At 40.9% G+C, this 243,793-nt stretch overlaps 1 protein-coding gene and 1 long non-coding RNA gene across 4 annotated transcripts; one reads left to right on the plus strand and one right to left on the minus strand.

Moving 5' to 3' along the window:
- Positions 1–117,192: 117,192 nt before the first annotated feature.
- On the plus strand, positions 117,193–243,287 carry lpcat1 (lysophosphatidylcholine acyltransferase 1). 3 transcript variants are annotated; one of them, XM_069914208.1, is made up of 14 exons: positions 117,193–117,465; positions 142,900–143,042; positions 155,366–155,580; positions 164,143–164,255; positions 169,243–169,303; positions 190,514–190,572; positions 210,092–210,126; positions 211,206–211,260; positions 212,311–212,393; positions 220,172–220,297; positions 224,179–224,332; positions 228,010–228,108; positions 232,105–232,243; positions 239,379–243,287. In XM_069914208.1, the coding sequence occupies exons 1-14, from the start codon at positions 117,325–117,327 to the stop codon at positions 239,570–239,572; spliced, it is 1,617 nt and encodes a 538-aa protein (XP_069770309.1). In that variant the 5' UTR covers positions 117,193–117,324; the 3' UTR covers positions 239,573–243,287. The 3 variants fall into 3 exon arrangements, with proteins under 3 accessions (XP_069770309.1, XP_069770310.1, XP_069770308.1); XM_069914207.1 differs by lacking the exon at positions 117,193–117,465 and adding an exon at positions 118,871–119,265; XM_069914209.1 differs by lacking the exons at positions 117,193–117,465; positions 228,010–228,108; positions 232,105–232,243; positions 239,379–243,287 and adding exons at positions 118,851–119,265; positions 225,713–225,847.
- LOC138751652 (uncharacterized) lies at positions 210,094–218,209 on the minus strand. The gene is made up of 3 exons (XR_011350104.1): positions 217,815–218,209; positions 215,956–216,003; positions 210,094–210,304 (listed from the first exon to the last, which is right to left on the minus strand). It is a non-coding gene; the product is annotated as an uncharacterized lncRNA (long non-coding RNA).
- Positions 243,288–243,793: the final 506 nt, after the last annotated feature.

Genomic DNA, 243,793 nt, shown 5'->3' on the forward strand with positions numbered 1-243,793 from the left:
TAAATAATTTCTCTAAAAAAATCCTAATTTTTTTTCTCCAAGTGGTTGTACCTTATCACAAGACCAAACTACATGAAGGAAAGTTCCAATATTCAACCCACATCTAAAACACAAATCTGAATTACTAAATCCATATTTGGAACCAGAGATTTTTTTTGTTAGGTTATATGGTTTCTTTGACTGGTTTGGGGTTGGATAAGTTTCAGATAGCTTTTGTTCATTTAGCTTTATCAGTGGCACGGAAATGTGTAGTGATGACTTGGAAAGACAATGTAGAGATAATATAGTTTGTTAGCATAATGAATTGAGATCTTGTATTTATATGGAAAAAGTAGCATATAACTTATATGATCATTAATCTTTTTTTGTTAAAATGTGGTTGCCTTATTTGGAATGTATGGGTTTTGAAATATCTTAAAATGTTGTATTGATTTTACATTTGTAACTATTTGAAAAATGGGTGTTTTTTTTGGCTCCCCTTGCAGGGCTGGCTGTGGGGGGGGGGGGGGGGGGAAGGAGGATTGTTTGTTTCTTGATTTGTTTAGTGTGTTTCTTTTTATGTAATGTTTTCATTTTATTTTTATGTTTTAAATAAAGTTTTTTTTTTAAAGGAAGGTTATTATGGACTTCAGGAGGACCACAATATGCATTAGTAGCTCAGTAATGGAGAAAGTGGAGAGCACCCAATTCCTTGGAGTCCACTTAAGAAGTGATCTATCCTGGACACAACATTACCTCACTAGTCAGGAAAGCACAACAGCAACTACACTTCCTTAGAAGGCTGAGGCGGGCAAGACAACCAGCCACCATTATGTCAACTTTATACAGGAGATCTATTGAGAATATCCTGATCAGCTGTTGTAAAACAACAGATCAGTTGTCAAACCATAGGACTATAAAAACAGCATTAAAAAAAAATCACTGAAGTCTCCCTCACCCCCTCTCCCCACCCCTTTGATTTTGTTTAAAGAGAGGTCGCAAAATCTGAAAGGACCCTGGCCACCCAACACACACTGTATTTTCCAGCTCCTCCCATCGGCAAAGAGATACCGAAGTATAAGAGTCAGATCCACCAGGCTGAGGAATAGCTTCTTCCCACGGGCAAAGAGTCTGCTGAATCACTGCTGGACTGCAAAAAAAACCAACTCTCCAGGACTCTACTATTTATTAAAACAATATTTTAATATATGTATGTATATAAAACATGTAATGAGATTCTGTGTATCTGTGTGTATGTATAGTCTGCCTGTATGTGTGTTTGCACTGTTTTTGCACAGTGAACCAGACAACACTGTTTTGTCGGGTTGTACTGGATCAATCAGATGATAAATAAACTTGAACTTGAACTTGAACAATGGCTCTTAATGTAAACAAAGTGGAGTTGAATTTCCACAGGGATGTGCCTGATCGACCATGGTAACTTTGGCAGAAATTCACACTGACCACTTAGAGAAAACATAAACAGCAAAAGGTTACAGCGGATACTCTGGAGAACCTAGAAAGGTGGAATACAATTCAATTAGTCTAAACTAAAGAAAAAGGGAAAGTAGTGGTGTTATAGCAAGAATGTTAGCACTGGTGGAGATTGGGAAAGTAACATAAAATAGAGCAAGGTAAGATTACAACAGAATCTGGAAGTGAGAGGGTGATACTAATTTTAGAAATGGCTTTTGTCAAGGATAGGTATTGGTTGGAAGATATTCCTTAAATAAAGATATATTCTGTAGTTTTGGCTTGGCCTTTAATTGTGCTTATGGTGTTCTATCAATAAGAAGAAACTTTCCAAGATGCAATTATTCAACATAATTTCAATCTCAAACATTGCTCAGAGAAAGGAAGTGGTGAAAGATTTTAAGCACGGCTTTAACAATAAGAACATTTCGATAACTTTTGAAGTAATAAAAGTACCGAGTGATCAATGACTAATTACAGACTATTTCCAGTATTGCTTACGTATTTTTATTCATGCTTTCAAAACCATAATGTTGTTTTTATATATATAAATTTAACACACCCGCCTGGATTGTGAGCAACAAATGAACCCTAATTATAAAAACAGCCAAGTTACAATGTCATAATACACTCTTTGCGTAACATTTTTCATGCAATTATTCTTCTGGCATTTCATCAAAAAGTGTAAGGCAGCAGAAGGCTCATTCCTTGTAATCCTTTTCAAAGGTCATGAGGGCAGTGACCCTTGCCTATCTCCTATGGACATGAAACATTACAATGTTCTTTTCATTCATACCGGCTAAAATGAACAGACTGTTTTATCAAAGAAAAGTACTGTTTCTTCTTCAGTGTGTTTGATATTGGTTGTCAAGCAAGGTAACTCAAAATTACTGCTTCCTCAGTACTGTCGATAGAACTGTACTATCCGTTGACAATTGTTCAAATTGCCTTTTGAAGTGCACTTTAATTAGGCTGCAGTTCCTTTGAAAGGTGGATTATGTTACATTCACAACCAATGTGGATAGTTATTACATTTGTAAGTCTACAATCTCTATGAGAGTGAAGTTCATTTCAGCTCCACTTGTATTACAGCTGATTATTATCAGGCTGCAAAGGACTGAGAGACTTCCATGCAGACCAAAATAGTTGTGGCTTAAAATTAAATTTTCAGTTAACGATTCTACAATGTGATTTTTTTTTTGTTTGTCTGAAGGCAAAAGTAGGTAAAACACAAAACATACATTTTATCACAATCTATCTTCGATTAGCAATGTTGTCCCACTGAAAATATCTAGGCTCAAATAATTTTTTTTAAATTTACATTGTTGTTGATTTTCTTTGTTAATATTTTTTTCAACTTTAGTTCAACTTATATATCTGATAAATCTGATATCTGATTATATAGGGTTTTAAAGATTATCACAAATATAAGTCAATTGTGCCAAAATTAACATCAAATATGTGAACCACAAGAACAGAAGTTTTATATAAAACCTGTGACATAATTTTAATAGATCTTTGTCTCAATGCATAACCGTGTTTTTCCCTACAGTTCTCATTCTACAATAAATTGTTACATTTTATCCTGTATGGCTAAACTTCTAATTATCCTGCATTATAGATTACATCTGTGATAGCATCATAATTTTCCATAAAAATGTATACTGATTATCTACTCTACATTATTTGTTTAATTAATCAAATTGATCAATTTTCTTTAGAAGGATAAGAATCTGACTATTCACAAGTTAGTGATTTAATGGCTAATAACTTTATGACACAAATGATGATTTTGCTGACTTGAAAAAAACAGAGACCAACTCTCAAATCCACACCCCAGACCGCCCCCCTACCCGCCACCATGGCTAGCTGTGGAAGATAAATTAATTTGACAATTCAGAATTTAGAAAAATAACCATTCTTAGAAATGCTAACTGCCAAAAAGCCTATCTTGTTGACTACTTCCTAAGGGAAGGATAAGAGCTATCCTTACTTGGTCTGTCCTTCATATAATTCGAGATCTACCCCATGGATTGACTCTTAAATGCCCTCTGAAATGACCAAGCTAACCAACCGCACAATGCAAGGCCAATAGTGGATGGGCATCAAATACTAAATTATCAGTAATGCTGAGATCACAAAAAATCTGCCAAAAAAATCCCACCTTCATGTAAAGAACTTTTAGCATTCAGAAAAGAAGAAAACAGGAAGAAACAGGAGAAGAATCAAAATGTTGGTCAAAAGAAGTGACTTTAGCAATAACTTTGGCGAGGCAGATGGTTCACCAGAGAACAGGGCCTAGATAAATAAATGTCACAATGTCAATGGAATAGCGAGAGGGAGCCAAATTTGAAAGTAAAGGATATTTCAGAGCAGTTTTATAACTCCAGGTTATTGCAAAATCACTGGCAAGGTCAACAGAAGTTTTTAAATAAAAGCTTTTGAACAGGAAACAAAATAAGTAAGCATGGACAAAGCCAAAGGGGAGAGGGTATCCCCTTGTCCCCCAGGAACCATCGAAATACTGAAAATATCAGTTGCTGCTAAATTCCTGAGGCTGAGTGACTTAGATAGTAGGGGAAGTGGTGCTTGGGATACTGAAAGGTTGCTGAGAGACTTGGATAGATTAGAAGAATGGGAAATAAGATGGCAGATGAAATAAAATGTTTGAAAGTGTACTTTAGTACACTTTAGTAGAAGAAACAGAAGGGCAGACTATTATTTAGATGAGGAGAAAATCCAAAATTTCAAGGTGCAAAAGGATTTGTGAGTCCTCAAGATTGAGTTAGTTGTGAAGAAGGCGAATGCAATATTGGCATTCATTTATAGAGGAAAAGCATATAGAGCAGGGATGTAATTTTGAGGCTATATAGAGCACTAATGGAACCTCACTTGGAGTAGTGTGTAGAGTTTTGGGCATCTTATTTAAGAAAAGACATGCTGGCATTGGAGAGGGTTCAGAGAAGATTTACTAGAATGATGCCGGGAATGAAATGGCAAACATATGAGGAACAATTGTCAACTCTTGGACTGTACTCATTAGAGTACAGAAGGATGAGGGAGGACCTCGTAGAGGCATTTCAAATGCTGAAGGGCCTGGACAGAATAGATGTGACAAGGATGTTGCCCATGGTGGGGAAGTCCAGGACAAGAGGGCATAACTTTAGGATAAGAGGGTGTCAATTTAAAATAGAGATGTGGAAAAATGTCTTCAGTTAAATGGCCGTGACTCTGAGGAATTTGTTGCTGTAGGCGGCTGTGGAAGCGAAGTCGTTGGGTGTAATTAAGGCAGAAATTAACAGTTGTTTCATTAATAGGGCATCAAGGATTATGCGGAGATAGGCAGGGAGTGGGGCTGAAGGATCAGCTCATGATTAGAATGGCGGAACAGACTCTATTGGCCAATTGGCCTACTTCTGTTCCTTATCTTGTGAAGTTGTGATCTTGTGACTCATGCTGGCTTTTCCAAATCATATTATTGACCAAGGGAGATTTATCTACAATGGCCTACCTTTTTCTGGGGATAAAATATCCAGGTTATTAATGTATATCAGTGAGCCCAGGACTGAAATTACCCTGAGAAGAAAATACCACTGGCAGATCCCAGTGACCAAGATGCTATCTGTTCCTCATTGAATCTAAGTAGATGGAACTGTAATTTTGTGAGCTCTTTTAGTAAGTGATTTAGAGTTTTAAAAAAAACAGGATTCACTTTGTTCTCAGCCTCTGCATCCAACATATTATCCTCTGTAATTTCCTCCACCTACAGCATGATCCCACCACCAGACACATGCTTCCCTCTCCTCCCCTCTCCTCTTTCCATAGGGACCACTCCATCTGTGATTCCCTCATCCACTCCTCCCTTCCTATTAATCACCCCTTTGGCACCTTTCCCTATGGCCACTGGAACACTGGAAGTACCACACTTGTGCACACATCTCCTCCCTCACCATCATTTGGGGCCATAAACAGTCCTTGGGAATTATCTTCTACATCTGGTGCTCCCGGTATGGCCTTTTCTCTCATTGGAGAGACTGGACGCAGCCTGGGAGATCGTTTCACTGAGGATTCTTGCTCTGTCTGCATCATTGACAGGGATCTCCAGTGGCCAACTATTTCAAACCTGCACCCCACTCCTGCGCTGACATGTCTATTCATGACCTCATGTACTGTTAAACCAAGAGCACCCATAAATTGGATGTGTCACACCTAATTTTTCATCTCAGCACTCTCCACTGGATGGCTTTAACACCAATTTCTCTGGTTTCTCTAGCCTTCTCTCCTTCCTGTTCTCTCTTCTTCATCCCTCTGTCCTCTTTCCCCCCCCCCCCCCACTTCCCATTCACTGAGGCATCCCACTCTACCTATTGCTCTTCCTCTTCCCTTACCCATCTATTACCTCCTGCCTGTGGGACTCTGCTCCTACTCCTGCCCCTCCACCTCACACCATTTTGTTTGGGCCATTTTAGGAAGAGCAAGGAGGGGCCTAAAGTTGAGGTTCTGGATTGGAGAAGAGCAAATTTCAAAGGAATAAGAAGGGATTTGGGGAGTATTGAGTGGGACAGGATATTTTCAGGTAAGGATGTAAATGAAAAATGGAGGATATTCAAAAAATAAATTTTGCGGGTACAGAGTAGATATGTCCCAGTGAGGATCAAAGGAAAGGCTGGAAGTCATAGGGAGGCTTGGTTTTCGAGGAATATTGGAAATTTGGTTAGGAGAAAAAGGGAGGTGTACAAGAGGTATAAAGAGCAGGGAGCTGAGAGTTTGAAGGAGGACTACAAAGAATGTAGAAGGAATCTTAAGAAAGAAATTAGAAAGGCCAAAAAAAAGGCACGAAGAGGGTTTGGCAGACAGAGTAAAAATAAATCCAAAGGGTTTCTATAGGTACATTAAAAGTAAAAGATTAGTGAGGGATAATATTGGACCCCTTGTAGATAGCGAGGGTTGGCTGAGTAAGAAGTCAGAGGAAATGGGGGAAATTTTGAATGATTTCTTTGCCTCGGTATTCACTAGGGAAAAAAATATTGAACCAGTTGAAGTAAAGAAAAATAATGGGGAGGTCATGAAGCATATAAGGATAACCGAGGAGGTAGTGATGGCTGTGTTGAAAAAGATAAAGGTGGATAAATCTCCGGGACCAGACAAAATATTCCCAAGAACACTCAGGGAGGCTTGTGGACAGATAGTGGGGCCATTAACAGAGATATTTAGGATGTCACTGGTCACAAGGGTAGTGCCAAAGGATTGGAGGGTGGCGCATGTGGTTCCGCTGTTTAAGAAAGGGTCCAAATTTATACCTGGGAATTATAGGCCCGTGAGTCTGACATCTGTGGTGGGTAAGTTTATGGAAAGTTTTCTGAGGGATGGTATTTAGAAATATTTGGAGGTACAGGGATTGATAGGGAGTAATCAGCATGGTTTTGTCAGGGGTAGATCATGCTTGACAAACCTGATTGAGTTTTTCGAGGGGGTTACAAAAAAGGTTGATAAAGGGAAAGCTGTGGATGTTGTCTATTTAGACTTTAGTAAAGCTTTTGACAAAGTTCCCCACAGGAGGTTAGGAAAAAAGGTGGAGGCATTAGGTATAAATAAGGAGGTAGTGAAATGGATTCAGCAATGGTTGGATGGGAGGTGTCAGAGAGTAGTGGTAGAAAATTGTTTGTCCAATTGGAGGCCGGTGACTAGTGGAGTTCCTCAGGGATCGGTCCTGGGTCCACTATTGTTTGTTATATATATTAACGATCTGGAATTGGATAAGCAAGTTTGCGGATGATACAAAGATTGGTGGTGTTGTGGACAGTGAGGAAGATTACCATAGATTAAAAGGTGATTTAGGAAGGCTGGAAGTGTGGGCTGAGAAATGGCTGATGGAATTTAATACAGATAAGTGTGAGGTGTTACATTTTGGAAAGGCAAATCTAAATAGGTCATATGCATTAAATGGTAGGCTATTGAGATGTGCAGAGCAACAAAGGGATTTAGGAGTGATGGTAAATAGTACCCTCAAGGCTGATACTCAGGTAGATGGTGTGGTGAAGAAGGCATTTGGAATGTTGGCCTTCATAAATCGGAGTATTGAATTCAAGAGTAGGGAGGTTATGATGAAATTGTACAATTTTGGAGTACTGTGTACAGTTTTGGTCACCAAATTATAGGAAAGATATAAAAAAATTAGAGAGAGGACAGAGAAGGTTCACAAGAATGTTGACAGGATTTCAAGGTTTGATTTACGGGAAAGGTTGTGCAGACTAGGGCTTTTTTCTCTGGAGCGTAGAAGATTGAGGGGGGCCTTGATAGAGGTGTTTAAGATTTTAAAAGGGACAGACAGAGTAAATGTGGATAGGCTTTTTCAATTAAGAGTGGGGGAGATTCAATCTAGAGGGCATGGTTTAAGATTGAAGGGGGAAAATTATAAGGGGAACATGAGGGGAAATTTCTTTACGCAAAGGATGGTGGGGATGTGGAATGAGCTTCTGACAGATGTGGTCGAGGCGGGATCATTGGTTACATTTAAGGATAGACTGGATAGTTACATGGAGAGGAGAGGACTGGAGGGGTATGGACCGGGTGCTGGTCAGTGGGACGAGGAGGGTGGGAATTTGTTACGGCATGGACTAGTAGAGCCGAACTGGCCTGTTCTGTGCTGTAAGTGGTTGTATGGTTATATGGTTATATTACGAGCCCAGAGGACCAAAAAACCCAGTAGCAATAGATATTCATCAAGACAAATGGTTATTTAAACAAAAGTTGTTTTTAATTATCTTTACACATGAAAACAGAATCACACAAACTTAACTAATCTAACTTAACCCACTTCTAATTTTAAGCACACATGTGTGTAATATGTGTGTAAGTTCTTTGGTTCACAGTCCAATCTCACTTCTCATTCCTCCAAGTTCACTGGTTGCAGGCAATTCTTATACAGTGCGCAGAATTTAACATTTATAAAGTTCACTAGGCTTTGGTGCTTTAAAGATAAATGATTACCACTCAGGAAGGTTCTTGTCAGATTTCAGAGAGAGATTTGTTGTTCCAGGACATCCACAACTGATTCCTTTTTAATCAGCCACTCCAGTGTCTTGCTGACAAAACTTTCCCCCTTCAGGGTTCTCCAGATGATAACCTCTTACCTTCAGGTCACCAGAGCATTCCTTTTTGTTTTTCTTATTCCAAATGAAACATTAGACAGCCAGTCCTCTCCTCTTGCAAGAACCACAAGGGCTTTGACCAGGCTGTCTTCCAAAATGGGGCTTTCCACAAGCTTGCCAGCTTAACTTGTTCCAGTCCCCGCTGCTCTTGCTGGCTGTAACACTGTAGAATGAACTCTGTCACTCTCTCTTTTATTCTCTCTCTAAGAGAGAAAGACTGCAAAACCACATGACCCTCTTAGAACAGCAAGCTCTACTCCAGCAGAAGGCTGCTCTGACAAGATTGTTTATCTGTTGCCTTTTGTAAACAACAATCCATTAGTGAAGTCTCTTGGGCACTTTCCAAAACTCTTGCAAAAGCTGTGGAGCCTATATGTCTCACATTAGCAGTGCTCCAGTATTTCAAATAAGATCTGTTTTAAAGTTTTTTTATGGAACCTACTCCAACAAACTTTTCCAATTTTATCTCCCAAAAACATATCTATATACTCTGTCACAGGGCACCTGCCTATATTTTCTCATACCTTGATGAAGGGGTCAAGCCCAAAATGTTGGTATTGTATCTATCTTTGCAATATAAAGTACATTGTTTGACCTGCTGAGTTTCTCCAGCATTGTGTTTTTTAAAGTAAGTGATTTCTCTGATACCATGGTGGGAAGTAAATTGAGAGATATGCAACAGCTATTTGAAGAGACCTAGAAATAAGAAAGTTCACATTTAGTATGACTTCCACCAAGGGGATAGTCGAGGCATGAGACCATGGCTGTGTCATCCTGCTAAAGTCCTATATCACAGCAATGCCATCCTTGGAAAATCTCCACCTGAGAACAAATTATTCATTAATTAGGACTGGTACTTCAATTTATTATTACCTCCTGCTCTGTGGGTCCTTACCCACACTGAAAATCTATCCAGTGTCACAAAAACACCACTTCCACTGATGGAGTGCTCCTGCAACTAAATGCTTGGCAACTTAGCAACTAAATGCTGGAGAAAACCTTTTTTAGTTTAACGACACAGCACAGTAGAAAGCCCTTCCAGTCGATGAAGCCCATGATAGCCAATTATACCCAGGTCACAGGGAGGACATACAAATTCTTTATAGATATTGCCTCTGATTGGGACCGGGGTTTGAATCCAGCATTGTCTTTAAGAAGTTTGTACATTCTCGCCATGTTTGCGTGGGTTTTCCCTGGAGGCTCTGCTTTCCTCCCACCCTTCAAAATGTATCAGGGATTGTAGGTCAATCGGGTATAATTAGGTGGCATCGGCACATGGGTCAAAAGGCGTGTTACTATGTTGTACGTCTAAACAATGGGAAAAGCACCAGATTTGAACCCAGGTCTCTGGTGCTGTAATTGCATCGTGTTAACTGCCATGTGAACTGTGTCACCCATGGTTAAGAAAGTATATATTTCAGATATTCAAGTTCATTTTTGGCCCAGACTCTGTCTTGGGAGACACACTTGGGTTATTTGGGGATAAATACTCTAAAAATTGGATTCAGACAAGTATAATGGTAGGAAGACAAATTATACTTAGAGGTTGGAAGAATTTGAGGGGAACCATCATTTCAGGAGTGGGCCTCAGAAATGGCCAAAGTGGCAGCATTTGAACGCATATCTTACAAACAGTTTGGAAAAATTGGACTCTCAACACAAAATGGGGCAAATATCTAGGTTTCCTGAGGAGGGGTGGGGGAGGGGAAAATAGTGGTTCATTTTGTGGTGAAGCACCTCTGTTATTAGAGGTCTAAATAGATACATATGGAATGGTTATACATATGGAATGATTACATATTGATATTTTTGCTGCCATGTTTGAGAAGTTACTGAGGGTGAGAACAAGTTCTGCCAGGCAGAAATTAAAGGAGTCTGCTGAAACAATGTAAGGTTTTGGCGATAACACACCTGGAATGCAATTCAGCTGCAATTTAAGTTACCAAGCTACAATGAGAAGTTTGCTTTGTGTGCAATCCAGCCAGTCAATCGATATATAGCGCAGCAATAAAAGCACAATACAGAGTGCAGGATTACGGAGTTTTAGAATTGGTCAGTTAAAACAGAACTATGGCAAAATTATTTCTCTACTGAAAGGCTTGTTTAGTAGTCTGATAATAAAGGGGAAAGAAATTGTGTATCGTTTCTGCTTCCTTATTCAAGGGTTGATATTTTTGCTTTAGACTGAATTGATTCCATGAAATGAAAGATTTGCTCAGTGAGCGGAATAGCCATTTTCTAAACTTTCTGAAGTTTAGATGAATGAGAAATGAGCTTAAAAGAGAAAGTCAAATCTCTGCGGGGGCTTGCCAGGGGATATGTTTTGAGGATTTTCCCATTTGAGAGGTCAAAGGCATTGAAATAGTATTCAACAATGAGAATATGATGCCATTCTTCTATCAGATGGTTATGAAGCTTTAAATTGTCTCTCCAACATAGTTGTGGGTGCCATATCATCTAGTATATTCAACGATGAGATAGATGGGATTTACAGTATGTGGGAATCAATGGTTCGGAGGATTTGGGTGGGGAATTGAATTAAGACAAGGCTATTGTCATACTGAATGATGAACCAAGTTTGAAAGGCCTCATGAACTATCCCTACTCCTGATTATTATATTCGTAAAGAACAGGCAGCTCTTTTCAACCTGCATGAAATCCAAAAGCTGCAGACAAGGAAATCTGAAATTAAATCCAATATATTCTGTTGGTTATGCAGCATCTGTGGAAAGAGAATCACGATGACCTTTTACGTCAAAGGCCCTTTACCAGAACTGGGTAATAGGGAAAAAATATTTTCTTCATTATTTTCCTTTTACCTCCACAAATACACATTGCTGATGCACTTCAATTGCTGATAAACATCCTGATTTAGAGTTCACTTAAATAGATTCCTGCTTACAGGTCAAAAACAACAATCCTGTTTAGTTTTTAAAAGAAATCATGGTGGCTTTTCAAGCTTAAATACTTCAAATGATATTTTGTATACAGGGATCCTTCTTACATGCAAGATATTTCAATGTAAAGAGTGAGAAGGCTAGTTAACTGCAAGGGTACAACAAAATACCTTTTTAACGTCATTTTCTGATTTGTATCTAAAGTCAATGGGGCATTCGTAATGCTGCCAAAGATTCTGAAGGCTGTCTAGGATAAAAACACTTCTCTATGTTTGGGGGATCAAGATTGCTTTAGATTCCTGGAACATAGATCAAAAATAGTGACAGTGAGAATTTGTGAGGGGTCTGTTTCAGTGAACACGGTTTTGTATTGTTTGATATACGTCGCATGTATCCTCATCTTTAAGGTTCTCATCATACGTGCCTCCATTCATTGAATTCACAATTAACTGGTAATAAGATCAAAAGAATGGCAGATGCTGGAAATTTAAAATAAAAACAATAGAAAATGTTGGAAATACGCAACCAATCAGGTGGCATTAGTGGGAAGAGGAACAGAGTTTCAGGTCAAAGACCCCTCAGTAAATGGTAATAAGTTGGCCAAGACCACTAGAATAATGTTCAGATTTTCACACATAGTTGGAGCCCCAACAGTCACTCTTCACAAGTTAATATGGGATCAGCAGTGCCAGACCTGGTAGTTTGTAACTTTCACACTGACTGCAAAACATGAAATATGTTTCCCATCTATGATAATTTCTCTTGAACTGTATAAACATTTTAAAAAGTATATTTTATGATGTACTTTTAAATGTATTTATTAATTTATTCATTTTTTCTCATTGCAGAAAGTATAGAATATTTCATAATTACTTCGGGCAAAAGTTCAGATACTGCATTTACCATCACCAGGATAAAAACATCAAGGTTTGTTTAAATTTCCCCAAGTTAAGTAAAGACTTACTGAATTAATTTGAAATATAACTGTTGTCAATTACACCATATTCCTAAAACAAATACTACCTGTGTTAATGGTGATTGCTTCAAAAACTTACAGAAATACATATTAAAAGTACCATGCACATTTCAGATGAAAATGTCATTGCAAATGTCAGGTTAGAAGTCAACATGTTTTTGCTGTGTCTGTGTGGCATACTGATGTGTGATTTATGTACATACGAGCTTTCAGCTGACCCACCTATCTCCACTCTGAATATGAAGTCAACATTAGTTATTTAAAAAAGTTTAAACATTCTTCAATAATAAAGTTAATATTTTTCACCAAACTAAAATAAACTAAATACAATTTTATTGTTAAGAAGCAAATACTTCACTAAATCACCAAATAAACAAAATTCAAGTTTGGAGCTAACTAGAAAGAAAACAGGAATAGACATAGAAATATTGGAACAATATTCGACCCATTGAACTGTTCTCCAAGATCATGGGATGTATGTCATTTACCAACTTTGATGCTGGAGCAATACTGATAGAAATTGATGATTCTTGTTTTTCCTTTAATTAATTGGCATTTTAACTATTTAACTTTCTCTGATTGTACCTGCTGTTAAGGACTCCATGCAGATAGCACAAAAGTGAAACATTATGTTGTGGTGTAAATTGAAAGCATTCTGTTCTGATTTAACCTATTTTCAGGGCACATCTTTCATCTGCAGGCAAAGTAGTGAGTACAAAGACAACATGACCAATTTCTCCTTGGATCCATTTTGAGAGGCCAGGATAAATCACTCGAAATGGGAGGCAGTATTCTTTGCCAACTGGTCTAACCAATCCTTTGTCCCCTCTACCATTAGATACTTTGAAGGTGCTACAAATATGTTTCAGAGGAATCAAATAAGTTCAAAGAACTGATTGGATTTTAGAGCCAAGATGAAGTATAAAATGGGATTGTAGGTGGGAACATCCTTTTGAATGTGGGAAAAATACACCTGGCCATCAGATATAATGTCTTTGGTGTTGCTGAATGTAATACAGTGTGGCTCATAAGCTGTGCTCTTTCCCTGCTACAGTTATACCAGCTATCTTCCATTACATCTGACTGAAGGTAGATTGGTTTTCCAGTGATGTAATCAAACATCTTGGGGTGGTTGTTCTGAGGATGGATGATGCCATCATCCAACTCCTTCGGGGAATGCTTTTGCCAAAAAGATCTGCAGAGATATAAGTTGAGGTCAAGGACTCTCCCAAATAGCTACATAACACAAGACTTTGTTCCAGACTCTTCCTTTGAGTCAAATATCACCTACTATGGGATGAATGCAAATTACACAAGCTGGACTTCCATTGCAAGATCGAACCAACTGCTGCAGACAGGCTCAGCCAGGACTGATAATTATGTGTTGAGGAATATAATTAAGCTTAATCCAGTCACTATAAAGATTCTATGAAGGATGGTCAAAATCAAGTACACTCTCTAAATGCCAGTTGATGTCTAGTACACACAGCTCTTTTGTTATTGTGTTTTAGTGAAAGCATAATTTATCTTGAGAGTAAATTCCAAAAAATCCTTGTCAATTTCCTTGGCCAATCAATTTTATCTGCTCACATTTCTGCAAAAATAACATTCTCAATACTTACTAAAACAAAAAAATATATAAACAATCCAACTATCTGGAAATCATTACAAATAATTACATAAGGAAATTTCTTTTTTAAAGCATAATACAACCAACCTAACTTTATGTTGCTGTTAATACATCCACCTTGTGAAGTCACACCTGTATAAAGGCATATTTAACAGTTATGTCTTGAATTAATAATAAATATGCTACAAGGGCCAATTCTGCAATATTGATGTATTTTCCACATTGTCTTTGTGATATTTTCTCTGCATCAGCAATCTATGCAGTACATTTTTAGGCAATTTGAAGTTGCACTTTGCAATGCCTTGCAAAATCTTCAGCCTAAAGACTGGCATATAAAAGTTACAGTCCAGCACTTGTATCTGACACAAAGATCTTGCTTGTCTTCTATTTAACTTCTGCAGAGGCTAGACATGTCTTCTTATATGACATACAGCTCATGTAACCAATACTGAACCTTTTTCAATGCAAGGCTGTTTTTGAAAAGCCCTCAATAGCTGTACTGACATTAGGCATGAAGGGCAGTTTCAGTGAAAGCAGCTCATGTACAAAGCTGATGAGCGAAAGCGGGACATGTTGTGGACCTGTCATTGTACTTCAATAACATCTGGCCCTTTCTGCTTATGGAAAGGTTGACGTTCAGGCACCTTCAGAGTCATCGGTGAATGCAGATTTATTTCAAGCTCAATACCAAGTTACGGACATGGAAGGGCAAATAATAAATTCAGAGTTGGAATGTGTAATGTCAAAAGCAGTCAGCTCTTTTCTGGAGGATTGCAGGATTGAAAAATAACTTGTGAAGAGAGAGTACAATCAACTGAACCAAAAGATATTTTTCATTAATTCTTATCATTTATGAACATATCTTACACTAACATCCATTTGTTAAATATTTTGATTTTTTTTGTTTCCCAGGCAAATAGAAATTATTTACCTGTTTTGTCCTCATTAGAAAAACACAAGTTCCTATAAACTAATGTCTTTTTAAATTAGTTGGTTTCTGAGAAAATCTTCAACAGTGGAAAGCTGCATGAAAGTAAATTAGAGATGTTAAAACAGTGATGTTTTAATGAGCACTGCAGGCACTGACATTGCTTGATATTGGGAAAAGAACTCTCATCGGTAAATGAAACTTTAGTGATCATCTTTCCTACCAAAATTAAGAACACTTGTTTGAGAATACATATGACATTTGTAAAAAGAGCAAATATTTAAAAAAAAATCTTTCCACACTGATTTCAATATGATACAGTCACAAGAATCGGAACTGTATCTGGTGATGCTATATTACCAAGATTCACTCACTCAGATCGAGGAGCTGAATTGAACAGCACATAAACTTCAGCCGTCAACCAACGTTAACCAATCCATGTTCTTTGCCTTAATGCATCACCATATTTCCAGTAGTGGAAAAGTCTGGGTCAGAGGCTACTATCTAAGAGTAAAAGGACATCCCTTTAGAACAGAAATGAGGAGAAGTTTCTTCAGCCGGAGGATTGTGAATCTGTGGAATTTATTGCCACCGATAGCTAAGGATGCCAAGTCATTAGATATATTTAAAACAGAGATTCTTGATTAGTAAAGACATCAAAAATCTTGGGAAGAAGACAAGAAGATGAGGTTGAAAAGGAAAATGCATCAGCCATAATCTGAATGGTGGAGCAAACTCAATGGGCTAAATGGCCTAATTCTGCTCTGAAGTCTTAGGCTCTTATGGGGCCCAATTTTATGAATAGTTAGCCTAATTCAAGACAGCTTGTACCAATTGAAGCCAGTTGACACCTAAATGGAGGTGTTATGTGGCTGGAAAAGCACTACGAATCATTCTAGTGGTCTTTGTAGCATGTTGTAAGAGTAGGCAAAACATAAGAAAGACAGGACACTCTAATTATGGAAAGCATTGAATCATCCAAGATGTATGGTCCTGTAATGTTCCCCATCTTGACATCTGTGTAGGATAAATAAAGGAAAACCTAAATAACCTGTGAGCTTTGTGATATGTTTGAGTAATATGACTTTCATGGTTGAATACCTTGCAAAATATCTATGCTATAAGGCTTGCGTGTGTGGTTTACAGAAGGATTAATTTGTGTGGTTTCAAGAGAGCATCTTCATGTTGATTTACTTCTTGCTTGTAGATTACTGATTGGTTTGTGGTGCATTGAGCAGAATTTGAGACAAGTTACATGATAATGATGTAGTACAAAATATGCCATATGATATGATGTATGATATGAAGCTTTATTACATACACACAAGTTCAATGAACAGTTGCATCCAAATTCTTTCTTGCTGTAACCACACAGGTATGTAAGATGCACCATATATAATTTTATAATTGATCATAATCTGACATGAGAAAGAAAAAGAGAAAATATTCAAAGTTACATTTCATGCATAAAAATTATGCTTCAAAAGGTGAAGACAGATTTTTAGATTGTCCTGGGGTAGCTTAAGGTTTGGGTTAGGGTAATTCAGGGATGTTCAAGATCCTGTGGGCATTGGGGAAAAAAAACTGCCCTTGAACCTAAAGATGTCAGACTCTGTACCTCCTGCCTGAAGGTAGCAATGATAAGAGGGTAGGTTAACATAGATACCTTCAATGGATGGGAGATGGTATCTGTGATGGACATGGCTAGGTTTTCCACTTTCCACAGTCTTATCCATTCCTGGGTACTTAAATACCAAACCAGGCTGTGATTTAACCAGACATTATACTTGTGGTAGGCTGCACCAAAGGAAAACACAGGAACAATACTGTTTGGAGCAACACAGCTTTATTCCACTCACATAAATATCTAGTTGGCTGCTAGCTGTGCTCACAGTGTGATCCCGGGGAGAAAGAGAGAGCACATGATCGGGACCTCGGCTTTATACATGGGCCCTCTGGGCCCACTGTTGGTCGGATGTCATTAGGCCGGGTGCCATGTCTCTAGGCCACCTGTTGGCCGAGTGATGTATCATCACAATACTTTCCAAAGTACACCTGCAGAAGTTCAATAGAATATTTGATGATATGCCGAATCTCCTCAGACTTCAGAGAAATGAAAGCCCTTCTTTGCAGTTGCTTTGATATATGGGCTCCAGGAGAGATCCTCGGACAAGTGCTTACTCAGATACTTGAAGATCCTAATCCTCTCCACCACCACCTTGAGTAATGCAGGTTTTGGGGTACAACATTTGAAAATGCATCTTCTAGATGTGACCACATTGTAAGCTCATTGAAATTTCTGAGGCACTGCATCCAATTCCTCATCTGTTCCCATTCCTTTTAGAGTCCAATGGAAGCACAAAAGACTTGATTGTAATCTGGCGAAAGAAAAACAAACTGGTGGAAAAAATCAATGGGTCAGGCATACTCAGCAGAGACAGAGCGATGGTCGTTGATTCCAATCAGGATCTCTGCCTCAATAAAAGCTGCCTGGCCCACTGTGTTCCTAGAACAGTTTGTTTATTCCCCCTTTTATAATACATATCTATAGACGTCCATTTCTCTCTTCTCTGCCTCCTGCTCCATGCCTCTCATATGATAATAGGAGATCATGAACCCACCTTCTTCTATGTTGTAACATACTTGAATTTTCTCCCCCAGCCAATCCTAATGAGTTCTCGAATGCCTGCCACCTGTGCTGTCGCCATAATGGATTTATCTTTTAAGAAAGGAGGCTGATTGTTAAATAGTGCAGGCTAACTTCAACTGATGCTCACCAGACAAAATTGCCCCTCATCCGTGAGAGAATGACAGTTCCTTGGTGTAGAGCTCGTCGAAAGAACCAAAGACTTGTTGATCCAAACCAAGGCTTTTATTAGCAAAAGACAGGAGCTCTTCACACCAATCCGGAATGATCCGACCTGGCTAGGGACACAACCCTTTAAGCCCCAGACAGTAGGCGTGGCTAAGCTCTCAGCCAATCGCTGTAAGCACAGTCATTACACTCTAGATACTGTAACTATATACATTGGTGATAGGTCTGTACTATCACACTTGGTCCCAGCCCATCCATGCCAAACAATCAGAATCAGTTTATTGTCATGAACAAGTCATGAAATTCGGTGTTTTGTGGCAGCGTCACAATGCAAACACTCATATTATAACCATCCTACAACATTTCTATAAAAATAACAATAACAGTGCGCAAAAAGTAAAGCAGTGTCTTTGGTTCATTGATTATTCAGGAATCTGATGGCAGCGAGGAAGAAGCTGTCCTTGTGCCATTGAGTGCTCGTGTAGATGTCCTTGATGGACTGAAGTCTGGTGCCTGTGATGTTGCAGGCTGAGTTAACAATCCTCTGGAGTTTATTTTTCTCATGAGTGTTGACGCCTCGATACCAGGCAGTGAAGCAACCAGCCAGAATGCTATCCACGGTACTCCTGAAGAAGTTCACGAAAGCCTTCGGTGGCATACCAAATCTCCTTAGACACCTGACAAAGTACAGCCACTGGCGAGCCTTCTTTGTGATTGCATCAACATGGAAACCCCAGGACAGATCCTTGGAGATATTGACGCTCAGGAATTTGAAATAAATAAGAATTGAAAGCAGTCTCAGGGGTGTCTGCTAGACAAAGGGATGTCCCAAGCTTTTATACATTTTAGCAGGTAAGAAAAAGGATTACATCAGTCACAGTCTCACATGATCTCAAATCAGGCTGCAAAAAAAAACACCTCTTTTTTTCCCCCCCACTCCCCTATATCCCCGCATCAAGGTTGACTAACATGTTTTCAGATGACAAATTGCTTTAGACTCAACGAGAAACACAGCTCTTACCCCGGCTCCCTGCATTCCAAAGCTTCCAAAGCTTCCAGAAGGGTGTACCAGTCTTGTGACACACTCACAGTGCATCCTTAATCTTTCAAGCATCAGACACGCAGGTTTCTATTTTGTGTTTTAATTCACTTTAATACTTCTAAATGATTTTAATATTCAATTTGATACTACATCCTTGCCCTGTCCAATGAAGGCAAGCCAAATATCTTCTTTTCTACCTTGTCCACCTGAGTTGCCACTTTTAAGGAAATATTGGTCTGTCCTACAATCATCTCCAGGGCACATGTGAGTCCCTTCTTGTTTTAATCTATTACAGTGCAACACCTTACACATAACAGAGTTAAATTTTATTTGCCATCAGATCTAAATCCTGTGTAAACTCAGATATCCTTCCTTATTGTCCACTCCACTACCAATTGTGGTCCCATGATCCGTGCAACTTGGCGGCAAAGTCTTGGATGGGGGCATGAGATATCTATCGGGTGTGGTGGCTTCATTGAGGAGGTAGTAGTCACCACATGGCCTCCAACCCCCTGCTCTTTTTGGCACCATGTGGAGGGGGAAGGCCAGGGATTTTCAGAAGGCCGCACTATCCCTAGCTCTTCCATTTTCTTGAACACCTCTTCGCGAGGCTGAGCTTCTCGGGAGGGAGTCGGCATGCCTTGACGTGGAATGGGGGGCCTCAGTCAGAATGTGGTTCCTTATCTTATGCTTTGGCTTGGCCGTGGAGAACTGTGGCACCACCATTGAGAGGAACTCTGCCAGGATGTGGGCGAACTCATTGTTGGAAAGCATTATAGAGTCAAGGTGGGGGGTGGGGGGGGTGTAATTTGGCTTCCCCAGAGATAGAGTCTGAAAAGTTCTGGTGTGCACCAAGCACTGTCCCTTGAGGACTACTAGGCAGTGGGCATGAAGGAAGTTGGCACCCAAGACCGGTTGAGCCACTGCCGCAAGGGTGAAAGCCCACATAAACCGGCTGATACTGAACTGAAGGGGAATGCTGCAGGTAACAAAATTTTGGATGGAGGAGCTGTTAGTTCCCATCAGTGCTGGGCCCTACTTGCCGTTGTGGGTGTTGAGGCCTGTGGGGGAGAGGGGTGCAGGATGCTTATCTTGGCGGTGGTGCTGACCAGGAAACACCTGCCTGACAAAATTCCAAACATAGAGGAGGCTGGTCATGTGGGCCAATTTTCACAGCCATCAATGATGGTTGGCCGGGGAATTTCCCAGAAACTCGTACAGTGGGTGGCATCGTTGGGCCTCCTCACCCCACCACTGATTTGTCCTGGGGTATTAACTTGCTTCTCCGCTGGTCTTGGCTTAGCAGTCGGCTGTGGGTGGGGCTTGCTGACCTGGTTTACAATGATGCTGGTATCCCTCTTCGTTCTCCGGAGCACGCCTGCCCGGGCTGCAACTCTCTGGGGGTCACTGAAGTCCTCATCTGTGAACAAGAGTCAGATATCCTTAATCAGTTACTCCAGAAAGATCTGCACAAAGAGCAAGCAAGGTTTGTGGCTGTCAGTCAAAGCGAGCTTCTTGCTCATTGGGGCTCTGTCCCCAAATCCACCCATGTGCAGCAATTGGGCAGTGAGCTCGCGCCGGGAGAGCCCGAAAGTGCAGGTTAACAGCTCTTTAAAAACCGCATTTTTGCCTTGTTCCAGAGGCTGCTGTAGGAAGTCTACAACCCTTGCCGCTCTGTCTTGATCAAGTGCGCTAATGACATAGAAGTAGCAGGTGCTGTTGGCAGTGATGTGTCGAGGCTGGAACTGAGCGTCGGCCTGCTCAACCACATGTGTGGCTGCGACAACCAAAATGTTGGGAGCTTGAGAGAAACCACATGGATGGTTGCTGGCTCCACCTGGCCCGTCATCTTCTGGTTGGACCTGTCAGGATCACCAATGTAGCAATTATACCATGTGGGTGTAGAGAAAAATGACATGCATACCAATGCCTTGAAGTCGAGATTGATTTATTGCACTGGCCGTAGCATTTATATGGGCCCCAGGTGCTGATGTCAAGGCACTGCATTATCAGAATGGTGGCCTAGGATTGGCCAGCATTCCCTCCGTAGCTTGCTGTCTTCCTACCATGCAGGAGGTCACCTGGGATGACAGCCGGTGTCACCCCCAGGCCCATGCAGTCACCATGTTTATCAGCCATTTTGTTGCCCAGTCTGTGTCTCCATGCGTGGGCCACTATAATATCATTTAATAATACAATGAAGCAGTTTTCTTCAGTCAATGAAACAAAACAAGAGCAGTGTAATGATAGATTGCTACCACCAGGAGGAGTTGGAGATGGAGTGAGTAGCATCTGAGGAATGCTGTGCATCTTAGGTAGATTTAAGATGGATGCCTCCACATGAGTCTGGCATGTGTGTGTTCTGTCCTTCGTGCTCTTTGCTCAGTTAATTAATCTAGTCGTTTTAAAAAGAACCCAAGTTTCTTTATTCTAATAAAAGAAACATGACATGGTATCAGGAGTGGAAGACACAGCCAAGAGTGGAGGAAACAACCAAGTTCTCCTGTGCACAAGAGTGAAAGAAGAAATAAAAACACAGCATGCATAGTGAGTAACAGTGGATATTAGCAGAGAAAATATGGAGCTCCTAATGCTGTAAATTGGACTGGAAATGTTGACTATGAGTGGAGGCTGTTTAAACAAAGCTTTATATTGTACCTGCAAGCCATTGGAATCAATAGCAAACTGGATACTTGGGAGATCACACTGCTACTTACTGTGGCAGGACCTTAAGCACTAGAAGTTTTCAACACAATTTTTTCTGCGGCGAAAAATCAGAGCAAATTCCACAAGTTTATCGAGATGTTTGATGAACACTGTTCACCAAACAAAAATGAAACCTTCGAGAGGTGTGTTTTGCTCAAGCTCATAGCTGCAGGGAGAGAGCTTTGATACTTTTTTTTAACAGTCTTAAAATTAAAAGCAAGAACATGTAATTTTGGATCACTGCAAGAATCAATGATCCATAATCAAATTGTGTTTGGAATTAATGATAAGAAAGTGAGAGAGAGAGGTTGCTGCAAGAGAGAGAGTTTACCTTAGCTTGAGCTGTGAAGATATGCCATGCCAGTGAATTAGCTCTGCAGCATGTGAAAAAAATTTGATGATAGTGTAAAAGCCAGTGAAAATGAAGGCATAATCATAGCCATAGTGTCTAGACACTCACACAAACAAAATATGAGATACAGGAAACAACAAAAAGATGGAGAGACAAATGATCTCGTTGAATGGTGGAGCAGGCTCGAAGGGTCGAATGACCTACTACTGCTCCTATCTCTATGTTTCTATGTTTCTATGTGGCAGTAAACATGCACCAAAGCATTAAAGGACAATGCAGCATCTGAATTTCAATATGCACAGATCGAGAAAAAATATCTAGGTCTGGTCTATGGACTCAAGAAATTCCAGTTATGTGTATGATCTACCAACATTCGTGGCAGAGACTGACTTTTTTTTAAATTATTTTTTATTTATTTTTTTTAATTTTTTTTTATTATTTTTTAAATTGTTATTATTTCTTTTATTTTTTTTTATTTTTTTTATTTTTCACACCATAAAACACGTTAGCCATGATATACACTTTTTCATTTTCACACATATACAGTGACTTTTTCTCCCCCCCCCTCCCTCCTCCCAAGCCACCCCCCCCCACCCCCCCCTCATCCATTTTAGGTATACAATCTAGGTTGCATTAAGCCAGTCAGACAATGTTGTCATTCAACAAAAATACACCAGAAATTCTACTGAGTCCATTCTTTGTGGCAGAGACTGACTTCAAGCTATTAATAGCAATAATCAAGAAAACTCACAATAAAATGTCACCGAGTGTACTGACAACCACACCAGCAGTGCAAGTATAAGACAGCTTTAATAAACCAATATGTACACTAAGAGGTCTTGTCTGTCTGCAAGATGAACCTGGAAGTCTGGACTGTAGCTCTGGACTGCTTTATATACAAGGTCACCGGGATGACCCCTGGTGACCTAATGGTGTAATTACATATCACCACATTCACCCCCCCCCTTTAAAAATTGTTATTCCCCCCGCCCCCCCCACCTCACCCGTCCTCCTTCCCTTGTTTGTAAGTTCATAAGTCCAAAATATTTTGTGGCTTCCGTTGCTTTCTGGACCTCCTCGGTAGTGGTACAGAGGTGGGGAGTGCGGTCTGCCTTTCGGCCTTTCTTGGTGGAGGTGTGGGAGTGGGAAGTACTAGATGGCCATGTGGCTGTGTGGGCTGGGGATCCTCTTGTATGGGATTAGGTCCTGCCATCAAGTCTAGGGTGGTGATATTTTGTGGGGTGGGCGTACCCAGGATCCTGATTTCTGGGGTGGGTGGTATAGTCCTCTGGGGTGACTCGATGGACGACTGTTCTAGTGACTGTTGCTGCGCTCCTTGTTGATCCGTAGATATCCGTGTTTCCTCTGCGTTGTTCACACATCCGGCTAGCACAAGATCCCTGGTGGCTTATGAGTCTTCTCTTCCATCTGGGAATGTGACTAAGGCGTACTGAGGGTTCGCGTGCCTCAACTCCACTTGATCATAGCCATAGTCCGCTTTGTGGGGTCTGCAGTGCTTCTAGAGGAGAACAGGTCCCGGTGTCATCATCCATTTAGGCAGCACTGTGCCCATGGTGGCTTTCCTTGTGAAAGAAAAGATACAGTCATGTGGGGTCATGTTAGTGGCAGTACACAACAAAGAACGTATAGCGTGTAGGGCTTCTGGCAACGCTTCTTACCATCTAGTAACAGGCAGGTCTTTTTCTTTTAAGTTCAAGAGGACCGTTTTCCAGATAGTGGCATTTTCCCTTTCAACTTGTTCATTCCCCCTGGGATTGTAACTTGTAGTGCGGCTGGTAGCAATCCCTCTCTCGTGCAGGTACTGCTGTACTTCCTCATTCATGAATGCAGCACCACTGTCTGTGTGTACGTAGTTCGGGTACCCAAATATGCTGAAGAAGGGTCGGAGGCATTTTATAACAGTGGCTGCTGATACATCAGAACACGGGATTGCGAAGGGGAAACAGGAATATTCATCTATTACGTTTATGAAATAGACATTTCTATTATTGGACAGGAGCGGGCCTTTAAAATCGAGGCTGAGGTGCACAAAATGTTTGGTAGCTTTTATCAGGGTGGCTTTGTCTGGCTGGTAAAATTGCAGTTTACATTCCGTACAGATGGGGCAACTCCTGTTCACTGACCTCACTTCCTCTACCGAAAATGGGAGGTTTTGGGTTTTAATGAAGTGAAACAGTCTAGCGACTCCTGAGTGGCCCAGTTCATTGTGCAAGCTCTGCAACTGGAACGTGTGGTTAAGGATGGCACATGTGCTTCTGGACAGCGCGTCCGGGGGCTCGTTGAGTCTCGCAGGGCGGTACAGAATGTCATAGTTAAATGTAGACATTTCTATCCGACAGTGCAGGATTTTGTCATTCTTAATTCTCCCCCTGTTCTGGTTATCAAACATAAAAGTCACAGACTGTTGGTCCGTGACGAGGGTGAAGTGTTAGCACGCCAGGTAATGTCGCCATTGCCTTGCTGCTTCCACAATGGCTAGGGCCTCCTTCTCTACGGCTCAGTGTCTTACCTCTGACCCCTGTAGGGTTCGCGAGAAAAAGACCACCGGTCGTCCGTCTTGGTTTAGGGTGGCTGCCAGAGCCACATCGCATGCATCCGTTTCTACTTGAAACGGGATTGACTCTTCTATGGACCACATGGTAGCTTTAGCGATATGGTCCCTAATGTCCCTAAATGCTCTGGTGGCTGCTGGGGACAGTGGGAAAACTGAGGCTTTTATAAGTGGGTGGGCCCTGTTGGCGTAGTTGGGGACCCATTGGGGATAGTAAGCGAACAGTCCCAAAAACCTTTATAGTGCTTTCAGCGTGTGTGGCACTGGGTGGTCTAGGAGAGGGCGCATATGGGCTGTGTCTGGGCTGATTTCCCCATTCTGCACTATGTATTCCAGGAGTGGCAACCTCCTGGCACTAAAGATGCATTTGTCTCTGTTGTATGTTAGGTTCCTTTCCTTGGCTGTCTGGAAGAAGCGTTTTAAATTTGTGTCATGATCCTCCTGAGTGTGGCCACATATTGTCACGTTGTCTAAGTAGGGGAACACCACTTTCAGTTGGAACTCATTTACTATTCGGTCTATTTCTCTCTGAAACAGGGACACTCCATTGGTGACACCCAAGGGGAGTCGCAGAAATTGATACAGCCTGCCATCTGCCTCAAATGCCATGTAAATGCGATTGCTGTTTCTAATGGGCAGTTGGTGGTATGCCACCTTCAGGTTTATGGTGGAGAACACCTTATACTGCGCAATGTTGCAGCGGGCTTAGGGGGGATCCCAGTGATAGCATCAGGTTTCTGTGGTACTGGGGAAACTGCTACTGGGGGTGACGGTAGTGGTGTCCGCTTTCCCTGGCTCTGAAGTAGTTGGGAATTCTGCACGTGCATGGCGATTGGGAGCACGACTTGTAGAGATCCTTCCACCCGCACTTGTAGTGGCCCCTTTCTGATTGGACCGGGGTTTAGGGTCGGCAGCGCTGGTACTGGCGAACCCACAGGCAGTCAAGGCTCTTGGCTGTTCCTTACCTGCCCTATCGTACTTCTGTGGTCTTCCCCGCATTCCACCACGATTCCAGTACAGCGGTCCCTCACCGTCTCTGTCCTCGGATGCATGTGCGGGCTGGTCGTCCCTGAATTCCATTCCTCAGGAAGAATCTCCAGGTGGTTGGGAATGCACGTTCGACCAGAAGCAGCATTCATCCTAGTAGCTATGATATTAGTTTATTAAATTGTACTGACACTAACCACACCAGCAGTGTAAGTATAAGACAACTTTAATAAACTGATATGTACACTAAGAGGTCTTGTCTCTCTGCAAGACAAACCTGGAAGGCTAGACTGTAGCTCTTGACTGCTTTACATACAAGGTCACCGGGATGACCCCTGGTGACCTCGTGGTGTAATTACATATCATCACACCGAGAATCCAAAGATTGATGATGAAGCCACAAAGTTATGACTTTAAATTGGTGTACACACCAGGGAAACTTATTGTGCTAGCTGATGCATTATCCAGAGCAGCAACACAGAGTGAAGCACACAGTGAGAGTTCCAAGGAGACAGATGTGAATCTCCATGTGAGTCTGATCACTGAATCTCTTCCTGTATTTGGCATGAAATCCAAGCAGATCACAGGTGAAACAGAAAAGGACACTGTTCTACATAAGTTCATCAAGGATCTGAATGGTGGCCTAGAGGTGAATGTCAGAGATGAGCTGAGTGTTGTCAATAGGCTTCTACTCAGACAGAGCAGAATTATCATTCTATAATCACTGCATCAAGAGATGCTGAAAAGGGTGCATGATGGGAATCTTGGAATGGAAAAATGTAAGAGGAGGGCCAGAACTGTTGTTTATTGGCCAGGGATAAATGCTGACATTGACAGGATGGTTTCAAGGTGTAAGACCTGTTTGAAACATCATGCAAAACAGGCAAAGGAACCCATGATAATAACTGATGTACCAGCAGAAACATGTCAGAAAGTTGGGACTGATCTGTTCCACATGCATGGAAAGAATCACTTGCTGATTATTGACTATCTATCAAACTATCCCGAGATTGCACTGCTTCCTAGTATGCCTGCTGCTTGTGTGATCAAATATATGAAATCGATTCAGAGATTCCAACACTTGGGACAAAAAGGCTACTGTTCTGGGAGAAGTAAATCCAAGATCCTACACTGTCAGAACAGAGGATGGTCAAATACTGAGTAGGAATCGAAGGAGCCTGCCCGTGCTAAACAGTAGTGGGTCTGCAGAGCTGACACAAGCACCTGTGTTAAGAAAATCCACAAGTTGTCAAAGTACCTGACAGACTGAATCTATAAAAAAAAAGAACAGCACACTTAAAAAGTTTCTGCTGCTGATGTTCATGTTACGGTTTGTGTTGAACTTTAAATTTAAAGAATATTGTATTAATGTGCCATGCTTGATTAAACATCTCAAGGAAAGGGGATATAATGATAGAGTGCTACCACCAGGAGGAGTTGGAGATGAAGTGTGTAGCATCTTGGGAAGATTTGAGATGGATGCATCCACATGAGGTCTGGTATGTGTATGTTCTGTCCTTCATGCTGTTTGCTTATTTAATAAATCTAGTTGTTTTTTTTTTAAAAAACCCTAGTTTCTTTGGTGTAATTTTAAAAAATCACTAAGTGCTAGTAGTGAATATCTTAACAAAATTCAATTATATCAAAAGAGAAAATAGAAATGAAATAGACATTAGGGAAACTGATAGTTTTAGTTGATAGTTAAACATGGCAAAAACCTAAAATGAATATGGAAAATACAGGGGAAGAAATTAAAAACATACTGGTAAAGTTCATGAAATACATATTGCAAGTAAAACAGAAGGATGATTTAAAAAAAAAAATAATAGGGCCTATATAAAAAACACTAAGGACAACCTCTGTCTATAGACTTGGGTCAAGTTTGATTTCAATTCATTGCATCTGCCTTTTTAAAGAGAGGTGGAGGTTGACAATGTTGAGATTGAATACAAATTCTTGGATAGGAGTGAAAGAGGAAAAATAAAATGTGCCATTATCCCAACCTATGGCAAACAATGGAGAAAATAATGGAATCTGTGACAATTAGCTATGATTCATCTTTGTCAGCAGGTGTAGTCCTATGGCTGAAAAGGTTGATAATGAAGTACTGTTGTTTAAAATGGAGAGAGAGAAAACAAGTGATCACAGAGCAATCAGGTTAAGTCATTGGTGAGCAAATTATTGAAAAAAGGGACAGTATTAACCATCTTTTAAAAAAGCACCAATTTATCATTGGTGATTAAGCATGGATAACATGGAAAGATTTGTCCCAATAATTGGATCGAATTTTTTTGAAGTGGCAACAAGTAGACAAAATGACTTGATCCAGTGTATAAAGGTAGATGACACAATTTTCTTGTTTATTTTCATTGTGTGATGACATTGTTTAATGGTTTTATTGTATTGTATATGTTGAACGTTTAATGGGTTTGGAGGAGGTGGGAAGGGGGGAGGGAAGGTAGGGGGAAAAAAGGGGAGAAAATGCCACTGTGTATTTTTAAGAGGGAAATGTTTGTATTTATTTTGATTGATATGGTTCACAGTGTGAATTTTTTTTAAAAACTACTTCATTTATACTAATGACAGAGGGAAGCATGTTAAAAATCATTTCCAAATCTGCTGAAAATTCTAAGGTAGCATGAAAGGTGAAGGGAGAGGTCAAAGAATTTACAGACATTCAGACAGGTTAGACAGATGGCCAAGAAGATGACAGATAACAGATGGAGTATAATTAATGAAAATGAGTTGTCACACACTGTAGTAGGAAGGAAATGAAAGTAGAAAAACAACATTATAGCCCCTTCTATAGAGTGAAAAAAATGCGACCGTAAAAGCGGAGATTTTTCCCCCTTATGTCATTATAAATGATCTATGAGCGGCACCAAGGTGCCGACTCCAATCCATCTTCAACCTAGTGAGAGCGGTGGAGCAGAGTGCTCTGTGGTGCATCATAAATGTACTGCTGCTGCAAGCGGCTGGCTAGGTCTGGGCTGATGACGGGGTGAGCCTTTGACCAAGGACCTAACAAAGTTGTTTAGTGAATCTGGGCTAAACAGTTTATGTCAGGCAGAGCCTTGGGCAATTACTGCAGACATTTGTCTAATGAGCCTCCCCTGAGGTCATTTCTCCCGTGACTGCCTGTGTTAGTTCTCCCCCTACCCCCACCTCCCCCGCCCTCTGTTCACAGGGGGGAGTTTGCCTCCTCTCGGGAATGCACAGCCTGAAGCCAGTTTTGGGCTGACTTTATGCTGCAGTATTGGTCTCTTTCGATCCTCATCCCCCTGCCACCAGTCATCCCAAGAGAGAACTCCACAGTTGGATGTCAGAGGAGGAAATAGAAGCCAAGCCTGAGGAGGAGCACCCTGTCAGCTTCACACGTTGGAGAGGTGGTGCTGAGAGCGTGTGCTGGACACAGGGTAGAGCTGGCATGCATCCCCATGGACTGCTCTGGCTGGTGGTGGTTGAACTGTGAACCAACCAACCAACCAACCTAAATCGTGTGGCTGGGGTGCAGTAGGAAGGAAATGAGGTGCAGTAGATGGTCTTCCCTTGTGTTCATGGATAAATCTGCTTCCCACCCCACTCCCTCCCTCCCTCCAATCAAGCAATTGGAGGTGACTTCCTCCCTCCTCCACCAGTCACCTCATCCCCAAAAGAGAGCTCTGCAGTCGGCGGAGGGGGGCGGGGGTCGGTGAGGGTCGGTGAGTGGGCGCGGTATTTCTCCTCTCCCGTGGTCCACGTCTCTAAGAATGATTAATGGCCAACTTCATTAACCATAATGCCCCATGCAGCTGTAATCACTCTGCGTTTCCCAGAGTGGTTCCAGCTGCATGGAGGATTATGAGTAACGTAGATGGCCATTGCTCGCCACGTATTTATGCCATCATGTTGACAGACGGCGCCACAACAAGTCGCCCCGTCTGCAGTGGCTTCGGATGATGGACTGAGGTGCCGCTCCACATAAAAGCGATGCTGGAGCAGCCTTTTAGTGTTGCTCTATAAAAAGGTAAGTTCAGATATTTCTCCACAGATGGAGCCAGCCTTGAAGTGGAGGCCCTCCATAAAAACACCTTATTATTAAATGGTGAGAAACTAATACATGTTAGTGTAGGGATAATTCTTAGTCCACTACTTTATGAGATGCAGAAATTTAACATACTGGTAGACAATCGGCATGCCGGCGATTGGGTGACAAGAAGTAAGGACATTTTATAAAGTTTGTACAAGGCTTTGAAATCTAAATTGTGTCGACACAGGAATGATGTTGAGGATGGGGGTGGGGGGTAGTGGGTTATTCTATGAGGATTTAATGAATGGGCTTTATACATATAAATTGACACTGAGGAAAAATAAGACAAAAGAATTTGAGAGAGAATGACAGGGTAGATGTGATACACTTTGTGGTGAAATGTAATGACACTACTAGGGCACCAGGGGTCATCTCGGTGACCTTGTATATAAAGCAGTCCAGAACTACAGTCTAGCCTTCCAGGTTTGTCTTGCAGAGAGACAAGACCTTTTAGTGTACATATTAGTTTATTAAAGCTGTCTTATACTCGCACTGCTGGTGTAGTTATTGTCAGTACACACTGGACTGGAGAATCTAGAACCACAGCTGCAGAGAGGGCTCGCTCAATCATTTATGACTGAGGAGAAATTTTGTTATACAAATTTAGACATACAGCATGGTAACAGCCATTTCAGCCCATGATTCCATGCAGTCCAAATTACACCCCATTAACCTGGTATGTTTTTGAACAGAGGGAGGAAACCGGAGTTCCTGGAGAAACCCCAAGCAGACACGGGGAGAACATACAAACTCTTTACAGACAGTGCGGAATTCAAACCCTGGTCTGGTCCTGTTCACTGGCAATGTAAAGGTGTTGCGCTAACCGCTACGCCATCAGTGTTGCCCTATTTTTAGAATTCTGCATCTTCATGGGCTGCAGGTGTTTGGTCAAGGCTGAGATTATTGGAGTTTTGGACATCAAAGGAATAAAAAAATCAAGAAAACAGGTGGAGTAAAGGATGAGGGATCTTCTGTGATCTTATCAACAGATGGAGCAAGCATAAGGCTCTCTGCTTTTTATGTATGGAAAGCAGTTTTTGTTGGATATCTGCAGTGTAAAGATGGTTGTTTTCTTCTAAATCATTCTTCTGTGATTTTGAACACAATGGAGGTCTCCTAATTAAAATATTTCCATGTGTTGCAAACAAACAGTCATGTAGAAATAAGATAGACTTGAGGAACAGTGGCTCAGCAGGTTGAGCTAGTGCCTCAGAGCACTAGCCACCAGGCTTCATACCAAACCTTTGGGCTGTCTGTATGAAGTGTGCCTAATCTCCATGTAATTTTCATGAATTTCATGAAAACTGCAGTTTCCTTCCACATCCTAAGTAGAATAAGAGTGGGCTGAGCACACATATCTGAGGTGCGCCAGTGCTCAGCGTGAGGGTGCTCCTCATTCTGCTACCGACCCAGACAGACTGTGGTCTTTCCATTAGGAAGTCCAGAATCCAGTAACAGTGAATGCTGTTAAGTCCCAGCGAGGACAGCTTCTCCACCAGCCTCCGGGGAATTATCATATTAAATACCGAGCTGAAGTTGATGAACAGCAGCCTGGAAAATGAGGGACAAGTCTATAGCATCGTCAGTGCAATGGTTTCTTCTATGGCCAAATTGAAATGGGTCCAGTGTCTCTGGGAGGTGTGCTTTGATCCATTCCATCACCGGATGCTCAAAGTACTTCATAATGGTGGAGGTCAGTGCCACCCAACAGTAGTCATTGAGGCCCTCTTGCGCCCTCTTGCGTACCAGGTATTCATCCCTCTTGTGCAGATGAGTGGTAGGATCCGGAAGGGAATTGTTAGTTATGTTGGGAGAATAACAAAAGAAACATACAGGGAAGATGAAATTGCTCAGGGAGCCAGTAGATACTCAGATAGAATTGCCTCCTGGATTGTAAGAAATACTTAAGATTTATATGTTTTTTCAAGCATAATCATTCTTTATTTTTTTTAATGAATGGTGACTTTGGGTAGTTTGCTGATCAACAGAAGATTGTAGCCATTGTATTGCTTCTAAGAATTGTGCTGTTTTGTAAATGCTATTCTTCCTCTTATGGTAAAAAAGGAAATTTTTTTGCACTTTAAATGGGACCAGACAGATTGGCCTCCCAACTTATTTCTTAAAAAAAAAACATTTCTTTTGTCTCTGTAACCTATTGCTTACAAAACAATTTTATTAATATCACTCTGGAGAAGATGAATGAATGAAAATGTTACAGAATCAATGCCAGTTAGTTTCTAAATGTGGATTGATAAAGAAATTTGAAACTTATTTTATTGATCTTTCTAAATCTTCTCAATGAATAGTGTAAGTCTTGTATTTGTGTGGAAATATCAGAAAAATTTATTTATCTTACAATTCTTGATATCAACAACTTAGTATCATTTAATGTAAAGAAATGTTCTTTGACAAACAAAATATTTGAATTCATCTGTTGATTTGGAACATGGGAATAGCAGGATTAGGTCAGTTCCAATCATTCAATTTGATGAAGGCCAGTCCTCTGATAATAGGGCTGAATGCTGCCCAATCTCCATACTCTGATTCTTTGAGTGTCCAAATATCAATCAATCCCAGCTTTGAATATACTGAATGACTGATTATCTGCAGTCCTCAGATTTATAATTTCAACGTTCAGATGATATATTGCTCTTACATGAGAGGGGGCATTCTTCCTGAACAATGGGCAATCGAGTTAAACAGTTGAAGACAAAGGGTTTGGAAAAGACAACGTATAATTTGCGGAATAATTACTCTTTTTTTTGTTAAAATATGGAGTTTGTATTTGGAATATATGGGTTTAGATGTTAAGTAAAAGTTTTATTTATAATGAAAGATATTAAAAGATGGCACACCTTACAGCAACCTGTTATAACTCGGTATTATTGTGTTTTTTTTAAAAAAAGCTCCGAAGGGAGAAGGGTTGTAGGGGGTGGGTTAGGTGGAAGGGGGTAGTAGGGGGTTGTTTTAGATAAATATATTGTATATGTTTTTTTTGTAAAATTCTTTAATAAAATTTTCAAAAAAAAGTCCTGATTAAATAAAGCTTAACTCATCAAACTATTTTAAAGTTACTTTAAAGTTACTGTTGATTTAAAAAAAAAAATGCCACCACACAAAAAAAGACACCTGAAGATTACACCGAAAAAAAAACATAAAGGAAGAAAGGAAAAAGAACTTGGGCCTACCTCGTCAATGAAGCCAGCTGCTGAAGTATCGCCTGGGACTACTGGAGACAGCCATGGTGAGGGACCATCTCACGGAGCCACCTCTGCGTCTCTCCGCAAAGATGGTGCAGTTTCAAAAACTGGATCAACACTGCACATGCGCAACTCCTCACGCATGCGCACTGGGGATACCAAAAAACAAGAAAAAAAGTCTTCGGTACCTTTAAAGGGCCAGTCCAACGTCTGAATTGTTGAACAAGAAGAAGAAGATTTTCCAGATATAGAAAAGGATTCTAACAATTCTGCAAGTGAAGAAGTAGATGTGAGTACAGAAGAGGAAGAATTTAAAGGCAAGGCCAAGGTTTTTACTAAAAAAAAATGATTAAAACTGAAAATAAAATTGACAGGATTGCAAGTGCGATGGAAAATAATTTCAAATTTTTAACTGGGGAATTACAACAAGTTAAAATGGATTTGACTAAGTCAATAAATAATGTTTCACAAGGGTCAATAAGTTAGAAGACAGAATGCAAGATGATTGTGAAGAGGTTCAGCATATTGCAGAAAGAGCGAATGTCAATGAAGATTTTGTTACAGATTTGGTCTCTATGAATGAAAAATTATTGGAGAAAGTTGACATCTTGGAGAATTATAGCAGAAGAAATAATCTTAAAATTGTAGGGATTACCAAAGGTAAAGGAGGTCAGGATGTAATTCATTTTTTTCAGAATTGGATACCTGAAATGTTCGAACAAGACAATTTTGAAGAGAAGATTTTGATTGAAAGAACACATAGGACTATTTGACAAAAGCCAGGACCCAATCATAGACCTCGGTCTATATTGATCCGATTTCTTAATTATCAGGATAGGGAGAAGATTCTTGGATTCACAATGCAAAGAGCTGGAGAACATGGGCCTTTGAATTATGAAGGTGAGAAGATCTTTTAATCTGGATTTGAGTCAAGCTCTTTTGAAAAAAAGGCAAGAGTTTAACCTAGTTAAGAAGGTTTTATATGATAACGACTATAAATTTGTGCTGTTATGCAGCTACGTTGAAAGTATTCATTCCAGATCAAAAGAGTGTTTTCCTCACCAGTCATATTCAAGCTGAAGATTATATTAAAGATTTACCCAAGGCTCGGCATACTGAGGACTTGTTGAAATGATTTGTTGATGAATGGGGGGAGGAATCTCTCCTTTTTTTTCTATTAGTCTTGATATTTTAATGACCAGAAAATTCTTTTTTTCCCTGGGAGTCAAAGGTTGGGGATATTGCTCTCTGACATCTGCATGTGTTTTTGTGGTTGACCACAATCACTATAATGGAGCGTGGTAATGCCAGCTTATCTGGCATTATAGAGGGGAGGAATTCATTATTATTTTCTTTCTTTTTGTTGTTATTTCAGTCTTAAATATTTTGATTTATGGGAACTCTTCCTGAACTGGAATAAGAATTATCTATTTGTTGGAATATACATATACAATGATGGGCAAAGTAGTCAAGATACTGAATTTTAATATTAACGGCCGCAGAAAAAATAAATTTTTTGTCATATATTAGGATATTGCTTTTTTCCAAGAGACTCATTTGACGAGCAGTGAACATATAAAATTGAAAAGGGAACAGTTGAAGGGTTACTGAGGTCAGGTGACCCAGACATTACTATAAAAGTGAGGGACTGTGTAGTGAAGCAGTCGTCATCAGAGTGGACTGAATCAAAGTGGAAAGGCTTTGACTCAAGGGGCTTTGGCAAATAGGGGGCAGAGGTGGTGGTGCAGGAGTTGAAGTAAGAAAGGGCCACCCTATTCGAGGAACAAAAAGGATTCAGCAGGTAAGGGCAGGTAAGCAGATATCATATATTTTTCCTTTAGTCATAGATACTGGAAATGGCACCCAAGGCAGGGGAATGTGCTTCTTACAGAATATAGATTGTCAGGGAAACCAGCAGTATCCCTGATGACTTCATCTGCAAGAAATGCATCGAACTGCAGCTCTTGACAAACCAAGTTAAGGAATTGGAGCTGGAATTAAATGAACTCTAGATCATTTGGGAGCCAGAAGGGGTGATAGACAGGAGTCACAGGGAACCTATCTCACCTAGGATGCAGGAGGAAGGACAGTCAGGGGAGGGAAGGGGAACATACAGGCAGTTCAGGGCATCCCTGGGGTCATTCCCCTCAATAACAAGTATACCATTTTGAATACCGTTGGTGTGGGGGAATGACCTTCCAGGGACAAGCCACGGACATCAGGATATCTGGCACAGAGTCTGGTCCTGTGGCCAAGAAGGGAAGAGAGGAGAAGAAGCAAGCTGGAGTGTTGGGGGGGGGAAATCAAGAATCCCGCATGATATGTTGCCTCCCTAGTGCCAGAGACCAAGATATCGCAGATTGAGTTCTCAGGAGGCAGGGTGAGCAGCCAGATGTCATGGTCCATGTAGGAACCAATGACATGAGTAGGAAAGGTGAGGAGGTGACATATATTGCATTGAGTTATGACATTTTGACCATTAATGAAACTTGCTTGCAGGAGGAGCTGGACTGGGAGCTCATGTTCCAGGCTTCAGTTGCTGCAGATGAGAAAGAATAGGGGAGATGAAAGGGGGAGGAATGGCATTGCTTGTCAGGGAAAATATCACAGTTGTGCTCAGGCAGGATAGGCTAGAGGACTATATATGTGGTGCTGAGGAACGGGAAAGGTATGACCACACACTTTTTTTTTGCACTATGAACCATATGGACCAAAATACACACAAACATTTCCCTCTTGAATATACACAGTGTCATTTTCTCCCCTTTTTCCCCCCTCCCTTCCCTCCCTCCTTCACCCCCCCCCTCACTCACTCAACGTTCAACATATATGATACATTAAACCCATTAAACAATGTCATCACACAATGAAAATAAACAAGAAATTTGTGTCTTCTACTTTTACATTCTGGGTCAGTTCATTTTGTCTTCTTCTCCTTCTGTCATTTTAGGCAGTGGAGGTCCGTGGTGGGACTTCTCTGTTGTGTTCCATGTACGGTTCCCAAATTTGTTCGAATACTGTGATGTTATTTCTTAAATTACATGTTATTTTTTCCAGTGGAATACATTTATTCATTTCTATGTACCATTGCTGTATTCTCAGGCTATCTTCTAATTTCCAGGTTGACATAATACATTATTTTGCTACAGCTAAGTCTATCATAATAAATCTTTTTTGTGCTCCATCCAAATCGAGTACAAGTTCTTTACTTCTTATATTACTTAGAACAGGGGTGTCAAACTCAATTTAAAAACTTGGACTAAGTCGAGGGCCGAACTAAATATTTATTGAAAATTTTCAACAACATCTGCATGTTTTCTCTTCTTTCAACATATGTAATGTTAAACTTTAGGATATAACTTTAGGAGGATAATGTTACAGGTCAGGAGTAGGTGGCTCAAGTTCACCCTTTGCTTGACCTGAGGGAAACATATTTTGTCCCTGTGGAGATGTAGTCAGCATTCACAGGCTGTGTCCAATTTGGCCTGCATCAGGACTCAGCATTTCCTGCTCACTCCTCAGGCTCTAGGCCTCTATTCACCCTCGACCCACCATCCCTCTACCTGACCAGTCCTTTACCCAACCTCTACTCACCCCTCACTCCACTCGCTCTGCCTCTACCCACCCCATCCTATACACACCCCTCTACTGCCTCTCCCCTCAACCTGTTCCTCCCTCTACCTGTCTCTCACCCTCTAATCACCCCTCGCCTTTTACTTCTTCCCTATCCACCCCTCCTTCTACTCATCCCTCCCTCTAACTGCCCCTCGCACCACCATAACTTCCCCTGCCCATTACTCCTCACCTACACCCTCTGCCCACCCCTGCTTACCCACCCACTCAGGCCCAGCACGCTGCCGATCAGCCTTTGCGGACAGCCACCATCTCTCTCTTCACGTGCAGGGCTGAACCAGCCGTCCCTGCAAGCACTGAAGGCCGTGGCGACCGGGAGAAGTGCGCTCGCGCTGTGGAAGGGCCGTCCGGTGCCAGACGCAAGGGGCTCGCGCTGCCTGGGGGCCGTGCGCAGCCTGCCATGCCCGTCGCACTGACAGGAAATCACAGGCGCTCGCCCATCCGTCGCACCGCTCGATAGGTGGGAGAAGTGACTGGTTGTGCGGGGAGCCTTCCAACTGGCTTGCCGGCTGATGACATCGACAGACTTCTCGTGTTACAATGGGGAAGGATGTGCAATGAAGGGGGAGGATGGTGGGGGTGACATTACCAAAAAACAGCATCGGCTCTCGCTGCAGGGCGGGCCACCTCTAATACATTTTTGAAATGATCTTGCGGGCCAAATATAATTATATCGCGGGCCAGAGTTTGACATGTGTGACTTGGAGTTTGTCAAATGTCTTCATGGAATTTTCTAAATCAATATATTGAAGTACCAACTAGAGAGAGAACAATACTGGATCTCCTAATAGAGAATAAGAAAGGACAGGTGACATAATGACAACAATCTTGTGCTCAATGTCAGCAAAACCAAGGAGATGATTGTGAACTTCAGGAGGAAGTCAGGGGACACGACCAAGTCCTCATCAAGAGCTCAGTAGTGGTCAAGGACCTCAAAAACCTGGATGTCAACACCTCCAAGGATCTGTCCTGGACCCTCCACATTAATGCAATCACAAAGAAGGCTCGCCACTGGCTACACTTTATGAGGTATCTGAGGAGGTTCAGTATGTCACTGAAAAGTTCTACCATAGAAAACATACTGGCTGATTGCCTGGTATGGAGGTGCCAATTCTCAGGACAATATTAAACTCCAGAGGGTTGTTAACATGGCTTGCAACATCACAGGCACCCGACTTCACTCCATTGAGGACATCTACATGAGGCGATGTCTTAAAAAAGCAGCCTCTATCATCAAAGATGGCCATGTTCTCTTCACTCTGCTACCATTGGGGAAAAGTTACAGGAGCCTAAAGATGAGCACTCAGTGGCACAAGGACAGCCTTTTCCCCACTGCCATTAGATTCCTGAATAATCAATGAACCAAAGACACTCCCTTATTGATATTATTGATATTTTTAATTTATTTTATTTTATTTTTAGAATAATGTCATAAGATGGTTATAATATGTACGCTTGTACTATGAATGCTACCGCAAAACACCAAATTTCAGAACTTGCTCATGACAATAAATCCTGATTCTGATTCTGAGAAGTATGTGTGAGAGGACATTTTGGGTTCAGTGATCATAATGCCATTAGTTTGAAGTTAAGAAGGATACATCTGGGCCTCGGATCAAGATTCTAAATTGGAGAAAGACCAACTTTGAGGAAATGAGAAAGGATCTACAATGTGTGAATTGGGATAAGTTGTTTACGGGCAAGAATGTGTGAGATAAGTGGAGGACCTTCAAAGATGAAATTTTGAGAGTATAGAGTTTGTATGTTCCTATTAGGTTTAAAGGCAAAGTTATCAGGCATAGGAGCCTCAGTTTTCGAGGGATTTTGGGGATCTGGTTCAGAAAAAGAGAGAGATATAAGCAACAAGGACCTAATGAGGTACCAGAAGAGTGTAGAAAATGCAAGAAAATGCTCAAGGAGGAAATCAAGAAGGAAAAAAGAAGACATGAGGTTGTTTCGGCAGATAATGTCAAGGTAAACCCGAAGGATTTCTACAAGTATATTAAGAGCAAAAGGATAGTAAGGGACAAAATTGGGTCAGAAGATCAGAGTGGTCAGCTAAATATGGAACCAAAAGAGATGGGGGAGATCTTAAATGGGTTTTTCATCAATATTCACTCAGGAAACAGACATGGAGTCGTGGGAAGTAAAGAAAACAAGCAATGAGGTCATGGAACCTATACAGATTAAAAAGGAGGAGATGCTTGCTGTCATAAAGCAAATAAGCATGGATAAATCCCCAAGGCCTGACAAGATCTTCCCTTGCACCTTGAGATAGGCTAATTTCAGAGCTCTTGCAGAAATATTTATAATGTCCTTAGCCATGGGTGTGGTCCCAGAGGTTTGGAGGGTAGCTCCCAATGTTCCATTGTTTAAAAATGGCTCCAGAATTTATAGACCGGTGAGCCTGACGTCAGTAGTAGGTAAATTATTTTGGAAGATGTTCAAGGCGATCAGATATATAAGTATTTGGACTGATTATGGATAGTCAACATGGCTTTGTGTGTGGTAGGTTATGTTTAACCAATCTGATAAGAGTTTCGAGGAGGCTACCTGGAAAGTTGACAAAGGAAAGTTTGTGGATGTTGTCTACATGGAGTTTAGTAAGGCCTTTGACAAGGTCCCACATGGGAAGTTAGTCAGGAAGGTTCAAATGTTCAGTATTTATGGTGATCTAGTAAACTGGATTCAACTATGACTGGATAGGAGAAGCCAGGGAGTAGTGGTAGATGAATGTTTCTCAGGCTGGAAGCCTGTGACTAGTGGGTGCTTCAGTGATTGTCTCCTGGGATCATTGTTGTTTGTCATCTATATCTATGATAATGTGACAAATTGGATCAGAAAATTTGCAGATGACACTAAGATTGTTGGTGTTGTGGACAGTGAAGAAGATTTTCAAAGCTTGCAGAGAGATCTGGACCATCTAGAAAAATGGGTTGAAAAAATGGCAGATGGAATTTAATGCAGATAAACGTGAGGTTGAATTTCGGAAGGACAAACCGAGAAAGGTCATACACGGAAAATGGTAGGCACTGAGCAGCGCAATAGAACAGAGAGATCTGGGAATACAGCATCATAATTCCATTGAAGTTGTGTCACAGGTAGATAGGTTTGTAAAGAGAGCTTTTGGTATGTTGGCCTTGATATATCAAAGTATTGAGTATAGGAGTTAGAATGTTATGGTAAAGTTGTATAAGACATTGGTGAGGCCAAATTTAGAGTATTGTGTTCAGTTTTGTTCACCTAACTACACGAAAGATATCAGTAAGATAGAAAGAGTGTGGAAAATGATCTGTAAAATGGCGGTGCTGGCTCGACAGGCCGAAGGGCCTACTCCAGCTCCTATTGTCTATTGTCTATTGTCTATTGTCTATTGAAAAGATTTACTAGGATGCTGCCTGGACTTCAGGAACTGAGTTACAGGGAAAGGTTAAACAGGTTAGGATTTTATGCCCTGGAGCATAGAGGAATGAGTTAAGATTTGATAAAGGTATTTAAAATTATGAGTGGGAAAGACAGAGTAAATGTAGGTAGGCATTTTCCACAGAGGGTAGCTGGGATATAAACCAGAGGCCATGGGTTAAGAGTGAAAGGGGAACAGTTTAGGGGGTACCTAAGGTGGATCTTCTTCACACAGAGAGTGGGAGGGAGTGTGAAATGAGTGTCCAGCTGAAGAGGTGAATGTAGGCTCAATTTTAACATTAAAGAAGAATTTGGAAAGTTATATGGATGGGAGAGGTAAGGAGGGCTGTAGACTAAGTGAGGGTCCCTGCGACTAGGCAGAAAAATGGTTTGGCACAGACTAGAAGAGCCGAAGTGGCCTGTTTCTGTTCTGTAATATGCTAATAACCCACTTAGGCATCCTTACATAGCTTTATTTTTTATTCCTTACCTGTCCTCTTTGTATTATGTCCAGCCGTAGTGACAGCTGATCAACACCAGCTCATTCCATTTGCTTGTGGTCAGTCTATATCCCTCTAAATCTTTCTTATCTACACTTCCTCCAGCAGCTTGATCTATTTCCCTCATGCTTCTCAGATTCCTTCTAAATTTATGACTAGTTACCAAGTTACAAGTATACCCCTCATGATTTTATAAGCCTTCTTCAACTCAGGGAAAAAAAAACCCTGTCTATCCAGCTTCCTTATTATTTAAGCCCTCTGATCACAGTAACATTCTCATGAATCTTTTCAGCATTCTCTTCAGCTTAATGATATTTTTCCTATGGCCCTCTATGCTTTAAGTAAATTTTCTGTATGCTGCAAGACACTTATTTATCATTACATAAAAATATCAGAAATTTTTTTCAGTTTATATTATTTTCATTGATATAAAACCTTTTTGATGTAAAAGTCACAACATGATCATAAGTTCAAAGAAATAGACTTTGATAGTTGTATGAAGTTGGAAAGATGTAGGGAAGTGAACCTGGAGAGCAAGAGTGAGGCACAAGAAGTCTTTAACTAAGGCAATGAGAGTGAGATGATGTATTGATGTATTGGGTTCATGGTGAAGTGAAAGTCTGAAGGAGATTGTACATGTAGAAAAGGTGGAGTCATGCAAAAATTTATAGAACAGGACGAGGATTATAAATGTAGTGCTTTGAGAGATGGAAAACAATCACATGGGAAAGTGTATAATTTGGGGTTGGGAAGAGTTAGTTTGGGATAGAACACAAATTGTAACTTTATGAAAAGTGCAAAGGGCTCAAAGGTGCATTTATGTATTTGAATGTGAAGATGATTGCCAACTAAAAGATTTAATTGACAAAGGAGCATTGATGTCCAAGGTGAAAAATAAATTATTTAAAAGATAGATCGAGGGCTCTGCTTTGGTATGCTCTGTCTTAAGTCAGCCTAACATTTGGTAGGATTCAGAAGCAATCCAATGGAGGCTTTTGCAAAAGCCGAAGAATTATTTTTCCTCATTGTGAAGAAAACTATAACTCATCTAAGATTTGATAATGAACAAGAAGCTTGCTCTAGCTGCCATACCATCAAATAGTTCAGAGAAGTGATGAAGAGGAAACAGTGTAAAAGTGAAAGTTGATCCTTAGCATCAGATGGAGACATGCAATTAAGGTAGAGAATTGTACCAAGAGGGATTTTGAGGGTGCAAGAAAGAATGAGGAATATTTTCATTGATATAAAACCTTTCTGATGTAAATGTCACAAGATGATCAAAAGTTCGAAGAAATTGATTTTTACATTTGTATGAAGTTGGAAAGGTGTAGAGAAGTGAACTTGGAAAGCAGGAGTGAGGCACAAGATGGCTTTAGGAAATGCAATAGCCCATTTTCTTGGTTAAACTGGGAATAATGAAAAGCAGTTCTATAAAGCCAAATGATGGAGAAAGACATCTGAGGAGATGCTTTAAAGGAGAGCATTATAGTCAATTACACAGAACAGCTGTGAACAATGCAAGTTGATTATAAACTACTGTTAAAGAGCCCATCATTGGTAACTATAACTAGAGCTATTTTGGAGTTCTCAATAGGCAAATGTTTGATTGTAGATGTGAGGAATTGCAGGAGAATTGGAGCATGGATCTACAGGGATTAATAGAACATGGACTTTAGCAGAGAAAGGGGGAGACAGGAGAATTGCCGTTAACTAGAAAGTTCTCATCTTTCTGCTTTGAACCAGTGGCACCAACTATTCTGTGAGTTAGCAATGCATGTTATACTTTTATTGCTCATTAACTAATCATTTATATATATATTATATAAATAATAAAACAGAACCAAAACATTTACTTATTAGCTTGTTCAGCTACCCTATATTTGTATGTTCTAAATCAATCATAATGAATATTTATTAACAAGGGAAAGCAACCAGTATTCTTGACTGAAATTTGAATCACCAACCAAATGCTACTAATTCTCATCTGTTCTAATCTTTGAAGAAATGCATACATTATTACAGAAAACTCAACAATGAAATTTCCCTGGTGCAATAAAGCTGTTAATGTTACTTCAAACAACAATCATATTGTAGGTGAGCAAAATGACCCATTTTTCTACTAAAAATGTCACAAGAATTGATTTTTTTTGGAACATTTCAATTTTAATCATCAACACAGGATTAGGTCTTAAAATTCATTGCCTGGGGTTATAATGTAATTGGACAGAATCCTGGAAATTGTATATATACTTCATACAAGTGTTATGTAATTGTTTACTTCATGTTTTTAAATTGCATTTTCTCTTTTAATTTTACCACTGCACTCCAAAGACAAGTTACCATTTGGAGACTTCTCACTTATTAACCTTGAGTCCTCAGCGGATGCAAATGTCATGACCCAATGCAATGTACCAGGAGGGCAATTTGACAAGTGTTTTTCACTCTAAATTAAAATTGTAGCTTAGCACAACTTACAAGAGGCATTCATTTTGACATGTGCAATTACAAAGGACATATCAGTAACATGATTGCAGAAAACATAAGAAATAGAATTTAATCAGAAACATGTAGCCATTCACTGGATGCATAATTTCACGACTCTGTTGCTATGTTTTTTGTGTTCAAATAATTAGGTACAGTGGAAATGCCTGTTGGGCAAAGAAAAGTGCAAGCCTTCTATCTGTGAACTGAAAGATTAACTTCAAAAGGGCAATATTTGATGAATGTGGAATTTATAACACTTTCACTGATAAATCTTAAATCAGAATTTTAAAAAATGACTCCAGGAGGTTAGTTTTTTTTTAAGTTGTTAATATCTTTCAGTCAAAAAAAAATCTACATTGACAGGTGAGAGAAAAAAAAATCATTTGCAATGAACTGCACTAGAACTTCAAATAAAATAGGTTTTTATTGCCATCTATTGATTTATGGTTTATTTTGTCACCAACTATGAAGATATACATTGCCACAATTCATAGTTGCACATTTGGATGTTTGGTGTGAATTTTACTTGCAAAGAATATTATTTATTTTCTGAAACCATGTCAATTATAAGATACAGTATTTTCATTTTATGCTTTATTAAAATAAATATTTTAATTATTCCTGTTTCCAGTTGTCATGCTAGATGTCATAGAGACATTGCAATATATAACTACCTTTAGTTTCACTGTTTATCTTTAATAGTGAAAAAGTAATGAGTGACTTAAACAAATTTTAACTAATTTCCATATATGCCTATGTATAAGATGTCTCATGTATAAGACATCTCCTGAATTTTCAACTAAAATGTAGATTTTGAACTATACTCACTGTATAAGATTAACCCAAGTCTAGCACTTACTGTTGACCAGTGGAGAGATGCATTTAATATACTAATTCACAATATTTTAAAAGCAAATTACTCGGTAAAGGTTTACATTTTATTTGCATATTTTAAAATAAACCACCGTCGGCTCCTTTAAACAGATCGTTTAAAGCCTGTACAGACTGTACAGCAATCAGACTGACACTTCACTGTTAAGGTTCATATTTTATACTTGGTGCAGGGGAGCGCTGAAACTTCGCTGTTAGGGTTTGGATTTTATACTTGGCAGATAAGACAGCCCCTGGTTTGGGATGGCATATTTAACATTCAAGACCATATTATACGCTGACATATATGGTACAAAATATAATATGCAATTGCTCATGAAAACCTACTGAAAGTCACTATTTGCAAAATCTTCGCAAAACAAAGTTAAGTCACTTGCTTGAAGTTAATGTTTATATATAGATATGAATGAATATTTTGTCTTTGGTTATTACATACTTGCTGATGCAAAAATGACCCATTTATCTTAATTCTACTTTCTACTAGTCAGCCACTCATCAATCCGACATATTACTCTCAATGCTGGCATGTTATAAAGCACCTTCTGAAAATCCAATTACAACATATTTTCTGTTGTTATATGCTAAAAGAATTCTAAGTGTTATTTTCATAAAAGCACATTGATTCTTCTTGATTATATTACAATTTACTAGATGTCATAATATTGCAAACTTAACAATGGATCCCATCATTTCCCAATGGTACAGTTTCCTGCATTCTGTCACCTTCCATTCCTAGATAGTTAAATTTGTGGATTTCCAATCCTCTGAAATTTCTCAAGATTCCTTTTTTTTTATAATTTCTCTTTGAGTTTGCCTTTAAGGACTGATTTCCGTATTCACCTTTCTTTTGCCAATAACCAGTTACCCTCTCCTTTGTCTCACTTCCATTTAATCATTATGTCTAGGCATCAATGAGCATCTGAAATTGAATAAATGCCGCACACAAAGGAAATAGTGTTCGAGGTCAATTTTAGTCCAAGGGCATCACTATCGAGGTTCCTCAGGCATTGCCCCAAACTCAACCATCTTCATTTGTTTCACCAATGCTCTTCCTTCCATCATAAGATCAGGGTGTGGCAATGTTCAATGATGAGTACACAATATTCAATTTAATTTGCAGCTCCTCTGCAAATGAATTACCCATGCTTGCACTCAATGTCACCAAAACTAAAGAGCTGATTGTTGACTTCAGGAAGGGAAAGCCAGAGGTATACAATCCAGCGATCATTGGGGAATCAAAGATGGAGAAGGTGAGCAAGTTTAGGTTCTTGGGAATCTCTATCTTGGGGGATCTTTCCTGGACCCAACACACCAATGGCATCATGAAGAAAGCATGTCAGTGTCTCTACTTCCTCAGGAGTTTGCAGAGGTTTGGTATGACACTAGAAACCCTGGCAAATTTCTACAGAGGTACTGCAGCACAATATGAGAACACTGTCCAATGACAGCCCAGGACATCACAGGCAAAACACTCCCCACTACAGGGAATGCTGCCATTGGTGGGCAGAAGCAATCATCAAAGACCCTCACCACCCAGCACACGCTGTTTTTGCTGCTGCCATCAGGAAAGACGTATAGGTGCCGCAAGACTCACACTATCAGGTTAAGGAACAGCTACTACCCCTCCACTATCAGACTCCTCAATGACAAACTCAATCAGAGACTCACTTAAGGACTCTTGTGCACTTTATTGATTTTCTTTGTTCTCTCTGTATTGCACAGTCAGTATGTTCACAGTTCTTAATATATTGTTTTACGCTTTGTACAGTCTATGTTTTGCACTACCAATTAGTGGTAAATCTGCTGCGCCAGCAGGAACAAGGAATCTCAGGGTTGTATGTGATGTCTTGTATGTACTCTGGCAATAAATCTGAAATCTGCATGTAGTAGCAACCCAGACAACATTACCCACTTTCACCAGATTATGGACACCAACAAGAGTGTCCAAACACCTACCATTATTCAATGGAATTCCAATGGCCAAATCCTCCAGTCAGGAGTCAAGGTGACCAGAAACTCTCCTCCCATAATGAACTCCCCTTTTGTTATATTCAGAATAGTTTGATGGGTTCAAAGAGAATCAATGCTGGACATGTGTTATCAGCAAATAGTGGTCTTTAATTATGCAGAGGGGAACACACAGAAAGTCACACATTGACAAATGAACATACACAACTCACAGGGATGGAATACCAAGAAATGAGGGTTTAACTTGTTTAGCAGCCACCAGCCATGGGTACAGTATACAAAGAAATGAGGGTTTAACTTGTTCAGAACCCACCACCCATTGGTATAGTATACCACGTAACATATAAATGAGCACATACATATTAACCTGATCTTCAGTGTAGCCCCTGCTCAGGATTTGGGACGAGCCCATTCCAATCACCCCTCTTGAGCATCCTGCAGCCTGGATCTTAGCAATGGTCATAACTAAAAGTGCATGCATATAAACCTGGCTTCCAGCATTGACCATGACTCAGGATCCAGCACTGACCCATTGCAGTCATCCCTCCACAGCTGCCTGCATCCTTGGCTTCAGCAATGGTTTGAAGGCACCAGCAAACAAAGAGAGAGAAAAAGAGAGAGAGATTTAACCATTGATTGGCATCTAGAGGACCAATCGCACATCAGCTTCAAGGGCTAATCACATCTCAGCCTCACATGATTGGCAAGTGAGATGACTTCCAAGTAGGTTCTAGCCAGAGAGGTCACATGTCCCTCCACAATCCACACCACATCTTCTCACAGTGAACTCCCCCCACTGTGAATTTTTTTTCTCACAACTATCACCCTTCTCACAGCAAACTTTCCTCCCATAGTGAACTACCACTCCCCCCCCCCCTCCCATGAACTGCCTCCCCACAGTGGAGAGGTGAACCACATCCTGGGTGATGTTTGACCAAACATGTCTTCTTCTGAAATGCCAAGGGAACCCGCGTAACTGTGTTCTCTGATGTGTGCCTAATCACAATGGCATCAGAATTCCTTTGAAGTTCATCTCTTCAATGACACCTTTATCTTCTTCTCAATCACTGCACAACTCTAAGTTTTTATGTTTCTTTCTTCTCCAATATTCACTGCATATTGATTACACTCTGTCTTTGAGGTGCAACCCTGTACTAGGTAAATGCTGTAAAAATACAAATCATATCCATCTAAATGTTAAACTTATTTTTTTCATGTCAATTCAAACCAGTGTAAGCATATTTTGATTGCACAATACTGACCTTAAGTTCTAAGTTCAGAGATCCCAAGAATTAGGAGATTAAACTCGTACGTTTCCAGCCAATTCCTGCAATAATGAATATAAGGATGTCAGTTCTTAAAGGGTGTTCTGTCTTGAGCATGATCACTCCCAATTCCTGATGGGGTTGAGAGAGGGTCCACAGTAAGAAGAGAATGATACCCAAAGTAGTAGTGGAAAGGAAAGTATTCTGCCTGGAGGTGACTAGTGGAGTGCCGCAAGGATCTGTTCTGCGACCCCTGCTCTGTGTTATTTTTATTAAGGACCTGGATGATGAGGCAGAAGGATGAGTGAGTAAGTTTGTGGATGACACTAAGGTTGGAGAAGTTGTAAATAAAGTTATAGGTTGTCGAAGGATATAGACAGAATGCAGAGTTGGGCAGAAAAGTGGCAGATGGAGTTCAATCCAGATAAGTGTGAGGTGATGCATTTTGGAAAGACAAACCAGAAGGCTGAGTACAGGATTAATGGTCAGTTACTTAAAAGTGTAGATGAACAGAGGGACCTTGGGATTCAAATCTATACATCCCTCAAGGTCACTGCACAGGTTGATGGGATAGTTAAGAAGGCCTATGAGATACTGGGATTCATTAATAGGAGTATTGAATTCAGGAATAGAGAGATCATGTTGCAACTCTACAAACCTCCGGTAAGACCACACTTAGAGTACTGTGTTCAGTTCTGGTCACCTCATTATAAGAAGGATGTGGAAGCTATGGAGAGGGTGCAAAGGAGATTTACCAGCGTTTTGCCTGGATTGGAAAACTAGTCTTATGCGGCAAGGTTAGCAGAACTGAGATTTTTCTCTTTGGACCGTAGAAGGATAAGAGGAGACTTGATAGAGGTCCACAAGATTATGAGAGGCACAGATAGGATGGACAGCAAACACCTGTTTCCCAGGGCAGGAATGTCAAACATCAGAGGACAAGTGTACAAAGTGAAGGTAGGGAAGTTTAGGGGAGACATCAGGGGTAAGTTTTTTACACAGAGATTTGTGGGTGCCTGGAATGCCTTGCCAAGGATGGTGGTGGAGGCTGAAATATTAGGGGCATTTAAGTGACTCTTAGACAGGCACATGGATGAAATAAAAATAGAAGTTTATGGGGTAGAGTGGGTTTAGTACTTTTTTTTAAGGAATATATGGGTTGGCATAACATCGAAGGCTGAAGGGCCTGTACTATGCTGTAGTGTTCTATGTTCTATGGTTTTTCACAGTCTGATCTTAAAAGTATTGGTGGGTGGGATGGAGTAAGGTGTCAAGATTTCCATACCAGGTGTTCCAAGAGCTGAGAGGAAGCACCTTTGGCAGCAGATCACGTTCAGTAGTGAGCACTTCCGTGCCTGGGAAAATTGCCTTGAGAAATTCTATAACTCATAGCCCCAGGGAGTGGTCTGATAGTTTAAATTGTGCCTCACCTGCACCCTTCAAAACATCCACTTGCACCCCAACATAGTTCTGAGAGTCTCACCTCCCTCTGTGGCAGTCTCGGTCTTATTCTTATTCTGGTTCTCTCCCTCACACTCTCAAAGTAGCAGCATTCCCTCCCGCACACTTGCATACTCCCTCCCAGACACCCATGTGTCCCCACCCAATCTCCCTCACACCCAAGTACTCCCTCCCAGTCTCCCTCACACCCACATGCTCTCTCACAGTCTCCCTTATGCACCCTCACAGTCTCCCAGACACCTACATGCTCTCTCCCAGTTTCTCACACACTCGCAGACACTTTCTTACAATCTCACAGGCTTTCAAACACTCTCTCACAGTTTCTCACAATTCCTTACATGCTCTCACATGCTCTAAAATATTCAAATGCCACATCTTTGTTACAGCATTTGAAAATTGTCTCAGTTGAGAACATCATTTAGAAAATACACTCTGTGGCATTAAGAGAATTATAAGAAAATATGCTTTTCAAAATCCAGGGATTTGCTGCATTGACAGCCAGTAAAGGTTGCTCATGTCCAATCCTGCAGACAAGACCAGTAAGATACTTGAGCAGAAGCTGTCCATGGCTGATGATCTTAGCAATGTAAGAAATGCCAACAGGAGTAGGCCATTCAGCTAATCCTGTTTGCTTCACCATTTAGTTAAGTCAGGACTGAGCTTTTATCTCAATGTAATTTTTCTGTCTTAAATTCATTTCCATTGATTTCTTAATGGTTAAAGATTTATCATTAACTGTCTTGAGTATTCTCAGTGGCTGATCCTAATCAACCCTCCTGACATGAGCTATCAGAAGTTTCCCTTGATCAAAAATATCTCCTCATCTCAGTCCTCAATGGCTTAACTTTCAGCTTGAAATGTGGCCCATGGTTCTTGCCATCACAGCCAGGGGAATGATTATTCCCTGCAACTTTTTTAAAATTTCAGTGAGACCATCTCACTCACGCACGTCTGAACACAATACAGTATGAACTCATTTTGTTTAATCTATCCACATGACAAATTCATCACCAATAGGGTGAACCTTCACTGTATTTCCTCTGCCACAAGGACATCTAAAATAGAGAGCCCACATCTGTGCAGCATATTACAGGTGCAACCTCACAAGAGCCATATAGAAATACAGTAAGGTATATTTTTATGCACTCAGATTTACTTGCAATGAAAACAAATGTGCTATCTTCCAAATGCCTTGTTGCACATATTTGTTAATGTTAGTACAAGGATACCATGATCTTTCCAAATCAAATATCTTTGAATCCCTCACCAGTTTAAAAATAAATCTATTTATCTTTTCCTAACCATGGATGACATTCCATTTTGCCATGTCACTTACCTGCCAAAATGGGCAGGTAAGTTAAAGAATCAAGCATCAAGAGGTCAGGTGAGTGACAAACAGTCCTCAGTGTCCTGTATGAGACTAGTTTATGGTGGAGACTGTTACCTTGTCTCTCTGTCCATTTGGATTATTAGCTGCTCTCAACACTGAGCACTTTGAAAGGGGATTGTGATTTAGAGCATAGGACATAGAAATCTAGAGCATTGTACAGGCCCTTCAATCCACAGTCTTGTGCCGATCTAATAACCTACTTGTGATAGTACAGATCTATCACCAATGTATCTAGACTGTGCTTACAGCGATTGGCTGAGAGCTAAGCCACACCTATTGCCTGGGCCTTAAAGGGTTGTGTCCCTAGCCAGGTCGAATCATTCCGGACTGGTCGGCCACCTGTGAAGAGCTCCGGTCTTTTGCTAATAAAATTGTAGAGCTCGTCGAAAGAACCAAAGCCTTGGTTTGGATCAACAAGTCTTTGGTTCTTTCGATGAGCTCTACACTACTCTAATCACTGCCTTGGATTTCACTGGTGAATTTCCCTCCATTTTTCTCAGTTTCATGTACCTATCTAATAGTATTTTAAAAGATCCCATTGTATCCGCCTCCACCACCATTGCTAGCAATGCATTCCATGTAACCATCAGTCTATGTGAAAAATTGAGCTCTTGCATCCCCTGTATTTCCAAGCACCTTAAACCTATGGTCCCTCATGTTAGCCATTTTAGCCCTGGGAGATAACATCAAAATGTTAGGACAATTGATACATCCTTCATGGAATACACTTGAAAAATGGAAGAAGGTTGATGTGGGCGGATGTGTCATGGCGATTTCTATGGTGTTGGTTGAGACAGGCAATGGCAAAAAAGTCTACGGATATTTTGAGAAGGGCCACAATGCATAGGCTTCCACATAGCCATAGGCCATGATTGAGCCGGATATCTGGAGGGAAAATGTGCTTCAATTATTTAAAAATTTGAAGATCTTATGCAGTACATAAAAGTACTGAAAAAATTCAGCAGGCCACACAACATCCATGGTTTCTTTACATTCTATGAATGTTCCATGACCTGCTGAGTTTCTCATCATTTTTGCATACTACACTAGACTCCACCATCTGCAGATTTTCTTGTTTCCTTCCAAACATCTCACATGTGATGTTAACTCCACCCTGGACATGCTGACTTTGGTACAGTGTAACCAAGGTGCAGTGAGAGAGGCTGATAACAAAGAAGCGTGAAACCTTGCAAACATAGGTGATCAGCGTTATTCCCTCCTTTGAATGTCAACAGAGAAAAGCAAAGGTCTACTGTCAGAATCAGAATTTATTGTCATGAACAAGTCATGAAATTCAATGTTTTGCAGCAGCTTCACAGCTGAAACATTCATATTATAACCATCTTACAACATTAAACTAATAGTGCACGAAAGGTAAGGCAGTGTCTTAGCAGGAATCTGATGGCAGCAGGGAAGAAAGCTGTCCTTGTGTCATTGAGTGCTCATCTTTAGGATCCTTTTTCCCGAGGGTAGCAGAGTGGGTGGTGGGGGGTCTTTGAGGAAAAAGCCTGTTTTTTTAAGACCCTGCCTCATGTAGATGTCCTTGGTGGAGTGAAGTCTAGTGTCTGTGATGTTCCAGGCTGAGTTAACAACCCTCTGGAGTTTATCCTTGTACTGAGACCCTGCAGAGGATAGTGAAGTCAGCGGAAAAGATCATTGGCGGCTTTCTTCCTACCATGAGCAACATCTACAACACTCAATGTAGGTGAAAGTCAATAAACATTGTGAAAGACTCTATACACCCCTCAAGTAAACTGTTCACTCTTCTGGCATCTGATAGGACCCATATGTCCAGATTGGGCAACTTTTTTTTCCCCCAGGCCATCAGACTCCTGAATTTCCGGCATATATGTGCATAGAGTACCTTTGTACCGGGGACTCTTAAAGTATACATCTTAAAATTTAATATCTTATGTGTTTAAATTCTATCTTAATTTATATTTATGTAAATATGCTCCGTGGTCCTGGAGAAACGCTAGTTACCATGCGAACATGGTATGAACGAAAACAAAGGTGACTTGACTTGACTTGGAGAGTTGGCACCTCCATACCAGGCAGTGATGTAACCAGCCAGAGTGCTCTCCATGGTACACCTATAGAAGTTTATGAGAGTCTTTGGTGACATACCGAATCTCCTCAGACATCTCACAAAGTATAGCCATTGGTGAGTCTTCTTTGTGATTGCACCAACATGGAGGCTTCAGGACAGATCCTCAGAGATGTTGACACCCAGGAATTTGAAGTTCTTGACTGTCTCCACTACTGATCCTTCGTTGAGTACTGAGTCATGTTCCCCTGGCTTCTTCCTGAAGACTACAATCATCTCCTTGATTTGGTGATGTTGAGTGCAAGGTTGTTGTCATTGCACCATTCAAAGAGCTGATCTATCTCCCTCCTGTATGCTTCCTCATTGCTATTTGCGATTCTACTGACAACTGTGGTGTCATCGGCAAACTTATAGATAGCATTGGAATTGTGCCTGGCCACACAGTCATGTGTGGATAATGAGATCAGTTGGCTAAGCACACATCCTCGTGGTGCGCCTGTGTTGATAATCCACAGGAAACTGAAGTGAAAATTGTGAAATTGAGTCTGCATAATGGCAAGAGGATGGGAAGCATGTTTTAAACAGGAAATCATTCTTTTTGATACTTGAGAAAATTTATATGTTTAGTTGCAATAACTGTAATTGTTTATTTGGGATTTACAATTGATATTTATAAATGAATAACAGTCACAAATAGTCAAAGTAACATTTTATTACAGGGTATGAAATTTGGTATGTCTGAAGCCAATTGAGGAAGTCATTCTTTGTGTTTATCATGATCCAGGAAACAGCTTTAGTGGTGAGTGTGGTATTGCATGTCCAAAGATTAGAAATGCTTATTTAAATTTATATTTCCTGATAACATATGTATAAAGAACGTACGACATTACAGCACAGTACAGGCCTTTTGGATCTCAATGTTGCGCTGACCCATTTATTCCTACCAAAAATAAACTAAACTCTTTCTACCTCGTAATCCTCTATTTTTCTTTCCTCCATACCCCTCTCTAAGAGACTCTTAAATGCCCCTAATGTTTCAGCCTCCACTGCCACCCCTGGTAGGCATTCCAGGCATCCACAAATATTTGTGTAAAAACACTCCTGATGTCTCCCCTAAATATTCCTCCCTTCACTTTGTACAGATGTCTCTTGGTATTTGCTATTCCGGCCAAGGGAAAAGGTGTTTGCTGTCCACCTTATCTATGCCTCTCAGTATCTTGTAGACTTCTATTAAGTCTCCTCTCATCCTTCTTCACTCCAAAGAGAAAAGTCCCAGCTCTGCTAACCTTGCCTCATTAGACTTATTTTTCCAATCTAGGCCACATCCTGGTAAATCTCCTCTGCACAGCACCCTCTCCAGGACTTCCACATACTTCCTATAATGAGGTGACAGAACTGAACAAAATTCTCCAAGTGTGGTCTCACTAGTGATTAACAGGGTGACTTCAACTTTCCTAATATTGACTAGCATCTGCTTAGCACCAAAGGTTTAGATGGAGCAGAGTTTGTTAAGTGTATCCAGGATGGATTCCTGTCAGGCCAACCAGGGAAAATACCATATTAGATCTACTATTAGGTAATGAATGGGTCAGGTCACAGACCTCTCAGTGGGTGAACATTTGGGGGACAGTGACCACATCTCCCTGGCCTTTATCATTGTCATGGACAAGGATAGAGCCAAAGAGGACAAGAAAATATTTAATTGGGGAAGGGCAAATTATGAGGCGATAAGGCTAGAACTGGCGGGTGTTTTTGCAGGGAGATGTGGTCGATGTTGAGGGATCTTTTGCAGATTGTTAGGGATAAATTTGTTCCAGTGATGCAGAGAAAGAGAGGTGGAAAATCTAGTCAGGTGGAAGAAGGCAGCTTACATGAGGTTTAGGCAGCAAGGATCAGATAGGTCTCTTGAGGAATATTGAGTAGCAAGAAAGGAGCTTAAGAGGGTGCTGAAAGGAGCAACAAGGGGAGATGAAAAGGCCTTGGTGAGCAGAGTTAAGGAAAACCCCAAGGCATTCTTCACCTATGTGAAGAACAGAAGGATGACAGGAGAGAAGGTAGGACTGATTAGAAAAGTTGGAAGATGTGCCTGGAAGCTTTGGAAGTGGATGAGGTACTTAAAGAATACTTCTCCAGTATTCACCAAAGAGAGAGACCTTGATGATGGTGAGGACAATATGGGTGGGATTAATGTTCTAGAGTGGTGGTTTTCAAACTGCCCCTTAAACTTACATTCCACCTTAAGCAATCCCTATGCCATAAATGCTCTGTGATTAGTAAGGGATTGCTTCAGGCAGTATGTGATTAGATAGAAAAAAGGTTTGAAAACCACTGTTTTAATTATACCTAATTGACTCGTTATGTGAACGGTTTCATAATTTCAAAGGAAATGGACGAATGACAATTTTTCTTAAGCAAAATATTTCCGTAACTGGGTCTAGAGCAGTGATTCTCAACCTTCCCTTCCCACTCACATACCACCTTAAATAATCCCTTACCAATCACAGAGCACTTATGGTATAGGGATTGCTTAAGGTGGAATGTGAGTTTGGGGAGAAATTTGAAAACCACTGCTCTAGAGGATGTTGATATTAAGAGAGAGGACGTGTTAGAGCAGTTAAAATGCATTAGGATGGATAAGTCCCCAGGATCTGGCAGAATATTCCCCAGGCTGCTCCACGAAGTGAGGGAAGAGATTTCTGAGTGGCTGGCTAGGATATTTGTATCCTCGTTATCCACGGGAATGGTACCAGAGGACTGGAGGGTGACAAATGTCTCCTTGTTCAAAAAGGGTAGTAGGGAAAGTCCAGGTAATTAGCCTTACATCTGTGGTGGGAAAAAAGTTGGAAAGGATTCTTAGAGATAGGATCTATGTGCATTTAGAGAATCATGGTTTGATCAGCGACAATCAGCATGGCTTTGTGAAGGATAGATCATGTCTTACAAGCCTGATAGAGTTCTTTGAGGAGGTGACCAGACATATTGCGGTGGTTATGATCTATATTTATTTTAGTAAAGCATTTGACAAGGTCCATATGGTAAGCTTATACAGAAAGTCAGGTGGCATAGGATCCAGAGAAACTTGGCCATGAGGATTCAGAATTGGCTTGTCAGTAGAAAGCAGAGGATGTGGTGGAGGGTGTACATTCAGATTGGAGGGCTGTAACTAGTGGTGTCCCACAAGGATTGATTCGGGGACCTATGCTTTTCATAATTTTTATTAACGACTTGGATGAGGGGCTAGAAGGGTAGGTTGGCAAGTTTTCAGATGACACAAAGGTTGGTGGTGTTGTGGATAGTGTAGAGGATTGTAGAAATTGCAGAAGGACATTGATAGGATGCAGAGCTTGGCTGAGAAATGGTAAATGGAGTTCAATCTGGAGAAGTGTGAGGTTGTGCTCTTTGAAAGGACAAACTCTAAGGCAGAGTACAAAGTTAATGGCAAGAGTCTTGGTTGTCTGGAAGATTTGAGGGTCTATGTCCACAGTTCCCTGAAAGTTGCTTCACAGTTAGACAGGGTAGTAAAGAAAGTGTTAACTTTCATAAGTCGAGGGATTGAGTTTAAGAGTGAGAGGTAATGATGCAGCTCTACAAAGTTCGGAGTACTGTGTCCAGTTCTAGTCGCCTCATTATAGAAAAGATGTGGAAGCGTTGGAAAAGCTGCAGAGGAGATTTACCAGGATGCTACCTGGTTAAGAGAGCATGCATTATGAGCTGAGATCGAGAGCCAGGGCTTTACTCTTTGGAGAGAAGGAGGAAGAGAGGAGACATGTTAGAGGTATACAAGATATTAAGAGGAATAGATAGAGTGGACAGCCTGCACCTCCTTTCCAGGGCACCACTGCTCAATAAAAGAGGGCATGGCTTTAAGGTAATGGGTGGGATATTCAAGGAAGATATTAGAGGAAGGATTTACCCAGAGTGGTTGGTGCATGGAATGCACTACCTGGGTCAGTGATGGAGGCAGGTACATTGGTGAAATTCAAGAGACTATTAGGCAAACATATGTGGAGGAATTTAAAGTGGAGGGTTATGTGGGAGACAGACTCTAAAGGTCAGCACAACATTGTGGGCCAAAGGGCCTGTACTGTGCTGTACTGTTCTATGTTCTATACCTTTTCAATCAACGTACCTGTCCAAATTCTTTTTAAAAATTTAAATCGAGCCTGAATTTACCACAGCTTATTCCACACTCCCACCACTCTCTATGTGAAGAAGTTATCCCTAATGTTCCCTCTATTTCTTTTCCCTCATTTATCTCATCTACCCTCAGTGGAAAAAGCCTACTTACATTCACTCTATCTTGACCCCTCATAATTTTCAATACCTCTATCAAATCTCCCCTCATTCCTCTATGCTGAAATAAAGACTTAACCTCTTTAATCTTTCCCTGTAACTCAGTTCCTGAAGACCGGGCAACATCCAAGTTCATCCTTTCTGCACTCTTTCAATCTTATTGATACTTTCCTGTAGTTAGGTGACCAAACCTGCACTCAATGCTCTAAATTTGGCCTCACCAGTGCCCTGTACAACTTGGCCATAACATCCCAACTCCTATAATCAATACTTTGATTTATGAAGGCCAAAAGGCCAAAAATTCTCTACTTGTGATGCCACTTTCAGGGAATTTTATACCTGTATTTCCAGATCCATCTGTTCTACCACACACCTCAGTGCCGTAACATATTCTGTGTATATACTTTCTTGATTTGTCCTTCCAAAATGCAAAACCTCACACTTGTCTGCATTGATCATTGATATGGACAACAAACAACAATGGTCCCAGCACTGATCCATGAGGCACAGCACTAGTCATAGGCATCCAGTCTGAGAAGCAGTAATCCACTACCATTCTCTGGATTCTCCAGTGTAGCCAGTGGACTTCCTCTCCATGAATACCTAGCATCTGAACCTTTCTGACTAACCTCCCAATTAAACACTTTCCAATTTTGTCGGCTTTTACCTTTATCCAGAGCTCTGCTAAAGCTCAGGGAGTTGTGGTCACTATCACCGAAATGCTCTCCCATCAAGAGGTCCGCCACCTGATCAGGTTCATTACCCAGTACCAGATCCAGTATGGCCTTTCCTCTAGTTGGCTAATCCACATACTGTGTCAAGAATCCTTCTTGACAAATTCTGGCCCATCTATCCCTCTTGCAATTTCTGCACCATTCCAAAATCTGCCTGCTTATCTGTCCCAAGGGCTATTTGGAGTAGTACAGTACAGTGATAGCTCTCTTCCGATTTCTGACTTCCTCAGTAGACACTCATTCTTCAATGTTCTCCTTTTCTACAGCTGTGATACCATCCCTGACCAGAAATGCTACTTTTCTCCCATCCTATTCCTTCTAAAACACCTAAAACCCGATACCTGCATCAGCCAATCCTGCCCTTCCACCAGCCAAGTCTGTGTAACAGCCACAACACTGTCGCTATGTTCATCTCCTTTATTCCTGATACTCCTCCATTGATATAGACACATTTCAAACCCTCCAACTGACTACGTTTATGGTTCCTCCTCTACCTGTCCTCCCTCACAAACCCACAACACACTGCATCATGCTTTTTATCTTCTGCCCTCACACTCTGATTCATTCTGGTCCATATAGTTTCAAAAATAATTATTTGATTGAATAATTCCTCATTTGTAAAATAGTTATAGTTGTTATGGATTTTCTTTATTTTAATAGAGAATTAGTGAAGTATATATTGAGTGTGTATACCATTTAGAACATTGTTGTATCACTCACTGGTTTGGGTTCAGTTGTTCTCTTTCAATTAAAAGATTTTCTGTTGAAGGCTCTGTCATTTCACTTGTCTCATTGAAAAGAACCAACAGACACCAAACATGAAGGTCAAAACTGTATTAAACATTGAGTAGGTTAATAAGTCTTCAAGTAGACATAAACTAGTGAAATGAACATGTGGCAGATAAAAGACAAGGTAGAGAATAGAGAAGTGATATTGGAGGAAGACAGAACAGCATTAATGGCATTAAATTTTCACAGCCTTAGGGTTTAGAAACTGATGACAACTTAGAACAATGCCAGAACAGCATGATTAGTGTAGCGGATAATTCGATGCTATTTCGCAACCAGCAATCCGGTGTTGTTTATAAGGAGTTTGTACATTCTCCCTTTGTCTGCATGGGTTTCCTCCGGGTGCTCCGGTTTCCTCTCATCCTTCAAAACATATGGGGGTTGTATTTGGATGGCACGGGCTCCTGAGCTGCAAGGGCCTGTTACTGTGCTGTATGAATATCTAAATTTAAATTTTAAAAATTAACTTTAAGAAACAGGACTTCAGACAAATGTAAATAGTTGAGAAGTCAGAGTTGACCTGTAATTACACAGAATTTAAATTCTCTTCCATGTTTTTAGATCATTTCATGGTCTTAACCCTCTCTATCATTATGAAATCTACCAACTTTGTATCCCTCCACATATGTATCTGTGATACTCCAATTCGAACCCCAGCTTTTCTGCCCCAAATGTAATCAAACAACAAAAGTGTAGATGCTGCAAGTATATGAAATACAAACAAAAATACTCAGCAGTTCAGGAGTTGTCTTTGCTTTCAGTTGCTAACTAGAACAATGAATAACAAAATAACAAATGTGTTTTAAGTCGCAAAGAACAGAAGGAATGGAGAGAATAATGTCTGTTATGAGGTAGAGATCACCAAGAAAATCCAGAGGAATTGGCCAGTTCTCATTTCAACTTCAGTTCAAACTGAAAAGTTTGGTTCTGAAATGGTTGAATTCAATGTTAAGTTCGAAGAGTGGCTTATTTGCCTGGATGGGAGATGAGATGCTGTTACCCAGAGCTTCCCCAGAACAATGTAGGCCATAGACAGAGAGATGGGAGTGGGAAAATTAAGGTGACAGGCAACCTGAAGATCATGTTCAGCCTTGTGCACTAATCAAAGGTGTTTGCAAAGAAGTTCCCCAATTTTCATCACTCTCTCACCAAGGACCTAACCTCTGGAACTCCCTCCCTGAACCTTTCCTCATTCTGAAAGAGACCATTAAACTCCTGTTCCCTTAATCAAATCTGTGCTCATATCTACCTCATGATGCTCAGTATGACATTGGTGGATTATGTTTTTGTGAAGTTCTTTGGGATTTCTATTGTGCTGTCAGTTTATGAACTCCATTTTTGTTTACCCATAGAACACAGAAGGATAATTGGATTTGTTTTTAATATGCTTATGTTTATGAATACCTTAAATAAAATAAATGAGTAATTTTCAAAAGAATTAGAGGTGGCAGGAGGATGTTTTTATGTTGTAAGTTGCTGTGACACAGAATCCACGTTTAGATGATGAAATAACATTTGTTCATAGCACTCAAAGTGGAAATGGATAAAATGATAATGCAGGGGAGGAAGATAAATTATATAGATGATTGAAAAACTAATAGAACTAAAAAGAACTAGTGGAGACTCAATGGCCTCTTTCATTGTCATGTTGTCCTGTTATTTAATGAACTGAACATTAAAAGTGGAAGGTCTGAGAGTCCATGGTTGTGTGCTTTAACTTCAGAACCAGTTTGACAGTAATTAACTCTTCACATCACTGAAAGGGTACATAACATGGTCACTTTGCTGATTTTAGTGTCTTTTTTAAATTTATCACTTCACATGTAAAATGGCAGGACGTAATTTTGTGATTTTTTTTAGCAGAGAAGCACGGCTTGTCAAATCTGACTTAAATACTACCTCCCATTCAATGTTGCTGCGTCATTTGCACCTCAATAATTGAAAGTGCCTTTGGGTTCATTGAGTACTTTCAACTCTGGAGGACCTTTTGCTCAGAAATTTGACCACAACAAGTGTGGGGTGATACTCCAGTACAGTAGCAAGGACATGGAGAAAGGCCATCTTCAAGGGGTATGAATGTCTCTAAATGCCACACTGTTGAACAGGCTATTAAGGGAGACTATTGTCCTCAAATTGGCTATTGCAATAATGACTTCACCTCAAAAGTAGCCCAATGTTTTAAAAATTATTTCTGAAAAGGAGAAAATGCAGGTCTTTCACCATTTAGCAATGTGTTTGATCATTTCATTACTCAATATTACAACAAATACACACTTCTAAATTGTTTCAGTATGCTGGGATTAAGTTGTTTAATGTCATTGGGAAAAACCGGCTCATAACCAATCAGCTCCTCATTTTACATTGATCCTGATTCTCTTTCCTAGGGAGGAAGAGGCGGCTGCTTCATGGTGTATCTTTTATGTTTCCAGCGTACATCAATTATATCCCCATTACCTTGTCCTAATTATCTGTGATATTTATAAATTACAGCACTGCCTACAGTAGGCACTGTAAAACAGCCATTCTCAACCCTTAAGACTCCGCTCAAAGTTTATGGCCTCCCTTCCCTGTGAAGCAGCCAAGTTTAGTTGGTTTCTTCCGTGCTTCTACCAACTACACAAAACATATGCAAATATCTAATGACTTCATTCCATGTCCTCCGACTTAAATGTGCCTTGGCCCCTGGGTGGGGTGGGCAGGGGTTGGTGGATGCTCTGAAAGAGTAACAGAAAATGTACATCCTATCATGAAATTTATTTTTGGCTTTAATTGCAATGTCCACAAACAGACACTGGATGGCAGCCTATACTGCAGGAAATGTCAGGAAGCCACAGATATTTATCTCAGCCTGCAGACTTTTGATCAGAAAGCTTTCCTCAATGTGCCCATTCCTTGATGAATAAGTAATATCTTGGCCAGCTGATCGGGATATTCAGAATTATTCTTCTCGATGGATGGTAGAATCTAGAGTCTTTGTCTTTGGCTTGGCTTCGCGGACGAAGATTTATGGAGGGGGTAAAAGTCCACGTCAGCTGCAGGCTCGATTGTGGCTGACAAGACAGCAGGCAAACACCAATGTTGAAACTCAGAACACAAAAGCACTGCAACATCAGGCATGTATTGTGAAAGCAAGAAGAGTTACGTTACTCACTGTGTCTGCTTTGAGAAACTGTCACATCTGCCAGTTAAAATGTTCCCCCGCTGCATGAAATGGGAGGATAAACTAAACTAGATGTGTGTGATCTATTCAGCCCTATTATCACCTAGAGAGGTTTGTGATAAATTCATAGTTAAAACATCAGTCTGGTATTACTGAATTTATATCGCGTGTAAAATCCATTTGCAAAATGTACTTGCGATCCCATACCCCACTAACCCCTTAGTGAGACTTTTGATTGGTTCTATGCATGGAACACATATAAACATACGGCTGACATCAACCCCATGTGATACCTAACTGCTGTCTCATCTATGAAACTAAATCTAAGTACTATAATTAATCCCTGATGGTCCATAAACTGGAAAGCAGATTTTCACAATGGAATATGCTCTGCATCTGCACTATTTTAAATGACCATAGGAGGTTTGCAGAAAAGTCATTTGCAGGTGAGTTCACATCATTCCATGGCCCATGTGGTGAGTTGTGGGTAAGCAATGAACTCACATTTTCCTTGTTGCTCCTCATTGTAAGTTTGCCATTTGTCCTGGACAGCACCAACAAGCGTATTGGTGTGAAAATGGCATTTCTCAATTGTGTGAGACATTGTTTCCATCTCTTCTTTACCTATTTTTCTGCTTAGTTTTCTCTCTCACTTTTCTTTTCCACCCCCCTCCAAACGATTTCCCCCTTCCCAACTTATTTCCCCCTTTATTTTATCTTAGTCTTGATAAAGGCTTCAGTCTCAGACCATTGATTGTCCATTTCTACCTATTGGTGACATCTGACGTACTTAGTTCCTTGTCTGCAGAAACATATCCTTGCTTGGCATCATCTTCTCTGAAGGTGGGACTGGTCAGGATCATAGCCTGCATCTCATCATGAATTAAATGTAAGGTGCAGGAATACGAGAAGGATGCCAAATGTGAGAGGATGTCCACAACCCTACTCAATTTACATTTAAATACTCTCCCAAAGCCTGAGGTTAGGAAAGACCAAATAAAATGGTTGGTGCCTCTTCATGCTTTTCTCTTAGAGTTGTTGAACAGTGAAGATCACATCCATTGTGCTTCTGGTAGAAACATTTTTGCCTTTGGGAGGACAACATTGAAGAGAATCCTAGTTTTGGATTTCCCAGCGGCAAATACAGGGTGACCTTTCTGTAATAGCCACAGAGTATTTTTATTTTAACTTACTTGAATTTAATCATACGTTGTGTACAAGTGGTAACAGGCCATACCACTCCACAAGCCTGTACCACCAAATACACCCATGTGACCAGTTAACCCACTAACAACACAAGTTCTTGGAATGTGGGAGGAAACCAGAGGAAACCCACGCAGACATGGGAAGAACATGCAGACTCCATCCTTACAGTGGATTCAATCCTGGGGTGCTTGTACTGTAATAGCATTCCCTCTTATAATTAGTCACAATTTTGGTGTAGATGAGGTATCCCAGAAGATTGGGAAAGGTTCAATCTATATTACCTCCACTCCAAAACCAAGCTTAAACCACCAGCAGTAATCAAGCTATTAAATCCACCTGATGCTTGCATTTGCAGACTTGTTCACCAAAACACGTGGGAGAATGGACCTTAAACTGCGTTGATGATTGTGTACCCAGACACACATACTGGGAGTTCCCCAGCCGGAGGCTTTAGATGAATCAGAGGGCAAGATCAAGGATGTTTAAGGCCGGGGATCCTGATCTCTACAAGAAGTCCAGGTATGACCTGTGGAAGGCTATCTCGGCAACAAAGGAAGCTAGAGTCAGAGACAGATACTCACCAGCTATGGCAGGGATTGCAGGCCATTACATCCTACAAAGTGAGGGTGAAGACTATAGATGGCTGTGATGCTTCACTACCTAATGAGCTGAACACATTCTATGCCCACGTTGAGAAGAAGAACCCAACAGTGCCTACAAGAATCCCTGCAAAGGCTGATGTCCCTGTGACATCTGTCTCTGAGCCCAATGTCAGAACATCATTCAAGAGGGTGAACCCTCACAAGGAGTCAGGCCCTGATGGCATATCTGGTAAGGTACTGATAATCTGTGCTAACCAACTAGCCAGAGTGTTCATGGACATTTTCAATCTCTCATGCTGATGTTGGAGGTTTCCACCTGCTTCAAAAACATAGAAACATAGAAGATAGGAGCAGGAGTAGGTCATTCGACCCTTCGAGCCTGCTCCGCCATTCAACGAGATCATGGCTGATCTTAAAGTTCAGTACCCCGTCCCCGCCTTCTCTCCGTATCAACCATCCGGTGCCCAAGAAAAGATGAGTGAGCTGCTTCAATGACTATCGCCCAGTAGCACTAACATCTACTGTGATGAAATGCTTTGAGAGGTTGGTCATAGCCAGAATTAACATGTACCAAAGCAAAGGACTGGAACCACTGCAATTCACATCGTCATAGGAAAGACCAAATAAAGTGGTTGGTGCAATATCATTGGCTCTTAGCTCTGGATCACCTAGACAACAGCAACTCTTCATCAAATACAGCTTGGCCTTGACCACCATTATTTCCTCAGTGCTGATCAACAAGCTCCAAACACTAGGCCTCTGCGTTCCTCCCACCCCCCACCCCACCCCACCCCCACCCGACCCCTGCAAATGGATCCTTGACTTTCTCATTGGAAGACCACAGTCAGTACAAATTGGAAGCAGCATCTCCTCCTCACTGATGATCAACACAGGCACACCTCAGGGATGTGTGCTTAGCCCACTGCTCTACTCACTTTACACCCTTGACTGTGTGGCTAGTCACAATCCCAATGCTATCTACAAATTTGCTGATGACACCACAGTTGTCAGTAGAAGTACATAGAGCAATGAGAAAGCATACAGGAGGCAGATAGATCAGCTAGTTGATTGGTATCACGCCAACAACCTTGCACACAACGTTAGCAAAACCAAGGAGATGAATGTGGACTTCAGGAGAAAGTCAGGAGAACACAAACCAGTCATTATCAAAGGATCAGTAGTGGAGAGGGTCATGAATTTGAAATTTCCGGAAGTCAAAGGATCTGTCTTGGAGCCTCCATGTTGATGCAATCATGAAGAAAGCTTGCCAGCACCTATACTTTGTGAGGGGTTGAGGAGATATATATCCCCAATGACTCTCAAAAATGTGGAGAGCATTCTGGCTTGTTGCATCACTGTCTGAAATGAGGTGCCAATGCTTAGGTCAAGAAAAAAATTCCAAAGGGTTGTTAACTCAGCCTGTGACATCAAAAGTACCGCTCTTCACTCCATCAAGGACATCTACAAGAGGTGGTGTCTTAAAAAGCAGCCTCTATCCTCAAGGACTCCCCCCCCCCCACCTCCCACCCCATCACCACCAAGGCTACCAGTGGGGAAAAGGTAAAGGAGCCTGAAGACGAGAACTTAACGGTATATAAGGACAGCTTCTTCCCCTCTGCTGCAAGATTCCTAAATGAACAACAAATCACAGACCCTGGGTTACTTTGAATTGTTTTTAATTACTTTGTAAGGTGGTTTTTATATAATTATTTGCACTTTGATGCTGCTGTAAAACAATGAATTTTGTGACAGTCATGGGAATTAATTTTGATTCTACACTTTACATGTACAAAGCAAAATCCTCCACCGAACCTCCCCTCGTACCACCCTCCAATTACAACATATGAGAAGTCACTGATGTGTCCTGTAGTATTCACTGCAGAGAATCTGAGAAATATCAGGAAGAGGAGAAAGTAGAAAATGGTGACATGCACAGACGAATGGAGGTTCCCTCTGGTCACACTCTCACAGCAAGCCTAAAACATGTGAGAGAATAGAGAAGCTCAGCTCACTGGCATGAAGTCACCATTGTACCATATTCATGTCATCATTCTCTATCAAGTGGAATCGACACCATTTCTTCCTGACTGAATGACATTACCATTGGCCTGTCTCCCTAAGAAACACCTTGGGAGCACCATGGATCAGCAAATAATCCAAATATGGCATGCAATTACGATACCTGCAGCACCATATTGGAAGATGCAAATGGAGCACTGAAGGACTCAACAATACCACCTCTGAGGTTTACGTCTGAGTTGCAAAAACTATCTGAAGCTTCAAGACATTGAAGAATGCATTCAGATTATTTCTTGTGCAAGACTAAAAAAAGCATCAGAATGTAGCATTCAGCATGAAGCATCTCCTGCACAGCAGAACTCGCAGATAATCATGAACTTTCACCAGTGGTATAATGTGTGCCTGACTATGGCACAGTGGCAGGAATGCATGAAACCCTCCCCCTTATTACTCTGTGAAGCTTCGGCCTGCACAACTCAGAAAAAGAAGGGCATGAATCCCTTGGGTCTGAAACCAGAAGAGATTGATGCAAAGTGATTGGCTAAAGAGCCAGCTGACTTGAGGAAACCATTTTTGTCATGAATTCATGATCTGGAATTAACTGTGTTAAATTTTGTGGATTTTTTTTCTCCTGTGTAAAGAGCATGAAATGCTGAAAAAGTCAGTGTTGCATTTTTCTGCTGTTGCACAGCTGGGTTCTATTTATTGCTTTTCCTTTGTTTTGATTAGTAGAAGAGATATAGCCCTGCAAGGCATACATCACTGGTTCAGATCTCTATTTAAAAATGTCAGTGCAAAAGCCAGCGGAAATTGCATGTGAGAGTAATGAGAGACATGTGCCCTCAGTCATGAATAACTGAAGTTCATGTCATTTTCGCATTTCAGAAAAAGTTTCTTTATTTGTTTGCAATTTTGAAATTAAGTAAGGGTATTTGCTATTCAACCTTTTTTTCCTTCCAAGATTCTGCAAATAAAATATTTTTTTGTGGTTTGATACTGCTTTTACTCACTGGGAAATCCAACTGGATATCCCCCATTCTTGTGCTTTGTTATAGTTTTCATCAGGTTGCAATGGGTCATGTCATTGCATTAAAAATAACATCACCCTTGGAGCGTTGCAAGGGAACATGGACCACCTTTTGAATAGCCTGATGCTGAACAAGGATGTCTGCCAGGTAAGTGAATAACTTGCCTTCAGACTTTGGTCGTACCAGTACTGCAATGAAAGCTCATCCCTCATTTGCCTGAGATTGAGTTGTCTGGGACTGTGTTCACTGGAATTTAGAAGAATGAGAGGGGATCTGATAGAAACATATAAAGTTATGAAAGGCATAGATAAGATAGAGGTAGATGGGTAAGTTGTTTCCATTAGTGGGGAGACTAGATCTAGGGGACATAGCATCAAGGTTCAGGATAGTAGATGTAGGACAGAGATGAGAAAGGACTGTTTTTTTCCCAGAGGGTGGTGAATCTATGGAATTGATTGTCCATTGAAGCAGTGGAGACTACCTCAGTAAATATATTTAAGGCACTGTTGGATGAATTTTTACATAGTAGAAGAATTAAGGGATATGGGGGAAAGGCAGATAGGTGGAGATGAGTCCATATTTCATGAATGGTGGAGAAGGCTCAACAGGCCACATGGCCTGCTCCTGCTCCTATCTCTTATGTTCGTTCTTATGATCCAATTGTTGCTTTCAAAATGGAGTATTAGCAGAAAATATTGCAGGGCTTTTTGGAAAGAGCTCAAACTGGAACTGGCTTGTTTGTTTCTAAATTCAGGAGAGCATCAGCTCTGCTAGACAAACCACATCTCCCATAACAGGAACCAATCCAGTACATCCTTACTGTTCTTTCTTGCTTCCGGGAGACCATCAAGCGTACCACAGGCAATCTTGTAACCAACTTCCATCTTTACTGCCTTGCCATGTCTAGGCTGAGTGGCACTGGGACTGCTCTAAGTATACTGTTGGTGAACACAGTCCTCCTGACAGAGGAAAGCAGAATCTCACTGAGACTCCTTTCCAGATCTGGGCACCAGTTAGTCTAGCAGGCTATTGAAGACCACATAAGTGGTGCCCATTACAGCTTCAAAGGCCCCGCAGTTGTTTTTCTTTCCGCAGATGCTCCCTTGTATAATGATTATTTCCAGCATTTTTAAATCCCTGATAACTGAAATGCAGAACCACGATGGCAGCTGTTTGGAGCTGTCAGAGATTCATGATATGTGCTTATGGTGCAGCAGGTGTTGAGAATGTCCCCAGTTGCTACAATATGGCTGAGACTATGAGTGTTGTGAGGAGCTGACCACCACTTGCTTTGCACTAGGTTTCGCCTCCAAGGCTCCACACATGGTCACATGCAAAGTACAACTAGATTTCTTGTTCCCTGATATCTCACACAAACCTTTGGCCAGTTCAGTCAATGCCCCAAGCATTTTATGTTCACATGAAGACTATTTTGTAGCAGCTCACTGGAGGCTTAATCAAACCATCTTGGGAGGTTCCAAGTGATATCATGACGTCACAATGCAATGACTCATTTGGAACGTGCGGTGTTTTAAAAGCTGCCAGTAACTGAGTAAATGACTTTTACTGAACTTTAATTTGACTACCTCTGATAATTTTCTCACTTTTCATTTCACACTGCGACCCCGTTGCTATATTGGATTTTGGACCCAATGTAGACAATACAGCAGTTTCACTCAAACTGCCTGTCTTTTGGACCACTCAACCTGAAGTTTGGTTCAGGCAGACTGAGGTGCAGTTCTAAATTTGCAAGATAGAAGTGGACCCCCTCAACCAGGAGTAGTAGTAGATTTCCTTCAGGACCCACCAGCTCTCAGCAAGTATGAAGCCCTAGAAGTCCTCCTTCTTTGGATTTACAGTTTCTCACAATGCAAGAGAGCTACACGGCTTCTCTGTATTGATGGCCTGCGGGGCCATGCCTCTTCAGAGTTAATGAACAACATGTTGGCACTGGCAGAGAGCCATAGGCCTTGGTTGCTCTTCAGTTATTTTTAGAGCCAGAAGACATCTGCCTCATGTTGGCTGACGAGGACCCTCGAACAGTGGCCGCCCATGCAGACCTTCTGTGGCACGCAAAACAACATGGCGCAAGGCCCACAGAAATTAGTGCTGCATCACACCCAAAGGCCCAGGTTCCATGAGTGCCAGTGACAAGGGCACACATTCCTCCGGACAAGCATGACTCTGTGACAATGGCTATGGTGGCTAGCCTCCTTAACAGCCTACTTTATGTCTGGGACAAACTCTCCCACTCTAACTTTCTAGTTGACACAGGTGCGGAGGTTAGTGTCCTCCTTCGGGCTTTGACACCCATACCAGGAGTACAGATCTGGCACTCACTGCATAAATTTGTACATATGGTTCACTGAATGTTCCACCCCTCAATTCGAGCGACAGTCTGCCTGATAGCCAACAAGTTTGTATGGCATGGACTCAAAAAGCAGGTCATGTACTGGGAAAAGACGTGTAAGGACTGCTGATCTACAAAAGTGCAAAGGCCACTTCAGTCTTTCCAACAACTGAAGCATAGATTCGACCACATGCATGTTGACATTGTCGGCCCGCTTCTGGTGTCACGAGGGTCTAGATACTTGTTAACAGTCATTAACAGATTCACTAGGTAGCCGGAGGCGGTACCTATGATGGACTCATTGACCGATTCATGCGCCAGATCTTTTATTTCTGCCTGGATGTCTCGGTTCAGTCTACCCAGACATGTCACCGCCAACAGAGGCCCACAGTTTACCTCCACACTCTGGGATGTTTAGTCGAGACTGCTGATAATGCAGCCCCACCACAAGATAGCCTACCACCTGCAGTCAAATGGCCTGGTGAAGTGGTTCCATAGGCACATGAAGGCTACATTGATGTCCAGGGACCAGATTGGGCAGATGACTTGCCCTGGATCCTGCTGGGAATAAGAACGGCATTCAAGGAGGATCTCAACTCCTCATCAACCGAGCTGGTTTAGGGATCCCCACTCATTGTTCATTGGGAGTTCATGATCACAGCACATGGACAGGAGGAGCCACCGACTGAAGACTTAGACAGACTGTGGGAGTGTCTTGGAAAATTGGCCCTAATTCCCACGTCAAGGCATGGAACAATGACACCCTTCATCCAAAAGTAACTCTGGCACTGTTTGTGCGTAGAGGTGCACACAGGCCACCCTTACAGAGGCCGAATGAGGGCCCTTTCAGAGGGCTACGAAACAATCGCACAACTTGTGTACTGGATATTGGGGGGCATCCAGACATTTATGATTGACCGCCTAAAGCCCATTCATCTTGGCCTTGATCAGCCCTTGCCACGACCCTTAATGCAGAGGACAGTAATGGTACCAGAGGTTTAGCCTCCTGTGGACAGTTCTGGTGGTGGTGGGGACATGTAACGGCTCACTGGAGGCTTAATCGAACTGGCTTTGGAGGTTCCAAGTAATGTCATTACGTCACAATACAATGATGTCATTTGCAATGTGCAGGGTTTTAAAAAGCTACAGATCTCTGTTTGAGTAAATGACTTTTACTGAACTTCAACTCGATTTCGTCTGATCATTTTCTCATTCTTCATTTCACACTGCAACACAGTTGCTACAATCTCTTCTTTAGTTGAATCTTCTGCAGCCAAGCAGAATACAGCATACAAAGGTACCCCAGTTAAGGAACTAGCAGGAATTACACTTTCACCTAAACTGGCTGCAGTCCATTTGGGGCATTATATGTTAAGTGGAGAATAAGCTCAAGATGAACACACACACACACAAACGATCTGAGCTGGACCAATGGATGCAGTATTTTTTCTCTGAATCACACGGTTTTGCCAGTGATATTTCTTAGGATCTGAAAAGAGAAATGATATGGACAGGTAAGAGAGTATGTTCAAATGTAGTGTGTAAACGAGGGGGTAGAATATTAGAATATGGGCTGACTTGAGAACTCTGTCTTCAACTATACAATCATATCAATGGAGATTAGATTTTTCCAGATTCACTGGAAAAGTGCTGTGAAGAGGGATTGTGTAATTCATTTACTGAACAGAAAACCTTGATTCTAGTTTTGTAGTGAAGACTTTTATTGACTCATACCATATATGTCAGCATGTAAGATGACCTGTGCTTAAGATGACCCAGAATTTCCACCTAAAATATATGTTTTGAGCTATACTTGCTGTGTAACACTACCTCATGTCTGGCATTTACCAGTAACAAGTGGAATGATGCTGTTAGGCACATTTAATATACTAATTTACTATATTTTAAAAGCAAATTACCCAGTAAAGGTTTAAATTTTATAAGCATATTTTAAAATAAAATATTTATAAAACCACTGTTGGCTCCTTTAACAGGCCATTAAGGCCTGTACAGAGCCAATGGCAGTCAGACTGGACATATGGACCCTGTTGGGGAGCACTGAGACTGTTTCTTTGTCAGCTGTTGCAAATGGTGACAGCTGTGTACTGTAAGGTATATAAGGTATGTTAAAGAGGTTTATAATATATGTTTATTATTATAGTATAAGGTTCAGATTTCATATTTGGCTTTTAAGATGATCCCTCATTTCCGAGTGACATTTTTAAGTTTCAAATACTGTATTATATGGCAACATATACGGTATATCACTTGTGTGACAGTATATACATATGTTTTTGCGAGATAAATTGGGAAAGGTTTGTTAGATTAGGTTACATACAAACTCTTTAAAACAGATCTTATTTAAAATACTGGAGCTCCGCCCGATGCTAGACATATTGGCTGCACAGATTTTGCAAGAGCTTTGGAGAGTGTTCAAGTGACTTCACTAATGGATTGTTCTTTACAAAAGGCAACAGATGAAAGAGCTTGTCGGAGCAGCTTCTGTCTAGAGCTGTTCGAGGAGGGTCATGTGGTTTGGCAAGCAGAGAGAGTTAAACAGTCTTTCACTGAGTGTGAGAGAGAGCCACACACACAGAGATCACTTCCACACTGATACAGCCAGCAGAGACAGCTGGGATTAGAACAGGACAAGATGACAAGCTTGTGAAAAGCCTCATTTTGGAAGACAGCCTGGTCAAAGCCCTTGTGGTTCAAGCAAGAGGAGAGAACTGGCTGTCTAATGTTTCACTTGGAATAAGAGAAACAAGAAGGAACTCTGTGGTGACCTGAAGGAAAGAGGTTATCATCTGGAGAACCCTGACACGGTAAGTTTCTTCAGCAAGACACTGAAATGGCTGATAGAAGTAAAGGTACAAAGAATCTCTCTCTGAAAACTGACAGGAACCTTCCTGAGTGGTAACCATTTACCTTTCAATCAACAAAGCCTGGTGAACTTTACAGTATAAGAATTGCCTGCAACCAGTGAACTTGGAAGAATGAGAAATGAGATTGGACTGTAAACCAAAGAACTTTTCTGAATGTACACATACATTACATATACATGCACTTAGAATTAGAATGGGGTTGTTAGGTTAAGTAAGTCAATAGTGATAAGAAAGTTTCATTCTATTTTCATGTTTAAAGATAATTAAAAGCAAATTTTGTTTAAATAACCATTTGTCTTGGTGAATATCTATTGCTGCTGGGTTTTGGGGTCCTCTGGGGTCTTAACATTTAATGAGGTTCATCCTTTCAGACTGAAAATTGGAGTTTTTGTGATTTATTAGTTAATTGTTTTTTTTTACAAACTAATTTATAGCTTGTGTGTGGAAAAACAGCAGCAATGGATGTTGATACATTTTTGTTACAGCCATCACCTGCAGAGCTGCAGAACAAAAGAAAAGAGGAATTGATGGTTATTTCTAAGGCATTAAAGCTTACTGAAGTCAAGCATTGGATGAGAAAAATACAAATACAAAGGATTATAGTGAAATATATAGGTGAAGGAAAATTTGTTGAGAAAGACTTAGATAATTTTCCAGAATACAGATCTTTTGAGTTGCAATTGGAATTGGAGAAACAGAGAGTGGAAGAGGAAAGAGAGAAAGGGATTTTTGAGTTGCAGAGACAACAATATGAGGCTGAAAAACAAAAAGAAGAGGCTGAAAAATGGAGGATATATGAGGCAGATGAAAATGAAAAACAAAGAAAATATGACTTGGAAAAGATTGAAAGGGACAAGTGGTTTCAATTAGAGAAGTTAAAAATTGAAATGGAGAGAAGTAAGAGAATTGAGGCTGTAATGCCTATGGAGAGATTTTTGGCTAGTAGACAGGTAAATCTAGTTCCTCCTTTTGATGTGGGAGATATAGATATATATATTCAGCTTTTTGTAAAAGTTGCTGAATGCTCAAGATGGCCAAAAGAAAAATAGCCTCTTATGCTTCAAAGTGTATTGAAAGGAAAAGCACAAATTGCATCCTCTAGTTTGACTACAGAGCAAGTTACAAATTATGATACTGTTAAACAAGCAGTATTGAAAGCTTATGAATTGGTTCCACAAGCACATAGACAAAAATTTAGGAGTTTGGTGAAAACATGGAATCTATTTTATATGGATTTTGCTCTGAGAAAATGTGTATGTTTTGACGGTTGATGCACCTCAAAAGGAATAAATAATGATTTTGACCAATTGAGAGAATTGATATTGAGGAAATTAAAAGGTGTGTTCCAACTGAGATTAAATTATACCTGGATGAAAGAGACGTGGGGACGTGGTGGCAAATGGCTAGATTAGCAGGTGAATTTGCTCTAATTCACCAAAATACATTCCAGAACAGTAAGCATTTTCAGAGAGTTAATGTGGAACAGATTAATAAGATTGTTCAGAAGATTAATGTGGAGCGGACTAGTAAGCCTGAAATTAAGTCTGGAGAGAATGTTAATAGAAATGATGAAGGTAAGGTGGGAAAGGACAGAACTAATGGATTTGATTGTCATTTTTGTAAGAAACCTGGTCAATAGTTAGTATTGAAAAAGAGACAAGAAAAGGAGGTTTTACCAAAAGCATATATTTAGACAGTTGAATTTAAGGAGAGCAGATGTTCTAAACCTGGTAAGGATGTCATGGAAGTTTTCATACCTTTTGTGTCAGACGGCTTGGTTTCAGTAAAGGAGGGAGAATCGCAGGTTCCAGTTAAAATTTTTAGAAATATTGGGGCTTCTCAGTCACTTTTGTTCAAAAATGTTTTAACTCTTGATTATATGACTGACACAGGGGAGACAACTTTGATTAAAGGTGTTTGAGGTGAGGTAGACTCAATATCTCTTCACAATATAGTGCTGAATTCAGAATTAGTTACAGGACCTGTTGTAGTAGGAGTAATTTGAAGTTACCCATGCAGGGTGTTTCATTTTTATTAGCGAATGATTTGGCAGAGGATAAAGTTGGGTCCGTTTTGAGATGAACAAATCAGCCTAGTAAGGATGAGGTTGCAGAGGATTGTGAGATATGTCCTGCATGTGTTGTTACAAGGTCTTTGTCTAAGAAAATTATGAGAGCTGATGAAGATCCAGTTGATAGAGACTTGCCCAGTGCTTCAGAAATAGTTTGAAAGAACAGGATAATTGTGAGAGTAAGGATTTTTTTTTTTGTCAAGGAAAGAGTTGATTCAGTTACAGAGGTCAGATACAGATCTTATTGACTGAAGGGACAAAGCAGTAAGTGAACAGGAGATTAAAGAAATGGCTTGTGGATAATAATTGAAGGGTGAATTGTTAATGAAACCTTACTTAGTGGAAAAAGGTAGTGGAGAACAATCTGTATCAGAGGTGTAAGTTGTTGACAGGGTTGAGGAAGCTATGAGTCATAAGATTATGGAAACAGAATCTTGTGAGGGTAACCTTAAAGAAACCATGGTTCCTGTGTGCCTGTCTAACTCAGCAATTTTGGAAATTTTTGAGGAAAAGTTAAGCCATCTTAAGTCACAAGAAGCAGTTCAAAGAATTAATTTTGAAATATACAAATTTGTTTCCTGATTTGCCAAAAAGGACATCAGTGATTTATAATGAAGTGGAAGTGGGAGAAGCAAGTCTCATAAAACAACACCCATATAGAATAAACATTCAGAAGAATAAAATCATGGATCAGGAGGTGGAGTATACATTGAGAAATGATATTATTAGACCTTTTAACTCAGATTGGAGTTCTTCTTGTATTCTGTTACTGAAACCAGATGGAATTGTTCGGTTCTGTACAGATTACAGGAAGGTTAATTCAGTAACTAAAATAGATGCTTATCCTATTCCGAGATTAGATGACTGTATTGATAAAATTGGGAAAGCTAAAGTTGGATTTGTTGAAGGGTAACTGGTGTGTGCCTCTAACTGAGAGAGGAAAGAATATTTCGGCTTTTGTAACTCCATCTTGTTTATATGAGTATAAATGTGTTACCTTTTGGCATGAAAATCGCCCCTGCAACATACCAGAAGATGATTAATTCAGTAATCCAAGGGTTAACACATACAGATACTTAATATTGATGACTTGATCACAAAAACTGACACATGAGAAGAACATCTAAGGGAATTGGACAAATTGTTTGCAAGATTATCCAAAGCAAACTAAACTGTTAATTTAGCAAAAAGTCAATTTTCAAATGCCACTGTAACATATTTGGGTCATGTAGTTGGTCAATGCAAAGTGCACCTATTCAAGCTAAGGTGAATGCAATTTCTGAGTTTCCTATTCCCAATGGCAAGAAAGCAGTGAGAAAGTTTTTAGGAATGGCAGGATATTATAGGAAATTTTGCTGAAATTTTGCTGAGGTTGCTCTTCCTTTAATCAAGAAAGGTGAGAAATTTGTGAGGACTAAGTTTGTCAGAGAGCTTTAGAAATTTTAAAGGGGATGATATGCCATTACCCTGTGTTAAAATCTGAATTTTAACAAACCATTTTCTTTAGCAGTGGATGCCAGTGAGGGAGCAGCAGATGCAGTTTTATTACAAAAACATAATGAAATTGACCATCCAGTTGCCTACATTCCAAAAAAAAAATCAATGTTCATCAAAGGAACTATTCCACTATTGAGAAATAACTGTTGTCTATAATATTTGCTCTGCAGAATTTTGATGTATATCTCGCTACCTCTCATGAACCAATTGTGATATTTACTGACCACAATCCTCTGGTTTTTTGAATAAAATGAAGAATAAAAACAGAAGATTGTTAAACTGGAGTTTAATATTACAAGAATATAATCTGCAAATTAATCATATCAGAGGTACAAATAACGTGATAGCAGATTGTCAAGATGTTAAAATTGATCATGTATAGAAATATTTACTCTCAGCATTGGGTTACTTTATTATAACATGTTATATATTGTGTATTGCTATAGCTTTAGTGATTTTAAGAGCACCTCGGATACCCCCCAAAGTTCCTCAACATGGTTATCCAACTGCATGAAAACCAACAAGGTCGGGTCAGATACAGCAATGAGCTCTCTGAACCCTTCTCCATTAACAATGGCGTGAAGCAAGGCTGCGTTCTCGCACCAACCCTCTTTCCAATCTTCTTCAGCATGATGCTGAAACAAGCCATGAAAGACGCTGTTTACATCCGGTACTGCACGGATGGCAGTCTCTTCAATCTGAGGCGCCTGCAAGCTCACACCAAGACACAAGAGCAACTTGTCCGTGAACGATGCCACTTTAGTTGCCCATTCAGAGCCAGCTCTTCAGCGCTTGATGTCCTGTTTTGCGGAAACTGCCAAAATGTTTGGCCTGGAAGTCAGCCTGAAGAAAACTGAGGTCCTCCATCAGACAGCTCCCCACCATGACTACCAGCCCCCCCACATCTCCATCGGGCACACAAAACTCAAAACGCTCAACCAGTTTACCTATCTCGGCTGCACCATTTCATCGGATGCAAGGATCGACAACGAGATAGACAACAGACTCACCAAGGCAAATAGTGCCTTTGGAAGACTACACAAAAGAGTCTGGAAAAACAACCAACTGAAAAACCTCACAAAGATTAGCGTATACAGAGCTTTTGTCATACCCACACTCCTGTTCGGCTCCGAATCATTGGTCCTTTACCGGCATCACCTACAGCTCCTAGAACGCTTCCACCAGCGTTGTCTCTGCTCCATCCTCAACATTCATTGGAGCAACTTCATCTCCAACATCAAAGTACTCGAGATGGCAGAGGCCGACAGCATCGAATCCAAGTTGCTGAAGATCAAACTGCGCTGGGTAGGTCACATCTCCAGAATGGAGGACCATCGCCTTCCCAAGATTGTGTTATGTGGTGAGCTCTCCACTGGCCACCGAGACAGAGGTGCACCAAAGAAGAGGTACAAGGACTGCCTAAAGAAAGCTCTTGGTGCCTGCCACATTGACCACCGCCAGTGGGCTGATATCGCCTCAAACCGTGCATCTTGGCACCTCACAATTTGGCGGGCAGCAACCTCCTTTGAAGAAGACCACAGAGCCCACCTCACTGTCAAAAGACAAAGGAGGAAAAACCCAACACCCAACCCCAACCAACCAATTTTCCCTTGCAACCGCTGCAACCGTGTCTGCCTGACCCGCATCAGACTTGTCAGCCACAAACGAGCCTGCAGCTGACGTGGACATTACCCCTCCATAAATCTTCATCTGCGAAGCCAAGCCAAAGAAAGAAAAGAAGTGATTTTAAAGACAGTTTAGTTATAACGAAATTTTAACTCAAGAGTTAAAATGCATTTGAAGGGGAAAGTGTGACAGAATATGGATATGTTTTTGGGAGATAGATTGTTGCAGGTATTTTAGTGTAGGTGACACACAAACACTTTAAAACAGATTTTATTTAAAATACTGAAGCTCTGCTCATGCTAGACATGTTGAGGCCAACAGTCTTTGCAAAAGCTTTGGAGAGTGTCCAAGAGACTTCTCTAATGGATTGTTGTTTACAAAAAGGCAAAAGATGAAAGAGCTTGTCAGAGCCACATTCTGTCTGGAGTGGAACTCGCTGTTATAGAAGGGTCATGTGGTTTTGCAAGCAGAGAGAATAAAACAAGCTTTTTCTCTGAGAGAGAGAGAGAGAGAGAGAGAGAGAGAGATAGAGAGCAGTTCTACAGTCTTAAAGTCAGCAGCAGCAACTGGAACTGGAACAGGATAAGCTGGCAATCTTGTGGAAAACCCCATTTGGAAGACGGTTTGTGCATGCTTAGTTCAGCCTGGTCAAAGCCCTTGTGGCTCATGCAAGAGGAGAGGACTTGGAATAAGAGAAGCAAAAAGGAACTCTGTGGTGACCTGAAAGAAAGAGGTTATCATCTGGAGAACCCTGAGGGGTCAAGTTCTTTCAGCAAGACACTGAAGTGGCTGATTTAAAAAAGAATCAGTTGTGGGTGTCAGCGTACAACGAATCTCTCTCTGAAAACTGACAAGAACCTTCCTGAGCGGTAACCATTTACCTTTCAAGCAACAAAGCCTGGTGAACTTTACAGTATAAGAATTGCCTGCAACCAGTGAACTTGGAGGAATGATAAGTGAGATTGGACTATAAACCAAAGAACTTTTCTGAATTTGCACACATACACATTACATACAAGGGGTTAAGTTAGGTTAGTTAAGTCAATAATGATAAGTTAAAGTGTGATTCTGTTTTCATGTTTAAAGATAATTAACAGCAACGTTTGTTTAAGTAACCATTTGTCTTGGTGAATATCTATTGCTGCTGGGTTTTGGGGTCCTCTGGGCTCGTAACACTAGGCAGTCGTGGATCAGTAGAGCTGACACAAGCACCTGTTTTAAGAAGATCCACACATGTTATCAAAGCACCTGACAGACTGAATCCCTCAAAGAAAAAGAACTGCACACTTAAAAAGTTTGTTCTGCTGATGTTTGGTTTATATTTGTGCTGAACTTTAAACTGTATTAGTGTGACATGTTGTTAAACATCTCAAGGAAAGGGGACATAGTGTTAGATCCTCCTGACTGCTAGAGGGAGTTGGAAACTAGTTGTTGCAGTTCAGTCTGATTCAAAATGGATGCCTCCACACGATCTTGAATGTGTTCTACAGCTAATAAAATATAGTTGTTTTTAAAGAACCCAAGTTTCTTTATTACAATAAAAGAAAATCACAAAGGACTTTATTGAGACTGTAAAAATGATAAGTAGTTGCTGGAGACACAGCATTTTTAGTTGTTATTGACCTCATTGTATCTAAGATATTGATGTGAGATTAGAGAATAATGGAGTATTTTGATGGCTATAAAATATTTTGTAATGTTCTATCATCTAAGGTGCCACATAAATGCAAGTATGTTCTAATTTTTTTTAATGATGTGATCATTTTTCAAATGGTAAAATCTGCTGGCTTCTGGTTAGTGAACACACATGCAAAGACTATACTTGAGGACATTTTGCAATATGTTCAAGTGTATTGTTTTATTAGGAGTTGAGATAGTTTTACCACTTCAGTTGCTGGTTTCTTCTGCAAGCACGGTGGTTTCTTTTTTTGAGAAAAGTTCTTCATTAATTCCTCAGCTACCATACTCAGGGTAATTAGTTGTTACTTTGAGATGTTTAATGAAAATAACGTCAAAGTACAGATTGGTTTTAAAAAGACCTTAAAATTTTCTGAACTCATGGAAAGCACATTATAAATGCAATTGAGTCATTGAGTCATGGTGTTATTTCACATGTGTCGTGATGGTTATAAAGGCTTCACAGAGAGGTGGAATCAGAAGAATGAGGAGAAATATCATAAATAATTGACATAAAGTTTACAGAGGTAAAAAGAAATTTACTTCGACAGCTGTTATGAACAGAAATGCACAAAATGATTGTGCTGGAAACAATATGAAAAATAACTTTCAAAGGAGATCTCAATTTCTCTGTAAAAATGGATGAATTACAGGGCTGTGGGTGAAGACAAATGGAATTTGATGAATGAATGGGACAGTTGGTGAAGACACAATGGGTCAACTGGCTCCCTTTTATGCGGCAAAATTAATGACATCATGGCACATCCTGCCAATTTTCTACGAATATCTACCAAATGTTGACCCTTATTTAACTCTGGCTGTGCGATCGTGCATAGTCTGACCATTTTCCTTCAGCCTCTGAGAGCTCAGTTCTGCTTTACAAGATCTGGAATCTAGAAAATAGAAATGATCATTACCATAAACATCCTGCTTCCTGTCAGAATCATGTTGTGCACATTTTCCAGAAAGCGATTGGAAGGAACTTTGCTTTTGTCAAACCTAAAGCATTAGTAATGAAATAGTGTTCTGGGTAATATTGCAGGTCTAACAGAATCGAAAATGAAGCACAATTATCGGATGATAAAAATATACAATATGGAAGATAACCATGGGGACATTTGTGTCTATATTAGCCAAATAAATTCAGTTTCCATATTGCAGACCTCAACTGCAGACTTCTCAATTACAGCATTATAAATGCTCATTGAATATCTTTTTAATTTGTTGATGTTTCGGTCTGAAATTCGTTCCCAGACTTCTATCTATAAAGGGTGCCAGACAAAAGTGGTGATTTTCTGTCTTCATTAAGGGAGACAAAGTTAAATAATTGCATGTATGTTACATTCTAAATGTAGTATTACGTGTCAATAATGGAACCTTTACCTTTACCACTCTTTAAGTGAGAATCAATTTTTGCAAATTCCAGCCCTATCAAAATAAAAATGTTAACCAATTAAAGATTAGAGAAGGCATGCAAAAAGGTCAATGTTACAATAATCATGGGGGATTTCAATATTCAATTTAATTGAGAAAACCAGTTTGGTGCTGGATCCCAAGAGAAGGGATTTATCGAATGCCTTCTGGATGGCTTCTTGCAACAGCTTGTGGCTCAGCTGACCAGAGAAACGGCAATTCTGGATTGGTTATTGTGTAATGAACCAGAGTTAATAAGGGCACTGAAGGTAAAGGAACCCTTAGGTGGCAGTGATCAAGTCAAGTTTATTGTCATCTGATTGTACAAGTACAACCCGACAAAACACCATTCTCCAGTCCTCAGTGTGAAACATGCAGACATACAACCAGACATACTCACATAGAGATGAGCAATACATATGCAGGACAATTGCTTCAAAAATATGAGTCTCAGATGTTTAGCATGTGCACATCCTTTGGTCATTCAACATTCTCACTGCCTGTAGGAAGAAGCTGTTCCTCTGCCTGGTGGTGCTAGTTCAGATACTCCTGTATCTCTTACCTGACGAGAGAGGCTGAAAAATGCTGTGTGCAGGATGGAAGGGGTCCTCAATGATTTTCAACACCCTTTTCAGACAATTATCACAGTAGATCACATCAATGGTGGGGGAGAGGGAGACTCCAGTGATCCTTTCTGCCACTCTTATGGTCCTGCGGATTGACATTTGATCCATTTTTCTGCAGCAACTGTACCACACTGTGATGCAGCCGGCCAGGACGCTCTCGATAGAGCTCCTGTAGAAGGTTGATATAATGGTGGCCGGTAGCTTTGCCCACTTCAGTCTACGCAGGAAATACACTCACTGCAGTGGCTTTCTGAAAAGTGACATGATGCTGAATGTCCACGATAGGTCACTTGTGAAGTCCAAAAAACTTGGTGCTCTCCACTCACTCTACTACAGAATTGTTGATGGGTAGTGGAGGGTGGTCATTCCTGGTCCTCCTGAAGTTCACAACCATCTCCTTCATCATCCACGTTCAGACTCAGGTTGTTTACTCACACTATTTCATGAGATTTTCTCTCCAATGCAACTCATCGTTGTTGGTGATGAGGCCGACTACTGTAGTGACATCTGCAAACTCAATGACTCTGTTGGAGCTGGATCTGGCGATGCAGTTGTGGGTCAGTAGTATGAATAGGACACAGCACTGAGGCACACCATTACTTAGCGTGACAGTGCTCGACATTCTGCTACTGACTTTGACAAACTGTGGTCCATTATGAAATCTAGGATCCAGTTACAAAGAAGGGTGTTGAGTCCCACCGAAGACAGCTTCTCCACTAGCCTCTGGGTAGTTATCGTGTTAAACGGCAATCAATGAACAGTAGCCTGGTGTATGAGGCATTGTTTTCCAGGTGGGTCAGGATGGAGTGAAGTGACAAGGCTATAGCATCATCTGTGAAATGGTTTATTTTATATGTGTATTGAAATGAGTCCAGCATCTCTGGGAGGTGTGCTTTGATGTGTTCCAAATCCAAACACTCATACCATTTCATAATGGTGGAGCTCAATGCCACAGGACAGTAGTCACTGAGGCCTGTTGTTGTCCCCCTCTTGGGTACTGGGATAATAGTGGCTGTCTTGAACCCTGCGGGAATGATGGACTGCTGCACTGAGGTGTTGAAGATGTCCGCGAAGATCCCTGTCAATTGGTCTGTGCAGTTCTTCTGTACCCAACCAGGTATGTTGCCTGGTTCTGCAGCCTTGTATGGATACACCTTGGATAGGGTTCTCCTCACATCTGCCACGGCTATGTAGGGGGCTCTTTTTTAATGCCACTCTGATCTTCTCATCAAACCGTGTATAGAAGATGTTTAGTCTGTCCAGAAGGGAAGCGTCTTTGAACTTAACTCAGAAGATTGACTTGTGATCCATTATAGTCTTGATCCCTTGCCACATACACCTCATATCACCAGTGTCGCACAGTGTCTTCTGTGCATACCCACATTTGCCTTCTAGATTGCACATGAGAGTTCAGCCCTGGCTGATCTTAGTGCCATCCTACATTCTGTCCTGAAGGCAACATCATGAGCTCTGAGAAAGGCCTGGATCTCAGCATCCAACCCTAGTTTCTGGTTAGCCCTTGTTGTAAAGCATTTGATCTTGGTTACATCCTTAATGCACTTGCTGATGAAGCCAGTCACTGATCTTGTGTGCTCCTCTATGTTTACATTATCACAATATGATAGAATTTGCCTTGTGGTTTGAGAGGGAGAAACTAAAACCAGAGGTGTCAGTTTACCAATGGAGTAAAGGGGACTGCAAAGGGATGAGGAACTGGCCAAAATGATTAGAAAGGCACACTAGCAGGGAGGACAGCAGAGCAGCAATAGCTGGAGTTTCTGTAAGAAATGAGGAAGGGGCTGGACCGGTCGGTATATTCCAAAGAAGAAGAAATATTTGAATAGAAAAATGACCCAACTGTGGCTGACAAGAAAAATCAAAGTCAAAATAAAAGAAAGGCCAAAAAAGCAATCAAAAATTAGTTGGAGGAGACAGGACTGGGAAGCTTTTAATAGACTACAGAAGGCAAGCAGGAAAGTCATTAGGAAGGAGAAGATGAAGTTTGAACAAAAGCTAGCAAATAATATCAAAAAGGATACTAAATGCTTTTTTAAAATATATTAAGAGTAGAAACGATGCAAGAGTACATTTAGGATAGATGGAAATTACAGATGGAGAAATTATAATGGGAAACAAGGAGATTTCTTTTGTCAGAGGAACTGAATGAGTATCAGTCTTCACTGTAGAAGACTTTAAAGTAGACAGACTTTCAAGGGTGTTAAGAAAGAGAAGAGTGCAGTCGTGATCACCAGAGAGAAGGTGTTTGGGAAGCTGAATGGTCTAAGTGTAGATAAGTCTCTCAAACCAGATGGAATGTACCCTCGGGTTCTGAAGGATGTCGCTATAGAGTTTCTGGAGGATTTGGTAATTATCTTCCAAGACTTAATAGATTCTGGCATGGTTGCAGAGGAATGGAAAATTGCAAAATCACTCCACTATTCAAAAAGGAAAGCATCAGAAAGCAAATTACAGACCTGTTAGCCTAACATCAGTGGTTGGGGAGTGTTGGACTCGATTGTCTAGGACGAGATTATGGAATAGCTGGAGGTGTATGACACGATAGGCCAAAGTCAGCATGGTTTCCTAAAGAGAAAAAGTTGCCTGACAAACCTGATTTTTTTTTTGAGGAAACCACATGCAGGCTAGACAGTGGATGCTATATATTTGCATTTTCAAAAGGCCTTTGACAAGATGTCACACATGATGTAGCTTAACGAGATGAAAGCCCATGGAATTACAGGGAAAATACTAGGATTGGTAGAACATTGGCTGAACAACAGGAAACAGAATGGGAATAAAGGGATCCTATTCTTGTTGGCTAGCAGTTACCAGGAGCATTCCGCAGGGGTCGGTGTTGGGGCCACTTCTTTTCATATTGTATGCTAATGAATTTCATTACAAGGAATGTAATGGAAAAAAAGTGAATGTAGAGGTGGATATTCTCTGTCTTCACATAGCTTCACTTACCTTCATAAAAGCTCCGAGGGCAGATTCAGCAGGCGAACTCTGATCCATCTAGAGGGTACACTCAGAGGTGGAGCAAAGTCGCTCCACCTCCTCAATAAAATGCATGCTGCCGAAAGCAGCGACAAAGGGGAGGGCGGATGATGTCATGACGATGCCATCAGCCTGCAACCCAGGAGCCACCACCCAGGGCTCCCACACTGATTAGTGGTGGGGATGGCTCAGGGTGCCACAGCCCAGCATGCTGCTGATTATGGAGGGGCCAAGGGCCACCGCGTGTGTCCCACCAAGGAGCTCAGCCTTAGTTCCAGAGTTCGTCCTGTTTTATTAAAATACCTAAAAGCAATTAAATACCACAAACAGCAGAAAATCAAATAGATTACAAAAGTGAAATGAATACTAATTTCAGGTAAAATACTTAAAAGAACATGCTAATTGTGATTTAAAAAATACTGTTATCCAAGAATAAATAGCACACTGGTGAGTTGATAGATTCGGAATCACTTGTTTCTGAATAATTTATCAGTCTTAATTTAACAGGATGTTGCTGTTAAAGCTTCCAGCACCATTTTGGTGTGATTCAGTGCCCCGAGGTGTTTCCAGTTGTTCTTTCCCCAGGGGAATGCCTTCAGCTCCCTCCTGCCACCTGGAAATGTCCTCTTCCCATTCCCTTTCCACCCCTAGCTTCTTCACCAAGGCTGCTGAGACCGAGGAGCAGGAGAGCAGTGAGGAGCAGAGAGAGCAAGAATAGACGTGCAAGGTGAGGGGGAGTGGAGGGAGTCCGCCCCGAAGAGTGTGGAGGACCTGCGAAGACCAGGAGAGTCGGAGCCCACCAAGATGCCGGGGACAAAGGGCAAAGGGACCCGGGTGCTAAGCTCCACAGCCCAGGAGGAAGGAGGAGAGAAATGACCTTGTGCTGAGGAGAAGGTGATGCCAGAGGGAGAGAAGCCAAGGGGATGCCAGGGAATGGCCGAGTTCGAGCAGCAGCAAGAGCCGGGCCCAAGGGAGGAGCAAATGATGAGGAGCAAGTGATGGAAAACCCCTCAGGGCTGACAGACCAGGTAATGGGAAGCCCCCACTGGCAGTCGAGCCAGTGCAGAGGAACCAGATGATGAGAAGCAGCCCACCGGAACCCTGGGACTAAATGATGGGAAGGAGCCCAATCCCAGCCGAGCCGGGCCAGGAGGCAAACAAGGGCACGGTGGTGAGGGGTGAGCCTCAGGATGCTGAGCAGTGGACATGGAAAAGCAGAGCCAGGGAGTCCAATGGATGAAGAAGGGCAGTGAAGAGCTGGGCTCGGCATGCCAGAGGGGCAGTGCCGGGCAGAAGACCTGGAAGAAGGAGGGTCAGGTTTTATAACGAGAACCTTTTTTTGTTTAAATGTGGGATCAATGGCCATCTTCATTACCCATAAACCCCCATGTACCTGGAACTTCTCTGTGTTTTCCTGTCACTGGCGCTGGCTCTGATCGAGTGGTTCTAATTGCATGGGGGATTATTGGTTACAAAGACAGCAATTGCTCTTGCATTGAGCTGCTGCTGCAAGGCGCCGAGCCCCGAAGCACTCAATGAGGTGCCGGAGCAGCCCTCCGGTGAGTTTTGAGAATATTGCACCCCTGGATGTAAGTTTTAACAGGGATGGAGGATGAAATTTTAGCCCTTGCCATAGGCCGCTTTCCCTTCTTGTTGCATATATTTGATATCATGGTGGTGGGCAGTGCTACTACACCACTCCTTCAGCTCTGGAAGCTGGCTCCCAACTCAACTGTACATAAAGGGCTAACGTGATCCAGCTTATAGGTCGCTACCATAAAAGGTAAATTTGTTTTTTTTTACTTGAGCCGTCTGTAAAGTGGGGTTTCACCATAAAAAGACCTAAAGATAGATGGAGGGGCAGGCAGTGAGAAGAAAACAGAAAAGCTGCAGAGAGACTCAGATAGATTAGAAAGGGCAAAATGACAAATGAAATACAATGTCAGAACATGGTTGGTCATGCACTTTGGTAGAAGGAATAAAAAGCAGTCTATTATTTGGATGGGGAGAAAATTCAAAATTCGGAGGTGGAAAGGAACTTGGGAGTCCTCATGCAGGAGACCCTAAGGTTAACCTCCAGTTTGAGTTGTGGGTTAAGAAGGCAATTGGAATGTTGGCATTCATATTAAGAGACTTAAGCTGTAAGAACAGCTATTGAGGCTTTATAAGCCACTTGTAAGGTCTCACTTGGAGTATGGGATACACTTTTAGGCTCCTTATTTAAGAAAAGATGTGCTGGTATTGGAGTGAATTTAGAGAAGATTCACAAGAATGATTTCTGTTTGAGGCTTCCTGGATTGCCTCTTTGGGGTTCAGAAGAATGAGGGGAGGACCTGAAAGAAGCATATCGAATGCTGAGAGGCCTAGACGTAGTAGATTTGGCAAAGTTATTTCTCATGATATGGAATGAAAAGAGGGCAGAAGTTCAGGATTGAAGCGCACCCCATTTAAACAGATATGCAGAGGAATTGTTTTTGCCAGGATGGTGAACCTCTGGAATTTGTTACCATGGATGGCCAGGGAGCCAAGTCTTCGGGTGTATTTAAGGCAGTGATTGATGGGTTAAAATTTCAAAGTTCAAGTTCAGATTTATTGTCAGAGTACATGACAACACATACAGCCCTGAGATTCTTTCTCCCGCAGGCCAAATAGAATTTCTACTTATTGATGTGCAAAAAAACTGAACTCAAGAAGATATGTATATAAAAGAGAGAAATGTAAACAAAGAAGAAAGTGCAAACAAACTGACTGTTCAATACAGAAAATAATATTTAATAGTAAATAATGTGCAGAGCTCGAGTCATTAAATGAGTCTCCAATTGAGTTTGTTGTTGAGGAGTGTTACGGTGGAGGGGTATCAACTGCTCCTGGACCTGGTGGTACAAGTCTTGTGGCAACTATACCTCTTTCCTGATGGCAGCAGCAAGAGAAGAGCGTCTTCTGGGTAGAGTTAATCATTGATGATTGCCGCTGCTCTCCAATGGCAGCGTTCCATGTTCATTTTCTCAATCGCGGGGAGAGTTTTGCCTGTGATGTTCTGGGCTGCGTCCATGACCTTTTGCAGGGCTTTCTGCTCCGAGGAATTGGTACCTCTATACCAAACTATGATGCAGCTGGTCAGCACACTTTCCAATGCACATCTGTAAAAGGTTGCCAACATTTTTGATGTCATACCAAACCTTCACACACTGCTGAGAAAGTAGAGGCACTGACATAATTTCTTCATGATGAATTTCATGTGATGGGTCCAGGAAAGGCCCTCCAAAATAGTGACTCCCAAGAATGTATATTGGCTCATCCTCTCAATCTCTGATTCCTGAATGATCACTGGATCATCAACCCTGAATTATCAGAGTATCAAAGGTTATGGAGAAAAGGCATGGGAGTGGGGCTAAGTAGGAGAATAGATCAGGTCATGATGGAACAGCGGAGTGGACTTGATGGGCCCTATATCCTCCTTCTGCTCCCATATCTTATGGTCTTTAGTCTAAATCTTACTCTCAAATTTGAGACCCATATATTAAGGGAAATAGGTTCTTTACACTCTTTAATTAAATTAAATACATGCCAGGAGGGGGGAAATTAACAGGAAAATGGGAAAAGCCAGTGCAAGACTAGTTGACATGGCCAATTCTGTGAGAGTTGTGCTGCCTGTCAAGGTACAAAAATACACAGCAGTACCACACAATACAAGACAGAGATTTTATTCGAGTCACACCAATGGGAATGAGTAGTATTAATATCAGATAGACAGTCTTCTTTCTTCTTTGGCTTGGCTTCGCGGACGAAGATTTATGGAGGGGGTAAAAAGTCCACGTCAGCTGCAGGCTTGTTTGTGGCTGACAAGTCCGATGCGGGACAGGCAGACACGATTGCAGCGGTTGCAGGGGAAAATTGGTTGGTTGGGGTTGGGTGTTGGGTTTTTCCTCCTTTGCCTTTTGTCAGTGAGGTGGGCTCTGCGGTCTTCTTCAAAGGAGGTTGCTGCCCGCCAAACTGTGAGGCGCCAAGATGCACGGTTTGAGGCGTTATCAGCCCACTGGCAGTGGTCAATGTGGCAGGCACCAAGAGATTTCTTTAGGCAGTCCTTGTACCTTTTCTTTGGTGCACCTCTGTCATGGTGGCCAGTGGAGAGCTCGCCATATAACACGATCTTGGGAAGGCGATGGTCCTCCATTCTGGAGACGTGACCCATCCAGCGCAGCTGGATCTTCAGCAGTGTGGACTCGATGCTGTCGACCTCTGCCATCTCGAGTACTTCGACGTTAGGGATGTAAGCGCTCCAATGGATGTTGAGGATGGAGCGGAGACAACGCTGGTGGAAGCGTTCTAGGAGCCGTAGGTGGTGCCGGTAGAAGACCTATGATTCGGAGCCGAACAGGAGTGTTGGTATGACAACGGCTCTGTATACGCTTATCTTTGTGAGGTTTTTCAGTTGGTTGTTTTTCCAGACTCTTTTGTGTAGTCTTCCAAAGGCGCTATTTGCCTTTGCGAGTCTGTTGTCTATCTCATTGTCGATCCTTGCATCTGATGAAATGGTGCAGCCGAGATAGGTAAACTGGTTGACCGTTTTGAGTTTTGTGTGCCCGATGGAGATGTGGGGGGGCTGGTAATCATGGTGGGGAGCTGGCTGATGGAGGACCTCAGTTTTCTTCAGGCTGACTTCCAGGCCAAACATTTTGGCAGTTTCCGCAAAGCAGGACGTCAAGCGCTGAAGAGCTGGCTCTGAATGGGCAACTAAAGCGGCATCGTCTGCAAAGAGTAGTTCACGGACAAGTTTCTCTTGTGTCTTGGTGTGAGCTTGCAGGTGCCTCAGATTGAAGAGACTGCCATCCGTGCGGTTCCGGATGTAAACAGCGTCTTCATTGTTGGGGTCTTTCATGGCTTGGTTCAGCATCATGCTGAAGAAGATTGAAAAGAGGGTTGGTGCGAGAACACAGCCTTGCTTCACGCCATTGTTAATGGAGAAGGGTTCAGAGAGCTCATTGCTGTATCTGACCCGACCTTGTATCACCTGGGTTAATACCAGAATCTCAACCCCCTTTCACACTTGCATCCAAGTAAATCAGCCATTCAGTGTCCCAGGATAGGAATGGAGAGGAGAGCGTGTTCTGGGTAGTGTTAATCATTAATGATTGCCGCTGCTCTCCAATGGCAGCGTTCCATGTACATTTTCTCAATGTACACACTAGACCACTCCTAACTGGGACACTGAACGCTTTCACAATTGCCAGGGTTTAACCCCGGCGTTTGGTCTATTCTACCTGCAATACACTTGCCTGATCTCAACGTCAGTGTCTGCAGATGCCGGGGATTGTCCTCGGGGTCGAGACCGGCATGAGATGATATCATCTGATGCCAGCATTGAGCAGATTTTGCTTTCACACTGGTGATCCTGGGGATCACTGGCAAGTGTGAAAGGGGCTTCATTCGAAAATCACAGTAAGGCATTTTCTTGCATACAAATCAGCTAGAAATCTCTTTGAATTTTTTGTTACAAGCTCAGATGTTACATAACGTATCGCTCCCTTCTAAAGACAGGGAAATAATTTGACGTCAATCATTTGTCACAGGTACAAGTCATAATTAAAAGATATCCCTCTTGCATATGAAATTAACAGTAGCCGGAAAAGTTGCATCTATTTTCTGTATGCCAGATATCTGATCTTATAAATGGTTGGTTCACGATAATATTAAGCCATTAAAGTTAACAATGGAGAGGAAAGCTTTTGAACTGAAACAATATTGGGTCGGGACTGGGCTGGCGCCGTGACAGTCACTGGGTTCATTCAGCCTTTCATAATTTAAATCGCGGCTGACACCTTGGGAGACCTGAACACCTGGGTTTGCGCAGGAAGTTTTTTTATGAATGTAACAAGTTTGACGATGACCGTCTGTGTTATAACCTATTATCGTGTCTGTCTGCCCACTTGAAGTTTCTTTGCCCAGGAAATGGCTGCGATAGTTAATTCAAATGGTTTGCATGAGCAGATGATTGGTGTTAATTGTCTTGTTTGGAATGTGTTTTTTTCTCTCTCTGGCAACTCTGGATTTCTCTCTGGCCCCAGCTCAGAGCTGGTGACTGGTGTTTTAATATTAATAAATCTGTACTGTTTTTCTCATCACAGTAATGTCTAGACATCATAAAAATGCAAACGTTAATAATTCTCCAAAACAAGTGGCAGGTGCATGGGTATGAGCCAAATGCAGCTTTCTGTTGCTTGATTGAATTGATTTGCTTTTCATTGAGGTTCAGATTTGAGAATTGTCCCTGCCCAGATACTACTTTCTCTTCCATCCTCCACATCTCATTCTGCCTGCTACTTGTTCATCTCGGTTTCGCCCTCAGCCATTTTCATATGTTGTGAACCCGAAGTGAAAGCTTGCTAATTCCTCTTTATTTCAGGTTTTAAAAAATCTGCACCATCAGGCTGTTTTTCAATGTCTAGTTCATCAATAGAGATCAAGTGTGACTTCACCATTGAATATGTGCCTTTTAAAAAAAATAAATTTCTGCTCTGAGATCATACCATATCTCAGTGTGAATGCAGTCAATCAACAGGAAAGGAAAGCTCTGTGTGTGTCCATATGTAAAGAAAAGTAGAGCCCAACATGAGTGCACAAATTGCAAAGCTTATGTATTTCTAACTAAATTCAGCATAAAGCTTTGATCATGTGATAAGACCATAAAACACTGGAATAGAAATAGACTATTCAGCCCATCAATTCAATCATGAGGTGATCCATTTTTCCATTCATCCCCACTGCCTGACCTTCTCACCATAATCTTCAGGCTTCTTCACGTATATTCTTCGCTAAGAATGCCCCTGAAGAAGAGGAAGCGGCCCTTTGACTTGCCATTCAGGTGGCAGTGCTAAAAGTGCAGTGCTGCCCACTTGATGCACCTCTGAGCGCACTCCGGCACCTGCCCAGTGTCCCGCCCACAGAGGTGATGTCATTTTGAGCGCGACAAGAAGGAACACAGGACGATGGCAGACACTGTGCAGGCAGGAGACATAATGATGATGATTTCAGCCTTTCTAAGTGTTCAGAACGAGATACGGCAGATCCTTGGTAAGGCTATTTGTGCTGTTGAAGCTCTTCAATCGTCCTTGAGATCTGAAAATCGCATACGTGCAATCAGGAGAAGGTTCCTGCAAAGGTTGAGGGCAAGAAGCCAGCAGTTAGCAGTCGAAAGGTGAGTGGAGCGTAAGCGCCGCAGACGAAGACGAATGCTGCTGGTCAGTCAATTAGCTATGGTGACACATCGGTCTCTCTGTTGTTTGAACCGACCCCAAAGCGCTGAGTTCTGGAGTAATGTCCTCACCAAATTTGATGAAGCTGAGTGGAGGGGACACTTTTGTATTTTGCGTGGCACCTTTCACTTCATGCTGGAACTCTTAGAACCTCACCTGAAGGCGCATACACCAGACTTGCAGCGACCATTGGAGCCTGGACTTCGATAAGCTGTGGCCCTATGGTGATATGCTGCCCCTTATGAGTATCGATCCTGACACCTTCAGGAAGTTCTTCGGTAAACGTTTCATCTCCCTGCCAAGTGGAACACGTCTCTAGGAGACCATTGATGGCTTTGCGCAAAGGGGTTACCCAATGTGTGCAGCTGCCATTGATGGGTCACACATTCCCATAATCGCCCCCAGCGTGGATGCTGCAGCCTACTGCAATCGCAAAGGGTTGCATTCGGTGGTTGACCACAGATTCTGGTGAGTTAAGCCTCTATTGATCTTTATCACATCACATCTCAAATGACTATAACTTCATTGTAATTTCCATTCATGTTACAGGTTCTCAGATGTGTTTTGAGGGCTGGCCGGGCCACACGCATGATGGCTGAGTGCTTGCCAACTCTCCTCTGTATAGAAAAGCAGAGGACCAGGGCGGATACCTCTTCCCATGTGACGTGAGTGTTCACCCTTCAAAGCTCTGTGTTTCAATATGCTATGCATGCTTGATGTGTCAACGTTCAGGAGCATGAATTAACTACATTTCTGCATTGTTGTGCCTGCAGGTGTCCAAGGATGTTGATGGAGTGGAGGTTCCAGTGCATCTTGTGGGTGATGCGGCATACCCCCTACGAAGCTGGCTGATAAAGGGGTTCACACAGCCCCGAGTACTGCATCTGGATCAGCGAAGATTTAACAAGGCTCTTAATTCAGCAATGATAGTGGTGGAACATGCATTTGGCCATCTAAAAGACCGCTGGCAGTGCCTGTCCAAGCGTTTAAATATCTCCACCACCTTAGTCCCATATGTTTTGTTTGCCTGCTGTATACTGGACAATATATGTGAGATTAACAAGGAAGACTTCCCTTCAGAGTGGACATTGGTTGAAGCAGATGGTCCTGCACCCAATAGCGCAGATTGTGCTGATCAGCAGGCCCATGGGCACCAGGCCATCCATTTTGCCATTATGTCCATCTTGTGAGAGTATGTCCCTGCTACCCAGCTCCCCATTTTCCACAACCTGTTCCCCCTTCCACCCTCCCCAACCAATGCGGCAACATGAGCCTGCTGCCTGGCATGTTATGTGCTCTCAGGAAGGAATATGAGACATGAGACTTGTATGCTTGTCAAAAATTTAATAAAAGACATTCTTTGAGAAATCACAGTGCTTCATAAATATCTGAGGTAGATATCGCAACGTTAACATTTCACTTCATGCTTAAACTTGAAGTAGACCATGGAATGGACAAGTAACAGTGCAAATCCACTTCACACTTGAACACCACAGAACAAACAAAAACAATAAATACAACAAACACCATCACCCGGCACCATAGCATCTCACTGCTGAGTGTTTACATCCTTAAAGTGTCGCACAGAACATTGTACTTATGAGGGGCTTCATGAACAAAAAAAGTGAACAGAGAGTTAGCAGCATTAAGGATGTTTAGTCCGACACAAACCTCATTCCAGCATTGAAAGGAATGAGTTGGAGGAGGGGATGGATGAGGAACCTGTCCTGGACCCCAGCATCTCAGTCATGCCAATGCGTCCACTACTGTGATGCACTGGTGTGGAATGAAATGGCATGCTGGATGGAGGTCCCAGGTACATGGGATGAGGCTAACCATATGACTGTGGGAATGGGGATGGGGAGGCCTCCATTCGCGTGACCAATCTTTTGAAGATGACTGACTGCCTGTCCATTACGGCACTCAGTCCCCACAGGGAAGCTACAAACTCAGACATCAACTGGGCATGCTTCTCCATTTCGGAGCGACACGTTGCTTCCTCGTCCTCCCTCAGGTCGGCGAGTATGACTCTCTCGTGATCAAGCATCTCTTCTGCACGCTGGTGGTCTCTCTCACTGTCCTCCCTGTCAAGTGCCAACATCATCACCTGCAGCTCCTTCGCGAGAACCTGACCCTTGGTCAGTCACTGGCGCTTGCGTCTGGAACCACAGGCTGTGGGTGGAAACAGGAAAAGTGCATCAGCATTGGAATTAGGTGCTTCTCCATTAATGCAACCTCAAATGCTACTGTACCTGTGTTCTCTGTTGAGAGTGCCGCCTCACCACTTCCAGGGACAGTGACCTCTGCACTGCTTCTCTTAGTGGCATCCAAATCCGTGGCTGTCAGGTCCTCAGCGGTACCCTCCTCCTCCTGGATCGGCATGTCTCCTCCATTGCTGCTGGGTGAACACTGAGATCCCTCAGGGATGAGCTCTGGGAAATCAGGGCTCTCCAGAGCGCTGGCTCGGTTCAAGGGAGTAGCTAAGCAGCTAGCCCCCCAGAGAGTGTGGCACTGGTCGAAGTACTGCCACTCCTTGCGCCCATTGCCGCTCCTCCTGTTGTGGTCCAGGACTGCGTGGAATTTCTTCCTCATGCTTTTCAGCTTCGTGACCACCTGATTTTTACTGTGCTTGTGCCCTTGTTTTGCGAGCACTCCAGACAGCTGCTCAAAAGTGGGACCATCCCTCATTGTCCCAGTGAGCTCCCTTTCCTGGGATTCCTGAGTCAGATAGTCTAGAAGCAGTCTTACCTCTTCCTCAGACCAGTTACAAGCCTTTTCTGGAGCCATCGTTGAAATGCACTGTTTTCCTGCACTGCTAAACAAAACCACTGAATCTGCGCTAGCCTGCCTGCATAATGTGCTTCAAGATTTGTGCCAGGCGTGTCAGGCTGATGATGTCACTGCCACATCATCAGCCTGACCCTTTTAACAGCTGCTTTCAGCCAGTTGCATTCAGATGGCTGGGGGAGCCAATGAGCTGTGCTGATTATCCTGCTCAGAGGAGGGTTACCAACCTCACCTCACAGGTGCCTCCTGCACATTCACTTGGCCTCCCCACAGCCGCATATGCAAAAATATGCGTCTTTACAAGCGGGGCAATTGGCCACCTGAAAGTGCCTTCTGATGCCCTGGCTAATCAAGAACCTATCAATCTCTGCCTAAATACACACAAATGATGGCCACCACAACTGCCTATGGCAATAAATTCCACAGATTTACCACCCCCTGGCTTAAGAAATTCCTCAGCATCTCTAGACTATCCAGAATTCAACCCTTCAATCCTGAATTTGTGTCCTCTTGCCTATACTTTCAACATTCAAATTGTTTCAATGAGATACCCCCTCATTCTCCTAAATTCCAATGAGTACAGACAAAGGTTTCAAATGGTCCTCATATGATGACCCTTTCATTTCTGGAATGATCTCTGTGAACTTCCTCTGAACTCTCCAACATCAGTTCATCTTTCTTAAAAGAGGAGCCTGAAATTGCTCACAATACTCCAAGTCTATAGAATATTGTTTCTCCTATTTTGTATGCAAATCGTCCAGTGGTGTCACTTCAACAGGTTGCCACTTTTAGTAGTTCATGGGGTGAAAATCTAAAAACAACTCACACATCAACACCATGAGGGCACCATCACCAGAAGGATTGTAGAGCTTCAAGAAGACAATGCATAAATGGCACCCAAGAAGAAAAAAGCAAAAACAATGGGAAAAAAAAGAAGGAAAGATGCCGGAAGAGAAAGGAGAAGGCCTGTATGAAGAGGCAGGAAGCCGCCGTGGAGAGAGGAGGCCACTCCCCGAGGTTAATGACGACCTCCCGACCGCGGGACTGCAAAAATAGCTAAACAGATGTATGCAATGTGCATACCAAGGAAAAGGAAAACACCGACAGGAGGGGGTCCCAGGTGTGGAGTGATCTTACACAGCGCGACCAGCTGAGAGATGCTCGACAGCAGGGCTCTCAGCTGGAAGAAGAGGAAAGCAACAGGAAAGGGAGTGATAAGAAAGAAAAACAGCAACAGGAAGCCCAACAGATGACTAGCCCAGAAGAAAAGGACCAACAACAAAAAGCTATGCAAAAAAACACCCAACAAACTGAGGCAAGCAGCTCAAGAAGAAAGTCAGAAGAGACACAGATACAAGGAAGAGAAGTAAAAGACACAAACACAGGTGCAGACACAGAAGAAGAAGAAGAAGAAGAAGAAGCTCTGCACAGAAGAATAGAAGGTAAAATAGATGGACAGTATAGAGATTTTTTAAAATTTCAAGAACAAATGAAAGCATTAAAAGATTGGTTGACACTAGAATTTAGTGAAATGAAAAGAAAAATGAAAAGTACAGAAGAAAATGTGAGTAGAATAGAGCTGTCATGACAGAAATAGGGAAAAGATTAGAAAATGTGGAAGAATGAGAAATGGCTGTGAAGTGAATGACTTAAGAAGAAAATTGGTAGAAAGGGACAAAAAAGTTAAAGAGTCACAAGAGTTGTTAGCTCAGAAGATGGATATAATGGAAAACTATAGTAGGCGAAACAATATAAAGATAGTGGGCCTAAAGGAAGATGAAGAAGGCAAAAATATGAAAGAATTTATAAAAGAATGGATCCCAAAGGTCCTGGGAATGACAGAAATACAGGAAGGAATGGAAATAGAAAGGGCACACAGAGCACTAGCTCTGAAACCAGTCACAACAAAAACCAAGATCCGTTTTAGTAGAATTTATGAGATACACGACAAGAGAAAATATATTGGAGAGGGCAAGGAATATAATTAGAGAAGACAAAAAAACCATTGGAGTACAAGGGTCGAAAAATATTTTTTTACCCAGACATAAGTTTTGAACTCCTAAAGAAGAGGAAGGAGTTTAACACAGCAAAATCGATCACATGGAAAAAAGGCTGTAAATTCATATTAAGATATCCAGCTGTGCTTAAAATAGTTATCCCGGGGGAGCAAAACAGACTATTCTTGGATCCAGAGAAAGCATGAGAATTTGCAGAATGCCTGCAGGACAGAAGGAGAGATGAAGAGATGTAACAAGAACGAAGAATGACGACAAACTACATATAAAGATGTAAAAATAATGTATAAGTAAGAACGAAAGAAGGGAAAGAAAAGGGAAGTAAGGGGGAGGGGAACAAAAGAAAAGAAGGTAAGCTTTGTTAAATGTGAAGATAAAAGTCTTTTCTGGAGGGGGTGGGTGGGAGAGAATAACAGTCACTGCAAAATCAGTTGACGCTTGCGAGCGGGTTCGCCATCCGAATGGAGAGGGGAGTTGTAGGTTGCCCAGCAAGGGACAAGGGGCAACTTAGAGAGAGTGGGGGGGACACTTGGGGTTAAAGGAATTTTAGATGTGGGAGTTGTTGAAGTATTTTATGTTTTAGAAGTGTTGTCATACATTGCATTTAAAAAAGGAAAACTGAGAGATGAAAATGGGGAAAAGGGGAAAGGTGGTGGTGAGGAAGCGGAAATAAGGTGTAAACAGAGTATGAGATGGCCATGTTGAACTATATGACTATAAATATTAATGGAATACATAACCAAATCAAAATGAAGAGGCTATTAAATTTCCTGAAAAAAGAAAAAATAGATATAGCATTCGTGCAGGAAACGCATCCAACTGAAGTGGAACGTAATAAGTTAAGGAGAGACTGGGTAGGGCACGTAACAGCAGCATCATATAATTTAAAAGCCAGAGGTGTAGCTATATTAATCAATAAAATGTACCAATCAAAATAGAGGAGGAAATAATAGATCCAGCAGGGAGGTATGTAATGATAAAGTGTCAGATATATTCAGAATTCTGTAATTTGGTCAATATATATGCACTTGTCCGTGAACTACTCTTTGCAGACGATGCCGCTTTAGTTGCCCATTCAGAGCCAGCTCTTCACCGCTTGACGTCCTGCTTTGCGGAAACTGCCAAAATGTTTGGCCTGGAAGTCAGCCTAAAGAAAACTGAGGTCCTCCATCAGCCAGCTCCCCACCATGATTACCAGCCCCCCCACATCTCCATCGGGCACACAAAACTCAAAACGGTCAACCAGTTTACCTATCTCGGCTGCACCATTTCATCAGATGCAAGGATCGACAATGAGATAGACAACAGACTCGCCAAGGCAAATAGCGCCTTTGGAAGACTACACAAAAGAGTCTGGAAAAACAACCAACTGAAAAACCTCACAAAGATAAGCGTATACAGAGCCGTTGTCATACCCACACTCCTGTTCGGCTCCGAATCATGGGTCCTCTACCGGCACCACCTACGGCTCCTAGAACGCTTCCACCAGCGTTGTCTCCGCTCCATCCTCAACATCCATTGGAGCGCTTACATCCCTAACGTCGAAGTACTCGAGATGGCAGAGGTCGACAGCATCGAGTCCACGCTGCTGAAGATCCAGCTGCGCTGGATGGGTCACGTCTCCAGAATGGAGGACCATCGCCTTCCCAAGATCGTGTTATATGGCGAGCTCTCCACTGGCCACCGTGACAGAGGTGCACCAAAGAAAAGGTACAAGGACTGCCTAAAGAAATCTCTTGGTGCCTGCCACATTGACCACCGCCAGTGGGCTGATATCGCCTCAAACCGTGCATCTTGGCGCCTCACAGTTTGGCGGGCAGCAACCTCCTTTGAAGAAGACCGCAGAGCCTACCTCACTGCCAAAAGGCAAAGGAGGATAAACCCAACACCCATCCCCAACCAACCAATTTTCCCCTGCAACCGCTGCAATCGTGTCTGCCTGTCCCGCATCGGACTTGTCAGCCACAAACGAGTCTGCAGCTGACGTGGACTTTTTACCCCCTCCATAAATCTTCGTCCGCGAAGCCAAGCCAAAGAAAAGAATGAAGAGGATCAAAAGTTTATGCAAGATATTTTTCTGAAGATTGTAGATACGCAGGGGAATATATTGATAGGAGGGGATTTTAACCTTAATTTGGACCCAAAAGTGGATAAGACTGGACAAAAGACGAGCAAAAAGAATAAAGTGGCCAGATTTATGGTTAAATCAATGCAGGAAATGCAACTTTTGGATATATGGAGGAGGCAACACCCAAAGGAGAAGGAATACTCATATTACTCGAGTAGACACAAAACATACTCAAGGATTGACATGTTCCTGTTGAAAGCCCATATTCAAGGGAGAGTTATGAAAACGGAATATAAAGCTAGATTGCTCTCTGATCATTCACCCCTGTTATTAGCAATAGAACTGGAGGACATCCCACCAAGAACATATGGATGGAGATTAAACTCCATGCTACTTAAAAGACAGGAATTTAGAGAATTTATTGAACGCCAAATTAAAATGTACTTTGAAATAAATACGGAATCAGTGAAAAACAAATTTATATTATGGGATGCAATGAAAGCCTTCATTAGAGGGCAGATAATAAGTTTTGTAACTAAGATGAAAAAGGACTACAATCGGGAAATAGAAGAGTTGGAAAGGGAAATAGTAAGTACAGAAAAAGAACTAGCAACAAGGGGAGATACAAGCAAAAGAAGAGAATTGGCGGACAAAAAAATAAAATACGAAACATTACAAACGTATAAGGTGGAGAAGAAGATAATGAAAATAAAGCAGAAGTATTACGAGCTATGAGAAAAAATGCACAAAATATTAGCCTGGAAACTTAAAACAGAACAAGCTAAAAGAACTGTATTGGCATCAAGGAAAAAGGACAAACAAATTATATATAACCCAGCAGAGATCAATGAAAAATTTAAGGAATTCTATGAACAATTATACCAAGCTGAGAACAAAGGGAAAGAAGACAAAATAGATGCGATTTTAGCCAAAATTGAACTACCGAAATTGCAAGAAGAGGAGCAAAACAAATTGATAGAACCATTTGAAATAGAGGAAATACAGGATATATTAAAAAAGCTACCAAACAATAAAACGCCTGGAGAGGATGGACTCCCAATAGAATTCTATAAAACATTCAGAGTTATTAATTCCTCCTCTCCTGGAAGTAATGAACCAGACAGATAGAAGAAACACAAAACTTGACAGATTCACATAAAACTGCAATAATTACACTAATACCAAAGATGGGGAAAGATCCACTAACACCAACATCATATAGACAAATATCTCTACTTAATTCAGATTATAAGATAATAGCAAAACTATTAGCGAACAGATTGGCCGACTGTGTACCAATAATAGTAAAACAAGATCAAACTGGATTTATTAAGAAAAGATGAACAATGGACAATGTCTGTAAGTTCATTAATTTAATTCATGCAGTTCAAGGAAATAAGATACCAACAGAGACTGTTGCTTTAGATGCAGAAAAAGCCATTGACAGGGTAGAAAGGAATTATTTATTCAAGTATTACAGAGGTTCAACCTACCAGAAAAATATATTAATTGGATTAAAGCTTTATATAAGGGACCATTGGCGAAGGTGACAGTAACTGGATATGTATCAAACCAATTTAAATTAAGTAGATCAACTAGGCAGGGATGTCCACTATCCCCCTCACTGTTTGCTTTAGCAATAGAACCATTGGTAGAACTGATAAGAACAGAAAATAAAATAAAAGGGATAAAAATAAAGGAGAAGGAGAACAAAATCAGTTTATTTGCAGATTACATCATAGTACACTTAACAGAACCAGAAATATCAATAAAAGAACTACATAAGAAATTGAAGGAATATGGAGAAATATCGGGGTACAAGATCAATGCAGATAAAAGTGAAGCGATGCCAATGAATAATGCGGATTACACAGAGTTTAAAAAAGAATCACCATTTAAATGGCAAACACAGGCAAGCTGATACCTAGGTATTAGATTAGATAATAATTTAGGCTACCTATACAAATTCAATTATCAGCCATTAATGAAGAAATTACAGGATGAATTAGAACATTGGAAAGAATTGCCACTAACATTGATAGGGAGGGTAAATTGCATTAAAATGAATGTCTTCCCAAGGATATAATACCTATTTCAATTGTTACCAATTCCCTTAACAGAGAAATTCTTCAATGAACTAAAGAGAATAATAAGGAAATTCTTATGGAAAGGGCGGAAACCAAGGATAGCGCAAGATAAATTAACAGAATGGTACAAACAAGGTGGTTTGCAGCTACCAAACTTTAAAAATTATTATAGAGCAGCACAATTAAGGTATCTATCAGATTTTTATCAAACAAGGGAAAAACCAGATTGGACCAAGATAGAACTAGATATAATAGGGGACAAGGTACCAGAACATATACTTTATAAGTGGGATGAAAAACTGGTGCAATATAGAAGTTCACCAGTACTGCACCATTTACTGAACATTTGGAAGAAGATTCACTTAGAAAGGAAAAAACAAATTACCACCTACCAAAATTATTATTATTTGAACAAATTTGGGAACCGTACATGGAACACAACAAAGAGGGCTTGCCTCGGACCTCCACCCCCTAAAATGATAGAATGATAAGAAGACAAAATGACTTGATCCAGTGTGTAAAAGCAGATGACACAAATTTCTTGTTTATTTTCATTGTGTTATGACATTGTTTAATGGTTTTATTGTATTGTATATGTTGAACATTTAATGGGATTGGAGGGTATGGGAAGGAGGGATGGAAGGTCGGGGGGAAAAAGGGGAGAAAATGCCACTGTGTATAGTTAAGAGGGAAATGTTTGTATGTATTTTGATTGATATGGTTCATAGTGTGAAAAATTTAAAAAATTTAAAAAAGAAGACTATGCATCACCACCTTCTTAAGGGCACCTCGGAATAGGGATTAAATATTGGCCTTATAATGTCTTGACCACAACATGCAAGATAAATCCAATCTGGTCAATTACCATCGGTTAAATCTTAATCGATGTAGAATGTCTGCAGGATATTTAAACTCAAGCTGCATTTGGTTAATTTACGAATGACCTTCTCATCATTCAAATGTCAAAAATAGCTTGTTCACTTACAATTACTCATTGTTGAATTTATATGAGAACATAAGAAACTGGAGAAAGCAACTTGCCCTGTGAGCCCCATCAATATCATAGTTAATCTTTTTTCTCATCTTTGACAAGGTCCCACATGGTAGGTTGGTCTGAAAGCTTAGATCACATGGGATCCAGAGTGAGCTGGCCATTTGGATACAAAATTGGATTAGTGGTCATAGGGCATTACAGAACCTTCAGAAGTTGGAAGGGGAGGTCTGAGACCAGTCGGATCAGTGCTGGAACTTTTTTTTCTTCGTTAACAATTTGGTTGATAATGCATGGTAGGTGGCAGAGTAAGTAAGTTTGCAGACATCATCAAATTGTGGTATACTGGACAGTGAGAATGTACATAGATTGGTCCTAGATCAACTGGGAAAGTGGATCAATGAATAACAGATGGATAAAATAAGGATGCATAAAATAGTGGTAATGGACTACTATGGATAGAAGATTAGTATCCTTCCGCAGGTTGTACCTGGACTTCTTGTAAAGATCTCAATCCCCGGCATTAAACACCCTTGCCCTCAACAAGTTGGGGATTCTCTGATTCACCCAGGGCTTCTGGTTGGGGAACATTATCATCAGATGACAAACAGCACTGATGGAGATGAGCATGAACTGTTTTTCTCAGAAAGTAGTAAATTTGTGAAATCCTCTTCCAGAGGAAGCAATAGAGGCTACATCTTCCCAATTGCTCGAATTTAACATAGTAGGGGAATTATGGGAAAAAGACAGGAAGATGGAGTTGACTCCATGCTAGAAGGCTCAACAGGCCAGATTTATTATTTTCTTATGTACTCATCCAGCCCACATAAGAGTAAAAATCTGGCCTGCAAGCTCATAGCACTATTCCTGTTTAGGAACATATTTTAAGAAAAAAATTAATATCTTAAAACCTTCACTTACATTTTCACCACTTATTTATAATTTTTAAAAAAGTCATATGTAGATACATGGCACTTGATGGGACAAAACTCAACCCAGCAATTTAAAATATTATTCACTCACTGAAAATAGATTAAAATACTTGTTCATGAGTGCTCCACCCATGTGGATGACAGCATTACCTGATAAAGTGGTTTCATAGAACGTGTACACCAAGATTTAGCGCAATAAAAGCTGAGCATACTGGATATATTCAAAAGCTTACGAAAAATTGATGAGAAATAGGGTTAATATTTCAAGTTGACCAGGTCAAAGAAAAGTTTGAACACAGATATGTTTTAAGTGACAGATGAGGGATGAGTGGTGAAAGCAAGACTGAGAGAGACTTGTGGTGTTGGCTTACAGAGGGTGGTGAAGGCTTGTTCATTGCAGATGATCTGATGGGGGAGGAGTAATTAGAATGATGAGATATTGAAAAAAAACCCACAGGCATAGTGCACCACATGAAATGTAAAAGTCTGACATGGACATCTGAAATAAAGGAGAATTCTGCAATCATCCAACAATTTAGGCAGCATTTTGAATAATTTTCAATGTCACAACTTCATTCCTCTGACACAAACTGGAAAGGCAGGTTAGATTTGAGATTTCAGATTTATTGTCAGAGTACATACATGACTTCACATACAACCCTGAGATTCTTTTTCCTGCTGGTGAGCCGGAATTACCAGTTATTAGAAGTGCAAAAAAATTGTACATAGTGTATACATGTAAACAACTAAGCAGTTAATGAATGTAAACAATGTGCAATACAGAGAGAATAAAACATATCAATAAAGTGCAAAAATAAGAGTGCTTAAATGTGTCCCTGATTGAGTTTGTCATGAGGAGTCTGATGTTATAGGTTTTGGAACTGTTTCTGAACTTGGTGCGAGTCGAGAATATATTATATTTCATCAATAAACAAGGAGATGACATCACCGACTGTTATAGAATATATCAATATCTCCCAGCAATCAACACACATGTGGTGTTTCTCCCCCTCCCATTCTCACCCCCACCAAAAAAATAAGATAAAGACAAAGAAAATTAAAAGGGAGAGAAAATAAAAGGAGAGAGAAAGAAAAATAGAGGTTGGGTGTGGTGTCGGTGCTTCTAGTAAGTGTCCTTAGAAGCTGTGTAGCCACCTCCTTATATAATTACTTTTATCAATCTCTAGAAGTCTTTTGTATCAGGGTGTGGCTACATCTGTACTCCAGTGTACATCAGATATGGCTTCCAAATTTTAACAAAGATGCTGTGTCAATTTCTAAGATTAAACGTAATTTTTTTTCTATGGGAATACAGCTATGCATCTCAATAATCCACTTACTAATAAGAAGAGGAGAGGCAGACTTCCAGGTCATCTCTCTGCATTTTCTTTTGCTATGGATAAAGCAATACATATGAATTGAATTTGGAATTTGGTTAATTTGTAGCTTATGTCCATAAGGTTCTCCAGCAGATACATCGTTGGATCCAGCAGATAGGTTACCTTTGTTATTCTGGTTAGTATGTTGGCCAAATCCTGCCAAAATGACCAGATTGCATGACCAGGTTCCCCATTCCACTCCACATCTGAAGCTCATCTCTGGTTTAGCCTTGTGAATCTTTTGCGGTGTGAGGTAGAGCTGGTGCGGAAAGTTGTATTGATCCAGTCTTCATCTAGAATTAATAACTGTTGTCACACTGTCTCTACAACAATCCGACCAACATCTCTCATCAATTGTAATAGCTATACCTCTTTCCTGATGGCAGCAGCAAGAACAGAGCATGTGCTGGTGGTGTGGATCCTTGATGATTGCTGTTGCACTCCGACGACAGTGTTCCCTGTAGATGTTCTCAATAGTGGGGAGGGTTTTGCCTGTGATGTCCTGGGGTGTGTCCACAATCTTTTGGGGGGCTTTGTCCACAATATTTTGGTCCCTATACAAGACTGTGATGCAAACTCACTTTCCACCACACACTAGGGTTTCTGTTGTCATACAAAACCTCCTCAAACTCATGAGGAAGTAGAGGTGCTGACGTTCTTTCTTCTCCGATGCTATTAGCCTGTTGGGTCCAAGAAAGATCTTCCGAGAAAGTGACTCACATGAACAAATTTGCTTACCCACTCCAGCTTTGATGCCCCAATGATCACTGCATTGTTTTCCTCTGGCTTTCCCTTCCTGAAGTTAACAATCAGCTCCTTAGTTTTGGTGACATTGAGTACAAGGTTGCTGTTGGTGCACCATTCAGCCAAGTTTTCAATCTCCCTCTTGTATGCTGACATCACCCTTCTTTATACAACCCTCTACCGTGGTATCATTGCCAAATTTGTAGATGGTGTTATTGTCGTACCAAGCCACACAATCTTAGGTGTAGTGAATAGAGCAGGGGGCTAAGAACGCAGCCCTGTGGTGCACTGATGGAGATTGTGGAGGAGATGCTTTTACCAATCCTCCAGATTGTGATCTGGAGGTGAGTTAATCTATGATCCAATTACAAGTCCCAGGTCTTAGAATTGTTGATTAGTTTTGAGGGGATGATGGTGTTAAATCCTGAACTGTAGTCAATAAGGAGCATCCTAATGTTTGCATCTTTACTGCCCAAGTGTTCCAGAAATTTGTGTAGAGCCAGTGAGATGGCATCCACTGTAGACCTGTTGCTACAATAGGCGAACTGCAACGTATTCAAGTTGCTGCTCAGGCAGGAGCTGATATCCTTCAACACCAGCCTTTCAAAACACTTCATCACTGTTGATGTATGTGCTACTGGTCAATTGTCGTTAAGGCAGATTACTACACTCTTCTTGGGTATGATTGAAACGTAGGTACCACGCCCTGCTGGAGTGAAATGACCCTAATTGAAAGAACTTATTGCTTCACCCAGCTTGAATCACTCATTGGGGGCAGAACGGGCTTCAGGGAAAAAAGTAAGTTGCTGTTTTGCAAAAAAGCACCATGAAAAGTGAAAGCATTTTCATAGCAAAGGAAAAGTGAACCGTGGAGTTGCGGGAGATCCATGGATCAAGAGATCCGTTAATTTAACCTGCTTGTATTCAATAGAATCACCTCCTCTTTTCCCATCTCTTCTATGACTCCTCTGATGCTCTCTGCCATTTTGATAGTTTTCTAGTCCCAATCAGCTCACTTTCAATGCAGAATGTTAGGAGCCTGGAGGACCCCAAAACCCAGCAGCAATAGAAATTCACCAAGACAAATGGTTACTTAAACAAAATTTGCTTTTAATTATCCTTAAACATGTAAATGAGGTTCTTCCACAAGCAGATTGGGGCTCGGAACCTAATCTTCTGAGTTCGTTCATCTGTGGCTTTACAAAACAATAATTCATTACTCCACAGCATCTCCATTTAACACCTTCTTGTGAAGTCCTTATAGGCATTCTTCAAAGTTTGTGCAAAGGCACTTGGAGCCTGAACTGTCTGGCTTGAGCAGAGCTCTGGCATTTTAATGAGATATAAAATATAACATAATCTGTCATAAGACATCCAATCCTTCTACACATTCATCTTAGATGAGTATGTCTCCCTTTCTTCCTTAACCAGAGTCCTGATTAGCCCCTATCTGCCACCACTCTTTTATCAATTTTCATAATATCAAGTAATGAGAAACTGGAAGGGACCAGAACAGAATGTAATTTTTTTATTGCAAGGCAAATTAATTAGAAAAGTGTGAAGGTTATGTTTAGTTATAATGAGAAATTGTAAGGGCAAAAGCATCCTGATGGAGTTATCTACAGGCTCCCAAAAAGTAGCCTGGATAAAGAGTGCAAGTTGAATCAAAAGTTAAAATTAGCATGTGATGCTACGGTTGTTATGGGGGGATTTCAACATGCAGGCAGACTGGAAAAATCAGGTTGGTACAGGACCCCAAGAAAGGGAGTTTGTAGAGTGCCTCTGAGATGCATTCTTAGAGCAACTGTATTAGAGCCTACCAGGGAGAAGGCAATTCTGGACTTAATGTTGCATAATGAACTGGATTTGATAAGGGAATTTGAGGTAAAGGAGCCTTTAGGTGGTAGTGACCATAATATGAAATGCTTTAATCTGCAATTTGAGAGGGGGAAAAGAAAATCAGAAGTATCAATATTACAGTTGAACAAAGGGAACAATGGACCCATAGTTGACTGGAAAGATATGCTAGCAAGGATAACAGTGGAACAACAATGGAAGGTATTTCTGGGAATAATACAGAAGGTGGAGGATCAAAGAGAAAGAAGGATTCTAAGGAGAGTAAGGGGTGATGTGGCTGAGAAGAGAAGAAAAAGACAATATAAAAATAAAAGAGACGTATAACATAGCAAAAATGAGTAGGAAGACAGAGGATTAAGAAACTTTTAAAGAGCAACAGAAGATGACTAGAAAGACAAACAATAAAGGGAGAAAAGATGAGGTTTGAAGGTAAGCAAGCCACGAATATAAAGGAGGATAGTAAAAGCTTCTTTAGGTTTCTGAAGAGGAAAAAATTAGATAAGATCAAAGTTGGGCCCTTGAAGAGAAAAATGGGTGAAATATTATGGGGAACAAGGAAATGGCAGATGAGCTGAATGGGTACTTTGGATATGTCTTCACTAGGGAAGACACAAATAATCTCCCAGATGTAATAGTGGACAGAGGATCCTGGCTAATGGAGGAACTGAAAGAAATTCACATTAGGCAGAAAATGGTAGACTGATGGGACGGAAGGCTGATAAATCCCCAGGGCCTGATGGTCTGCATCTCAGGGTACTTAAGGAGGTGGCTCGAGAAATCGTGGACACATTGGTAATCATTTTCCAATGTTTTATAGATTCAGGGAAAACAGGGAAGTATAGTCCAGTTAGCCTGAATTCAGTGGTGGGGAAGATGTTGGAGTCAATTATAAAAGATGAAATAACAGCTCATTTGGGTAGCAGTTACAGGATCGGTCTGAATCAGCATGGATTTATGAAGGGAAAATCATGCTTGACTAATCTTCTGGAATTTTTGAGGATGTTACTATGAAAATGGTCAAGGGAGAGTCAGTGGATGTAGTGAACCTGGACTTTCAGAAAGCCTTTGATAAGGCCCCACATAGGAGATTAGTGGGGAAAATTAGAGCACATGATATTGGGATAGGGCACTGACATGGATAGAAAATTAGTTGGCAGACAGGAAACAAAGAGTAGGGATTAACGGGTCCCTTTCAGAATGGCAGGCAGTGACTAGTGGAGTACGGCAAGGCTCGGTTCTGGGACCGCAGCTATTTACAATATACATTAATGATTTAGATCAGGGGTGTCAAACTCAAATTCACGGAGGGCCAAAATTTAAAACTTGGACTAAGTCGAGGGCCGAACTAAATATTTATTGAAAATTTTCAACAACATCTGCATGTTTTCTCTTCTTTCAACATATGTAATGTTAAACTTTAGGATATAACTTTAGGAGGATAATGTTACAGGTCAGGAGTAGGTAGTTTAAGTTCACCCTTTGCTTGACCTGAGAGAAACATATTTGGTCCCTGTGGAGATGTAGTCAGCATTCACAGGCTGTGTCCATTTTGGCCTGCATCAGGACTCAGCATTTCCTGCTCACTCCTCTGGCTCTAGGCCTCTATTCACCCTCGACCCACCATCCCTCTACCTGACCAGTCCTTTACCCAACCTCTACTCACCCCTCACTCCACTCGCTCTGCCTCTACCCACCCCATCCTATACACGCCCCTCTACTGCCTCTCCCCTCAACCTGTTCCTCCCTCTTCCCGACTCGCACCCTCTAATCACCCCTCCCCTACTCGCCCTGCCCTCCCCTTTTACCTCTTCCCTATCCACCCCTCCTTCTACTCATCCCTCCCTCTAACTGCCCCTCGCACCACCATAACTTCCCCTGCCCATTACTCCTCACCTACACCCTCTGCCCACCTCTGCTTACCCACCCACTCAGGCCCAGCGCGCTGCCGATCAGCCTTTGCGGACAGCCACCATCTCTATCTTCACATGCAGGGCCAAACCAGCCGTCCCTGGGGTCCGCGCAGGTGCAAGCGCTGAAGGCCGTGACGACCGGGAGAAGTGCGCTCGCACTGTGGAAGGGCCGTCTGGTGCCAGTCGCACGGGGCTCGCGCTGCCCGGGGGCCGTGCGCAGCCTGCCATGCCCGTCGCGCCGACAGGAAATCACAGGCGCTCGCCAATCCACCGCACCGCTCGACAGGTGGGAGAAGTGACTGGTTGTGCAGGGAGCCTTCCAACTGGCTTGCCGGCTGATGACATCGACAGACTTCTCGTGTTACAATTTCTCATGTTACAATGGGGAAGGATGGTGGGGGTGACATTACCAAAAAACAGCATCAGCTCTCGCTGCAGGGCGGGCCACCTCTAATACATTTTTGAAATGATCTTGCGAGCCAAATATAATTATATCGCTGGCCAAATTTGGCCCGCGGGCCAGAGTTTGACATGTGTGATTTAGATGAAGGGACTAAAAGTAACATTAGCAAATTTGCAGATGACACAAAGCTGGGTAGCAGTGTGAAACGTGAGGAGGATGTTATGAGAATGCTATGGACAAGTTGGGTGAGTGGACAGATGCAGTTTAATGTGGATAAATGTGAGGTTATTCACTTTGGTGGCAATAACAAGTAGGCAGATTACTATCTGAATGGTGTCAAGTTAGGAAAAGGGGAAGTACAATGAGATCTAGGTGTCCTTGTTCATCATTCACTGAAAGTAAGCATGCAGGTACAGCAGGCAGTGAAGAAAGCTAATGGCATGTTGGCCTTCATAACAAGAGGAGTTGAGTATAGGAGCAGATAGGTCCTTCTGCAGTTGTACAGGGTCCTTGTGAGACCACACCTGGTGTATTGTGTGCAAGTTTGGTCTCCAAATTTGAGGAAGGACATTCTTGCTATTGAGGGAGTGCAGTGTCGGTTTTGTGGCTAAATTTGTGGATGACACTAAGATAGGTGGCGGAGCAGGTAGTGTAAAGTTGCAGAAGAATTTCGACTGATTGGGAGACTGGGCAAAAGTATTGCAGATTCACTCTGTCAAAACCTTTCAATATTTGAAATGTTTCTACGAGATGCTCCCTCATTCTCCTATATTCCAATGAACGCAACCCAAGAGCAGTCAAATGCTCCCCATGGACCAGCCCCTGCATACCAGAAATCATCCTAGTAAATCTCGTCTGCACCCTCTCCAACAACATCACGTTTTCTCTAAGATATTATACACAGTACTCAAAATGGAGTCTCACCAGTGCCCCATAGAGGCTCATTAATACCTCTCTTTTCTTGTACACTATACCTCTTGAAATGAATGCTAGCACAGCATTAACCTTCTTCACTACCAATCTGACCTGGGCATTAACTTTTAGATTAGTCTGCACTCTTTGCACCTCCAAGGATTGAATTTTCTCCCCATCCAAATAGTACTCTACCTGTTTATTTCCACTGCCAAAATGTAGAACTGAACATTTCTCAACATTGTACTCCATCTGCAATATTTTTGCCCAGTCTCCCAATCAGTCGATATTCTTCTGCAACTTTACAGTTTCTTCAACACTACCTGCTCCGCCACCTATCTTAGTGTCATCCACAAATTTAGCCACAAAACCATTCATTCTACAATCCAAATTATTAATATAAATTGTAAACAGCAGTGGCTTCAAGACAATAAATCTGAACTTTGAACTTTTATGAGTCCTCTTACTTAAGGAAAGATGTTAGTGCAGTGGAAGCAGTACAGAGCATACTTAGTAAATTAGTGCCTGGAATCTGTCAAGTCAAATTTATTATCTGACTGCACACTTACAGCCCAACAAAACACTGTTCTTCGATCCTGGGTGCAAAATATGCAGATACACATCCAGACATAACACACATACAAACAATACACATGCAGGACCATTTCTCCATTTCTCATATATATATATATATAAATAAATGAGGATTGTCTTTCCCGATAAGCTTGGACAAACTGGATTTATATGCTCTACTGTTTAGAAAAGTGAACAGGGCCTTGATTGAATCATATAAGATCCTCAGAAGCTTCACAGGGTTGACATTGTGATTATGGTTTTCTTTGTGTAGAATCTGTAATAATGCTTCATGGTTTAACTATAAATAGCTGCTAATATAAGATAGATTGGGTGGCCAGTGGTTTGGACTGGACTCTATGTGGCTGCGGAAGCACTGGAGGCAAATCAACAGACACTCAGTGACTCTGAGCGATTGATTCTCTTTTGCTTCTCTCTCTGACTGTAAGTCTGACTGTAATTCTGATTCTAAGAGGCGCTTAGTCAATTCCTGCCAATATGTCTGTCTTGCAGCAGGCAAAAATAAAGTTCATGTAATATGACACTGTTTTACTACTATGATAAAAAGTTGAATCTTTTTTTTAAAATTTTTTATTTTTCACACCATAAATCACATTAGCCATGATATACACTATTTCTTTTTCACACATATACAGTGACTTTTTCTACCCCCCCCCCTCCCTCCTCCCAATCCACCCCCCCACCCCCCCCTCTCATCCATTTTAGGTATACAATCTAGGTTGCATTAAGCCAGTCAGACAATGTTGTCATTCAACAAAAATACACCCGAAATTCTACTGAGTCCATTCTTTTCTTTCCTTCTCCTTCCATCAACTTAGGTAATGTTTGTCCCCGGTAGGTTTTCGCTATTGTATTTAATGTAAGGCTCCCATACTTGTTCGAATATTTCAATATTATTTTTTAACCTATATGTTATTTTTTCTAATGGAATACATTTATTCATTTAAATTTAGTAGTTTCTTCCTTTTAATTTGGTTATGTGTTCCATTAATATTTAAAGTCATATAGTTCAGCGTAGCCATTTTATATTTTGTTTATCTTCTCTTTCCGTTTTTCCATCATTACCTTTCCTCCTTTTCCATTTCTGTTTTCTTATTTTCAACTCTTTATAAGACAACATTCCTACAACATCCAACATTTTCCTTATTCTCCTATTTCTATCTTCTTTATCCCCAATCTCCCCTTCCCCTCCTGAGTTGTCCTTTATCCCTTGTCGGACAACCACATCTCCCCTCTCCATTTGGATTTGCGAATCCACTCGCAAGCGTCAACTGATTTTGCAGTGACTGCTATTGCCCCCCACCCAGCCCCCCACAGAAAAGATTTCACTTTTCATATGTCACAAAGGTCACTCTTTTAATTCCCTCCTTATTCTCTCTATTCCATTACCTTCCCTTATTAATTCTTGTCTATACTATCTATATTTTCCTCTAAGTACAGATACATTCACGTATGCACATTGTCTCTATTCACTCTTATACCTCTTTACCCGCATACATATCAATCGTGATCATTTTTACTCTCATTACCCGTCTTCATCTCTCAGTCTATTTTTGTCTTTACCCACATACATATCAATCGTGATCATTTTTACTCTCATTACCCGTCTTCATCCCTCAGTCTATTTTTGTAATTGTTCTGCAAATTTTCGTGCTTCTTCTGGATCCGAGAATAGTCTGTTTTGTTGTCCTGGAATAAATATTTTCAATACCGCTGGATGCTTTAGTATAAATTTATACCCTTTCTTTCATAAAATCGCCTTTGCTGTATTGAACTCTTTTCTCTTCTTTAGGAGTTCAAAACTTATATCTGGATAAATGAAGATTTTTTGCCCTTTATACTCCAGTGGTTTGTTGCCCTCTCTTACTTTTTCCACTGTCTTCTCCAGTACCTTTTCTCTTGTAGTATATCTTAGGAATTTTACTACAATAGATCTTGGTTTTTGTTGTGGTTGTGGTTTAGAGGCCAATACTCTATGTGCCCTTTCTATTTCCATTTCTTGCTGTAGTTCTGGACATCCTAGGGTCTTAGGGATCCACTCTTTTATAAACTCCCTCATATTCTTGCCTTCTTCATCTTCCTTAAGGCCCACTATCTTTATGTTATTTCTTCTGTTATAATTTTCCATTGTATCTATTTTTTGAGCTAGTAGTTCTTGTGTCTCTTTAGTTTTTTTATTAGATTCCTCCAATTTCTTTTTTAAGTCTTCTACCTCCATTTCTGCTGCTACTGCCCGCTCTTCCATCTTGTCCATTTTCTTTCCCATTTCTGTTAAGGTCATATCTATTTTATTCATTTTCTCTTCTGTGTTGTTTATTCTTTTTCTTAAATCATTAAATTCCTGTGTTTGCCATTCTTTAAATGACTCCATGTATCCTTTAATAAGAGAAAGTACCTCCTTTATCTTGCCTTTCTTTTCTTCTTCTATTTCACTGTACTCTTCCTCTTCCTCTTCTTCTTCCTCTGGGTTGGCCATCTGTTGTTTCTTTGTTGCCCTTTCCTTCTCTTCTTTCTTGTTTCTATTGTCTTCTGTGGTCTCTTCTTGCTGCAGGTGTTCTGCAGCTGTCGTTGCCGGCTGTGGAGATCGACTCCCCAGCTGGTCCCCCCTCCCGTCGGTGTGTTTTTTTTCATGCGCATCGCGCATGCGCGACTCCTTGCGCATGCGCGGTTGCGCACTTTTACTCGGCTCAGCGAGCCATTTTTGTAGTCCATTATTTACCGACCTGAGGGAGCGGGTTTCTCTCTCCGCAGCGGGCCTCTTCGAACAGGTAAGGCCTTCACCTTTTTCCTCCGTTGTCTTCTCTTCCTCTCTTCTTACCGTTGCTTTCGATTTTTCTTTTTTTGTCGCCATCTTCTTTCCACCTTTATACTCACTTTTCTGTAACTTTTATTTCTGTGCCTTTGTGTTTTCCTTTGTTTTTCCCAACTTTTCTGGAGAGGGCTGGAGTTCACTGTCCGGCCACTACTCCATCACGTGACTCCTACCGATAATAAGTTGAATCTTGAGATCTTTTAAATTCATTCTTTGAATGAAATGTTTATAGAATGTGAGAATGAGATATTTATATCATCTATGTTTACAGCATCATGACACAAAGATAGGGTAGTCATAATATTTTTCTCAGGGTGAAAATGTAACATACCAGAGGACATGCATTTAAAGCGAGAAGGAGAGCCTTGAAGGAGATGTAAGGCATGTTTATTTACACAAAGAGTCTTGAATAAATTGCTGGAGGTAGCAGCAGGCTTTTTCAGGTGAATTCTCTGCTAAGAATGTGCCTGAAGAAGCAGAAGTGTCCCTTTAAATTGCAGTTCAGGTGGCAGCGTTGAAAGCGCAGTGCTGGCCACCTGAAAGTGCATTCTGACTCCTGTCTCTTGGACTGTCAATTCAGGATGGCTGGCTGTCAGCTGGGACAGCCAGCGCGGGCTATCAGCACCGGGACGTCCCGCGCAGGATGTCCCCACACTGATCCCGCTGCCTGGCTCTCTCACCACTCACGGGGCTGGAGCGGCTGGCGGGGGAGGAGGCTGGAGCACCGGTGAGGGAGAGGGGGACTGGGGCGGCCAGCGGGGGAGAAGGGGGCTGGGGCGGCTAGTGGGGTAGAAGGGGGCTGGAGCGGCCGGCAGGTGAGTACGGCGCTCATTGTTTTGGCCAGCCTCCTTCGCTCCTGCCATCCGCTCTAGCCCTGCAATCTCCATGCTGACAGCCCAGCCCCCTTCTCCCCCACTGACCGCTCTAGCTCCGCAGTTCCCGCACTGACAGCCCAGCCAGCTGCCCCTGCCCCAACGTCCTGCACTGGGGGAAGGGGCAGCTGGGAGAGGAGCTATCAGGCACTCGCCAGCTGACTGTCATCCCAAATGCCGCCACTTTTAGGCTGCTGCATTCAGATGGCTGGGGAGGCCACTGTGCTGCGGCGATTATCCCTCTTGGAGGAGGGTTACAAAGTTCACCTTGCAAGCGCCTCCTGCACATTCATGTGGCCTCCAACAGCTGCATATTGCCAAAATATGCAGCTTTACAAGCGGGGCAATTGGCCACCTGAAAGTGCCTTGTGGAAGCAATGAGACAGTCAAATATGTATATATGTATAAACTGCAAGCAGCAGCCTTAGTTTCCTTTGGGCATCATGTTCTGAGTAGACCATGGGCCAAAGGGGCTTTTTTTTTGTATTTTTTATTTTGAGAATTTTCAATCAACATGCAGTCAAAACAAAGAATAATCAAAAGGTAAAAAGTAATATTAACAAAATAATACAAATTTCGATCGGCATGTCGATAATAAAGAAAGTGAGAAAAACGAAGAGTGAACATGATTCAATTATTATAAAGAATGAAAAATTACAATAATACTACAAAAATGCAAATTCAACCAAAGGGAGAAAAAGATAATAGAAAGATAATAAAGAACAAGAGGAAATGTCCCACTGCACCTCCCCACCCCAACATGAAGAAAGAAGAAAAGATAAGAAAAGAAAAAGAATAAGAAAAAAAAGGATTGGCCTCACCTAGGATAAACCCCACTCCAATCATGGACAAATAACCAAGGCTCCTCGGCCTGCAAACACGGTGGGGGGGTGGGGGTGGGGGGCGCGGGGAGGAGAGACAGGAGGCGAGTATTGTTAAAGATTTACATCGAGTCCACGCTTCTGAAGATCCAGCTGCGCTGGATGGGTCACGTCTCCAGAATGGAGGACCATCGCCTTCCCAAGATCGTGTTATATGGCGAACTCTCCACTGGCCACCGTGACAGAGGTGCACCAAAGAAAAGGTACAAGGACTGCCTAAAGAAATCTCTTGGTGCCTGCCACATTGACCACCGCCAGTGGGCTGATAACGCCTCAAACCGTGCATCTTGGCGCCTCACAGTTTGGCGGGCAGCAACCTCCTTTGAAGAAGACCGCAGAGCCCACCTCACTGACAAAAGGCAAAGGAGGAAAAACCCAACACCCAACCCCAACCAACCAATTTTCCCCTGCAACCGCTGCAATCGTGTCTGCCTGTCCCGCATCGGACTTGTCAGCCACAAACGAGCCTGCAGCTGACGTGGACTTTTTACCCCCTCCATAAATCTTCGTCCGCGAAGCCAAGCCAAAGAAGAAAGAAACCCTGATATACTTTAGGTATGAATTCCATATTCTTGATAATACATCATACCTGTTTCTGAGGTTAAAGGTGATCTTCTCCAGGGGAACACAATTATGTATTTCTATCTTCCAGCAGGTTAAACCTAGTTGTGAATTAGATTTCCAAGTAACTGCTATGCTTTTCCTGTTCTTGTCCAATCTTTCTTTGGCTTGGCTTCGCGGACGAAGATTTATGGAGGGGGTAAAAAGTCCACGTCAGCTGCAGGCTCGTTTGTGGCTGACCAGTCCGATGCGGGACAGGCAGACACGATTGCAGCGGTTGCAAGGGAAAATTGGTTGGTTGGGGTTGGGTGTTGGGTTTTTCCTCCTTTGCCTTTTGTCAGTGAGGTGGGCTCTGCGGTCTTCTTCAAAGGAGGCTGCTGCCCGCCAAACTGTGAGGCGCCAAGATGCACGGTTTGAGGCGTTATCAGCCCACTGGCGGTGGTCAATGTGGCAGGCACCAAGAGATTTCTTTAGGCAGTCCTTGTACCTTTTCTTTGGTGCACCTCTGTCACGGTGGCCAGTGGAGAGCTCGCCATATAATACGATCTTGGGAAGGCGATGGTCCTCCATTCTGGAGACGTGACCCATCCAGCGCAGCTGGATCTTCAGCAGCGTGGACTCGATGCTGTCGACCTCTGCCATCTCGAGTACCTCGACGTTAGGGGTGTGAGCGCTCCAATGGATGTTGAGGATGGAGCGGAGACAACACTGGTGGAAGCGTTCTAGGAGCCGTAGGTGGTGCCGGTAGAGGACCCATGATTCGGAGCCGAACAGGAGTGTGGGTATGACAACGGCTCTGTATACGCTTATCTTTGTGAGGTTTTTCAGTTGGTTGTTTTTCCAGACTCTTTTGTGTAGTCTTCCAAAGGCGCTATTTGCCTTGGCGAGTCTGTTGTCTATCTCATTGTCGATCCTTGCATCTGATGAAATGGTGCAGCCGAGATAGGTAAACTGGTTGACCGTTTTGAGTTTTGTGTGCCCGATGGAGATGTGGGGGGGCTGGTAGTCATGGTGGGGAGCTGGCTGATGGAGGACCTCAGTTTTCTTCAGGCTGACTTCCAGGCCAAACATTTTGGCAGTTTCCGCAAAGCAGGACGTCAAGCGCTGAAGAGCTGGCTCTGAATGGGCAACTAAAGCGGCATCATCTGCAAAGAGTAGTTCACGGACAAGTTTCTCTTGTGTCTTGGTGTGAGCTTGCAGGCACCTCAGATTGAAGAGACTGCCATCCGTGCGGTACCGGATGTAAACAGCGTCTTCATTGTTGGGGTCTTTCATGGCTTGGTTCAGCATCATGCTGAAGAAGATTGAAAAGAGGGTTGGTGCGAGAACACAGCCTTGCTTCACGCCATTGTTAATGGAGAAGGGTTCAGAGAGCTCATTGCTGTATCTGACCCGACCTTGTTGGTTTTCGTGCAGTTGGATAATCATGTTGAGGAACTTTGGGGGACATCCGATGCGCTCTAGTATTTGCCAAAGCCCTTTCCTGCTCACGGTGTCGAAGGCTTTGGTGAGGTCAACAAAGGTGATGTACAGTCCTTTGTTTTGTTCTCTGCACTTTTCTTGGAGCTGTCTGAGGGCAAAGACCATGTCAGTGGTTCCTCTGTTTGCGCGAAAGCCGCACTGTGATTCTGGGAGAATATTCTCAGCGACACTAGGTATTATTCTATTTAGTAGAATCCTAGCGAAGATTTTGCCTGCAATGGAGAGCAACGTGATTCCCCTGTAGTTTGAGCAGTCTGATTTCTCGCCTTTGTTTTTGTACAGGGTGATGATGGTGGCATCACGAAGATCCTGAGGCAGTTTACCTTGGTCCCAACAAAGCTTGAAAAACTCATGCAGTTTGGCATGCAGAGTTTTGCCGCCAGCCTTCCAGACTTCTGGGGGGATTCCATCCATACCTGCTGCTTTGCCACTTTTCAGTTGTTCGATTGCCTTATATGTCTCATCCAGGGCAGATGTAGGCAGCCTCCAAGAACGCGGCGCGGGCTACACACTCTACTGGTCTGGCAAGCCTTCGGATGAACGACGCCTATCTGGTGTAGGCTTCATGGTCAAGAGCTTCATTGCCTCCAAACTCGAAAACCTTCCGACAGGCCTCTCGGACCGAATCATGTCCATGCGACTCCCACTTCAAAACAAGCGTCACACCACCCTCATCAGTGTCTATGCTCCAACCCTCCAGGCGGAACCAGCAGAAAAGAACAAGTTCTACACCGACCTGCGCAACCTCATCCAACGTACCCCTACAGCCGACAAGGTTGTCATCCTGGGCGACTTCAACGCTCGTGTCGGCAAAGACTCAGAAACCTGGCCAGGAATCCTGGGCAAGCATGGCGTCGGCAAGTGCAACGACAATGGGCGCCTCCTGTTGGAGCTCTGCGCAGAACAGCGGCTTGTCATTACAAACACCCTTTTTCAGCAGAGGGACAGCCTTAAGACCACCTGGATGCATCCCCGATCCAAACACTGGCACCTCCTGGACTACATCCTGGTGCGAGAAAGTGACAAACAAGATGTGCTCCACACCAGGGTCATGCCTAGCGCGGAATGCCACACTGACCACCGGCTGGTTCGCTGCAAGCTCAACCTTCACTTCAAGCCAAAGCCCAGGAACAATAAAGCCCCCAGAAAGAGGTTCAATGTTGGAAAACTGCAGTCAGACGAAGCGAGAGGAAACTTCCAGGCAAACCTCAAAGCAAAGCTCGACGTTGCAACCCGCCTCACGGACCCATCCCCTGAAACCCTCTGGGATCAGTTGAAGACTACCATACTGCAATCCACTGAAGAGGTACTGGGTACTGGGCTTCTTGTCCAATAATGTTTTATGTACTGGAGCATGGAGTCCTTGGAACTCAATGGATGGGGAGAAGCAGTATTTTAAGGCAGAAGTCGACAAATTCTTGATAATCAAGAGGTGAAATGTTACCACGGGTTGAGAATGATGAACAAGAAGTCTGCAGATGCTGGGGAACTGAAGGAAAGTCTGAGCCGCTGAGTTCCACCAGCACTTTGTGAGTGAGGCAAGGTGAAATAGTTTGCAATCAGATCGGTCGTGCATTCATTTTGTGGTGGAACAGACTCAAGAGGCTGAGTGGCGTCCTCCTATTTCTAGCTCGAAAAGTTCGTACGAATTTAGAAGGTGATTTATATAAGCTCACTGGGGAGGTCGATGATTCAATGCACAACCAATCTGACTTTATAGCTCTTGCATTGACAGCTTTTTTTTTTGTTGAGAGGTTGCACTGATGCACAGCCCCACCTCCTGCACTGCAGCTCCGAAACAAGTCGGTGTCGGGGCGATGAAGCCCGGGGGCTGACGTGTGGGTGTGCGCGTGCGCAGAGCCGGGAGGCGCTGCGAGGACTGGCTGCTGCGACGCGGCCGGGCCCGAGAGAGGCAGAGAAAGGCGGCGCGCAGGAGGGAGGGGCTCCCGCATCGCGCTTTCTCCCATCACAGAACGGCAACGACCCGTGCAGTATGAGGTTGCCGAGGAGAGAAGAATGCAGCTCAGCGGCAGGAGGAGGAGGCGGCGGCGACGAAGAGGGGTGCAGCCGGCTGCCCCCAGTCAGAAATCCCTTTGTACATGATATCCGCATGTCGGCGCCGCAGAAGGCAAAGGTGAGGAGAGCCGAGACGGCCTGCATTCCCTCCCATTCCCCGCGACCCTCTGTAGACCCCGGGGTGGCTCTTCCCCCGACCCCGGGGTGGCTCTTCCCCCGACCTCCCCCCCCCCCCTTTAATGGGGCAACATCAACCTCTCTTTCTAGCTTGACGTTATCCCCAGGCTTGGGGTTCTCTTGCCCCGCAGAATAATGACGACGTGTCTCCCTTTACCCCCACCCCACCTCCCCTCACGCCACCGAGCCTGAGGGCAGTTGGGGCCTCGATCAGCAAACTGCTGGATTTTATTCTGATTTTTCCTTTCTGATCACAGTTTCATCATGTCTAGGATAACAACAAAACACGGATTAGCCGTAATCCAATGTAAACACCACGGGTTTGTACTTGTTGTCTGTGCATTTTGTTTCTTGTAGCTTCGGGGTTATTGCTAGTTACCTTCAGGAAACTATTAGCAGGGAATGATGTTCCCCCGGGGAAAGTCCCTCCTGGGAATAGCGTTTAGTTTCTTGCAACACTCCATCTCAGCGACGCCATTTGCTCATGTACGATGATGAGTTTTAAAACCCCACATTTTAAATAGTTTTCTATGTGTCTTTTAATGTGTGTGTGTGTGTGTGTGTGTGTGTGTGTGTGTGTGGAGCATTAATTCTTAACTTTGCAACTGAGAGCAAAGTATGTATCTTTTTAAGATAGATGTCGTTAGTGATATTTTTTTAACTTGCGGAATAAAGGCAATACGATACCTGTAGATTGAGTTTCGTAGCCTGACTTGTTAGCTGTATTCCAGAAGGCTAACCTGGTAAAGGGAGACGCCATTAATCAAGTAATCAGTTAAGGAGTTTGTGTATGAATCAGTAGGTAGAACATGGTAAATCTTGATATCTCATTGAATGTCACTGATTCCAATTGTGTTCTTGCTGATTGCATTGTTTTGTAATGATCATTCGTTTATTGTCGTGTACATTATGCAAGAATTTTGGTGCATATATACATTGCACAATGCTGTGGCCAAGTACTGTGTGCATGTTATATTTAAAAAAAACTACATTAGCATGCAAAAAAAATTAAAGATGAATACAAAAGATAAATAACGAAAATCAAGTTACCAAGTTCAAATTTGTCTCCCATTCCTATTGCTGACATGTCTGTCCATGTCTTATGCTCTGCCCAACTGAGATCAGCTGCATATTGGAGAAACAACACGGTGGCGGTACACCCTAAGGCAGGCGAACCGGCCCCGCTTGTCACGCACCCAAAATGATGCCGTCGGGCGTTTCCTCCTGACTCGGCACCGGGCTCAGAAGCCCGTGCTTGGCGACCCGCATGACGCCCCGGTGACGTCGCCCCCCCCCCCCCCCCCGGCGCAATTCTCAGCCAGGTCCGGGCTGGGAGTACAAGACCAGCCAGGACGCCTGCAATACATCAGTTTTGCTCACTGAACTCCACCAGTCTGGTTGTGCGATCCTTCAGTGAGCAGTGTAGCCGCCGCTACAAATGGTGGCCCCGACAGGTTCAAACGTCTTTGAACCCGACATGAACGACCCTTCGACCAATGCTATAGCCATCAAGCTTCCTGATTTCTGGGTTCAGGCACTGTGTGCATCATGCAACCGCTCTTCGCCCTCATCGCAGCCGAAGACCACACTCGCCTGGACTCCCGAGGCTGGCAGGGCATTCGAAGTCACGAAAGAGGCCCTCGCGAAGGCCACCCTCTTCGTCCACCCACGCACCGACCTGCATATGGTACTCTCCATCGATGCCTCCGCCACAGCCATTGGCGCCGTCCTGGAGCAGCAGGTGAGCAGACAGTGGCAACCACTGGCATTCTTTAGCTGATTCCTTTGCCCGGCTGAGCGCAAATATAGCACTTTCGATCATGAGTTGCTAGGCATGCATCTGGTGGTGCGTCATTTCCGCTATTTCTTGGAGGGGAGGCCTTTCACCATTTTTACCAACCACAAACCCCTCACTCAGGCGCTCGCTATGGCAAGAACAGTGTCACCTCTCCTTTGTGTCGGAGTTCAGCACCGACATTCGCCACAAGGTGGGGAAAGACAACGTGGTCCCCGACGCACTCTCACGACCAGCCATTTGCGTGCTGACACCCGGCCTCGACTTTTACTAGCTCGCCCGGGACCAGAAGTTCGACGAGGAGATGCGGGCCTTCAGGACTGCCGTCACAGGCCTGCGGTTCCAGGATCTCCCGACTCCTCACAGTGAGTGCACTGTCCTGTGCAAAGTCTCCACGGAACGGGCACCCTGCGTCCAGTGGTTTCCCAGCAGTGGCGCAGGTAAGTCTTCCACCATATCCATGACCTTTCCCACCCTTCCATCAGGTCCACGGTCCGTATTGTGGCAGAACATTTCTTCTCAATGTTTCTTCGGAAGCAGATTGCGGACTAGGCCAGAACCTGCACCCATTGCCAGCTTTCCAAGGTACACGGGCACACCAGAGTGCTCGTACAAGATTTTGAAAACATCCGGGAATGGTTCAGCCACGTACATGTGAACTTCGTTGGACCCTTACCCATTTCCCGAGATAACTATTACCTTTTCACAGTAGTAGACCATACCACTCGTTGGCCCGAGGTGATCCAGATGCCTCCACGGACTCCTGCTCCCGAGCACTTTTGAACGGTTGGGTTGGGTTGCCCGGTTCGGCATCCCAAACCACCTCAGCTCTGGGCACAGATCGTCAACAGACTGGGGACAAGCTACATCACACCACGGCCTATCACCCACAGGCCAATGGGCTAGTCGAGAGATTGCACCGTCACCTTAAGTCGGCACTGATGGGCTGCCTCACCGGCCCCGACTGGGTGGACGAGCTGCCTTGGGTGGTCCTGGGCATCCACTCGACACCCAAAGAAGACCTACAGGCATCATCAGCCGAGCTGGTCTATGGTGCACTGCTAGCCCTACCCAGTGAGTTCGTCAACCCCCAGCAGTCACCGCACGGTCTACTTACCCGCTTCCTGGCCCATTTGGACTCCTTCATACCCTCATCACTGCCCAAACACGGCACACAGGCCTCTTACTTCCCCAACGAGCTGTATTCCGCAGAGTACGTTTTTGTCAGGTGGGGCCCATCCATAGCACCTCTACAAAGACCATACGAAAGGCTGTACAAAGTTGTCCAGTGTTCAGGATCCACTTTCACACTGGACATCGGTGGTAAGAGGGAATTGTTTAGGTGGATAGGTTAAAGCTAGCCCACCTCGACCCCACCGAGCCAGTAGTTGTGGCCCGACCCAAGAAGCGAGGCCACCTGGCAAAAAAGGACATCAGCGCTGGTTGTAGGTGGTTCTGTGTGGTGGTACGCCATTAGGCAGGTGAACCGGCCCCGCTTGTCACGCACGCGGTGGGTCAGCCGTCTAAAATGGCACCGTCGGGTGTTTCCTCTCGGCACCGTGCTCAGAAGCCTGCGCTTGGCGACCCACGTGATGCCCCGGTGATGTCGGGGGCCCTGCAGCGCGGTTTCAGCCAGGTCCGGGCTGTGAGTATAAGACCAGCCAGGCAGCCTACAATAAATCTGTTTTGCTCACTGAACTCAACCTGTCTGGTTGTGCGACTTTCTATTTATTTATCTTTATTTATTTATTTGTTTGTTTATTTTTCTCTCTCTCTCTCTTCCCACCCCCCCTCCCCCACCCAGTTAGCATTGTAGCTGCCGCTACAACACCTTGTATTCTGGTTGGGCACCCTCCAATCAAAGAGCATTAACATCAACTTCTCTGATTTCCATTAGTTCTCCCTTCCAAGCCTCTCTCATTTTCCATCCCACTGTTTCCTTTCTTCCAGTTCCTCTCCCTTTTTCTCTTTCTTTCCCATTCCACTGTCTCTTTTCCTCCATCTCTGCATTCACAGATCTGCCTCCACCCCCTGATCAATTCTAAGCTTTTCTCTCCTGTCCTCTTTTCTATGCCCACCTCTGGTTTTTTGACTGTTGGCCTATACTCCTACCCCTTCTACTTTCCTCCCCCAACTTTATTCAGGTGCCTGCCTACTCTTTCTCATCACTCAGTGCTCGGGTCTGAAACATGGTTCAGAAATATTTGCATCCTGTGGGATCTGCAGTTTCTAGAGCACTTCTTGTATTTACTACAATCAGCACTTGCAGACTTGTTTCATGCTATTCACAGTAACCGTAGTGAGAAAACAAAGTTGTGCTACAAAAGTGCAGACAGTCCTTTTTGTAATGATGGAGAAGTCTATAATTAGGACTGGTAGCCATTAGAGAAACTGACCTTGAACCTGGACTTCTAGTCTTCGGTCTTCTGTAATTTCTATCTGAAGGCAGCAGCCAGAAGAGGTTGTGGCCAGGGTGATGGTGTCTTTTACAATGTTGGCTGCCCTCTTGAGACAGCGCCTCACATACGCGTCTTCAGTGGAGGGGAGGGCAGAGCCGGTCAGTGATGGATCTGGCTACTTTTGCGTTCCCATGGCACTCGAATTTCCAAACCAAGTTGTGATGCAACCAGTCAGTTTGATAAAAGTATTCCATGACATGCCAAGTCTCATACTTCTTGGAACATAGAAATATGAGTGTGCCTTCTTTACAGTTGCTTCTGTGCTGGTTCTAGGAGAGGTCTTTTGATGTTTGGGCACCCAGGGACTTTTTAAAAATTTTTTTAAAATTTCTCATACTGTGAACCATATCAATCAAAATACATACAAACATTTCCCCTCTTAAATATAAACAGTGGCATTTTCTTTCCCCCCCCGCCCCAAATCTTGGGCACCTAGGGACTTGAAGGTACCAACTCTCTCCCTTAGCCTCATTAGTGTAAAGGCAAAATGCACAACAATGGAAATCTGAAATAAAAGCAAAATCCTGGAAATTCTAAGGAGCCATTTTGGGTCATATATTTTCCAGCATTTTGTGGTGAATTGCTAATTCTTAAGCAGCTTCTCTATTTGGAGGATGATTTTCACTACTGTTCTGAGGTGGCTAATGAAGCTTGTGAAGGATTTGCTTGGACCACAGGTGGCACAGTTTATATTCAACCTTTGCATGGTTCTGTAAGAGAGGCTGCAAGCAGTTTCATTGAGTTTGTGATCTCAGGCCAGGGATATCTATAAATTAGTTAAGATGTTAGATTTCTTTAAAGAGTTATTGATGCCCTTGACTCATTTTGTTTTGGCACTTGTTTGCATGTTGAACTCTGAACATGTTTGGAGTTTGTCCGTGTGCCCAACATCAATGTGGCCCATTAATTGGGTTGAGATGAGTGTGATCAGAGCTCTGGAAAATATTGAGCTGACATTGGGTTTAATTTTGATTTTGATCACTAATTTTTGTGTCATGCACTATGCAATATTGTGGCAGGAAATGGAGTAATGCTAAGTGTGTGTTTGGTGTGTTCTGTTTTGATAATGGTTCCACAAATCACTTGCTTTACACAACTTCTGTTTGCAAATATAGTCCCTGAAGCACTGATCCAAGTAGTAACTATATCTAAGATCGAAACCAATTTTTAAATTCACATTACTACTTATTTGTTTCCAACTTTTATTGCTGGAATCAGCCTTTTATACAAAAGACGATGTTCAAACTTGCTGTGCCAGGGAAAGGAAATTGGTTGGTGTGTGCCAGTGTAGCGACTGCAACGGCAGCGCTACTTAGAAAAGAGACGTCCACACAGTGGAGAGTGAACCAAAGAATGACCTTACTGGTTTGAATTCGCTACTTCTCAGTGCTGGCCCGCCCACTTCCGGTGACGTACCCACCGGCTTGTGGAAGTGATGTCATCGTATTGCCGTGTTACTCTCTGGCCAGCGGGCCACTACGCAGAAGTGGAGGGCTCCTTAGCCTGCACATGGTGCCATCTTGGACTGGCCCCATTTTGCAGTGATTTGGCCCGTTTACTCACTTGGTCACTCAGCCTGCTACAATAACACCCCCCACCCCCCCCCCCCCCCCCACATCCAGAATTGCCGCCAGTTTTTGGATAACTTACCTCTGTGTTTGACTCGGTGGGCTGGCAGGTCAGAGTTCAGGTGTGTGATTTTGAGGCAGTGGACTGTGAATCTGTTCCAATGTCCAATGTGAACACCATGCCATCTTACTGCAGTACCTTGAAGAGGACTTCATACAGGTACTGTAAGAGGGGTGGGTCCCTTACTGTGTTCTATGTACGAAAAGTGAATGGACTGCAGATTTACTGGAAAGTGGCTGGGTGGCAAGAAGTGTCTGGATGGGGGGGATGTTGTTTGTCAGCCCACTTCCTCACTCAGCCTGTGCAGGACGGCTAACGTGTTGGTCTGTGGGCCAATGGATTGAAATTTATGTCCCCGGGATGGAGAGTGGTGCGCCATACACAATCTCTGCGGACGATGTGGCAGGTACTCCTTCGGTGCCGTGCGGATCCCAAGCAGTGCTCACTGAAGCCTGTCAATCCAGTTTGGTGTGGTTAGTCAGGCTTTCAACACGGCTTTCCGGTGGCGGTGGAACCGTTCGATCAGTCTATTTGCTTGGGGATGGTAGGCCTTCATATGGTGGACCTGGCTGCCACAGAATATTACAAGGTTGGACCAGAGGAAGAGGTGAACTGCACTCTTTGGTCTGATGTGATGTGGGTCGGACTCTAATATGCATGACCCAGGTGGCAAGGAAAGCCCAGGTCCGTGTCTATGACATGCAACCATGGGTATCGCCTCTGGCTAATGGGTGAATATGTCGATGGTCGTGAACAGGTACCTCATACCTTGGCTCACTGGGCAGGGGCCAACGATGTCTACGTGGTGTGACGGTATGTTTTTGGGGCCTCGTCCTTTCGGATTGAAAATTGGAGTTTTTGTGATTATTAGTTAATTTTTTTTCAAGCTAATTTAAAGCTTGTATGTGGGGGGGGGGGGTGGGAAATAGCAATGGATGTTGGTACATTTTTGTCACAACCATCCCCTGCAGAGCAAGAGAAAAGAGAAATGGTTATTTCTAACGCATTAAAGCTGACTGAAGTCCAGCATTGGATGAGGAAAATACAAATACAAAGGATTATAGTGAAATATTATAAGTGAGGGAAAATTTTATTGAGAAAGATGGAAAATTTTCTGGAGGATACATCTGTTGAATTGCAATTAGAGTTGGAGAAACTGAGGGTGGAAGAGGAAAGCGAACCAATTTTGAGTTGCTGAGACAATAGTATGAGGCAGATCAGACTGAAAAATGGAGAGAGGAGGTTGAAAAACAAAGAATTGAGAGAATTAAGAGAATTGAGGCTGTAATTGGGGAGAGAATTTTGGCTAGTAGAGAGGTAAATATAGTTTCTCCTTTTGATGAGAGAGATATCGATACATATTTTCAATTTTTTGCTGAGAGCTCAATATGGCCAAAATAAAAATGGCCTCTTGTGCTCCAAAGTATATTGAAAGGAAAAGCACAAATTGCATACTCTAGTTTGATTACAGAGCAAGTGGCAAATTATGAAACTGTTAAACAAGCAGTATTGAAAGCTTATGAGTTGGTTCCTGAAGCATATAGTCAAAAGTTTAGAACTTTGGTGAAAACATGGAATCAATCTTATGGATTTTGATCTGGAAAAATTGTTTTGACTGTTGGTGTGCCTCAAAAGGGATATAATCTGCAAATTAATCATTATCAGAGGTGCAAATAATGTAATAGCAGATTGTTGATGTTAAAATTGATCATGTATAGAAATATATCCTCTCAATATTGGATTACTTTATTATAATACATATTGTGCATTGTTGCTTCTTTAGTGATTTTAAAGACACTTTAGTTATAACTGAATTTTAACTCAAGTTAAAATTCCTTTGTGGGGAGGGGAAGTGTGACAGTATATAGTTGTTTTTGGGAGATAAATTGGGGCAGGTTTTTTAGTGTAGGTCACTTTCAAACAAATCTTATTTAAAATACTAGCGCTCTGCTCATCCAAGCCAGTGCCCAAGAGAATTCACTAAGAGATTGTTCTTTACAAAAGAACTTGTCGGATCCGCAGACTGTTTGCAGTGGAACTTTCTGTTCTCGGAGGGTCATGTGGTTTTGCAAGCAGAGAGTGTCAAACAGGCTTTCTCTCTGAAAGAAAGAGAGAGAGACACACACAGATCAATTTTGCAGTGCAGGTACACTCTCCTTTATCCGAAATTCTAAAATCTGGAAAGCTCCAAAATCGGGTAAGTGGAGAGAGAGGCACCCGAGCGACCGGCCAGCGTGGGGGTGGGCCGGGGGACCGGTGTGTGGGGGAGGCAGCAGAGGGACTGGTGCTTGAGGGAAGCGGCCAGGTAACTGGAAGGAGGTCGGGGTGGATATGGCAGCACAATTCGGGTGGGCTTTCCGAAATCTGGAAAAATCCGAAATTCAGAACACACTGTCCCCCAAGGGTTCCGGATAAAGGATTGTGTACCTGTATTACATTCAGCAGCAGCAGCTGGGACTAGAACAGGACATGCTGTTGAGCTTGTGGAAAACCCCATTTGCCATTTGGAAGACAGGTGGTGAGTGCTCAGTTCGGCCTGGTCAAAGCCCTTGTGGTTCATGCAAGAGGAGAGGACTGGCTGTCTAATGTTTCACTTGAAATAAGAGCAACAAAAAAGGCACTCTGGTGACCTGAAAGAAAGAGATTATCATCTGGAGAATCCTGAGGGGGCAAATTTCGTCAGCAAAACACTGAAGTGTCTGATTAAAAAGCAATCAGTTGTGGGTGTCCAGCGAACAATCAATCTCTCTCTGAAAACTGACAAGAACCTTCCTCAGCGGTAACCATTTACCTTTCAAGCACCAAAGCCTGGTGAACTTTATAAATGTTAAATTCTGTTCACCGAATGAAAATTGCCTGCAACCAGTGAACTTGGAGGAATGAGAAGTGAGATTGGACTATGACCAAAATACCTTTCTGAACTTGCACCTGACATAAACACACGCTTAGAATTAGAAGGGGGTTAAGTTAGGTTAAGTAAGACAATAGTGATCATTTAAAGTATGATTCTGTTTTCATGTTTAAAGATAATTAAAAGCAGCTTTTGTTTATATAATTTGTCTTGGTGAATATCTATTGCTGCTGGGTTTTGGAGTCCTCTGGGCTTTTAACAATGGACATTTCGAACCTGCTTTGTGCTGGCTCAAAAGTCTGGAGGGGGGCTTTGGTGTGCCGATGCAACTTGGCACACTGGTACTCTAAGCAGGTTCGATCCCACAGGGTAACGTCTCGACGAAGTCCACACAACACTAACTTGTCCGAGAGCAGGTGGACCGTGGACCTTATTGTGGGATGAGATAAGCAGTGGATCTGGTCGAAAACCCACTTGCCATTTCGCTGGTAGAATCAGCCTTGGGGACCTAGTGGAGATGTCACGCAGCAGGGTCGGTTCTCTTGATGTGGAGAAGAAATCTCAGACAGTATGCCTGGATGTCCATGTCCTCCCTCTGGCCCTTAGCAAGCTGGGCAACATTGAGCCCTCAGCAGGTTGCGGCAACAATGGGCCGAGACAGCGCATCAGCTACTACGTTGGCCTTGCCGATGACATGGCGGATATCCGTGGTGAATTCTGATATGTAGGAGAGGTGCCGCTGTTGTCTTGCCGACCACCGGTCTGAGACCTTGTTCAGCGCGTTGGTCAATGGTTTGTGTGGTCTGTGCAGACTGTGAACACTCTCCCCTCAAGCATGTAGCAGAAGTACCTTATCGCCAGATACAAGGCCAGTAGTTCACGGTTGAATGGGCTTTATTTGAGCTCTCATGTTCTGAGGTGCTAACAGAAGGCGGCGAGGGTCGCCAGTGCACCCACCTCTATCTGAAATTTCCATTGTGAGGGCCGGGGGGAGGTGGGATCCAGCTATGCCAATACCGTGGCCTTCGCCAGTGCTGACTTGGTGATGTAGAAAGCCTCCGTGGCCTTTGGTGTGCATTGCAGCCTCTTGTTGCCGAGTTTGACGAGGCCAAATGGGCTGCATGAGGTAGAAGTTGACCATCCCCAGGAACTTCTGTAGTCTATTAGTCATGCTTGCCTTAGGGATGTTCTGAATGTCCTCCACCTTGTTGGGTAGTAGCATGGTGCCCGCTGGGGTGATGTGTTGCCCAAGGATGTCTAACGTTTGCAGGTACTGGCACTTGGCCATGAGCCCAAACTGCTGCAGTCTGTCAAACAGGCAGGTGAGGTACTTCCTGTGGGTGCTAGCATCAGGGCTGGTGAGGAGAATGTCGTCTAGATAAATGAAGATGAAGTCCCTGCTGGGTTTTTGAGTCTGAAAGGCATTCTTAGAGGATGTGATGGTGGCAGTCTTCTGGACGTCACTGGGATGTACTGGGTTTTGATGGTACCCCTTTACAAGGTCCACCTTGGAAAATATCCTATAACGTGTGGTATGGGGTACATGTCGCCTCATTTAGACGTCTTTAGTTGTCACATGGACGCCAACTGCTGGAGTTCTTCTGCACCATGTGGAGCAGAGGGGCCCACAAGTTGTTGGAATGATGGACGATTCTCAACTTCTCCATGGCAGTGAACTTGGCCGTGGCCTGTTGGAGCTTGTCTGGCAGGAGCTATCAGGCTCGTGGATGCAACAGGAGGCCAGCGGTCTCTGTGGTGCTCCACGCCATGTGACTAGTTGGAGTCATGGAAGTTCAGTGCCAATAAAGCCAGGTATTTGGTCGATAAGTAGGTCTACTCGTCTTGGTCCATCCAGGGCATGGATTCCCTGTGGCAGAAAAGAGCACCTCCGTAGGGTGAGGTGGAAACACAGGAAAGTTGTGGTATTTACTAACTGGAATCTTGTCATATGTACCAGCAGTTCGTGAGCCCAGAGGAAATCCGCTCTGAGTAGTGCCTGTCCCACAGCCACAATAGTGCATTACCACTGGAAAATGGCATGTGCAATGTGGATGGTGATCAGGCGGTTCCTGTAGCTGGGAATGGAGGACCCGTTGGCTGCTTGCAGGGGAAGGCCTTTGATGTTGTCTCCCCTCAAAATACGTGGGCGGGATTAAGCTAATCTCTGGACCCTTGTCGACGAGGAAGTCCCTCTTCGTCTTCTGGTCTCTGAGGTAGAGTAGGCCTTTGTGCCAACCGCTAAGGTCACTCTCAGTGGCCAGCTTGTCAGTCTCCCATTCCTGTGTTGGTTTTGGTGGTGGGGTACGAGCTTGGGGGGGGGGGGGGGTGGGGGGAGTGGTGCACCGCTGGGCATTCCTGCCCATTGGTGGTTGTTAGAAAGAGTACTCGCTGTTCTCAGCATGCCCTTTGTGTTGCTGCTGTGCCGTGGCTATTGCTGGTGATTCTGGTGGGCTGTATGTGGTTGCGCCGCGGATCGTGTCGACTGGTTGCACATGGAGGGAGCTCTGCTATGGCTTGCAGAACAAACAGCCTGTCTGCCTCCTTGGCTAAAAGGTGCGGGGCGCTGAAATTCATGTCCGAAACTTCTGAGGATTCGGGTACAGGTAGTTTTGAGAGGAATAGGGCCTCAAGCAGGAAACAGTCTGTGTGTCTGTCTACAAGGGCCACCATCTCGTGTATTAGCTTCGAAGGGTTTCTGTTGCCCAGGCTCGGCATGTTGAGGATTCTGATGGGGTGCTTATGCCGTCTGAGCTCTAGGGTGTTGAGGAGGAAATTTCGGAGCTGCTCGTACTTGTGATCCATCAGTGGGCTTTCTGTTAAGGAGCTTACTTTGGCTGCTGTGGTGGCGCCCAGGGCGCTGATGATGTGCCAGTATTTGGTGTCCTCTGAAACAATTCCCTTGATATGGAACTGTGGCTCAGCCAGCTGTAGTCAGTTCCTGGGCTGACTTGCCCAGAATGGTGGGAGATGTACACCCACTGTACTGGTCACAGGCACTGTGACTGTAGATTCAGCCAGTGGCTGCATTCTCATGCGATCGATGCTGGTTGCAAAATATTGGAACCATAGAGGTCACCACTGTAGCGACTGCTGCGGCAGCGCTACCAAGTAAGGAGATGACCACACAGCAGCGTATGGTGAACCAAAGAATGACTTTATTGGTGTGAATTTGACGGATTTCTGCGCTGATCCGCCCACTTCCGGTGACATACCCGCCAGCTTCCGAAAGTGATGTCATCACATCGTGATGTCACTCTCCAGCCAGCGGGCTGCTTAGCGCACACGTGGCGTTAAGTGCGGGCTCCTCTGCAGCCCATGCCATCTTGTACCATCCGCATGTTGCGGCGATTTGGCCTGTATACTTGCGCGGTTGCTCGGCCTGCTACCCCAGGAAGCTTTGTCGTTCTAAAACAAAATTTACAGTTGTATTATCAAGTGCTGTTTATCATAGCTGGTTATCAAACTAATTAGTTTTGCAGTCTTAAAATACTTTCCTTAGAACTGTTTAAAATTTATTGTTTTCAATCTTTTTTTGGTATTTTGAGAGAAATTATCTTGATTGGGGCAATAGCATAAATTCCCTTAATACAGAGCCAGTTTTTTTTTAATCAATGTAATGGATACTGGAACTGAATTGAACTGCATAAATAATGCTCCATCAACAAATGCATTTTTAATTCTAATGTGAAAGTGACAAATACTGCACAAGCCACCCTTTTTTTCCTAATGATAAATTAATTTGATAAATTCCGTTGATAATTTCATTTTAAATTTGTAACAAGATTAATTTTTCACATTAATCCATTTTATAAGTTTTCTAGAGTACTGTATCAAGTCCATAACTTTCTGAAAGTTGAAGTAATTTATCACATTGTTCACAGAATCTAGTTTTGGTATCATTTGGTTGAGTTTGTTCCAGCGAAGCAAGGTTTGACCTTCAAATAAATCATTTACAGTAATTGTTTATGGTGAAATTTGCACTTGAAGAGCACAAAAAAGGGTCATACCCTTTAGGGTATCTCTGCTTGTACAACTGTGAAATGTACTCAAATTAAATATCCTTAGGCACTTAGAAACGATATTGTTTTGACATTAATATTGATATTAATTCAGTTTATCAGATAATGGAAGTTCCATTATTGGCTCCTTGTGATTTTTTTGAGGACAAAAAAATTCAGGTAAATGGATCTTGATGTATTTATTTTACAAAGCAAATAGTTTTATTTGTGTATGGTTAGTGTTCTGTTTCACTGCATGCAGTAGAAGAGGATGAACTTGTGGATTTACTTAAACACCTACGTAGTTAAAAGAAAACTTGTATTATTATCCAGTTTTGGGTTATAGAACAGTTCATTTTTTTGGAGGGGTTGGAAATAAAATCATAGCATGTTAAGGAACAGCAGTTAAAACAATGGCAGGGTTACATGATATAGTCTTGTGGCACAAGTCTCTTCATGAATATATTTTCTGTTCATGCTCTCATTCTGAATGACAAAGCCCAGTACCCACTATGTTTTTGCAATTTATGCTTTCAATGAATAATTTTTGAATGAACAATCAGTAGTTCTCAACCTGCCTGATTATCAAGTGCCCTCAGCTGCTGTTCAGTGATAATGATGAGAGTTTATCATGTGTATAACTACAATGTGCCAATTAAATTGTCACTTGTTGCTGCTATATAAGTACGTAAGAGTTTTGTACATAGTTGTACAGAAGAAGCTCCATCATCCCACCACATCGTATCCACACTAATTACCCATCTAAGCTAATCCGATTTCCCTGCATTAGTTCTGTAGCCTCTCCTTTGTCGATTTAATGACCATCTATATATCTCAAATATAGTGATTGTATCTAGCTCAAGCATCCCCTGGTAGTGAGTTCCAGTTCACAGCAGGCTTGGCCTCTCCTTGTCACTGATGGCTCAGTATATTTAATGCTCGTGTGAAAGTTTAATATAGTCTAGTTGGCAGTGTTTGAGTTTTAACTTCTGTGTTCCACGTGCCTTTTGAGATCTTGTTTTGCACTAATTTTGGTGACTGGCAATTTTGTTAAAGGTCTGTTAACAGGGCATGTGGTTGAAATAAAAGCAAAATGCTGGAAGTAGCAGGTCAGGCAGTATTTGTGGAGAGTGAAATGAGGTTGACATTTTGGGTCATTTTACCATTAGTTTAGCAAATTAACTCAACACAATTAGTGTAAGAATGATGGTAGAGGGTTAAAACAACTACCGGCATCACCTATGGCTCCTAGAACGCTTCCATCAGCGCTGTCTCTGCTCCATCCTCAAAATTCATTGGAATGACTTCATCACCAACATCGAAGTACTTGAGCTGGCAGAGTCCGCAAGCATCGAATCCATGCTGCTGAAGACCCAACTGCGCTGGGTGGGTCACGTCTCCAGAATGGAGGACCATCACCATCCCAAGATCGTGTTCTATGGCAAGCTTTCCACTGGCCACCGAGACAGAGGTGCACCAAAGAAGAGGTACAAGGACTGCTTAAAGAAATCTCTTGGTGCCTGCCACATTGACCACCGCCAGTGGGCTGATATCGCCTCAAACCGTGCATCTTGGCGCCTCACAGTTCGGCGGGCAGCAACCTCCTTTGAAGAAGACCGCAGAGCCCACCTCACTGACAAAAGACAAAGGAGGAAAAACCCAACACCTAACCCCAACCAACCAATTTTCCCCTGCAGCCGCTGCAACCATGTCTGCCTGTCCCACATCGGACTTGTCAGTCACCAACGAGCCTGCAGCAGACATGGACATACCCCTCCATAAATCTTCATCCGCGAAGCCAAGCCAAAGAAAGAAAGAAAACAACTATCATGGAATAGAAGAAAACTTGAAGAGTTTAATAGCCTGTGAAGTTCCAAGAATGTTAAGGAAGTATAAACAATGAGATGGGAACAATTTATATCAAAACAATAATATCCAGAATAGATTGCATTCAGAATTCCATATTCAGAAATTTTGTAAGAAGACCTTGATGGCAATTAAGTCTCTGAAATGAGCATTATTACAGGCTGCAAACAGATGGGCATTGGATAGAGGATTATACCCCAATGTAACACCTGAGTTTCACTGAATTGAGTGGTTAGCTAGCTTCACTGATACCCAGGATCTCTAAGACCTAATCAATGAAGAGTAAGTTATTTCCACACTGGTCTCAATAATCACGTCAAAACTTGGATACAGTAAATTGTCCTTGATCATAGAGACCTCAGAAGACTGTTAATTTCCTTTTGAGGATTTTATCTTTGATTTTCCCATCTTAAAGCTATTTCGGAACAATTCCATTTGTCAATAAGGTAGAAATTTCAACTTGAAGTGCTTAAATATGTAGTTTAAGGAAAAGAAACAGTTGCCCTTTGCCATTTTAAGAGCAGGTCTTTTCCATTGCCCATATGCACAAAGGAAAAGAGAAGAAAGCAATATTTTTAAAAGTTTATCGTGGGAAGATGTTAGATACTAGAACAAGGACTGTTAATGAGTTGCTGCATAAATGAAGCCCCAGTACATCACAAACGTTATGATCTCTCTGCTTTGGGCAAATCTTTCCCTTTTGGTATGCATTGAATTTGCTCAGCCACTTTAAAAATCCAAACAAATTTGGCATGGTGATCTTCAGCTCTGTGACAAGTCTGCAAGCAACATAACATCTTGAACTGCTATTTTTTCTGTTGATAGACATAGAAACATAGAAGATAGGAGCAAGAGTAGGTCATTTGACCCTTCGAGCCTGCTCCGCCATTCAACGAGATCGTGACTGATCTTAAAGTTCAGTACACTGTCCCCGCCTTCTCTCCGTAACCTTTAATACCCTTATACTGAAGAAATAGATCTAATTCCCTCTTAGATAGATTTAATGAACCTGCCTCTACTGCCCTCTGTGGCAATGAATTCCACAGATTTACCACCCTCATGCAACTTGAAAGAATTGAGGATTTGTTGTAAATAATACATGTGGTCTGGCAACATTTTTTAATTTGTACTAACAAATGATAATGCAAAAAACATTTTCCTTTGTACAGAGTTGTTGAAAGGTGGATTTACAAAATACCAATGAAAGAACTGCAAATAGATTAAAAAGGGAACCATACTAAAAGTTGATAGTTCCACACCAGATCTTGGAAAGTTAGTGACTGAATTTCATTTAAAAAGATGATGCTCAAATTTCCAGCCACCTTGCAGTAAGAATTGCTAGGTGGATAATCCTTGTTGCTTCCTCCCTGAGGCCCCCAGAAACAAGTTTTCAGCCGATAGATTAGGTCTGTGATGTGAAAGATAAGCGCAAGAAGTAACAAAAGCTTTGGGACCAGACTGTACTGAACTTTTGAGCTGAAATTTGGTGCTTTGGAATTTGCCACACTATATGACACACTGGCCCAATACATACAACACTGATCTATCTTCTCAGGGGAAATAAAATGTTTGCCATTTTAGTGCTGAACAAAAATAACACTCCTAAGTACTGATGTTCTTGCCAACATCTTGAAGGCATGTCACAAATCAGGAGTGTGATGGATATTCCCCATTTAATAGTGTATCTCCAATAGTTCTCAAGTCGTGTAAATGGGAGAGGGGTAGCACATCAGAATGGTACAAGATTATGATGAAAGATTTGAATTTAGTTGATATTTGGCGAAGACTTAATCCTACAGAGAAGGATTTTTCTTTTTATTCTTCATGTCATAATTCCTTTTCAAGAATTGATTATTTCTTAATTTCAACACATTTGCAGGATAAGGTTATATCTGTGGATTATAAGGCAAGGTTGGTCTCAGATCATTCATTATTATTATTAGAATATCAGAGTTCACAAGATGTTCAGAGAACCCCAAGATGGAGATTTAACATTATGTTATTACAAAAAACCAGAATTTATTAGTTATTAAAAAAAACAAATTGAGGATTTTATTAGTAATAATGTTAATTCTGTTTCTAGTCATTTTGTTTTATGGGATGCAATGAAAGCCTTTTTACGACGTCAAATTATTAGCTATGCATCTAAAGTAAAGAAAGAGAGAATTAGAGAGATTAAAGACTTGGAGAAAAAGATAACTGTTAGTGAAAAAGAATTTCAAAAAAATGCTACTGAAATGCAAAAGAACCAGTTAACTAATTTAAAATTAAAATATAATGAATTACAAACATATTGATTTGAATGTTTAATGAATCGAACTAAACATAAGTTTTGTGAATGGGGTGAGAAAGCTCGTAAAGTTTTATCCTGGCAGTTTAAAAAAAAGAACAATTATCTAGGATTATACCAGCAATTAGAAAAAAGTCGGGTATTACTTTTAGACAAAAATAAATTAATGAGGAATTTTGTAATTTTTATTAAAAAATGAAATACATCTGAGTGTAAAGATGTAAGTGAAGATGCAATAGATTCTTTTTTGAAAAATATCAATTTGCCACAGTTGAATCAAGAAGATAGACAAGAGTTGGATAAATCTTTTACAGAGAATGAAATTGAAATGGCTATAAGAGATATGCCAAATGGAAAGGCACCCGGTGAAGACGGGTTCTCCATAGAATTTTATAAAACTTTTTATGTTGATATATCTTCTATTTATAAGAATGTAATACAGCAAATTTATAAAACTTTTCAATTACCTGAATCTTGTTCTAATGCAATAATTACAGTTATACCAAAAAAAGATAAAGATCCTTTACAGGTTTCTTCTTATCGACCAATATCATTGTTAAATGTAGATTATAAAATTGTAGCTAAAGTTATGGCTAATAGATTGGCTCAATATTTACCTAAAATAATACATAAAGATCAAACAGGATTTATAAAAAACAGATATGCGTCTGATAATATCTTGCGACTAATTACTTTGATAAATAAATGTAAATCTCAAATGAATTATCCAATAGTGGTTTAATTAGATGCAGAAAAGGCTTTTGATAGAGTGGAATGGAAGTTTTTATTTAAAGTACTTGAGAAATTTTGTTTTGCTTCTTCGTTTATTGGATTGATAAAGGCTTTATATAATAGTCCAAAGGCTAGAGTTGCTACTAATGGACAAATTTCAGAATCTTTTGATTTAACAAGGTCTACTAGACAAGGATGTCCATTGTCACCTGCTTTATTTGCTATAGTAATTGAACCTTTGGCACAGTTAATACGTCAAAATGAAAATGTTAAGGGTATGAGAGTTTTGAATGAGGAATATAAGATTAATTTATTTGCAGATGATGTTTTATTATACCTGGTAGACCCTGATATTTCTTTACCAGCAATTCAAGAATCTTTAGAAAATTATGGTCAATTATCTGGCTATAAGGTAAATTGGGCTAAAAGTGAAATTTTGTCAATTTGTAAAGATGATTATTCGATTTATAAAAATATTACAAAGTTGAAGTGGACAAAAATTAAATATTTGGGAATTAATGTTAATACAGAATATCAATATTTATATTCAATTAATTACCTTCCTTTAATAAAAAAAGATTAAACTAGATTTGATTAGGTGGAAGGACTTACCTTTAGGTTTATTGGGGAGGATTAATACTATAAAAATGAATATTTTTCCTCGGATGCAATATTTATTTCAATCAATTCCTTATTTTAAAAAAAAAAAAAGTTTTTTTAATGATTTATATAAAGCAGTTAGAGAATTTTTATGGAAGGGAAAATTTCCACGGGTAGCAATGAAAAAATTGATGTGGGACTTTCAATTTGGAGGTTTGAGATTACCTAATTTTCAATACTATTATGAGGCAGCTCAATTTAAATTTCTTAGTGCATTAATGAATATGGAGGATCCGCCCATTTGGGCAAAGATAGAACTGGCAGTTATTTTAGAAAAATCTCCACATGAATTTTTGTGTCGATGGAATTAAAAATTTGTTACAAATTTGATGTACCAATATTGAAACATTTATTGAATCTATGGACGAGTAAACTTGATAAAATGGGGCTTAAAAATAAATGGTCTGGGCGATTGTCATTATATAATAATTAACTTGTTCCTTTTACGGTCTCCAATATCACTTTGAAACAATGAGAAAGGAAAGGAATAAAAAACTTATCTGATTGTTTTTTTTTGAAGGACATTTTTGTTCTTTTGAGGAATTACAAAAGAAATTTGATATTAGTGGAAATTCTGTATTTGTGTACTATCAGTTAAGATCATTTGTAAAACAGATATGTGGTCGGCAAATGACTTTATTGCCTGAAACTAGTTTTGAGAAATATGTACTTTCAATACCAGAAAAGGGGTATATATCTGATTTGTATTGTATTTTACAAGAAAATGAAAGTAAGAAAGATTGGGATAAAGATAAGTTGAAATGGGAAAAAGATTTAGGTTCTACAATAGCTGAAGAAGCTTGGATGGAAATTTGTCAAAACAGTATTCGGAAATTGATTAATGCTAGATTAGCGATGATTAATTATAATTTTATACATCAATTATATTTAACACCAGAAAAATTAAAAAAATTTGGTCTTAGTAAGTCAGACTGTTGTTTTCGTTGTGACCAGACAGCTAATACTTTTTTACATACTGTCTGGTCCTGTGACCGATTGCAACAGTTTTGGAAAGGTATTCAATCTATATTTAATAGATTATATAATATTTGTGTTGTATTAAATCCTGATATATTTTTATTAGGGAATATGCAATCATTAACTGATTTAGGATTAAATGATTATTAGATTTCTTTTATCTATTTAGCTTTAGCAGTGGCCAAGAAATGTATAGCATCTACTTGGAAAGATAGAAATATACTAACTTTGGATAGGTGGTATTTAGAGATGAAGTCTTGTTTAATTATGGAAAGGATATCATTTTCAATTCAAGATAAGATGTCTTTTTATAGGTTAAGTGGACTCCATTTGTTAAGTATATGCAATTAAGTTTGATTTAAGTGTTCTTAGATGTGATATTTTAGATCTGATAAATCTTTTTAAAATTATTTTTATTTGTCATATTTTTCTTTTTCTTTGTTTTTTTTAATACATAATATTATTAATTTTACTAATTCTTCACTCTTTATTTGGGGGAGGGGAAGGGTGGGTTTTTTTTATATAGACTTTTTAGTTCTTGTATATGTAGGGGGGGTTGGGTTGAATTAAGTTAGGTTATTAATGTTGTATTGTAATTATATTATTTTATTTTATCTTTTCTTTAAATGTAATTTTACTTTTTATTCCTGTGATTAAAATCTTTAAATAAAGTTTAAAAAAAAAAGAATGGTACAAGATTTAAAAAAAGGATATTTGATGTCAGTCCAAGAATATGAAAATAAATGAATTTGAATTAATAATTGGTAACAGTTACAAGAGGTTCAGGACTGGGAACGACATATTCCTGGCTATAAGCTGCTTAACAGAAATAGTAAGAATTGAAAATAAGGGTTGTCCAGAATGATCCAAGATCGAAGGATTGGAATTGCACATGAAATACTTACAGGCCTCTTAACAGTAATGTTTCATGAGACGATGTATTAATCAAGAAATAATAAGGTTGCAGAAAAGATCCCATAATAAAACCAGACAATGAAGATTTTGCTTCTGGAGCACTTTTGAGTGTATCTTGTGAATTTTGAGCTGCTGATGAGTTTTTGGGGAAATGTTGTCTTGGCCCCGGGCATGCTTAGTCAGGATAGATACAGACAAGCTATAAAAGTAGCTCTCGAATAGAGATGCTGTGTGTTGCATTGATACAAATTTTTTGAGGAAACCAACCATTTAAAAAAAAAAAAAAAAAAAAGTTGTCTTGAGTGTTTTTCATTTTTTAAAGGGTATAAGCTGCCTTCCCTCTCCACCTTCCATAGAGATAGCTCCCTCCTTGTCTCCCTCATCCACATCCCTCCCCACCAATCACCCTGCCGGACCTTCTACTGTGGCCACAGGTGGTGCCACACTTGCGGCCACACCACCTCCCTCACCACCTTTTGGGGCCCCAAATAGTCCTTTCAAGTGAAGCAACACTTCGTGTGTATCTGTGGGAGTTGTCTACTGCATCTGGTGCTCCCTTTGTGACCTTTATATCGGAGATACTGGGAGTCTGGGAGATTGCTTCGGTGAGAACCTTCCCTCTGTCCATGTCGGTGACTGGGATCTCCCACTGGCCAACCACATCAATTCTGTACCCCACTCTCATTCTTTCATGTCTGTCCATGGCCTCATGTGCTATCCCACCAAGTTCACCTGTAAATTGGAGGAACAGCACTTGATTTTATGTTTGGGCATTCTCAACCGGATATCAGTAACATTGACCTCTCCAGTTTCTGTTAGCTCACTCTGTTTTCCCTCCCCTCCCCTTTAGGCTTTTTCAGGTGCTAAGAATGCGTTTGAAGAAGCAGAAGCGGCCCTTTATTTTTTCCCTTCAGATGGCAGCGTTTAAAGTGCAACACTGGCCATCTGAAGAACACAGCTGCACTGAATGCGGCTCTGAGCATACTCTGCCTCCTGCCCAGTGTCAGCTGTGATCCCGCCCACTGATATGATGTCATTTTGAGCGCGACAAGAAGGAACACAGGACAATGGCAGACCCTGTGCAGGCAGGAGAGATAATGATGATGATTTCAGCCTTTCTGAGTGTTCAGAATGAGATACGGCAGATCCTTTGTAAGGCTATTTGTGCTGTTGAAGCTCTTCAATCGTCCTTGAGATCTGAAAATCGCATAGGTGCAATCAGGAGAAGGTTCCTGCAAAGGTTGAGGACAAGAAGACAGCAGTTAGCGGTTGAAAGGCGCGTGGAGCTTAAGTGCCATAGACGAAGGCGAATGCTGCTGGTCAGTCAATTAGCTATAGTGACACATCGGTCTCTCTGGAGGTTGAACCAACCGCAGGGTGCTGAGTTCTGGAGTAATGTCCTCACCAAATTTGATGATACTGAGTGGAGGAGACACTTTCGTATGTCGCGTGGCACCTTTCACTTTGTACTGGAACTCTTAGAACCTCACCTGAAGGCGCATACACCAGACTTGTAGCGACCATTGGAGCCCAGACTTCGATTAGCTGTGGCCCTGTGGTGGTATGCTGTCCCTTGTGAGTATCGATCCATCAGTACCATCTTTGGCATAGGCGTCAGGACCGCTTTGAGGACTGCCGCCTTGAGGAAGTTCCTCGGTAAACGTTTCATCTCCCTGCCAAGTGGAACACATCTCTTGGAGACCATTGATGGCTTTGCGCAAAGGGGATACCCAATGTGTGCTGGTGCCATTGATGGGTCACACATTCCCATAATCGCCCTCAGCGTGGATGCTGCAGCCTACTACAATCGCAAAGGGTGGCATTCAGTGGTTCTGCAAGCAGTGGTTGACCACAGATTCTGGTGAGTTAAGCCTCTATTGATCTTTATCACATCACATTTCAAATGACTATGATTTAACTGTGTGATTTTCATTCATGCTACAGCTTCTCCGATGTGTTTGTGGGATGACCGGGCTGCACACGTGATGCCCAAGTGCTTGCCAACTCTCCTCTATAGAAAAGCAGAGGACCAGGGTGGATACCTCTTCCCACGTGACGTGAGTGTTCACTCTTCAAAGCTCTGTGTTTCAATGTTATGCATGCTGGCTGTGTCAACGTTCAGGTGCATGAATTAACTACATTTCTGCATTGTTGTGCCTGCAGGTGTCCAAGGATGTTGAGGGAGTGGAGGTTCCAGCGCATCTTGTGGTTGATGCGGCATACCCCCTATACGAAGCTGATGAAGGGGTTCATACAGCACCAAATACTGGATCCAGATCAGCAAAGATTTAACAAAGCTCTTAATTCAGCAATGATAGTGGTGGAACATGCATTTGGCCATCTAAAAGACCGCTGGCGGTACCTGTCCAAGCGTTTAGCTATCTCCACAGCCTTAGTCCCAGATGTTGTACTGCACAATATATGTGAGATTAAGAAGGAAGACTTCCCCTCAGAGTGGACATTGATTGAAGCGGATGGTCCTGCACTCAATAGCACAGATTGTGCTGATCAGCAGGGCCATGGGCACCAGGCCATCCTTTCTTCCATCCTGTGAGAGTATGTCCCTGCTACCCAGCTCCTCATTTTCCACAACCTGTTTCCCCCCTCCACCCTCCCCACCCAATGTGGTGACATGAGCCTGCTGCCTGGCATGTTATGTGCTCTTGCGAATGAACGGGTGCATATAAATGAAACACGTGACTTGTGTGCTTGTCAAAAATATAATAAAATTTATTAAAAGACATTCTTTGAGAAATCACTCTGCTTCATAAATATTTGAGATAGATACCGCAACGTTAATATTTCACATCATGATTAAACTTGAAGTAAACCTCGGAATGGACAAATAAAAGTGCAGATCCACTCTACACTTGAACACCACAGAACAAACACAGTAAACACAATCACCCGGCACCATAGCACCTCACTGCTGAGTGTTTCCATCCTTAAAGTGTTGCACAGAACATGGCACTTCTGAGTGGCTTCATGAACAACAAAAGTGAACAGTGAGTTAGCACCATTAAGGATGTTTAGCCCGACACAAACCTCATTACAGCATTGAGAGGAACAAGTTTGGGGGTGGGGGGGGTGGTGGAGGGGTAGGAGGAACCTGTCCTGGACCACAGCATCTCAGTCATGCCAAAAGCGTCCACTACTGTGATGCACTGGTGTTGAATGAAATGGCATGCTGGATGTTGGGGCCAGGTACGTGGGATGAGGCTGACCATATGGGGATGGGGAGGCCTCCATTCACGTGACCAATATGTTGAAGATGACTGACTGCCTGTCCATTGTGGTGCTCAGTCCCTACAGGGAAGTTGCAAACTCAGACATGTCGTGATCCAGCGCCTCCTCTGCACGCTGGCGGTCTCTCTCACTGTCTTCCTTGTCAAGTGTCAACATCATTGCCTGCACTCCTTCGCGAGAAACTGACACATGGTCAGTCGCTGGCGCTTGCGTTTGGAACCATAGGCTGTGGGTGGAAACAGGAAAAGTGCATCAACATTGGACTTGGGTGCTTCTCCATAAACGCAACCTCAATGCTACTGTACCTGTGTTCTCTGTTGAGAGTATTGCCTCGCCACTTCCAGGGACAGTGATCTCTGCGCTTCCACTCTCGGAGGCATCCAAATCTGTGGCTCCCCTGTCCTTGGCAGTGGCCTCCCCCTCCTGGACCAGCATGTCTCCTCCATTGCCGCTGTGTGAATCCTGAGATCCCTCATGGATGAGCTCTGGGGATTCAGGGCTCTCCAGAGTGCTGGGTACAGTCAAGGGAGTAGCTGAGCAGCTAGCCTCCCAGAGAGCGTGGCACTGATAGAAGTACTGCCACTCCTTGTGCCCATTACCACTTCTCCTGTTGTGGTCCAGACTTGCGTGGAATTTATTCCTCATGCTCTTCCGCTTTGTGGCCGCCTGGCTTTTACTGTGCTTGTACCCTTGTTCTGCGAGCACTCCAGACAGCTGCTCAAAAGTGGGACCATCCCTCACTGACCCAGTGAGCTCCCTTTCCTGGGATTCCTGAGTCAGATGGTCTAGAAGTAGTCTTACCTCTTCTTCAGACCAGTTACAAGCCTTTTTTGGAGCCATTGTTGAAATGCACTGTTTTCCTGCTCTGCTAAACAAAACCACTGAATCTGCACTAGCCTGCCTGCGCAATATTGCTTCAAGATTCGCGCCAGGCGTCTCAGGCTGACGACGTCACTGCCACGTCAGCAGCCTGACCCTTTTAACAGCTGCTTTCAGCCAGCTGCATTCAGGTGGCTGGGGGAGCCACTGAGCTGTGCTGATTATCCATCTCGGAGGAGGGTTACGTAGCCTGTCTCAAGGGCACCTCTTGCATATTCACGTGGCCTTCCCACAGCTGCATAGTGCCAAAATATGCAGCTTTACAATTGGCCACCTGAAAGTGCCTTTTGTTTTTTTTCCTTCTGTAGTCCACCTCCTTCACTTTCCAAATAGGAGCCATCCCTCCTCCCTCTGCTTGTTTGTGTGCCTTCCCTCCCTTGTCCACCACCTATTTATTACCTTCTGCTCTTCCCCACTACCATTTTGTTTGTTTGCCTGCTGATATTTTTCTAAATCTTAATGAAGGGCTCAAGCCCAAAAGGTTGGTTATGTATCTTTATATTTGTTTTCTAAAGTACCTAATTTGACCAGCTGAGTTTCTCCAGCATTGTTTTTACTTGAAATTAAGTTATCTAATGTACCGTAGTGTAGATGACTAGTTCACTATATGAGTTAAACCAGGCATTTTTATTTCTTGTCCTGTGTAATGAGATGGGCAATTAACAATTTCTCACTAAAAGGTTTTCTGGAGAAGAGAGATTATAATACAAGAAAATAAACAAAGTGCATGAACTATTTGAGATGCGCACTAACTTTTTTCCAGCTACATTGAATTATTTGTGCTTTTTAATGTTCACCACACTAAGCTACATGCAATGATGCATTTTAAAGTTTTTATTCCTGTACAAATTCCAACAAATACTATGATCAAGTAACTAAAATGAAAAATGGTTATTTTCAAAGCAGTACTGATATTTTTGCTCACTGGGTTATAAGTGTGTATTGCTGTGCACAGCCATCACCTATACAATTAAAATTTGGCTTTAGCTTTAATATAATTATGAAGCAAATGACAGTGCAGCTACAATGATTTAATGTTATAATGGATCTGATTCCAATATTCTCTAAATTCTACAGGTAGCTGTTATGACTGTGACTCTATTCCCAATTCGTCTCCTGCTAGCTGCTTTCATGATGTTGCTGGCTTGGCCATTTGCATTCCTTGCTGCATGGGGGCGTATTGAAAAGGAACCTGACAAACCAATGAATTTGTGGAAAAAGTGAGTTTTTATTTTGCAAATCTTGAGATCTGTTGTCTGAATATCAAGATGAAATGTATGCAACACTCCAATTAAGGAATCAAAATATTAAAGTCGGTGGTGAAGTTCTAAATACTTTTAGAAGATGATGGTTTTTTTAATATTTGATGCATTTACCATTTGTATTTTTATTTTGTTCTCTACTGATTTATACTATCCTTGATTTCCTGTTTGCAACATTTGCTTAATATTGTCACAAGTGTATATTAATTAACGATTCTTTTTTTTGATATTGTTCATGTCTTTTATGATGTATTATTCACAAAAGATACATTTTCAAGGTCTGGCATGCAGGGGCTGGTTAGTGGGCTTCTCCTTGCAGATTGGTAAACCACTACTCCAACCGTGCTGCCCAATCTTTTAGTTTGTTTCACCATTGGATTCTCCATTGATTTTAGTGTGCATTGTAACACTACAGATTAGAAGTCAAGAGACAGGTAGCATCACACCACAGAGGCTAGTGGGTAAACTTTCCTAGCTGGGAATTAACACCCCTTTCTGCATCTGGATTGTGGACCTCTTGACCAAAACACTACTATAAGTCCAGGTTTGCAGCAAAATCTCAGTTTCGCTCACCTCCGGGCTATACGCTTAGCCATCCATCCTCAGTTCATGCTGTTGATTCACGACTGCACTACCAGCTTCAGTTCAAACAAAATCATCCAAGTTTACAGATGACACAATAGTAGTTGGCCACAACAGCAACAATGAGTTAGTTTTGAGGAGGTTGGAAGGCTGGTAAATGGTGGGCGAACAACAACCTGATTTTCAAATGAAGAGACAAAGGAAATGATTGGGGATTTGAGGGGATGCACATCTCTGGCTCTGTTGTGGAGAGAGTGGAAATCCTTGGTGTGCATATAATGAACCACCTATCATTGGCCATTAACACCTCATTATCAAGGAGGTTGGAGAGTGCAAGGCTTCCAAGGCATCTTGATAACAATTGAGAGTGTCCTGTGTGTCTGCATCATTAAGGACTTTCAGGTGGCCAATTGCCCCGCTTGAAAAGCTGCATATTTTGGCAATATGCAGCTGTTGGGAGGCCACGTGAATGTGCAGGAGGTACCTGCAAGGCGAACTTTGTAACCATCCTCAGAGAGGGATAATCGCCGTAGCACAGTGGCCTCCCCAGCCATCGGAATGCAGCTGCCTAAAAGCGGCTGCATTCGGGATGACAATCGGATGACGAGTGCCTGACATCTCCTCTCCCAGCTGCTCCTTCCGTCGGGGCAGGGGCAGGTGGCTGGGCTGTCAGCACGGGAACTGCAGGGCTAGAGCGGTCAGTGTGGGAACTATGGGCTAGAGCAGTCAGTGTGGGAACTGTGGGGCTAGAGCGGTCAGTGTGGGAACTGCGGGGCTAGAGGGGCGGCTGGCGGAGGAGAAGGGTGCTGGCTGAAACGATGCCGGTACCCACCTCGAGCTCTGTTCTCCCCCGCCGGCTGCTCCAGCCCCCTTCTCCCCCGCCGGCTGCTCCAGCCCCCTTCTCCCCCGCCGGCTGCTCCAGCCCCCTTCTCCCCCGCCGGCTGCTCCAGCCCCCTTCTCCCCCGCCGGCTGCTCCAGCCCCCTTCTCCCCCGCCGGCTGCTCCAGCCCCCTTCTCCCCCGCCGGCTGCTCCAGCCCCCTTCTCCCCCGCCGGCTGCTCCAGCCCCCTTCTCCCCCGCCGGCTGCTCCAGCCCCCTTCTCCCCCGCCGGCTGCTCCAGCCCCCTTCTCCCCCGCCGGCTGCTCCAGCCCCCTTCTCCCCCGCCGGCTGCTCCAGCCCCCTTCTCCCCCGCCGGCTGCTCCAGCCCCCTTCTCCCCCGCCGGCTGCTCCAGCCCCCTTCTCCCCCGCCGGCTGCTCCAGCCCCCTTCTCCCCCGCCGGCTGCTCCAGCCCCCTTCTCCCCCGCCGGCTGCTCCAGCCCCCTTCTCCCCCGCCGGCTGCTCCAGCCCCCTTCTCCCCCGCCGGCTGCTCCAGCCCCCTTCTCCCCCGCCGGCTGCTCCAGCCCCCTTCTCCCCCGCCGGCTGCTCCAGCCCCCTTCTCCCCCGCCGGCTGCTCCAGCCCCCTTCTCCCCCACGGGGGGGAGAGAGATCAGTGTGGGGACATTCCACGGGGGATGCCCCCTCGCTGATAGCCAGCCATCGTAACTTGACAGCCCAAGGGACAGGAGCCAGAATGCGCTCAGATGCTCATCATGGTGCAGCTGTCAGCTGAACGGTAAATCAAAGGCCCGCTTTCTCTTCTTCAGGCACATTCTTAGCGGAGAATACACCTGAAGAAGCCTATTGTGTGGTTTGGTAGCTGCAAAGCATCATCCTAATCCATATAGGGATCTTTAAAATGGCCAAGATCATCATGGGGTCATTCTATTGACAATATTCATTGGGAGCATTGCTCAAATTGAGCTCAAAGAATTAATGAAGGCCCTTCCCATCCATCATATATTATCTTTGACCTACTACCTTAAGAGAAAGGTAGAGACATCAAAATCTAGACTGCCAGGCCAGAGATAGGTTCTTCCCGCAGGCTGTTGATGTTGAAGGGTATCCTGTAACTTTGGGTCTCTTATAAATGAAATAAATAAATTATTCCAAAATAAAGGGCTTTGGCAAATACTAGAGTGCATCGGATGCCCCCCAAAGTTCCTCAACATGGTTATCCAACTGCACGAAAACCAACAAGGTCGGGTCAGATACAGCAATGAGCTCTCTGAACCCTTCTCCATTAACAATGGCGTGAAGCAAGGCTGCGTTCTCGCACCAACCCTCTTTTCAATCTTCTTCAGCATAATGCTGAAACAAGCCATGAAAGACCTCAACAATGAAGATGCTGTTTACATCCGGTACCGCACAAATGGCAGTCTCTTCAATCTGAGGCGCCTGCAAGCTCACACCAAGAGAGCAACTTGTCCGTGAACTGCTCTTTGCAGATGATGCCGCTTTAGTTGCCCATTCAGAGCCAGCTCTTCCGCGCTTGATGTCCTGTTTTGCGGAAACTGCCAAAATGTTTGGCCTGGAAGTCAGCCTGAAGAAAACTGAGGTCCTCCATCAGCCAGCTCCCCACCATGACTACAAGCCCCCCCCCCACATCTCCATCGGGCACACAAAACTCAAAACGGTCAACCAGTTTACCTATCTCGGCTGCACCATTTCATTGGATGCAAGGATCGACAACGAGATAGACAACAGACTCGCTAAGGCAAATAGCACCTTTGGAAGACTACACAAAAGAGTCTGGAAAAACAACCAACTGAAAAACCTCACAAAGATAAGTGTATACAGAGCCGTTGTCATACCCACACTCCTATTCGGCTCCGAATCATGGGTCCTCTACTGGCATCACCTACGGCTCCTAGAACGCTTCCATCAGCGCTGTCTCCGCTCCATCCTCAATATTCATTGGAGCGACTTCATCACCAACATCGAAGTACTCGAGATGGCAGAGGCCGACAGCATCGAATCCACCTGCGCTGGGCAGGTCACGTCTTCAGAATGGAGGTCCATCGCCTTCCCAAGGTCGTGTTATATGGCGAGCTCTCCACTGGCCACCGTGACAGAGCTGCACCAAAGAAGAGGTACAAGGACTGCCTAAAGAAATCTCTTGGTGCCTGCCACATTGACCACCGCCGGTGGGCTGATATCGCCTCAAACCGTGCATCTTGGTGCCTCACAGTTTGGCGGGCAGCAACCTCCTTTGAAGAAGACCGCAGAGCCCACCTCACTGACAAAAGACAAAGGAGGAAACACCCAACCCCAACCAACCAATTTTCCCCTGCAACCGCTGCAACCATGTCTGCCTGTCCCGCATCGGACTTGTCAGCCACAGCTGACGTGGACATTACCCCTCCATAAATCTTCGTCCGTGAAGCCAAGCCAAAGAAGCAATGAAATAAATAACATTCCAAAATGTTTATTTTATATATTTTGTTTTGAGTGTGTATGTACTGTGGTTTGGAAAATCACTGTTTTGTTTGGCAGTACTGTGACAGAATATAGCTATGTTTTGGGGAGATGGGTCACATACAAACACTTTAAAACAGATCTTACTTAAAATACTGGAGCTCTGCTAATGGTAGACATATTGGCCCCAGAGCCTTTGCAGAAGCTTTGGAGAGTGCCCAAGAGACTTTACTAATGGATTGTTGTTTACAAAAAGGCAACAGATGAAAGACCTTGTTGGAGCCGCCTTTTGTCTGGAAGAGGGTCATGTGGTTTTGCAAGCAGAGAGTGTCAAACAGGCTTTTTCTCAGAGAGAGAGAAAGACACACAGATCAGTTCTATAGTTTACAGTCAGCAGCAGCAACTGGGACTGGAACAGGACAAGTTGGCAAGCTTGTGGAAAACCCCATTTGGAAGACAGGTTGTGAGTGCTTAGTTCAGCCTGGTCAAAGCCCTTTTGGCTCATGCAAGAGGAGAGGACTGGCTGTCTAATGTTTCAATTGAAGTGAGAGCAACAGAAAAGGCACTCTGGTGACCTGAAAGTGGTTATCATCTGGAGAACCCTGAGGGGGCAAATTTTGTTAGCAAGACACTGAAGTGGCTGATTAAAAAGCACTCAGTTGTGACTGTCCAGCGAACAGCAAATCTCCCTCTGAAAACCGACAAGAACCTTCCTGAGCAGTAACTATTTACCTTTCAAGCACCAAAGCCTGGTGAACTTTATAAATGTAAAATTCTGAACACAATATAAGAATTGCCTGCAACCGGTGAACTTGGAGGAATGAGAAGTGAGATTGGGCTGTGAATCAAAAAACTTTTCTGAACTTGCACATAATTACATATTAGAATTATAAGGGGGTTAAGTTAGGTTAGTTAAGTCAATAGTGATGTTAAAGTGTGATTCTATTTTCATGTTTTAAGATAATTAAATGCAACCTTTATTTAAGTAACCATTTGTCTTGGCGAATATCTATTGCTGCTAGGTTTTTGGGTTCTCTGGGCTTGTAACAACAGTACATCTATAGTCAGCTGATAATCTTGATGTAAACTTTCAAATATCTAGTGTGAGAGACAATGTGAAGTATTAAATGATGGTCAGTTGTTGCAGGTGGCAAAGCTGGGAGTAGACCTTTACTAGATATGACAGCTTTCAGAGGTTGGACTTAATTCAGTTTCAGCATGATTGCTGTCACTTCTGTGGGAATATAGGGTGTTTCAGGCTATAAGATGGCCTAGACCTGGGAAATTTTGAGAAACCATAGCCCCTTTTCCATTGGCACCTTGACCCAGGGATTAACGGTGAATTGACCAGTGGAAAAGAAAAACAATCAGCACGCCAGCCTCTTACCCCTACACATATCCCTGGCATCAGCTGTAACAGTGGAAAAAGGACAACTTCCATCCATTCCATTCAAAGGTCCACTCTCCGATCCCCAGGGATGAGTGTGTTCAGTGGAATAGCAGTCAGTGGACCAGTGAAAACAGCACAAACGGTTTCCTATCCCAGGACACTGCGTGGCCAATTAACTGGGATTCCAGTGGAGAAAGACCTCATGGCTGACAATTCCAGGCAGGTGGGCCAGCCAGTAGATCCAGCACAGCTTATTGATGATCAAAGCTTACATGGAAGATACTGTTGAGGTTGGGGATTTGGTGCATAGCTCAATTGGAAGTGTGTTTTTAAAATCCTCCAGTGTCTCATGTCACAGTTAAGCCTGTTACAATTAACACAGCTCCTATAATTTGCATCTGCCCAAATGGTATGCTGCATTTAAATTTTTGTCTCCATTTTATGGGATGCTGCAAAGTAATGAAAATGTTCTTTGCTGATGAGAATTAATTCCACCAGTGTACAATCAGAATTACAGTACCTCCTAATTTGAATTTCGAGTTGTTTTGCATGATCTAAACTGACCACGATCTTTGAAAGCATAAAAATTGCCAAACAGCGAGTGTTATTTCATTTTTTTAAATTTTCAAGCTTAGTTGGAATTTCCTTTTAATCTCTACATTGGGTAATGGCATAGAAACAAATGGAAAGGAAAAAAAAGTTTTTTTTTAATCAAACTTTCTCACATCTTGGATAATCACATCTTCTTTTGCTAACTACCCCTTACAAAGGTGTGTTTTACCAAAAATAAAATACCATTGAATTTTGAGTATAGTGTATAAGAAGATGTATTATTTTGAATTTGTAAAGAATTTTAATTATACCTTTTATAAATTGATCAATTAGTAAGCCCATGGACTAATATACAAATTTTTCCATTAATGGTGAAAGGAATTGAATTTTACAGTATGCATTTTTACAGTCCATGCCAGATATAAAATCTAAGGATCTGAATAAAATATTCAAAATGCTGGTTTACAATCTGATTTTTCCTTTCATTTTTTACATGACCATTGTAAAATGAAGACTGCCACAAATACATATTCAAGACAAGGAATATTGACAAGGAAATTTGATTTCCACCTTTTGCATCATTCCAATTTTGAGCTCTGCTTGTATTATTTGCAATCAGACCTTTCTCAGTCATGCTTTTCAAAAATAGTTTAAAAAGTATCACATTGCAGAATTGCTGAGGGTTCAAGCTAGAGAGGGGGGGGAATGGATTCTGGGTTTAGATTTCACTGGTTGTAGTACACTTGAATTTTGTTTTTTTTTAAATGTTAAGCATTTCAGGGAGCACTATGTAAATGTCGATTGACATTAGTGCCAAGGTAAAAGCTGCAAATAAGTGTAAATTCTAAATATCATTTCATTACGGCCAACACCTTTTTGAGGGCAGTTAATGATGCGCAATTAAACAGTGGCTCAGTCTGGGAAGTCTATTTTCTCTTGAAAAAAATTAAAAAATAAATGTGCAACCTTAAATGCAGGTTGAAATCCTGATGAAGGGGTTTCAGCTCAAAATATTGATTGTCTATTGCTTTCCATAGATGCTCTCTGACCTGCTGAATTCCTCCAGCATTTTGCATTTTTTTCCAATTTTCAAGCATTTGCAGACTTCTTGTTTACCTCTGAACTATAGCATTGTATTCTGTAAATGAATATTATTCTGTTATTAAATGCTATCAGGGATTGAATGCCATTATAATTATTTTCACACTATCAATATTAGAATGGATTTGTCACTTTTTTCACTGGAAGTAGATGATAAGAAAAGGACCAAACAAACCCAGAAATAGGCTACTGGAAGCTTTGAGCATCCAAAACTATGCTATTACAGGTTGGAATTTGGATGCTTTGTTTTTTAACGTTAATGTGGCTATCCTGAGAAAGTCATAATGGGTAAGAGGTGGCCAGTTTTTATTTAAACAGTGGGGACACTTTGTTCTGGAGAGACAAAATGGAAGAGAAATGCTGACTTGGTAGAAAGAGCTTTACCAACAAGAATGAGCTAGTTTGATGTCTAAACAAATAAATCCACAGATGTACAAATTTGTTTACTTTTATTTGCCCTGTACACAAATAAAAGAGGTGCCACTTGTCCAGGGCCCCAATTAAGAAGAGAAACCAGCAAAAGGGAATCCATTCAGAGATGTGGAGAGTTTTTGGATCCTTCCATCAGTTGCACTCTTGTAACCTCCTTAATCACATAGACTTTCATTTATTTCACTGGTGATCCTCAGTCACCTTCTTGGCTTCTGATTCCGAACCACCTATACGATTAGGAAGCTGTTGACTACTAAGGCCCTTTTGCAATCCTGCTCACCAACAGCACCCTCACAAATCCCAGTCCTGTTACCTGGTTCCCAAAAGCTAATCTCCAGAACCCTGTAGGGACGGGGTGAAGACTTTGGCCATTGAACCCCTTGCTGATCAGCTGCATTGGTTTCTTAACCTGCAGGGTCCTATCCCAGACTTCTTGGCAGAGTGGGGGAGATATTCCTCTACTCTGGTGTTGTGCTGGTCTGCTCTTCCCTTGGAGCTCACAACTCTTGTGGTCTGAGCTGTCATCTTGGGCATAGACCTCCAATAGTTGTCATATTTAAAAAAAAAAAATGCTACCAGCCTCTCTCTACAAGTGGTTTACATCTGCCCAAGGCTATTGACTGTGATGTCTGGACAGTAGGATCTGGTGGAGGAGCACTGGAAGACCACACCTGTAAAACATAAAAGTCTACAGACACCATGGTTGAAATAGAAATACATTGCTGGAGAAATTCAGCTGGTCAAAAAGTGCACTTTATATAGCAATGATAAAGATACATAACCAAAGCCCTTTGTCTTTCTTCCAGCTTTCTACCCCCTTCCTTGTTTGTTCACAGAGCCATCCCTCTACCTTCTGCTGGCTGGTGTGCCCTCCCTCTCTTATCCATCCTGCTTTTGGGGCCGTGCTCCTCCCCATGTTCCCCCACCTCCACCACTATTCTGTTCGGGCACCTGTGTACGTTTTCACATACCTTGATGAAAGGCTCAAGCTCAACATTGGTTATGTATCTTTGCTACATAAAGTACACTGGTTGATCAGGTGAGTTTCTCCACACCTAGCTAGGTCTGTAAGCTTGTGTTAAATTGTGTTTGTAAAGTTTTTGCAACCTTTGGCTCATGCCAATTTGAAATCAACATATTTCTGTCATAAGGGCATTACTATAATTCCCTCGAATCTATGAGGAAGCCAAGGAAGACTCATTGGATTTTGAAAAAACCCTAGTTGGCATCTGAGGAAGTAAGGCACCTGAATGATTTCAGTATCAAGCTGGGAAAAGTTCTATTCCATCAAGGTCATTTCCCAATGGAGGAGAGAGGGTTTCTCTAGTTGCATTCTTCCCTAACAACATAGTCATAAATCAATTTTACAGTGCAGAAACAGGCCCATTTGCCCAACTTGTCCATACCAACCAAGTCGTCTCTTCTACCTAGTCCATTTGCCTACATTTGCACAAATCGCTCTCAACCATTTCTATTCACTTAAAACTTTGATCCCAGTGTTAAAATAATCATTCCAATCGATCAAAAGAGACTAGCACTAGCCCTCATGTAAATAACCTTGGACCAGTCTGTGGTCCACACTACATAATAGCAATATCCAATAAGAGGCCACAAAGTGTCTGCATCATGTGTGCCATGACAGGGTTCAAATGTATTGTCATGCATATTGAGATACAGTGACAAAGTTTTGAGAGGTCAATCCTCTAGCTCAGCAATTTAAAAATGCAGCCCTGAGTGCAGTGGAGCAGATTAGTTCAAATTCAGCAAAGACAACATTATTAGTGTGTGGTTTGTTGTTGAATCTTAACAGCAAGGAAGAAACTGTCCTTGAATCTGCTGGTGCATGATTTTGTATCTGAATTTTCTACCTGTTGGGAGGAGCAGAAGAAGATATGGCAGGGAAAAATTAGTGTTTTAATATGTTGGCTGATTTGGTGTTCCAAGCCACGTGCAGATGGAGTTAATGGGAGGAATGGGATTTGTGTTTTAGTCTGAGGTGCATTCACAACTCTATAATTTCAGGCAGAGCCCTGTCCCAGAGATGCATGCTGACAAAATACTTTGCACTGGTAGAACTTGAGAGATGCAGGTGACATGCTATATTGGCTTAGGATTTTGAGAAAGTAGAGGTACTACTGAGCTTCCAAGGCCAATTCATTGTGGTTGCACCAGGCAGTTCATTGGGGATATATATATATAACCGGGGTCGTGAGTTTGTTCCTTGCTGAGGCCTCATTTTTGTGAAGGGCACTGGACAAAGTGGCAACTTTGTCTTCCTTATGGTAGACAAAGTTAAAGAATTTAATGTATATTACATTCTAAATGTAATATTACGTGACAATAATGGAACTGTTAACCTTTTCAATATCCTTCACAACGGCATTTATGTGGACAAGAGAATAAGCTTCACCCAATTCGCAGAAACGTTTGATCAGCTTCTTAGTCTTACTGACATTGAAGGAGAGGTTGTTGTCCTAGCACCAGTCCATCCATTTCCTTCAATATTCTAAAAGTAAAACACAAAGATCTGCAGGCATTGTGGTTGAAGTAAAAACACAATGCTCAAGAAACTCGGCAGGTCAAACAGAGTACTTTATACAGCAAAGATACATGTACATAACCAACAGTTCAGGTTTAGCCCTTCATCAAAGTGTGGAAAAATGTCGGCAGGTGCCTGAACAAAATGGTAGGGGGAGGAGCACATACCAAAGGCAGGAGGTAATGGATGGGTAAGGGAGGGAGGGCACAGCAGGTGGAGGAGGGACAGCTCTGGGAATAGAGAGGGAAGGGGGTGGAGAGCAAGAGGAAAGATGACAGGGAAAATGAAGGGAGGAAGAATGGAGAAGAGAATTTTATGTTAATGCTATCTGGTTGGAGAGTTGCCCAGACAGAAAAGCAAGTGATGTTCTTCCAATTTGTGATGTTCCTCCAATTTATGGGTGGTCTTGGTGGGATAGTACATGAAGCTACTGGTGCACTGACCTCTACCTTGCTGAGGCCAGACGATTGCTCTCCGGTGCCTCCTCTTACTTACCCCTTCCATAGAATCCCACCACACAACATCAAAACACCATCTCCAACTCTTCACCTCCTGCTATCAGCCTCCAATCTAATTGTTTCCATCCCTGTAATGCCCAGTTCTACCTCTTACTCAAGATACAACGGTGGCATGGTTGGCATAGCAGTTAGTGTAATGCCTTTATAGCGCCAGCAATGGGGATTGGGGTTCAAATCCCACACTTTGTCTATAAAGAGTTTGTACATTCTTCCCATGTCTCTGTGGGTTTTCCCCGGGGGCTCCAGTTTCCTCCTATTGTTTAAAACTTACTGGGGGAATAGGTTAATTTGGTGTAAACTGGACAGCACAGATTCGTGGGCTGAAATGGCCTGTTATGGAGCTGTATGTCTAAATTTAAAAAAAATATTCAGACATACAACATGGCAACAGGCCAATTTGGCCCATGAATCCATGCTACCCAATTAACATACACCGATCATCCAGGTAGATTCATTGTTTCCCCTTGCTCTTGCCCCACCGAACTAGCATCATCTTAACTAAACTCTATCTTTCCTGTTCCATTCCTTCCCCACCTACATCTGCAGGTATGGCCATTTAGCAAACGTGTGCTGTGAAGCGCAGAAAGGGCATCCCTTGTTTCAAAGTTTGCTTTGGCCATTCACTGCAGCAGAACTTCCCCAGCTGTCTTGGACCTCACCATGCAGCTGGATCTGGGAGGTGATGTCAAGAGGGTGGGTCTGGACCTGTGCAACCCCTACTCCCCTAAATCTATATTCACCCACACGTTGTTCTTTTCTAAGGAGTGGGGTATCCTCATATCAAACCCAACAATACCTCGCATGCCCTTCATCTCTTTAATGACTTCAAATTCCCTGAACTTGATGACCTCATTTTTACTATGGAAGTCCAATCCCGTTACACCTTCATTTCCCTATAAAGGTTTCAAAGCACTTCATTTCTTTCTTGACAAGAAACTCAACTAATCACCTTCCTCCATTGACTTTTCTCATTTCCTTCAAATCAAAGGTGTAGTCATGGATCCCAGCTAAGTCTGTCTGTTTGTGGGCTTTGTGAAGCAAGCCATGCCGCAAGCCTACACGTGCAGGCCCCCTTAACTCTTGCTATATTGACTATATCAGGACTGCCTCATGCACCTGTGATGAGCTTGTCCATTTTATTCATTTCGCTGCTAACTTCCACCCTAATCTCAAATTCGTGTGGTCCCTCTACGACAACACTCTCCCCTTTCTTGATCTTTCTGTTTCCATCTCAGGAGACCAGCTTTCCACAGACATATTTTACAAACTCACCATCTCCCACAACTACTCATCCTCGCACTCTCCTCTCTGCAAGTCTGGCATTGTGGGCTGGTCTGAGGAAAAGATTAGCAGAAATATCCCTAGACTGTCAAATCTCACAAGTTCATGTTCTTTGACTTTTACACAAATCTAGTCTTGTTGTGTACAGTTTGCTCTGGATGTCCCTGAACTCACTAAAACAAAATGCAAAGTATTTAATTTTCACTTGTGGATAACTGAAGAAATTCTGGCAATTTTAATAAGCAATGAACAAGCCTGGCCACTATTTTTCTCAATGTTTGATTGAATCTGAAGGTCATCTCATGCCAGCTGAAGGGGACAACCAGCACTTAGTTATTTCAGTACCAGCAAACCTAGGTTTGAAGCAGTCTAAGGAGTTTATACATTCTCCCCATGTCTGCATGGGTTTCCTCTGGGCACTTCAGTTTCCTCCCACCCTCAAGTGTATGGAGTTTGTAGATTAATTGGGATATTTGGGCAGCACAAGGCTTGGAGGCCTGTTGTTGTTCTGTATGTTCAAATTTAAAATTGTGATCTCGCAATTGTTTCATTTTAAATTGTTACCCTTTGATGTATCTATTTTGTATTTTGTAGGACGTTGGATTTTTTGCTGAAAGTAATAATGAGAGCTATGTGGTTTGCTGGTGGCTTTCATTGGATGAGTGTCAAAGGACGTCGTGCATTGCCCACAGAAGCACCAATAATGACTTTAGCCCCACATTCTTCATATTTTGACGCTATTCCAGTTACCATGACCATGGCTTCCATTGTGATGAAGGCAGAAAGCAAAGACATCCCTATATGGGGAAGTAAGTAATGATTGAACCTAATTTAATGGACAAAGAACTCACTCAAGATGTTTTGTATTTCGGACATATTCTGAATCAGGTTTTCTCTCTTTTTATCAATTTTAATGTGATATTTTCTGATGTTTAAACTTGGACCAACTTTGAAACTTCTCCATGAATGTATTTGCTATGGCTGTATTACTCTTTGAGTTTTCTAATTTGTAAAGGAAAAGTATATTTTGAAATCTGCATGTTGTGTTGTTTTGTTGTAAAAACATGTGAATGGAAGTCAAATTGCAAAGAGATGAGCTAAGTGACAAAATACTGAAAGGTGCCCCTTAATTTGAGAAAGTATGAGATTAGAAAGTGCTAGATGTTTGGATATTGAAAGATGGACTTCCAAGAAAGGTCAGCTTGATGGAGGAACATGGCCAAATGAATACCTTGAGCTTCTTTGTGGATCCAGGAAAGGCAGATTATAATTATTACAGTCTGGTTTGGGACTTGAGAAAAACATGATGCTTTTCACCCAAGTCTCAGATGTCTTGGATGAATTATTGGTTTGTTTTTAACATGCTCTCTTCAGGGATGCCTGCAGACACACTAGATTTGCAATTCCTACCTCTGAGATTACTTCCAGGAGATCACGAGATGGATCTGGGCTGTAGATAATGCATTCCAGAGCCATGTCCATGGACAGCCTTCTGTCAGCTCCTACAGTTTCGGCCTCTTCCTCTGATTCCAAGAAAAAAAAATCTCTGGGGAGGGGCAGGGTGGAGAAGACATTAAAATAAAGTTCATCCTCAAGGATGAAGCATTTAAAAAATCATAGTGCCTATTGAGAAATGAGTACTCTGTTAGCCTGGTCTATGTTTTGAAAAATATTTAAACTTGAATTGCATGCCATCATGGATGTGTTTCCCTTTTGGAGATTTGGGAATCTCAGATTGATCAGCCAATTGTTTTGGGATTTTTTTTAAAAAAAGCCTTGTTGGTCAGATGAGCCACTAATGCAGTGGTTCTCAACCTTTCATTTCTACTCACATATCACTTTAAGTAATCCCTATGCCATTGGTGCTCTGTGATTAATAAGGGATTGCTTAAGGTGCTCTGTGAGTGGGAAGGTTGAGAATCACTGCTCTAGACTCAGTTGTTGTTCAAATATTTTGCTTGAGAAAAATTGTCATTGGCCCATTTCCTTTGGAGTTATAAAACTGTGCACATAACGAGTCAATTAGATATGATTAAAACAGTGGTTTTCAAACATTTTCTTTCCACCCACATACCACCTTAAGCAATCCCTGACTAATCACAGAGCACCGATGGCATAGAGAATACTTAAAGTGGTATGGGTGGAAAAAAAAGGTTGAGAACCACTGCACTAATGGAATAGTTGGCTGTCTAGCTCATACACCTCTCTGTGATTAAATCCCCGTTGCTAGCCTGAGATGTAGCTGAAAATGTTCTCAGAATTTATCATAGACGACAATATAATCAAGATTTACAGGTAGTTGTTATAACTTTACCTACATTAATTTTCATTGATGACCTCCATCTTTGATCTTTGGAAGCTACAAATGTTAAAAATACAATCTGAAAGTAATTTTAATTAGAAAGTTGAGATGTTTAGATTATATCTTGGCTTGGACATTCAGCAAGGCTGATGTGATTTGCATTTTCCAACTGTTGGGAAGGAAGATTGTAAGATTTTGGGTTAGCAAAAATAGATGTAGATTTGCATGAAAATATGTATGATTTGAAGTTGATCCTACTAATTGTTAGTTTGTCAACAATACATGCTCTAGTCATGGTGTGCCATAAGTGAAGGAGAGAGCTATTCGTGTTAGCAGCTGATAGCTGCAGGTTAATTGCTTAGGCCTGGATAGAGCCAGGTTGTGTTTTTAGAACTGTGTTTATTTAAGCAATTAACATACAATATAGAATATTATAGCATTGTACAGGCCCTTTGCCCCACCATATTGTGCCAACTTATATAAACCTACTCAATAAACTAAACCTTCCTAACCTCAAAACCAATAACCCTTTATTTTTCTTGCATCCATGTCCCTGTCTGAGACTTAAAATAGTCCCTATTGTACCAGTCTCTCCCACTAACGCTGATAATGCATTCCGGGCACCCACCACTCTTTTTTAAAAAAAAACACACCTGACATCTCCCCTAAATTTTCCTTCCTTCTCCTTGTACAGATGTCCTCTAGTGTTTGCTATTCTCACCCTGGGTTAAAAGGTGCTGGCTGTCTCCTAATCTTGTAGACTAACTCTCATGCTTTGCTCCAGAAAAAAGCCTTAGCTCTGTTAACCTTGCCTCATTAAACATGTTCTCAAATCCAGGCAACACCCTGGAAAATCTCCTGTGCATCCTCTCCATCGTTTCCACATCCTTCCTGTAATGAGCGACCAGAATTGAGTACAATATTCCAAGTGTAGTCTAACCAAAATTTTATAGAGCTCCAACATTACTTCATGACTCTTGAACTCAATCCCTAATGGCCAGCATACCATAAGCCTTCTTAAGCATTCTATCAACTTCCATAGTAACCTCGTGGATTTTAACCCCAAGGTTCCTCTGTTCTTCCATACTGTGAATAATCCTGCCATTAACCATGTGCTCTACCTTCAAATTTGACCTTTCAAAATGCATCACCTCACACTTATAAGGTTTAACTCCCATCTACCACTTTTTCACCCAACTCTGCATCCTATATCCTGTTATAACTTACGACAACTTTCACGCTCTCCTCAACAACTCCAATCTTCATGTCATCTGCAGACTTACTGATCCATCCCTTTACTTCCTCATCCAGTTCCTTTATGAAAAAAAACACGAAGAACAGGGGTCTCAGAACAGATCTCTATGGAACTCCACTGGTCACTGGGGTAAAACACAAAATTCTGCAGACACTGGTTGAATTAAAAAACAATACTGGAGACACTCAGCAGGTCAGCATACCTTAATGAAGGGCTCAAGCCCGAGACATTGGTTATGTATCTCTATCTTTGACCTGCTAAGTTTTGCCAGCATTGTGTTTCCACTGACCTCCAGGCAGAATATGTTCCATCTACTACTACCTACCCTCTGCTTTCTACAATGTCAAATGCCTTACTATAACCTATCTGTGCCAACTCTACATCACAACCTTCATCAATTTCTTTTGTTACTACTTAAAAAAAAAACTCAATTTGGCTCGTGAGGCATTGTGTACCCCTGCAATCTCTTCTTTTCCTGTAGTAACCTGGGGTTTATCTCATCCGGTCCTGGGACCTGTCAATCCTAATATTTTCAAGATCTAGCACTTACTCTTAACCTCAACATGCTCCAGCACATATATTCAAAACTGACCTCCCATTGATAAATGTCACTCTCTCTGGTGAACACTGAAGCAAAGTATTCATTTAGGACTTCCGCTGCCTCCAGGCACATGTTTCCTCCTTTATTCTTAAAGTGGGATGACCTTGGAGAATATGCTTTAAAACATTAAATGAAATTGTGATTATTTTTTTGTGTGTATCAACCCTGTACTGCCAGGTTAACTACCTTCTATCCAAAATCGACAAACCCAATTGTCCCGGTAGACCCATTGTTTCCACATGCTACTGCCCCACCGAACTGGTATCCACTTAGTTTTGTCTCCCCTGATCCACTCTCTCACCACTTACATCTGGGATACTTCATATGCCCTCTATCACTTCAACAACTTCCAGTTCCCGGAACTTGACTGTCTCATCTTCACCATAAACATCTAATTGCTATACACCTCTGTTTCCCATTTTGAACACTTCAAAGTCCTTTATTTTTTCCTGGACAACAAACCCAACCCAACCGTACCACTACCCTCCTCCAGCTGACAGAACTTGTCCTCGCTTTCAATAACTTCTCCTTTGACACATCCCACTTTCTCCATCAAACAGCTTCTTTCACTTCTATTTCCCATCGCTAGGTCAAGTAACACACTGCCGTTCAAATCAGAGTCCCTTCGGCCTGTCATGCTTTTGCCTGCTATTTACCTTCTGTTACTATCTATTGGTTTTTTTCTCTGTGATCTTGCATGTTTTCTACATTCACTGATCTATTTTGCTCTCGATGAAGACTTTGGTACTTGCCTCTTTCCCCATCTACAAGCAGTACATCCAGATTTCAACCATCCCTTCAATCCCTCTGCTATTGAAGTACAAGTTCACTTTTATGATTATCTCTTAAGTGCTCCCCTACCCACTTGATCCACCTGATTCCTCAGGACCAGATCCAGAAATCTCTCTCCTTTGCTATATAAGATCCTATAAAGCCTATTCCCTTGTGGACCAAAAATTTACTTTTCTACAGTTATATTGGGAATATTTTAGAAATTCTTTATCCTCTGCTTTTAATAGTTATTATCCCTGTTTGCATGAGAACAATTAGACTCCTATTAAATGTACCTTTGAGTTTTGCATGTGTATAATCTCCTGAAATAGCTATTCTTCTTTGTCTCTCCTACTTGGGGACCTTTAGAATATAGTCAGTAGTGTAATGTTTCCTCTATGGGGATGGGAAGGGGAGAGAAAATGGCATGTAACCAAGAGCTTAATATGGCATTTGCAAGCAGAGTACAGTGCAGGTGGTCTACAGAACAGCCACCATCTCTCCTTATCGATTTCTACCAATTGCCCACCAGCATTGTGTTCTAATCTCACTCCTCACTTCCCACCCTCACTGATTTCCACCTGTCTTTTAAGTGGAATCAGGTGAAATCACCTCCCAGACTCCACCTCACTTCTCCCTCTTCCTCTTTATACTGGCTATTTCCCCACAGGAAATGTGACATCCTTTTGCCTTTACAGATGCTGCCTTACCCGCTGAGTTCCTCCAACAGTTTGGTTTGTATTTATATTCCATTTTCACCATAGATCAAAAAATGCAGTTCACATTTAGAATAATTATTTCCAAGCTGGTTTCCATTATTAAAATTGGACCACAAATTTTGTTATGGATGGCAATTGGGAATTTTAAAGGATTATTTAAAAATATGCTCTACTTTCCATGCAGCATTTAACCTTCGTTTCTAGTTATAGACTAATGTGGATGGACTATCAAATTTTTAACTATTCCCTGCTCTATTGAAAGACCAGTGATCTGGTCAATTAATTGTGTCACAGATGTTTGGTATGCTGAATGTTATCAGCATTTCCTGTTATTTCAGATTCTGTAAAACAGAATGACCAGGAAACCTGGTTATGAAACAGTAATTAAGTATTGAATCTGAGGAACAGGCTTAAAAATCAGCAGTAATCTTGAGGATTTGGAATATTTTAGAACTCCTTAAAGGAGGACATATACTTTTTAAAAATGAAAATAGAATATACAGTGCTCTTCATAATGTTTGGTATAAAGATGCTTTTTATATAAAAAAAAATCCTTTATTTTTCCCTGTGTGCATTCCAGACTTTATTCAAGGTTATTTATATACATTTTGGTTTGACCATGTAGAATTACAGCACTTTTTATATATGGTCCCCTCATTCCAGAAATAAAATTCTGCAGACACTGGTTGAAGTGAAAACAAACTGCTGGAGAAACTCAATAGATCAAACAATGATACATAACCACCTTTTCAGGCTTGAGCCCTTTAGGTATTATATTGCGCCTTCATTTCAGAGCACCATAATATTTTGGACAAAGCAATGATATGTATATTAAAATAGTCCTATTTAGTTCTTTGTTACATATCCTATGCATGCAATGATTGCTTGAAATCTGTAATTCATAAACATCACTAGGTGCTGAGTATCTTCTGGTGATCCTCTGCCAGGCTTCGACTGCAGCCATCTTTAGCTCCTGCCTGTTTTGGGGACTTGTCCCCTTGTTTTCTCTTCAGCCTATGGAAGGCATACTCAGTTGGATTTAGATCAGGTGACTGACTTGGCTATTCAAGAATTTTCCAGGTTTTAGCTTTGAAAAAACACCTTTATTGCTTTAGCAGTAGGTTTGGGATCATTGTCTTGTTGAAGGATGAAATGCATTCCAATGAGTATGGAGGCATTTGCTTGAACTTGAGCAGATAAAGATGTTTCTATACACTTCAGAATTCATTTTGCAACTGCCATCAACAGTTACATCATGACTGAAGATAAGTGTGCCAGTACCTGTGCCAGCCATACATGCCCAGGCCAAAACACCCCTATCATGTTTCACAGATGAGGTGGTACGCTTTGGATTTTGAACAGTTCCTTTGCGTCTTCTCACTTTGCTCTTGCCATCACTATGATACAGATTAATCTTGGTCTTATCTGGCCACAAGTCCCTTTTACAGAATTCTGCAGCCTCTTTTAAATGCTTCTTGACAAACTGTAATCTGGCCATCCTGTTTCTGTGGCTAACTAGTGGTTTGTATCTTGCAGTGTAGCCTCTGTATTTCTGTTCATGATGTCTTCTGCAGACAGTAGTCACTGACAATCACACCTGCCATCTGAAGTGTTTCTGATCTGTTGGACAGGTGTTTGGGGATTTCTCTGTAATATGATAAGAATTCTTCTGTCATCAACAGTGTGTAAGTCTTTCTTGGCCTACCAGTCCTTTTGTAATTGCTGAGCTCACCACTACATTCTTCTTAATGATGTTTCCAATCTTAATTTTGGTAATCTTAAAGTTTGGGTGATGTCTCTTACTGTTTTATTCTTGTTTTTCAGCCTCAATGTCTTTTTTAACTTTCATTGGTGGCACGGTTGACTTAGCGATTAGTGCAACGCCTTTACAGCGCCAGTAATTGGGACCAGGTTTCTAATCCTGTGCTGACTGTAAGGAGTTTGTACGTTCTCCCGTATCTGCATGGGTTTTCCTTGAGGGCTCCAGTTTCCTTCGACCATTCAGGGCTGTTGGTCAATTTGGAGTAAATTGAGCAGCACGGACTCATGGGCCGAAATGGCCTGTTACAGGTAGTCTTCGACTTCCAACCTATGCAAGTTGCATCCACCCGCACATGGGACCTTTTCCACTGGCACTCTGTCCCAGCAACTGGGAATTTACTAGGACAGGGTCCAGTGGAAAAGGAACTTTGTCCGAACGCGGGCATCAAATGACGTCATTTCATGCCGGGGATTAACTGCCTCCACCCCTACATGTTTGCTGACGCTGGCATGCTGATAAAACCAGTGGAAAAGGGACAGCAGAAAATCACCTGTTTCCAGTTGAAGGTAGAACACTCTGATCCTTGGGGATGAATAATGTTCAGTGGTAAAGCAATTAGTGTCCCAGTTAAGGATGGCCCAGTGGAAATGGCACAAAGGGCTTCCTATCCCAGGACACTGCACAGCCAATTAACTGGGATGCCAGTGGAAAAGAGACTATTGACTAACAAATAAATAATTCAGTAGGAAAGATGTGCATCTGTTTCATTTGCAACCATGGCAACAATGCAAATTCAAACTACAGTACAACTCTGATCATCTGAAATCAGATTCTCCTAAATTCTCATTTATCCAAAATTTTTCCAGAGCTGAACTGACTTCACAGATTTGGGAAAAAAAATTACACATGAAATTAGAATGACGATTCTCCTAGTTTCAGGTAACTCCCTCTCCTCTCTCTTTCCATTTCTTCTTTACCTTCACCTATTGAGTTTTCTCTCCAATTCTCCCTCTCAAATTGCAAGTCCCTGTCTCCAACCACAAGTGGTTGGAAGAATCCCTTGACCCGGTGTCATCAAGAATGGCCTCCCGGACAGGAGCGGGACCTCGGGCCTAGTGGCGTGGCGTTCCTTCCCCTCCCCTACCCACCTATTCCCTTCCCTCCCTCTTTGGCACACTGGAGCTCCCGGTGTTGACTCTGATTCCTCCCCTCATCCACTGGTCTCCCTGGTGTGCAGTAGGCCGAGGGAAAGATTTGGAGTCTGGTAACTGGGGAGACAGGAACCTGCCAACTCATCAATGAGTGTTCCACTGGCCCGGGAAGCCTCCCAGGGATCGGCAGCAATGGTGTGGGTGTATCAGGGATCGGCAGCGGTAGTTTGGAGGTCTTGGTGATCGGCAGTGGCATTGGAGACCTGTCAGGGATTGGCAGTGGCCAGCATTTTTTGGTGAGAATTGGATATTAATACTTAAAAACCCTTCCCTTGTTGTTTGTTGTTGTTTAACCACTGTTACAAGTGATTTGCTGTTGCTCCTGGGCTATTTTTAAAAAAAAAAGACCATTTGCCCTAAAAAACCATTTATCCGAGATGGTCCCGACCATTTCGGATAATTGGAGTTGAACTGTATGTTGAGCTGATTACTTTTTAAATGTTAGTTTGAAGTATTGTAATTGAGTACCTCCCACAAATGGACTTGTCCAGAAATTTGTATCAATGTACAGAACTGCAAAATGTTAGTGGTTTTTAATAGTTGCTTTTTGGCACAACAGATTTCCAACTGAATGATGAGGGCAAAACAAGTTATCTGAAAAGTATGTTCCTGTTAAATACAACATAAATTTATTTTCCTGGTAATGATTTGGCTTAAAAACTGCATAAGTTAAAATTGTACAGGGTTCCTATTTTCACATAAGATCCTCATATTTTGTCTGATTTAAATATATTATCTTTTTTTTGCCAGCTTTGATAAAGTATATTCAGCCAGTCTTAGTATCTCGATCAGACCATCATTCACGCCGAAAAACAGTTGAAGAAATAAAGCAGAGAGCTCTGTCTAATGGCAGATGGCCTCAGGTGAAATTTTTTTTGTCTAATTTTACACTTAACATTTTGTCAAATTATGAACTGGTTGTTTGCCTGTCTGTGATGCAGATATGAAACAAATGGGAAATGCACAACAGATTGATTAGAATCTGAAAAAGAGCATAATTAATTCAAGATAATAATAAAAATGCAAATGCTTGACATGTGAAATAAAAGTAGAAAATGCTGGAAATGTTGAGCAGACCAGGAAACATAAGGAAATAAATGTTTTCTTCTGAGGATCTTTATCAAAGGTTGGAAAATTAGAAAACTTAATTTTAAGTTGCAGGAACTGTATGGGTTGAAATATAGGACAGAGGGGTGAAGCCAGGGCTTATCCTGTTTCTTATGGAGTTGTCTGGTTAATAAGATCATAAGTCGAAAAAGTAGAAATAGGCAATTCAACCCATCGAGTGTGTCCTGCCATTTAATCATGAGCTGATCCATTTTCCTGATCAGCCCTGTTGCCCAACCTTTAATACCCTGGCTAATCAAGAACTTACCAATTTCTGCCTTAAATGAAGATGATTAACAAAGAAAGAAACTTGATAAAATACAGGACATTGCCTCTGGGGAAGAAGAAATCTGAAAATTCTTTTGTCGGTCAGCATCAATGAGAGTAGAAAATTGTGTTAATAACACAGTAGAACTGGCCAGAGCTCAATTTACATTGTGAGGGAAATTTCATGTACCTTTTTAATAATAATTTTTTAAAATCTCCATTCTTGAATTCATTTAATCCGTTACAAACGAATAATTGTTTTTGAGGTGCAAATTTTCTTTAATGGTGTTTCAAAATACTGCATCATTTTATATATACACAAGTTCCAATATAAAAGCAGGCCTTTTTTCAGACCAGAGAAAGCAACGCTAGGACAGTTTTAAATGTTCTTATACCTAATCTTGTGTACATTTGTAAACTAAATTCCCTTCATTTTAAGAGTCAGGGAGAGCAACATTACTAGTCTCAATGAAGGCTATATATCCAAATTTTAAATTAATTTCTTTTGAAAGGTGTTTTAAAAATATCAGTGTGTATCTAGTACTATTCTTTTCCAAAATGCAGAAAAAACTATTGATGTTTGTGTGCATTCACTGGATATGTTTCTTGGGTTCAATTATTAGACTTAGCCTTAGTATAATCCCTAACTAGGAAAGTTTAGTTTTACTGGAATTTGACTTTATCTAAAAACAATTCAATTAACTTCTAATCAAATCATTGATCAAACAGTTTATTATTCATTCATGATGTTTGTTATTACTTTTTGACTTAGTCTGTAAATTATATAGTCTTGCTTGGACTTCCTTGGGTTTTAGAAATGGTAAGCATTTTACTAGTCTGCTTTGGAATTAAAGTTGGCTAAAAAGATTGATTTTAAAATGTTGACAAGTGGACCCAAGTAGTGGAACAGTAAATTTGGAGTAGATTCAAGCATAGTATTCCTATTTTGGAGCATAGTAATTAATGTGATTTGGGTAAAATTGATCTGGTGAATAATTCATCTTCACATGAAGGGTTTTCATTGTTCACTGGCATCAAACAAATGATTGGAGTCTGACAGCTAAGGCTTTTCTTGAAATAATGTAATAATATGACTAAATGCTTAAACTCCAAATGCAAAAAAAAGTTCCATATTATATGTATGCTCTTAAAGGCATTTGGACATGCAAAACTACAAAATCCATGGTAGTATTAAAACAAGCTGAGTTTTTTTTTAAATAAAGTAACCAGGAGAATTAATGAGGACATTCCCTACATGTACTTCAGCAAGGTCCTGCATGTCGGCTGGTTTAGAAACTGAGATTAGATGTAAAGGCATTTGGACATGCATAACTACAAAATCCATGGTAGTATTAAAACAAGCTGAGTTTTTTTTAAATAAAGTAACCAGGAGAATTAATGAGGACATTCCCTACATGTACTTCAGCAAGGTCCTGCATGTTGGCTGGTTTAGAAACTGAGATTAGATGTAATTCAAGGTGAGTTAACCAGTTGAATATAAAATTTGGTTGAAAGTTTTTCAGATTGTTGACCTGTCCCTGTGGTGTTCATCAGGGATCAGTGCTGAGCCCCCATTACTTATGAAAACTAACAACTTAGATGAGGATGTAAGAGGTATGATGAGCAAGTTTGCCAATGAAAATAAAATTGGTGGTGTGGACAGAAAAAAAGTTATCTAAGGGTACAACAGCATCTAAATATGAATAAGGCAAAGGAATGGAAGATGGGATTTAACTCTGACAAGTGCACATTGAATAGAAGAGGCCAAGAAAGGAGTACATTTACAGATTCATTGAAAGTGGTGGAATGGATATGCAGGGTGGTGTAGAAGGCATATGGCATGCTTGCCCTCATTGGGCAGGGCATTGAGTACTCAAATTGGGAGGTCATGTTACAGCTGAACAAGACATTTGGCTGTATGGAAGAAAACAGTGGTAGTGGATGGTTGCCTCTTAGACTGGAGGCCTGTGATGAGTGGTGTGTCTCACGGATCTTTGTTGGTACCATTGTTGTTGTCTATATCGATGATCTGGATGATAACGTGGTAAAATTGGATCGGCAAGTTTACTGATGACACAAAGATTGGTGGCATAGTAGAGAGTGAGGAAGATTATCAAAGCTTGCAGAGGAATTTGGACCAATTGGGAGAATAGGCCAGTAAATTGATGATGGAGTTTAATGCAGACAAATGTAAGGTCTTCCATTTTGGAAGAGCAAATCAAGGAAGGATGTACACTGTTAAATGGCAGGGCACCGAGGAGTGTGGAGGAGCAAAGAGACCTGGTGATAGCTGTTCCCTGAGGCGGTGTCGCAGATGGACAGGGTTGTAAAGACAGCTTTTGACAGCTTGGGGTCTATAAATCAAAGTATTGAGTAAAGGAGTTGGGATGCTATGTTGAAGTTATATAAGATTGTTGAGGTCAAATTTGGAATATTGTGTGCACTTCTGGTCGCCTAACTACAGGAAGGATATCAATAAAATTAAAAAAGTGGAGAGAAGATTTACTTGGATGTTGCCAGGTCCACAGGAATTGAGTTGGAGGGAAAGATTAAACATGTTAGGACTTTATTCCTTGGAACGAAGAAGAATAAAGGGAGATTTGATAGAGGTTTACAAAATTATGAGAGGTATAGACAGAGTAAATGCGAGTAGGCTCTTTCCATTGAGATCAGGAGAGATAAATACAAGAGGACATGGCTTTAGGGTGAAAGAGGAAAGGTTTTAGTTGAACAGTGGGGGGAACTTCTTCATTCAGAATGGTGGGAATGTGGAATGAGCTGCCATCTGATGTGGTGGGTGCGGACTTGATCTTGAGTTTAAAGAATAAATTGGATAGATACATGGATGGGAGAGGTCTGGAGGGTTATGGAATGGGAGCAGGTTATTGGGATTAGCTGAACAATGGTTGGCCCAGATTAGAAGGGCTGAATAGCCTGTTTTCTGTACTGTAGCTTTATATGGTTCTCAAGGAAGGATGTGATTTAGATGGAGATGATGGGGAAAGGATTCACATCAATGTTTCCTGGACTGGAGGGCTTTAGTCGCAAGACCATAAGGTATACGAGCAGAAATAGGCTATACAGCCCATCAAGTCTGCCCCACAATTCAATCTTGAGCTGATCCATTGATCCATTTTCCCACTCAGCCCCACTGCACAGCCTTCTCTCCATATTTTTTTGATACCCTATCTAATCAAACTGTCAATCTCTGCCTTAAATACACCTAATGACCTGGCTGCCACAATCTCCTGTAGCAACAAATTCAACAGATTTGCCACCTTCTGGCTGAAGAAATTCTTACGCATTTCTATTCTAAGTGGATGCCCTTCAATCCTGAAGTTGTGCCCTCTTATCCTAGACTCTCCCACCATTGGAAATAACCTTTCTACATCTACTCTGTCCATGCCTTTCAACATTCAAAATGTTCAGTGAGATTTCCCTCCAAACAGTTTTCCCAAATTCCAACAGATAGAGACCACGAGCTGTCTAACACTCCTCATGTGATAACTCTTTCATACCTGGAATCATCTTAGTGAAGCTCCTTTGAACCCTCTCCAAAATTGGCACATCTTAAATGAGGAACCCCAAAATGTTCACCTGGCTCCAAATGGTTCTGGATAAGCTGGGGTCTGTTTTTCCTGGAGTGACGAAGGCCAAGGAGTGGCCTTCAAAATTTACAGGATCATAGTAGATGGAGTCTTTTTCTTCCCGCATGGTAGGGGAATCTACAATTAGAGGGCATAGGATTAAAGTGAGAGGGAAAAGATTTAAAGGAAACAAGTTTTTCTCACACAATATTAGGAATATGCAATGAGCTGCCAGAGGAACTGAGAGAGGCAGGTACAGTTTAAAAAAAAAATTAAATGTCTGGACCAGTTCATGTATGAGAATGGTGTTGAGCGCCAAATGCAGGCAAATGGGACGAGCTCAGCAAGGCTGACATGGACAAGTCGGCCCAAAAATCCTCTTTCTGTGCTATATTATTCTGATTCTGACTACTTTCGGAGTTTTTTTTTTAAATTAATCCCCATTTGTTAAATATAAAGGTGAACCTCTAATCTGTATTTCATGTACCCTCTTGCTCTAGTATGTCATGGTTTTCCCATGCCAGTGATGTTCTTATCTTTTTGAGAAAAGCAGATATTTATATTTATCCCCATGATTACAAAGAGCTGTTATCCGTTAGCTCTGACAGCCCAGAGGTGTATTTTCATTCCATTAGTCTTGCCAAGACCAACCCAAGGGTTAAATCAATAATACCTGATCACTTTTCTTCTTTATTTTTGGTTGAAGGATTCATTGTGATTTACTTGTTTAACCATAGAAGTAAGGTTTTCAGATTTTTGATCATTTATTGTTTAAATACATCTATAACACATTTGTAACTTGCACGTTAGTTAATTTATGAAACCAAATATTTTTCCTATAGAATAAATTTAGCTATAATTAATGACTGTATCATGATCTAAATTCTAGGTAATGATATTCCCAGAGGGTACATGTACCAACAGGTCCTGTTTGATCACCTTCAAACCTGGTAAGATCTGTGGTTGAAGCAATTTTATGCTTGAAATATAGCCATGAGCCACTCAACAAAAAAAGTTTTGTTAATAATTATGTAGAAGATATCGAGAATTACTTGTGTTTATACTTCTGTTACTATTGGTTAAAGTTAAACAGAAAATTAAATCCTGATTGTCTTGATCTTAAAATGGAGAAATGGTTATAAATATCAAATTTATCATTTGTCATGTGTATATCCAGAGATGTACAGTTTTAGAAGTCTAGAAGGCTGGCGGCAAAACTCTGCATGCCAAACTGCATGAGTTTTTCAAGCTTTGTTGGGACCAAGGTAAACTGCCTCAGGATCTTCGTGATGCCACCATCATCACCCTGTACAAAAACAAAGGCGAGAAATCAGACTGCTCAAACTACAGGGGAATCACGTTGCTCTCCATTGCAGGCAAAATCTTCGCTAGGATTCTACTAAATAGAATAATACCTAGTGTCGCTGAGAATATTCTCCCAGAATCACAGTGCGGCTTTCGCGCAAACAGAGGAACCACTGACATGGTCTTTGCCCTCAGACAGCTCCAAGAAAAGTGCAGAGAACAAAACAAAGGACTCTACATCACCTTTGTTGACCTCACCAAAGCCTTCGACACCGTGAGCAGGAAAGGGCTTTGGCAAATACTAGAGCGCATCGGATGTCCCCCAAAGTTCCTCAACATGATTATCCAACTGCACGAAAACCAACAAGGTCGGGTCAGATACAGCAATGAGCTCTCTGAACCCTTCTCCATTAACAATGGCGTGAAGCAAGGCTGTGTTCTCGCACCAACCCTCTTTTCAATCTTCTTCAGCATGATGCTGAACCAAGCCATGAAAGACCCCAACAATGAAGACGCTGTTTACATCCGGTACCGCACGGATGGCAGTCTCTTCAATCTGAGGCGCCTGCAAGCTCACACCAAGACACAAGAGAAACTTGTCCGTGAACTACTCTTTGCAGATGATGCCGCTTTAGTTGCCCATTCAGAGCCAGCTCTTCAGCGCTTGACGTCCTGCTTTGCGGAAACTGCCAAAATGTTTGGCCTGGAAGTCAGCCTGAAGAAAACTGAGGTCCTCCATCAGCCAGCTCCCCACCATGACTACCAGCCCCCCCACATCTCCATCGGGCACACAAAACTCAAAACGGTCAACCAGTTTACCTATCTCGGCTGCACCATTTCATCAGATGCAAGGATCGACAATGAGATAGACAACAGACTCGCCAAGGCAAATAGCGCCTTTGGAAGACTACACAAAAGAGTCTGGAAAAACAACCAACTGAAAAACCTCACAAAGATAAGCGTATACAGAGCCGTTGTCATACCCACACTCCTGTTCGGCTCCGAATCATGGGTCCTCTACCGGCACCACCTACGGCTCCTAGAACGCTTCCACCAGCGTTGTCTCCGCTCCATCCTCAACATCCATTGGAGCGCTCACACCCCTAACGTCGAGGTACTCGAGATGGCAGAGGTCGACAGCATCGAGTCCACGCTGCTGAAGATCCAGCTGCGCTGGATGGGTCACGTCTCCAGAATGGAGGACCATCGCCTTCCCAAGATCGTATTATATGGCGAGCTCTCCACTGGCCACCGTGACAGAGGTGCACCAAAGAAAAGGTACAAGGACTGCCTAAAGAAATCTCTTGGTGCCTGCCACATTGACCACCGCCAGTGGGCTGATAACGCCTCAAACCGTGCATCTTGGCGCCTCACAGTTTGGCGGGCAGCAGCCTCCTTTGAAGAAGACCGCAGAGCCCACCTCACTGACAAAAGGCAAAGGAGGAAAAACCCAACACCCAACCCCAACCAACCAATTTTCCCTTGCAACCGCTGCAATCGTGTCTGCCTGTCCCGCATCGGACTGGTCAGCCACAAACGAGCCTGCAGCTGACGTGGACTTTTTTACCCCCTCCATAAATCTTCGTCCGCGAAGCCAAGCCAAAGAAAAAAAAAAACAGTTTTAGGATTTGTTTGGAGGCTCTTTGGGGGGGAGAAAAAAAGTTTTGCATATTAATTGGAAACTAAATACTACATTATTTTGAATAGGGAAGCATTGTTTCAAAACAACTGTTAAACAGCTTTTCAGGGCTGTTTGTCAAAAAACTTGGAATAGAAATCTTCTTTACAATAAAAAAAAATACCCTGGTATCTGGTACCTTTAGGGATTGTAGATGCTGGTTAAGTGAATTTTCCGGTTGCTTGAGATTGTGTGTTGCGTGATTGGCAAATTAACAGCTAAGTGGTGGCAATTTTAAACTTTCATATTCTTTTACCTATTTATTTTCCTGGGTTTTTTTTGCCGTATGTTTGAATTCCAGATATCGAGGAATTTTCTGTATGTGAATTTAAGCAATGATTGGAATAGTGAAATTCCAGAGTTTCCTTGTTGGATGATAGAGGAGGCTTTGACATTTGAATATTTTCTGTTATTTATTTAAAGGATTTCCCTTCTGTCTTAACCTTTTATTCATTTTGGTTCCATATCAGTTAACCAAATTTCATTCTCTTTAATAATGGGATTATTCTAGATTTTGTCAATTTTTAAATTTTACATTTAATTTTTTTTATGCATTCAGCATGGTAACAGGTCATTTCGGCCCATGCTGCCCAATTAACCTACAATCCCCTGTACATTTTGAATGGTGGGAGAAAACCAGAGCTACTGGGGAACTCCCACACAGACACTGGGAGAATGTACCAACTTGTTACAGACAATACAGGATTCAAACCCGGCCCTAATTGCTGGCACTGTAATGATGTTGTGCTAACTGCAATGCCAACTGTGCCACTCCTATCTTTGCTTGATTCAAAGCATTTTCTTTCATGGCCCAACTAGGACTTGGCTCTGTTTCTAAAATCATGCCCTCTTGTTCTCTATTATTACACTGAAGGAATTTGTTTCTCTCTCAACCCAATAAATTTTTTGAATCTGCTAAGCACTGAGTAGGAATTGGTGCTGTCCAGATGTGTATTAACAAAGCAATTTGTTATTGTTGTACCATAACTTTTACCTAACTCCCTTAAAATTAGCCCTTTTTACAATTCTATCAGTCTAGGGGTTTTTGGTGTGTTCTACCCATGGCTTTCCAGTCTCTTCCACAAATCTTAGCTCCACTGCATCTAAAAATTCTCAGATCTTTCTTTTATGGATCAATATTCAGATTTATTGTTGGAGTACATCTGATATATACAGCCCTGATATTCTTTTTATGTAGGTGAGGCAGAATTACCACTTATTGGTAGTGCAAAAACAACTATACACAGCATATACATGTAAACAAATTAAGAACTGTTTTCAATGTAAACAAACCGACTGCAATACAGAGAGAATAAAAGGAATCAATAAAGTGCACAAGTAAGAGTTCTTAAATGAATCCCTGATTGAGTTTGTTGTTGAGGCGTCTGATGGTGGAGGGGTAGCAGCTGTTCCTGAACCTGGTAGTGTGAGTCTTGGGGCACCTGTATCTCTTTCCTGATGGCAGCAGCAAGAAAGGAGTGTGTGCTGGGTGGTGTGGATCTTTGATGATGGTTGCTGCTTTTTGCTGGCAGCATTCCCTGTAGATGTTTTCAATAGTAGGGAGGGTTTTGCTGTGATGTCCTGGGCTGTGTCCACTACCTTTTGGAGGGCTTTACCCTCAGGGGTGTTGGTGTCCCCATACCAGCCCATGATACAGCTGGTCAGCACACTTTCCACCATATATCTGTAGAAATTTGCCAGGTTTTCTCGTGTCATACCAAACCTTTGCAAACTCCTGAGGAAGTAGAGGCGCTAACATGCTTTCTTCACAATGTCATTAGTGCCCTCATTTGCATTATCCTGTCACCAAACATTATTATAAAACTTGATATGCAGCTTTTCATGAAGTTATTTCATGAATATGTAAATATAGAAGAAAAACTCATAAATGCACTCATCAATTAAGCTCAACATCATGTTTATTTGCCTGCATGAATATGTTAAGGTATTTTAATTGTCCACAAAACATAGCTGCTTTTAGAGGTAATAGTGTCAGCAAAGATGCTGCAAGATTGCAGCATTTTACAACTGATTTCTCTAGTGACAAGTTAGTCTTCCATGGTATTATGGCAAACATGGTTAGAAATTCTGTTGAATTATCCAATATTTGTGTGGGCAGTTTCTTCATAATCAGTTAATGAATATGGTCCCATGCCAACATTTTTTGAATTATTCAGGCCTAAATGCATTATCAGCAAACAGCATGTAATGCTTTGTTTTCACTTAATTTATACAAATTTCCATTGCATATGCAAGCCTAAAGGACTAAAGTCTTTAATTGTAGGATTCAAGATTCCTTTATTGTCATGTCATAGACAGTGCAGTATTACATGGAATTTGATTTTTTTCCTGCTGTTAGGGAGACATTCACCATCAGCAGAAATTGCATGAAGCTCCTCTTGTAGTCAGAGTCCCTGATTTTCCATGGATTCACCTCCAGCACTGTGGGTTGTTTGCTCTGCTTCTTCTCAAATGGGGGTTTCTTTCTGTTTTATGTACCCCTGTTCCAGTTTTCTGCCCCCCCAGAGTCTGCAACCCATTGTGGCTGCTGCCGATCATGGGCTCCACCATCTTGAGGGCAGACTCTGCAGGCGCAGAATTTTTAAATAAAACCACCGTCTGCTCCATTAACACACAGTTTAAAGCCTTTATGGAGCTGATTACAGTTAGACTGGGTGGTTGGACCCTGCAGGAGCACTGTGACTCTGGTTTCTGTAAATCTGCGGCAGTGCTGCCATTACAGCAGCTCCGGCAGCAGAGCCTTTGTCAGTATTAGGGCTCATTGTTACCTGGGCTATGAGTATGATTCAATTTTCTTACCTATTACATGTAGATTCCTTAAGTATTTTTTCTGAATAGTTCACACATTCACAGACATCATCTTCCCTCAAAACACTTCACACTATTTCCCCTATCTGCAATGGTAAATCACACAGAAAAGTCTATGCAAGATGAATTCTGCTGCCATACATGTAAAAACATTTTTTCTCTGGATTTGCTCTTTATATGGATGTTTGCTTTTCTCCACCCTCTCCCCCATTGCAGTGTTGATTTAACTTGTTACATTACGTTGCTCATTAAATATCAGGACAAGTTTCTGTAATGGTTGAGAATGGTTTCTGGACAAAATTCTACCCAGTTTTGTTAATGTGAATTGATATTGTTAAATGTGAGAAAACCTGTTTGATGACAATTATAACTGATGTTTACTTTTTGATAACCTGTACAAAAAGGATTTGTTGACTATGGTTATTAAAGCTGTACGTAGAGCCGTATTTCAGTAGCTGTTCATGGACTATTGACTTAATTCTCTGATTACGTGTCTTAGGAGTAGAGGGATTTTCAAGTGCGCTCATGATCATTTTACTGTTGACATTTTCATAAGTGAGGTGAATCAAGTTTGTATCTGATTAATTTTATTTATGATGTGTGTGCAGTACGTTTTGTTTCATATGTGTTCATATACCAAAAAATTTGTTGGAAGTGATTTATGTCTAAGGTATTTATTTTATGATAAGCTATTCAGAGATAAGAACTTGTTGACTCAGTTTGATACTGTATGGTGTGCTGCACTTTGCTAGGTTGCCATGAAACTATTGGCTTCAAATCTCAACTTGTTCAAATCTTTCTTTGGCTTGGCTTCACGGATGAAGATTTATGGAGGGGTAATGACCACGTCAGCTGCAGGCTCGTTTGTGGCTGACAAGTCCGAAGCGGGACAGGCAGACACGGTTGCAGTGGTTGTAAGGGAAAATTGGTTGGTTGCGGTTGGGTGTTGGGTTTTTCCTCCTTTGTCTTTTGTCAGTGAGGTGGACTCTGCGGTCTTCTTCAAAGGAGGTTGCTGCCCGCCGAACTGTGAGGCGCCAAGATGCACAGTTTGAGGCGATATCAGCCCACTGGCTCTGTATACGCTTATCTTTGTGCGGTTTTTCAGTTAGTTGTTTTTCCAGACTCTTTTGTGTAGTCTTCCAAAGGCGCTATTTGCCTTGGCGAGTCTGTTGTCTATCTCGTTATCAATCCTTGCATCCGATGAAATGGTGCAGCCGAGATAGGTAAACTGGTTGACCGTTTTGAGTTTTGTGTGCCCGATGGAGATGTGGGGGGGGGGGGCTTGTAGTCATGGTGGGGAGCTGGCTGATGGAGGACCTTAGTTTTCTTCAGGCTGACTTCCAGGCCAAACATTTTGGCAGTTTCCGCAAAACAGGACGTCAAGCGCTGAAGAGCTGGCTCTGAATGGGCAACTAAAGCGGCATCGTCTGCAAAGAGTAGTTCACGGACAAGTTTCTCTTGTGTCTTGGTGTGAGCTTGCAGGCGCCTCAGATTGAAGAGACTGCCATCCGTGTGGTACCGGATGTAAACAGCGTCTTCATTGTTGAGGTCTTTCATGGCTTGGTTCAGCATCATGCTGAAGAAGATTGAAAAGAGGGTTGGTGCGAGAACGCAGCCTTGCTTCACGCCATTGTTAATGGAGAAGGGTTCAGAGAGCTCATTGCTGTATCTGACCCGACCTTGTTGGTTTTCGTGCAGTTGGATAACCATGTTGAGGAACTTTGGGGGGTATCCGAGGCGCTCTAGTATTTGCCAAAGCCCTTTCCTGCTTTCATATACTTTCAAATACCCCATTAATGAAGTACCATATATTTTGGCACATAAGTGGACCAGCATATAAGTCGACAACCCCTCCCCCTTTCAACCTCATTTTAAGGGTTTTATGATATATTTGGCATACAAGTCTGCCCCCATTTTCTGGCTGCCCGAGGCTCCGTTGACCGTCATACAAGTCGATGCCTGAAATGGGCCATTGACTGGTGTATTGATCTTCTGGGCATCGACTGGAGGTGATTGCTATCATGGAGGGTCCATCAACACAATGTGACAAAAATATGAAGTGAGCTTTAAGTTAAAAGTGATAGAAATGGTCAAGAAAACCAACAACTGTGCAGGTGAAAGAAAATTTGATATCCATTAGAAGTTGCTAAGAGATTGGAGGAAGAAAGAAGTCTTTAAGAAACAACAAAAAAGCAATGTGCTTTAAGAAAAGGAATCACTCATTGGCTAGAGGAGTTGGAAAATCACATTGCAGAATGGGTACGTGAACTGAGGCAAGGTTGCTACATAGTCGCCCTAAATAAAATAAGAATATTTGCACTCAGGCATCAGTGATGATCTTTAGGCTACATTAGGTTGGTGCAATAGTTTCATGAACAAGAAAAATCTGGTATTAAGCCAAAAAACAAAATTGCACAGAAACTACCAAAAGATCTTGATCATTAAGTTATAGGTTTTCACCAGTTTACTATCCAGAATCAGTAGAAATACCAGTTTGCATTAGCAAATATCGGAAACCTCAACAAAACCCCCATGAATTTTGAGAATGGAAAGTTGTTAAAACTGCAGAAAAGACCACGAAAGGACCAGGTTTACCGTGGTGATATTGTGCATGGCCAAAGGGACAAAGTTAAGACCCATGGTAATCTTCAAACACAAAATTAAACTGAAAATGATATTGCCTCCAAGTATTTTTGTACTTTTTCTTGAAAAAGGAAGGATGAGTGAAAATGGTATCAAACTATTGATAGACAATGTGTGGAACAGGCAACCAGGGGGGTTTACTCAAGTACCGGAGTTTGCTGGTCTGGGATTGGCTTTGTAGCAACTTAACTGAGAACACTAAAAGTAGATTAGCACTGCATAATACATGGTGGTTATCCCGGGTGGTTTGACATCTATATTGCAACCTCTCAATGTCTGCTTGAACAAGCCATTCAAAGACCACGTGCGCGAGGAATGGAATGCATGGATGTCGAGTTCAGTAAAGTTGTTTACGAAAGGCGCAGCAATGTGTGCTGCGTCACTTGATATGCTGTGTGATCATGCTCCAGGCATAGGACAAAGTTAGAGACTGATAAAATCATTTAAAAAGTGTGGTAACTCTTGTGGAAGATGATTTATTGTGGGACACTGACAACAAAGCTGAAACTGTCTCATCAAAAACCGACTGGAGCCCATATGACTGTATAAATAGTGAGAGTATGGATGTGTTTGCTGTCATCTTTATTTACTTCAGATGATAGAGTGATTTTGAAGGGTTCTAAATGTGGTGTTGTTTTTAGACAATGATAACAGTTTTGAAGAGTGCTAATTGTTGTTTTCAATAAAAATATCATTGAGAAACCTGTCGTAGTGGGGATTTTGGTTTTTCAAGGGTTGATTGGACAGCGAATTGGTTTTTCAAGGGTTGATCAACGCAGATTGGATTTTGAGCTGAATTTAAGGCCTCACAAATATATCTGGCGTTTAAAAAGAGATTTTGGGTTTCAAGGTAAGTTTACAACTTGGATCAATTCTCTCAAAGGCGAATCTTTAGAAATCATGTGCTCTTCAAATTTACGATTAAATTGTGCTTTTTGTTAACTTTTTTGGATTATTTTTTTCAAATAATAGAGACTTTATGAATAGCACAAATAAACAAGAATTGAAGCCTACCTCTTGCTTTGAAAGAATTCCTTAAAGTTATTACATGCTACTTAGTTACATAAACTCCCAATACTATACAGACCAGTCAACATAAGAGTAATTAACCCCAGTCGCTGGACATTTAGTACAGTATAATGTTTATAGCAGGTTTTTTCGAGAACATTTTTCGTACTTTAAGTTAAATTCAAACAAATTGTTGATAAATGCAGCCAGTGTAGCGGCAAATAACCTTCAAACACGGCAATCGGGTAGATAGCACAAAGGATGAGATGCCTGCTCCATAGGCTGCAGGAATAGCAATTGAATTGACCAATCACCACCAGCGGATCGCAGGGGATCCAATCTGGGCCTACACATCCCAGACAGCCAATCAGCAGCCAGTCCCGGTCAAGCTACACCCCGGTGGTGACACGGCTGGCTGCCTATAAAAGGCAGAGCTGCAGCCTAATAAAGCCAGTGCCGATTCCACTCCCTTGGTGTGCGAATCTTCTTTCAACCTTGAGCTATAACCGCCGCTACAATGGTGGCCCCAATTGGTTCAATTGTAGAAGCCCTTTCATAAGGTATCACGTTATGTGCACGAGCAAATGTTCGAAAGTGAATACAAAACCAATGAAAGACAGAACATAGGAAATATAATACAGGACAACTCCGATTATCCAAAATGGCCCTATGTTGGATAAATGTTTTTTTCCAGAGAACTGGTCATTTTTTAAAACAGCCCAGTAGCAATAGTAAAATTGCTTGTAACAGTGTTCAAACAACAAGGGAAGGTTTTTTTAAGCATTAAAATAATGTTTCTCACCCAAAAAATGCTGGCTGCCGCCAATCATGAACATCTCCCCACTCCTGCCCAGGAGCCTGACATCCTCAGTCAGTTTGGCTCCAAAGTTTTTGGATAAATGAGGATTTCTGATTTGTTTTGAAGATTTTGGAGAATATGATTTTGGATCATCAGAGTTGTACTGAATGGTTAATTTTCAATCTTAGATTAGATATTCACATCCCAAACTGATAGATAATCATTTACTTTGAATGTCGGGTTGTAATTTCAAAATGTATAGATGATACAAAAACAGAATGTAAGAAACAGGAACTGAGTAAAAACACAAAAGTGTGGGAGGGAGAAAGTCAGCAGGTCTTGCAGCGCCCAAAAGAGGTAAAGATATACACCATATTTGATGGCGTACAAGACCCACGGGCATAGATGTATCTAGAGTATGGCAGGTTGTAACTGCCCAAAAATTTATCTCCATCCTCCCAGGGGTGCAGTGCTGCACTGCCGGGGCAGATTTGAGCATGCCAGAGCATGTCAGGGCTGCTCCAGCACTCAGGTGGCACCTGGCCATCTTCTCAACCCATAATTCCCCACACAGCTGGAACTACTCTGCAAGTGCCAGCGCCAGCCAAGGAAAGGCAGAGTGGTTCCAGCTGCATGGGGAATTAAGGATAGGGAAGAATGCCATTTTACCCATTGATCCCGCATTGAGTCGCTGGCACAGACAAGCGGCCAGAGGGGCTGTCACAGCTTGCCCCGGTTGCCTGTCAATGGCTCTGACAGTTGCCTGCTGCCCACCCCGATTGCCCTGCCAGCTGCCCGTCCCGCCGGCTGCCTGCCCCTGACAGACTGCCCCGCCAGCCTCCCCTTGCATCTTCCACCTGGGAATGGAATGGCAGGTAAGAAACACAGACTTCGAATACATTAATGCAACATGTGTGTAATTTACAGGGCTATGTCGGCTGGTTGTGGCATGGTTGGTGTGTGGCGTTTTTGGGTGGTTTTTTGATAGGGACGCAATGTTAGTGGTAGCTCTAGGTTGCCACTTGACCTAGATACATACTGCCCATGGGCATACAAGACCCCCACCCCCCATTTCAGCAGGGGATATTAAGAATTATTTTTAGTGCATTTATGGGTAAGCATTTAATGTTATTGATATATGTAATTTTTTATTTATTATTTTATCAAATGGTTTCAGTAAATGTATTTGACATGATTGCACACCTTATTTCTATCAATATTTCAAGATATTACAAGTAACTATTGATGTATTTTTATTTTTTTTCCTGCGCTCCCCAGCGTCCTGCTGCCCTGCGTTTGTCCCATTGCCCCGCTCCTGGGCAGCGGTGGGATCAATGTGGGGACTGGTGGCGGGTTGGGGGAGAGAAGCAAGGCAGCAGCGGGACAAGTGCAGGGACTGACAGCAGGCTGCTAGGAGAGTCTTCCGACAGCCTATCACCAGCCCCCACACTGATCCCATCACCCAATTCCCTACCCCTCCCCCCCTTCCCCTACCAACAGTCCCCAACAATAGATGGCAAAGATGCTAGTGAGCCACCCAGTGGTGATGATCGCAGGTAGCGTTACGCACTATTATCACCCTAATTTCACTTGGGGGATATTTTTGAGCCATTTTTTGGGAAAAAATGGTTCTTATGTGCCATCTATTACAAGCTCTTCTTTCACTTTGGGGGTTGGTGCAGGCTGAAAACATTCATAGATTTCACAACATTCACAGATGGAGTGGTATTGTTAAGTATTGTCTGTAAACAATGATGCCCTAGAACAGGGGTTCCCAACCTGGGGTACATGTACCTCCAGTGAGTGGTACATTTGAACTTTTCAGGGGGTACATTGGGTCTGAGAGAATAACCACTACTGTACAATACATGGTGTAATCTGCAGTCAGATTGCACAATGTGGTGTTTTTTATCCTTAATTTTTAGGGGTACACAGGAACCTATAAAATTGCCCAAGGGGTACAGAGCAACAAAAAGGTTGGGAACCCCTGCCCGAGAAGAACCACCAAGAAAAATGGTTGTTTATTCAGGAAAAACAGATGCTGAGAGTGAGACGTGATTGGGACACTTAAAGAATTCAGTATTGATCAGCTAGTCATCCAGTGAACACAGGTGGAATGTATGATATGGTGGAAACAGATATGATAGCAATGTTGAAGAGGGGCATAGACACGTAAACTGGTAGGACACACACTTAAAGTATCTAATGTTTTGGTCCTGAGCCCTTCTTCATGGTTTGACAAAAACAGGTAGATATCTGAATAAAAGGTCTAGGGGAGAAGGAGGCCAACCAGCAAAAGATAATATTGAACATGGATAGGAAGACAGGAGAGGAAAGGTGAGAATTGATTGGGGACGGGGAGGACTCTGAATGCAGAGCTGGAGGAAAGGAGACAGAGGGACAGGGAAAGGGGAGAGATAAGGGGCTGGGGGACTAATGGAAACCAGAGAAGTCAATGTTAATGCAGTCAGGTTGGAGTGTGCCCAGATGGAATATAAGGTGTTATTCCAATTTGTGGATTGCCTCAGTCTGACAGTGAGACCATGGAGCATCGGAATCAAGGAGGAAATTGTTGCCAACTTTAATTACCAAGGGTTTTTTTTTGTCTTGTCTTGGGCCTTCAGTTATCTCTTATTACCATTGTAACATGCCTAAATCTGTTGTTAATTAGTTCACCATAATCAAATGTCACCATCTTGATGATTCCAATTTATTATGCCTTTCAGCTCTTGAGACCTAGCAAAATTAGCTAACTTCAAATTTCATTACTTCCCTTAAAAGAAACTGACAATGACAAAATATAACGTTGGGAAATTGTTCCTCAACTCAAGCTGGTCCAAGTCCAGCCGATGGTTGCATTATTTCACAGTCTTAATTATTGCCAGTGCCTGGTTCCAAATCTGGTAATTGGTTGTCTTGAACTTATACCTCTCACTTTGTTCGTTTTAGATTGGTCACAGTGTTCGAGCTACCGAAAGAAAATAGACACACACACCGAGAGCAGTTCAGTTTATACAAGTCTTTATTACTAAATCTAAAGCTGAATTCACACTACAATATGCAAGCCCTTCCCAACTATACTTATCAACACTTGGACTGGTCCCAACTGCCGAAGCGAGGCAACGACTGCACACTTGTAGTAGGTTGTCAGGGCGCCGGTAGCAGCTTCTCTACCTCCCTCGACTGGGTCTTGCTGACGGATGTTGCCACCTCTTGGAGAGTCTCAAACTTCAGCAGTGGGACCATGGCTTATATTACCCAAAAGTTGTTTACTTCAGATCTGATCTCTTTGGTTTAATTATCTGCAAAGTCTCTTGACAGTCTGGGACCAACAAAAGAAAACTGCATCTCTGGGCCTCATAAGTGTAAATTAGATAAGATCTTCCTATTCAACTGTCCTGGGCCCCAAGGTGGAATTTAGATGTGTCTACTAAATATGCATCCCGGGCCTCATAGTGTTAACCAGATGTGTCTACTAATTCTAAAAAAATAGGCAAGTTCTCAGCCTTGCAGCATCAGAAGTAAAAGACACAGTTTAAATCTTCCATATCTTCCATTACATTGGTCAATCCATGAAATGTAGTCTTCCAATGAAATTGTAATCAATCTTCTTGTTTATAGTATTAATATTCCTGGAGAACCATATAGATCATCTCTTTTGGGGAAGGCATGATCTTTACAAGAGGGATGGGTTGCACCTAAATCCAAAAGGTGTCAACATTTTGGCAAGTATGTTTGGTACAGCAGTGGGGCAAAGTTTAAACCAATTTGGCAGGGGTATGGGAACCAGAGTGATAGGGAAAAGGGTAGGGATGATAAAGTAATGGCCAGGAAAAGTAAAATAGGAAAAGTAATGTTGGGAGGAGAAAGTAAATAATCAGATGGTGCAGTGAGTTTTCGGGTCAATGATAGTCTTAAGAAAATTACAAAGAAAAATCTTTGGCTTGGCTTCGTGGACAAAGATTTATGGAGGGGTAAAATGTCCGGGGCTCGTTTATGTGTGACAAGTCCGATGCGGGACAGGCAGACACGGTTGCAGGGGAAAATTAGTTGGTTGGGGTTGAGTGTTGGGTTTTTCCTCCTTTGTCTTTTGTCAGTGAGGTGGGCTCTGCGGTCTTCTTCAAAGGAGGTTGCTGCCCGCCGAACTGTGAGGCGCCAAGATGCACAGTTTGAGGCAATATCAGCCCACTGGCGGTGGTCAATGTGGCAGGCACCAAGAGATTTCTTTAGGCAGTCCTTGTACCTCTTCTTTGGTGCACCTCTGACACGATGGCCAGTGGAGAGCTCGCCATATAACACGATCTTGGGGAGGCGATGGTCCTCCATTCTGGAGATGTGACCTACCCAGCGCAGTTGGATCTTCAACAGTGTGGATTCGATGCTGTCGGCCTCTGCCATCTCGAGTACTTCGATGTTAGGGATGAAGTCGCTCCAATGAATGTTGAGGATGGAGCGGAGACAACGCTGGTGGAAGCGTTGTAGGAGCCGTAGATGATGCCGGTAGAGGACCCATGATTCGGAGCCGAACAGGAGTGTGGGTATGATAACGGCTCTGTATACGCTTATCTTTCAACAATGAAGACGCTGTTTACATCCGGTACCGCACGGATGGCAGTCCCTTCAATCTGAGGCGCCTGAAAGCTCACACCAAGAGCAACTTGTCCGTGAACTACTCTTTGCAGATGATGCCGCTTTAGTTGCCCATTCAGAGCCAGCTCTTCAGCGCTTGACGTCCTGTTTTGCGGAAACTGCCAAAATGTTTGGCCTGGAAGTCAGCCTGAAGAAAACTGAGGTCCTCCATCAGCCAGTTCCCCCACATCTCCATCGGGCACACAAAACTCAAAACGATCAACCAGTTTACCTATCTCAACTGCACCATTTCATCGGATGCAAGGATCGACAACGAGATAGACAACAGACTCGCCAAGGCAAATAGCGCCTTTGGAAGACTACACAAAAGAGTCTGGAAAAACAACCAACTGAAAAACAAAGAAAAATAATGGGCATAAAAATCAAAAGAAAAGGTTACAGAAGTCACTAGATATGAAAAAGACCAAGAGCATAAGGCCACTTTATCTGAATGCCCGCAGTATTAGAAGTAAGGTTAGTGAACTTGATGCGCAAATCGGTACCCATGCCTATGATTTGGTAGCCATCACAGAAACATGGCTACAAGGTGACCCTAAATGGGAATTAAACTTTCAAGAGTATCAGGTGGTGCAAAGAGATAGACAGGATGGTAAGGGAAGTGGAGTTGCACTCTTAATCAAAGATGAGCTCCAGGCACTAGTGAGGGATGATATAAGATCTGAAGAGCATAATGTTGAGTCCATTTGGGTAGAGAGAAAGAATAACAAAGGGAAAAAATTATTGGTGGGTGTTATCTATCGCCCACCAAATAACAATAGTTTAGGAGCACAGGAAATAAATAGAGAGATAAGTGAGGCATGTAATAATGATACGGCAGTAGTCATGGGGGACTAACTTCCACATAGATTGGGAAAATCAAGTTGGTCGTGGGAGTCTAGAAGAGGACTTCATAGAATGCATCCGCGATAGCTTTCTTGAGCAGCATGTTAAGGAACCCACAAGAGAAAATGCTCTCCTGGATCTAGTGTTGTGCAATGAGATAGGTAGAGTAAATGATGTAATAGTCAGAGACCATCTGGGAAATACCGATCATAGTATGGTTGAATTTCTCATTCAGATGGAAGGGGAAATAGTTAGATCTAAAACTAATATATTATGCTTAAACAGGGGTGACTACCATAGGATGAGGGAGGAATTGGGCAGAGTGGACTGGGAGCACAGGCTAATTGATGAAACAGTTGAGGAACAGTGGAAGATTTTCAAAGAAATATTTTGTAATGCTCAACAAAAATATATTCCGGTCAGGAAAAAGGGCAGCAAGAGAGGGAAAAATCAACCGTGGTTAACAAAGGAAATAAAAGAGAGTATAAAATTGAAGGCGCAGGTGTACAAAGCTGCAAAGAGCAGTGCGAAACTGGAAGATTGGGGAAAACTTTAAGAGACAACAAGGGGTTACAAAGCGGGTAATAAGAAATGGGAAAAAGGATTATGAAAGTAAATTGGCACAAAATATAAAAACAGAAAGCAAAAATTTTTATAAATATATAAAACGGAAGAGGGTGGCCAGAGTTAACATAGGACGCTTGGAGGATGAGAAAGGAAAACTGGTAGCAAAAAAATGAGTAAATGGCCGAGGCATTAAACAAATATTTTGTGTCCAGCATGCCCAAATGCGGAGTTAAGGATGCGAATGTTGGGGAGGGCCTTGATAAAATAGTTGTTACAAAGGAAGTAGTGATGGAGAAACTAATGGGACTAAAGCCAGACAAATCACCTGGTCCTGATGATATGCATCCAAGGGTTCTGAAGGAAATGGCAGAAGTTATAGTTGATGCATTGGTGGTCATATACCAAAATTCCTTGGATTCTGGGCAGGTCCCGGCAGACTGGAAGACAGCAAATGTCACGCCACTTTTTAAGAAGGGATGTATGTAGGCAGAAGACTGGAAATTATCGGCCAATTAGCTTGACATCTGTGGTTGGAAAAATGCTTGAAGCCGTCATTAAAGATGAAATAGTGAACCTTTTGGAACGTAAGAGTTCAATCAGGCAGACGCAGCAAGGTTTTAGAAAGGGAAGATCTTGTTTGACAAACTTGTTAGGATTCTTTGAGGGTATAATGGGTGCGGTGGATAGAGGGGAACAGGTTGCTGTTGTATATTTGGATTTCCAGAAACCGTTTGATAAGGTGCCGCACAAGAGACTTATCAGTAAGTTACAGGAAAGTGGAGTCCGGTGAAGTATATTGGCCTGGATTGAAAATCGGTTGTCTGACAGGAGGAAGAGAGTCGGGATAAGTGGAAGTTTTTCAGGTTGGCAGAGAGTGGTAAGTAGGGTGCCGCAGGGGTCAGTGTTAGGCCCACAACTGTTCATCATTTACATTGATGACTTGGAGGAGGGGACAAAATGTGGTGTTGCCAAGTTTGCGGATGACACAAAATTGAGTGGAAGAGCAAATTGTAATGAGGATGTGGAGAGTCTGCGGAGGGATATAGTTAAGCTGGATGAGTGGGCAAAGGTCTGGCAGATGGAGTACAATGTTAGTAAGTGTGAGTTATCCACTTTGGCAAGAAAAATAAAAGAGCTGAATAGTATTTAAAGGGTGAAAAACTACAGCATGCTGTTGTGCAGAGGGACTTGGGAGTGCTTGTGCATGAATCGCAAAAAGTTAGGTTGCAGGTGCAGCAGGTTATTAAGAAGGCAAATGGAATGTTGGCCTTCATCGGTAGAGGAATTGAATTCAGGAGTAGGGAGGTAATGTTGCGTCTGTATAAGGTACTGATGGCACCTGGAGTACTGTGTCCAGTTCTGGTTTCCATATTTGAGGAAGGATATACTGGCTTTGGAGACGGTCCAGAGGAGGTTTACTAGGTTGATCCCTGGGATGAAGGGGTTGACTTATGATGAAAGATTAAATCATCTAGGATTGTATTCGCTCGAGTTCAGAAGAATGAGAGGAGATCTTATAGAAACATGTAGGATTATGAAGGGTATGGATAGGATAGATGTAGGAAGGTTGTTTGAGCTGGCTGGGGAAACTAAAACGAGAGGTCACAGTCTCAAGATTCGGGGAAGTAGATTTAGGACAGAGATGAAGAAAAATATTTTTTCCCAGAGAGTAGTGAATGTTTGGAATTTTCTAATCAGGGAAGTGGTTGAGGCTGCCTCATTAAACATATTTAAAATTCGGGTTAGATAAATTTTTACATGATAGAGGAATTAGGGGATATGGGGAGAAGGCAGGTAGGTGGAGTTAGGTCATAAATGAGATCAGCCATGATCGTATTGAATGGCGGAGCATGCTCGATGGGACATTTTTGGCCTACTCCTGTTCCTACTTCCTATGTTCCTATTTTAACCCTTTGTGGCCACACCCAAATATTATTTCAAACTGAAAGCCCTGTCTGCTTTTCTCTTCTGGAACTGCATTTAACTTTCTGAATGCCAAATTTCCTATCCTTGTATTCTTTGATTTTTTTAAAATGAACATTTATCGATCACTATCACTTTTAAATATCCTTCACCTTCTAGGGTAGAGAATTCCATAGATTCTAGCACTAAAAACCGCATTTTGCAGAGATGGGAGCTTGCTGCTTATTCTGAGACTATCTTTTTCTTTGGCTTGGCTTTGCGGACGAAGATTTATGGAGGGATATGTCCACGTCTGCTGCAGGCTCGTTGGTGACTGACAAGTCAGATGTTGGACAGGCAGGGACGGTTGCAATTAAAGTCCAACATTTCATTAACCAAAGTCTCCTGCTGCACCTGCATGTTAGCTTTCAGTGCTTTGGGCATAATTTCCCATTCAATAATATTTAATAAAATTCTGGGGTTTTTTTTCCACATGGTATTTCATCTCTTTTGTTGCTTACTCTCTTGGCCAATATACCCTATGTAGCTTCTTTGCGTCCTCATTACTCACTTCCAACTTGGCTTTGTGTCATTAGTCAATCTGGACTCTACATTTATCCCCCCCCCCCCCCCAAGGTAAATCAATAAATGTTGTTGATGCCCAATCACTAATATCTCAAGAAACAGCTGGCCAAATTAAGAAAGACTAATTTCTTGCTGGTGTGCAACCCCCAATTCCATGTGATCGAGTGCTGTTGATTATAACCCAATGTGATATTTTATTGAAATTTTTCTGAAAACCACATCCCCTTTGCCTGCCCCTAATCTATCTGACTAGATACATCCTCCAAAACTCCAATAGATTAGTCAAATACTAGTTTTTTAAAAATAAATGTATTAATACCATGCACATTTGTTTGATTCCAGTTTTTTCTGGATCATTTATGTCAGGTTGATTCATTGGTGGTTTTCTCTTCCCTCCTCCTTTAACTAGACGAGACACATTTATTTATAATTCCGCAATCTGCAGCTACCATTTAAGAATTTTGAAAGTTTACCACAATCTCCACTATCTGTGTAGTCAACTCTTTCAAATTTTTTGCTTGGGATCATCAGTTCTCGTATTTAATAGTTATTTGAGAGTTTTGTTATATAATGTTTCCTAATTTGCACTGGACACAAAATATTTGTTTAACTTCTCAGCTATTTGTCCACTTATCTGTTAGGGACCCATGTTTGCTCATGCTGGTCTTTCATTTTAAAAAAAAACAACTCTTAAAAACTAAGTCTGTTTTGGTTTTGTTGGGTTACTGTTAAAATTTTCCCTTTTAAAATTTCAGTCAACTTTTGCTGAATTTTAAAATGTGTACAGCCCTCAAGCTTATTGAATTTAATACTAAATATAATTTATCCTGTAATTTATGATCAGGATACTTCTGTCCTTGTACAAAAAAAATCAATAGTTATTTCAAATCCTATATCATAACTTTGAATATTAGCTGTTGCCCATATGCTGTCACTTCTTTTAACATAGTTTCCCAATCAATCACAGACCATCTGCATGCCTTCATAGTTTCATTTGCATAGAAAATCCTGCTTCAGATTCAACGGTTAATGAATGTAAAATTTCATAATATTGTGATCACTCTTTGTGAGAACTTCTTTGCAACGTGGGGCAGCACAGTTAGCGTGGCGGTTGCAGTACCAGTGAGCCGCATTTGAATTGGCACTGCCTGTATGGCGTTTGTATCTTTGTCCCATTTCTGCGTGGGTTTCCTCCGGGTGCTCTGGTTTCAGCACCTCGTCTTCTGTCTGGGCACCCGCCAACTGGATTGCATTTACACGACTTCTCCAGTTTCTATTAAGAACCCCCCCCTACCCCGTCTCCTTGCCTCTTGTTCTCACGCAACCTCTCGCTGGCTCACATGCTCTCTTTTACAGAGCCAAAATCAATTCTCACCTTTTCTCTTGTATCCAATTAACATCTTTTGGCTGTTGTTCTGAACTCCTCCCCCTTCCCTCTCATCTTTAATTAAGATGCCTTCGCCTTCTACTTTCTTGAAGAAAGGCTTGGGTCCAAAACATCAGTAATGTATCTTTACCTCTGATGGATGCTGCGAGACCAGCTGAGTTCCTCCAGCATTTCAGTGTGCTTTGCTTAGACAGGGGTTGTAGGTCAATTGGGTGTTATTGGGCAGCACGGGCTTGAGGGCCAGGGGGCCTGTTAGTTAGTCTGCTATATGTCTAATAAAAACAAGATTATTAATTTGAGCCTTTTTCCACAGTTGTTTTGGTTTTTCATTAAAAGGCAGCCTGGTGGAGGTCCTTCCAGTTCATGAAACCCGTGCAACCCATTTACACACAATTAACCGATCAATCCTGTATATTTTGGAGGGTAGGAGGAAACTGACTCACCCAGAGAATACCTCTGCATGTTACAGGGAGAGCATACAAACTCCTTACAGACAGTGCTGAATTAGAGCCTCGGTTGCTGGTACGATGGCATTGTACTAACCATGCCACCCTCGCCCAGTACCAGATGGTACCAGATCTAAAATAGCTTACTCCTCTGGCAGTTCCTCAACGTAATAGCAACTTGCATCAGTTTTCTGACTCCATTGTGGCTCTCTTCTATGCAAATTAATCATAATTATGTCTGATTCTACTAGAGAATTGTGGCCTGTTCTGAAAGGATATCCAAGCCTTGGAGAAATCACAGCAATGCTCTGGAGCAATACCGAGGTTGAATGATCAGTGTTGGTTGGTTGTAAAATAATAACAATCTGAGATTGTCATTGGTAGAAGTGTTTGTGACAAAACTGGATAGTTAAAAATTATTAAATGGTTTGATGAATAACTGAGGAACAGAGGACACAACATTAAGATACTTATATTAAGTAGCTAAATGTTTTTCCATCATGGAGTTACTTTGATATGAAATTTGTTGCCTGATGGTTCTGGAAACTGTTTCAATAAAACTTTCAAAAGTGAACTGAATAAATAATTTAAGAGAATGTGTAGTGGGCTATAAAATATAATGAATGGTAAAGCATTTTAGCAGTCAACAGAGACATTATTTTCAAATGGTCTCCTCTTGCACTTTCTCTTTCTGCAAATGTAAAAGTTTTATTGTTCAGTGTTGTTCCTGTGAAAATGCACCTATCAGTGTTATTCAGGCTCGGTTTGCAACTGTTTACATGTTGTGGCTGCAGTTCTGGATACAATCTAAAGGCTGATACCCACTGGAAACTGCCAGCAGTTGATTGGCCAGGAAATTAAGCGGCACTTAGAAAAATGCCAATGTCATGTCTCAAATTTGCTGATTGTTCCCCAAAACTGCACTCTCAAGTCAGAATTCTCATGGAGTCCAGTAATGGGAGTGCAAATTTGCTACACTGAGTCAAATTAGATCTGGGACAGAGACAGGAAACCCATTCATCTCATTGAAGCTGTGAGGAATGAATGAAAGAAAGAAATGAGATGCTAGTATTTTTTTTTAATTAGTGAAGTTTCCTGCATGCTCAAATGTTTGTATTTATTTTTTTTATTTTGTATTTTATTAATTTTTGAATATTTCTGAATGTCTGAGATTTTGAATCATCAGTTTGACAATATGTTGATCCAGGTGGCAGAGCTTTGTGAGTGAAGCTTATTCTGGATAACTCATGTAATTGTATTATTTAGTGAGACCCTAATGGCATCTGACATTGCCATTTAGGGGCTGATATTGTGTGCTTGCTTACTGCTCCGATGAGTAGTGAGGCAGGTGACTTTCTGCTAGCAGCAAGATCTGACGCAAAATTACTGCTGATTCCGTCTCACCTTGGGTTCAAAATCGCAGGTAGGCAATTAGACTTGCTGCAATAAATAAGCATCTTCCAGGAATGCGAGAAGAAAAACGATTGACAAAGAACAAAAGGAGAAAATTATAATTTGTTTTTACATATTTGTCTTCAGGGGCTTTTATTCCTGGAGTTCCTGTACAGCCAGTAATCTTGCGTTACCCCAACAAAATGGTGAGTTTGTTTTTATTTAGTCAGGGAAGAATTTTGATCCACAATGTCGATTATATTTGTTATTATCCAGAGTATCTGTTTGTAGATCACTGTTCAACAATGTACTTTAAATTTTAAGTAGAAGCAACTGGTCTAACTCAAACTTTGCAGATTCCCTGTCAATGTTCTGTTTCAGCTGTAGCATAGGGTAAGAGAATTTAAGGTACTGGACCAGGTATGTTCCATATCTAAAATTGCATTTCAAAATTGGCAATGATAAATGTGAGTTCCTACTCCTGTGCCCCATGTCCATTTGAAATGGAGGTGGTGCAGTGCTTATTTAACATAACATAACAATTACAGCATGGAAACAGGCCATTAGGCCCTTCTAGTCCGCACCGAACCAAACACCCCTCTCTAGTCCCACCTCCCTGCACAATGCCCATAACCCTCCATCTTCTTCTCATCCATATACCTGTCCAACCTTTTCTTAAATAATACAATTGACTCCGCCGCCACTATTTCTCCCGGAAGCTCATTCCACACGGCTACCACTCTCTGAGTAAAGAAGTTCCCCCTCATGTTACCTCTAAACCTCTGCCCCTTAATTCTTAACTCGTGTCCTCTTGTTTTAATCTTTCCTCCTCTTAACGGAAATAGTGTATCCACATCCACTCTGTCTATCCCTTTCATAATCTTAAATACTTCTATCAAATCCCCTCTCAACCTTCTATGCTCCAAAGAATAAAGACCTAATCTGTCCAATCTCTCCCTATACTCTAGATGCTTAAACCCAGGTAACATTCTGGTAAACCTTCTCTGCACTCTCTCCACTCTGTTTATATCCTTCCTATAATTAGGCGACCAGAACTGCACACAGAACTCCAAATTAGGCCGCACCAACGTCTTATACAATCTCAACATCACCTCCCAACTCCTATATTCCATGCAATGATTGATAAAGGCCAGCATACTAAAAGCCTTCTTCACCACCCTATTCACGTGAGTTTCTACCTTTAGGGAACGATGTACCGTTACTCCTAAATCTTTCTGCTCTTCTGTATTCATCAATGCTCTCCCATTTACCACGTATGTCCTGTTCTGATTCTTCTTACCAAAATGAAGCACCTCACACTTATCAGCATTAAATTCCATCTGCCATTTTTCAGCCCACTTTTCTAAGCAGCCCAAATCCCTCTGCAATCCTTGAAAACCTTCTTCATTATCCACTATTCCACCTATCTTAGTATCATCTGCATATTTACTAATCCAATTCAGCACCCCATCATCTAGATCATTAATGTATATAACGAACAACAATGGGCCCAATACAGATCCTTGAGGCACACCACTGGTCATCGGCCTCCAACCTGACAGACAATTATCCACTACCACTCTCTGGCCTCTCCCTTTCAGCCAATGTTCAATCCATTAGACTATCTCAAAATTTATACCTAAAGACTGCACCTTCCTAACTAACCTTCCATGTGGTACCTTATCGAAGGCCTTACTGAAGTCCATATAGACAACATCCACTGTGCTACCCTCATCCACATTCCTAGTCACCTCTTCAAAAAAATTCAATCAGATTGGTCAAACACGACCTTCCTCCCACAAATCCATGTTGAGTGCTCCTGATCAGACCTTGTCTATCCAGATGTTTATAAGTACTATCTCTAAGAATTTTCTCCATTAATTTACCTACCACAGACGTCAAACTTACAGGCCGATAGTTGCCAGGCTTCCTCCTTGAACCCTTTTTAAATAACGGAACCACATGCGCAATGCGCCAATCCTCCGGCACTATCCCCATATCTAATGACATTGGAAAATTACCGCCAGAGCCTCTGCTATTTCCTCCTTCACTTCTCTCAATGTCCTGGGGAAGATCCCGTCTGGTCCCGGAGACTTATCCACCTTTATATTCTTCAAAAACACTAAAACTACATCTTTTGTAATCTCTATATTCCCCATATTTACCCAATTTGCTTTTTTTTATCTCACATCTCCCAATATCCTTCTCCTTAGTGAATACCAAAGAAAAGAAACTGTTCAATATCTCCCCCATTTCTCCAGGCTCCACACACAGTTTTCCGCTCTGATCTTCTAAGAGACCAATTTTGTCTCTAGCTTTCCTTTTACCATTAACATATTTGTAGAACTCTTTTGGATTAGTTTTCACCCTGCTTGCCATAGTTTCCTCATACCTTCTTTTAGCTTTCCTAATTCCTCTCTTAAGATTCCTCTTACATTCAATGTATCTTTCAAACATCTCCTTAACCCCATGCTTCTTATATCTAATGTACGCCTCCCTTTTTCTTCAAACCAAGTTTCCAATATTCCTTGAAAACCATGGCTCTCTCAAACCTTTTGCCCCTCCTTTTAACCTAACAGGAACATAAAGCTTTTGCACTCTCAAAATCTGATCTTTAAAAGACTTCCATCTCTCTACTACATCCTGCCCATAAAACAAATTGTCCCAATGCACACCCTGCAAGTCCTTTCGCATCTCCTCAAATCTAGCTTTTCCCCAATCAAAAACCTCAATCCTTGGCCCTGACTTCTCTCTTTCCATAATGACATTGAAGCTGATGGCATTATGATCACTGGACCCGAAGTGCTCGCCGACACTAACCTCCGTCACTTGACCCATCCCATTTGCCAACAGTAGATCTAACACTGCTCCTTCTCTGGTTGGCACCTCTACATATTGTTGTAAAAAACTATCTTGCACACATTTCACAAACTCTAACCCATCCACTCCTTTCACAGAATGTGTTTCCCAATCTATATGTGGAAAATTAAAATCTCCCATAATTACAACCCTGTGCTTATCACAAATATCTACTATATAGATGGCAGATTGCAAAGTTGTTTGTATTTCTGACTATGGAGGACATTTGAGGTATTGAGATTTCCTTCTGTTCTGCCCTTATAGCTTTGATGAAGGGATGCAGATCATTTGGATGTACCCTTAATTGGAACACAACCGCTCAGAGTTGATGTCACTGAGCTTTTTGTTAAAGGGTACAGAAATTTGAGGGTATTCTCACCCTAAGAATTGTTGAGATTTCGGGCAGTTCCATATTTTAAAGATGCAGTTACACACACATATTGAAGGATGTCAGTCACAACATGGAAATGGGCCCTTCAACCCATAAGATGCCATTGACAGCTGTCAGGTACCTATCTAAATTAATCCAGCGGCTAAAATTACTAAATGTATTGAATTGTAAATTCACAATCAGATTGATTTACAAATTCCCAAGCAGCACCTCATGTCTGTTCCATTAGCTCCTGGAACACGATCTTGCTGATCTAGAATTTTGTCCACTAAAAGTATGGAAAACCTAATTCTGTTGTCTTCATTTCTTCTGTATCTTTGCCACTGATAGAAACTCCTATTTGGGCACTGTCTCAGGCTACAGAAAGCTATTTGCAGTTTTATTGTTCAACTGGGTCAAAGCTAATGGAATCTATTTGTGGCAAAATTGGCTCTTTTTATATAAAAAGACCAGTCTATAAACTCAACTGCCACCATTCCTTTATGCCTTGATCTGAAAGCCTCGTTTATGCCTCCTTCACCTCCAAATTCTGTAGTACCACCATCCATCCTCAATAAATTCAAATGCATCTGAAGTTTTTGTGCCCAATATTATCACATACCAAGCACTCCTTAGAAGGATCGTACTTTCCATATGGGCTGTTTCTGGCTCACAGTTTTCGAGTCTTGCAAAGATTAAATTTTCCAATTGAATTTAAATTTTCCCTGACCTTTTAATTAAAAAAGGTCAGGAAATAGAAGCACAAGGAGATCATACAAACCCACAAATCTGCTCTACCCTTTAATGGCATGGCTAATCTGATCTTTGGCCTCAGCTACAAAACCAAATATCATTGAAGATTTGCACCCCACAATGTTTCACATCTAAAATTACTTTTAGCATTTCGAAGTAGGCAATGCTAAATGTGAGTTTCTCTTGTGTCCCATGTTAATTTTAGCTAGTCAGAAGTCCCATCAGACTAATTACTGTCCATTGAATCTATTCTTAATCATCAGTAAAGGAATGGAAGGTTTCAATGATGACCGTATTAAATGCACTTGACAATGGCCTGCTCATTTCCCATTTTGGATTTTACCAATACTACTCAGATCTCATCATTGGGGCCTTGTACTAAACATGGACCAAAGATGCTAAGTTCCAGAGGAGAGATGAAAGTGACTCAATGAAATCAAGAGCTTTTGACCAATTAAGATTGCAGGTAATGGACATAAGGGAAAACAGAGCATTTCTTGGAGTTGCACCTTGCATGTTCTATCATCCTTATTTTTTTAAAAAATTTCACACTATGAACCATATTAATCAAACTACACACAAATATTTCCCTCTTGAATATACACAGTGGCATTTTCTCCACTTTTTTCCACCTCCCTCCTTCCCATCCCCCTCCAAACCCATTAAACGTTCAACATATACAATACAATAAACCCATTAAACAATGTCATCCCGCAATGAAAATAAACAAGAAAATTGTGTCATCTACTTTAACACACTGGATCAGTTCATTTCCTCTTCTCATTCTATCATTTCAGGGGGTGGAGGTCTGCGGTAGGCCCTCCATGTACGGTTCCCAAATTTACGGGAACCATGTACGGTTCCCAAATTTATTTAAATAATGTGACTTTATTTTTTAAATTGTTATTTTTTCCAATGGAAAACATTTATTCATTTCTATGTACCATTGCTGTACTCTCAGGCTCTCTTCTGATTTCCAAGTTGACATTATACATTTTTATGCTATCATAATAAGTCTTTTTGCACTTCATCCAGTTTGAGGCCTAATTCTTTACTACTTATATTACTTTGAAGAAAAATCTCTGGATTTTTTGGTATGTTGCTTTTTGTGATTTTATTTAATACCTGATTTAGATCTTCCCAAAATTTTTTCACTTTCTCACATGCCCAAATTGCATGTACTGTTGTTGCCATTTCCTTCTTATAGCGAAAACATCTATCTGGTAATGCTGGATCCCATTTATTTAACTTTTGGGGCATGATATATAGCCTGTGTAACCAATTATATTGTATCATGCATAACCTCGTGGTTATTATATTTTTCATAGTTCCAGAGCATAACTTTTCCCATATTTCATTTTTTATCTTTATGTTTAAATCTTTTTCCCACTTTTGTTTGGGTTTATAGCTTATTTCATAATTTTCCTTCTCTTGCAGCTTGATGTACATGTCTGTTATAAATCTTTTTATAATTGTTGTTTCTGTAATCACATATTCAAAGCTGCTTCCTTCTGGTAATTTCAGTCTGCTTCCTTGAAGTAGGTTTTCAGTTGGTAGTATGCAGACATTGTACCATGAGTTATTTCATATTTGTACTTCATTTGTTCAAATGATAATAAATTATTTCCCAAAAAACAATTTTCTATTCTTTTAATTCCTTTTCTCTCCCATTCTCTAATGGAAAGGTTATCTATTGTGAAAGGGATTAGTTGATTTTGCGTCAATAATAATTTTGGTAGGTGGTAATTTGTTTTTTTTCCTTTCTAAGTGAATCTTCTTCCAAATGTTCAGTAAATGGTGCAGTACTGGTGAACTTCTATATTGCACCAGTTTTTCATCCCATTTATAAAGTATATGTTCTGGTACCTTCTCCCCTATTTTATCTAGCTCTATCTTGGTCCAATCTGGTTTTTCCCTTGTTTGATAAAAATCTGATAGATACCTTAATTGTGCTGTTCTATAATAATTCTTAAAGTTTGGTAGCTGCAAACCCCACCTTGTTTGTACCATTCTGTTAATTTATCTTGCGCTATCCTTGGTTTCCCCCCTTTTCCATAAGAATTTCCTTATTATTCTCTTTAGTTCATTGAAGAATTTCTCTGTTAAGGGAATTGGTAAAGATTGAAATAGGTGTTATATCCTTGGGAAGACATTCATTTTAATGCAATTTATCCCTCCTATCAATGTGAGTGGCAATTCTTTCTGATTTTCTAAGTCATCTTGTAATTTCTTCATTAATGGCTGATAATTGAATTTGTATAGGTGGCCTAAATTATTATCTAATCTAATACCTAGTTATCGGATTGCCTGTGTTTGCTATTTAAATGGTGATACTTTTTTAAACTCTGTGTAATCCGCATTATTCATTGGCATCGCTTCACTTTTATTTGTGTTGATCTTGTACCCCGATATTTCTCCATATTCCTTCAATTTCTTGTGTAGTAGTTCTTTTATTGATATTTCTGGTTCTGTTAAGTATACTATGATGTCATCTGCAAATAAACTGATTTTGTCCTCCTCCTTTATTTTTTATCCCTTTTACTTTATGCTCTTATCAGTTCTGCCAATGGTTCTATTGCTAAAGCGAACAGTGAGGGAGATAGTGGACATCCCTGCCTAGTTGACTTACTTAATTTAAATTGGTTCAATACATATCCATTTAATGTCACCTTCGCCAATGGTCCCTTATATAATGCTTTAATCCAATTAATATATTTTTCTGGTAGGTTGAACCTCTATAATACTTTGAATAAATAATTCCATTCTACCCTGTCAAAGGCTTTTTCTGTGTCTAAAGCAACGGCCATTGTTGGTATCTTATTTCCTTGAACTGCATGAATTAAATTAATGAACTTACAGACATTGTCCATTGTTCATCTCTTCTTAAATCCAGTTTGATCTCATTTTACTATTATTGGTACACAGTCGGCCAATCTGTTTGTTAATAGTTTTGCTATTATATTATAATCTGAATTAAGTAGAGATATTGGTCTATATGATGCTGGTGTTAGTGGATCTTTCCCCGTCTTTGGTATTACTGTAATTATTGCTGTTTTACATGAATCTGGCAAGTTTTGTGTTTCTTCTATCTGTCTGGTTCATTACTTTAGGGAGAGGAGGAATTAATAACTAAATGTTTTATAGAATTCTGTTGGGAGTCCGTCCTCTCCAGGCGTTTTATTGTTCGGTAGCTGTTTTAATATATCCTGTATTTCCTCTATTTCAAATGGTTTTTTATCAATTTGCTCTTGCAATTTCGGTAGTTCAATTTTAGCTAAAAACTCATCTATTTTGTCTTCTTTCCCTTCGTTCTCAGTTCGGTATAATTGTTTGAGTCCGTCCTCTCCAGGCGTTTTATTGTTCGGTAGCTGTTTTAATATATCCTGTATTTCCTCTATTTCAAATGGTTTTTTATCAATTTGCTCTTGCAATTTCGGTAGTTCAATTTTAGCTAAAAACTCATCTATTTTGTCTTCTTTCCCTTCGTTCTCAGTTCGGTATAATTGTTTGTAGAATTCCTTAAAGTTTTCATTGATTTCTGTTGGGTTATATGTAATTTGTTTGTCCTTTTTCCATGATTTCCTTGTTCTGTTTTATGCTGCCAGGCTAGTATTTTGTGCGTTTTTTCTTGTAGCTCGTAATACTTTTGCTTTATTTTCATTATGTTCTTCTCCACCTTATACGTTTGTAATATTTTGTATTTTATTTTTTTGTCCGCCAATTCTCTTTGTTGCATCTTCCCTTGTTGCTAGTTCTTTTTCTGTACTTGCTATTTCCCTTTCCAGCTGTTCTATTTCCCGATTGTAGTCCTTTTTCATCTTAGTTACATAACTTATTATCTGCCTTCTAATGAAGGCTTTCATTGCATCCCATAGTATAAATTTGTCTTTCACTGATTCTGTAATTTATTTCAAAGTACATTTTAATTTGGCGCGCAATAAATTCTCTAAATTCCTGTCTTTTAAGTAGCATTGAGTTTAATCTCCATCTATATGTTCTTGATGGGATGTCCTCCAATTCTATTGCTAATAACAGGGGTGAGTGATCAGATAATGATCTAGCTTTATATTCCGTTTTCCTAACTCTCCCTTGAATATGGGCTGACAGCAGGAACAGGTCAATCCTTGAGTATCTTTTATGTCTACTCAAATAATATGAATATTCCTTCTCCTTTGGTTGTGGCCTCCTCCATATATCCAAAAGTTGCATTTCCTGCATTGATTTAACCATAAATTTGGCTACTTTGTTCTTTCTGCTAGTCTTTTGTCCAGTTTTATCCATCTTTGGGTCAAAATTAAGGTTAAAATCACCTATCTATATATTCCCCTGCGTATCTAAAATCTTCAAAAAAAAAAGATCTTTCATAAACTTTTGATCCTCTTCATTAGGTGCATATATATTGACCAAATTACAGAATTCTGAATATATCTGACACTCTATCATTACATATCTCCCTGCTGGATCTATTATTTCCTCCTCTATTTTGATTGGTACATTTTTATTGATTAATATAGCTACACCTCTGGCTTTTGAATTATATGATGTTGCCGTTACGTGCCCTACCCAGTCTCTCCTTAATTTATTATGTTCCACTTCAGTTAGATGCATTTCCTGCACGAATGCTATAATCTATTTTTTCTTTTTTCAGTCAATTTCATAGCCTCTTCCTTTTTATTTGGTTATGTATTCCATTAATATTTATAGTCATATAGTTCAACATGGCCATCTCATACTCTGTTTACACCTCATGTGTGCTTCCTTACCATCACCTTTCCCCTTTTCCCCATTTTCATCTGTTTTCCCTTTTTGAACGCAATGTATGACAACACTTCTAAAACATAAAATACTTCAACCACTCCCACATCTAAAATTCCCTTAACCCCAAATGCCCCCTCCCCCCTCTCTGAGTTGCTCCTTGTCCCTTGTCGGGCAACCACAACTCCCCTCTCCATTCAGATTGTGAACCCATTCACAAGTGTCAACTGATTTCACAGTGACTGTTATTCTCTCCCACCCAACCCCCTCCAGAAAAGACTTATCTTCACATTAAAACAAAGCTCCCCCTCTTTTCTTTTATTCCCATTCTTTTTTCCCCCTTCTCCCCTTTTCTTCCCTTCTTTAGTTCTTACTTATACATTCCTCGTTCTTGTTACATCTCTTTTATTGTCCTGCAAGCGTTCTGCAAATTCTCGTGCTTTCTCCGGATCCGAGAACAGTCTGTTTTGCTCCCCCGGGATAACTATTTTAAGCACCGCTGGATATCTTAACATAAATTTATAGCCTTTTTTCCATAGGATCAATTTTGCTGTGTTAAACTCCTTCCTCTTCTTTAGGAGTTCAAAACTTATGTCTGGATAAAAAAAAATATTTTTTGACCCTTGTACTGCAATGGTTTTTTGTCGTCTCTAATTTTATTCCTTGCCATTATATTTTTTCTTGTCGTGTATCTCAGAAATTTTACTAAAACCGATCTTGGTTTTTGTTGTGACTGTGGTTTTGGAGCTAGTGTTCTGTGTGCCCTTTCTATTTCCATTCCTTCCTGTATTTTTGGCATTCCCAGGACTTTTGGGATCCATTCTTTTATAAATTCTTTCATATTTTTGCCGCTTTCATCTTCCCTAAAGGAAACTTTAGGGAATATCTTTGTATTGTTTCGCCTACTATAGTTTTCCATTATATCCATCTTCTGAGCTAACAACTCCTAACTTTTTTGTCACTTTCTTCCAATTTTCTTTTTAAGTCATTCACTTCCATTTCTACAGCCATTTCTCGTTCTTCCACATTTTCTAATCTTTTCCCTACATCTGTTATGACCAGCTCTATTCTACTCACTTTTTTCTTCTGTACTTTTCATTTCACTAAATTCTAGTGTCAACCATTCTTTTAATGCTTTCATTTGTTTTTCAAAATTTTTTAAATCTATGTACTGTCCATTCATTTTACCTTCTATTCCTCAGTGCAGAGCTTGGTGTTCTTCTTCTGTGTCTGCTCTTGGGTTTGTGTCTTCTATTTCTTTTCCTTGTATCTGTGTCTCTTCTGACTTTGTTGAGCTGCTTGCCTCAGTTTGTTGGGTGTTCTTTTTCATGGCTTCTTGCTGTTGGTCCTCTTCTTCTGGGCTAGTTATCTGTTGGGCTTCCTTTTGCTGTTTTTCTTTCTTATCACTCCCTTTCCCGTTGCTTTCCTCTTCTTCCAGCTGATAGCCCTGCTGTCGGGCATCTCTCAGCTGATCGTGCTGTTTAGGTTCACTCCACAGCTGGGCCCCCCTCCTATCGGTGTTCTCCTTTTCCTTGTTTTGCGCATTGCGCACCTATGTTTGTCCCAGTGAGCCATTTTTGCAGTCCCGTGGTCGGGCGGTCACAACCCTGCAGGGTCTCCACTAACCTTGGAGAGCGGCCTCCTCTTTCCACGGCGGGTCCCTGCTTCTTCTTCCAGGTAAGGCCTTCTCCTTTCTCTTCCGGCGTCTTTCCTTTTTTCCCTGTTTTTGTTTTTTTCTTTCTTAGGTGCCATTTTCTTTCTTTTCTCCACACCATAATCTTTTATTTGTTTTTGTGTTTCTTGAGCTCTGCGTTTTCTTCACTTTTTTTCTTATTTTCTGGAGAGGGCTGGTATTCTCCTACTGGTCACGTGACTCCTTCTATCATCCTTGTTCAAGTTCATCTGGGCTCTGTCACTTTCAGCTTTATCAAAATATTTCCTTCCATCAGGACAGAAGTACGGTTACTTGCTGATAAATGCATAATGTTCATTTCCATTTGTAGATTACTCCCAAATTATGCTGTGTTTGCCTATATACAGCAACACCCAGACAAAATTTGGGATGAACATTTAAGCATTTATTTACCACTTACGCCATAGAGACAGTTGCCACTCAACAGAAGTCTAATTACCTACCCTTAATATTCAAGTATCTTGCACCACCAATATCATAGACCAAATTTGACTACTTAAATATTGTAGCTGCAGAAGCAGGTTGGAGAATATCCTGTGAGCAACTGACTCAAATGCTATCATCCGACATGTTTTCGCCATCTACAAAGATACGTCAGGCAGGTGCATGATGGAGTCCTTTCGACAAATCCCATCCAACAACTCTCAACTCTGAGGAAGCTTGATACATTTCAGAACATAGTAGCTTGTTGGATTTTAAAAATATTTTATTTAATATAAAACCACGAACAAACATATCACTATATTTCAAACTTAATCCAAATGCATGTGGTTTTTATGAAAAAGAAAAAACTTCTATAAATCCCCACAGTCCCCTACAAACTAAAAAAAGAGGGAAAAGAAAACCCCTCCCTCTCTCTGGCTCTCTCCGCCCCTATATATATATTTTTTTTAAATATAGACCTATAAGAGAAAGTGTATGTTTGAGATTCATTTACATTTTAATACACGCAGTTTGTAAATATGGACTCCATATCTCACAAAATGTATGATATTTTTCTCAAATTATAAGTAATTTTCTCAAGTAGAATACAACTCTGAACTTCTGCATGCTATCTATCCATTACCAGATCAGTATCCAACTTCCCAGTTATAGCAATACAATTTCTAGCTATTGCCAGGGCAATAGGAACAATTTTTACTAAATACGTATTCAGTTTAATTTGGGTTTAATTCTTCTAATGTCTCCCAGTAAAAATAACATTGGATTCTGTGGGAATCTTACTCCAGTTATTCATTCTAATAAGTTATCTAAATCAAGCCAAAAACGTTTAATTGTGGAACACTGCTGTCACATTTGTGGCCCGAAATGTGAAGTTAATAAAACATCAAACACAAGTTTTATTAGGTAAACTTCTCAGTGGCTTTATTTTCCCGTTTCCTTTGTTCTCCTGCTTGTGTTCTTATCTCTCTCTCATACCACGTGACTTCCGGTACATCTCATACATATTCATTATCATGACATCCCTCCTTTAATCAGAAATAAACTTTACCTTCACTTACCAATATCCCTCGGAAACCTACAAACATCGTAACTAATGGTAATACTATAACTCAACTACATAAAATTTACTTCCTACAGCACTCATACATGCACTTTATGATATAAGATTAAAATACTGTCCCAAAGTTCTTATCAAAACTATGGCACAAAGTCTTCGTATCATTTGGGCACTTTCCGGTTTCGTTTCGGCCTGCCTGCGATATTGTCGTCGCTTCTTGGTTGTTCACTCTCGGAGTCGGAAATACTGCTCACCACAGCTTCGGGTGTTTCTGGCGCTCTAGTCACTTCATCAGGAGTGCTGGTAACTGCCTCTGGAACATCATCAGGTCTCTCAGTTTCAGCATCTCGTATTGGCCTTTCAACCTCTTCGCTCGATGTATTATCTCTGGACTGGTACCTTTTTACACCTGATACATTTCTCTTATACAGGACTCCAGTCGGAGACTTGACTGTCACCATACTCCCACTTCTGGATACGACAGTATAGGGTTGATGGTAATAAGGTGTGTCTAGCTTACCACCAGTTTCATGCCTCACTAGAAGATTATCTCCTGGCATGATGTCTGAGTACTTGGCTCAACGTTTCGAATCTGTGTACAGCTGTGCTGCACCTTTCTTTTCAGCATCATGGTCCCTCATCTCCTGGTCGTCTCTGATTTCCTTTATTTCTGGCATTTTTGTGCAGATTTTTCTCCCAAAAAATGCTTCTGCAGGACTTTTTCCAGTGGTTGCATGAGGCGTTGCTCGATAGACAGCCACATAAGATAGCAATGCTTCTCGCCAATTTTGTCCTTCTGCGTGTGCAATTCTCAATCGTTTTTCAAAGGACTGATTTTGTCTCTCTACTTCTCCGTTGGCTTGCGGCCATTTCGGAGTTACTTTATGATGGTGGATACCTGTGGTCCTCATGTATTCTGCAAATGTCTCTGAAATGAATTGTGGACCATTGTCAGAGTATAATGTAACAGGTAATCCATATCTTGCGAATATCTCTGCTAATGCTTGTATTGTTTTTTCAGTGGTTGTGGACTTCAACACCACGTACTCAAAGTATCTGCTGTAGTAATCTATCACTACCATAATTGATTCACCCGTCGGTAAAGGTCGAAGAAAATCAACAGCTACGTCGATCCATGGTCCTGTCGGAAGTTGCGTACTCCGGATCGGTTCTGGCGGATTACTCCTACTTGTGATTAGACATCCATAACAAGTTTTAACAAAATTCTCTGCATCTTTATCACAACTTGGCCACCATACCTTGGTTCTGAGGTTTTGCTTGGTACCAACAATACCTAGGTGTCCTTCATGCGCTAAGGATACGATCTTCGGTCTCAATCTTTGTGGTATCACCAATCTGCAACCTCTTAATACACACTGTCCGATGCAACAAAGTTCGTCTCTAATGGGAATGTAAGCCTTGTGAGTACACTTGTCCCATCGTCCACTCTGTATGCATTCTCTTACTTCCATGAGTTCTGGATCACGTTCGGATTCTCTCTCGACTTCCTTCGTAGTCACAGCTTTCGGTGTCGACTGAATAGCTACGAAGCGTACAAAGCTCTCTGTTTCTGTTCCCAATTCTGACTTGGATTGTGGACCACCATCCTTCACCAATCTGGACAGCGGATCAGCAATGTTTGCTTTCCCTGCTATATGGATTACTTTACATTTGTAGGGTTGTAGTCTGAGTACCCATCTCTCTATTCTGGCACATGGTTTGGATCTAGGTGCATAGATCACCTCTAATGGCTTATGATCTGTGATGAGTTCAAATTCAATGCCGTATAAATATGCATGGAACCTCTCACAGGCCCATACAAGTCCGAGTGCTTCTTTCTCTGTCTGAGAGTATCTTCTTTCCACATCTGATAACGATCTACTGGCATAGGCAATGATTCTTGGTCCTCCATCATGCATCTGGACCAACACGGCTCCTAAACCAACTTGGCTGGCATCCGCTATGACTTTGGTTGATGCCGCCGGATCGTAATATCCAAGAGTTTTTGCATCTGTCAGGCTTTGCTTCAGCGCTGTGAACGCTTTCTTCTGCTCAGATCCAAAATGAAATGGTACTCCTTTCCTGGTTAGTTTCCTTAGTGGTTCTGCCACTGTAGCGAGGTTAGGAATGAACTTTGCACAAATATTGACCAATCCCAGGAAACTCCTCACCTCTGTTGCGTTCTGAGGTGCACGTGCCTCTGCAATAGCTTTCACCTTGGCCTCTGCAGGGTTTAGTCCTTTCCGTGTAAGTCTGTGTCCCATGAAGTCCATTTCTGACACACCGAATTGGCACTTGTTTCCATTCACGGTAAGGCCTGCCTCCTGTAGTCTAGATAGTACACGCCTCAACCGTTTGTCATGCTCTTCCTTCGTTGGTGCATGGACTATGATGTTGTCAGAAATGTTGGCAACTCCAGGAATGCCTTGAATCACTCGATGGATTTCATACTGGTAGATCTCCGAAGCTGCATTAATTCCAAATGATAGTCTCTTGTAACAATGCAATCCACAGTGAGTCACAAATGTTGTTACATCTCGGGAACCTGGATCTAGCTCTAATTGATGATAGCCCCATTTCAGATCAATTTTTGAGAATATCTTACTGGTAGTTAGTTCTTGAAGTATTTCCTCCACCGTTGGTATAGGGTGTCGTTCTCTAATTATAGCTTAATTGGCCATTCTCATGTCAACACATAGTCTTATGTCACCCTTTGGTTTGGGCACAATTACTACGGGACTGACCCATTGTGCCGAATGTTCCACCGGTTCAATAATGTCTTGTTCGATCAATTCTTTAATTTTGGCTTCGACTTTCCCACGAAGTCCAAACGGAGTTCTGCGCATTGGTTGTGCCTTGGGTTTGACCGTTTCATCTACCGCTAGCTTCAATTGTCGACCTTTCAGCTTTCCTACTCCTTGGAATTCTTGCTTCATATCCTCGTATGACTGAATTGAATTGACACAAGCTCCAATATGAAGTATTGCCAGGTCTTGCGCTGTGTTTCTACTCAGCAATGGTTCTCCCCTCTCTTCTATGACCATAAACTCTGCTTCGGTGTACTTATCTCCAGCTTCAACAGTTGCAGTAAAACATCCAATGGTCTGCAATGGCTTGGTTGCTTTGTATGGATACAGTTTCTTGGAACACTTCTTTGAGGTACAGATGATCTTTTTCCTTTTCAACTTCTCCCATAAATGTCGATCAATCACATTACTGTCACTGCCTGAGTCTACAATGACCTGCACTGTCACTCCACCAATGATCACTGGGACCTTCTCATGACGTACATCATTCAACGTAAATTGGTAACAACTCTGTCCCTCCTGGGTATCATCATCGTCACCGTCTATCTGGCGAATGGTATCTTTCTTTCCAGGATACTTTCCTTTCTCCCAGGCTTTGCCTTTGGAAGTTGCACTCTTCCTCTTCTGGTCTGCATTGGACTTGCTTTTGCACTTCTTTGCAAAGTGGTCCTTGCCTCCACACTTTCTGCAAACTTTGCCTTTGGCCGGGCAATATGGGTCTTTTCCAAAGTGACCTTGGTTTCCACATCGATAACACTCCACGTCCTGTGTCAACGTATATCTTGGCTGATTATGGCGATGTGAGAGCCTCTTAATTTGCTGGCTTGAGTTGTCTTTCAGGGTCATGGTATGAAATTGCCCTTCAACAGCCTCTAATGCAGCAGCAATGGTTAAAGCATCGGTGAGTTCCAACTCACTCCCTCTTTCCAGTAGACGTCTTCTGAGTTTATCTGATCTGCAGTGCTGTACGACTTAATCCAATAATTGGTTGTCCAAATCAGCTGGCATGTAATTGCATCCAACAGCTAGCTGGCGTAGTCTCGTCACGTACTGAGCAATTGTCTGGCCATCTTCTTGTCTCATTCTCCAAAACAAATGGCGTTGAAATGTAGCATTCGGTGTCACTACATAGTGTGCATTTAATGCATCTACCGCTTTCCGGTACTCATCTTTTCCTCCAGTATTCAAAAGTGTTTTAAATGTTTCCCGAACTGCAGGTCCAGCAGTGAAAAGAAGTAACGCCCTTCTCTGCGCTTTTTATTCAACTGTACCGGTATCTAGAAATAGGCCACGACTGTCGGTGTAGGATTCAAATTCTTCCAGCCATGCCTTCCACTTCACACTTACAGTGCTTGCATCACCCGTTGGGTCAAAATGAGCAATTCCACTATGTGTTAGAAAGTCACCGTCTGCACCAGCCATGAGGAAAAATTTCAGCCTCAAAAGTACTGAGTGAAAGAGAAAATTCTTATCACCTTTAAGTTGTCTGTAATCCTCTGTAATCTTGTTTAGTCTTTAATTTTCTTCAAGCTTCTTTCATCCTCGTCACCAACATCACATTTGTGGCCCGAAATGTGAAGTTAATAAAACATCAAACACAAGTTTTATTAGGTAAACTTCTCAGTGGCTTTATTTTCCCGTTTCCTTTGTTCTCCTGCTTGTGTTCTTATCTCTCTCTCTCATACCACGTGACTTCCGGTACATCTCATACATATTCATTGTCATGACAACTGCCAAGTCAAATGCAAAAAGAAAGTACCAACTTCTTGTCCACATCTAAAACATAAATCTGAATAAATATAATTCATGTTATGTAACTTTAATGGAGTTAAATGTAACAGATTTAATAAAATTATATTGAACTAACTGATATCTCACATTTATTGTACTTTTCATACTCTCTACATTTCTGAATCCATCTACATTCATCTATTTATTTAAATGTACCTCCATTTATGCCTTAATTTATGAACTCTTTTTCGAGTTGCCTTTTGTAATAATTTATACATCTCTGAAATGATTTTTTTTTAACATTCCTAATACTTAATAATAATTCTACTTCTGTCTCCACTGGTAATACTAAATCTTGACCAGAAATTTCACAAAATAATAATAAAATTTTGAATTTACCAATATCTTAAAACTTTTCCTTTTTACTACAGAAAGTAATAAATTTCCTGGCTTCAAAACTATCTTTAATTTTCTTAATACCACAATTTTTCCCAAATTGAAAAAAAAATTATTTTCCATAGAAAATGGAATGTCTATTTTGGAATAAAGGTGCTCCTCCAGACATTGACCTCTTCCTCCAATCTCTTTATCAATTTTATTCTAAAGTTTAATTAAATGTTTCAGCATGGGTATTTCTCTATTTGCTATTAACAATCTTGCATTCCATTTATATATAACATGTTGTTGATCTTTTTCTCCTATTTTATCCTATTCTATATTTACCCATGATGGAACATTATTTAACTTGTACATTACATTAATAAATCTCAACCGTGCTGTTTTATAATAATTAATAAAAATGGGGAGCTGTAAGCCTAAATAATATTTCTGTCAGTTTCTCCAAAGAAACCCTAGCCAGTTTTCCTTTCCATAAAAAATTTTCTAACACTATCATTTAATTCCATAATTTTTTTGAGGAATTGAAATTGGAATCGATTGAAATAAATAATGTATTTGAGGAAAAACATTAATCTTAACACAATTTACTCTACCCATCAAAGTAATAGGTAACATGTTATATTTTTCCAAATCCTCTTTAATTTTCTTTTAATAGAGATAAATAATTTAATTTAAATAATTTTCTCAAATCCAATTGCACACTAATTCCTAAATATTTTATTTCAAGATCTGGCCATCTAGATGCATTAACTTCCTTACATTTCTGCTATTCTCCATTAACTAAAGACATCAGTAGCTTGCTGGATTGATATCCCATGGACTACAGTAAACCAAGTTACTAACCCCGCCCCAACTACCAGGACACTGGCTGCAGTGTGTCCCATCTGTAAAATACACCACTTTTTCTCACCTAGGTTACTCCCAACAGCACCTCTCAGCCAACCATCTATAACTGCAAAATGGGCAAGGGGAACAGATACATGGGTACTCCACCATTTGCATTGTCCCCTCCCAAACTGCATAAAATCTTGAGTTGGAAGAAAGATCATATGAAGAGAGTTAAGCCATTCAACCTCTTGACCCTGCTCTCCCATTCAGTAAGATCATGACAGGTCCAATTATCTATATTGCTTGTCTTTTGTTGTTTCTGGGTCTAAATCCTTGGAACACCCTCCACCACAACACTGTGTAGGACCTTCACCAGAAGATCTGCACCTTAAGGGCAATTAGGGATGGAAAATAAATTCTGGGCTTGCCAATAACCCCCTTACCCCAAAAAAGCATAAATAATAGAATCAGAATTTTATCATCATGAACAAGTCATAAAATTCATTGTTTTGTGTCAACATCATGGAGCAAACATTCATCTTATAACCATGTTACATTACTATAAAATAGTGAAAAGAGAATAGTGCACGAAAAGTAAGCCAGTGTCTGTGATTCATTGATTATTCAGGAATCTGATGGCAGCAGGGAAGAACCTGTCCTTGTGCTGTTGAGTTCTTGTCTTTGGGCTCCTGTACCTTTTTCCTGATGGTAGTAGAGTGAAGAAGGCATGGTCTGGGTGGTAGGAGTCTTTCAGGATAGAGGCTGCTTTTTTACATCTAATCCTCATATTTACCAAACTTTGAATATTTATATTTAATCCCCATAGCCTTCAGATAGTTTAAGAATCTATTGAAGCCTTGGACCCACAAACTAACTTGGCATATGGAGATATCTCAGCAGAGAATTGTAGAGATGCACCATCTTCACAGAAATAATTCATCCTGTTAGTCGTGTGGAATTTGACACTCACCCACCTGTGGAAAATTCCTCAAAAATCTCCTTTCAAACTTTATCCTTTTAAACTTCAGTGAAAATTGAACTGTTTGCTTGTTATCATCTCATTCTTGTGACTCTGCTTCATGGTCCTTAAAGCTCCATCTTTTTTTAAAAAAAAAGACAAAGTTGTGGAGAATACTTCAGCTTTGCACAAAAGTGCTGGAGAAACTCAGCAGGGCATGAGGCATCCATCTATCTATACGATGTAAAAGGCAGTCAATATTTCAGATTTACACCCTCTATCGAGAATATGGGAAGCCATGTTTTCTGAAGGACAACTCTGATGTCCTAGAATTAGAAGCATCATAATGGGTGTAGATGTGGCAGAGACAGGATTTGAGAGAAGGAATTGAATTCTTGCAGAAGATGATGGGAGGAGTAGTCAAGATATCTGTGGAAGTTAATGGGTTGATAGAAGATGTCAATGCAAATACTTCATAGAGTAGCCACAAGCTCTCCTATCTCTTGTACTCTCATGTGCTTATTGTAATGATCAGCATTTCATTTACTACTCAATTGCTTTTTATACCTAAATGCAAACTAATTCTTGTAGAACAGCCAAATTCCTTGTAACTCGATAGACTTTGCTCTCCCTTAGCCAACCTCTATCCTCTACCAACTGTAGCAATCTGTACAATTCCTTCACCCTACAATTCTGGGTTGTCTTTCCCTTGTTACATTGTCTTTTGAGTATCCATCTTATTTACTACAAAGTGCCTATTTTAGATCTTACCTGAGCTTGTTTCTTCAATGACTTGTTCTTGTAATGTTTGAATAAATTACTTCAGAATTAACTGGCCAAGACAGCTTTTTAAATATATTGCTTTTAAAAGTTGTCTGTGTTCTTTTGCATGTAATTTCCAATGTTCTGTCAGATTGCACAATACATTCAAGGAATTTATCCCTGCAAATCTCAAAGCAGCTTAACTATTTCTATATTTAATGCTGACCAATACAAATATGTATTTTCTTTGCAAATTATTTTTATTCACAAATATGTATTTTGAATCAGTTTTATAATTTTTATTTCTAGGATACAATCACTTGGACCTGGCAAGGACCTGGAGCGTAGGTTGACCTTTTGTTTTTTTTAAAAATCTTGGTCTCAAATTGATAATTTCACACAAAATGCCTTTTTTAAGTGGAAGATAACAAAAATAAGATTAAAGTTCTTGGTGAATTTCAAAAAGTTCTGTTTCTTGGCTGATTTTGCTGTGCCTTTTTCTTTGATTCTTGGATGTAAGAACTGTAAGGATTTATAAATTGGCAGGGATTAGTGATAAGTTCATAGAGTCAAGGTGAAGGCAATAAATATTGTTGGTGGAGAACAGCTAAATGAATAATGTATTTAATGATGAGAGTGGCAGATTTGCCACTTCTTTGTTCAACTTTAGCCCATCAAATAACCAGAATGTATGATTATTATATATTGGCAACAAAAACGATCATACTGACTTAAAATAATTTTCAGCTTGCTGCCATGATTGTAGAAGGACTCAAGCTGGAAAAGTTTGTATCTTATAAAGTACCGTTTGAGCTCCAGCATGGTGTTTTTACATGTAAGCTCAGTTCTTAAAGGACAACCTTTTTTGTTATATACACCTGCTTTGTGTGCAATGAGTTCTTCAGGACTTTCAAGCAAACCAGTTTGATACTCTGAATAATTCAGAGCTGGGGCAGAGAACCTTTTAATGGTCCCATGAAGTAATGTGAGCACATTGCAAAAAAGATGTTACGTAAAATGCTGCATAAAATTTTTTCTTTTAATTTAAGTTTTGAAACTATCTGCAAGTTGGAATATTGACCAGATACTGACTGAGACATTATGTATGTTTAATAATCATCCACGTATAATTAAATGCATACAATATTTGTTGAAGGTACTTGTACAACTAGAATGATCTGTGTAATATCAGTGTAACTCAAGAGAGGTGCCACTTTCAGAAGGCAATCTTGTTGAATATTTACTGAAAATATTGGAGGGCACATGCACATTACTATTTTAATTTAGTAAGATATCTCAAAAAATAGTTATAATGCAGCATATATAAATATATAAATTGTATCATTTAATAATTTTTGGTAAAGTTACAAGAGAACCAGAGACACATTTTTGTTGAAATTATACTAATGATCTTATTTCTTAGGTTAAAGATCCTTTGGCTCACTTTATGCCAGCTACATAATAATATGGAAATGGAGGTTAGTTTCTAATTCTTTGAGTGCCTCAGAATGTTGTCTTTTATTTGGATTAAGGTTAATCTTTTCCAACACATCATTAAGATAGTAGTAATATCATTTGACTATCTTGCATACAGGTACTGTATTTGTTTAGACCTGCATTTGCAAGTTGAAATGTCACAGAATGTGTATTTAGGATGTTAGGCCTGTGAACTTGTGATCTTCCCAACTCGTGTGCTTAAAAGTTCCAACCACAGACCAATCTTTAGTTTTATTTCCTTGTTACTTTACAATTCAATGTATCTGTACTTGGAGGAGAGAGATGACCAACATTATCAATCAATTAGCAACTTGGCTACGTTTTGAAAATGTATCTTGTCTTCATGCCATAGGAGCAATGGAATTCAAATTTGAATTTGTCTTTAACTACCAAAAATTTTTTTAAATGTACGTTTGTTTTCCACGTATGATCATTTATTGTATTTTTGTCCCTGAGATTAAATGTGTTTTATATACTTGGTTCATAATGCACTTAAAATAATTTTTAATAACACTTCACTGCAGAAGAATAATTTTGTAAAAAAAATATATGGTATACAATCTATAATGAAGAGCCCACTTCATACTTGATAAAATTTTTACTTGGAATTTCAGAAAGGTTTGCACAACGAAGATCCCTGCATTGGCAATTGATGTTAGTAGTTTTTCAACCATTCATCATAAAAAGCATAGGTGGTGTTTTAAATTTTCAGTTTTGTTCCCTGACTTTAAGTTCTGTTTATGCACCATCCTTGCATGAATATCACCACACACACTTAACGGTTTATAAGAGAAATGCTTACAATTCAAACAAACAAATTTGTCAGCTCATCTTATTGTTTTCCGTACAATCTTTGATAATATACAAGTTTTTGTCGTTCAGTTTGAGTTAGAAGTTAGTAAATTGTATATGTATTACAGAAAACTTCAATAAAGAATATTGTGCCATTCTGTAAACAATTGTAATTGTAATATTTTATAGAGTGCTGTGGTCCTTGATTGTTTAATTGTTTTTTTTTCCCGTTTCAAAAGTTTCTGCCAGTGTATACACCCTCAGAGGAGGAAAAGAAAAATCCCATTTTGTATGCAAACAATGTCAGAAAGGTAATGGCAGAGTAAGTATAATTAGCACTAATTAGATTTGAAACTTAATCTATAATTACACATATGATTGGTAATCATTTTTTTTCTTTTTGATTATTGAGAGCACTTGTGTCTCGAACTTGGCTGTGGTTATATCTACATCATTCACAATTCATCTTCATTGACATGGAGCAGCACCTTTTCTTCTTTCTTTCTTTGGCTTGGCTTCGCGGACGAAGATTTATGGAGGGGGTAAAAGTCCACGTCAGCTGCAGGCTCGTTTGTGGCTGACAAGTCCGATGCGGGACAGGCAGACATGGTTGCAGGGGAAAATTGGTTGGTTGGGGTTGGGTGTTGGGTTTTTCCTCCTTTGACTTTTGACAGTGAGGTGGGCTCTGCGGTCTTCTTCAAAGGAGGTTGCTGCCCGCCAAACTGTGAGGCGCCAAGATGCACGGTTTGAGGCGTTATCAGCCCACTGGCGTTGGTCAATGTGGCAGGCACCAAGAGATTTCTTTAGGCAGTCCTTGTACCTTTTCTTTGGTGCACCTCTGTCACGGTGGCCAGTGGAGCAGCACCTAGTGCTTTTGGAATTGATTGCAATTTTTCTCCAGTGGTTTACACACATCTCTGATTCTGCCGAATTTAGTAAGTTTTTTGATTGAGCCCACAAGCCACTCAATCTGAGTGAGTAGCAGTTAATTCCTCAATTCTCTTGAAATTTAACTATAAGAACACTACCAACTCATTGATCATTCGGGGATCAGAAGTGGAGAAGGTGAGCAAATTTGAGTTCTTGGGAGTCACTATCTCGGAGGATCTTTCCTGGCCCCAACACACCAATGACGTCATGACAAAAGCACGTCAGTGCCTTTACTTCCTCACGAGTTTGTGTAGGTTTGCTATGATATCAGAAACCCTGGCAAATTTCTTTAGAGGTGTAACAGAAAGTGTGCTTACCGGCTGCATCACAACCTAGTATGGAAGCACCAATAATCCTGAGAGTAAAGACCTCCAAAAGATAGTGGACACAGCCCAGAACATCACAGGTAAAACGATCCCCACTGTTAAGCACATCTATAGGGAGTGCTGCTGATGGAGAGCAGTAGCAATCATCAAAGATCCTCAAATGGGTTTCAACATAGTTATCAATGTTTCTTATTTGGATTAAGGAACTGTCTAATGCAGCTCCATCCATTTTTTTGTACTTTATATATTTATTTTAGACTCAATAAAAATGTTTGAAAGAGATGGAAAGACCCTCACCACCATCAGGAAAGAGGTATAGATGTCACAAGACGCGCACCACCAGGCTTAGGAACAGCTGCTGCTCCTCCACTATCAGATGCCTCAATGGGAAACTCAATCAGAAACTCATTTAAAGACTCCTATGCATTTTATTGATTTTCTTTTTCTCTCTGTATTGCAAGTCAGTTTGTTTACATTTTTGTTTGCATGTTTTGCACTGGGTACAGTTTATATCAGTGGTAATTCTGCTGTGCCTGCAGAAAAAAATATGATATATATGTATTCTGACAATAAATCTGAACTACAAAAATAATACACAACAGATACAGACTATGTTATCCGACCTGTCTATCATTTGGCAAGTACCCATCTATACTAATCCCATTGATCAGAGATAGATCCATTGTCATGCCAGTTTAAGTCTGGCTTGGCTCTCCTCTTAGGCAGTGCATTCCAAACTCTAACCATTCTCAAGTTCAGCCATTCTCTATCCTTTTTTGGCTACGACCCCCCTCTGCTCAAAGTTTACGGGCCACCTTACCTCTAAAGCAGTCTAGTTTTGTTTTCCGTACTACTGCATAAAAGAACCTAAATATTTTTGTTGTGTGAGCTGGGAGAAACTGTACACCACATACACATGAAAACAAATAAATGTAAACAAACTGCATACAGATAAAATAAATCTGTAAAGGACAAAAGTAAGAGTAGTTAAATGCGTTTATTGTTGAGGAATCTGATGGTAGAGGGATAGCAGTTGTTCCTAAACCTGATGGTGCTAGGAGGTTCTGTTTATATTAAAAAAAAAGTACTTATTCACTTTTTTCTGTTTTATTTTTCATTTCCATCTTGAATAATGGTTTCTTATTCCTATCCTGATGATGACAGCTACTCTAAAAGAAGAACATATTTTAAAGAGAATTGTAAAATCTTTGCACCTATAATTTCCTCACTGAGATTCTCCAACTTTATTTAACCACAGACTACCTTAAGTATTCCTTTACTTACTGTAGACCACCTGAACCTGGTGGTGCAAGTTTTGTGGTACCTATATCTCTTTCCTGATGGTAGCAGCAATACTAGTGTGTGTACTGGGTGGTGTGGATCCTTGATGATTGCTACTGCTCTCCGACAGCAGTGTTCCCTGTCGATGTTCTCGATGGCGGGAAGGGTATAACCTGTGACGTCCTGGGCTGTGACCACTGTTTTACATTCAGGGGTTGTGTGATGTCATGTATGTACTCTGACAATAAACCAGAAATTTAAATCCAGAAGCAAAAAAGACTTCCACTTGAATATGCTGTGGCCCCAGTTGCAAATAGCTGCCCTAGGTGCACCATGTATCATATCTGAACTTCCAGTACCTTATCTGAAGCAATGATCTCTGGCTATAGACGCTTCTGCTTGGGGGAATGGTCTACCCATCATAATTTTGTATGCCTCTGCTATAGCTTGCCTGTCCCCATGTCTAAGACACTGTATGCCAGGTAGTTAAGTGGTGAATCTCCTCTGTATCCTTTCTACTTTGAGGTAACCAAAACTGCAAGCAATGTTCTAGATGTGGTTGTTCTCATTAATATTTAAAATTATTCTACTCCCTTGGCTGATGAAGCATCGTTGGACTTGTACACAAAGATCTCTCTGTTGCTCATTATTCTAAATGTACTCACTCCTCTACATCAGTGGTTTTCAACCTTTTTCTTTCCACGCAAGTACCACTTTAAATATTCCCTATGCCGTCGATGCTCCGTGATTAGTAAAGGATTGCTTAAGGTGGTAAAGTATAATTGACTCGATATGTGCACTGTTTCATAACACCAAAGGAAATGGGCCAGTGACAAATTTTTATCATGCAAAATATTTCAGTAACAATTCATTATCTGATCTCCATTAAAGCAAAAGATGGTTCAGTGGCTGTACCAGTAAAGTTCCCAGTAATGCTGTTGGAGAGTTGCCACAGAATTATATATAGGTACTACCAGACTTGCAATTGATGCAACTTGCGTCCATCCGCAAATATGACCAAAAATTTGTTTAAAGAAAATTAAATTAACACTGTTTGTTTTATTTGACAAACTATAACAGGGATACTGGGCATGTAACAGCCAAAATGTGCATACGTTTATTGTTAGTCGATGTTCTAGGGTCTGTAGGCTGGGCGCAGCCATCTTGATTTCTGCGTGCATGCCCGGTTCGCATATTGGAGTTCGGTTGGCACATGCTTGAGAATTAAGGGTGCAAATTAGGGTGCTTGACTCTCGTGTGCTAACAATATTTGGGTAAGCTCGCTTCATTTGAACAATTAACAGTTAAATTTAATCTTCCTAATAGGCATTTTTTTAAGATACTTACAAATCAGACTTTTTGCGAATTCCAAACTTCCTAATTTTCCTTGAATTCCTGAAACCAGTATTTTTTTGAATATTTAAATCAATATGTATATAATTATAACAATGAATAACAAATCACAATATTATACTGTTTACAAATATATGTTGATAATGTATATATAAAAAAAGAAAAAAAAAGCTAAAAGACACTACTGAAACTTTAAAAATCCCAACGCCCCCAACCTAAACTAATCCCAATGACTAAGATCTATACATTAATTTGGATTGCTTCAGATGACACTCAAGGATCCCAAAAAATATTGTTCCACAAGTTACTATTATTCATTTAGGGAAAGCTTCACTGGTTGGGAAAATTCAAAATAATAAAATTATAATTTGTCTCATTCTTCTAGCATACGGGCTCTAAATTTGTAAAAATACAGAATATTTACCCCTTAAATTGTAAGTTTTTTTTTCTCTAAAGGAATAGAACTTTGAATCTCTTTGCCATCTTTCTAATGTTAATGAAACATCTGATTTCCATGTAACAGCAGTACATTTCCTTGCTATTACTAAAGCTAACTTAAATTTCAATTGAAAATCTGACAAAGATAATTTATTGAAGATAATACTTTCAAAATTTCCTAACAACAATAATTCAGGATTTAACAGAAAAGCAATGTCAGTAGTTCATAGTAGGAACTTACTAACAGAAACCCAAAAAGCATTAATCTTCAAACAAGACAACATAGTTTTTTTTTAAAAAAGTTCCAATTTCTTTTCCACATTTAAAATATTGGTCCGATATTCTCAATTTCTGAGGTGTAATATACAATTTATGTAAAAAAAAAATTCTAATGGAGTAATCTGTATCTTACATTGATAGTATTAGACATTATTTTTCATTGATTATAAAATTATATCAAAAGTGTTAATGATTATGATTAATGATTATCTTCCTGAATTAATACATGTGGACCAGACAGGTTTTGATTAAAAATAGACAAACTTCAGAAAATATAGTAAGGTTATTAAGTATTATTCATTTAGCACACATGAAAAAAAAATTGAGTATAATAGTGGACTTCAGATGCAGAAAAAGCTTTTGATAGGTTAGAATGGGATTTTTTAAATTTAAGGTCTTTGGTTTGAATTTTATAAATTGGATTAAGGCATTACATATAAATCCTAAAGCTAAAGTAATAACAAATGAACAGATGTCTCAATCCTAATTTAACTAGATCAAGTAGACAAAATGATGCCCTCTATCACCAGCTTTGTTTGCTTTAGCTATAAAGCCACTTGCACAAAAGATTTGAAATGACCCAACAGTTGAAAGAGTTTGTAATAAATCAGACTGAACATAAAATTAGTTTATTTGCTTATGCTATATTAGTTTATTTAACTCGATTACAATTATCATTATCTAGACTTTATAGCCAGTTAAGAGTATGGGAAAGTTTCAGGATATAAAATAAACTGGGATAAAAATGAGGTAATGGAATTGGTACAAGGAGACTATTCACAATGTTAAAAAGAAGTTCAATTTAAGTGGACAGGTAAGATTAAATATTTAGGTATACGTATTGATAATAATTTGAAAAATGTATATGAATTTAATTATATTCCACTCTGATGGCAAGGCCGGCCCTGACTGGGTGGATGAGTTGCCCTGGGTTCTCCTTGGGATTAGGACGGCGCCCAAGGAGATCCTGCAAGCCTCGTCAACAGAAATGTTTAACGGCGCGCCACTCTCCCTGCCAGGCGAATTCTTCAGCCCAGTGGCCAAGACGATGCACAATGAAGGTGAGCGGTTCGCAGACATCTGTAAACGACTGGGCAACCTAACCCCGCCGCCCCCATCGCACCACGGCACCTGACCTTCCACTCGACTGAAAGAACTGGATGTGGCGCAATTCATGTTCGTTTGGAGAGGACCACAGAGGGCCCCGCTGCAGCGCCCATATGAAGGGTCCTACAAGGTTCTCCGACGGTCGGGTGGGATTTTTACTTGAGTTGTGGGGGGCAGGGAAGAATTGTTTTCTGTGGACCACTTAAAAGCTGCTCATTTGGACTCATCACAACCGGTGCAGATAGCTGCGCCCAAGCGCCGAGGCCTGCCGCCAAAACGACAGGACATGTAGCCATATCTGGAGGGGGGTTGTGTGGTGGCGCACATCCTCAAGGCGAACTGGCCCCGCTTGTATCACCACATGGCAGGGCAGCCATGGGGAAACGGTGTTGTCAGAGGTATCTCTCTGACTCCAGCATCCCTTCCAGCACGTGCCCTGGGCAGCGATTATGATGTCACAATGCACCAGGTGACTGAGCTCATGCTGCCCTTAAAGGGGCGTGCTGAATTTAAATAAAAATAGTCGTTAACAACCTTCAGTGTGGCAGCAGTGATTTCCTTCAGCTCCTGCAAGTCCCATAGAATTTCAAAATTGGGAGATTGTTATGATAGATTCTGATGACATTTGATCAATTAAAAATTAAATTATATTCATCATAATATGTTATTTTGGTATTTTCAATTAGAGCCTCTTTAAGAGAAAAATTAGGATCTGATATGATTCTAAAAAAATCTTAGATTTAGATTTATTTCAATAGCATATATGTTACAAGAACAAACACCTAAAATAGGTTTGTTGAAATCAATAATATTGATTTACTTTTTGATATAAAGTTTTATCATGGTGGATTGATAGCAACCATTTATAATAACCTGATGGATCGAAAAATATGTTCAGGGAGGGGAATCAAGAATGAATGGTAGAGATTTGAGTATATTAATTTTAGATGAAGATTGAGATATTACACTTGACCTGATGAACAATTCCTCATTTTGTGCATGATATTATTTATTACAATTTAAAGTGGTGCATTGTTTACTTTTAGATATATGTATTCTATCTCGTTTTTATTCTGATGTTAATCCATTATGTGATAAATGTAAAATTTATGAGGCATCTCTGATTCATATATTTTGCATTGTCCAAAACTAAAAGATTTTTGGGAACAATTTTTCCAAACTCTATCTTGGGATCAAAGTGGAACCTTCTCCTTGTATTACTTTGTTTGGTCATTCTGAACAGGCAAATATTTCCTTGAATCTAATTTAAAAAAGAATAGTAGCGTTTGTTTCATTGATAGCCAGTCAAACAATTTTAAATAAAGTGAAAATATAGTTTACCATCAACTCAGATGTAATGGATACAGGATATTATGTCTTGCTTGAGCTTGGAAAAAATAATATATAACATTAAAGAGATTACAACTGAATTTGAGATGGTATGGGGCCCATTTATCAACTATAATAATTTGATTACATAGGCAGAGATGCTTTGGGGGCTCCCTGTCTATTGTCCGGGAGGTGACACTCGATTCTTTACATATTATTTGTTGGTGACCATGTTTTTGGGGGGTGGGGGGGAGATGTTATTTTTCTCTTTTTTCTTTAATTAGACAATTCTAATAATAGAATATGAGCTGAAGTTTTCCTAAGAGATTTTTTTAAATTTTATTGGAACATTATATAAAAGACAATGTGTAAATTACTTATGATTCACATTCTGCATTCTATTGGATTAGGGTGTGCGATTATTGTATATTCACTATGTAATGTTATATTTCTCTTTTCCAAATCAATAAAAATATATTAAAGAGAAAAAGATGTTTTAAAATTACTGGCTAAGATGCAACAAAATGCTGTCCATCTTAGGTTTAATTGCTGGTACTTCTCTGCAAGATCCAGGCTCTTTAATCATCTGAGCATTAATTCAATTAAAGTTCATTTTTTTATGTTTCAGTTGAAACCAGTGGCAATGGCAAAATGTGTACTAGAGATATTATTTTGATTACATTGTTGTCAGTCCAAATGGTGCATTAGGATTATGCCTCGAGCACTGATTATCCAATCGACTGTGAAGCAGTGACCAATCTCTACTATTAATGGCCAAAATAGGAAACCTGACACAGGATCTACTTTTCTCAAATTGCTAAGTAGTCAGTTGGTCCACTTGCCACTTAATGATATTCATGATTTTTAAATACTGTCACCCAATTATTTATAACCGATGTGCTGCTTGGTGGGAGGGAATTAGCAACTTTTTATTTCTGACTAACCTATGACATTCATTCTGGTTTGTTAAATATACAAAATGTTCAGAAATGTTGCTTTACTCACGCATGACATTTGGTAGTATTTCTTTCACATTTTGTAAATCTGTTCCTTTTAGAGCTCTTGGTGTTCCTGTGACGGACTATACATTTGAAGATTGTCAGATTGTAATGTCAGATAGCCAGCTGAAGCTTCCTCTGGATACGTGTCTGCTAGAATTTGCAAAGCTTGTCAGGAGACTCAAGTAGGTTCTTAAAAAAAAATACTTAATCATTTTTTCTGTTTTTATTTTTCATTATTATCTTGAACAATGTGTTCCTTATTCATTCCTATCCTGGTGATGACAGCTATTCTAAAAGAACATCATATTTAAAAAAGAGAAATGCAAAATCTAATTTCCTAACTCAGACTAAAACACCCTTTATTCAAATAACTTTAAGTGTTCCTTTAAGTGAGGGAGGCCTAATGTGCTCGAAGCCCTTTCCATGCCACCAAATAGGATTTTATTTTAGTGGGAATAGTTTTTTGAGATTTTTTTTGTCATAAATTTTGCAACCTTGTTTTGCATATTGCTTGTATGAACTACAGTTATCCGGAATTCAAGCAACCTGCAGCCTCCAACAACTGGGAAAAAATTTGAGGAAAATAAATTTTTTAAAAATTAAAATAAATAATGAAAATTATGCAAAAAAGGTAAGCTTAAAAATGTTCTCTGAAGTAACATGAGCCTTTGATGAAGATGGGAGCAAATATTCAGCCAGCAGAGGGCCTTGGTCGTGTTTTGCTCATAGCAGCTGTTAGAATAAAGTTGTGTGAAACAGCAATGGCGTCACCAAGGATAAAAAGCTGGATAATGCCACTTGCTGTTAGGGTGACTGTCACTGTCTCCTTATCCCTGCGAAGAATCATCCCGGCCAGAGGCTTTGGTGTAAACTTAGGGGAGGTTAATTATCATCTTTTGGGCGACTCCGTGGAAGGGAAGGAATAGGCAGATGCAGCAACGAATAAATGTTTTTAAAGAATTTGACTGAAAATAAAGTTAAATACTTTATGGTTTATATATTTTTACAGGTGAGGTTTGTTCAGTGTTAGTACAGTATAGTATTTTTGTTTTTTAAACTTTATTCTGAATGCAAGTGTATTCGGCATTGTAAGAATAAGTCTCAAGCAATTGTAAAATACACTTATCTGGCATCTACCAATCCTCATGGGTGCAGGATACAGGGGGTTTTACTGTATTAATTTGGCTATCCCACAGACCATCAAAACAAAACAGTGGACCACCAATGGTCTGCAGACCAGTAGTTGGAAATAGTAGACTGGCATGTTAATTATGAGTTCACTGATGCAAACTGTACATCAAGTTCATGGAAGGAAAATAGACATTGTATTAAAATTTGCTGTAAGTGATTTTTTTTAAAGTAGTTAAATTATATTAATTTGCTTTTTGGATATCATGTATGTGTCAATACTTATGACAGATATAAAATATTTTCTCAATGGCTTCTGACTAATTAAACACTTGGGAATGATAACATGGTTTAGTGGCAGGCTCTTTTTATTTTATTTTCTTAATCATTTTTATTTTCTTAATCATTTTCCAATCATAATGTTGCTGGCCAGGGCACTATTGCCATTACTAATTCTCTTCAAGGTGTTGGATAAAGAGGATCCAGATTTGGATCAGCAATAGTGAAGGAATGGCAATATATTTCCAGGTATGAATAGTGTGACCTGGAAATAGCAGGGGAACCTGCCACTTCTGATGTTTCCTTGTGCCTGATGCCCTAGTCCTTATTGGAGTAATTGAGATAATGATCATGGTTAAAGGTGAGTAACTACAGTACGATGTGTAGATTATATATTACAACCAGTCTTGGTTGTGGGGGAACTAATTAGACTGATGGGTGATGTTAATTACATGTCTTACCTTGGCCAGATTCTCTCGCTTCTTGAGAGATGTTTGCATCTGTACTCATCCAAACAAATGGAAACTATTACTGCCTGCTCCTGCTCTGTGGCCTTTACAAAGTAGAATGTTTCAGGGTGTCAGGAGGTTAATCACTGTACCCAGCCTCTCAACTTCTGTTGCAACCATAATTTGTATGGGTAGTGTAGTTTCAATTCCAAAGATGTTGATGGTGGGGGATTTGATGCCATGAAGTTGATTGGACTCTCAATTTTGGAGATGGTTACTACCTGGGTTTTTTGAGGTGCAATTGCTTGTCATGAATCAACCCATCTTCATGTGTTACCTTGGTCCTGTTGCATGCAGACATGGATTGTTTAGTTCTCTTGAGGACTAACAAATGGGACCAAATATTGTGGATTCATCATTGATCAAAGAAAATTTGTTGATTAAATAGCTGAAAATGGGGGGGGAGTGGGGGGTGATAGGATTAACCGCTAGAATTATTTTAGCCGTATTCTGTGCTGGGTGGTTGACTTCCAATCACATTGCTCATCTTCCTTTAATCAAGAAATTACTCCAACTATTGCAATATATTTCTTGATTTTTCCCCTCTTGATTTCAGCTTTACCAGAATCACAAATTGTGCAATAATGTCAAGGATCATCGCTCTTGCCTCACCTCTGGAATTCAGCTCTTTGATCCCTTTTGAACTTGATCTCTGAAGGAATCTGGAGCCAAAAGATTCCTGCCAAAATCTCAACCTTTTATTTGCCCGAATGAATTAAATGCATCATTCTAATTATACTAATGTTTAACCTACCAATCCCTTTGGCATTTCCACCTCGGGCTGCTCTCAATGCTCACTTTCTAATTTTCCCAAATTCAGCAACATTTATTTCATTATCTTAATCAGAGTTAGCCGTTATGTAAATAATTAACAGATAAGATAAAGGGAAGCGGTGTTTTGCCTGATTATTTAACATTAACCATTAGCTTTGATTACTTCCTATTGTAAACACTTGGAGTCGCTATCTACAATTGATAAAATTGAGATTAAGATTAAACTTGATAGCTGACCAATCTATTGACTAATATTTCTATCTGTAGTTGGCATTGTTTCCGGTATTATAATTATGAGCTGGTTTATATTGCCTTCTTTAGAAGTAGGGTGAATAGTCTTCTGAGGAACCAAAAATTATGCACTTTTGTCTTTCTGGATCTTCTAAATTCATCATTTGTGCAAGCAATTGTGTTCAGTTATCAGTCCTGAATCCTACCTCTGCCAATATCCAGGAATCCTCTAACTGAAAGTGATTGGAATAATCATACCATATTTTGTAACTTGTATCTTCTAAGTTGCTCACAACTTAACTTAGAAATGCATTGATGGGTCTACATCATGAAATTCTGCATCCAACAGCATTGTGGAATTATCTTTTAACATCAGAACATGAGCAGTTCAAGGAGATGGATCACCAATTTCTCATGGGAATGGGGAGTCAACACTGGCAGCCTTGTGTCACCCACATATCAAAAAGTGAATATTTTCTAGTTTGTGAAAACTGCAAGAACAGCTAAGTAAATGAGAGAAAAACTTAAAAGCTGAAAGCTAAAAATTCAGGGGCCTGAAATATTTTCTTTTATTTTTAATTTCCAGAGGAACATTAGTTCTGCTAACCAGTCTGAATGACAAGATTAGAGCTGATCCCTTCTATCATTTGCTTCAAACAGCTCTGTTCGTAATCCAGTGAACGCCAAATTGTAAAACATGATTAACAGACATGCCAAATGTGAAGTACGCAATCCCTATCCTTTAAGCCCACTTTAAAAATTCAGAATTGAATGTAACCAAATCACTCATTGCTTCAATTCAAATAATTATGGGGAGGGGGGGAGGTGTTTAATAAATACCCCATTGCAATTAATATACTATATTTTACAAGCATGTTTACTTCAGTGGAAAGTGAAGTTCAGAATTTCTTTCTAAATGTACCAGTTTTAACTCAATCATTCAGGCATGATTGGAGATGTACAAGTGATGAGCTAAATAGAATTACACTTCATAATGATCTCATCTCATGATCATCTCAAGATATTGATTTTATCCAATTGCTTAAATAGCAACAGCTAACAACTGACATTTTTACTGTGTTTAGCCGTATAATTTAAAAATTCACACTTGTGATTGTTCTATCCGTGTTCCCTTTTTCCAGTTTAAAGCCTAATCAAGTTGAAATGGAACTGGATGAACTTGCAGAAAGTGCCAAAAAAGAGAGGGGAAAACGAATAACTCTGCAGATATTTGCTGATTATTTGAAGCTGCCAATCACTGATGTATTAACAGACATCTTTGCACTTTTTAATGAGGTAAACTGTACTGTCATGTCAGTAAGTAGGTGCTAAATAAAGCTTGATAAATTTATGAACTGATATTGCTTGAATGAGACTGAACATAAACTTCTGCACAATGCTACATTCCAATTGGAAAATTAAAGCTTAATACATCTGAGCTATGTGCATCTGAACAGAGGCTAGACCAGACTCCCATGGTTTTCCAGTTTTACCCTAAAAATGCACATTTTTCTAGCACTTGTAAGCAGTGACAAAAAGAAACAGGATTGTTAAATTTAGGCACAAACAATGAAATATTGGCCTTGAAACTGCACAGTGTTTTTATTTCAGTGAAATGTGTTCTTGACACTTGAAACTTTATCAAAATCATGGCTGGAAAACGGGAAATAATTCTGATTTTACATCTGCGTCCTTACAGATATCCTTCCTTTTACAAGAAGGATATCTGTACTCCTCTCTTCTCAACATCCTTTCCGAAGCACACACTTGCAAGGGGAGAGAAAAAAGAATGAAGAGATGTTTGTGTTTTGTGGGATCTGGATAATGTTGTTTGCATTGTAGATAAAGATAATTGAACTTCCACTGGGTTACCTGTGGAAATGGTGAATCATATTACTGGAAAGAAATTTATAATCAGTTGGGTAGTGATCTAGCTCAATATTACCAAGACCAAGGAGCTTATTGTTGATTTTAGGAAGGGGAGGCAATAAAGAGGCTGATGCTGTACATGTCTTGGTCTCTCCTGGAGTCAGCACATTGAGGCAATCATGAAAAAGGCACACCAGCAACAATACTTTCGGAAAAGACTGAGGAGATTGGCATGTCATTGATTACGCTATCAGGTGTACTGTCCAAAGGATACTGACTGGTTGCATCACAGCCTGGTTTGGTCATTCATGTGCCTGGGAATGCAGAGGTTAGCAAACATTGCCAGGTTCACCAGAGGCTCTGACCTCCCATCTATTGAATGCATCTTAAGAAGGCAGCCAACATCACAAGATCCCCATCACCCTTGTCATGAGCTCCTCTCAATACTATCTTTGGGTAAAAGGTTCAGAAGCTTGAAGACTAGGTTCAAGGATAGTTTCTTTCCAATGTCTATCAGGCTCTTGAACCTCGCAAGAGGTCACCCATAGAATTGTAATACCAGTTTTTTTTCTTGCACTGTGGTAATTGAATATTATCTACCTTTTGTATTTTTATCTCTTAATGTATTGTTTTTTGTTAAATGAAATATCCCTTTAGCTGCAGCAAGTATTTTAGTGTGCATATGCACATTGTATATGACAATAAACTCATTATCAGTATCATTATCCTGCTATTCTGATTACATTGTTTGAACGATGTTCCTTGATCGTATTAGGCTGCTATAATCCTGTTTGTAAAATAAAATAGATGAGGAAGAAAGATGGAAGAGTGAGAGCAGTGTTGACTACTGAAATAATAGCACGAGGAGGGGATGTGATAAATTGAGGGATTGGAACCAAAGATTATTTGAGAAGCTGTTCTGCTACTGTGTACATATCATCACTTACAGGTGGGAAAGATAGTGTTATGCTACTGGATAAATTTAAGGCCACCTCCTTGACTAAAGATGATGCAAGCTGATGTGTGCCATGTATCCCAGTTGTCTAAACAATAGCTCCAGGATGTTATCTTTATTGGATCGATAATCACTAATTGGAGGAACAAACCGGAGGATGCATTGCTATTCAAATTAAGCATGCCCATTTTGGGCTAAATTCTGATTGAATATGGCATCTAAGATGCACCAATAAGACAAATCCTGGATTAACCACTCAGCATAGTTCTAGTGAATGTTTAGCTGAATTAATCTTTCAACCATTGAATTCCATTTCACCAAATACTATGCAATTTAAAGTACACTATGTAGCCTCAGTTGATGTCTAGGGTCAGTTAATACTTTCCTTTGCCTGTTTTTCAAAATGGGTCTGCTGTTGTTCATTCTGAAAAATGAAGTTTCAGACTTTGGTTTAGCTTCGATGAAATATGGCGCTCCAGAACTGGACAGTTTCCAAAGGTGGAACTGTTACTGTCAGTGACAGCAGCAACTATGCAAAGTCCTGGTGAGGCCGCATCTGAAGCACTGCGTGCAGTTCTGGTCTCCTTACTTGAGGAAGGATGGACTGACTTTGGAGGCGGTGCAGGGAAGGTTCACCAGGTTGATTCCAGGGATGAAGGGGTTGGCCTGTGAGGAGAGATTGAGTCATCTGGGACTGTGCTCGCTGAAATTTAGAATGAGAGGTCATCTTATAGAAACATATACAATTATAAAAGGTATAGATAAGATAGAGGTAGGTGTTTCCATTGGTAGGGGAGACCAGAACTAGGGGTCATTGCCTCAAGATTCCTTTTGCATGAAATTTTTGGTCAAGATTTGATATTGCCAGTAGAGACAGAGGTGGAGTTATTAGTTTGTAATGGAGATACCAAAAAATGTATTTCATTAATGTACAAATTGCTACAAAACAGGTCGTAAAATAATAGAGTACATAAATCAAGATGACAGATGGGAAAAGAATTTGAATAAACAAATAAATGAACATGACTGGATGGAATTATGTAGAGAAAATATGAAAAGTACAATAAATGTGAGGTATATGTTAGAACAATATAATTTTATTTATCATCTATATTTGACACCACAAGTTAAATAAATTGAATTATGCTTTTTCGGATTTATGTTTTAGATATAGACTGGAAGTTGGTACTTCTTTGCATTCGACTTAGCAGTGTGCTAAGATTAAATCTTTTTGGTTGGAAATTGGTAATTTATCAGAAAGAATAATTGGAGTTAAATTCCCACCGGACCCAATGTTGTTTTCACTGGGTGATATTAAGGAGATTAAACCTAAATTAAAATTGAACATGTTCCAAGTGAAATCTGTTTAAAAACTTTTTAGCAATAACTCAGAAATTAGATATAGATTTGGGACTGGAGAGATGGCATGCAGAAGTTTGAGGTTGTATACCACTTGAAAAAATTACTTAATTTAAGAGATAAATAGCATATATTTTGTAAAATATGGAGCCCATATTTACAAAGTATTGGTATAAATATTTAAATGAAATTCTGACATTCCCTTTCTCATAATAAGTCTTCACATATTTTTTATAGTATGGAGTACATCTATTGAGGGTCGATATCTATCTCTAGCTTTTTCTTTTTTCTTTCTATATATAGATACCACATATATTTGTAAAGGATTTGTAATATTACATTATAATAGTAAATTCTTTTGTGGTTTTAAAATTTATTAAAAAATTTTAAAAGAATATGGAAATTCAACTAACTCAAGTGAAAGTAATGGGCAAGATGGCTTGCTGATTTTAAAAAACAGCTATGGATATTAAATATGGTGAAGTATGTACACAGGCTTGTTAAGAATGAAGCAAGTTACAGAAATTAGTGTCCAATTCTTCAAAATGATGTCGTTTTCAATGAATATTGGCATATTTATTATTATTAGATGTGCCTGAAATGTCTGCTTCTGTGATCCTTTGTAAACTAATAATCAGCGTGAATCAGGCTACTCATGTCTTTATTGTTAAATATCTTCATGGCTTATTCATATAAAAATATCTTCAATAATGATTAAACAAAACTTGACTGCAATATACTAATTGCCCAGATGTTGTGTTGTTTACTAATGGATTATTTCTTCTTTCAGAATAAAGATGGAACAATTGATTTCAGAGAGTATGTAATTGCCTTGTCTGTAGTATCAAGACCATCCAACACTCATAAAACTATTAAGTTGGCATTTAAGGTAATTATTTGTTATGTAGTGAGCATTCATTATTTGTGTATATATTGTTTAAATGGAAGTGAAGTCATCCAGATTACATTTAGAATTAAACAGACATTTTTGGTATGTCATTGTCGGGATTTGCCGAATCTTGATGGTCAAATAATTGTATTCTTTAATACTTTATTGGCAGTCTTGGTGGTCTTAAAGCAACTACTTTGTTAGTCGATACCTTCATCAGCCACAATTTGTCTCATGTCACAAACATCTACTGTGATGAAATGCTTTGAGAGGTGGGTCATGGACAGAATTAACACGTACCTAAGCAAAGATTTGGACCCACTGCAATTCACCTATCATCACAATCGCTCCACAGCAGATGCAATATCGCAGGCTCTCCACTCAGCTCTGGATCACCTTGAAAACAGCAACTCATACATACGGCTGCTCTTCATAGACCACAGCTCAGGCTTCAACGCCATTATTCCCTCAGTGCTGGTCAACAAGCTACAAACCCTGGGCTTCTGCACCCCTTTCAGTAACTGGATATTTGGGTTCCTCATCAGAAGACCACAGTCAGTACGAATCGGAAGTGGCATCCCCTCCTTACTGACTATTAACACAGGACCATCACCTCAAGGATGCAGACTTAGCCCACTGACCTACTCACAATACACCCATGGCTTTGCGCCTCGGCACAATTCCAGTGCTACATACAAATTTGCCGAAGACACCAGAGTTGTCGGCAGAATCACAAACAGCACTGAGGAAGGGTACAGGAGGGAGATAGATCGGCTCGTTCAAACAACCTTGCGCTCAATTTTATCAAAACCAAGGATATGATTGTGGACTTCAGAAGAAAGTCAGGGGAACATGATCCTGACCTCATTGAGGGCTCAATAGTGGAGACGATCAACAACTTCAAATTCCTGGGTGTCAATATCTCCGAGGATCTGTGCTAGAGCCTCCATGTTGATGCAATCACAAAGAAGGCTCACCAGCAGCCATACTTTGTGAGGTGTTTGAGGAGATTTAGTATGTCTCCAAAGACTCTTGTAAACTTTTACAGATGTACAATGTAGAGCATTCTGACATGTTGCATCACTGTCTGGTATGAGGTGCCAATGCTCAGGTCAATAAAAAAAAACTCCAGAGGATTGTTAACTCGGCGTGCGACATCATGAACACCGGATTTCACTCCATTGAGGACCTATATGAAGCAGTATCTCAAGAAAGCAGCCTCTATCCTCAAAGATCCCCACTACCTCTTCATTTTGCTACTATTGGCAAAAAGGTACAGGAGCTGAAAGACGAGCACTCAGCGGCACAAGGAAGCTTCTTTCTCACTGCCATCAGATTCCTGAATGATCAATGAACCTAAGACACTGCCTTTTTGTTCACTATTTTTAATTTTCTTTGTAAGGTGGTTTATATGAATGTTTGCATAACAACAAATTTCATGACTTGTTCATGACAATAAACTCTGATTCTAAATATACTTATTGCAAACTTCAGTTTTATCTTTTTTGTCTTTGATTGCAGTATTTACTATGGTGTTGGTCATGTCTCAATTCCCTCTTTTGAAAGCTGAGTACAGCAGCTGCTGTACAGCACATGCTGGAACATAGAAGTTTACATAATCTAGGGAGGCCAAAAGTTTCAGAGAAAATTCCAAGGTCAAGGGTTCAATGGTTATGTGGGTGGCCACGCACATAAAGGAAATGTGGAGTGGAAACTAAAGGAATGCAGAGATTGTGAGATGTCATTGGTGACTAGTGATTGATTCAAATCAAAGATGGTGTAAATCATAGAAAATGGAGAGGATTTAGAATTGTTTGAACTGCAGGATTAGGGTTAAAGAATGGAGTCTTTCAAGGATAAGACATGGGTTTGCTGGTGTGATGAATAGGTGCATCTTGGCGCCTCACAGTTTGGCGGGCAACAACCTCCTTTGAAGAAGACCGCAGAGCCCACCTCACTGACAAAAGGCAAAGGAAGAAAAACCCAACACCCAACCCCAACCAACCAATTTTCCCCTGCAACCGCTGCAACCGTGTCTGCCTGTCCCGCATCGGACTTGTCAGCCACATACGAGCCTGCAGCTGACGTGGACATTTACCCCCTTCATAAATCTTCGTCCGCGAAGCCAAGCCAAAGAAGAAGAAAGAAAAAGAATAGGTGCCATTAGGAAATGAGCAGCAACATCTTGTATGAGCTCAGGTTTATAAAGAATGGAAGTTATATGGCTAATTTCCTCCAATTTGATTTCTCCGACATTAGAAAAGCAGGACTTGTGAAAATGGTTTCCAGTTCAAATACTTTTGAATTAATGCTAACTGAAGTCAGCAGTTCATCGCATCGTTTGACCCTCTCCTCCCACTACCATACATTATTTTGTCTCAGAATTATGCTAAGTAACTCAACACTAAGGTGACAATATTGTCACAAATATTCCTCTTGTGGTCACTTCTTTCTTGCTTTTCTAATTCTGTTGAAGAGACACTCCACTTAAATTTTAATCCATATTCCTGACGAGCAAGGTATGTGCACTTTATCCATTTACTTCATAAATATGATTGTTTCAACCACCACCCCCCCTCTCCCCATCCCCCCACAAAACCACCACCACTATCATCTTTTCAAGCATCATTCCAAACATCTGCCATGGTTTGAATATCATCTTTAACCTTTTAACTTGTCACTTGAAAATTACAGATTTATTGTCAGAGTACATATATGACATCACAAAATACCCTGAGATTCCTTTTTCCTGCGGACATGGCAGAATTACCACTAATTGTCATGCAAAACTACACAACACACAATAAACATGTGAACAAATAAAGAACTGTAAACAGATAATAAATGTGAACAAACTGTGCTACAGAGAAACAAAAAGAAAATCAATAAAGTGCACAAGTAAGAGTCCTTAAATGAGTCTCTGAGTTTGTCATTGAGGAGTCTGATGGTGGTGGGGTAGGGTAGTAGTTGTTCCTGAATGTGGAAGTGCAAATCTTCTGGCAGCAGCGAGACAGAACGTGTGCTGGGTCGTGTGGGTCTTTGATGATTGCTGCTGCCCTCCAATGGCAGTGTTCCATGTAGATGCACTCAATAGTGGAGAAGGTTTTGTCTAGTAATGCCCCTTTTTGTTGAGAGAAGTAGATGCCTCATCGTCAGTGATAGTTTTCATATTTGTACACCTCCATTGTTCACACTTACTCACCATCACCCCAATTGGGGAAAAAAATCGTTATCAGGCTTTGACCTTCCCTGAACATGTGCATGTGTGCTGTTCTAAAAATTGAAAAAGCTGTTAATGCTCAGATTGTTTGGGATATTCTGCAGGAAGGGAAACAGTTAATATTTAAAATTGAAGACCTTCAGAAGAGAAGATTTACAGTTTTACTTATTTTCATTCACATGCTAACTATCCTTGGCTAATCGTATAATTTCTAAATGGTGTCCTTTGGAACTTTTCCAACAATTTCCCAGCAATTTTCCCACCTCTAAGATGACAAGCATGTAATTATTTGGTCAATCCCATCTATTATCAAAATACTGTTTACAGCATTGCAGTCTACTGATGCATGTCTATAACAAGAACAGGATTAGTTGGGTAGTCTTTCCCTCTCTCAACATGATACACTTTATCTAGGCCAATAAGTCAATTTGTACTGAACTGATTTCAAATTTTTAATCTATAAAATGTGTGTTAGGGTTTATGGTCAACATCGTTTCTGAAGTAGCAAGAGTGCCTTTGTACACCACTAAAAATAGTTAAGACTTGTTGCCATGAAACTGATTATTTTTAAGGTAACCTTGGGTTGAATATAATTTGGAAAAATGAAAGGCCTGTAGCAGAGGCAATGTCCAGAATATTACTTCCTCCATCTCTAATTAAGTTGCCTCTAAATAGTTGTCTAATCATTATAATAGCTTTTCCCACAGCAAAGAAAATTTTTGTTGTGTACATTTCAATTTACTGCTAAATGGGAACATTTTATATTTTGTTAATAGATGTATGAGTCAGCTGAACAAACAATAGATGGTGATGATCTGGCTTGCATCCTGAAGACTGCTTTGGGCGTATATAAGCTTGATGTATCAAGCTTATTTGAAGCCATTGATGTTACTCACAAGGGGAAGATCAGTTATAGTAAGTGTAATATTAATTTCATTAGACAGTTACTTGTCCATAGATAATATAGCCACATTTGTCGTTACCTAACTCTAGATCCTTTACCAAATTTCATGTATCAAATTTAAACTTGGTTGCTTCCAATTTTCAATAAATAGAATAACAGTTTAACTTTTAATCTGAATATGAAAAAAAATGTACGTGCACTGTTCCTCAAAATCTGATGTTTCTCTGTATTTGAAGAGATGTATTAATTATTCATTTTCTCATAAGTCAACCAAAAAAGGTAAAAGTCTAAAAATCATTTTGCAACTGAAATAAGAAAATGTCTTTTGTAAAGTTAATCAGATGTTGAGGCTTAATTGTGAGAAGTGAAACTATTTCATGGATTATTTTGCCACCTTGCACCCAAAAGAAAACACAAGCTTTCCTGTGTTGTCATTCAGTGCATGATGTAACCATGCGAGTCTATGCTCCACTTGTACTTGTTCCTGTCTATCGACTTGGTAACAGAAGCCTTTATTCCCTTTGGATATAACCTTATCTAACATCTTATATTTATATACTTGAACTATTTCATCAAGCGGATATATTTATTGAAACATGTGACTTGTTGAATTATTTGGGTTTTTAGTGACTATAGACTAGTGAAAAGTATTGAATAGCTTCTCTCTATGAAGAGTAAGATTAACACCAAGGTTTTTACCCCATTCTATTATAGGACTTGAATCTTTTACTAGATGCAAATATGCTTGTAGACAAAGGATTCAAAGCCCTGTATAATGGAAAATAATAATGGTTCACAATGCTCCAAGTGAATACTTCTCTCCTTATTTCAGTTCTTAAATGTTTAATATCTACTCATGAAATGGTCCTTCCTTCTAAACACCAGCAACTTCTCAGTATTTACTTATTGGCTTTTTATAGAGCCTATGCATTCCAAGTGAAGTCTCCTTAATCTTGAGGAAAAAAAATGGTCCTATTCTCCCAAAACTCCTTGTTTGACAATTCTCACATTCCAGAAATTGAATTCACCTTCATTGAATCTCTTATAAGTGGGTTAGCTTTTGGTTAAGGAGACTATTAACAATGTTGTTGTGAAAAGAACCACTGAGAAAAAAATCAAAAGATGTGGATTTACTGTATATTTCTCAGCATATGAGTAGAATCGGGAAACCTTTAAAAAAATTTCTCAAAATGGGGGGGGGGGGTGGGGGAGGTGGTCGACTTTTATGCTGGATATACTTCTGAGTCCTTAAATTCACCAAAAGGAAAACAGATTGATGTCAATTCAGCATATAAGTTGATGCTGGAAACACCTCCCTGTCACCTGCATTACCACACCCCATCACCTCCCCACTGCTGGGTGCCACCACAACTGCTCCTACTGGGACCCTGAGGTGGCTGTTGCTACTCCTACCTGGTAGGTTGAGGTTCCTGCTCTGTGGGCCGTCGCTGCTGCTGCTGCCTGGTAGGCTGAGGTTTCTGCTCCATCCTGGAGCACGATGTCACCGCTCCAGCTCTGTGGGCCGCTGCTGCCTGGTAGGCCAGTTTTTTTTAAACCTAATTTACAGCTTTATTATTTGTGATTGGGGTGTTATAAAAAAATTTTTGCGTGGTTCCTGGGAGGCCCGGACAGCCTGAAAAAAATGGGGGTCAACTTTACACCAGATATACCATAAAACTTGAAAAATTAGGCTGAAAAATGGGGGTTGACTTACACACCGTTCAACTTTTACACCAAAATATATGTTACTTAATACACAAAAGTGCTGGAGAAAACCAGCAGGTCTCACAATGTCCATAGGTGGCAAAAATGTCACCAACATTTCAGGCTAAGGTCAGTGATTATTGACATATCTAGTCCTGGTTCTTTGGAGTTACTATCTCTACCAAGGTCTGATGCCATGAGAAGCTGTTCAATTTTACAGAAGGAATGGAAAAATAATTTTGGATGGTGAAAGATTTGTTATATGCAATGTTGAGGGATTTGAGATTACTGTACATGGAAACTGAGATGCAGGGAAGAGAATAATTATGCTTAAATCGTATCCACTTAACAAAAGAAAAGTTGCTGGCAGTGTGCACAAAGCCCTGGTGAACAGAGAACACATCAGATGCCAAAATCCTGCTAGAGTTTCACCAGTCGCAGACTGGACCAGAAATATCGGCTGATGCAATGCTGAGTCCTGATGCAGGCCAAAATGGACACAGCCTGTGAATGCTGACTACATCTCCACGGGGACCAAATATGTTTCCCTCAGGTCAAGCAAAGAGTGAACTTGAGCTACCTACTCCTGACCTGTAACATTATGCTCCTAAAGTTATATCCTAAAGTTTAACATTACATATGTTAAAAGAAGAGAAAACATGCAGATGTTGTTGAAAATTTTCAATAAATATTTAGTTCGGCCCTCGACTTAGTTCAAGTTTTTAATTTTGGCCCTCCGTGAATTTGAGTTTGACACCCCTGCTCTACAGCTATGACAGGACCTAAATGACATAACCTGCTAAAAACCAAATCTGATACAATAGGAGACACCAAAGCTTCACTTCCAGTGAGCTCAATGCCTTCTGTGCCCAATTTGACCACCAGAACAAGGAAAAACCACTGCATTCACTCGTGTCCCCTATGGTCCATTACTGTCGGTCTCCAAAGATGGCGTGCAGGCTGCCTTCAGGAGAGTGAATCCTTACTGAAAATCTGCTGATCAACTGGCCAATGTTTTCATGGATATCTTTAGCATCATCCATATATTCAACATCTCACTCTGAAAGGCTATGGTGCCCACTTGTTTGAAACAGGCCTCATCCTTGGATAAGTGCAGGAGAGGATCATCAAAGAACATGGGGGTGCGCAGTGGTGGTTCTTCCTTGTTCTTGTGGTCAAATTGAGCATAGAAGGCATTGAATTCATCTGGGACTGAAGCTTTGTGATCTCCCACCGTACTGGATTTTTTTTTGTAGTAGGGTATGCCATTTGGGCCCTGCCATAGCTGTCAGGTATCTTTTCTTGTTTTCATTTTTGTATGGAAACTCCACTTCACCCAGGAGATTGGCTTCGTAGTGTTCTGGACTTGAATGCCTGTGATCTGGCTGTCAGAAAGTTTTGGATTGTATTGTTCATCCAGGGCTTCTGCTAATGGAAAACCCTGAATGATTTGGTGGGGACAGACTCATCTACAACTGTTTTGATAAATATCTTCAAGCAGAAAGACCTGGAAAAGGTATTCAACACACCCCAGTTCATTACAGGTAAAACTCTCCTTACCATCAAGAAAATCTTTGTGGAACATTGCCATTGGAAAGCAGCAGCAATCATCAAGGATCCACACCACCCAAATCATGATCTATTCTCACTGCCACTCTCAGAAAAGAGTTGTATGTGTCACAAGACTTGTAGGTTTAGGAACAGTTGCTAACCCCTCCATCATCAGACTTCTGCTAAACAACATACTCAATCAGAGGCTCATTTAAGGACCTTTATTTTGCATATTATTTATTAAATATTTTTTTCTGTACTTGCACAGTCAGTTTCTTTCTGTTTCGTTCTTTGCTTTCATTTCTTTTGCATCTTTTTCTCAAGTACAGTTTGCATTACCAAAGAGTATATATTCTGCCTGGCTGACAGGAGAAAGAATCTCAGGATTGTATGTGATGACATGTATGTACTCTGAGAATAAATCTGAACTTTGCACTTCTGCTTTCAACGTGTGGGTAAATCCCTGGGGCCTGATCAAGTACATCCAAGGTTGTTGTGAGAACCTCGGAAAGAAATTCCTAGGGCCATGGTAGAGATAATTACATCATCAGATACCAGAAAAATGGAGAGCGGCTAAAGTTATGACTTTATTTTAGAAGGGCTACAAGGACAAGCCAATGAGCTACAGGCCAGTGAATTTAACATCAGTGGTTAGAAAGTTCCTAGAGGGGATTCTAGGATTTAACTTTATTTGGAAGGTCAAGGACTGGTTAGGGTCAGTCAGCGTAGCTCTGAGCATGGGAAACAATCTCACAAATTTGATTATTTTGAAGAGAATTGAGAAGGACAGAGACAGCAGACATTGTCTACATTGGACTTCAGCAAGGCCTTTGAAGTGCCACATGATGGTCTCTTCTGGAAGGCTAGCTCATATGAGATTCAGGATGAGCAAGTCAATTGGATACGGATTTGACTTGGTGACTAGTAGGTTAGTGTTTCTTTCCCCCCACCCAGTCTGAAAGCCTGTAAGTAGTGGTGTGTTGCAGGGATAAATGCTGTTAAACTCAGCACTCCACTCACTTCACACTCGATTAAAGATTTTGATGAGAATGTAGTTGGCCGAATTAGTAAGTGGGAGGTAAAGATATATAACTGGCATTTTGTGCCTGAGCTCTTCTTCAAGCTAGGAGTAAAAAGGAGACAGATGCTTGAATTAAAAGGTTGGGGAGAAGGAAAGAAAGCAGGGGGAGAAGCACAGTCCAACAAAGGGTGATAATTGGACATGGATAGGAGGACAGAGAGACTGAGCAGAAGGAAAGGAGAAACTGAAGAAGTTGATATTAATGTCTTCCGGTTGCATGGTCTCCAGGCAGAATAAGGTGGTGTTCCTCCAATCTGTGAGTGGCCTCAATCTGGCAGTGCATGAGATCATAGATGGCATTAACATCAATTTCTCTGGTTTCTGTGATGAGCACCACCTTCCCTTCTATTCCCACTTCTCCTTTCTTCCAGCTCTGTAGTAACAGAGCCACCTCCTCTCCTTCTCCTATGTCCAATTATCACCCTTTGTTTTTTGATCTGTGCTCCTCCCATGCTCTTTCCTTCCTTCTCCCCAGCCTTTTAATTCAGGTGCCCGTTTCCTTTTTAGAAGGGCTCAGGTCCAAAACGTTGGTTATATATCTCTACCTCCTATGGATGCTGTAGAACCTGCTTTGTTCCTCCAGCTTTTCTGTGTTTTTATTACAACAGGTAATTACTAGATCAAGGAAATGAGCCAGGGTATGGTAAGTGGAACTTGCCTCTGCAAAGTGTGAAGTATTGCAAGTTAAATCAGAATAGGTTTTGAACAGTAAATGTTGAATAAGACTAGTGTCAGAGAACAAGTGCATAATTCCAAGAAAATAGCGACACAGGTGGTGTAGAAGATGGTTTCTTTGTCAGTCAGGGCATTAAGTGCTTGAGTTCAAACGTTATTTACAATTGTACAAGACATTGACAAGATCACTCTCAGATCATCCAACTATAGGAAGGATGCGATTAGGCTGGAAATGGAGCAGAAAATAATAAGGATGTTATGAGGGCTGGAGGGCTTGGATTAATGAAATAATTAGATTTAAAAAAAACTCTCATGGGCATTCCATGAAATTGTCCATTTGATCTTATTTAGCCAATTTGACCAATTCAGTTTTGTCTATTTGAAAATTGAAATCCATCACAATTATTGCATGTTTTGTCACACTCTAATTTTCTGAGTTGTTGTCCCTCTAGCTTTGTTTACTCAGATAGTTATCGGGCTTTCACTATTTCTTCATTTCTTTATCCACTCCCACTCAAGCCTGATTCTCCTCAAATAGATTGTAGAACACTGCAGCTCAGTATAGGACCTTAGACCCTCAAAGTTGTGCCAATCCATTTAACAGACAAAAATACTTTTAACCCAATTCATACCAGGGCTATCCTAGATTTTTTTTCCCTCCGTCTGGTGAAATTTTTTTTTAAGTTGTAATAGCTCCTTAAAGGGGTAACAGTTTGCTGGGGTAGGTGGGGAATGTAGAATTCTCGATCTTCTAATTCTCACGTTAGTGCTTGTCAGACCCAGGATTAGCCGTGTATGTCATCTGCAATAAAAGTAGAATACTTCCAATCAGGCCACTTGATCTCCAGCTACTGTCTATCCTCGCAAGCGATGAGCTATTGTTGACTGTGCTGTAATGTGATGACCCCTTTTAAAGTTGCATGGAGGCCCTATTTTCTGTGTGAAAGTTGCATTTCCTGAATTCAGCTTTCATGTTTGCTCGTAGTAATTCATCACTGGAGTGTACACCCTGGCTTCACTTGTAACCAAGTTTTACTCAGTCATGTGTATTTTCACTGAAGCCCTGCCCCTCCCACGTACCCACTCCCTCCCTCTTGCTGATAATTGACAATTAGCACAGACCTTGTATTGAGGTCAGCAAGCTGAACAATTATTTCCTGAGTGGCACAAGTTGCAACCACAACTGCAAGGTGCTGATGAGTGGACAGATGGGTCAAGTGCTCTGGCCCAATATCTTTGGTCCACGATTTGAATTGAATTGGCAAATATGAGTACAAAATCCAAAATATTCATTTTATTAAAACTTGATCTTTAGCCAGTACTTTATTAGTAAGACAAAATAAATATTGTATTATAAATGCTGATGGGGTACCACTTAACCCTCCAGTGGACATCTTTCTAGATCTGAGAAAATTACATTTCATTTGGATGGACTAACTGCTATTACTATTGTTAATTGCTATTTACTGTATTGGTTGACCAGGGCTGGGTCAAGATGTAGATTCCCCACTAGAAATATTGTAAGGTGCAGCAGAGACAGGACTTCGGGTGATGAATGCTGAGGCTCCACTCCAGAACACCTGATGGCATTTGGATGATATCTGAAAAAGACATCTAAAGATTGGTCCAAATCTATGTAGCTTAAGAATGACTTAGTAGCTCTAAAAACGGAGAAAAACTAAGGTCAAGTTAAAAAAAAATGTCCTTCCTGTACCTCGCTTTCTATCAACATTGAGAACCTTGTTCAGTTGTGACAGGCTGTATTTGTGTGCATCCAGTTTCTTGTTGATTGGTGGAGCAAAAGTCATGTGTAGTTTATTCATAACAGATCCATCAGCCAAAGGTGAGATTCAGCTCTTTCACCCAGATCCCTTGATTGATAAAACACTAACGTTACTGTTACATGACCAAAAGCTCCTGGCAATTTCCTGGAACATGAGATGCAAGAAGTGCCTGCCCTAATCAATAATTGTATTTTCCAGCATCCATGAGTTTCGATTTTTATCACAGATCTGTTAAAACAAAACCAAGTGTGGCTGTTATGTTTCCTACTGCAGAGGTATTTAGAAATAAAGAATAGAATGCAAGTGGACAATTGCATATTAATATTTGTGTATTAATTTTTCTAACATTAGTGGACTTCTACAAGTTTACACATCTGAATCCTGATTACGCTGAGGACTATCTTTACCCAGACCAGAAGATGGATTTCATAGACAGCATGGAAAATCAATTTGCCCCTACAATTAATGGATTTTGCACTGACTTCTCACCCGAGGACCAGGAATGGGAGAAAGAAGAAAGCATCTTGGACAAAAAGCTTAACTAATTCCTGAGCAAGGAACCTTCTGGTGAGAAGGTGATCAATTGGGGATCCCTACGTATATTAACTCAACTAAATGTCTTTTCCTGTTTGAGCCTACTGCCATTTTTCTGTATATATCTCTCCAATGTAATTAATATTTGTTGGACTTGGAGATAGTGAATTTGAAAGAAAATTTAACATGTTATCAGAACCAAGATTGTGAAGATGCTTATTAATTGTACCTGTACTTGAAGAAAACCAAGCACTTATTTAGTTCAATTTTCATGTATATGATAACTATGCATGCTTAAAACTTGTAGCTACAGTTGTGAAAGCACAATTTTTGTTTTTTATCCATTCATTTTTTTGTCTATGCTTAATTTTATTGCAGACAGCTTTTGAAAAAGTATTTGCAGAGGCTGAGGTAATGGTATTCTTCTGCCAGTGTTACAATATAACAAATCTTTTTTGGCATGGTGCATTCCATTCTATTATGTGCTTGCTTGGGGTATTGTTAAATATGTGAAAATATTAAGTACCATCACTTTGTTCCCTGCTCTTGCTGTCATAACTAGTGGAAAAATATTCTAATGTGAAAGATGTAAACAGAATACAGAATGGTAAGGAAATCCATTGGTATCCAGGTGAACATAAATAATTTTCTGGATATAGCCACGGTACCCACAGGTTAATTAATTTACAGTTGCATAGGAATCCTATTGAAATTGTCGTTGCAATGTTTAGTTAACAATGTGATAGAATATACTTGAGGAACATTGACTATAATAATTCATTTGCTTGATTGTTTTGAACATGGAATCTTGTGGCCTTTGTTGACTTGGTAACAATGCATGTTGCCTGATGTGTGTAAATTACAGAAAAGAACAAGAAAATAAGTGTTATAATGGACCAAAAGGAAATGGCCATACAATATAAACTAGATGTTAATATTTTGAATGTAGATCAGACACTGTATGTGACAATAGCCAAGGTGTGAGAGAAGTAATCTATCCTGTTCTAAAACACAATGGAATAATCATCCAATGAGAACCATAGATATGCACATGCTAACCAAGGGGCATTTTATAGAGTTTCACATTTAGACTAGCTTTGTGGTCAAGACTACTTTATATTTTTTTTTAGTTTAAATCTTGGGAATAAATGGGAAAAATGTAGATTACAATTCTGATAATGTTTAATAGAAGACTATGGTTTTGAAGATAAAGGTACAACATTGAAGTAAGAAAGGATGCAAAATAGATTGGCTAAAGAACATGAAATAAGTGAGGTGCTGAAAATATTCGATCTGATCAATACTGCTTCATTCTGGGGACAAAAGAGACTGCTGATGTTGGAATCAAGACCTAAAACACAACACTGGAAGAACTCTGACTCAATCAGCATCTCTAAAGTGCAAGACAACAGGTATAAGTCTATACTTTGGATTGAGACCATGCATCAGTCATTATGCAGGGCCTGGAGCCAAAATGCTGATTGACCCACTGAGTTCTTGCAATATTCTGTTTTTGTTGCGATTCTATTGCAAGTAAATGCACTGCAGTCTTACCTGCTTTTGTGATGTCTATAAATATTGTAATTTTCTGAGAATATTTTCTAACAACCGTATTTGAGTTATAAATTACAGTTAGAGGTTAGCAGCTACTAATGCAACAGAGAAGCGGATTACATTTCTCTAAAATAAATTTAAGATTTCATTTCATGAATTATTGGAGTATTCTGAGGATTAGATGTCCTTGGAATAGCTATTTTAATAAATGGAGTAAATGATTTGCATTTGACAAAGTAATTCTCAGGAAAGCAACTTGCTGATGTTTGCTGAATACAGAAGCCAGGCCTTTATTGCTCCAATGCGCATTCTTGGTCCTCTTTAAACTGGTGGTAGGAATTTGCCACAAGCAGTCAAAAGTAATACAATAAAAAGGCTCAACTATTGTTTTAACTTCAGGAGACAGTAGAAAGGTGAAAAATCAATCAAGGTATAAATTGAACTTTCCCATTTCAAAGGTATTTTGTAGTTTTTTGTCACATATTTGGTGCCAAGTATTCAGAATGTTGCAATTAAAATGTTTGTGGTGAAAGTTCAGAACTGCATTTTAATCATCTGCTTCCATTAGTTTCACCATTGAACAAATGGCTGTAAATGTGCAATTTTCAAAGCTGCCCGCTCCAATGTGTGTAAATGTCATGGCGATCTCGATTGTGTTTTTGAAACATCTTAAATCTGTTGTCTTTTCCACAATATTATAAATGTGATTTTTATCCCTTCAAACTGATGGTGTATAATTACAATAATGGCTTTAAGTTTGAAAGTGTCACCTATTGCTGAGTCTGGTGTCTCTCAGTCTAAGTTCCCACAATTAAATATTTTAAAAAGAGTAGATTGGTGCTGATTAAGACTAGTTACTGGGAAGAGTGTTGAAGCACAAGAAATCATTATGAATTTTTATTCTTGGGTAAAGTCATAAGTGTTTTAATAGTTAATACTGTAGCACATCTTTTTTTATGAATTGATGGTGGATGATATGAAACATTTATTGATGAACATCCTGCAGTATTAGTAGCTTTGTCAAAAACATAAATAGTTGAATTGACAGGAGGGGAGACATGGTATGAGCCAATTATGTGCATAGCGAATAAAATTCATGTAGAATCCTGCCACATATAATCAACTTGTAATTTCAGAATTATTGATTTTAGTGTTAGATGCAGGTAAGTTCTTTGAAGCAAATCATTTTGAACCCTTGGTACTGTATATATTTGATATCGAGCTTAGATTTATTTCACAATCAAGTTTGACATTTTGAAGATGTACAATCCATCTCTATTTCTAATGAGCCTCACTGAGGATTGCAGTGCAGTGGGAGGAGTTTTGAGTTATCAAAGAATGAACAACTTGAGGTGAGCCATCAAAGTTTATTGTTCTTTGAAAGGTAATGTACTTTTTCTGAGGATTTTTCACCATTATATATGCAAATCCAACTGAATCTCCCATTATTCCTTTTATAAACTTCAGTGAAGGTTGGCAGTCACCAAGTTTAAACCTGAGAACTACAGTTTCACTGCAGTGAAAATGAAAGATAATCGAGAGAAAGATGTTTTAAAAAAAATCCTGTGAAGATCAGACATTACTTGTTGGCATGATAGCAATTTTTTTGTAGGATTTACAGTAAATAGCCCTATTATGATCATGGGTTTTGGGAGGTAACTTTTTTAAAATAACATTGCTAATGTTGTGAATCATGTAAGCATCTCTGGTGGTTGTACAGTATCTTAATGGTGGTTCAAGTAATTGCATTGTCCGAACTAATATGAAAACTATCCCTTTTAATCATGTAGCTAGATTATCTGACATGGTTTATATTGATCTTTACAATCTTTAATGTGTATTTTGTTTAAAAAGATACCTCAGTAGGCACGCTGTACTGTGTTCTTGATGGTCTTTGAAAGGATCTATATAACTGTGCAGAACGCTGCTTATTTTTTTAACTAACTACCTGTTTACTGCTGTATTTTGTATTGACCATGAACAAAATTTGAGATTACTTTGTTAATGCTTCATAATGGATTATGTATATAAATACGTTGCAATAACTTGACAATTTTTTCCAAAGGTTAACTTGTACATAGTGATTACTGCTCAAATTTAAATTGGATTTTGTGTTTCACGGTGAAATGACTTGGTTTGTCTGTGAGCCCAGAATAAATGGATCAAAATGTGTCTTGATTGTTCTTTCTAATACTCTATGGAGTTAGTGAGGACAAAAAGAAAAAGCATTGTTAAAATATTGACAAATTTATGTTTCCATCTCATTTTATCCTGCAATACCCATTCTGAATTAAATAGTTCCATGAAGTTTGTTCTAAGGTTTACAATCTGATGATAAAACATTCATGATTTAATTTTTTTTTTCATAACTAAGATTATGTTTTGCACCAATCCTGTTGAAGTTTTCTTTTTGATAGTAGAGAAATTTGAATGATCAGGATCTCACTCCTGTTGAAAGTCCATTCCGTATGTTCTTGTACAAAAGGAATGTAAAAAGAAGTTTGAAACAGCAATAATTATTTTTTTAAAAGATTTTGAATTCATAGTTTCATAAAGATTGTTCAAAATGCTCTCAATGCCACAAAAAGGTGAAAGCCAAAGGAATTTAATTTATAAAAAAAAAAAGATTTGTCTTTTAAGAATGGATGCTGGAGAGCAAAGTCATTGTTTTTTGAGTA

This window comes from Narcine bancroftii, chromosome 1 (assembly GCF_036971445.1).
Source record: "Narcine bancroftii isolate sNarBan1 chromosome 1, sNarBan1.hap1, whole genome shotgun sequence".
NCBI lineage: Eukaryota > Metazoa > Chordata > Chondrichthyes > Torpediniformes > Narcinidae > Narcine > Narcine bancroftii.

Excerpts from the sequence above, each read along its gene's own strand:
- lpcat1 (XM_069914207.1), top strand. The coding sequence starts at position 118,963 with ATGGTGGCCCCGACAGGTTCAAACGTCTTTGAACCCGACATGAACGAC. Across the intron at positions 143,043-155,365 it reads CCAATGAATTTGTGGAAAAA|GACGTTGGATTTTTTGCTGA; the intron begins GTGAGTTTTTAT and ends TGTATTTTGTAG. Across the intron at positions 210,127-211,205 it reads ACCTGGCAAGGACCTGGAGC|GTTAAAGATCCTTTGGCTCA; the intron begins GTAGGTTGACCT and ends CTTATTTCTTAG.